The 288,358-nt window shown below is 47.6% G+C and overlaps 2 protein-coding genes across 10 annotated transcripts; one reads left to right on the forward strand and one right to left on the reverse strand.

The window, feature by feature from the left end:
* Window positions 1–53,047: 53,047 nt before the first annotated feature.
* Window positions 53,048–75,295, reverse strand: LOC141051999 (cytochrome P450 2G1-like). Of its 2 annotated transcripts, none has more exons than XM_073549163.1 (9): window positions 75,150–75,295; window positions 67,061–67,223; window positions 66,371–66,520; window positions 64,301–64,461; window positions 60,094–60,270; window positions 57,457–57,598; window positions 56,213–56,400; window positions 56,000–56,141; window positions 53,048–53,355 (listed from the first exon to the last, which is right to left on the reverse strand). In XM_073549163.1, exons 1-9 carry the CDS (start codon window positions 75,207–75,209, stop codon window positions 53,153–53,155), a joined length of 1,386 nt encoding a protein of 461 aa, XP_073405264.1. In that variant the 5' UTR covers window positions 75,210–75,295; the 3' UTR covers window positions 53,048–53,152. The 2 variants fall into 2 exon arrangements, with proteins under 2 accessions (XP_073405264.1, XP_073405263.1); XM_073549162.1 differs by having other exon boundaries at window positions 75,036–75,295.
* A 4,004-nt stretch (window positions 75,296–79,299) lies between these two features.
* LOC141052002 (cytochrome P450 2B11-like) lies at window positions 79,300–213,222 on the forward strand. 8 transcript variants are annotated; one of them, XM_073549168.1, is made up of 11 exons: window positions 79,304–79,413; window positions 81,353–81,495; window positions 145,539–145,628; window positions 152,938–153,100; window positions 155,620–155,772; window positions 161,051–161,211; window positions 193,220–193,396; window positions 196,780–196,921; window positions 198,111–198,298; window positions 198,410–198,551; window positions 200,666–202,809. In XM_073549168.1, the coding sequence occupies exons 2-11, from the start codon at window positions 81,388–81,390 to the stop codon at window positions 200,845–200,847; spliced, it is 1,506 nt and encodes a 501-aa protein (XP_073405269.1). In that variant the 5' UTR covers window positions 79,304–79,413; window positions 81,353–81,387; the 3' UTR covers window positions 200,848–202,809. The 8 variants fall into 8 exon arrangements, with proteins under 8 accessions (XP_073405274.1, XP_073405269.1, XP_073405268.1 ...); XM_073549167.1 differs by lacking the exon at window positions 79,304–79,413 and adding an exon at window positions 79,986–80,100; XM_073549170.1 differs by lacking the exon at window positions 79,304–79,413 and adding an exon at window positions 80,006–80,100 and having other exon boundaries at window positions 81,262–81,495; window positions 202,547–202,809.
* Window positions 213,223–288,358: the final 75,136 nt, after the last annotated feature.

Genomic DNA, 288,358 nt, shown 5'->3' on the forward strand with positions numbered 1-288,358 from the left:
AGCAAGATGAAAAAACACTCACACAGATAGAAAGATAGGCTGAGCAAATGATGGGGCCCAAGCTAACTAAATAGGACAGAATAGAAAAGCTGCTGTCTGCAATCCGCCAAAACCCTCTCAAAAACAAGAGCCAACAGACTGATAGGGAAAAAAGCCCTGAAGACACTAGGCTTCAAAAAGACTATATCAGTACTCAGGTATTATCTGAAGACAGAGCAAAAAGGAATTCAGCTCACCCAGCAGGGAAAGGCAGAAATCCAGAAAAACAAGGCAAAACAAAACAAAAACAAAAATGCAAAAAGTAGAGCAGAAAACTTAGCTTTTGAGAAGCAGGAATCAGACTGGTCTCCAAGAATCCCTCAGAGTAATCACCCGCAAGGCAGAAGGGCGTCGGCTGTCTTATATCCAGTCAGCAATCCCAGTCACCCAGTCATCATCATTCTGCTCAGGTGCTTTGTAATCAGCCTCACTACCTTCCTTCACCAGAAGAGGGAGTTCATCAGACCTCAATGGTGAAGGGGAAAATGAACTCACAACAGTATCTCCCCCTTGAGGAGGGGTCACCGAACCCTCATCCACGCCACTAGGACGATCAGGGTGAGCCCGATGAAAGGCACGCACCAATCTTTTGGCATGAATATCAGAGGCAGAGACCCAGGAATTATCCTCTGACCATAACCCTTCCACTTAACCAAATACTGGAGTCTCCGTCTAGCCAGACGGGAATCCAGTATCTTCTCTACCTCATATTCCATGTTACCTTCAACTAATACAGGGTCCGGAGGTGCCACCCCAGGAACAACTGGTTCAACAAACCTCTTCAACAAGGACTTATGAAACACATTATGAATTTTAAATGTGACAGGAAGAGCCAAACGAAAAGAGACCGGATTAATAATCTCCAAAATCTTGTAAGGTCCAATAAATCTAGGCTTAAACTTAGGAGAAGCCACCTTCATAGTGATATTTTTTGATGATAACCAAACCATATCTCCAACCTTAAACTGGGGACCAATGGTCCTATGTCGGTTGGAAAACCGCTGGGCCTTTTCCTGGGAGAGAGATAACTTATCCACCACTTGGTCCCAGATCTGGTGCATTCTCTCCACCACAGTGTCAACACCTGGGCAGGCAGAAGGCTCCACCTGCCCTGAAGAAAATCGAGGATGAAACCCAAAGTTACAAAAAAAAAGGTGACATCAAAGTGGCAGAATTAGCTCTATTATTTAAAGCAAATTCGGCCAAGAGCAAAAATGAAACTCAATCATCCTGATCAGCGGAAATAAAACATCTCAAATACGACTCCAAGGTCTGGTTTGTTCTCTCCGTCTGCCCATTTGTCTGAGGGTGAAAAGCAGAGGAGAAGGACAACTGAATTCCCAGCTTGGAACAGAAAGTCCTCCAAAATCAAGACACAAACAGAACTCCTCTGTCAGATACAATGTTCTCAGGAATCCCGTGCAAGCGAACCACCTGTTGCAAAAACAGGGGCACCAACTCAGAGGAAGATGGCAACTTAGGGAGTGGTACAAGATGAACCATCTTAGAGAACCTATCACAAATCACCCAAATAACAGTCATTCTCTGAGAGACAGGCATATCAGAGATGAAATCCATTGAAATATGGGTCCATGGCCTCCTGGGGACCGGCAAAGGCATCAACAACCCACTAGAGCGAGAACAAGGTTTAGACCGGGAGCAAGTCCCACAGGACTGCACAAAATTCCTGACATCACGAGACAAGGCGGGCCACCAAAAAGACAGACTCACCAGATCTCTAGTACCAAAAATACCTGGATGACCAGCCAATGCAGAGTAATGAACTTCAGACATCACTCTCTTCTTCCACTGGTCAGGAACATACAACTTTCCACTGGGACAACGCTCAGGTTTGTCCTCCTGGAACTCTTCCAGAGCACGTCTCAAATCGGGTGAGATGGCAGAAAGAACTACCCCTTCGCCTAAGATGGTAGCAGGCTTGGTCACCACAGGAGAATCAGCAAAGAAGCTCCTAGAGAGGGCGTCTGCTTTGACATTCTTAGTGCCAGGAAGAAAAGAGACCACAAAATCAAAATGTGTAAAAAACAAGGCCCACGTAGCCTGTCTAGGGTTCAAGCGTTTGGCCGACTCCAGGTAAATCAAATTCTTGTGGTCAGTGAGGACCACGACTTGGTGTTTAGCTCCCTCCAACCAATGTCTCCACTCCTCAAATGCCCATTTCATGGCTAACAGTTCCCGATTCCCCACATCACAGTTACGTTCAGATGGAGAGAACTTTCGGGAAAAGAAAGCACAGGGATTCATTTTAGATGTTACAGGATCCTTTTGGGACAGAACAGCTCCTGCACCAATCTCAGAAGCATCCACCTCTACCTGGAACGGGAGTGAGACATCAGGTTGCCGCAAAACCGGGGCAGAAGTGAATCTTCGCTTCAGCTCCTGAAAGGAAGAAACAGCCTCCGGAGACCAATTCAACACATCAGCACCCTTTTTAGTCAGATCAGTCAATGGCTTGGCAATACTAGAAAATTTTTCCGATAAAAATTAGCAAAGCCCAAAAACTTCTGGAGGGCCTTCAAAGAAGTGGGCTGAACCCAATCATAAATGGCCTGTACCTTGGCCGGGTCCATTTCAATAGTTGACGGAGACAAAATAAATCCCAAAAATGAAATCCTCTGTACCCCAAAAAGGCATTTCGATCCTTTGACATACAGGGAATTCTCCCTCAAGATCCGGAACACAGTCCGAACATGTTCCACATGAGAATCCCAATCCTTGGAGAAGATCAAAATATCATCCAGATAGATAATCAAAAATTTATCCACAAAGTCTCGGAAAATGTCGTTCATGAAGTACTGGAAGACAGAAGGGGCATTAGTGAGCCTAAAAGGCATCACCAGGTACTCAAAATGTCCCTCCGGAGTATTAAACGCCGTCTTCCATTCATCCCCATGCTTAATGCGGATAAGATTATACACCCCCCTGAGGTCAAGCTTGGTAAACCAGCAAGCATCTTTAACTCTGGAGAATAGATCCGAAATCAGGGGTAACAGATACTGATATTTAATAGTAATTTTGTTGAGGGCACGATAATCAATACAAGGCTTTAATGAACCATCCTTTTTGGCCACGAAAAAAAACCCAGCACCTAAGGGTGAAGAGGATGGTCTAATACGACCCTTCTCCAACGCCTCCTTAATATAGGATCGCATAGCCTCGTGCTCGGGTACATATAAATTGAAGAGCCGACTCTTAGGAAATTTACACCCTGGGCTCAGTTCAATTGCACAGTCATAACTCCTATGAGGCGGCAAAGACGCAGACTCATTCTCACTAAATACATCATAAAAGTCCGCCAATTAGTCAGAAACATCATGCGACTGAGGAGAGGTGGAAAAAACCGGAGCCTCACTAAGGGCACACCGACAAACCCAACTCACCACAGACACAGATTTCCAATCCAAAACTGTATTATGAATTTGCAACCAGGGAAACCCCAGAACAATGGTATCATGCAAATTATGCAACACCAAAAATCTGCAATTTTCTTGATGGTCTGGGGCGACCCGCATTACCACCTGGGTCCAAAACTGAGGTTTATTTTTCGCCAAAGGAGTAGCATCAATCCCCCTCAAAGGGATAGGCGTCCGCAGAGGTGTCATCGGAAATCCACAACGTTTAGCAAAATCCAAGTCCATTAGATTCAGGGCTGCTCCCGAATCCACAAAAGCCTTGGCGGAAAATGTGGACAGGGAGCAGATCAGAGTAATTGCCAGAAGAAACTTAGGTTGAACACCACCCACAGAAAACGTGTGTGCAAAACGTTTCTCTCGTTTAGGACAGACAAATAGTATGCGAGGCATCTCCACAAAAAAAACACAGCTTATTACGCCTTCTGAACTCCTGACGTTGCTCCCTGGACAAAACTCTATCACATTGCATAGGTTCAGACACTTGTTCAACAGGTGGCAACACCTTTTGTGCAGTCCTGCATTCACGTAAACGCCGATCAGCCTGAATGGCTAATGACATAGAATCGTCAAGACCAGAGGGAACAGGAAATCCCACCATATTATCTTTTACAGCTTTTGACAAACCCTTCCGAAAGAGAGCTGCCAAGGCATTATCATTCCAGGTAGTAAGGACCGCCCACTTTCGGAATTTTTGACAGTACAATTCTGCAGAATCTCGACCCTGGCTCAATGCCAACAGGGTCTTTTCAGCCTGATCAATAGCATTAGGTTTGTCATACAACAACCTCAAGGCTTGAAAAAATGCGTTCACATTAGTCAGAATAGGATCATCTGGTTTCAAAGAAAACGCCCAATCCTGGGGATCGCCACACAGCAAAGAGATGACAATTTTAACCTGCTGCGCGGAGCTCCCTGACGAGTTAGGCTTCAAGGCAAAAAATAATTTACCATTTAGACCGATCCCCAAAAAATACATCAGGAGTAGGGATCTTTGGTTCAGCAGCATGTGAATGAGCAAGGTAGGCGGAAATTCCCCGCACTTCCGCAGCAAGCTGCTCCACACGATCAGACAATTGCTTTATCTCCTTTGAGAGAAAAAAAATTTCCCCCTACTGCCTCAGAGATATAGAGGAAAAAATATACACACTTTTTTTTTTTTTTTTACAATTCTTTCCTGCTATTGAGTACCCTAGGATCTGCGGTAGGGTGGGTGATTCTGTTATGAATGAGTCACCGTAGGAGGCAAAAACAGAAATACTAGCTAAGTCCAGAAAACCAGAGAAGTTGGCAGCTATCGGATTGCATACCCCTGAACCTAACAACAACAACTAGCAGTAGCCGTTGGGGGTTCCTACGGTGCCCTAGACCCCTCGATCACAGCCGGAGAACTACATAGCCTAAAGACAGAAAGGGAAATCTAAACTGCCCCAGAGCAGACCCCAAAGCAATAGGCAGCCCCCAACATATAATGACGGTGAAGCAAGATGAAAAAACACTCACACAGATAGAAAGATAGGCTGAGCAAATGATGGGGCCCAAGCTAACTAAATAGGACAGAATAGAAAAGCTGCTGTCTGCAATCCGCCAAAACCCTCTCAAAAACAAGAGCCAACAGACTGATAGGGAAAAAAGCCCTGAAGACGCTAGGCTTCAAAAAGACTATATCAGTACTCAGGTATTATCTGAAGACAGAGCAAAAAGGAATTCAGCTCACCCAGCAGGGAAAGGCAGAAATCCAGAAAAACAAGGCAAAACAAAACCAAAACACAAATGCAAAAAGCAGAGCAGAAAACTTAGCTTTTGAGGAGCAGGAATCAGACTGGTCTCCAAGAATCCCTCAGAGTAATCACCCGCAAGGCAGAAGGGCGTCAGCTGCCTTATATCCAGTCAGCAATCCCAGTCACCCAGTCATCATCATTCTGCTCAGGTGCTTTGTAATCAGCCTCACTACCTTCCTTCACCAGAAGAGGGAGTTCATCAGACCTCAATGGTGAAGGGGAAAATGAACTCACAACAGTATCCTTTAATAAGATGAGTAGTAGAGGGGTTACAAGGACACTAAACTTCAGGAAGGCAAATTTCCAATGGATGAGAGATGATCTTGGTGCAATTAACTGGGACGATATCCTGAGACATAAAAATACACAAAGAAAATGGGAGACGTTTATTAGCATCCTGAATAGGACCTGTGCACAGTATATACCGTATGGGAATAAACAAGTTAGAAATAGGAGGAAACCACTATGGTTAAATAGAGCTGTAAGGGGTGCAATAAGTGACAAAAAGAAAGCATTTAGAGAATTAAAGCAAGTAGGTAGCGATGAGGCATTAAATAAATACAGAAAATGAAATACATTCTGTAAAAAGCAAATCAAGACAGCAAAGATTGAGACAGAGAGACTAATTGCCAGAGAAAGTAAAAATAATCCCAAAATATTCTTTAACTACATAAATAGTAAGAAGCTAAAAAATGATAGTGTTGGCCCCCTTAAAAATAGTCTGGGTGAAATGACGGATGAGGAAGAGGAAAAAGCCAGTATACTAAATGACTTTTTTTCAACAGTATTTACACAAGAAAATCCCATGACAGATAATATGATCAGGGATAAAAGTTCTCCATTAAACGTCACCTGCTTAACCCAGCAGGAAGTACGGCGGCGTCTAAAAATCACTAAAATTGACAAATCCCCGGGCCCGGATGGGATACACCCCCGAGTACTGCAGGAATTAATCACAGTCATAGATAGACCATTATTTTTAATCTTTAAAGATTCCATAATAACAGGGTCTGTACCACAGGACTGGCGTATAGCAAATGTGGTGCCAATATTCAAAAAGGGGACAAAAACTGAACTTGGAAATTATAGACCAGTAAGTTTAACTTCAACTTTGGGTAAAATCCTGGAGGGTATTCTAAGAGATACTATACTGGAGTATCTGAAGAAGAATAACCTCATGACTGTTATGATTGGGTCACCGAGAAGGAAAGCAAGACCAAGCTGAGCCACAGAAAACCAGAGAGGTTGGTAACTAAGCGGATTGCAGACCCCTGATCCTATCCACACAACTAGCAGTAGCCGTGGAGCGTACCTACAATGATCCTAGATGCCTCTATACAGCCGGAGAACTAAATAAGCCTAAAGCAAGAAAGGGGAAATCTAAACTGCCCCAGAGCAGACCCCAAAGGAATAGATAGCCCGCAAACATATATTGTCGGTGAGACAAGATGAAAACACAAACGCAGGTAGGAAAATAGAATGAGCAAACGATGGGGCCCACACTAACTAGACAGGACAGGAAAGGAAAGACTCTGTCTGCAATCATGCAAAAAACCCTGCAAAAAATGCCCAACACGTCTGATAGAAAAATTCTGAAGTCACTAGACTTTGCCCACTATATCAGCACTCTGGTATGTTCTGAAAGCAGAGCAAAAAGAGGCCAATTTAACAAGGGACAAAAACAAACTGGCACAAACAGTAACATAAGGATGAAAATCCAGCACAGCCCCAGCCGGGGCTGGTTGACCACACAAAACTGAAACAGACAAAACTCAATCAAATGTGAACAATAGCAAAAGAACACTTAGCTTGAGCAAGCAGGGACTAAGCTGGAAACTAAGACCTCAGGAGGTAGGAAAAAATCACCAGCAGAGATAGAGGGAGTCGGCTGTCTTAAATCTAGTCAGAAACTCCAGATATCCAGTCATCCTCCTCATTATCAGGTGGCAGGCCTCTGTTAATTAGATCAGCTCCATTGCCTCCAGTAACCACCAGAGGGAGCCCGGTAAGAGAACTCGCGACCCCTCTATCAATATAACCAGCTCCACTACCTTCACTAGTAACCAGAGGTAGGCCAGAAAGTGAATTCAAAACAGTACCCTCCTTAAGGAGGGGTCACCGAACCCTCATCCACGCCACCAGGCCAATCAGGATGGGCCCGGTGAAAAGCACGAACCAATCTATTGGCATGAATGTCAGAAGCAGAGACCCAAGAATTATCCTCCTGGCCATAACCCTTCCTTTTGACCAAGTACTGGAGTCTCCGTCTAGCCAAACGAGAATCCAATATTTTCTCTACCTCATATTCCACATTGCCTTTAACCAATACAGGGTGAGGAGGTGCCGCCATAGGAACTACTGGCTCCACAAACCTCTTCAGCAGAGATTTATGAAACACGTTATGGATCTTAAACGTAACTGGAAGAGCCAATCAAAAAGAAACAGGATTAAGAATCTCCAAAATCTTATAAGGTCCAATGAATCTTGACTTGAACTTTGGAGACAAAACCTTCATAGGAATATTCTTTGACGACAACCAAACCATATCATAGTAACATAGTGACATAGTTTTGGAGGCTGAAGGAAGACCTTATGTCCATCTAGTTCAGCTTATTTTTAGTGCAGCTGTTCTGCATTGTTGATCCTGGGGAAGGCAAAAAACCCACAGAGTAGAAGCCAATTTTCTCCATAGGGAAAAAAATTCCTTCTCCTAAGCTGGGTCAACCATCTACCTATAATATTATGTTATTCGTAACCTTCTATACTGTTACTCACAAGAAAAGCATCCATTCCTTTCTTAAATTCATTCAGTGAGTTGGCCATCACCACTTCCTCAGGAAGAGAATTCCAGAGCCTCACTGCTCTTACCGTGAAGAACTCTCTTCTATGCTGGTGCAGAAATTGTCTTTCCTCCAAACGAAGAGAATGCCCCCTTGCTCTTGTCACAGTCCTTGGTACAACCAGTTCATTGGAGAGATCTCTGTATTGCCCTCTGATATACTTGTACATATATATTAAGTCTCCTCTAAGTCTTCTCTTTTCTAGAGTAAATAGACCTAATTTTGATAACCTTTCTGGGTATTGTAGTGTACCAACTCCATTTATCATTTTAGTAGCCCGCCTTTGAACCCTTTCAAGTTCAGTAATGTCTTTCTTGAGCACCGGCGTCCAAACTTGCACACAATACTCCAAGTGTGGTCTGACGAGTTATTTGTACAGAGGGAGAATTTTATGTTTTCATCTCGTGTCCCCAGACCTCTTCTAATGCATCCCATGACCCTATTTGCTTTGGTGGCAGCTGCCTGGCACTGGGCACTCCAATTTAGCTTCTTATCGACTAAGATGCCTAAGTCTTTTTCCATGTCTGATTTCCCCAGCAGTTTCCCATTTAGTAAGTAATTGTAGCATCTGTTTCTCCTTCCCATGTGCATAACCTTACACTTATCTGTGTTAAACCTCATTTGCCATTTTTCAGCCCAATTCTCCAATTTACTCAAATCTGTCTGTAGTTGCAAACTGTCCTCCTTTGTGTTAACTACCTTACATAGTTTTGTATCATCTGCAAATACTGATATTTTACTGTGTAAGCCATCCACTAGATCATTAATAAATATATTAAATAGTAGGGGGCCCAATACAGAACCCTATGGTACCCCACTAGTAACCCTGGCCCCATCTGAGTATGCACCATTAATAACCACTCTTTGTTTTCTATCACTAAGCCAGCTACCTACCCATCTACACACATTTTCCCCTAGCCCAAGCTTTCTCATCTTACTTACCAATCTTATATGTGGGACAGTGTCAAATGCTTTAGAGAAGTCGAGATAAATGACATCCAAAGATTCTCATTGGTCCATTTGAGAGCTTACATCCTCATAGAAGCTGATCAGGTTAGTTTGACAGGAGCGATCCTTCATAAATCCATGTTGATATGGAGTTAAACATTTATTAACATTGAGATATTCCATAATGGTATCCCTTAGAAACCCTTCAAAAATTTTACCCACAACAGATGTTAAGCTTACCGGCCTATAGTTTCCAGGTTCCCTTTTACACCCCATTTTGAATATTGGTACCACATTTGCTTGCCGCCAATCAAAATGAACAGACCCTGTTTCTATAGAGTCTTTAAATATAAGGAATAGAGGCCTGTCTATCACATTACTTAACTCCCTTAATATCCGAGGGTGAATGCCATCAGGGCCTGGTGATTTGTCAATTTTAATCTTATTAAGGCGGTTCTGCACTTCTTTCTGGGTTAGGCAGGTAATACTTAATGGGGAGTTTACATTATCACTCTGCATTTCCCCTGGCAAATCCTTTTCCTGTGTGAACACTGTTGAGAAAAAAGTATTTAAAACATTTGCTTTTCCCACATCGCTCTCTATGATTTCACCCTCATTGTTCTTTAAAGGGCCGACACCATCAATTTTAATCTTTTTACTGTTTATATAATTAAAGAATAGTTTGGGGTTTGTTTTACTTTCTCTAGCAATGAGTCTCTCAGTTTCCACTTTTGCTAAATGTATTTGTTTTTTTACACATTTTATTTTTTTCTCTATAACTTTTTAATGCTTCTTCATTGCCTTCTTGTTTTAGCTTCCTAAATGCCTTGTTCTTGTTATTTATTGCCCTTTTTACATCCTTATTTAGCCACATTGGTGTTCTCCTGTTCCTAGCCCTTTTATTTCTGTACGGTATGGCTAGCCCGCAGTGGGTGTGTAAAACTGATTTAAATATTTCCCATTTATTTTCTATGTTCCTATTTTTGAGGACATTGTCCCAATCAATTTGACGAAGGTCCTTTCTAAGCTGATCAAACTTTGCTTTCCTGAAATTCAGCATTTTTGTAACCCCCTTCCAGGGCACGTTACTGAAGGACAAGTGGAATTGTATTATATTGTGGTCACTATTCCCTAGGTGCCCATCGACTCGTACTTCTGTTATTCTATCTGGCCTGTTGCTTAAAATTAAGTCCAGAAGGGCTGTTCCTCTAGTTGGGCCCTGCACAAGTTGTGACAGGTAATTATCCTTGGTCACTGACAGAAATTGGCTTCCTTTCTGAGATACACAGGTTTCAGTTTCCCAGTCTTTGTCGGGGTAGTTGAAGTCCCCCATAATAATCACCTCATTGTGATTTGCTGCTTTGTCTATTTGTTTGAATAATACATTTTCAGTGGTTTTTGTTATATTTGGTGGCTTATAACAAACCCCTATGAGGATTTTATTACTTTTCCCTCCTTGTATCTCCACCCATAGAGACTCCACCTCTTCATTTCCCTCTTGTATATCTTCTCTTAGTGTGGGCTTTAAAGTGGACTTTATATATAGACAGACTCCACCCCCTTTCCTTTTTTTATGATCCCTCCTAAACAAATCATATCCTTGCAAGTTAGCCGCCCAGTCATAGCTGTCGTCTAACCATGTCTCAGTTATTCCTACTATGTCGTATTTTTCCGCATACATTACCATCTCCAGATCTTCAATCTTATTGGTCAGGCTTCTTGCATTGGTCAGCATGCAGGAAAGAAGTTTTGCTTCATTTTTCTTAGCTTCCCTCTGAGTACCCTGTCTTGGGTCCTCTTTACCACATCTAGTATCCTTGATTAGTTTGTCCTTCTGCTGCATGTTCTTGTCTGCTGTTTTTCCTCCCATCCCCTCTTCTTCTAGTTTAAAGACCTCCTGATGAGTGTGGCAAGTCTTCTGGTGAATGTGTGTTTCCCAGGTTTTGTGAGGTGTATCCCATCTCTTGCGAGAAGTCCATCGTAGAGGTAATTCACGCCATGGTCCAAGAATCCAAATCCTTGCTGCCTGCACCACCGTCGTAGCCAGTTGTTCACCTCTAGTATCCTATTCCATCTTCTGATGCCATGGCCATCGACTGGGAGGATTGATGAGAAAACAACCTGTACGTTCCGTTCCTTTATTTTTTTCCCCAGAATTTCAAAGTCTTTGCAGATAGTTGGTAGGTCATTTCTTGTCGTGTCGTTTGTGCCTACATGTATCAGTAGGAAAGGGTAGTCGTCCTTGGATTTAAGGATAGTTGGTATCCTGTTGGCCACATCCTTGATTTTTGCTCCGGGGAGGCAGCATACTTCTCGTGCGGTTATGTCCGGCCTGCAGATAGTTGCCTCTGTGCCTCTATCACCCACTTTAAACTGGGGACCAATGGTCCTATGCTGGTTGGAAAACCGTTAGGCTTTTTCCTGAGAGAGGGACAACTTATCCACCCCTTGGTCCCAAATCTGCTGAATTCTCTCTACCACAGTGTCCACACTTGGGCAGGTCAAAGATTCCACTTGCCCTGAAGAAAATCGAGGATGAAACCCAAAGTTACAGAAAAAGGGCGACATCAAATTGGCAGAACTAGCTCTATTGTTAAGCGCAAATTCAGCCAAGGGCAAAAATGAGACCCAGTTATCCTGATCAGCACATATAAAACATCTCAAATAGGACTAAAAAAGTCTGGTTTGTTCTCTCAGTCTGCCCATTGGTCTGAGGATGAATCGCAGAGGAGAAAGATAACTGAATTCACAGTTTGGAACAAAAAGTTCTCCAAAATCTGGAAACAAACTGGACTCCTCTGTCCGACACAATGTTCTCAGGAATCCCATGCAACCGAACCACCTGTTGTAAAAACAAGGGCACCAACTCTGAAGAAGATGGCATCTTTGGGAGTGGTACAAGATGGGTCATCTTAGAAAATCTATCACAAATCACCCAGATAACAATCATTTCTCTGAGAGACAGGAAGATCAGAAATAAAATCCATTGAGATATGGGTCCATGGCCTCTTGGGCACAGGCAGGGGCATCAACAACCCACTAGAACGAGAACAAGGTTTAGACCGAGAACAAGTCCCACAGGACTGCACAAAATTCCTGACATCACGAGATAAGGCAGGCCACCAAAAAGACCGAATCACCAAATCTCTGGTACCAAAAATACCTGGGTGACCAGCCAACGCGGAGCAATGAATTTCAGACATTACTCTCTTCCTCCACTGGTCAGGAACATACAATTTTCCCATAGGGCAACGTTCAGGTTTGTCCTCCTGAAATTCCTCCAGGGCACGTCTCAAATCAGGTGAGATGGCGGAAAGAACTACCTGTCAGGAACACCGCACTGCACTTGCTCACAAAGCCAGTGCGCGTGTCCTGAGTACAAAAACAGTACTCAAAGATACCTGTGGAGTGGGACAGCAGTGGTGACGATGCATGCTTCAGACTATCAGGACCTGAAGCACGTGACTGCTGGGGGCGTGCCCTAAGCTCCTCAAAAGCTAGGAGCTGCAGGGAAACTCCTAGAAAGGTAACTACGTGACAAATTACCAAGGGGCATAGACAGAGACAGAAACCAGATCAAGCCGGGGTCAAAGCACGAGATAGCAGGACAGTACCAAAGGGTTAGACAGAGAGAATAGTCAGGACGTAGCAATAGATCAGAAAACCAGAATGGGCAATGGACGGTACAATAGGGACAAACTGTAACGGAGTAACAATAGCCAAGCCAGGAGGTCAGAACCGGAGAAGACAATAGTACCAAAACGAGAGACGGAGTTCAGAGTGAGGGGACAGACCAGATCATACACGGGAATCAAACAAGCAATGCAGTATCCACGCACACCAGGGGGGTCAGACACACAGCCAGAAAAACAGTATAGCTGACAGGGAATCCTAGTCTGGTGTGAGGATAAATACCCCTCCCAGATCCAAAGAGAGTTCGGCAAAAGTTAACCCTGTCAGAACAGGACATTAACCAAGGTCCTAACCATGACACTACCCCCTCATTTAGAATGGTAGTAGGCTTGGTCACAATAAGAGAATCGGCAAAGAAACTCCTTAACAGTCTTAGTGCCCGGAAGAAAAGAGACCACAAAATTAAAATGCGTGAAAAACAAGGCCCACCTAGCCTGTCTAGGATTCAAGCGTTTGGCTGATTCAAGATAAATCAAATTCTTGTGGTCGGTGAGGGCTACAGCTTGATGTCTAGCTCCCTCCAACCAATGTCTCCACTCTTCAAATGCCAATTTCATGGCCAACATTTCCCGATTCCCCACGTCATTGTTACGTTCAGATGGGGAGAATTTTCAAGAAAAGAAGGCACAGGGATTCATTTTAGAAGTCACCGGATCTTTTTGGGACAAAACGGCTCCTGCACCAATCTCAGAAGTATCTACCTCCACCTGAAATGGAAGTGAGACATCAGGTTGCCGTAGAACTGGAGCAGAAGTGAATCTCCGCTTAAGCTCCTGAAATGCCGAGACTGCCTCTGGAGACCAATTCACCACATCAGCGCCCTTTTTGGTCAGATCAGTCAGTGGTTTGACAATATCAGAAAAATTACCTATAAAATTACGATAAAAATTAGCAAAACCCCAAAACTTCTGAAGAGCCTTCAAAGAAGTGGGCTGAACCCAATCATAAATGGCCTGTACCTTGGCTGGGTCCATTTCAATAGCCGACGGGGACAAAATAAATCCCAAAAATGAAATCCTCTGTACACCAAAGAGGCATTTCGATCCCTTAACATACAGGGAATTTTCCCTCAAAATCCGGAACACAGTCCGGTCATGTTCCACATGAGAATCCCAATCACTGGAAAAGATCAAAATATCATCCAGATAAATGATCAAAAACTTATCCACAAAGTCCCGGAAAATATCGTTCATAAAAGATTGGAAGACAGAAGGGGCATTAGTGAGCCCAAAAGGCATCACCAGGTACTCAAAAAGTCCCTCCGGAGTATTAAACGTCATCTTCCATTCATCCCCATGCTTGATGCGAATAAGATTATACGCCCCCTGAGGTCAAGCTTGGTAAACCAGCAGGCACTTTTAACTCTGGAAAATAAATCAGAAATCAGGGGTAACGGGTACTGATATTTAAAAGTGATTTTGTTAAGGGAACGATAGTCAATACAAGGCCTTAATGAACCATCTTTCTTGGCCACAAAAACCCCCCAGCACCTAAGGGTGAAGAGGATGGTATAATATGACCCTTCTCCAACGACTCCTTGATATAAGATCGCATAGCATCATGTTCGGGTACCGATAAGTTGAAAAGCCGACCCTTGGGAAATTTACACCCGGGCATTAACTCAATTGCACAGTCATAACTCCTATGAGGAGGCAAAGACGCAGACTTACTCTCACTAAATACATCAGAAAAATCAGCCAAGTCATCAGGAATATCATGAGACTGAGGAGAGGTGGAGAAAACAGGAGTGTCACTAAGAACACACTGTCATCCCCAACTCACCACAGACTCAGATTTCCAATCCAAAACAGGATTATGAGTTTGCAACAAGGGAAAACCCAGAACAATAGTATCATGCAAATTGTGCAGCACCAAAAATTTACAATTTTCTTGGTGGTCCGGGGCGACCCGCATTATCACCTGGGTCCAAAACTGGGGTTTATTCTCCGCCAAAGGAGTAGCATCAATACCCCTCAAAGGGATTGGAGTCTGCAGGGGTATCATAGTCCAAATCCATCAGATTCAAAGCTGCTCCTGAATCCACAAAAGCCTTAGCGGAAAATGTAGACAAGGAGCAGATCAGAGTAATTGCCAAAAGGAACTTAGGTTGTACACTGTCCACAGCAAATGTGTGCGCAAAACGTTTTTCTCGCTTAGGGCAGACAGAAATAGTATGAGAGGCATCTTCACAGAAAAAACACAGCTTATTACGCCTTCTAAACTCCTGACGCTGCGCCCTAGACAAAACCCTATCACATTGCATGGGTTCAGACGTTTGTTCAAAAAGCGGCAATGCCTCTCGTGTAGTTTTACGTTCACGTAACCGCCGATCAACTTGAATGGCTAATGACATATAATCGTCAAGACCAGAGGGAACAGGAAATCCCACCATAACATCTTTTACGGTTTCTGCCAAACCCTTCCGAAAGAGCGCTGCTAAGGCACCGTCATTCCATGTAGTAAGGACCGCACACTTTCAGAATTTTTGACAGTATAACTCTGCAGAATCCTGACCCTGGTTCAATGCCAATAGGGTTTTCTCAGCTTGATCAATAGCATTAGGTTCATCATACAACAACCCCAAGGCTTGAAAAAATGCATCCACATTAGTCAGAATAGGATTTCCAGGTGTCAGAGAAAAAGCCCATTCCTGGGGATCACTGTGCAGCAAGTGTGGGAGGAACGGCTCCCGTCAAGTGTACGGGCCGGAACCAAAGGAGCAGTCATCTGGGTTCCGGGGTAAACTGTCCCCAGGGGACAGAATTCGGGGACGGACCGTTCTGACAAACAGATGGGCTGGGGGAGGGACCAGTATAAAGGAGGCGGGGAATTACCCAGGCAATGAGTCAGCAGACCGGGACAGAGACTGCAGGAGAGCGTGGGAGCGACTGGAAGCTAGAGCGACCCACCAGTGCCAGAAAGGACGCTCACCGAGGACTACAGAGGGACGGTGCCAAGGTGACCGGCCAAGACTTGCTGCCCCACCCCAGCCCACGGCCACTACAGCCTCAGTTCAACCCGCGGCCGCTGCCGCCTCCTCTCAGCCCGCGGCTGCAGCCTACCCGCGGTCACCCGCGGCCGCTGCCGCCTCCCCTCAGCCTGCGGCTGTGGCCTGTTCCCCGCCACCCACAACTGCCCCACTCTCGCCTGTGGCCGCAGCAGGTACCGTGCCGTCGGCGGCCACCGCTGTCCCGCTCCCGTCCGCAGCAGGGGCCGGGCCTCTGCTAACCGCGGACTCCCTGTCGCAGCCGCTAGCTGCGCAGGTGGCCTGTCATTCACCACCACCCATTGCTACCGCTTGCCCCAGTCCGGGGCCTGCGGCCCACCCATCCGAGGACTCCGCCGGGGCCTGTGGGGCTCCAGTGTCACCAGCGTGCCGAAGGGTGCGAAGACTCCGTCAATGCCTCAGCAACTGGGCCCAGCAACTACTACGCCGAAAGACCACCAACCCGAACGGTGAGGGACGTCTGGACAGCTAAGTTGACTTTACAATTAAGGACCCATAGTCGGCCATACCGCGGCCCTATAGTGACCGGCTATTGCCGGAAGTATTCGTGTTCTACCCATTTGTGTTTGCTTGTCTAGAGCCCCTGCGAGGGCAACCCTTGTTACCCCTGTTGGTGATCAGGCCGTGGCTGAGGAAAGTTTCCTCTAGTCTTATAAACGTTATTTTAGAAAGCACCAAATTGTCTCGCGACTCGTCACTGCATCCTCCGTACCTGCAAATACCACATTTGGCGTAGTTGGCAGGATGCAGTCTCCGAGCGCAGATGGCGGTGCGCCTGATTAGAGTGGGGCTGCGGGCTCGATGGATGACGGGGGTCCCCGCTCCAGCATCTCCCTGGGGGCTATGCTGAGTTACCTGCCCCGGTTTTCTGGCTCCGATACGCTGTTGTGGAGCTGGACAGAACGTATGCAGGGCCTTTTCCGCATGCACCCCATGACCCCCGATTTAGAGGCAGAGGTGGCCCTTATGGCGCTACATGGGGAGGCCTGGAAGTCAGTAATGTTGAGACCCCCGGGGAGTCGTAACACCTTCGCCAGGGTCCTACAGATCCTGGAAGAGACCCACGGGGATCCAACAGACGTGGGAGAGTTGAGAACCCGGTTGTTCAGTTGGATGCAGGGGGAGGGGAAGACCTTCACCCAGTATATGAACGCCCTCCAGGAGCTACACACTGCCATAGAAAGGAAGGACAGAATAGGGGTAGGGCCCATCGACATTACCCTGCGTCACCTGCTAGTGACTGGACTCCGGGACCCTCTAATCAAGCAGGCATTGTGGGAACAGGTCCAAGTGAACCCACGTTTAGCCTTTTCCGAAGTGGGGAGTCAGGCCCGGGTGCGAGAGCAAGAGCAGGGGATGACGACTCCTGTGGGGAAGGCACGGAGCATGGAGTCCTCCATAAGCATTGTCGAAGAACCTCAAGGGATTGAGGAAATGAGACAAGAACTGAAGAGTATCCGGGGCGACCTGGCTGAAGTGAAGAAAAGAACGGAGCCCGCACCCGGCCGACCTGGCTACAATTCCGGGCCATGGGGGCCTTGCAATACCCGGGATGGCCAAGCCTCACTGCCCCGGTGCTATGAGTGTGGAGAACTGGGCCACTTCGCATGGGAGTGTCCGCAGTGTGGGAGATACCCACCCTGGCGGGCATTAAACTAGAGGGCTCCCGGCATGGGGGACGCCGCTCGGAGCCAGAAGCCACAACGATGGGTGGTGGAAGTCCCGAAGAACTGGTCGCTAAGTGCCCAATAGTATGGGCCAAAGTTGAGGGTCGTGCTGTGCGGTGCCTAGTGGATATGGGGTCGCAGGTGACGACCATGCCAGCAACGTACTTCTGGCAGCATTTCCCGGAAGCGGCAAGGCCCCAGTGGGGGCCCATGATACGACTAGTGGCCGCAAACCATCTGCCGGTACCTGTCGCCGGGGTGGTGTGGCTTCAGATGACATTGTGTGGTAAATCCCTCGGTCGCCGGGGAGTGGTCCTGACTCAAGGAGAGACTAACGACCGTCATCTGATCATCTTGGGCATGAATTTACTTCGGGAGTTCGGCAATCTACTCCTCAACGATTCCACGCAGGAGACCCTAAGTGAGTGGGGTTCTCGCATGGCCCAGGGGCAGGTCTTCCAGCGGTTGGTGTGGGAAGTGCGAGTGCTCCAGGAGTGTCAGGAGGGTGAGGCGCTGGGCAAGGTCATCGCACCAGCGGCCCCCCGCTCATGCTTCCTCCAGGGCAGACGGAGGTGGCTCTGCCGATCCGCACCCCGATACAACTGGAGGGCGTGGAGGTGCAGGTGGAACCATGTTACTCAGAGCGCCTGCACCCTGGCATCCTGGTGGCCTGCTCCCTGGCCACAGTGCGGGAGGGGACCGTCTTGGTACCTTGTGTCAACCTGGAATATCAGGATATCACCCTGAAGCCCCGGGCCGAAATGGCCAAACTAGTAAGGCCATTGGAGGAGCTGCTGCCGGACTCTGCAGTCCAGTTGCGGGTGCAACCCGAAGATCCCTGGGCAGTAACGGTATGAACCCAACAGGCTGCCACGTCCGCAGCCCAAGAAAAAGGTCGAGTCATTCTGAAGAGGATGCGGGCTGAACTTTCCGGCCTAGCGCCAGCCCAGCTTCTACAAGTAGAGACACTCCTTGGGCAATTTTATAGTGTCTTCGCCAGCCACGAAGATGACTTCGGATGTACCACGGCCATCATGCATGGGATCCCCATGGCAGGAGTGGTCCCCATCCGGGAGCGGTATTGGCAAATACCACCGCAGCTATATCAGGAAATGAAAACTCTATTAGCCCAAATGCTCCGGAAGGGGGTCATGCGAGAAAGCCAAAGCAACTATCGTCATGGTTCGGAGGAAAGATGGCACTCTACGTTTTTGCGTGGATTACCGGAAGTTGAACGCCATCAAGGATTCGTATCCACTTCCCCGCATAGATCAGTCTCTGTCCGCCCTGGGGAACGCAGCGTACTTTTCGACCCTTGACCTGGCCAGCGGGTACTGGCAAGTGCCGATGTCGGAGGAGGAAAGAGCCAAGACGGCATTCATCCTTCCCATGGGACTGTTCGAACTCAATCGGATGCCGTTTGGGCTGTCAAACACCCCGGAACTTTTCAGCTGTTGATGGAGCGGTGTCTAGGAGACCTCAACTTTGAAGCCACATTGATATACCTGGACGATATCATTATCTATTCCACCACGTTCGAGGACCACCTGAGGAGGTTGGGGCAGGTGCTCTGCCGGCTGCAGAAGTATGGGTTAAAGGTAAAGTCCCAGAAATGCCACCTGTTCCGCACCCAGATCGAGTACCTGGGGCATACCGTCTCGGCATAGGGCGTTCGACCATCCCTGGAAAAGGTCGCTGCCATCCAGGGGTGGCCTACCCCCGAGACGGTGAAGGATGTGCGGGCCTTCTTGCGGTTGGCCGGCTACTAGCGTCGGTTCGTGAAGAATTTTGCACGCCAAGCCCTGCAGGACCTGCTGAAGGGGGCTCCTGCCGGGGCGAATGGACGGAAGATCCAGTGGCAGCAACCGCAAGAGGATGCATTTCAAGACCTCAACGCTGCTTTATCGGATGCCCCGCTACTGGCATATGCAGATATTTCGCAACCGTTCATCCTGCATACCGACGGGAGCCTCCAGGGACTAGGAGCTGTGTTGTCACAGGTGCAGGATGGCCGGGAGAAAGTGATCGCCTATGGTAGCCGCGGTAGTGTGGACAATGATGGAGCGATTTGCAGAGTATCTGGCGGGCTCCGAAGTAGTAGTGCGGACCGGTAATAACTCGTTAGCCCATTTGGAGAATGCCAAACTGGGGGCCCTCGAGCAGCGGTGGGTGGCTTGGATGGCCAAATTCAATTATAGTAAGATCTTCTACAAACGTGGAGCTGAAAACGTGCACACCGACGCGCTCTCCAGAATCTGACACACCACCCCAGAAACCGAGACAGCGAATTAGAAGCAGATGAGACGCCGTTCGTCCTCGCTTACAATCAACACGCAAGAAGTGCCTCATCCGGGACTTCTAGAAGGGATGCTGGGACAACCCCACGACAACTGGATCCAGCAGCAACAAGAAGATACAGAAATTTGACACCTGCGCCAATGGGTGGCCATCGGTAAATTGCCCACGGGCTCGCAGAGACAAACTTTGACCCAAGATATGTTGCTGATTAAGCACCAGTGGGAAAAACTAGTCAGCAAAAAGGGACTTTTATATCGAAAGGCCAAATCACGAACCACGTCAGCTACGATATGGCAGGTGATCGTGCCCAGAGCCCATCTCAACCAACTGGCCCGGGAAGCCCATGAAAAGGGGGCTCACTTTGGTGCTCAAATGACTTTGCAATGGTTGCAGTAGATAGTGTACCACCCACGCTTGCACGCTGCCGTAGAAGAAGCTTGTCGAACCTGCCACCCTGCGAGCTCGCTAAACCCCCTGCGCAGCGAACCCCGGTGCAAACGATTGTAACATCATCATTCTTACGGTGAATTATCTGACCATAGGTCCTGCCTATCAGGGGTATGAACATTGTCTCGTTATGGTGGACCATTTTACCAAGTTCGCCGTGGTCACCCCCACCCGAGACCAAACAGCGGAGTCGGCCGCTTATGCGATTTGTAAGAACTTTATTCAAGTGTACGGCTGTCCACAACGAATACATTCGGGCCAAGGAGTATGCTTCCTAGGAAAAGTCATGGAAGAGCTAAACCATCTTTATGGTATCGATAAATTGCGGACTACGCCATACCACCTGCAGGGAAACGGAGCCTGCGAGTGATTCAATCATACGCTAATTCAAATGCTGTGCACCCTGGAGAGCGACCGCAAGGCCCGCTGGCCTAAATATATCCCCGAGCTAGTGTGGATATATAACAATCGGGTGCATCGAGCGACTGGTTACACCCCCTACTCATTGCTGTTCGGACGAGAAGGCAAAGGAATTACGGAGGTGGAATTAAACCCGGAGGAACCACAACCCTGGACCGGGGTATCCTCGTGGGTCCGAAACCACCGGCATCGGCTGCAAACCCTCCACCGTATCGTCCATACGAAGCTCCAGTATCTAGAACACCAAGGGGGAGCACTGCCCCCACCCATTGACTTTCAAGCTGGGGATCGGGTGTATGGGTGGACGACAAACTCACATTTAGTGGCCAGTGTCAGGCAGCTGCTGCAAAGGCAAATAAAATAATGGGATGCATTAAAAGAGGCATAGATGCTCATGAGGAGAACATAATTTTACCTCTATACAAGTCACTAGTGCGACCACACTTAGAATACTGTGTACAGTTCTGGCCTCCGGTGTATAGGAAGGAAGTAGTGTCACGGTCACGCATAGTTGGACACAGCGCCTCCAGCAGGGCGGATTTAGATGACACGCGTGACCCTGGATACACCGTCTCCAGTTGGGCGAATTTAAATAATAAGCGTGCAGCTGGATATGCCGCCTCCAACAGGCGAATTTCGGAAATACACGTATGTCTGGAAACAGTAAGGCGAACTTAAACAATAAAAGGAAAAACCTGGGTAAAAATAACAATGGTGGCCCTGCGATAGGGAACGGGGGATGTGGAGACCTCCTGCACTCCCCTGAGTCAGTGTCTCTACACTCCTAACGTTCCCTAGGCCGGTTCTGCACCAGGCGCCGCTCGGGATACCTTTAAACCCTAGCTCGCCCTCCACCTACTCCTTTCTAGTGTAGTGGACGGTGCGGAAACTAATCCCACCACTGCACTAAACACACATAAGGAAAAGAGACAAAACAGAGGAACACAACTTAGCTTTGCTCTGTTGCTTACGCTCCCAGCAACAGAGCCCACCACCTGCGTGCATCTTTTCCTCTGACCGGATCCAACACCATAATGCAGCCTTGGGGTAACCAGAGTCCACCACCTGCATGCAGCTGTCCAGAAACAGAGTCCAGCATACGAGTCCAGCTTTCCAACAAAAGAGTCCAGCATCTTGAGTCCAGCTTTCCAGCAACCAAGTCCAGCATCATGAGTGCAGCTCTACACCATAGCTGCCACTCCACCAAGCCATGCAAGAACTCCTTGCTGACACCATAGCTGCAACTCCACCAAGCCATGCCAGCCCTCCTCGCAGACACCATAGCTGCCACTCCAGGACTCTCTCTGAGCTGCCCGGGACTCTCCTTCAGCTCCATCTTTCTCTCAGGCTTGCTTTTAACTGAGGAACTATCACCAACAGTGATTACCACACCTGTGCCTCTTTTATAACAGAGCCAGCAATCACACCTGTTTTGTAATTACGTGCACAAAACTAAAGAAACAGAGTGCAATGATGCTCACCACCAGCGGGGGGCAAATTTAGAACAAGAAACACCACAGTGCAATAAATCTAATGGCCACCGGGGGCAAAAACCAAACTTTGGCACAAAGCCAAAGGAAAAAAAAGGTTACTTGAGCATTTTCTCTGTCATATCCAACCTAGATCATGACACGTAGCTGAGCAGGAGCGGGTGCAGAGAAGGGCGGCCAAGGTTATTAGGGAACTAGGGGGTCTGCAATACCAAGACAGGTGATTACACTTAGGGTTATTTAGTTTGGAAAATCGAAGGCTTAGGGGTGATCTTAATACAATGTATAAATATATGCGGGGACAGTACAAAGACCTTTCTAATGATCTTTTTACTCTTAGACCTGTGACGGGGACAAGGGGACATCCACTACGTCTGGAGGAAAGAAGGTTTAAGCATACTCACAGACGCGGATTCTTTACTGTAAGAGCATTGAGACTATGGAACTCTCTGCCATATGATGTTGTAATGAGTGATTCCCTACTAAAATTTAAGAAGGGACTGGATGCCTTTCTTGAAAAGTACAATATTACAGGGTATATACACTAGTTTCCTTAATATCGTGTTGATCCAGGTTGCTAGTCTAATTGCCGTATGTGGAGTCGGGAAGGAATTTTTTTCCCCAATGTGAAGCTTACTGTTTGCCACATGGGTTTATTTTTGCCTTCCTCTGGATCAACATGTTAGGGCAAGGTAGGATAGGATATGGGTTGAACTAGATGGACTTAAAGTCTTCCTTCAACCTTAATAACTATGTTACAATGTTAAATCCTGCTTGGTTCTGCAATATTATTCTGCATTCTACACCTGCATGTATTCCCCTTTTCCTCAATATGATAAATCACATAATGAACCATGTAAGGAGTTATGCTATATCATTTAATTGAATTTGCTGTTTCCCCCCCTATTTTTGGAGGCCGGGATGCCCTTTTTTAATATTTTTTTTAATATATTATCGCTAATAAAATATTATGCTGTAAAAAATTCCAGTTAGTATCTCTTCATGTTTGACGGCCGTTGCTGTAATGGACTAAAGTATTTGATTTTACTGAGGGAAGAAGGTTGGTGACCAAAATCTCACGAAACATGACCCCATCCATCCTTCCTGCAGAAAAGCAACTTCAAAGTATGATACTTCTCCCACCATGCTTCATGGTTGGAACGATGTTCTTGGGGTGTACTCATCCTTCTTCTTGACATGTGATGGTGTGAGCAGGTAGACCTTGTGTGCCCTGCAGAATTTTAATCCATGATTGGCGTAAGGTGCTACTAATGGTAATGTTTGAGACTGTGGTCCTAGCTCTCTTTAGTTCATTCATCAGGTCCTCCTGTGTAGTTCTGGGCTGATTCCTGACCTTTCTCAGAATCATCCTTACCCCACGAGGCTAGATTTTGCATGGAGCCCCAGACTGAGGAAAATTAACAATCATCTTTTGTTTCTTCCATTTTCTAATAATTGTGCCAACAGATGTTGCTTTCTCACCAAGCTGCTTGCCTGTTGTTCTGAAGCCCATCCCAGCCTTGTGTAGGTCTACAATTTTGTCCCTGGTGTCCTTAAACAGCTCTTTGGTCTTGGCCATGGTGGAGACGTTGGGGTATGATTGAGTGTGTGGACAGGTGTCTTTTATACAGGTAACGAGTTCAAACAGGAGCAATTAATACAGGTAATGAGCTCAGAGTAGAAGGGTTTCTTAAATAAAAAATAACATGTCTGTGATAGCCAGAATTCTTGCAGGTTGGCAGGTGATCAAATACTTATTTCATGCAGAAAAAGGCAGATTAACTATTTTAAAAATCATACAATGAGATTTTCTGTTTTTTTTTTTAGTTTCTGTCTCTCACAGTTGCAGTGTACGCCTACAACAAAAATTTCAGACCTCTCCATTCTTTGTAGGTGGGAAAACTTCATCAGCGTATCAAATACTTATTTTCCCCACTGTTTACGTGTAATTGATTCTTTTATAGAAAACGCGTGGACACACTACAGCCTACGGCTGAGTCCTTTTTATTGTTGCAGAGCAAAATTTGGTCCAATTCAAGGGCCCAATCCAGATATTTCAATGAATTGGTTCATGATGTGAATGGACAGGACATAGATGAAATCTGTACTGCATCCATATGTTGTTTTTTTTTTTTTCAAAATTATACTTGTGATTATGGCCTAACTTTTCGCCAATTGCATTATGTAATCAAAATGGTGATTTTAAGTGATCTTGGAGAGAAACAGGTTCCCACAACTGATGGTATCTTCTATTCTGTCTCTAACACAAAAAAATCCTATAACCTTCCAGTATGTTCTTTTATTGCTGGATGAGACCAAATTAATCCAACCTAACTACTGTTAGGAACGGCGGAACGCACTAAAATAAAAAACTAATAAAGTGCGTTCGCCGCTCGGGGTCCACCGTGCAGTAGGTGATATAACCGCTGCTAAGTGGTGGCAGAAGCAATATGGCGGTATTGTGCACAGGGTTAACCGTCACCCAAGTGCACAGAGCAATCTCTGTCAAATCACAGAGATGCCTATGAACATAAACAAAAGAGCTGAGCCTGTTAAGGTCACAAGTAGAGTTGAGCGACTTTTGGTTTTTTAGGGTCGCGTTTCGTTTCGTGAAACCCGACTTTTCCATAAGTCGGGTCGAGCAAGATCGTCCGATTATAGGGAAAAGTCGGGGTCGTCCCGAAACACGAAACCCAATGTAAGTCAATGGGGAATAAAAGTCGGCAGTGAGAGGAGGACAGGAAACACACCAACAGTGCCCATTTGAATGCCAAAAGCATCAATTCTTCTTACTTAAGCTTGTCAACCTTAATTAACTTCATAATACAAGTTACGCACTGAAAAATGGGGGTTATTGGCTACAGACTGTGGGGGGGGGAGGGCTGGCTCCAGGTTTTCATGTGCCCTGGGCGAAAGAGCGCCCCTTTAACACATACCACAACTCATCATGCTCCGATACGGCAGAGAAATAGCGGTATAGTACAATGAAAAATACTTCACTTTTTACATCTCATGACGAGGCCCATCTATTTCTCCATACAGAATCATTGGTCCCATATAATGTTTGAAACAGTATATGATGAGCTCCACATAATGCTACAGTATATGTTGGTCCCCATGGATGAAGCTCTACTGTCTTATGGGCCCAAATAATGCTCCAAACATAATGGGCCCCATTTCTAATGCTCTAGTGTATAATGGGCCCTGTAAATGCTGCTCCAGTGTCTGATGTCCATCTTTGGAATGTTCCAGTGTATGGTGGGCCCCATCTATCATTCTCAGACGGTGTTAGGCCCAGTATGGATTGCACGTGATTGCACAAAGGTGAGAAAGGGTACCATATCCCCAGATAACATGTATGGATAGTGTACACATTCAAAATATATGTCTCAGGAGGCAGGCTCAGACGGTGTTAGGCCCAGTATGGATTGCACGTGATTGCACAAAGGTTAGAAAGGGTACCGTATCCCCAGATAACATGTATGGATAGCGTACACATTCAAAATATATGTCTATACATCAGGAGGCAGGCTCAGACGGTGTCAGGCACAGTATGGATTTGACGGCCCAGATTACACAGCGGAGTAGCAGGGAGAGGTAAAGATTGCAAATGCTGGGGCCCTGCCCAAGCAAGGGGTTGCCCACTCGTGGGCGTCGGTACTGGCACTGGGCTCCTCATAGTACAGCGGTGTGTCTGACGGCGGGTGTGCACCACCACCGTCAGAGACACTTGATTGCACTATGAGGGACCCTGTGCCAGTGCCCGCGCCCAAGAGTTGGCCTACCCACCTGTCCAGGGCAACGGCACTCGCACGGTGTCGTGCGCTAGGTGGTGACCCCGGCCATGGGGGGGGAGGCAGCACAGTTAGGGAGTTTTAGAAAGTGGCATATGTTGATGTTGGACATTCAGCTGATGCAAAAGGCGAAATAGGTGAAGTACCAGGAAGAGGTGGACCAAAGCAAGCCATTTTTCTGTCACCCTATGTGTCATCAGGGGAAGGTGGGACAAAATCCTTGGAAACCCATGCGTGGTTCACTTTAATGAAGGTTAGATCATCCACATTTTGGGTTGACAGACGGGTCCTTTTTTCTGTCAGGATTGATCCAGCTGCACTGAAGACTCTTTCCGATAGCACACTTGCAGCTGGTCAAGCGAGCTCCTGTAAGGCATATTGGGCCAATTCAGGCCAGGTGTCCAGTTTAGCGGCCCAATAGTCAAAGGGGAATGACCTGTGTGGGAGAACATCGATATGGGAGGAAAAGTAGTTTGTAACCATAGTTGACAACTGCTGTCTCCTGTCACTTTCCATCGATGCAGTATTACCAGTTGTGTGAGCGGTATTTGAAAAATCAGTCCACAACATTGTCATGAAACCCCTGTCTCCAACGCCACTTCTGCTGTGTGCACCACGAACACCTCTGCCAAGCTGCCCCCGGCCCGTACGGCTTGTGTGAGAACCATCACCGCTGCTGTGTGCTGGGAATGCCTCAAGCAACCGATTTACCAGAGTTGCTTGTTTATTAGCCAATATTAGGTCAAGGTTCTCCTGTGGCATGATGTTTTGTAATTTGCCTTTATAGCGTGGATCCAGGATGCTGGCCAACCAGTAGTCGTCATCGTTCATCATTTTGGCAATGCGGGGGTCCCTTTTTAGGATCCGCAAGGCATAATCTGACATGTGGGCCAATGTTCCCGGTGTCAATGATGCACTGCGAGTGCTGGGTGGAGGAGCACTTTCTGGCAAATCCACATCCCTCCAGTCACGCACAAACCCTGTACCAGACCTTGCCACGCCAACATTTTCACTTGCCCCACGAGATGCATCCTCCTCCCCTAAGTAATTATCCCCATCATCCTCCTCCTCCTCCTCTTCTTCCTCCACCTCGTCCAGGAGAGGTCCCTGAGCAGACAATGGCTGAATGTCATCAAGGATTCCCTCCTCCTCATCAACATTGGCTGCAGACGCCTGCTCCTTAAGGTGCGTCAAAGTTTGCATGAGCAGATGCATAAGTGGGATGCTCATGCTTAGGATGGCGTCGTCTGCGCTTACCAGCCGTGTGCATTCCTCAAAACACTGAAGGACTTTACAGAGGTCTTTCAGCTTCGACCACTGCACACCTGTCAACTCCATGTCTGCTCTCAAAGTGCCTGGCCGTGTATCCTCCCACAAATGCATTATGGCCTGCCTCTGCTCGCACAGCCGCTCCACCATGTGCAGGGTGGAGTTCCACCTTGTTGCAATGTCGATAATGAGGCGGTGGTTGGGAAGGTGGAGCAATCGCTGCAGCTTCTGCATACGAACGGAGTGTACAGGTGACCGGCGGATGTGCGCGCACAGTCTTCGCACCTTCTGGAGCAGGGCTGTTAACTCCGGATAATTTTTGAGGAAGCACTGCACCACCAGGTTCAAGGTGTGAGCCAAGCAAGGTATGTGGCTGAGTTTTGAAAGGGCTATGGCTGCCACAAAATTACGGCCGTTATCACTAACTACCTTGCCTGCCTCAAGATGTACACTGCCCAGCCATGACTCAGTTTGTCGCTTCAAGTACTCGGCCAGCACCTCGGCGGTGTGTCTGTCGCCCAAACACATCATCTGCAACACAGCCTGCTGACGCTTTCCACTAGCTGCTCGATAGGGGGACACATCGTGTGCAACAGTGGCAGCTGCAGATGGAGTGCTCGTACGACTGCGCTCTGTGGACGAGCTTTCGCTTCTGGAGGAGGAGGAGGAGGAGGAGGGTCGAACGCCTACAGCCAACTGTTTCCTATACCGTGGGCTAGGCAGCACTGTCCCACCACCGCTGTCCCCTGTGGACCCTGCATCCACCACATTAACCCAGTGCGCAGTGATGGACACGTAACGGCCCTGGCCATGCCGACTGGACCATGCATCAGTTGTGAGGTGCACCTTTCCGCTCACTGACTGCTTGAGTGCATGGACAATGCGGTCTTTCACATGATGGTGGAGGGCTGGGATGGCTTTGCGAGAGAAGAAGTGGCGACTGGGTAGGTCATAGCGTGGTACTGCATAGGCCATGAGTTCGCGGAAAGCTGTGCTTTCCACCAACCGAAAGGGCATCATCTCAAACGAGATTAGTTTGGCAATGTGGGCGTTCAAACCCAGTGTACGCGGATGAGAGACTGAGTACTTTCTTGACCTACTCAGTGTCTGGGAGGGTGAGCTGGACTTGAGAGCTGCATATGGTGGAAGTAGCGGTGGACAGGGCGGACTGAGAGAGGGTTGATGATGGTGATGGAGTTGGTGTTCTTTCTGATGGCCTAGAATCAGTCTTTCGTTGATATAACAGTGGGATTCCCTGACTGCTGTGGTCTTGCAACGACACCTCAACATTTGCTGCTGTGCTAACCGGTGGGCTTACAGTGGGGGAAACAATGTAGCGTTACTGACTACCTTCGTTGTGATCAGTTGCACATGTGGCACTTGAGGTTTGGTGTTGTGTCCACGCTTGCAAGTGCATGCTGGTTAAATGTCTAAGCATGCAACTGGTATTCAAATTTTTCAGATTTTTCCCTCGGCTAAAGGTCTTTGCGCACTTCTTACAGATAACCTTGGCCTGATCATGAGGATTTTGTTCAAAAAAGTGCCACACTGCACTCTTCCTACTTTGGCAGACATTTTGCGGCCTAGCACGCTGTGATCTTTTGACCCTCTGGACAAGCTGTCCAGCAACTCTTTTGATGTTTGGAACCTGTCTTTGGAGTGCTCCAGGCCTGCCAGATAACAGCTGTTGCGATGTCGATGTCTGCTGTGGATGCTCCTCATCTGAGCTATTGGAAGCAGCACCCTCTTCCCCCAATGGATGCCAATCTGGGTCAACAACTGGGTCATCCATCACCTCCTCTTCTAGGTCATGTGCACCTTCCTCTGTGTCACCGTGTATGGTGGTATAGTGTGCAGGAAGGGGCACCTGAGTCTCATCAGGGTCAGAATCTGGCTCTGTACACTGCGAGGACAATGTAGTGCTCTGAGTGAATGTACCAGCAGAATCATCCATCAGCGGCTGTGCATCAGTGCACTCCATGTCAGATTCATCTTGGCCTGGGTAATTCACCATTTCACTTGATAATCCAGGCATGGTATGTGAAAACAGCTCCATGGAGTAATCAGTAGTATGGCCTGCGTCATCCTTCAATCTTGGTTGGGGTGAAGGACACAAGGAAAGGTGTGGTTCATGAACATGAGCCTCCAATGACGGACTCAGTGCTTTTACTTTTTACAACTGAAGAAGAGGAGGCGATAGAGCTGGAGGCTGAGTCAGCAATGTAAGACAAAACTTTTTCCTGATGCTCTGGCTTTAAAAGCGGTTTGCCAACTCCTAGAAAACTAAGCGTTCGAGGCCTTATGTAGCCAGACGATGACGCAGGGTCAGCACCTCCTGCATTCGGTCCTATTTTGCTCTTGCCACTACCATCAGATCCACCACCAACACCATCATTACCAGCTGCCAACCCCCGCCCAATTCCACGGCCTCTTCCACCAGCCTTCCTCATTTTTGGTAGAAATGTAGACAAAATCCAACAAACTATATAGTAATGTAAAACAAGGTACAAGGTGTCTATAGGACAGGGGAGATTTTGAATTTCTGCAGACACTTGTGGACACTGGACACTTTTGGATTGTGTGAGGCCCACTGATATCTGAGCGCTATGTGACAGGCTCGATGGCACAGCTGTGACCAAAGTGACTAGAGGATAAGGGAGATTTTGAATCTCTGCACACACTTTTGGACACTGGATGGACACTTTTGGATTGTGTGAGGCCCACTGATATCTGAGCGCTATGTGACAGGCTCGATGGCACAGCTGTGACCAAAGTGACTAGAGGATAAGGGAGATTTTGAATCTCTGCACACACTTTTGGACACTGGATGGACACTTTTGGATTGTGTGAGGCCCACTGATATCTGAGCGCTATGTGACAGGCTCGATGGCACAGCTGTGACCAAAGTGACTAGAGGATAAGGGAGATTTTGAATCTCTGCACACACTTTTGGACACTGGATGGACACTTTTGGATTGTGTGAGGCCCACTGATATCTGAGCGCTATGTGACAGGCTCGATGGCACAGCTGTGACCAAAGTGACTAGAGGATAAGGGAGATTTTGAATCTCTGCACACACTTTTGGACTGTGTGAGGCCCAATGAATATCTGAGCGCTATGTGACAGGCTCGATGGCACAGCTGTGACCAAAGTGACTAGAGGATAAGGGAGATTTTGAATCTCTGCACACACTTTTGGACTGTGTGAGGCCCAATGAATATCTGAGCGCTATGTGACAGGCTCGATGGCACAGCTGTGACAAAAGTGACTAGAGGGTAAGGGAGATTGGATTGCTTTTAAAAAAGCAGTTTGCGGAGCAGTGGGTAAACAGCAATGCAGGAATGTCAGGAAGCCTTAGAAGGCAGCCCAACAACCAACACCACTGATACACCACTATATAGCCTCCCCTTGCACTGCACACACAGTGACTGGTGTGTTGTGCAGGCCAAATTGCTAGCAGCAGAAGCAGTTTTTTTGTCTTCTCAGCAGGACAAAAAAAAAAAAAAAAAAAATTGGGATTGCTTTTAAAAAAGCAGTTTGCGGAGTAGTGGGTAAACAGCAATGCAGGAATGTCAGGAAGCCTTAGAAGGCAGCCCAACAACCAACACCATTGATACACCACTATATAGCCTCCCCTTGCACTGCACACACAGTGACTGGTGTGTTGTGCAGGCCAAATCGCTAGCAGCAGAAGCAGTTTTTTTGTCTTCTTCCCTGCCTAACGCTCTCCCTACAGAATCAGCAGCAACCTCTCCCTATACTAAGATCGGCAGAAGTAAGATGGCGGTCGGCGTGCACGCCCTTTTATACCCCCTGTGACGCCCACCAAAGCAAGCCAATCACTTGCATGCCCTTCTGAAAGATGGTGGTGACCCGTGCCTATGTCATCACGTTGCCCACAGTGTCCGTGGATCCTGATTGGCTGAAAGAGAGCGCAAAACAAACTTTTGAAACGCGACTTTGGCGCGTAAGTCGCCGACCTCGTGGCCGACCTCATCCTAGGGTCGGGTTTCGTTTCATGAAACCCGACTTTGCCAAAAGTTGGCGACTTTTGAATTTTTTCGACCCGTTTCGCTCAACTCTAGTCACAAGTACTCAGTAGTTACACACACCGTATAAGGTCACAGGAATAGCCAAAGATGGCGGTACTAAGTCCTTCTAGACCTACCGTGTGTGTAGCGTCGCAGCCGCGAACGCTTAAGTGGGCTGCTACTGCAGCGCGGCGTAGAACACTGCCGCTAAATGACAATGCTAGACGCAAGCGCAATGTCGGACGCTAGCAGCTGTGGCCCATGAAGCAGAGGCGCGCTGGCACTGGTACTGAACTCAATCCCTCACACAAGCGTAATATCAAAGGGTAGGGGTTTCAAATGAGTCAGTCACCAGAATCATGCATTCATCGTCATTCACACATCAGCAAGTATGGTCTATACTAGCGCATGGCGGAACAGCCAAGGGCGCTTTTTATAGCACCCGGGACCTTCCAGAAGCTTCCAGATTTCCGAGATGGACCAATGAGATTGGAGCGGGACCTGAGCACATTACTCCCGATCTCCAATGGGAGATGGTCTCATGAGCATGCTCAGAAGGTGGATGGAAGGACTTAGCCTCTGGAGAGATTTGCTGCAAGGCAATCTCCTCTGCAATCTCCTCTGCAGTAGATAAACAGCAGGAGACTGCAGAATGTGAGGGCCTGGATTCCTGCATAGCGACCGCAGAAACCTGACTCCTAACATTACCCCCCCTCCTAGGGTCCCCCCCTCCCTGAGACTTCCGACCCGGCAACTTGTGCCTATTAGTGGCGTAGGCCTCAGACTCGTCCGAAGGCAAGTCTGATGTCTGGGTAGGTGACAAGGAAACCCGGGACACGCGGAAGGCATCAGGGATGGCAAGAACGCCAGGTTTGAGAAGGGACACACGGAAGACAATGGGAGCGGAAGTTAAAGCGGGACGCCGCCGTGTGTCGGCGGGCGTCGCCACTCTCCATTTGGAGAGGCTATCCCGTGAACAAATATCCCGAATATATTTTTTTACATCCCGAGCCCTGTGCGGCCAACAATAAGACCTAGCCAGGAGTTTAGATGTCTGCATATGGCCACAGTGACCACCCCTCCTGGAAGCGTGTGCCCACGCGAGAACCCTCGGCCGGAGGTCATGAGGGAAAAAGGTCTTACCCGGCGGCATAGAGTTTTGCCATTGCGGGGCGCTGTTGTCTGAAGCAACAGCATGTTGACAACAGTAACCGCAATTGGAGTCTTGTGCCGGACAAGCCTCGAGAACAGCGCGAGACACCTCCATGGGCTCAGGGGGTGGCATCTCTGGCTCGGGTGGTTCCAGAGGCTCAAAAAAGTTGGGAGCGGAGGTAACCTCCCGCTTGGATTGAGCACGCTCCATACTGCGCTCCGAAAAATGGAGGTCTATGCGGGTGGAAATGGCAATCAGCGCCTCCAAAGTTGTGGGTACCTTTCTGGTAGAGAGAGCATCTTTGACGTGCTCCGCCAAACCTCTCCAAAACACAGGGATAAGGGCTTTGTCAGACCACTCCAGCTCGGAAGCCAGTGTCCGAAAATGAACGGCATACTGACTAACCGAGAGGGATCCCTGGGTCAAAGCCAGAAGCTGAATAGAGGTGTCATACGTGACCCGTGGACCAAGGAAGACCTGCTTAATAGCTGTTAAAAACTGAGCAGCAGTCCGAACCTCTGGGTCACCACGCTCCCATAGTGGCGTAGCCCACTCCAACGCCTTGTCTGACAGAAGGTATACAATAAACCCCACCTTAGCCTGTTCCGTAGGTAATCGCGCAGCCAGTAGCTCCAGCTGAATAGAGCACTGGCTGATGAAACCCTTACAGGAGGCGCCCTCGCCAGAAAATTTATCGGGCAACGGGAGGCGGGTAACTGTCGGCGCGTGGGAGGACGTGGACATACGCGTAACTGTGTCAGTAATTGCTTGCACAGCAGCTTCGGTGGATTGCGCAGCTGAGAGAGCCCTCTCAAGAGTGGCCAACTGGCCCTCCAGCTGCCAAATGCACTGCAAGAGTTGCTGCTGTTCTGCCATCACTAGCCAGATCCTGGCGCTAGTATAATCTTAGGAACGGCGGAACGCACTAAAATAAAAAACTAATAAAGTGCGTTCGCCGCTCGGGGTCCACCGTGCAGTAGGTGATATAACCGCTGCTAAGTGGTGGCAGAAGCAATATGGCGGTATTGTGCACAGGGTTAACCGTCACCCAAGTGCACAGAGCAATCTCTGTCAAATCACAGAGATGCCTATGAACATAAAAAAAAGCTGAGCCTGTTAAGGTCACAAGTACTCAGTAGTTACACACACCGTATAAGGTCACAGGAATAGCCAAAGATGGCGGTACTAAGTCCTTCTAGACCTACCGTGTGTGTAGCGTCGCAGCCGCGAACGCTTAAGTGGGCTGCTACTGCAGCGCGGCGTAGGACACTGCCGCTAAATGACAATGCTAGACGCAAGCGCAATGTCGGACGCTAGCAGCTGTGGCCCATGAAGCAGAGGCGCACTGGCGCTGGTACTGAACTCAATCCCTCACACAAGCATAATATCAAAGGGTAGGGGTTTCAAATGAGTCAGTCACCAGAATCATGCATTCATCGTCATTCACACAGCAGCAAGTATGGTCTATACTTGCACATGGCAGAACAGCCATGCGCACTTTTTATAGCAGCCGGGACCTTCCGGAAGCTTCCAGATCTCCGAGATGGACCAATGAGATCTGGAGTGGGACCTGAGCACATGACTCCCGATCTCCAATGGGAGATCGTCTCATGAGCATGCTCACAAGGTGGATGGAAGGACTTAGCCTCTGGAGAGATTTGCTGCAAGGCAATCTCCTCTGCAATCTCCTCTGCAGTAGATAAACAGCAGGAGACTGCAGAATGTGAGGGTCTGGATTCCTGCATAGCGACCGCAGAAACCTGACTAATAAACAAATACAGTATATTGTCCAATACTACAAACTTCCTATGATAATATGACTGAAATGATAAACACTTTTATTTTTAAGTAAAGGAAGCATCAAATCACCATACCTAATACAAGCCCGTCCTTTGACCTGAGGACTAGTACAACCGGAACTTCAGGAATTTGTCTTTGTGCAATTTGCTGACGTTGTTTGTCCACCTGTTTATTTAAAGCTCTGACCCAGGTAAATCTGGATCGTCAGAAATCCCTGCAATGTGGTTTCTTAATATAGCAGAGAGCAGGAAGCAATAGAGGTTATTGACTTGTCACATTCCTCCACAGTCTAATAATAATTTTGATGGCATCTGACGTCCGGGGCACTACGGTCACACTCTGACCCTTCTGACCAAGCCAGGAGTGCCTTTGAACCTTATTTGACCACAAAACACATAACAACATTTCTGAATAAGAATAGGAAATTATATAGAGCATAACAAATTATTAAAACCAATCAGTTGTGTGCTTGTGCCTGCAGGCTGGTTCATATTTGCCTTCAGCAGCGATGAGGATGACCCACTAGAAAGGTTTCTCACATGAAGACATGGCATGTGGACATCATAGTGGAGGGTTCCCTGCTCAGGACCAACTTGTGAGCCAAAAAGATAGATACTTTTAGGTGGCCTGTTCATATGTGTCAGATTTAAATCAGTGATATCTGAGGACAATGCAGTCGAAAAAACCCTACCCAGATTGCAGGAACCTGGCTTTATTTGCCGGGGGGCCCCTGACTGATCAGCCTGTGGGTTTAGTGTGTATTGCCCTCTTTTCCTAGGCGCAGGGAAAGGGTTAAAGGAGGCAAAACTCCACCCCCTTTTAATTTTGTATGTGGGTCATTTCCGGTCCTGGGGGGGGCTGCATCCTCCTCCCCCTAAGGGATATATAAGGTGGGGCCTGAGGCTGCTGGGCCTCTTTTGAACCTGGGATCAAGGAGCTTCACACTCCCAGAGGTGCCTGACGTAATTAAGGTTAGGGATGTCCTTACCATTAGAAGATGTCATTAGAGAAAGGGTTGCAGGGAAGGAGTGGATGGCTGGCAGTGTTATTGCTGGAGCTGGATCCAAGTGTGCCCCAGGCCACCTCACAGAGAACAGCGCAGTCAGCCCAGAGGATAGTGCCTGTCACAGTTTCAGCCCTAATTTTATGTAACAAGGAGGCCGCTCAGTTGTGTCATACGGGAGGCACACATAGCGCCAGTTCATCCTCATTGGATGATGCTGGGAGTAGTAGTGCTGCTATTCAGCAGCCAGTACTTTTACCTGAGACTAGTGGGGAGCGTTTAGTTAGTGAACATGGTGGCTACAGATAATCTACTTGTGGTAGTTAACCCCACCTGTCCACATTAGTTTCTAGTTGTGAGTCAGTTTTCACACAACATGTCCCTAGACAATTACCTCATGCTAATCAGCAGCTGAAAGTTTTTTCCTATTTCTCAGGCATCTCAGCTACCCAACTCTCCTTAGTTCATTTGATACCTTTGGCGCCAGCTGCATTATTTGACACTTCACAAGAGTCAGGAAAAATGATTTATCTTTTGAATTTTTCACTGCTGAGGGTTGCAGTTGCAGACCTGGTTGTTAATTCAACCTCTGCGTGTGTCTCTTGATCCCTGGGTTTTTCTCACAGCAGCAAGGGTTGCTGGCTTCCTCTGACGGAGCAGGCTAGTCGTGCCCAGCACCTGCTAGGATTTCTGCTGTTGCACCGAGTCAGAGCAAGGTTCGGTGGACATGCAGCGGCGATATTTGACAAGCCTTACGAGCATCGTTCAAAAGTGGCTCTGCGTGGGTGAAGGTATGATGTAGAATTTCGTCGTCGTTTGGCCATTAACTCGACTCTGGGTTGGTGTGTAAAAGCTACGGACTCTTGGTTGTGCCTCATGATGTCGCAAAGGAGCAGTCAGCCCTTTCATTATGGGGCCCCTGGCCAGCTACCTGGCTTGGGGCCTGTTACCGTACGCAGACACGGAACCTGTTTGATGTTCAATGATTGCCACTGCAGATACTAGGGATTATGAAAGTATAAGTATGAATGCTCATTTTGTGGTGTTTCGCATGTAGTGGCAAAGTGTTCCTTCTCTCCCTCAAAGGCTATGATCATGAGGCAAAACCCCCAGCATGAGAGCAAGGACCCTGGTGAGTATCACTGCGATGGAGCGGTGGATAGCAAATACCACAATAAAGTGGCGGCAGCTGAGTTGCGGGTGGGGTTCACATATGGTTTCTTCATATCGTTTAAATTTTCCAAAAGCTCGTTGTATGTCAGATAATTTAAAATCGGCTAAGGAGCTCCCGATATTTTTCAATTTTATTTGGCAAAACTAAGTCTCTATAGGTCACATGATGGGGCCTTTTCTTTCCCCACTTTTTTTTTTCAACTTCAGGGTATCCCCGTTAGGTGTCATTAAAAAAAAAAAAACACCTGGTGAGTTCAGGCTGATGCATCACTTGTTGCACCCATAGGGTCGCTCGGTGAATGATGGCATTAGTGCGGAAGAGGCTTCAGTGGCATATCTTCTTTTAATCAGGCAGTTAGGCTGTTGCGTCAGGCAGGGCACGGTGCATTGATGGCAAAATCGGATATCGCTTCTGCTTTTCGTCTTCTTTCAGTTTATCTGGATTATTATCATTTGCTAGGTTGCTGTGTGGATGTAACCATTATTATGACACTTGCCTTCCCATGGGTTGTGTCATTTATGCAGATATTTCAAATTATTAGTAGTTTCCTTGAATGGTGGTAAATATGGGAAACAGGATCGCAATGGGTGACTCACTATTTAGATGATTTCCTTTTTGTAGGGCCAGCAGATTTAGAGAGTTGCAAAAAAGTTTTGGACAGTTTCTGGGAGTTAATGAAAGTATTTGGGGTACAGTTATAGGAGTGACACTGATACAAATACAATCCCTGCTGGTTTTATTGGCATTTGCATGATGTGTCATGCCTATGGGCACGATTTTTATTGCAGGCTGGCGATGGCCACGCGGGTGCTAAACTTCCTCATCATATGATTCGGCTTGGTTTTCCTTTGATTGAAGATCTGCAAGTGTGGAGGAGTTTTTTGTTGAATTATAATGATTGCACTGCCTTTCAAAGTGAAGAAAGGGCGATTCAGGATATTTCATTATTTGTAGACGCTGCCAGGTCTGTCAGTTTTAGTGTCATTCTTTGTGACCAGTGTGTGCAGGACATTGGCCGCTTTATTGGTTTCAAAATGGTTGAACAAAGAACTTTACTTTTCTTGCGTTGTTCCCCTTGGGTGGTGGCAGTTTGTAGTTGGGGTGATCAGTTGGTCAATTCACGCATTCGCTTTTGGTCTGACAATAAAAGCGTGGTTCATGCAATAGATCATTTGTTGTCATCCTCTATTCCTGTCAAAAAGTTGATTTGTTTCCTGGTATTGAGGTGCTGGCATTTTAACCCCTTACCTACAATGGACGTAATATTCCGTCCATGTGACCCTGGACCTATTTACCATGGACGGAATATTACGTCACAGTGATCAGCGGCGCCCACGTGGTGAGCGCCGCTGATCGCGGCCGGGTGTCAGCTGATTATCACAGCTGACACCCGGCACAATGTGTCAGGGGTGGTCACGGACCGCCCCCGACACGTTAACCCCTTGCACACCACGATCAAACACGATTGCGGTGTACCAGGGGTTAAAGGGAAGCATCGGCAGGGAGGGGGCTCCCTCCGTGCTTCCCTGAGCCCCCCACGGCAGCGCAATGTGCAGCGCTACTGCGGGGGGCTCCTTTCCTGCAGGTCCCCGGATCCAATATGGCGGCGGGGACCTCCGGGGGCCTGCAGGAAGCTGGCTTCCTCAGTGCTTGCAAAGCGCAGGCATGAGGAAGCCTTCTGGACTGCCTGTGACAGATCGCTGATCTGTCACAGTGATCTGTGATGTGACAGATCAGCGATCTGTCACAGGACAGTTATGTCCCCACTGGGACATTGTAATAAAGTAAAAAAAAAAGTGTAAAAATAATTTTAAAAAAAATTGCTAAATAAATAAAAAAATATTCCCCAATAAATTCATTTTTTGGAAATAAAAAAAAAAAAAAAAAACACAATAAAAGTACACATATTTGGTATCGCCGTGTCCGTAACGACCCGCCCTATAAAACTGTCCCAATAGTTAACCCCTTAAGTGAACCCTTAAAAAATAAAAATAAAAAACGAAGCAAAAAATAATGATTTATTATCATACCGCCGAACAAAAAGACGCATATAAATATCCATGGTACCGCTGAAAACGTCATCTTGTCCCGCAAAAAACGAGCTGCCACACAGCATCATCAGCGGAAAAATAAAAAAGTTATAGTTCGCAGAATAAAGTGATGCAAAAATAATTATTTTTTTATATAAAATTGTTTTCATAGCATAAAAGCGCCAAAACATAAAAAAGACCTAAATGAGGTATCGCTGTAACCGTACTGACCCGAAGAATAAAACCACCTTATAAATTTTACTGCACCCGGAACGGCGTAAACGCACCACCCAAAAGAAATTCATGAAACGCTGGTTTTTGTAAATTCTGCGTCCCAAAAAACAAAAAAAAAAGCAATCAAAAAATGTCACGTGCCCGAAAATGGTACCAATAAAAACGTCAACTCGTCCCACAAAAAATAAGACCTCACATGACTCGGTGGGTCAAAATATGGAAAAATTATAGCTCTCAATATGTGGTGATGCCAAAAATATTTTTACAATAAAAAGTGTCTTTTAGCGTGTGACAGCTGCCAAACAAAAACCGCCATAAATAGTAAATCAAACCCCCCGTTATCACCCCCTTAGTTAGGGAAAAATAATAAAAATTAAAAGAAAGTGTATTTATTTCCATTTTCCCCATTAGGGTTAGGGCTAGGGCTAGGATTAGGGCTAGGATTAAGGCTAGGATTAGGGTTTGGGGTGTGTTGGGGTTAGGGTTGGAGTTAGAATTAGGGGTTTCCACTGTTTGGGCACATCAGGTGCTCTCCAAATGCAACATGGCGTCTGATCCCAATTCCGGCCAATTCTGCGTTGAAAAAGTCAAATGGTGCTCCTTCCAAACTCTGCCATGCACCCAAACAGTGTTTTACCCCCACATATGGGGTATCAGCCTACTCAGGACAAATTGCAAAACAACTTTTGGGGTCCAATTTCTCCTGTTACCCTTAGGAAAATAAAAAATTGGGGGCAAAAATATTTTTGTGGAAAAAAATGATTTTTTTATTTTCACGCCCGGGCATTATAACCTTCTGTGAAGCACTTGGGGGTTCAAAGTGCTCACCACACATCTAGATAAGTTCCATGGGGGTTCTAGTTTCCAAAATGGGGTCACTTGTGGGGAGTTTCAATAGTTTAGGTACATCAGGGGCTCTCCAAAAGCAACATGACACCCGCAGACCATTCCATGAAAGTCTGCATTCCAAGACGTCACTACTTCCCTTCCGATCCCGACGTGTGCCCATACAGTAGTTTTCTCCCACATATGGGGTGTCATCGTACTCAGGACAAATTGGACAACAACTTTTGGGGTCCAATTTCTCCTGGTACCATTGGGAAAATAAAAAAGTTGGTGACTAAAAGATCATGTTTGTGGAAAAAATAAGATTTTTTTATTTTCACGCCCAGGCATTATAAACTTCTGTGAAGCCCTTGTGGGTTCAAAGTTTTCACCACACATCTACATAAGTTCCTTGGGGGGTCTAGTTTCCAAAATGGTGTTATTTGTGGGGGGTTTCCACTGTTTTGGTACATCAGGGGTTTTCCAATCGCGACATGGTGTCCGATCTCAATTCCAGCCAAAAACGTCAAATGGCGCTACTTCCCTTCCGAGTTCTGCCTTGCGCCCAAATAGTGGTTTACCCCAACATGTGGGGTATCAGCGTACTCAGGACAAATTGCACAATAACTTTTAGGGTCCTGTTACCCTTGGTAAAATGAAAATTGGGGGTGAAAAGATCATTTTTGTGGAAAAAATATATGATTTTTTAATTGTACCGCTGTACGTTATAAACTTCTGTGAAGCCCTTGTGGGTTCAAAGTTCTCACCACATATCTAGATAAGTTCCTTGGGGGGTCTAGTTTCCAAAATGGGGTCACTTGTGGGGGGTTTCCACTGTTTAGGCACATCAGAGGCTCTCCAAATGCGACATGGCGTCCGATCTGAATTCCAGCCACTTTTGCATTGAAAAAGTCAAACGGCGCTCCTTCCCTTCTGAGCTCTGCCATGCGCCGAAACAGTGATTCCCCCCCCACATATCGGGTATCAGCGTACTCAAGACAAATTGCACAATAACTTTTGCAGTCCAATTTCTCCTGTTACCCTTGGTAAAATAAAAAAAAATTGAACCTGAAGTATTTTTTTGTGAAAAAAAGTTAAATGTTAATTTTAAATATTCAAAAAATTCCTGTGACGCACCTAAAGGGTTAATAAACTTTTTGTATGTGGTTTTGAGCACCTTAAGGGGTGCAGTTTTTAGAATGGTGTCACTTTTGTGTATTTTCTATCATATACACCCCGCAAAGTGGCTTCAAATGTGATGTGGTCCGTAAAAATAAAATGGTGTTGCAAAAATGAGAAATCGCTGGTCAATTATTAACCCTTATAACTTCCTAACAAAAAAAAAATTTTGGTTCCAAAATTGTGCTGATGTAAAGTAAACATGTGGGAAATGTTACTTATCAAGTTTTTTGTGTGCCATATCTCTGTGATTTAAGGGCATAAAAATTCAAATTTGGAATATTGCGAAACTTTAAAAATTTTCGCCAAATTTCCATTTTTTTCACAAATAAACGCAAGTTATTTGAATGAAATTTTACCACTAACATGAAGTACAATATGTCACGAGAAAACATTGTCAGATTCACCAGGATCCATGGAAGCGTTTCAGAGTTATTACCTCATAAAGGGACAGTGGTCAGAATAAAAATTGGCCCGGGAGTTAACGTGCAAACCACCCTTGGTAGTGAAGGGGTTAATATCTGGTTCCGATCACAGCATGTACCAAGTAGTCAAAATGCTATTGCTAATGCCCTTTCAAGTTTTGACTTTCAGAAATTTCAAGATCTCGCCCATTGGATAGGCAACAAGGAATTCAGTGTCCAGGATACCTGTGAAAAATTTTGGAAGTCACTTAATGCCATTGGTCAGGGCGTCGGTGGCTCCGTCAACGTGGTCAGCATTTGGTAAGGTGTGGCAGGAGTGGGGGGTTTTGCAAGTAGTCTCCCAGGGGTTCCTATAACGAGGCAAGGTTGGAAGCGATAGAGATTTATTTAGAGCAGCTACATTCACGTGGTTCCTTGGCAGCGGTTGCCAGAAACAGGTTAGCAGGGTTGTCTTTTCATTTCAAGATACGTGGGAGGGAAGATGTTACTTAAAAAAAATATATATATATTTTACATCAGGCTATTAAGGATTGGGAAAATTGCCAAAAAAAAAAATTTAATTTTCTTAGACGGCCAATCTCTTTTTCTCTGTTGGTCAGAATTATTAATAGCACAAATACGATTTGTAGCTCCCAGCGTGAATCTGTTCTATTTTCTGCGGCATTCGGGATTGCATTTTGGGGGCATTGCGTATTAGTGAATTGGCTGCACCTTCAGCTCGTATACAAAGGGGGGTTGCAGCATAATGATGTATCGTTTTGTAATGGTGGTGTTCGTGTTCGGCATTCGAAAACTAATCACAGGTAAGGGAGCATGGTTTCCTTTATTTTTCATTCAGGCCTAGTGTGCCCTATTAAATTGATTACTCAGATTTCATTTCTTGGCAGTCATGCGTAGAAATTTTTATAGCTTTGGGTCTTCCATTGGGGGATATTGGTACCTATTCTTTCAAAATTGGTGCGGCGGCGGAAGCGGCTCGGGCGGGTTTTCATGGATAAGGAAATCATGAGACTACGCAGGTGGGGTTCCACTTGTTTCTTTCATTACATAAGGCAAGAGTTACTAATGTCATATTAATGTACAGTTGAATTTCAATTTTCTCATTATAGGTGGGGCAAGACCAAGTGTATGGATCTTGGGTCATTCTTTTGTCTGGTGGGCCGAACAGAGAGTGGAGTTGCATCCTGGCGGGAGATTGCTTGGTTTCTTCAATGCCGATGTGAATTGGAAAGGCATTTGAGGGCTAAAATGGTCGCAAGTGCTGATTGAAGTGGTTCACCTCTCTAGATTGACGGCCTCCATAGTTATTTTGGTGCTGCATGCGGGGGGAAAATGATTTAGGTGCGATACAACTGACGGAGCTTCTCATGCTAATGAGAGCGGATATTGATAAATTTCCGGGTTTTTTTCTCCCAACTCGTCATATTTTGGCAGAAATAATCCCCAGGGTGGTGTGGTGCAGTGCTCAAGACTGGACTGGCATCGAACGTGCTTGGAGAGCTATACAGTAAATTACAGAATATCTCATTTTGTCATTTTAAGTGGGGTGTTATGGTTCGGCACAGGCAATTGGAAGGTAACAATGCCAGGCTGATGCGTCCAGATGGGGTGCATTTATTGGACTTTTGGCTTGGACAGATTTTCTTTCAGGTTTACAAGATGGTATTGAGGAAGCGCCATTTGTTCTATGTGGGGGGTCATAACGCTACTGCGTCTCGCTACTCCTTGGCGGAAGAATATGTCGGGGTAACATGTGCCGGGAGTCTGGCGGCATATCACCCACAGCTTCCGGTGTTTAATTAATCCAGAGCTGCGATCTTACCCCTCCAACAATGGTTTTTTTGTGAAGAGTTACTGTAAATGTGTTACTCTTCATTAAAGATATGTTTTCGTTAATGACTGGATTCTTTCTTTGCGTTGCGGAAAAGGGGCAAGGGTTTTTCTTGAAGTATGAGCAGTCACTGTATTTGAGAGTGCAAAAAATGAGTCACAGCAATAAGAAGCATACAACTTGTCTCTGTGAATTGCTCTTGTTTTCTAGTGGACAGATGAGTCCTTAGATTATCCAGATGTCCATTACATGTAACAATTTCTCATAAAGTATTGATCAATCGGAATCTCCTTTACAAGTAGCAGATCAAATGAGAAAACCTGTCCTCAAGAAATGGTCTTCAAAAGTTGACACTCTTTCTAAAAACAACTGTGGTGAAAAAATATTGCTTGGATTTCTAATGCTTGACTCTATAGCTAATTCTCCAGGCTGCTTTAAGAAGAGCAGTTTTTCCCAAACTCCAGTCCTCACTGCTTCAACAGGTTATGTTTTCAGGATTTCCTTAGTATTGCACAGGTAGTTGAAATATCATCAAGGTATCAGGAATTCTCTGTGCAAAACTATAGAAATCATGAAAACATGACCGGTGGGGGGAGGGCGTGAGTAGAGAGGAGCGAATATTTAAATGTTCGGTTCGGATTACGTTCGCTGAATTTGCAATAGTTGCCGATTAATTTGTCAAATATTCGCCAAACATAACCGACCGCCATTCACCTCAATGGGAGGCAAAAACAAACGCATGCACAGCACCTTAGAACTGCCCCAAATGCTGCCAAAACACATCAAATTAGGGGCAGACACCAGGAAAGTTGCCTCAATTCACTCACAGTACTAATTGTAGCATGGCGCTGCAGCAATCAGCCGGGCATGAGGTATCGACGTCTGGGACAGCATTTACAGCTTTCAATTGAACGTCAAAGTTAGATGAGGTGGGTGAGGGATCGGTGTAGGCCCCCTTTGTTGGGAGCCCTGACAACACATGCAACACCTACCTGCTTTCATGCTGAGCCACACTCAGGTGGCACAAATATCAGTTTTGTAGACTACCATTGTCAGAAAAATTTAAGGATAGTAAGACGGGTAGTTGAGTCCAAGGGGGTGGAGGCCTGATGGTCTCAAAGGCCTACTGGTACAGGCAACACGAATGAAGGAGACCCATCATGAGTGTTCTGTTCACATTTCTAAAAATTATTGGGAGACACCACTAAAGTGGCATCAATTTCACCACAGTAGAAATAGTATAATAGGGACCGACAGGTCTTCCACTACACCCAATCCAGCAGATGGACACCCAAAGAGGAGTATTCACATTTTAAAGAATGAGGGCCTGACATCACCGAAGTGGAATAATTGTCACAAGAATAGAAAAATTAGAATTGGGACTGACACATCTTCCACTGCAGCTAACCAAGCAGATTTAGACCAAACATGACTGTTTATAATTCCACAAATTTGGTTTAACATCAGCAGCCACAGAAGCCACCCTAAAGATAACACAGATTGCAGTTATGTGACATTAATGCTTCACACCCAAAGAGTTTTCTGTTTTTTTCTTCAGTATTTTTGTATTCAGTACAAATAGGGTGTGGCCCTCTTTTCACTGAACTGGGCAGTTCATACAGTGGGGAAAAAAAGTATTTAGTCAGTCAGCAATAGTGCAAGTTCCACCACTTAAAAAGATGAGAGGCGTCTGTAATTTACATCATAGGTAGACCTCAACTATGGGAGACAAACTGAGAAAAAAAAATCCAGAAAATCACATTGTCTGTTTTTTTTTCATTTTATTTGCATATTATGGTGGAAAATAAGTATTTGGTCAGAAACAAAATTTCATCTCAATACTTTGTGATATATCCTTTGTTGGCAATGACAGAGGTCAAACGTTTTCTGTACGTCTTCACAAGGTTGCCACACACTGTTGTTGGTATGTTGGCCCATTCCTCCATGCAGATCTCCTCTAGAGCAGTGATGTTTTTGGCTTTTCGCTTGGCAACACGGACTTTCAACTCCCTCCAAAGGTTTTCTATAGGGTTGAGATCTGGAGACTGGCTAGGCCACTCCAGGACCTTGAAATGCTTCTTACGAAGCCACTCCTTCGTTGCCCTGGCGGTGTGCTTTGGATCATTGTCATGTTGAAAGACCCAGCCACGTATCATCTTCAATGCCCTTGCTGATGGAAGGAGGTTTGCACTCAAAATCTCACGATACATGGCCCCATTCATTCTTTCATGTACCCGGATCAGTCGTCCTGGCCCCTTTGCAGAGAAACAGCCCCAAAGCATGATGTTTCCACCACCATGCTTTACAGTAGGTATGGTGTTTGATGGATGCAACTCAGTATTCTTTTTCCTCCAAACACGCCAAGTTGTGTTTCTACCAAACAGTTCCAGTTTGGTTTCATCAGACCATAGGACATTCTCCCAAAACTCCTCTGGATCATCCAAATGCTCTCTAGCAAACTTCAGACGGGCCCGGACATGTACAGGCTTAAGCAGTGGGACACGTCTGGCACTGCAGGATCTGAGTCCATGGTGGCGTAGTGTGTTACTTATGGTAGGCCTTGTTACATTGGTCCCAGCTCTCTGCAGTTCATTCACTAGGTCCCCCCGCGTGGTTCTGGGATTTTTGCTCACCATTCTTGTGATCATTCTGACCCCACGGGGTGGGATTTTGCGTGGAGCACCAGATCGAGGGAGATTATCAGTGGTCTTGTATGTCTTCCATTTTCTAATTATTGCTCCCACAGTTGATTTCTTCACTCCAAGCTGGTTGGCTATTGCAGATTCAGTCTTCCCAGCCTGGTGCAGGGCTACAATTTTGTTTCTGGTGTCCTTTGACAGCTCTTTGGTCTTCACCATAGTGGAGTTTGGAGTCAGACTGTTTGAGGGTGTGCACAGGTGTCTTTTTATACTGATAACAAGTTTAAACAGGTGCCATTACTACAGGTAATGAGTGGAGGAAAGAGGAGACTCTTAAAGAAGAAGTTACAGGTCTGTGAGAGCCAGAAATCTTGATTGCTTGTTTCTGACCAAATACTTATTTTCCACCATAATATGCAAATAAAATGAAAAAAAAACAGACAATGTGATTTTCTGGATTTTTTTTTCTCCGTTTGTCTCCCATAGTTGAGGTCTACCTATGATGTAAATTACAGACGCCTCTCATCTTTTTAAGTGGTGGAACTTGCACTATTGCTGACTGACTAAATACTTTTTTTCCCCACTGTATATAGTCCTTCCAAAGCTGGGTATCCTTTTGGGACCTGGTGACTCTCTGCCACTGTTCACACTAGGTAGGTTTTCACTAGAGAGTGTAGTTACTGTCTCAATTGGGTATACCTTGTCGCGGTGGGACAGCTTTATGCTTTTTTCATCAAAAAACAATGTTTACTAAATACCCTATGTTATTTAATGCACTTGCTTTTCTTATTTATTTTCATTAGGGTATAAGCACACATTGTCTTTTTCTGGTTTTGCTTGTTTCTATGGCCTGTGGATGAGGCCTGTATGGCAGAGAAGTTGTGCTACAAACAAGTCAGGTCCCTTACTGTATGACGTTAATAACAGAAGAATTTTTTTTGTGGCCTATGTATCAGGCCTCTGTAACACACTAGATGCTACAAACTATTTTTAGGCTATGTGCACACATGCGGAAATGTCTGCAGCATTTCCGCAACTCCCACCTTGGGTAAAACACATGTAAATTCGCACGCGTTTTTCGCTTGAGGAATGCTTGCGCAATCCAAGCAATTTCAAGCATCGCTTGACATATAGTGCTTGACAAATGTGACCAACTTTTTACTATTGATGCAACTTTTTATTATTGCTGGTACTAATACAATCGCTGCTGACTGTAAGTGACTGGGGAATGAATGGAGCAGCCGGCGCATGCTCAGTAACTAGCGGTGACGTTGCCGCTCATCACTGAGTGCGCTCTGCTCCATTCATTCCCCAGTCAGTTACAGTCGGGAGTGGCTGTATTAGCAGCGCTCCCACTGTAAATATATTAACCCCCGAGATGGATTTACGCCGTGGGACGTGACTGAGCGCCGGACAGGTAATGTATAGATTTGTTTTATTATGTTCACCTTTTTTTCAGATGATCGATGGCTTCGCTAAGGAATTATCAGTATAATAAAGATAATAAAAATGTGTATTTTTTCATTAAAATAATTTATTCTTATTGTGATTGTTTATTTAACCCTTTCTTTAGTGTAGGATTAGTAATGGATCAGTGTCTTATTGACACCTCTCCATTACTAATCCGGGCTTAATGGCACCTTATAATCGAAAGGTGCCATTAACCCCTTATTACCGCTACAGGGCAAGTGGGAAGAACCGGGCAAAGCTCCAGATTAGGCACATCTAATAGATGCACCTTTTCTGGGCAGCTGGGGGCTGCTGTTTTTAGGCTGGGGGGGCCCAAGATCAATGGCCCCTTACCAGCCTGAGAATATCAACCCTCAGCTGTCGGCTTTAGTCAGGTTGGTTGTCAAAAATAGGGGTGACCCCACGCTGGTTTTTTAAAATTTATTTATTTAAATAATTTAAAAAAACAGCGTGGGGACCCCTCTATTCTTCACAACCAACCTGGCTGAAGCTGACAGCTGAGGGATGCAGCCCCCAGCTGTAAGTTTTGTCTGGTTGGTTACAAAAATGAGGGGAACCCCATGTCGGGTTTTCATTCATTCATTCATTCATTCATTCATTCATTCTCCTCTCCTGGCCTCCCTGATCCATCTGGCAATGGTACTCTTAGCTACCCCGTGCCCTTTTCTACTACCCTGAAAGGCTACAAAAAGGGACTGATCTTTCCTCCACTGACTAGTTACTGACATATATTGTAATATGGCTCTTCTTACATCTAATGTATGGAACTTTTGCTCCCCAGGGTTTCTAGGATTGTTACAGAACGATAGCAAGGAGATCTCCTGAGTCCTATGAAACTTTTGGACTACCTTGGGGAGATAGGCCGGGTCTGGTCTTAGAACCACTCAGTCATCCAAGATCTGTGTATATGGAGGACATATAGACAGAGCTTGAAGGTCGCTGACTCTTCGGGCTGATGTTAAGGCTACCAGTAAGACAGTTTTAAGTGTAAGTAGCTTTATTGACAGTTCTAGTAGTGGTTCAATGGGGTCTTTGGTTAAGGCCTCTAAGACTAGGTTGAGGTCCCAGGGTGGTATCTTAGGGATAATGACCGGCCTTGACCTGCCACAGTACTTTATGAATCGGGACACCCACCTATTGGCTGCTAAGTTGCAGTTATATAGGGCCCCCAAAGCTGAGACTTGAACTTTGAGTGTGTTGTTAGTGGCTAACCCCAGTTGTAGCTCCGACTGTAAGAACTCTAGGATAGGTCCCACTGGCACTACATCCCCCAAGGGTTCCCCCAGGAAGTCTAGGAACTTTTTCCACGTTCTACCGTAGATTTGGGATGTTATAGGTTTCCTACTTTTCAACAGGGTGGAGACTAACCCTGGAGAGAATCCCTGGCGACTCAGTAGCGCCCTCTCAAAATTCCAGGCTGCTAGATGGAAGCCCTTCACCTGAGAGTGGACCACTGTTCCCTGGGAGAGCAGGTCTGGAATCTCCGGTAGTATCCATGGATCTGTCACTGACATAAGCCTCAGAAGGGAGAACCAAGGCCTTCTCGGCCAAAACGGAGCTATAAGAATTATTCTCGCTCAATCCTCCCTGATTTTCCTGACCACTACTGGGATCATTGTTATCGGATGAACTTCCAGGGTATTTATAGGGCATCTACTGCGAAGGGGTTTTCCCTTGGGTTTAGTGAGCAGAACTTCCTGACCTTCCGGTTGTGTGCGGTAGCGAACAGGTCCATTTCTGGTTTGCTCCAGGCCTGAACTATTTGTTGGAAGACTTGGGGATTTAGGGACCATTCCCCTTGTCTTAGGTGCCTGCGACTCAGGAAGTCTGCCTGTATATTTTCTGCCCCCTTTATGTGCAGTGCTGAGATGGATAACAGATGTTGTTCTGCTAGCTGGAAGAGTAGATCTGATATTTGCATGAGGCCCCGAGATCTCGTTCCCCCCTGGTGATTGATGTAGGCTACTACTGCTTGATTGTCCGTCATGACCCGGGTGTGGCGGCCCCGAAGTAAGGGAAGGAAATGTTTCACGGCTTTTTCCACTGCCCATAGTTCTTTTACATTTGAACCGTGATCCCTTTGTAGCGAGGACCAGGTCCCCTGTATTGAGTGGGATCTCAGGTGTGCTCCCCATCCTGTGGCACTCGCGTCTGTTGTAATGATGTCTTCGACTGGTTTTTGCCATGGGACACCGGCTGTTAGATTCTTTTCTACAGTCCACCAGAGCAGGGAATCTCTTACAGCCACTGAGAGACATAGTTTGCCTTCTAAATGCCCTTTTAATTGTTTTTGTGCTGACAGAACTTCCCACTGTAGTTGCCTTAAGTGGTACTGCGCCCATGCATGATGTCAATGAGCCTAAAAGGGACATTGCGTTCCTCAGTGTCATATTTGGCCTTTGTATTGTTGTGCGAGCTAGGCCCCTTATCTTGGTCACTTTGCTCTCTGGTAGGAGGCAGCGTTGTTGCTCGGAGTCCAATATCAACCCTAGGAAGGATTGCTCTTTTACTGGGGTTATCCTTGACTTGGGGATGTTTACTATTCATCCTAGTCCTACTAGAATTGCTATCACTTCCTTCACTTGATGTGTGCAGTGGGACTCCGACCTCCCTATTACCAGAAAGTCATCTAGGTATGGGACAATCACTATGTCCCTGGAACGCAGAAAAGACATTACTTCGGCCATCACTTTGGTGAATACTCTGGGGGCTGTAGACAGGCCAAATGGAAGGGCTGCGTACTGGTAGTGTTTCACCTGCCCCTGGACATAGAGCGCTATGCTCAAATATTTTTGATACTCCCGATGAATTGGGATGTGATAGTAGGCATCTTTTAAGTCTATCACTGCCATGAGGCAATGCTGGAACAGGATCTTTGTGGCCGTGTTGATTGACTCCATTTTGAAGGAGCAATTGTCTACCCACTGATTGAGTCTCCTCAGGTTGACAATGGTTCTCCAAGAGCCGTCTGTTTTTTGTATTAAGAAGAGGGGGGAGTAGAACCCCCTTCCTTCTTCTTGCACTGGGACTTCCTGTAGGACTTGTTTTTTCACTAGTCCCAAGACTTCCGTCTCCAGGGCCAGCTGTTGCACTTGGGCTTTCCTTCTGGGTGTCACTATGAAGGTATGCCTGGGCGGACGGATGAATTTTATTTTTAAGCCGTCCTTGATTATATTTAGGACCCATGTACTGGGGGAGATATTTACCTAGGCGGAAAGGAAGAGAGAAAGCCTTCCCCCTACCTCCGGCCCAATGTCATTGGGGAGATTTTTTGGAGGAAGTGGAGGGCCCTTTAAACATATAGCCCGATCCTCTTCTTTCTTTAAAGTCCCAGCTTTTTCTATCTCCCAGGGGACGACCCCTGCTAAATCTCCTCCTCCGAAAGGGCTGCTTTTTAGGTTCTCCCGGAAATCGGGGAAAGCTTTTCTTCCTATGCCCCGCATGTTCCAAAATCTCTTCTAGTTTTTTCCCAAAGAGGAATTGGCCATCGCATGGAATGGAACATAACCTATGCTTTGATGGTAAATCTCCGGGACACCCTTTAAGCCACAGGGCTCATCTTGCCGCGTTTGACAGGCTTGCTGCCCTAGCTGTCAATCTTGCGGAGTCTGCAGAGGAATCTGCTAGGAAAGCCGCTGCTCCATGCACCAGTGTCAAATTAGCCAGAATTTCATCCCTAGGAACTCTATCTTTGATCTGGTCCTCTATTTGTTGCAGCCAGACCATGAGGGCACGAACGGTACAGGTACCAGCTATCGCTGGTTTCAATCCACCTGCTGAAGCTTCCCAGATGTGCTTCAGGAAACCGTCTGCTTTTTTGTCAAGCGAGTCTTTCAACACACCAGAGTCCTCTAATGGTAGGGATACCTTTTTGATGATCTGGCTACGGCCCCATCAATTTTTGGGACTTTTTCCCAGGCTTCTGAATCCTTCTGCTCAAAAGGGTACCTCCTCTTTGATGCAGAAGGTAAGCCCCCTGACCTCTCCGGTTTTTTCCATTCCCTGTCAATTAGCGCTTTTATTTTAGCATTTACAGGGAAGGTACGTTTTCGTTTTTCCTCCAGTCCTCCAAACATTACATCCTCTAATGATTTGGGAGCTTTTTCCTCTTTAAGGCCCATTGTAGCCCTAATCGCTCTGACCAGTTTTTCCACATCCTCTGTTGGGAAACATGGACGGGCGCCTATATCGCTGTCCGAGGAGGATTCTGAAGACCGAGTAGAGGAAGAGGAGGTGGAGGGGGACAAGGATCTATCCCGCCCCTTCTGCCTTGGCGAGGCCTCTGAATCGGAGCTTCTTCTACGATCTCTTTTATCTTTCTTTTTAAGGGCTGCCTTTAGGGAACCTTTCACCTCCTGTTGAATTAACTCTTTAAGGCTAGTCACCAAATAAGGGGTCTCCTCCTGTATAGTTTTATTTATACAGTCAGCGCAGAGGTCTTTCTGCCACTGATCTGCCAGCGGGTGTTACATATGGCGCATTCTCTATTTTTGGTTTTGCTGCTGGCCTTCCTCGACCCCTAGTGATCAAACAGAGAAAATGGAACCCCGTTACCATAAGGGTGACATTCACGTAGATCACTCACCACTGCTGTCAATCAGGGGTACCGATCTCGGAGGCTCCTCAGATGCACTCTTGACGTTCCTCCTGGACGTCTCAGAGTCATGCCGGTCGCGTTTACGACTGCCGCTCCCACCACTCGAGCAACTGCTCCTGGTATGTTGGTGGCTCGGCCTGGCATCTGGCGAGAGGTCTTGCTGCTGTCGCTGCTGCTGACGCTGCTCGTCTTGCCCCACTTCCATCATGAAGTCTTGAGCATGAATGCGTCTTCTGTGGTCATCCCCCTTTTGTAAGGGGGATTCACTGCACTCTCCACCTCCTCCGGTTACCCCACAGCCCCTCCCCCCTCGCCATGCCGCCGGGATCTCCTTTCGCCGGCCGGCGTTATTTGCTATGGGCGCCGCCATCTTGGATTGCCGGCGCCGCCTCCCGACGTCACGCAGGCACGCCCCCTCCCAGCGTGCCCTGCGTGTGACGTCAGGGGAGCGTGACCCGGAAATGGCCGTTCCCTGACGCTCCTGGATGCGGCAGAGGGGGAGAAGGCGGCGCGGCAGCCATGGCAGAGCCCCAGGACCCCAGGCCGTGCTGCTCCTGCGCCTGATCGGACGCTGAGCCCCCCGGGGGACCCGCAGATGGCGCTTCCCTCCACCGACGCACAGGACCCTGCCTGTTCTTCCACGCCGGCACGAGAGAGGGGCAGGTACGTCTTCAGTACACGGGTCCCTGTCAGGACAGGAAACCCAACTGAAGCGAGTGAGAGGTACCGCCCTTTTATCTTCAGTAGGGTTCCTGTCCTGACTGGGCGGATCCCCTCTCTCATGTGTGCCGTCATGGGAGACGGGAAAACTTTTATACAGCAGACTAGGAGTTGGTGGGAGATTGCGAGTCTGGAAACTTATTTTCTGTGGGTATTTTCAATAAGTGCTGGGCTCAGCAGCATAAAGTTTGTAATTTTGCAGGACTGAATAGCAGCATCAGATCAGGAGCTGAAGTAGAGTTGGAGGTGAGCTTTGATCTAACCGCTCTATAAAAAATGAATAGCCTTTGGATAGGAGTCTGTGATATCTGCAGTCAACTCCTCAACCTGGAATTTAGCTCATGCAGTTGTTTAGCTAGACTGGTGATTTCTTTGGCAATGACCTGTAAATAATGTAGTAGAAAGTTGCATAGCAGGGGAACAATAGCAGATGGCCAAAGCAAGTTAATTGCAAACTTGCTTATTTACGTGCTGCAACAACTACACCAAATTCATAACATGAGAATACTCCTTTAAGCCTCATGCCTCATTTGCAAAGGAATTAAAAAATAGATTTTCAGTCTATAGTGTAAAGATGTCAGAGAGAAATATGTTTTTTTCTATATAGTTTGGGATGGTGGATTCATTTTGACTTAGCACCCACTCGAATCTAGGCCTCAGACTACAGTAGTTTAGAAAACAGTCATTCTGATGCTAATTCAGCCCTCTCATTCTGCCTCACAATCAGGGAGGTTATCCTGTGACCCTACATGTCCGTTATCAAAGTAAAAAGTATGTATCAATATCAGACACTTGAAAAATAATACCGTAGTTATTTTAGGGTTTTTATTGTGATTAAAATAAAAAAGGAGATAATAGAAATTTTCAAAGTCAAAAAGTGAGATATTAATGTGACATACAAATTCTAACCTAAATTTTAGGACATTTCTGTGGTATCTTGTATGGGGATAAATCTCATTTGAAAGGTTGGAGCCATTTTTCCAAAGCCGCTATATTCAGGGGAGAGGTCGATGTCTTCTGGAGGGATGTCAGATCGTATGTCAAATTTCTGAAGGATTGATGTCAGATACAGGAAGAGCTCAGTGCGTGCCAAGCCTTCCCCCGGACAAGATCTCTTTCCTGACAAAAAAAGACGACCGCAGTTTTATGGCAGTGAAAATACAGTAGTAGATAACCTGGGAGGTTCTGGTGCTTATCACACAACCAACCTGTGCTAAGATGACTTGGTGCCCATCTACTTTCCGGGATTTTTGGATTATGTGTCCGTCCATACACATGCGTGTAGGGCAAATGGAGAGAGAGTTCACTGCTATACAAGTTCTCACCACTTTCTCAAAACTTGCTTTTGTCAAGGGGTCCCAAAGTATTCATACAGCTCCTCAAAACTGAACTTGCAAAATTAAGGAATAGTCGAGGAAATAATGTCAATAGACATGTGAATGGTATCGAAATAATAAAAAAAAATAGGATAAAAATTTTCAATACATCTCAATTTATTCAGTATTGATTGTGAGCACCAGAAATCCCAGCACTTACAGACTCGGCTGCTAACAATGAGGTTATTAATGGTTGTCTGTAGTCATGAGCAAGTGTGCTTGGATAAGGTGTTATTAGGTCTGTTTGTTAGGCAATCCCTGCATGTGTTATGGCTATTGAACAGCTGCGAGACATGCAACCACGGCAACTTGAGAATAATATTCAAGTACACCAAAGATGCTCTATTAGCACACAAGCATGCTCGGAAAACATTTTAACCAAGCATGTTCGGTTATCACTAGTTGTTTGAGGAATGTTCTGCAACACTGAATGCACATAGGCAAAACATCAAGAGCCACTGCTGGCAGCTGCCTTTGCAATCGCCGATCAATGACATCCCAGATATGCTCAGTGGGAATAGGCAACATCATGAAAAGGCTTTCACACTGATTCTATGCCCAGGATTATGATGTGGGGGTTGTAAAATGCTTGACACCTCTAGATTTCATTCCAGGTAACAGCTTGGCATTACATTGATTTGGTGGTGGAGCCAGTGTTACAGCCTTTTTTCCAAAATGTCCTGGAGATGTTTTTTAACATAACACCAAGCCACATGTTGCTGATGCTACTGTGAGCAGCCTGTGTGCCTAAACGTGCTATTAAAGCCTGCAGTGTCTCCAGACTTGTCTCCCATCGAGCACATCATTTGTCAGCAATTGCAAAGGAGCTGCCAGCAGCTGATCTTGATGATTTCCTCAAGTGCATTCAGCACAGCAGAACACTCCTTAGATGATCATTAATAGCCTCATTGTTAGCAGCCGAGGCTGTAAGTACGGGGATTTCTGTATGTGTCTCTCAAACTCCATACTGAATAAATCAAGAGGTTTTGAATTTTTTTTCCAAATTTCAATGTAACATGTCTTTTGATCAAGTGATTTCAAGAATTTCACAACTTTTCCTTCTTGGTGTTGCAATTTCAATGTTGAGGTGTGTATGTCCTAAAAGGGCAAATAGAGGTATTGAAGTACAGTGGCCCAAAATAGACTGTCTACTGTCCAGCACAGAGAATCATTGCACTAGTGATTGGCAGTCCAGCTCTTTTTGGTGATAGATCATTGACTTTGCTCACCATAAGGAGCTAGCTCTCCTGATCCTAAATGGATCCCTATTAGATGTGTTCACCATAGATGAATTATGTAGATGACCATCACGTGTAATACCCAAATACCCCAGCTTACATCAATTTGACCCCCTCTGCAATCCCTTGAAGATCCTACAGAACACTTCAGAAACATTTCTGATCAAGCTCTTTGCTTGAAATTCTGATGTTTGCAATTAGACCTATTTCTCCAGGACCACTATGTGACTCAAGTGCATGATGTACAGTATAATGGGTCAGGGCTTAGCCCTGTTGTTTTGTAGTGTTGGGGTCCTATGTTCATTTGTGACCAAAACCAACGTCTGCAATGATTTTTTTTTTTTTTTTTTTTTTTTTTTTAATTCCTTTAGGTTCTCTGGTTTCTTCTCACATACAGATAAGTGAATAGGATATTGTAAAATTAGTGTTCATCTCTGAGATTGGATCTGAATGTCCATATTTGTACTGAGCAATTATGAAACTTTCCGCAAAGCAACCCTTTCCCCTAAACTTGATCTAGATAGGAAGTTTTGGTGATGAAACATGTCATCAGTATGCTGAGTTAGCAGTTTATTTGGGAGGGTAACAGGCATTTAGGGAACATAAAGGGGTTTTATATACTATTGCAATATAGGTGTTTCTTTTCTTACGCTACTGAAGATGCTAAGCTCAGGAGAAAAATGGAAAGGTCTACTTTGAGGTTCCCTTGTTTAAAAACGTTGCTTGGTGGAATCTGACTCATTTTGGACATTTATTGCAAAACCGCATTTTATGTCATTGATATTGGATCTACTGTATCTCGATAACAGGGCCCCGTTACAAGCTAGTGAAAATGAAGAGATGGCCGAACAGGACTTCATTATAAATGAATGGATAAAACGATGCATGCACAGCCACCTATCCATCCTGGCAGCAGGTAAATGAGCTCCATTTTCAAAATAGATGTGTGACCCAGAAGTGCAACCCACATTTATCGCAGATTGAAGGCATATGCTGCTGATTCACCAGAAATGTGCAAGATGTGAACAAACCCTTTATTTGGTACATAAAAAAAGTTGTATATTTTGTAACTGGTTTTATAAATTTGGTGCTCAAGTTGTCTTTACACCCCTTCTAACTTATGGAATGCATAAGGTCAAGGTCACTCACCTGCAGAGAAAGCCATGAAGCCTTCACATTTCTTGAATGACCCATTTTGGTCGAGGAAATGTTCTGGATAGAACTCTTGGGGTCTTTTGAACACCGTTGGGTCATAAAGGACGGAATGTAAAACTGGAAAGATGACCATACCCTGGAGATTGAGAAACAAGGTCAAGTACCACCAACAAATGTTAAGCAGTATTAATATGAGTCTTTTACTACCTTGGGTAGAGTATATCCTCTGAAAATTGTGTTTTCTGTCACAGCATGGGGGACACCAAGAGGAAAAAAGTCAATGAATCGCATAAATTCATGGATGACGGCTTCAGTGTAGGGCATTTTGACTCGATCTTCCATGCAGGGGCGTCGTGCTCTGCCAACCACATTCTCAATCTCAGCTTGAACCTTTTCTAAGGACAATCGGAAGGAAAATTATGGAAGCTACTGCCTTCATCAATGAATCTGTATAAATATGCATTGTGTAGGTGATGCCTGGAGTCGGAAGAGTTCGCCATCTCATTTTTACTAAGAAGCTGACCCCAGGAATAAAGTCTCTGACCTTTAAAGAACACCAGGCATCCAACTAAAATAGATATTTGAGGTGAAGCATAGTGACAGCAGTCATGTCACACAATTGCTCTTATTGAATGAGTACCTTCCCTCAGGTGATAAGTAGGGGATGTGACACCTGGAACCCCATGATCAGCTGTTCTGGTGACAGTGGACACCAGAAAAACTCAGTCGCAAACTGCTCATTTCAGCTTTGTCAACAGCAGCAAAATATTTGCCCATTATGTGAGTCAATAGGGGAGATCTGGAGTAATCAAGTCACAGCCACTACATAGTTGACAGAGCTGTGCTCTGCAGTTCCACAACTCAACACCCCTGGATGCTGGTGGCACTGCAACAGCTGATCGGCGAAGGTGCCGTGTGTTACACACCCAACAATCAGATATTGATGATAGGCCATCAATGTATATGTCCCGGATGACCGATAGCCTAAAGGGGTTGACCCGTCTTCTGAATCCTCAGAGTGTGTCCTCAGAGTGTGCACATTGCGTGCGGTCAGGATACTCAGGCGTCGGCGGTGAGAACGGGTGGTCATGTGACCGCAAGAATTTGATTTGTATACCTGGAAATGTGGCCGGAAATCTGAAAATCTCATACTTGTGGACATGTGTCTGCCCACTAGTGCCGCCAACACCACAGATTCCCAATAGTGTGGGTTCAATAGTGTGCAGTGACACAGAGTGACCACAGACTTTTAGCAAAAGATTGGGAAACCCCTTTATTAGCATTTTAGGGATTTTTTTTAAAGGTTAAGTTTTTGTAACAAGACAGATTCATTACCAGAGTGTGACCTTTATACCAAAGTCATTTAGGTTTTGTGCTGTTCTTCATGGAAAGAACAAAAATACTTCTACACCTCACAATAAAAATCAATTGCATTACACCATATTTCTTACTTTTAATATGTGGATGCTTCAATAGGATGAGAAGTCCGTATCCCAGTGTGCTGCTAGTGGATTCCTGCCCAGCAAAAAATATATCCAGAGCTGAGGAAAGCAAATTCGGCAAGTTGAATTCTGAATGAGGGTTCTTGCTTTCCTGGGAAAAAAAAAAAAAAAAATCTTTTTTTTTTTTTTTTTTTTTGTATATGAATATGACCTCGTGGACAGGCTATGTGCACACAGAGGTTTTATGAAGTGGTCAAAAATGACTAGCCTTCTAGTGGAAAACACTCCAGGAGGAATTTCTCCTTTCTTAGGACTTGTTCACAAGTTGCATTTTTTAGCGGTGGTTTTTTTTCCCCATCTCGTTTTCCAAAGGTAAGAATGCTGCACTTCACAGTACCAGCAAAAGTGAAGATTTCTGAAACCTCACGCACACGCTGCTTAATTTTTCCTTGTGGATTTGAACCATCAAAGCTTTTTACAGCAGCATCAGGTTGATTCTTTTAGTGTTTTTGCAGCTTTTTTTTTTTAGCAACTGCAATGAATGAGTAAAACAAGCAACTAAAAACGCTTAAAAAATGTACTAAAAATACTCATATTTTACACAACATTTTTTCTGCCAACACTGTGTTTTTGGTGGAGAAAAATCTGATATTAATACTTAACGTGTGCACATACCCAAAAGGCCCCTTTACATTTAGCGATGCACCAGCGATCCGACCACGATATGACCCGGTCAGGATCGCTGGTGCATCGCTAAATGGTCGCTAGTGAGCTGCCAAACAGGCAGATCTCACAGTGACGTAGCGACGCAGCAGCGGTCGTTACTTACCTTTCACATGCAGCGATGCTGACGTCCGCCCGTGTCCACACGTCGCTCGTCGGAGCCAGCAGGAAGCGCCTGACGAGAAATGGGGCTGCGCGATCAGCAACAGACAGGGGGGGAGCCGGTCGGAGGCAAGTATCACACAGCGATATCGCTAGCAATATCACTGCTGTGTCACAAAATCGGTGACGCTTAAGAGATATTACTATGTGTAAAACCCCCTTTAGGTTACGTTCCCACAATGAGTTTTTGATGTTGTAGATTTTTTGCAGCATTTTTCATCTATTATGTAAATTAGGTTAATCTAGTTTTTTTGCATGCATTTTTAATTGCATTCTTTTTCTGCTGTTTTTTTTTTTTTTTTTTAATCTTTTTGGTATTGGTATAAAGCGGCTTTATTTTTGATATTTCCTAGTACTTGACTTTTAACAAAATTTTCTTGATACAATCTTTTCATTTACATTAATTTCCCCCCCTGGAGATTTTTTTTTGTATCTAATGCAATTCTATGGGGAAAATCTGCATATAAAAACCGGACATTGACATGTTGTGGATTTCAAAAAACACACTAGAAATCTCATCCACATTGCTGGAAATTTAAGACGTTGCATTTTTATTTGAGCAACGAAAATACCCAGCTTAAAAAAAAAAAAAAAATAGAAAAAAAAAAAAAAATCACTAAAAACCTCATAGTGGGATCTAAACCTAAGGCCAGGATCACACTACTGTGTGATCCAATAAACTCGCAAGAGTCTCTCTTATTAACACCCGGCACTGCCGTCAGCACTCAGGACCGGAGCTGCGGCTGCGTAGAAATACATGCAGCCGCATCTCTGGTCCTGAGTGCCTGGCGGTAGCACCGGGTGTTGATGCGAAAGACTGTTTCGAGTTTCTAGCATCACACACGGCAGTGGCATCCCGGCCCTAGAGTTTTTTTTTTTTTTTTTAGGAGTTTTCCATTTCCTGAACTGTTTTTTTTGCAGGCTTCTGATTGGTCAGTGCCTAGTTGTGAGCATTATTTTTGCCAGGAGCAGCTTCAAAGCAGTGACATGAATATTTTCCCCCCCCACTAGGTATTTTTAAAATGCTGAAATGGAAAAAATAAACGCTAAAAAACTGAACATTTGAACAGTAAGGGTGTGTGCACACGCTGCGGAATCCGCTGCGGATTAATCCGCAGGGATTTTGCAAAAACCGCAGATAATCCGCAGGTCCAAAGACCTGCGGATTATCTGCGGTTTTGCCCTGCGGATTCACTATCTCCACAATGGTGGAGATAGGAACCCGCAGCGGTTTCCGCAGAAAGAATTGACATGCAATTCTTTCTGCGGATTCAAAACCGCAGCAAATCCGCGTGGTTTTTTCCGCAGCGTCGGCACAGCGTTTTTTTTTTTTCCCATTCAAATGAATGGTACTGTACACCGCAGCTAAAACTGCTGCGTGTCCGCAGCGGCCAAAACCGCTGCGGAAACGCAGCGGAATCCGCAGCGTGTGCACACAGCCTTAGGTGGTTTTACAATAAAATAAGAATATTTCAAAATGCTTTTTCAAGCGCACCAGATAAAAAAAATCCTCAAAAATCTGTGTGCACATATCGTTAGAGATACACTGTGAAGTCGTATGTCTGACTACAAGGTGGACATAAACTGCTGTCTGTTACCAAGGGCAACCAGCACAATTTTTGAAAAACAGCTTTGGATATGAATGGACAGAAGAGAACAAAATAACAGAAATCGACCAAAAACAGTAAAGTTATTCACTGCTTTTATGTAGTTTTCTGAATTATTAGTAGTGCAGTAGAATAAATGTGACCAAATTCTAACCTGTTGCATCTTTATTAGGAAAGCGTCAACATAATCTCTGGGGGAAGAAGGGTCCAGGGTGGCCTCATGCTCCCGCACTATGGCTTCCGCATAGTCCAACTGGGCTTGGTAGTTCTCTGTCAGTTTATGATGGGGCCCAGGGAAATAGTATAGAATTGATGGAATAAAATTGTACAACTGTAAAAAAAGAAAATATTTAAATTACATAAAACATATGGAACAAATCTGCCAAACTACATAGCCCCCATCTCTCCATTGGGACCTAACCTATTGGGATAATATATGGCTATTTGAGATGCGTTACTTAGCCTGAAGAGATTACACCAGAAATGTCGCTACTTGTGATGTCACATTTTATTTGACATGGATGACTAAGATTTAATGTGATTAAAAGACACCACCTATATGAGAGGGTCACCCCTTATTCATGAAAGTCCAATTCAAAGGGAAACCGTCACATCGGATAACGCTTTAAGTCTACTGATATAGGGCCTGATTCATCAAGGCTTTTATGGTAGAACTCTGCCATAAAAGTGTCACGCTGTATTTGTACGCGAGATAGAGAAATGGGTCCTTCACTGTCCCTTGGGCTGGGGCCCTAACTATCCTTGTTTCCAAAGTTACCTCTGAAGGTGAGGAGGTAAGGGCCTCATGCCTTACTGCTCACCTGATATTTCTTAAGCGGTCCCCTTTCTTTCCCCAGTAGACCTGGGACAGAATTGCTAGTGTATCAACATATAAGGAAGACAGGGTCATTAACATCTTCAGCACCAAAGAAAACAAAATCCATTTAATATGGGGCATGAAATACAAAGGCTAAATGAATGATCTGCGATTCCCAATACATAATGACTTTCTAACACCAGATCTTCCAGGAGGATGTCACACACTCGTGACAGCAAGGCTAAGTGAAAATTTTTCAATATTTGCTGTTCTCACACCATTTTAGCCATTTTTGTGGACAGAATGAGATGGGGCATTGGGACCGTAGCTTGTTAAATTCATGATAAGCGGCGGCATTTGCTATCCCACAAATCTTACCCCAGCAGGGAGTTCAGTGGAATTGGAGTCAAGGAGCACACCGAGGTGCACGTCACTTGCCCAACACTTCTGTGTGAACAACACCAGTCTTGAAGAATCATGGCGATACAGTTAGACTATGTTTCCACAATGAGTTTTTGATGAGGTTTTTATGCTGCATATTTAAAAAAAAAAAAATGCAAGTAACCTAGTTTACCTAAAATACCTCAGCAAAAGCTTATCGTGGGAACGTAGTCTTAATCGACAGGTTAAAAAGAGTTAGAAAGATGCCCGGCTGCTGTACTGAAAATATGGAGTCCAGGAGAAAATTAACATTATTTCTCCCGTGCCATGTTTATTTTTTTAGGCAGTTTTTACATGCAGATTACACCCAGAAGATACTGGGTGCACAGAGCTGGAAAAAGACTTCATGGAGTTCTGGGCTGGAAGGAGAACAATAGGGAAAGAATCAAAGAAGGCGTCACTTGATGGAACTGTATTGGGGGTCTGCAACGTGCCTGGTATCTATAATTGTACGATCCCTGAATAGTGATGATATTAATATTTGCAAAATTGTTGTTATTCTGTAACAACACAGTGATTTCACAGAAAATTATGGTCACTAAAAATGCTGGTGCGTTCTTTTCTCAGGCAGTAGTGACTACCCACATGTTCTCACTTGGCTGCTTTGGTCAACTCCAAGGTATTAGCGGCATGTGTGAGTCCTTGGAGGTGAGCAACTTTGCGAGCAAAAGAAATTTAAAGGAATTTTCCAAGACTTTTTAGTGACTAGTGACTGCAAAAGTATCAAGGAAAATAGGTTATTGACAAAACCTCCTGAGGAATACTGTATGAATTTGGGGGTCAGGAAGACTAAGGGTCTGGTTGTGTTAATTGGCAGCGAGTGGACAAGTGATTATGCGTTCTTTGTGTAATAGTATTATTTAATGAATCAACATTAGTATTTTTCATGGCGCAAATGTGTAGGTGACACATTGGTGTGGGGGGGCCCAGGTTCAAACTTTTGTCTTGGGGCCCTTAAGGCCACAGGTTTTAATAATAATATGATGTGCCATTAGAGGGGTTGTCCAGTCTGAAGCTACGAGTCTGCAGTCACTGACTTCAGGCTTGCGAATCTTTACAAGTGTCCTATGAAAATTCTCCGATGGCAACGCAGGTTGTGGTCAGTCATGTGACTGTAATTATATGATTTACATACTTCTGCCCACATTCCGATTAGACTTAATCCAGCCTCGCTCTACACACTTGCATTGAGTGAGGTCGGATACAGTCTAGTCTGCACGTGATTGCACCTATGCAAATCACATGGTTAAGGTCACACACCTGCCGCCGGCACCAGAGAATCCTCACTCTGTGAGGGTTCACAAGTCTGCACTCATACATTGACTGCAGATTTGTAGCTTAAGTAAGGACAAGCCCTTTAATTTACTTATGTGAATATATGTAAAACAAGTGGATAAGCCTACAGAATTAAAGAGGCTGTCAGTAGGTTACCATATGTTGGATTTAGCCAGTAAATAAATAATAGGCTTTATGCAAATCTTGCAAAAGACCATACTAAAGGTCTAGTATACCTTGCCTAGCCACGGAAGTTGGCATCCTAGATACACAAGTGGCGCCCCTGCTCAATTCGGGGCTGGCCCCGGTGTGCCCTATAAGTCCCTATTATAGAAAATTACAGTAAGTCATGCACCGAATCTGCATATAGGTGTAATAACTAATATACAAATTGCAAACAATGACCAGAAAAAAAAAAATCTTTTGATGGCAAAAAAGTCAATCGACTTGAGATATACATCCGACAGTGTATGTGGACACAATCTATGTCATTGGTGATCTCTTTATATTGGTGTACCAACAGTACCAATCATTTGGTGGAACAAGATTACAAGTCCACTTTATAGCCACTGACTTGATGTGATCTGACTTTGCAGAGCGGACAAGAGAAGCTGAGTAACTGTAAGACAACACCGCCGTCTGCTGGATAAAACTGAAAGTAAAAAAAAAAAGAATTGTCTTAGCAGGAACCAAGAAGGAAGTACATGGTCCCCAGGGGAAGTTTTAAAAAGGACGACACCAGGTCAGGTGACACCTGTGTCATAGTTACTAGATATAAAAGGCCTTGCAAGGCTGAGAAGAGGAGGTTGATATCAGAACCTGCACAAGGGCAGGTTGTATGCCTGTGAGGTGGGCTTACAGCCACCATCGGCACTGGAGAGCCCGAGAGCGGTCAGAAGCCAGAGAAGGTCTGAGTTGTGAGGAAAATACGTGCCCTGCTCCAGTGTAAGGCTGTGACCAGATCCAAACCAGGCCCCAGGGACATTGCAGACAAATTACTGGGATATCAAAGACATATCTCTTGTAATGTACTAACCAATATAGCTTTATGCATATAATTGCCTGTATATGATACTGTGAATATTGTTCTTGTGCAATTTATTGGTGATAATAATCTTTCCCACATTTAACCCTGTTAAGTCAATAAAGTAAAAGTAGGTTGTTAATCCCACCCATTGTATCCGCTGTTACATTCTGATCACCTGTATTACATCTTGATGTACGATATACCTAAAATAAATGTTCAATTATTAAAAAAAAAAATTGAAAGAGAAATTTATTAAGTGCATTTCACATTATGGTCAAACGATGGCAGTCACGTACTGAACTTCAGAGGAACTAAATAACAACTGTGTCTGTAGTTCATCAGCTAGGAACTCAGAAGAAAACAGATGAACATATAAGGGCTGCAGATGGAAGAAACATTACCGTCCCCCCTTGTGGTATACGCAGCATTGTATCACCCAATTGTCCAAATGTTATATCGAACAATAGACATTTACTAAAATTCATTATACACACTGCACGGCAGGCGGGGGAGGAGGACTCAAACAGTATACCGAGTGCCTAAAGCTGAAGGCAACGGTCCCATGATGAGTGTTTGGTGAGTTTTTGATGTTGCAGATTTTCTGCACCCATGAAGTAAAACAGGTTACTTGCATTTTTTCAAAAATACGCAAAGTAAAAAAAAACTCACCAAAAACTAATCGTGGGAACGTAGCCTACATGTCATCTCCATTATCCCCAGAGTAGTGGTAATGCACCTGTGACTCCTTGTTTTTGTGATCGGCAAGTTTTCTAGCCAAGAGAACCCCTAAAGAATTATCACCTGAACCCAAATGTTGTCCACCCTTCTGAGATTCTCAGCGACAAGGTCCAGCAGCGTCTGCAGCTTCGGATCTGTGTACTCAAATCTCCTCCCGAAGATGACGGAACAGATGACATTTGAGATGGAGCGACGGATGAAGAAGGCCGGGCTGAAGAGAGAACCTTCAATAGAGAAGTAACATCATCTACATTATTAACGACAGGAGGTGAGGATAGTAGAAAAGTGATGGTTCCCTTAAAAGGGGGTTCCTGTTTGTAATACTCCAGTCCCCAGGCTACTTTTAAAAAACAATCAAACTTTGCTTTACTCACCCTCCCTGGGTCCAGCGCCAAGCATCCAGCTCTACAGTGTCTGCTATTGACTTCAGCCAATCAGAGGGATCGCAGGCTCTGATTGGCTTGTTCTATTCACTCGCGCAGAGTCACTGAGTTCACTGATTGGCTGCAGCGCTAATATGACAAGGACAGCATGCAGCCAATCAGTGAATTCCAGACTAGATGGCATAAGCCCCTCAGAGCCGCTGATCTGAATGATTAGCTACAGCACTGTCCATGTAACGTTATCACTGTAAACAATAGCAGACGCCGGGAGCAGAGGAAGATACTAAGGTCGGGATCACACATGCGAGGAATACGGCCGAGTCTCACATGTTAATACCCTGCACTCAGGAGCGGAGTGTGCGGCCGCATAGCAATACAAGGAACCGCACGCTCCTCTCCTCAGTGCCTGGTATTAACATGCGAAACTCGGCCGTATGCCTCGCATGTGTGATCCTGGCCTAAGTGTCGGACCTGGAGAGGGTGAGTGAAGCGCAGCCTTTTTTGTTTTAAAAACAAACTGCGCCTGGGGATGTGGGTTTTCAGAAAGAGTAATTAATGATTGTGGAAAGCCCTACCACCAGAGGCAGTAATGACAGATACTAGATCCGCAGTTTAAAAAGGGCTGCATGCTTTTCTCATAACAAATGGCATTGTGGGGTATAAATAATTCTGTGATAAAGAATGAATAACTAGTGAGAAAAGGTCCATCAAGTTCAGCCTATGCAACGTTCACACTTATGGTATTTTATATCAGTATATATAAGCCAAAAAGAACCTCTCCAAATACTGAATGTGTGAACATGGTATAAGATTTTTTTCACCCAACTATGATTTTGAAGACTGTGGCAAAAATTTATGTGGGGATTATATGTGTTTTTGATACGTATCCACTGCGGAAGTCCATTAAAAACGCATGTGCACTCTTCACCTGAAGGACAAATAAGATCCAGCACTAATTAAATACAGCTACAGTTCTGATTCAGACTTCCACGAAAAATCTATGCATGAAATGGCCGCTGGTCTCCAGATCTGAACTCAACAACTTCATAAGCACACATGAGGTTGCTGAGTTTAGGGCAGGAGACCCATGGTCAGTCTGTGCAGATCGCTTTTCAAGGACGTCTGAATGAGCCCTTAGAATGATGGGATGCATTGTGCCCCCTGTACTGTTTGGTGGAGGAGGGAAAATACTATAGGCTTGTTATTCAGGATCAGACACATTCATTCCAGTGAAGGGAAAAAGGGAAATCTTAATGCTTCAGAACAAGACATTGTAGACAAGTGTAGCTTTCAGCTTTGTGGGAACAATTTGAGGAGGGCCCATTTCTGTTCCCCATGATTGTGCCCAGTGCACAAGGTCCATAAAGACATGGTTTGAGGAATTTGGTTTAGAAGACCACCAACGGCCGCCCAAAGCCTGGACCTCACCGCCATCAAACAGCTTTGGGATGAACTAGAGTGGAGATTTTGAGCCCGACCTCTCCTCCAACATCAGTGTCTGACCTCACAAATGCACTTCTGGATAAAGGTACAAAACTTTACACAGACACCTCTAAAATCTTGTAAAAAATCTTCCCAGGAGAGCAGAACCTGTTATATTTGCAATGGGGCCTACTCCATATTAGTGTCCATGAATGTAGAATGGGAGGTCAGAAAATATCCTTTAGGTGAAATGTGATTGCATAAAATATGCTTTGGGCAATGTTGAGCATGAGATGGAGAGAAGGAGAGATAGATAGATAGAACTAACCATTTGTTTCTTGGAATATGTCTAGCAGATGTTGGATCTCCTCTTGAATCCATTCCTCGTGGCTTCGTCTACCCACTCCAAAATCACGCAGGGTGCTTAGCGAGAACCTCCTCAGTTCCTTCCATCGTTCCCCATTACTGAATGCAATGCCTGATCAATTACATAAACCATTTCTGTAAAAAGGAGTGCTTTGTTTTCTGGATAGTCAGATAATTAATTGGATTTTACTGTAATATCATCGTTACACACTTTGTAACATTCAAGTAGCTAAAATCAAGACATTTCTGCCCACCTTAAGAACTACTAGGAACAGCCACTTTTGCAATCCAGTTTGTAGCTCTGTTTCAGCAATATTATGAGTAATGGTAAATTTGTAGGTAACATGGTTTTCCCAAGGTCTTTTTCATGAAAGGTTTGGACCGTGTGTGCTATGAAAATAATAAATGCCACATACTCGGCTGCCAGTTCTCTGGCTCAGTGGCCACAACAACGGACAACGCCTCACCACTTTGGATGACTGCAGCAGTCATGAGCCAACAACTTCTGAAAAGAAAGAGGTCACCGGACGGGGAGCAGGTCAGCAAGAGTTATGGGTGGCAGGTGAGTAGGCACTGTTTGTTATTTTCATGGCACACTTGGGCAGTTCATGGTTTTAGCATTCTTAAATGATTGTCTTCAGCAGTGACTGACCGTATCCCTTGCTGGTTAGATCCACTATTGGGAACTCTGCTCGTCCACTGAACTTGTCACCATTGTCCACAAGGGCTTCCTTCACAGCCTGGAACCCACAAAGCACCACAGCAGGTTTTGGGCCCATGTAGAGGGTGTAGACGGGTCCATACTTCTTACTAAGCTTAAAGATAGCAGAAGGTAATTATACAAGTCATAGTAGTTTCCAAAACATGTCTTTATATTTTCCGAGTAGTGCCAGTTTGCCTAGTAGCTCAACCATGCCATCAACCACGCTTAACCATCAGGAACATACCACAATCCTCCTTTCCCGCAAGCAAAAAGCCAGGAGGCAGAGGAGGGGGTGCGCTCCTGCAAAAAGAAGATGAGACAAACACTTTAAAAGGATCAAGTTAATTAACCTTCTCCTGGCATAGTCATCCATGGTAACTAACAAGGTTCCCCTAACATAAGGATTAGCCTGGCTGTTTCTTGGGACCCTACTGTTGCCAACGCTGATAATAGCTTTTCTATCCATCTAGCTATTAGAGGTTAAAACATGAGACTCCAAATTTTTTTACTCTAAATTCTCTAATGGGTATTTTAAAAAAAAAAAAAAAAAAAAAAAAAAAAAGATATTCAAAAATTTCAAAACTAGCAACCTTCTTAAATTACTGAGTATTTTGCACTATTTTCTCATGGATTGCTTCCTTGTATTTTGCAGGATGGGATATCATGTACTAATTTGACAATGATATATTTACCGTAATTGCTGGGTGATATCTTCCTACAGAAAGATTATTTATATATTTTGTGTTGTTAGATTATTTTTAGACCTCTTGATACAGAACTGGCTATTTTTAGACCATCATGACTTAAGTTATCTATGAGAAACTTTGCCCGAGTCCATATGTTATACATTAATGTCATTATTAGCATAATAACTGCATGTCATAGATATAGGGCAGGAGATTATTAGTACAGTCTGCTTTTCTTAAAGCACCGGTCCAGAGGAATTTTTTCACCACTGGAGTGGTGCATTAACTCCTTAACGACCAGGGGTATTTCAGTTTTTGCCTTTTCGTTTTTTGCTCCTCTTCTTCCCAGAGCAATAACTGTTTTATTTTTTTGGTCAATATGGCCATGTGAGGGTTGTTTTTTGCGGCATAAGTTGTACTTTTGAACAACACCATTGGTTTTAACATATCGTCTACTGGAAAATTCCACAGGTTTTTTTTTTTAACCATGTTCACTAAATGCTAAAACTGACCTGCCATTATGATTCCCCAGATCATTATGAGTTCACAGACACCAAACATGTCTAGGTTTTTCTTTTATTTAAGTGGTGAAAAAAAATTCCAAAGTTTGTTAAAAAAAATTGCGCCATTTTCTGAGACCCGTAGCATCTCCATTTTTCGTGATCTGGGGTTGGGTGATGGCTTATTTTTTGCATGCCGAGCAGACTTTTTTTTAATACAATTTTGGTGTAGATAGGCTCTTTTGATCACCCGTTATTGCATTTTAATGCTGTTTTGCAGTGACCAAAAAAACCTTAATTCTGGGGTTTTGAGTTTTTTTTCTCGTTACGCCGTTTAGCGATTGGGTTAATTCTTTTTTATCATAATAAAATCAGGCGCTTCTGAATGCGGTGATACAAAATATGTGTATATTTGATTTTTTATTGCTTTACTTTGAATGGTGCGAAAGGGGGGTGATTTGAACTTTTATATATTTTTTATTTTAATATTTTTCTAAACATTAATTTTTTTACTTTTGGCATGCTTCAATAGTTTTCATGGGAGTCTAGAAGCTTCACTACTTCGATAGCCTCTGCTACACACAGGTGATGATCAGATCACCTGTGTGTAGCGGAAATGCTCACCTGCTAAAAGCGCCGATCAAAGGGCAGCGCTCATAGCAATTTGTCATTGACAACTCTAGAGGACTGCTTCAGACCTCTGGTTGTCATGCCAACCCATCGATGAACAGCGATCATGTGAGACCGGGTCACCGATGGGCGGGATTTATGATGTGCTTCCGGTAAGCACATGTTAATTGCAGCTGTCAGAGATTGAAATCAGCATATAACTAGTTAACAGCCGTGGGTGTTGCAAGCACATGTCAGTTGTATAGACCAGCTGACATGTGCCCTGCAAGGGGGAATCCAACTTGGACGTACTATTACACACAACGTTGGAAAGGGGTTAAGGGTAAGTCCTCTGCCACTGGTCATATACTCACCATCCAGCATCTCCAATGTTTTTTGGCACCTGTCCGGTCCAGCGCCATCTTGTGAGCACAGCTTCTGAGTGTCCGGAACCCAGTAGCCATGTCACCTCTCAATGCAAGTCCATGAGAACCAGAATGAGGCTCTCATAGCTAGGGATGGGTGGACACGTGCATGTTTGGCTCAGTCGTGTTCGGCCAATCTTTATAAAAAAATTTTTGGTTTGGGTACCACATCGGTACCCCAACTTGATGCTGAGCCGTATTCAAGTGATTGGGAGGCCCGAACAGCAGGTGGTTCCCACACTGATCTTACTTAGGTCACCGCCAGTGTCAGTTGCTGGTCATCATGGTTCCCAAGCTATCACACAGAGAATAGCATGTAAGCCAGCAGCTGTGACCAATGATGACAAGGTAAGCACTGGTCAGGCGCCGACTGATGACTAAGGCCGGGATCACACACAGCGAGTTATGGCCGAGTCTCGCAGGTTAAAACCAAGCTCTGGCGCCGGCACTCCGGAGCGGAGCGTGCAGCCGCACAGCAATACATGGAGCTGCACGCTCTGCTCCGGAGTGCGGGCGCCAGAGCTTGGTTTTAACCTGCGAGACTCGGCCGTATCTTGCTGTAGCGTTACTCCGGCCTAATACTGTCATCAGCATTGCCTGCTCTTACTGCTATCCACGGGTGCCGGAGACAAAGAAGATGGACGAGGATTACTTCTTGGGATCATTTTATCAATAGATGGGTAAACGAGGGCTTGTGTGGTGGTAGTGTTAATTCACTTTTTTTGTGTTTGTGATTATTTATTTTTACTACTGGGTTAATAATTTAGGTGTCTGACTGACCACAAAAACATTTACCCTGATTGCCATTGCACCAGGGGCAATCCAGAAGACCTGAGGCTAAGTGCCAGAATTGGTGCATCAAATATGATACACCATTTCTGGGGTGGCTGCAGATTGATATTTATAGGCTGGGAATGGCCCTATAACCATGGGCATTCTCAGCCTATGAATATAAGCCCACAGCTGTCTGCTTTCCTTTAGCTGGTTATTATAAAAAAGGGAGGACTCCATGCCTTTTTCTTTTTTTTTCTTTATTTATTACTAATAAATAAACTAATGAAAAGAACCAATAGACAATTGAAACAAAACGATGTGGGGTGCCCCTTATTTTTAATAACCAGCTAAAGCAAAGCAGAAAGCTAGGGGCTGATATTGATAGGCTGGGAAGTTCCTTGAATATTGGTTCCTTCCCATACTAATAAAACCAACCTTCAGCCACCCCAGAAATGATGCATCCATTAAATTATTCTGGTGCTCTTCCCGATCGCCCTGGCAATCAGGGTTGTGGGATTGTGGTGTTGATGTCAGCTGTGTAATGTCCGCTGACATCAAGCCCATGAGTTAGCAATGAAGAGTTGTCTATCAGACACCCCAATACTAACCAGGTAAGTAAAAAGAGAGGAAAACACAGCGAAGAAAAATCTTTATTTGACAAAAAAAGCAACTCTAACAATTTCCCTCTTTGCCCCTGCACTGGTGCATCTAATAGAAGAGCCAATTCTTAGGCACCTGAAGGCTGGTCTTATTAGGCTGGGAAGGGGACAATATCCATGGACCTTCCCTCCCTATTAATATCAGCCCCCACTTGTCATCTTTGCCTTACCACGAATCCTCTTTATCTGTGAATGCGAACAGTAACGCGGAGTTCCATGAAATGTCAGTGTCCAGAATGGACCCTGCACTTCACAGTTTACTACTCATAGGCTTACATTCATTAGTGACCTTTGGCTTCCTCCCTGAAACACTGGAGCAGCGTGCAGATCACAAACTGCAGGAGAGAGACCACAGCGGCGGGGGAAATAGATGAAAATGTCAGAAAGCGAGTATAAGGCAGGGGGCAGGGGACTTGAATGTTAAGCGGTTAAATTAAAAAAAAAATGCTGGAGTGGTGCTTTAAGTAGTAGATTTCTATAAAATTGGTTTCTCAAGGAACATTAGAAGCTTGTACAGAAGAACATACAAACTTCATGCAGATGCTGCTCTTGGTTAGTTTTGAACCCATGACCCTAAAGCTGTAAGACAAAGCTTTTATTCTGAAATGACTCTATGGCCGGAGTCACACTTGCGAGTGCAATGCGAGAAACTTGTGTGAGTCTCTCGCCTCAATACCCGGCACTCGTGAATGGAGTGTGCGCATGCATGTCTTTCAATGCAGCTGAACACTCTGGTCCGAAACGAAGGCCAGGTATTGAGGCAAGAGACTCGCACAAGTTTCTCGCATTGCACTTGCAAGTGTGACCCTGGACCAAGAGATCATGCACACTGATATAGCACTCATCCCTATGAAATACTATGGGGCTGGGCACATGTTCGATTTTTTCCACTGACCGAGTGGGCTGTGGTAAAAATCAGAGACATAACTGATTTCAATCAGAGTTTAGGATCAAAATTGGTATTGCAAGTTTATGGATCCATGGGGGGGGGAAAAAAAGAAAAAAAAAAAAAAAAAAAAAAAAAAAAAAAATCGGACCGCACTCGGATGACATCTGAACGCAGTCAAATTTTCCCATACCGCCAGAATGGAGAAGTCTTTTTTTTCTCTCCAGCTATGAAAAAAACTGATGCCACTCTAACAATGTCTGATCAGAATAACTGGATTATTTTTCATGGATGTGGAGAAAACGGGTGTGTGACCCTACTCTAATGGGATGAAAAGAGGAAGATATTGTGCAAAACCCAGAAAGATTTCATCTCCACAATTCCTTTTATATCACCAATTAACAATGTCATTAAGAAGATCCCATGCTCACAGGCCACTTCTTTGAGTCATGGCGGAGAGCTTTGGTAACTCGTGCATTGGTAGAATTATGTTACACAGATGGTCAATTATATAAGATGGTTGTGACAAGAAAGAAACTCATCACCTTAGCCTGGCGTCACTACCGTATATCATGGCTGAATGCTATGCGACAAAACATTCAGGATTCAGAGTTCAGGAGAACAAGGGTCACTTCAATTCTAGTCAAATAAAGCAATGGCCAGTACTCGAGAGCAGGACTCGGATGTCTTGTTCAGTCCCATAGATTTTGTATGGACTGGCGATGTGTGTGAATGACGGCCGTTCCAAGGACTATGGTTATTTTACAAAAAAGAATTATGATATTAGGGAAACCATGATACATTTGTGTTCACACTGACTTTTTGGAACCAAATTTCCACGTTTTTGCAGATGACTTTGGAGACTTTCTGCTCCAAAACCTCAGTGTGAATGGACCCCAAGTAATTTTTCTACAGTAATTTAGGGTAAAATGAGCACTGCAGACGCTCCAACACTTCAAAAGTTCAGATGCGAGCGGGCAGTCATGTGATTATGCATGCGATTTGTAGACTTGCAGTCACGTGTCAAATATACGCACTCGACTTCTCTCAACAAAAGAGAGTTGAGAGCACATAGATGCCACTCGTCAGCATAAGACCGAAAGTAAGCAAATTGCATACGCGTGGTCGCGTTACTACCCGCTTGCATGGGGAATACCAGGGAATCATGACAGCGTGCACAATGCCGTGATCCTGCAGTCACATAGTGTCATAGTATATAGATAAGGGGGGAATTTGTCCAACTTCTATTTCCGTACCACTAAACACCTTACACAGGGGGTCCTTGGGAGTGTGTGGGATTGTATTACTGCTGTGGACACCTTCGGTATGTGTTCTTCCACAATTTGTGCAGCATCGGACCCCTTTAACCAGATGGATTTGCAAAAAAATAAACTCTATTTTACTGTCATTAGAACTTATGTACAAAGGGTAGCAGGAATAATACTTGACTCTCTCTTCTGCGCAACACAGAGGCACATTCTTTGTGGTTTTGGACGGTGGCACATTACTTGTGGGAATCATTATAGATGCATAACAGGTCACGTTGGAGGCCTCCATCTTCCCAGTACAGGGTCTATGTGTTTCGATGTGAATAAACTAACTACTCTGGTCAGGTTCTGAAAATCAACCGTGAATCCGTGATCATTCATTAATTTCCTCTTTAACTACTGGTGGATATCATAAAAACCTGTACCACTCTATATAAATTGTAAGCTAGCACGGATTTCTTTTGAGTGTTTTCTTCATGTGTTTCATTTGGAAATTGTTATATTTTAAATAAAACTATATTTCTAGGGGATTTTTACATTATCTCCCTATTACTCCTCCTCAACTATGGGTGGGTTCTACAGTTAACCCTGTTACCCCTGATTAACAGGGACTGCACTCTACAGTAGGATAAAACATGCAATAAAAGAATTTGCACACACTAAAACAACAAGGGTCTTTGGATGGATGTAAAGGCATGGTCTTCTCCATCTTTACATATATACGTGTATCTGCTCAAGGCTATGGTCACACTATCAGTATTTCACATCAGTAAGCCAAAGCCCGGAGTGGGCCAAACATGCAGAATTGGTGCACTTGTTTCTATTACACATTGTCCTCTGATTGTTCCTCACCTGGTTTTGGCTTACAAATGCTGAGAAAAAAAATACTGACCAAATACTGATAGTGTGGCCGTAGCCTTCAGGCCGGGGTCACACTAGAGAGGAATACGGACGAGTGAGAGGAGCTAAAAGCACGCATTACACACGGACCAATGATTCTCTATGGGGCAGCTCCCATCAGCCGTATATTTCTCGGCTGTATTCTATGGTCCGTGCCACTCGCAGCATGTTGCGATTGTCAGCGTACTACGCCAATGCAAGTCTATAGGTGCGCAAAAAACATACATTACACACGGACCAGATGTGTGACCTGCGAGAAATACGCACCCAGTGCCCTTTAGAAAAGCCGGCAATTCAGTGCGCGATACAGTAAACTCACACTGACAGGTTTTATAACACAAACGAAATATATTATATATATATATATATATATATACACACACACACACACGTCATTGAGACACATATATATATATTTCACAGAGTTCTTCATAGCAGAATAGCTGCTAATTCAATTGCCGGCTTTTGTGAAATCATTCCCCAACCCGACATGAAATGACACATGGTTACATACAGTAAACCATTTGATTTCATGTTTTGTATGTCTTTCATTAGTAATTAGATGAGGGTTGATATGTAAAATTTGGGAGGTGTAGGTGTTAAATTAAGGGGTTAATTCGTTGTAAAAAAAATGTGTGGGCTCCCGCATTGATAAATTACCGGGGGAATGATTTCACAAAAGCCGGCAATTGAATTAGCGGCTATTCTGCTATGAAGAACTCTGTGAAATATATGTGTCTCAATGACATGTATATATATATATATTTTCTATATCTATTCTTTGGTTTGTGTTATAAACCCTGTCATAGGGCTCCATTATATGTCCATTTTGCAAGCCGGCGAGAAAATCTCAGCACGATGCTTACATGCGCAAAATACGCGACCACACCTTGCTTACGGATGACATACGGAGCACTGTTTAGGGGTCATTCATCCGTATTACGCCTCTAAACTACGGACCGTATTTTGCGGCGGTTAGTGTGACCCCGGCTTCAGGCTCATTCACACGTCAGTGTTTGGTCAGTATTTTGCATCAGTGTTTGTATGCCAAAGCCAGGAATGGAACTTACCGAGAAAAAAAATATAATTGAAAGACTGATGTCTGTTCTTTGTTTTGGAGACATTCCTGGTTTTGACATAGAAATACTGATGAAATACTAATCAAAAATACTGATGTGTGAAAGAGACCTTATACAAACAGCCGCTGGCGGACTCACCTCCAGTATGGGTTTATGTATCTCCCTGCTCTTGAGCTGCAGTAAGTTTCCTAAGATTGGTAGAGGTCTGGGACCCGGGGGAAGGTTTCCTGACTTCCCAAATAACTTTTTTACCATAAAAAGCAGGAGCAGAGCTAGAAGAATAGAAGAAAAGAGTCCGGGGGAGCACTCCATGTCAGAGAGCTGCTGCAAAGCCGAGTGCCAGGCAGTGTGAGGCGCAGCTGTGCACTCAGGATGTATATACAACCAATGAGCAGAACATAAAGAATCTGCAGGGTTCAAAAGAGCATTTCCTCCAAGTTGTCACTCCCTCTGTTAACGCAGAACTTCCTAGTTCTGCAGACACATAATACCTGATAATTACTGAGTACACGTTGCTGCTCATGCTGGACATTTTCTCATTGTTTCCTCACAAGTATCGTATCATCATTATATTCCTCAGTAGGGCCTCTCCTGAGTATAACCATACAATATCAGCCTACAGGATATTATGAAAAGTTAAGTTTTATTTAAAACATTAAAATTAAAACTTTAACAGAGCAACAATAATCCCAATAGAGATCTTACATCAAGTGTCAGAATATAATTAGTCGCAAAAACGCTTTCTCCATCAGTTTATAGATGGAAAGATGGCTGTTGCCTTCATTGGTTCCCGACTAAAGAAGCCAGGACTAAAGTAACAAAAGTGAAAAATGAGGATGATTGACCTCATGGAGATCAACATCCAACACTGCGGACAAAAGTGTCCTAGTGCAAGTAAAGTGAATGAAAACATGTGGATCTCACCCAGGTCGTATGCGGGTTGACCTCTGGGTCACGTCCATAGGGGTAGAAGCAGCCCTCACTCGGCCCTGTCATGCCCCCTGCATTTGCTCCTGCGCTAACAAGGGCACTATCCAAGTAGGGCTAATTTCCCAGAAACAATTCTCTCTCGACGCCTCATGCTCCAGTCCCAGAGCCGGCGGCAGTGTTGGGTATTCATGCAAGAGACTCGCACGAGCCCTTAGCCTCACTCTTCCCACTTGCCCTGGTGCGGTGGCAAGTGGGGTGATAGTGATAGTTGGGGGCATTGATGTCACCTTTGTATCAGACACCCCCATTACTAACCCTATAGTCATATTGTATAAAACACACACACACAGAAAAAAGTCCTTTAATTGAAAGAAATACACTGAGCAGAACTCAGTGTGCAGAACATAGCAGCAGGATAATTTCACTACTGTGCTCCGAACACTGCAGTGACAGCAGTGGTGAGAGCACACCAGCCTGACATTGTACTAATACCAAGCTACAGGGTTGTTCTCACTGCCAGAAGATGTCACAGTCACAGCAATGCTCTCAACGCTCAGAGTAGGACGGCGGCGATAACTTCTTCCAATATTTAAGAAACTCCATACCCTGGCATTTCTGGCACAATGCTAGGCTGCCTGGAATGTGATCTTCTTCCGACCACTAAACTTTGTGTAAGCACTGACAGGAGGAAATTGTAGCTCAGCAGTGGGCTGCACACACAACTGTGAACTGGACAATCCAGGGTGCGAGCCTAGTTCACAGCTGAGACAGCCACAGTCAGACATGTTTGCGATGTGTAAGTGTCATGCTCAGTTTAACCCCTTAGCGATAGAGCCAGTTTGCAGCTTAATGACCAGGCCAATTTTTACAATTCTGACCACTGTCCCTTTATGAGGTTATAACTCTGGAACGCTTTAATGCATCCTGCTGATTCTAAGATTGTTTTTTCATGACATATTGTACTTCATGTTAGTGGTAAAATTTCTTCGATAAGTCTTGTGTTTATTTATGAAAAAAATGGAAATATGGCGAAAATTTAGAAAATTTAGCAATTTTAAAACTTTAAATTTTTATGCCCTTAAATCAGAGAGATGTGTCACACAAATTTCTTAATAAATAACATTTCCCACATGTCTACTTTACATCAGCACAATTTTGGAAGCAAAATTTTTTTTTGTTAGGAAGTTATAAGGGTTAAAATTTGACCAGCGATTTCTCATTTTTACAACAAAATTTACAAAACCATTTTTTTAGGGACCACATCATATTTAAAGTCATTTTGAGGGGTGTACATGACAGAAAATACCCAAAAGTGGCACCATTCTAAACACTAGACCCCTCAAGGTGCTCAAAACCACATTCAAGAAGTTTATTAATCCTTTAAGTGCTTCACAGGAACTAAAGCAGTGTGGAAGGAAAAAATTAACATTTAACTTTTTTTGCAAAAAATTTAATTCAGAACCAATTTTTTTTATTTTCACAAGTGTTAAAAGAGAAAATCAACCACAAAATTTGTTGTACAATTTCTCCTGAATACGCCGATACCCCATATGTGGGGGTAAACCACTTTTTCAGCACACGGCAGAGCTCGCAAGGGATGGAGCGCCGTTTGACTTTTTCAACGCAGAATTGGCTGGAATTGAGATCGGATGCCATGTTGCGTTCGGAGAGCCCTTAATGTGCCTAAACAGTGGAAACCTCCAACAAGTGACCCCATTTTGGAAACTAGACCCATTACGAAACTTATCTAGATGTGTGGTGAGCACTTTGAACCATCAAGTGCTTCACAGAAGTTTATAACGTAGAGCCATGAAAATAAGAAATCTATTTTTTTTCCACAAAAATGATCTTTTCGCCCCCAAATTTTTATTTTTACCAGGGTAACAGGAGAAATCATACCCGCACAGTTGTTGTGCGGTTTGTCCTGAGTACGCTGATACCCCATATGTGGGGGGAACCACTGTTTGGGCGCATGGGAGAGCTTGGAAGGGAAGGAGTGCCATTTTGGAATGCAGACTTTGATGGAATGGTCTGCGGGCATCATGTTGCGCTTGCAGAGCCCCTGATGGGCCTAAACAGTGGAAACCCCCCACAAGTGACCCCATTTTGGAAATTAGACCCCCTAAGGAACTTATCTAGATGTGTGGTGAGCACTTTGAACCTCCAAGCGCTTCACAAAAGTTTATAAACGCAGAGCCGTGAAAATAAAAAGTCTTTTTTATTTCCACAAAAGTGATTTTTTAGACCCCAATTTTTAGACCCCCAAAGTTGGTAAATAGTGGAAATCCCTCAATTCTTGCTCCAACCCTAACCCCAACACACCCCTAACCCTAATCCAAACCCTAACTCTAATCCCAACCCTAATCCCAATTCTAACCCTAATCCTAGTTCTCCCTAACCCTAATTCTAACCCTAGCCGTGACCCGAGCCCTAACCCTAGCCCTAACCCTAACCCTAGCCTAACCCTAACCCTAGCCCTAACCCCAGTCCAACCCTAGCCCTAACCCTAGCCCAACCCTAACCCTAACCCTAACCTAACCCTAGCCCTAGCCCTAGCCCTAACCCTAACCCTAATGGAAAACTGAAAAAAAAAATATTTTCTTTATTTCATTACATTTGCCTATATAAGGGGGTGATAAACGGGGGGGTTATGTACTATTTTTTTTATTTTGATCACTATGATCGTTTATCATAGTGATCAAAATAATGAATGGAATCTGCCAGCCGGAGCCGGCAGATTCCCGGCGGGCGCACTGCGCATGCGCCCGCCATTTCCAAGATGGCGGCGCCCATCGGAGGATGCCGGCGGGACATGGGACCACCGGGAGGGGATGGAGGGCCACGGAGAGGTACCGGGGGGGATCGGGGACCCTATTTCTCTCTCCTCTGATGTGCGATCACATCAGAGGAGAGAGAAATTAAATGTAAAATCGCGGCTTTTTTTTTTGCGGTCGCCGTTATAGGGTTAATAACGGCGATCGCAAAAGCGGGGGTCGGTAAAAACCGACCGATTCATGTTCTCTGGGGTCTCGGCTACCCCTGGCAGCCGAGACACCACAGAAAATCCGACACTGGGGGGCGCTATTCACTTAAATCACAACGCCGTGAATTAACGGCGCTGTGGTTTTAGTACCCTTAACTACCGCCGTTAAAAGGCGTATCGGCGGTCGTTAAGGGGTTAAGTACAAATGGCAGCTAGCAGTGGCTGTAGAAAAATAAAATAGAAATGATAACATTCTACATTTTTGTTTTAGAGGGCCTCTGCCAGCCCATAATGACAGTACAATCCATGTACCCTTGGTGTAGCCAAACAGTTCAGAGCACCTTTCCATCTACTTGTTTTCCCTCAATATCTGCGCTTCTCTGGCTCTAATATGCCAAAGCTGTGAATAAAATAGAGGGGGGATGGTGATAGAGGGAGTATAAGTTGGTGGGAAAGTGCACTGAACTGCTTGGCCACACCAAGGGTGCACTGAGCACCTGTACTTAGTTTAAGCATTCATTCTGTGCTCACACTCCCTTTAAAAAGAAATGATTACATACTTAATTATTATAAGAATATGAACATATTCGGGTACAGATACAGGTAAAATTTCAGAGACAGTTCTATTTATTTCTTCTGGATTGACCTATTTAATATCCCATATTAGATGAATAAGGTCCATCTGATCTGTTTACAACATCTATGTGATGTGCCGCTCTATCATACTGCGCAGTTGCTTTGGAGAAAGCGAAGTGTGAACGAAGCTGTATTTAGTTGCAGGCAGAGTGTAAATATGAGATTTCAGAATTTCAGCCCAATCGAGTCTGAAATAATAGGAGACGTCTGTACTTTGCTTTAAGTGTTGAATTTTTACTCCCAATAGGGTTATATAAAGGGCGGACTGCAGATAGCGAATTTAGATTATGAGCCTCAATGGGGAAAGTGATGATGATATCTGTAAAGCACTGGAGCTAATAATAAATACATAAAATAATAATACATAAAATGCCATAATGGAACCTTCGAATGGAAGATCCAATGAAGGGGAATTTGAAAATCTCTCCTCGAAAAAAGTTTCATGTTGTTGCGTGTTGACTCTTATTGCTTGTGTGTGACCTATGACCGCAGGGAGTAGCTTGTATCTTAGTTATTTAGGATGGGCGTAGCATGCTATGAGTAGGGGATGTTTTTTTTTTGTTTTTTTTTCTTTTCACTTTCCTGTGATCTGACTGAAATGTGAGCCTGCTCCCATCCTGATGTTTGGGAAGCTGTGGATGTGAATCCCACTATGTAAGTACATTTGAAATGATACTCTATATAGTTTATTATAGTCTATGATCTCCCAAATGCATTTTTTTTTCCAAATTTGTGTTGCTCTTGTATTTGTTCTAGTGAATCCATAGTTTAATTCCTACATAAAACCCTGTACATGATCCAAGCTCCTGTAGCCCATGTCCCCTGTTATGAGGATTGCATTATAACCTGGGACATTTTGCAAAATAGCACAAAGCAAGGACAATCAGTATCTCCCTAAGGGTGTGAGCACACATTGCGGATTCTACTGCAGATCCGCAGCAGTTTTGGCCCTGCGGTGTACAGAACCATTTAAGTCAATGAAAACCGCTGTGCACATACTGCTGTTTTTTCCGTGCAGATTTGCCGTGGTTTTAAGTCACTTCTTTGTGCGGATTCTGCAGCAGTTTGGCACCTGCTCCATGATCAGGTGTCAAACCGCAGGCTAATCCGCAGGTCTTTTGACCTGCGGATTTCTGCAAATCCGTGCGGACAAATCCGCAGCAGATTCCGCAACGTGTGCACACAGCCTAAGGGCTCATACTCACGTTCGAGAAATTCGGACGAGTCTTGCACATCAATACCCAGCAGTGCCGCCGGCAGTCGGGAGCGGAGCGTTCAGCTGCATAGAAATATAGCGCTCCGGTCCCAAGTGCCGGGGGCAGTGCTGGGTGTAGACGTGCGAGACACGTCCAAGTTTCTCGCACGTGAGTATGAGCCCTTAGGCTGTGTGCACACGTTGCGGAATCTTCCCTAAAAGTTTCTAAAAACTTTGAGATGCAATTCGGTTATGTGCACACGTTAAGTATTTGGTGCTGAAACGTCTACCTCTCTTGTCAGGAAAAAAGCAGTGTATAATAAATATGATTTTGACACGTTATTGGTGCAAATTTTTCCCCACTTATTAGTATGGGTGATATCTGCAATAAAAACGCTGAAAGAATTGACAGGCTGCTGATTCAATTCTGCAAGTCACAAATCCGCAACGTGTCCTTGAGACTTCAGGATTCCCATTCACTTTGCTGTTACTTTTGCGACAAATCTGAACAGAAAAAAAAATGCAACAAATCTGCAACGTGTACACATGTCCTTAATCGAAACCCATAACAAATGAGGCCAAGCTAACCTCACCCATGTGCTAATCCTTACTTCACAAAGGAAGAGCAGAACTGTCTTCAAACCAAGAGATCATCTAGAAGAACAATCTCCAGGATGTATTTGCTAGATGATGTTACTCTCCTCCTTACAGCGGTGGTGTCTTGTCTCCTCTTATTCATAAGTTTTATGCATTTTTGGAAAAAAGGGAACTTACCACCTGGACCTACCCCACTGCCTATATTGGGAAACCTACTACAACTAAGCAAAGGAGACCTAGTGAAATCTCTGCTGAAGGTAAGTGTTTACCAAGATCTGATGAACCTATGAGTAAGTACTGTAATCTAATGTTATATTTGCTTCACATACTGTATGGACTCGCTATTGTGCCAGTACCAGGGACAAAAGCCAGTCTCTACTACCATCGGTAAGCCTCCAATGGCGTCATGACCGCCTGAGGTGAGAGAGGCCGGGGCACTGTAGCTGGCACTGTTCTTATTGAAGACCTTTTATTTTGCGGTAAATCCTGTATTTTAATTGCTTAATTTGTTCTTGTTACATAGGGGAAAATATTACCTGTTACCTCTGCAAATGTAAAAAAACTTAATTGTAGATCAGCAAAAGTATATTTATAGAGTGCCAAAAGAAAAAATATTAATGCAGTATAGCACATGGACTGGTTCAGTATAATTCTTGCTTTATGGGAATGTCCCCATTACCAAATAGAGAGATTGGGTTTATGCTAACTTCACCAAAGGGGAGATTTGGGCAATTCATAAATGACATGCTTTTTAGGGCTCTTGGGTAGTGTTGAGCGATACCATCTGATATCGTGAAATATCGGATCGGATCGATACCCAAAAAGTATCGGGCATCGCCGATTCCGATACCGGAAACCAATGCAAGTCAATGGGACAGAAATATCGGAATTAAAAAAAACCCTTTCTTTCCTTGTAGGTTAATTCTACATGCAGAAAAACAACTAAGGCTGTGTGCACACGCTGCGGATTTTGCTGCGGTTCCGGCCGCTGCGGACCCGCAGCAGTTTCTGCTGCGGTGTACAGTACCATGATTCCCTATGGGAATCAAATCCGCAATGCAGATGGTGCGGAATTTTCCACGCGGTTTTGCTGCGGTTTTCAATCCGCCGAAAGAATTGACATGTCAATTCTTTCTGCTGATTCTGCTGCGGTTTGCCATCTCCTCCATTGAGGATATGAAAAACCGCAGGGCAAAACCGCAGAGCAATCCGCAGGTAAAAGAAGAATAATGTAGAATGTATTGGGGGAGGTGGAGGAGACATTAAAGGCATTGAGGTTTAGCCCAATCAAATGGAATAGCAGGAATTAATTTTTTTTTCGACGTTCTGAGTTACAAAGATATTGACTATGTTAACCTTTTTTATATTTTGTCAGATATGTATGTTTCACTACTTCCATGCTCTTCACCTTCTTTTTTACTTCTCCCACACTTTCTCCTTCATGATCCTCAGCAGCAGCATCTTTTTCATCAACTTCTTCTTCACCTTATTCATCTTCTTCACCTTCTTCCTATTATTCTTTTTTTTTATATTCTTCTTATTCAACTATTATTCTTCTTCATATTCTACTTCTTCCTCTTCTTCCTATTCTTCTTCTTCATCATATTCTTATTTGTGACAGGCATTCCTGTAGTTGTTATCTATAAAAGTTTGAAGATTACACCTTACGTTCTGCCTGTCACAAAAGATTTACAACAGGATTTGTCAGTGTTCTGTTTGGCCTGCAGCAGCAGGCATTTTCCAGGGGAACCACGAGGAGGAACGGACTCACTCCCATACACTGCTTAGTCGTCTTCTGCTTATAATTTAGATAATATCTTTTGCTCTGATTTTTAGTCTTATGCTTAATGTTCTTCTGCTTTTTGTTCTTCTGCTTTTTGTTCTTCTCCTTTTTGTTCTTCTGCTTCTTGGTCTTCTGTCTCTTGTTCTGTATCTTGGTGGTTGTCTTCATGTTCTTTTTCCTCTTGGTCATCTTCTTCAGGGTCATCTTTTTGGTCTTCTTTTGGGTGGTCTTCCGGGTCGTCGTCTTCAGGGTCATCGTTTTCGTGGTCGTCGTCTTCTTCGTGGTGGTCTTCAGGGTCGTCGTCTTCAGGGTCGTCATCAGGGAGATCCAGAGTGATAACCAAAAACCATTTCCGAAAGCTTGAACTTGGAAATGTAGCAGAAGGTACAAGAAGGTTGAGGAACTGCCGAGAACCAGCTGACGGTACTGGAACCCGGATGGGTAGCAGAAGGAACAAGAGCCAATGGCACTACCGAGGACCAGCTGATGGTACTGGAACCCAGTTACTAAGCAGGAGGTACCTGTGCTAGAAAGCACTACCAAGGACCAGCAGACATTGCTGCAACTCGGATACCAAGAAGAAGGCACCTACGCCAAAGGCACTGCTGAGAACCAGCTGACGGTGCTGGAACCTGGATGGGTAGCAGAAGCTGCAAGAGCCAATGGAACTAGCGAGGACCAGCTGACGGTGCTGGAACCTGGAGGGGCAGCAGAAGGAACAAGAGCCAATGGCACTACCGAGGACCAGCTGACGGTGCTGTAACCTGGTTACTAAGCAGGAGGTACCTGTGCTAGAAAGCACTACCATGGACCAGCAGACGTTGCTGGAACTCGGATACCGAGAAGGAGGCACCTAAGCCAAAGTCACTGCCGAGAACCAGCTCACGGTACTGGAACCCGGATGGGTAGCAGAAGGTACCCATGAAAAACAAAGTTGCAAGGCCGCGAGCCGGCCGCAGTTACCGAAACCCACAGTCCTACAGGGGGTGCTTGTCCTATTGGCACTACGGAACCAGCCTTTGTTGCCAGATCCCGCAGCCCACATAGGAAGCCCATAAACTGCAGGCACCATAGACTCAGCTAACCCGACCGCAACACGACAGGACAATGTATTGGTGGCAAAGTGACTGACACTACCCGGATACAGCAGGCATGCTGTAACCAGGCTGGGCAGGAGGAAGTACCTGTGCCAAAGACAATGCCAGGAAACAGCTGGCGGTACTGGAACCCAGGGAAAATACTACAAGCAGAGTTTAGACAGAGGCCCAATTGGAGCATGTTTAAAATCTGTAGTTATGTGAGTGTGGACAGAGCAGAAGAAATTGCCGGACACACATCAGGGGATCAGCTGACGTTACTGAACCCCAGTAACACAGGAACAAGTGTTGATTGTGCAGACGGCACTTCTGAGCAGCAACTGGCGGTGTTGGAGGCCAGGGTAAATACAAGAGACAGAGTGGAGCCAGAGGCCTAATTGGAGCAAGATTGAAATCAGTAGTAGTGTGAATGTGGAGGGAGCAGGAGACATTGCCGTACACACAGCAGGGGAACAGCTGGCGTTACTGAACCCCACTAACACAGGAGCTAGTGTTTTTCTCATTGCAGACGGCACTTCTGAGCAATAACTGGCGGTGTTGGAGCCCAGGGTCATTGATGGAGTAGGCTGAGGCCTACTTGGAGCAAGTGTTAAATCAGATGTAGTTTGAATGTGGAGGCAGCAGGAGATATTGCCGAACACACAGCAGGGGAGCAGCTGGCATTATTGAATCCCACTAACACAGGAGGTAGTATTTTTTTTTCTGTGCAGACGGCACTTCTGAGCAACAACTGGCGGTGTTGGAGCCCAGGATCAATCATGGTGTAGGCTGAGGCCTACTTGGAGCAAGTTTAAAATGTGATGTAGTTTGAATGTGGAGGGAGCAGGAGACATTGCCGGACACACAGCAGGGGAGCAGCTGGCGTTACTGAACCCCACTAACACAGGAGCAAGTGTTTTTCTCTGTGCAGACGGCACTTCTGAGCAACAACTGGCGATGTTGGAGCCCAGGGATTACAGTTCAGGTGGTAAGAGAAAACAAGGGCGGGGGCGCAGACATAGGGCTTCACCTGGTATAAATCAATTAAAATATAAAAGTACTCTGGAGTACTCACCCTTTATGGGTTGTGTTCAGACACAACCACTCTCAACGTTTGTTGCAGTCATATAGCTGCTGCAGAGCTCGTGCAGGTGGACAGAGTCCACTAGGTATCATAAGTTGAGGATCCAAGAAAACTCTGTACTGTAACCTGAAGAAGAGGTGCGGTTTGTCACCTCGAAACGCGTAGTTTCTGTAGTACATATAATAAAGAACTTGAAAGATTTATATGGATTTCTGAAGAATTCTTATCACTAAAGCAGCGCGGATGCTCAGAAGTGCTTTTCTTGGATCCTCGAGTTCAGGTGGTAGAAACATGAACACAACAGGAGACCTGGATACTGTTGCCAACCAATTATTTATTCTGGAAGAGGACTGGCAAATTCCGGTGAGATCCAGGCCTTGTTCATTTTCAGAAAAGTAAGCCGGTCAACGTTATCGGAGGATAGTCGCGTGCGACGGTCTGTTAGTACACCACCTGCAGTACTAAAGACGCGTTCTGATAATACACTAGCAGCAAGGCAAGCCAGCACCTCCAATGCATACTGGCTAAGCTGTGGCCATGTATCCAGCTTTGAGACCCAAAACTTGAAGGGGGAAGAGTCATCTGGGAGTACACTGACAGGGCAAGACATGAAGTCTGTTACCATCTGACGGAAACGTTGCCTCCTGCTGACTGGAGCCGTCTGTGATGGTGTAGACATTTGTGGTGGGCACAAAAAACTTTGTCACATTTGGGCCATACGGGTCTTGCCTTTTGCTGAGGCGCTGCCTCTGCTCCCTCTTTGGGCAGAGTTTCCTCCACTGCCTCGACGCACAAAGCTGCTTTGTAAAGCACTAGCAGCACTGCTCTCCGGTGGAATGGAGAACATGATGAAATGCACCAGTGTGTCTTTGTACTCCCGCATTTTACGCTCCCGGTTCAACGGTGTTATGAGGCTTTGTAAGTTGTCCCGGTAGCGAGGATCTAGGAGGGTGTATACCCAATAATCAGCCGTGTTGAGAATGTGGGCAATGCGGCGGTCGTTTCTCAGGCACTGCAGCATGAAATCAACCATGTGCTGCAGACTCCCAACTGCCCAAGAAACGCTGTCCCCTGCTTGAGGCGTCATCTCTGCCTGCTCTGCATCACCCCACCCTCGCTGTACATACCGACTACTAGAGCATTGTTTACCTCCCTCCTCTGGAGAGATATCTTCCTCCTCCATTGACTCCTCCTCACAAAGTGTCCCCTGCCTAGGCCTTTGTGAGGAACCACGTTGTGCAGACTGTCCAGAAGCAGATGGCATTTGTGACTCCTCATCCTCCACCTTTTCCAAAACCTCCTCCCTTAGTGCTTGCAGTGTTTTTGAAGCAGGCAGATAAGGGTGACATTCATGCTGACTAGTGCATCATCTGCACTCGCCATCCGCGTGGAATCATCAAAGGCACGCAAAACGTGGCAGATGTCCTTCATAGAGGCCCACTCAGTGGTGCTGAAGTGTGACCGGCGCACAGTGCGACTTGTTTGTGCCTGATGCAGCTGGTAATCCATTACTGCTGCCTGCTGCTCACACAACTGCTCCAACAAATGTAACGTTGAATTCCACCTGGTGGGTAGGTAACATATGATGCGATGTTCCGGAAGACGGAATCGGCGCTGCAGAGCTGCAATGCGCGATCTTGCCATGCTGGAACGCCGAAAGTGAGCACACTCTATGCGGACCTTGTGCAGCAGTGCATCAAGATCCGGATAGTCCCTCAGAAAGCTCTGCACGACCAAGTTGAGCACATGTGCCAGACATGGGATGTGAGTGAGGTTGCCTAGGCCCAGAGCTGCCACCAGATTTCGGCCACTTTCACACACTACCAAGCCTGGCTGGAGATTCGCTGGCACAAACCACACGTCGCTCTCCTGCTTGATGACATTCCAGAGCTCCTACGCTGTGTGGCTTTCATTCCCCAAAGAAATTAATTTCAGTACGGCCTGTTGACGTTTGGCAATGTCTGTGCTCATATCCGGTAAGCATTCACGGGTCCATGTGGAGGTAGACCGTGACGGCTCCTGCAGCGCTGATTCAGAGGAACTGGAGTATGAGGAGGAGTCAATGTGTACAGACTGGATTCCTGCAATCCTTGGAGTTGGCAGAACACGTACCGCGCCACTCTCAAGATCTGTACCCGGCTTCACAACATTGATCCAATGGGCAGTGAGGGAAAGGTATCGTCCCTGTCCACGGTTACTGGTCCACGCATCGGTGGTCAGGTGGACCTTGCTACTGACGGCGTTGAGTAGCGCATGTTTAATTTTTCCGTCCACATGCTTTTGCAGGGCAGGGACGGCTTGCCTGCTGAAATAAAAGCGGCTGGGCACGGTGTATTGTGGGACTGCCAATGCCATGAAGTGACGGAAGGTGTCAGTCTCCACCAGCCTGAATGAGAGCATTTCAAGGGCCAGTAATTTTGCAATGCCAGCATTCAGAGCCTGTGCTCGGGGATGGTTTGTTGAGTATGGCCGCCTTTTCTCCCATGCCTGTGCTACCGATGGCTGTAGAGTGGCCTGGGAGTATGAGGATGATAGGGAACGTGGTGCTGTGGGTGGAATGTCACTGGGTCTCTGGACAACAGTGCCAGAGGTTCTTCCATGGCTATCCTGTGAGGAAGCCAAACCAGCTGTGTGTGTGAGCTGGAGGAAGAGGCTACAACACGAGCTGAAGAGGTGGTAGGGGGCGCTGTAGGTTGGCCTAGGTCTTCAGTGTGTCTTTGTAACTCCACCACGTGCTTGGTCCGCACATATTTCCACATATTTGTGGTACTGAGGTTGCTGACACTTTTCCCTCTTTTGACTTTATGATTACACAGCTTGCATTTGACAAAACAAATGTCATCTGCAACTGTGTCAAAAAAGGAACACGCACTGCAAGTCCTGGGAGCGCTCGTTTTGGGTTTTGGAAGAGGAATGCTCCTAACAGGTGCTGAAGTGGAGGCTACAGGCAACCAAGTCTGCCCCCTCCCTCTCCCTCTCCCTCCTGTTTTGGCCATTCGGGAAATCTCTTCCTCAGAGCTGCTCCCACCACCTTCCTGTTCCTCACGCCATGATGGGTCAAGGACCTCATCATCTACACTCCCCTCTTCAAACACCTGCTTCTCCTGGGTAGTCTCGCCAGCACAGTACGCACCAGAAAGTGGCACCTGAGTCTCATCATCTGATGCGTACTGAGGTGTGCTGACCATATGCACTGGCCCACCCGCCTCTTCAGATTCAGAGGGACAAAGCAGTTGCGCATCACTGTATACTCCCTCTTCTTCACATTCTAGAATGCTGCTTGGCTGGCCCCCTGTTTCCAAACCAAGAGATTCAGAGAACAGAAGTAGAGATGGCTCCTGTCCAGGGCTCTCTGACTGCCTGGGCAATTTGGCAGGTGGTGAAGAGACAGATGGTTGCTCTTCAGTGTTCTGGCCCTGAAAGGATGTGGAAGTAATTGAAATCGATGCGTTAGCTGCTATCCATCCGACAACTGCTTCAATTTGTTCATACCCCGCAGCAGTGGGGTACGGCGAGGTCCTACAAAGCTGCGCATAAAGGACTGTTGCCTGGTAAAACTGGGGGATGCTGAGTCACTGGTGCCCGCAGCGGGCACAGAATTCCCACGTCCTCTCCCTGCTGAAACTCCACGCCCACGACCACGTGCCTTACTCCCTGCCTTTTATCAGTCTACCAAGATGACAAGATAGGCAGAAAAGTACAAAGGGGGGTAGTGTGCTTATTCCTGAACAGCTGCTAACAGGTATAAGAAACTCTAATTTTATAAAGTGTGTGGACTACACTTTATTATGAGCTAATGTGGCCTACACAGCTGTCAAGTGGAGTGTTTGGTGAACTTTATTTACGTGGTTTTTTTTAAAAAAAAACAAAAACAAAAAGGATGTGACCAAAGATGTAAAACCGATAGTATCACAAACTTTTTGGAGCTATTACAATGCAGGAAGGTAACCTACAATGCAATAGATGAGGCTCCAAAAAATAGGCTAATACTAATATGGCTACGGCTGCAGGGCACAAGCCAGAAAAAAGGCTCCTCTTTCTACTCCTATATAGTGTTTGCAACCAACCAATGTAGATGGATATGGATGGAAGCACACTAATAGGAGAAAAAAAATCAGGAAAAATGAGCTGCAATAAAACAAAAAAAGGACTATGTATGAGGCAGTGACGCACGCTGAGCGGACTACAACCAGAGGTGTCTGCAGAACACACTACAACGTGAGCTGCACTCACACACAGAGACCTCACAGACAGCCGTGAACAGTGCAGAGAACTGGGCACTAGCACTGAAAGGCTGCAGAAAGGCTTCGCTGTCTACTTCTATAGTGTTTGCAACCAATGTAGATGGATACGGATGGATGCACACTAATAGGAGAATTAATAAAAAATGAGCAGCAATAAAACAAAAATAAATATGTATGAGGCAGTGACGCACGCTGAGCGTCCTACAACCAGAGGTGGCTGCAAGACACACTACAGCATGAGCTGCACTCACACAGACCTTGCAAACAGCTGTGAACAGCGCTGCAAGGCAAAAGAAAGCTACAGTGATTGATAATGTAGCCTGGGTAAAGCACAATATTATATAGCAAATCGCTATCTCTAACTGTCCCTCAGAGTCTTGAACAGCAGCCTGTCCCTAACTGAATTCACAGCAGAGTGAACTCTAAATGGCGGCGGCGGCTTTTATAGTGCATTATGACATCATTTCAGCAGCCAATCACAGCCATGCCATTAGATAACATGCCTAACAGGAAGTGCCCACACTTCTGGGGATTCCTCATTGGCTGAATCAAATCAAACTGGCTCATAGCATTATGGGAACTTCCGATTCCGGTATTCGATATGCAAAAAGTATCGGAACTCCGTATCAGAATTCCGATACCGCAAATATCGGCCGATACCCGATATTTGTGGTATCGGAATGCTCAACACTAATCATGTGACAAAAATGCAGCAAGCTAATCTTGCTCTAACAATTTACCGCAGGGGGCTTATTTTGGATGCCCCACCACTGCTAACAACCTTCCAAGAACTGCGGGGATTTATGGATATCCCACTTTCTCAGTTCAACTTTGGAACTCGCAGCTCTCCAGCACCCCCCTTACCCTCAGGTCAGTCAAGGAACTGCACCTAGGATAATTAGTCGCCGGATGGGCTGCTGCTTGTGCACGGGCAATTAGACTACTACAGTAAGGGAATTATCAATGCTACGGCCGCGGCCACTCATTCAGCAATATAAGACCCTTCCGTACTGCCAACTAGCCTAACCAACTGAACATACCACACTGCCACCAGCCACGATTCACTTAATCAAAGAGTTAATTAAGAGGGTCCGTGGCAAACCCCCAAATTAGTAGCGATTATCTAACAAAAGCGCATAGTTTGTTTCTTAGAGCATGAAGACAGACTGATAATTTTATCGTTTATTCCCAAAATCTGGGCAGTGATTACACAGATAAAAGTTGTTATAAAGTTGAAACATTAAATATGTACAATGCGAATATATAAAAATAACAAGGATTAAAAAACAGAGTAACACTTACATGTGCTTAGTTGGTATTAAGCAGACCATGTGCTAGCGGGAGGGGCAGCCAACCACGCATCCCCGGACATCTGCATGTCTTGTCAGCATCAAAACTCCAGCTTCAACTGAAGCATTGTAAGGGAGCGGTATCTTATAGCCTAGGGTCGGTTACATCACGAAAGGGGACTTCTGCAGAAGTTCAGCCCCCCTTTCTCCAAGTTGCCATTTAACTAAAAAACTTATAATAACCATATCTTAACTAGGGAAGCTCGTACAGACACGCCAAGGGTCTCATTGGTTGTAGTTTATCGAATACAACAAAACAACATCAAACATGCCTTAATTAAGACACTCCATTTGGGAGCAATCCATATCTCAGTTTCTGGAGGGGTTAGAGTCGTGAAAATTAGGGGTTAGAAAAGCTGGTTTTGTGCCCTTTGCAGAAATGTAATTATTATATCTCTGCCGCGAGGGATGGGGCACGCTGGAGCATCTTTAATATCTCTCATTGTTTTATTTCAGCCACATGTCTCACACAAAGCAATCCTTCCCTTAGCTAATCCACATCCTAGTTATAACAGGAAATGGATGGTGTCGTGTTACCAGATGCAGGCACAGAGCTGTTAAGGAGGGGGGAAGGGGAAATTGCAGGAGCTGACAGTCTACAATGTCCTCAGTAGAGTGAAATGGGAGATTTCTAGAATGTTTCAGAAACATCATACTTTACTTAACATTACCCCAACATATGCAGTATAGAATTCCAACGCATGGGGACATCACACACCAGTCGGTGAGCCAGAAGCTGCAATTGCTGCTGAAGTACGGCAAGGGTGGCTGAAGCTGTAGCTGACTTTCTAAAATGGGCACACAGGCGGCGTACTTTCACAAGCAGGTCCGGCAGCTCCGGGTAGCTTTTTAGAAAATGTTGAACAACGAGGTTAAGCACATGGCCAGGCATGGTACATGTGTCAGTTTGCCTCGCCTCAGAGCAGCCAACAGGTTCCTGCCATTGTCACACACAACCATGCCTGGAGGTTCAGCGATGTCAGCCACACATCTGCCTGCACATTCAGAGCTGTCAACAACTCTTCAGCATTGTGCGATTTGTCACCTAAGCACATTAACTTCAGCACAGCCTGTTGCCACTTGGCTTTGGCAGTGCTGCAGTGCTTCCAGCTTGTGACTGATGTGCTCATTTCGGAGATGGAGGCTGAAGAGGAGGAGGTGGGGGCAACCCTGACTGACGTAGGGCCCGTAATCCTTGTCGTCGGGAGGACATGTTCCATCCCAGGTTCTGACAGTGTTCCGGGTACTACTTTTAACCAGGCCCGGATTGGTAACTTGCCCAATCAGGCATTTTCCTGCTGGGCCGCTATCTATAGCCAGTTGTGGGCCGCGCCGCTGCCTAATGCGGCGGCCACCGGCCTCTTTTAACCGCCGCCGGCCCTTTAAATTTGCGGGCACGGCGGCGGTTTCAAAGGTGCAGTTGCCACGATTTTGGGGCGGCACCCTAGGGGTTAAGAACACACCGCGATGTGAAGCTGCATGGCGCGTTGAGGGTGGAGCCGGAGAGAGCGCACTGTGCCGCTGCTCTTCCGTCAATGGTTGCCAGGCCTGCAGGCAGCACTACTCGCTGTCCTATCATCGGCGACGGATGGCATCCAGGCAAGAATCCAGGAGCGGCTGCTGGGACTCCTACCCCCGCGCGCTGGCTCAGGCTTCAGGACAGGTCCAGTAAGTTGGCCAGGGTGGGGGTGAGTTTAGTTATAAAGAGGCGGGGGGGTGGGCGCCATCTGCCTTAGCTGATATGTGATGTGTACAGGCCAGGGCTGGCTGGGGGGCTCCCATCTGCCTGAGCTGGTATACACAGGGGCTGGCTGGGGGGGGCCGCCATCTGCCTGACCTGGTATATACAGGAGCTGGCTGGGGGGGCCGCCATCTGCCTGAGCTGATATGATGTATATACAGGGACTGGCTGGGGGTCCACCATTTGCTTGTGCTGATGTGATGTATATACAGGGGCTGGCTGGGGGGGGCTGCCATCTGCCTGAGCTGTTATATTACAGGGGCTGGCTGGGGGGGCTGCCATCTGCCTGAGCTGGTATATACAGGGGCTGGCTGGAGGGGCCCCCCCATCTGCCTGAGCTTTTATATACAGGGGCTGGCTGGGGGGCCGCCATCTGCCTGAGCTGATATGTGATGTGTATACAGGGGCTGGCTGGGGGGCCGCCATCTGTCTGAGCTGGTATATACAGGGGCTGGCTGGGGGGCCTCCAGCTGCCTGAGCTGGTATATTACAGGGGCTGGCTAGGGGGGCCTCCATCTGCCTGAGCTGGTATATTACAGGGGCTGGCTGGGGGGGCTGTCATCTGCCTGAGCTGGTATATACAGGGGCTGGCTGGGGGGGGCCACCATCTGCCTGAGCTGGTATATACTGGGGCTGGCTGGGGGGCCACCATCTGCCTGTGCTGATATGTGATGTATATACAGGGGCTGGCTGGTGGGCCACCATCTGCCTGTGCTGATGTGATGTATACACAGGGGCTGGCTGGGGGGGCCGCCATCTGCCTGCACTGATGTGATGTATATACAGGGGCTGGGGGGTCCCCCATCTGCCTGTGCTGATGTGATGTATATACAGGGGCTGGGGGGTCCCCCATCTGCCTGTGCTGATGTGATGCATATACAGGGGCTGGGGGGCCACCATCTTCCTGTGCTGATGATGATGTATATACAGGGGCTGAGGAGGCCGCCATCTGCCTGCGCTGTTGTGATGTATATACAGGGTCTTGGGGGGCCGCCATCTGCCTGCACTGATGATGTATATACAAGGGCTGGGGGGGCGTCTGCCTGGTCTGATGAGATGACTGATGTGATGTATATACAGTGGCTGGGTGGCTGCCAACTCCCTGCGCTGATGATGATGTATATACAGGGGCTGGGGGGGCTGCCTGCCCTGATGTGATCTATATACAGGGGCTGGGGGGGCGTCATCTGCCTGCGCTAATGTGATGTATATACAGGGGCTGGGGGGGCGTCATCTGCCTGCGCTAATGTGATGTATATACAGGGGCTGGTGGGCCGCCATCTGCCTGCGCTGATGATGTATATACAGGGGCTGGTGGGCCGCCATCTGCCTGCGCTGATGATGTATATACAGGGGCTGGGGGGCCGCCATCTGCCTGCACTGATGGATATACAGGGGCTGGGGGGGCGCCATTTGACTGCGCTGATGTGATGCATATACAGGGGCTGGGGGGCCGCCGTCTACCTGCCCTGATGATGATATATATACAGGGGCTGAGGGGGCCGCCATCTGCCTGTGCTGATGTATATACAGGGGCTGGGAGGTCCTGGCTGGGAAGATAATGTATATACAGGGGCTGGGGGGGCCTGGCTGGGATGATGATGTACAGTGCCTTGCAAAAGTATTCGGCCCCCTGGTACTTTTCAACCTTTTCCCACATATCATGCTTCAAACAAAAAGATACCAAATGTAATTTTTTGGTGAAGAATCAACAAGTGGAACACAATTGTGAAGTTGAACGAAATTTATTGGTTATCTTAAATTTTTGTGGAAATTCAAAAACTGAAAAGTGGTGCATGCAATATTATTTGGCCCCTTTACTTTCAGTGCACCAAACTCACTCCAGAAGTTCACTGTGGATCTCTGAATGATTCAATGTTGTCCCAAATGACTAATGATGATAAATATAATCCACCTGTGTGTAATCAAGTCTCTGTATAAATGCACCTGCTCTGTGATAGTCTCAGGGTTCTGTTTGAAGCACAGAGAGCATCATGAAGACAAAGGAACACAACAGGCAGATCCATGATACTGTTGTTGAGAAGTTTAAAGCGAGATTTGTATGCAAAATAATTTCCAAAACTTTAAACATCCCTAGGAGCACTGTGCAAGCGATCATATTGAAATGGAAGGAGTATCATACCACTGCAAATCTACCAAGACCTGGCCGTCCCTCTAAACCAGGCTTCCCCAACTCAAGGCCCACCAACAGATCATGTTTTCAGGATTTCCTTTGTATTGCACAGGTGATGCAATTATCACCTGAGCAATACTAAGGAAATCCTGAAAACATGATCTGTTAGTGGGCCTTGAGGACTGGAGTTGGGGAACCCTGCTCTAAACTTTCATCTCAAACAAGGAGAAGACTGATCAGAGATGCAGCTAAGAGGCCCATGATCACTCTGGATGAACTGCAGAGATCTACAGCTGAGGTGGGACAGTCTGTCCATAGGACAATAATCAGTCGTACACTGCACAAATCTGGCCTTTATAGAAGAGTGGCAAGAAGAAAGCCATGTCTCAAAGATATCCATAAAAAGTGTTGTTTAAAGTTTGCAACAAGCCACCTGGGAGACACACCAAACATGTGGAAGAAGGTGCTCTGGTCAGATGAAACCAAAATCAAACTTTTTGGCAACAATGCTAAATTATATGTTTGACGCAAAGGCAACACAGCTCATCACCCTGAACATACCATCCCCACTGTCAAACATGGTGGTGGCAGCATCATGGTTTGGGCCTGCTTTTCTTCAGCAGGGACAGGGAAGATGGTTAAAATTGGAGACGGAACGTACTGATTAGCACACAGACAGGACATGTGAGTTTTGTGTGGTGTGTTGGTGAGGTCGGTGTGTTGGAAAACCCTGGGAGGAGGGTCGCTCCCTGAATAGCATCCGGTGTGCCCTGTGTGTTAGACAGTCTCAGGCGGAGATGGAACGTCATGAATAGCACACAGGACACGTGAACTTTTTGTGTGGTGTTTTTTTTTCTTTTCTCAACTCAGCCTGCGGTGGCTCAGTGGGAGTCAAGAAGGTAACAAGTGGTTTCCGGTAACTCGGTGGGGTTACGAAGGGGACAAGCGGCTTCCGGTAACTCGGCGGGGTTACGAAGGGGACAAGCGGCTTCCGGTAACTCGGCAGGGTTACGAAGGGGACAAGCGGCTTCCGGTAACTCTGAGGGGTTACGAAGAGGACACCAGCCGCTGTGTGTGAACAGCAACCGGTGGTGTCGGTGATTGGTGACAGCAGGAGCTGTGGTGGTGCCAGCAAGAACTTGTGTGGTATCGTTAAAAGACATAAACTGTACTGTGTGAACTGTGGCAAAAGAAGTACAGCAGAATGGACATGGGGAAATCCCGAAAGGGGGCAATGGCCCAAATCGTGGTGGTGGCCCAGAAAGGGGTGGCGCCCCAGAAGGGGGTGGATACTCAAATCGGGGTGGTAGCCCAAAAGGGGGTGGAGTCCCAAAGGAGGCGATGATCCAAATTGGGGTGGTAACCCAAAAGGGGGTGGTCCCAGAGGAGGGCGGTGACCCAAATTGGGGTGGTTCAGGAAATGGCAGCACTGGTTGCCTCAGTGGGTATGTCTGGGGAACCGCAGTGTGTGTGTGTATGAGTTTTGAGGAGTGCGGCATGTATTTTCCTGATAACGATGGGCCACAGGTGTGTACCGTGGTGCTGCACTGGGAAGGAGTCCCTGGTAGGCTGGACTCAAAGTCAGGTGACTGACAGGAACTCCTCTCGTTTTATCTCTGACCGAGAAAAACGTCAGGGTTCGCTGCGACCATGGGGTCATTATGAATTATACTGTGGATAGAGTTATGATTGAGATGACAAAAGGGAAGTGTCAAGGTGGTAGTATGCCACCAAACTTGGTGCATACCTTTGAGAGGGGCCGAGACTTTGTTTTGTTTGATGACGTATGGTCAGACAATGGAGACGTTTCGACTGTGGGGCCAGCAGACACGGAGACAGTGACGGCTCCTGACGTGGACAGGTCAGAGGTAGAACTGACTGGGAAAAGAAGTACATCTGCCCAACTGACGGACCTGACGTCTCGTGACAAGACAGATGGTGGGCTGGGATAAGAGGTGACTGGACACATGGAGTGGACATACGTCAGAGGGTAACTGGAGGGTTGACTCGGATGATCGGCGTGACTCAGACTCTAGGGGTGACTGTGGCTCTGAGAGAGAAAGGGAGCACAGACTGGATGAGCTAGAGAAAAAAGTCTTCGAGCTCAAAGGTCACCTGGCATCGTGGCAAGGTCTGAATAAGTCCCTCAGAGAAGAGGTAGGAGTACTAACAAAAACTGTAAGAGGTCTTCTGCGGGAGAAGAAGTGGGATGAAGACTTACAGCGGCCAGGCCTGAGTGAGGAACAGTGTGAAGAAAAAAGAAACTGAAAAATATGGAAGCAGAGGTGATTCGTTTGCAGATGGATCTTGCTGCTGCAGAGTGTGCTAAAAGACAAGCACAGCAGGAAAAAGATGAACTTGCTGATGTGATTGCCAACAACAGAGGTGAAGGTGCTCTGGCTTTGGAAGAAAAGAAGCGGTTAGAGTCTCGCATTGTTCAGCTTGAAGAAGTGGAGGAAGAACATGGCAACGGTGAATTAGCCAATGACAAGCTGAGAAAGGCCACACTTCAGGTTGACCAGATGGATGCTGATCTGAAGACAGAACGTAGTAAGGCTCAGAAGAATGAGAATGCCCATCAGCAATTTGTTTGCCTGAATAAGGACTTAGAAGCAAAGGTTGCACTACTGGAGGAACAGCTTGATGCAGAAATTAAAGTGCGACAAAGGTTTTACTAAAGCAAATGGATGATGAAAGGCGTAATTCTAAGCAGTACCAAGACCTGGCGGAGGTAAATGATGTGCGTCTGAAACAGTTGAAATGCCAGGTGGAAGAAGCAGAGAAAGAGGCTCAACGTGCCAATACATTGCACCGTAGATTACAGTGTGAACTGGAGGTTGCTACAGAGACAGCAGATGCAAAGAACTGTGAGGTTAATGCACTGAAAAGTAAACTTAGATGTGGTGGGGTACCATTTGTTACAAGATGCTTAGATAGAGAAAGGATGGTGACTAACCAGTGTCTGATGACGCAGACAGACCGTGACTGGAGGGTCAAAGACAACGACCGATATTCTGACCGCTGGAGGCGGGGGAGGTCTAATGTAGAAACAAGGCCGTATGACAGATGGAGATGGTTCTCTCGACCTGTGGGGCAAGGTGTAGTGAGTGCCCGGTTGCGAGACCTTGGTGTAATGCTGTGTGTTCAACCCCCCAAGTTTGAACAGAGGGGGGAGGTATGTGGTGTAGTAACCACTGAGTTCGCTAGGGGGCGCTGTGTGGATGTCCCAGGAGAAAGGATGAATGGCCGTTACGTATCTCAAAGTGGGTGGCTTTGGGATGGAGACTTATGTGTTGATCAGCAGTGATACTGCTGAGGTGTTGTTTCAATGTGTAAGGGAGAAGTCACCAGGTAACTAGAGAGATGGGCGGACATGGTTACCTACAAACCCACCCAGGGGGTGTGTTTAAAGCACTATTGTAAAGAGTGTATAAAGGCTTGAAGGACCTGTGATGAGGTCAGTGTCATGTGACCCAGTGGGTGTGGTTATGGACCATATAATGTGGCGAGGGTAGGTCACATGGGGGGTGAATGCTGAGACCTGATTGGTCCAGTGAGGAAGGTCCCGCTGAGATGGGGCTTCCTGCCTGACAGCACGTGTGGACGCTGTGTTTAATGGCTGAAAGTGCCTGAGAGTTCCCTGGAGGGAATGAATGTCTGCAGTATGGAGAAGCAGCCATGAGAAAACCCAGACGGGGTGAGATATAACTGTGAGGCTGAAAAGCCTGCGTATTGGACATTGCTAACAGAGTGAAGCTCTGTCATGGATGCTATGCCGTTTATATGATCTTTATGTTGCTGGTCATGGTTTAGAATCATAGAATCGTAGAGTTGGAAGGGACCTCCTGGGCCATCTGGTCCAACCCCCTGCTCAAAGCAGGATTCGCTAAATCATCCCAGTCAGATGTCTGTCCAGCCTCTGTTTGAATACTTCCATTGAAGGAGAACTCACCACTTCTCGTGGCAGCTTGTTCCACTCATTGACCACTCTAACTGTCAAAAAGTTTTTTCTAATATCTAATTTGTGTCTCCTCCCATTCAGTTTCATCCCATTGCTTCTACTCTTTCCTTCTGCAAATGAGAATAAAGTTGATCCTTCTACAATGTGACGGCCCTTTAGATATTTGCAGACCTGTCACCATTCTGGTCGCTCTTTTCTGAACTTGCTCCAGTTTGTTGATGTCTTTTTTAAAATGTGGTGCCCAAAACTGGACACAATATTCCAGATGAGGTCTGACCAAAGAGGAGTAGAGGGAAATAATGACTTCACGTGATCTAGACTTTATGCTTCTGTTAATACATCCTAGAATTGCATTTGCCTTTTTTGCTGCTGCATCACACTGTTGACTCATATTCAGTCTGTGATCTATTAGTATACCCAAGTCTTTTTCACATGTGTTGTTGCTTAGCCCTATTCCTCCCATTCTGTATATGCTTTTTTTCATTTTTATTGCCCAGATGTAGTACTTTGCATTTTTCCCTGTTAAAAACCATTCTGTTAGTTGCTGCCCACTTCTCCAGTTTATTTATATCTTTTTGAATCCTCGCTCTCTTCTCTAGTATTAGCTATCCCTCCTAGCTTTGTGTCATCAGCAAATTTAATCAGTTTACCATCAATTCCTTCATCTAAATCGTTGATAAAGATGTTGAACAATACAGGGCCCAGGACAGAGCCCTGTGGTACCCCACTTGAGACATTCTTCCAACTGGATATGTAGCCATTTACAACCACTCTTTGGGTCCGATCACTAAGCCAGTTATGAATCCACCTAACAGTTGCCTTGTCCATTCCATACATAGTCAATTTTTCAATAAGGATTGTATGAGATACTTTGTCAAATGCTTTGCTGAAGTCAAGATATACTATATCTACAGCATTTCCTTGATCCACCCAATCAGTGATTCCATCATAGAAGGAAATTAAGTTAGTCTGACATGACTTATTAGTTACAAAACCATGCTGACTCACTTTGTTCTTATCCAGGTACTGACATACATGTTGTTTAATTATTTGTTCAAAGATCTTTCCTGGTATAGAAGTCAGACTCACCGGCCTATAGTTGCCTGGGTCCACCTTCTTCCCCTTTTTGAAGATAGGAACAACATTTGCTCTTCTCCAGTCTTCTAGGACTTTTCCTGTTCTCCAAGAATTTTCAAAGATTATGGAGAGGGGTTCAAAAATGTTTTCTGCTATCTCCTTCAGTACTCTGGGGTGTAATTAATCTGGACCTGGAGACTTGAATTCATTTAGGTTAGCTAAGTGTTTCCTCACTATCTTTCTGTTTATAGATATCCTGGATTCTTCTATTCCCTTAATAGGACAGTGAAGAACAGTTGATGTTACATTTCCTTTCTGAGAGAAAACGGATGCAAAATAGGAATTTAAAAGTTCGGCCTTCTCAACATCCTGTCTTACCATTTCATCATTTTCATCCTGTAAAAATCCTATAGCATCTTTGACTTTTCTTTTACTTTTGACATATCCCCAAAATCCTTTATTATTGCTTTTGACATCTCTTGCAAGCCTCAATTCATTGTCAGCTTTAGAGAATCTGATTTGTGCCCTGCAGGTTCTGCAGACAGCATTATATTCTTCTTTAGATATGCCTCCCTCTTTCCATTTTATAAACATTTTTTTTCTTCCTTTTTAGCATGTGCTTAAGTTCTGTGTTCATCCATCCTGGCTTCCTTAAATGCTTCCTATTCTTCCCTCTTTTCGGAATTGTTAACAATTGTGCTTTGAGAATTTCATTTTTCAAGATTTCCCATCCTTCCTGGACATTTTTGTCCTTAAGGATATCCAGCCATTGGATCCCTCCAATTCTCTTTCTGAGTCCCTTAAAATCTGCCTTTCTGAAATCTAACCTTGACGTCTGAGTCTTCACAGGTCTTCCTCCTCTAGTTATCCAAAATTCTAAAATAGCTTGGTCGCTACCTCCTAGGGTCCCAGCCACTTTTACCTCCTCAACCATTTCCTCCCTGTTTATGAAGATTAGATCCAAGGTAGCAGTTCCCCTTGTTTTCTCCCCTACCTTTTGGAAGATAAAGTTGTCAGCAAGAGAGGATAAGAATTTCCTTGACCTGTTAGTTTTGCCTGAGAGAGATTCCCAACAAATGTCTGGATAGTTGAAATCTCCCATGACATCTATGTCATATTTTTGGAGAACTTGGCCATTTGATGCATAAATAGTTCATCCATATCTTCAGCTTGCACAGGCGGCCTGTAGTAAATGCCTACAATGGTGTCCTTTCCATTGTTCTGTCCTTGTATTCTTACCCAAACAGTTTCCACAGAACTCCCAGTCTCTGAAGCTTCAATCTCTGTGCAGATATACGCGTTTCTAACATACAATGCGACACCTCCTCCTCGTTTATCAAGTCTGTTTCTTGCAAATAAGTTGTATCCTTCTAGTCTTGTATTCCAATCATGTGTATCGTCCCACCAAGTCTCAGTGATTCCAATGACATCATATTTCTTTTCCTGTGTTAGTAGTTCCAATTCTCCTTGTTTGTTGCCCATGATTTGTGCATTAGTATAGAAACATTTTAGTTTGTGATTGGTTTCTCTTTCTCCAATATTTTTATTAATTAGATTCTTTTGTCTTTGTTCTTCCATTCCACTTCTAATAGCATAGTTCTCAATAGCATTTGTCAGGTGTGTGACTTTTTCTGGTCTTTTGCTTCCCTTCCCACGTTGTTCTAGTTTAAAGCTCTCTTTACAAGTGTAGCAAGGCGACTTCCAAATACGTTTTCCAGTCTTCGTAAGGTGCACCCCATCTCTAGCAAGTAGTCCATCATAAAGGTAATTCACTCCGTGATCCATAAATCCAAATAGTTGCTGACGGCACCATCGATGTAGCCAGTTGTTCACCTGCAGAATCTTATTCCACCTCCTTGTTCCATGGCCATCCACTGGGAGGATGGAAGAGAAGACCACCTGCGCTCCCAGTTCTTTCACTTTCTTGCCTAAGTCTTCAAAGTCTCTGCAGATGGTTTCCCGGTCGTTTCTTGCAGTGTCATTTGTCCCCACATGTAGTAGCAGGAATGGGTAGTCATCTGTAGGTCTGAAGAGTCCTGATATCCTGTCAGACACATCTTTAATTTTTGCACCTGGAAGACAGCACATTTCTCTTGAAGTTATATCCGGTCTGCAGATAGCGGCCTCTCAACAGGGAATCCCCCATGACCACCACTCTCCGTTTCTTCTTCACAACAGTTTTCTTTCTCCATCCAGGACTCTGAAGGCGTACAAGGTTGCTGCTTGTGGGCAAAGTCTTATCCTGATGTATTTCTTCATCGTTTTCCTGCGTGAGAGCCTGGTACTGGTTCCTGAGAAGTATGGGTGCTGACTGCCTCCTGATCCTCCTGTTTCTCTGGGTCACATGTTTCCATTCCTCTGTTTCTTCAGGTGCACTTCGAATTTCTTCTCTTTCTGTAACATGAAGAGATAATTCTGCTCTATCTAAGAACTCTTCACCTTCCTTAATGATCTTCAACGTAGCTAACCTCTCTTTGAGATTTTGCAACTTTTCCTCCAGCAGGGCCACAAGCTTGCATTTGTGGCAGGTGAAGTTTGGCTTTTCCACTGGAAAATAAACTGCCTAATAAACCGCGTAGACTGTTATTGCTTTATGGAAAATCTGTGCCGGATCTGATTTTGTGGCTGCTGAGCGAGTATCCCCTACTTGAATGACAGCGCTACCTCACAATACTTTTCTGCACGTTTAGAGATAACAGAAATGTTCACAGACAAAGTGTGTGTCTGAGAAATAGAAGCTTTGAAAACTTTTAAAAGCTTTGTAGCAGTTTTACAGATCAGATATTTACTCCACACTACCGAATAGTGTAAGTTGAGACATATAGGCCTGGAAATTGTTTCAACAATTTTTGTCTGTGTTATTCAACACAAAAATAGGACCTCAAAGCATGTAATACTTGCTGGATCAAAATATATTTAATTTTGTCAGCCCCCACGAAAAAAGCTGCAGCTGTTGTGAGTTCATTTTCCCCTTCACCATTGAGGTCTGATGAACTCCCTCTTCTGGTGAAGGAAGGTAGTGAGGCTGAATACCAAGCACCTGAGCAGGATGATGATGACTGGGTGACGGGAATTGCTGGCTGGATATAAGGCAGCCGACGCCCTTCTGCCTTGCTGGTGATTTCTCTGAGGGATTCTAGGAGACCAGTCTGATTCCTGCTCCTCAAAAGCTAAGTTTTCTGCTCTGCTTTTTGCATTTGTATTTTGGTTTTGCTTTGCCTTGTTTTTCTGGATTTCTGCCATTCCCTTCTGGGGTGAGCTGAATTCCTTTTTGCTCTGTCTTCAGAAAATACCTGAGTACTGATATAGTCTTTTTGAAGCCTAGCGTCTTCAGGGCTTTTTTTCCCTATCAGTCTGTTGGCTCTTGTTTTTGATAGGGTTTTGGCGGATTGCAGACAGCAGCTTTTCTATCCTGTCCTATTTAGTTAGCTTGGGCCCCATCATTTGCTCAGCCTATCTTTCTATCTGTGTTAGTTTTTTTTCATCTTGCTTCACCGTCATTATATGTTGGGGGCTGCCTATTGCTTTGGGGTCTGCTCTGGGGCAGTTTAGATTTCCCTTTCTGTCTTTAGGCTATTTAGTTCTCTGGCTGTGATCGAGGGGTCTAGGGCACCGTAGGAACCCCCCACGGCTACTGCTAGTTGTTGTTGATAGGTTCAGGGGTCTGCAATCCGGTAGCTGCCAACTTCTCTGGTTTTCTGGACTTAGCTAGTATTTCTGTTTTTGCCTCCTACGGTGACTCATTCATAACATGCAGCTATGTATTTGCCAACAGACTACACAGACCTAATCCCTGTCTACAGTGGATTCTGTCGCTCTTCTTTTTCCTGCGACTGTCTCTCCCTCCCTAGGCTAAATGCAGATTGTATGTGTTACAAGCGATTAGCTCTTAGAATGGCTGTTAGCATGATAGCTCAGCTTCAGCACCAGTATCAACGTTACAGGCCTCAGATTCATTATAGTGTGCGCACACAGACCTAGAAAAGCACTTTCTACCTCCAATATGAAGTGTCACAGAGCTGTGCAATTGTGTCAATGTGCCAAGCCTGTATGATCCCTGATAATGTCAGATGGCAGGACAATCCCAGTAATACCACAACCAACATGACTATGGCTTTACAGTAATTCACAGGCAATCCCTGCATGCTTATTGGCTGTGTAGCAATGATACAGGGACATAGCAGAGGAACCAGCAGATCCAAATACTTGATTCCTCACCTGTAATGGTAAACTACCAGCTGCACGCTTAATCCAGTGAATTTATCTGGCAGATACCTTCCTCATTATGACTTCATCTGCCGAAATCTATCTGTGCTCTTTAGCAACCAAAAATCTCTTCTCAGAACAATGAAATATCTACTGTTTTCATACCTTGTCCGAGGCATTGCACTATTAGCTGCTCTTTGGAAGCAGAGAGATCCTTTTTATCCCCATATTGCTTGAAAGCTGTGGATTGTCCTTCTTGGGTAGTTTTCCTTTAATTGGGCTCATGGGTCGCCCTCCCGGGGCCGTGGGGTACTCAGTACTGGGCCGGTGTCAGGTGGGATGTGTCGCGGCAGCGGTGACCCGGTCCGTGGCCCCGGGCGCCCAAATCGATGGTGGTTTGTAGTATAGTTTAGGTGAATAGTTCATGACGGATGTTAAGCCAACGCTGTGTGCAGATCCGCTGGGACTGATGGTGTGATGCAGCAAAGATGGTGTAGCTCCCCACAGGTGGAGCTGTAGTCCCAGGGCAGTGTAGGTGCAATGGGTTTGGAGAAGTGCAGGATGGTGTGGATGCTGGCACCCAGATGTAGCGGTGCTGAAGGTGCTAGCGCACAAATCAATGGAGGACACCAGAGCTGCAGTTTCAAAGCTTTACTCGCTGTTCGTGGTACACACTGGTGCCTGCCTCCGTGCCTTGTCCTCCGGGGTAGAGACTCAATCAACCTCCCAGGCAAGTCAGGGCTCTCCTCTCCAACACTCCGCCAACATGTGCCTTTCCTGAACGACTCCTCCAATGCGCCTTGTGGTGTGAAGCACTCCAGTACTTAGTCTCCCTGGAATACCTCCTTTCTAGATGTTCCTAGAACTCTACTTGTATGACAGACAGCTGTAGCCTGCTTGGGGATGCTCCTGGATCCCGGCTCTCTATCCGTGTTGCTGTTTTGTCCCAAGTCTTGGATGGGAGTAGTGCATTTACAGCCAACTACTCCACCGGTGTCTGCTGCAGAACCATAAGTGTCCATACAACCTCGGGGACCGGGCCCCGGCCTTGCGCTGAGAACCTATAGGCAGGGTTCCTATCCAACCCACTCCTCCTCTCTGTTCTCTACTCCTTCGTTCCGTACTTGTCTCTCCTTCGTGTGGATGCTTAGGTTACGGTCTACGTCTCTCCACCTTCCTTACTTTCCCGTGCCAGCTGGCTCAGGTCACTGAGGCAGCTGCAGCACTCCTTCCTTCATCCCTTTTTCCAGGGATCCCCACTCCTCACTGAGTGGCTTCCTACTCCGCCAACCTTCTGTCAGACTGAACCTGTAATTCTAAACCTTCCCAGTCTTTTATATGAATCTAAACTCCACCCACCTCCTAGCACATCCAGTGTTCCATGCATGGAACCACCAAAGGTGCTCCTAATATATAGGAGGAAGCGCACCGTGGTTGTGCAGAACTACCCTGAGTGTGTGTGGGGTGCAGGTGGAGTGTGGAAAGGAGCCCCCAACTTATCAGTTTGGTGGGGCACTACACCTTAGGAGAAGGTGCAGTACCTCTGTGGTGACCGAGCCTCAGGGGCGCCACACTCGCATGACAAACTGCCCTATTTTTCGGACTGTAAGATTCATTTTATTTAACAAGGAAAACTCTTGTTAAAAAGTGTGTGCGTCTTATAGTCCAGAGGTAGCTTCCTATGATGGAGGAGAGCACTGACACCGCGTCCTTCCCGATAACAGAAAGCCGCCTTCTACTTCTGTCTGACATTGATCTATGGGATCGATGTAGAGAAGGAGAGGAAGCTCACTGAATGGAACAGAGGCTGCGGGAGCTGAGCAGCTCAAGGACCTGCACTAGTAATTCTAGGACCTTTCAGGTCATGTAACTCACTCAAGCATCTTCAGGTGAAGTGATTAATCAAGTGGAGGGTCCTGCAACTGCTCAACTCCTGCAGCCTCAGTGGAGGTCCCAACCAGGAATTGCAAGGGGTGTGTGTCTACATGGGTATGTAGCAGAGCTGTGTGTGTTTGTATATGGGCATGTAGCTGATCTGTGTGTGTGTGTGTATATGGGCATGTAGCAGAGCGATGTGTGTAGTGTGTATATGGGCATGTAGCAGAGCTGTGTGTGTAGTGTGTATATGGGCATGTAGCAGAGCGGTGTGTGTAGTGTGCATATGGGCATGTAGCAGAGCTGTGTGTGTAGTGTGTATATGGGCATGTAGCAGAGCTGTGTGTGTGTCTGTGTATATGAGCATGTAGCAGAGCTGTGTGTAGTGTGTATATGGGCATGTAGCAGAGCTGTGTGTGTGTGTATATGGGCATGTAGCAGAGCTGTGTATGTGTGTGTGTATATGGGCATGTAGCAGAGCTGTGTGTGTATATGAGCACGTAGCAGAGCTGTGTGTGTCTATATGGGTATGTAGCAGAGCTGTGTGTCTATATGGGCATGTAGCAGAGCTGTGTGTGTATAATACACACTGCAGAGAGATCCTAACAATGCATTTAATAACTCCCTATTCTGCCATAGTACATAAAAATTAGCGATCCTGACCGCTCTACTTTACTTCACCATGGAAAGTTTAACTAATATGAAAAATGGTTTCCTATTTTCTGCTGTCTTAACCTGGGTTGCGTCTTTTATAGTCTGGAAAGTACAGTAATTATCACAAATGTTTGAGCCTGAGTTCTGTGATCCAAAGACCCTGAGACACAAACCATCCGAGGTTTTGTAAAACAATAATTTACAGTATACAGTATACTCGTGTATAAGCTGAGATTTTCAGCCCATTCTTTTTTTGAACAATAATTTTATTTATTGAAAGTTTACATTTTACAAATAAGGTGATAGCAAATCTCAATACAGAGCTGTATTTGCAATATGCATAAGAGAGCATGTAAACGGTTGACAAACAAACAGACAAACTAACAACAGGGTAGGAGGTAAAGGAGGGGAAGGGGGAAGCCCGAGGAGGGGGGTATGTTGTGTCCAATTATCGTTAATGATTCAATCAGAATCAGGGGGATCTGGGTTGGTTAGATGAAATACAGGTGTGGCAAAGGGTGTGTGGTTGGCATACTCCGCCCAGGGAAGCCATATTTTCCCAAACTTACCGACTTTATCTGTAAGTATGGCAGATAATTTTTCGTTGATCATATACCAAGAAAGGCATGTTTTAACCGCAGATAAATCTAAATTTGTTTTTTTCCATGCCATAGCTATGGTTTGTTTGGCTGCCAGGAATATGAATGCAAAGAGGGTTTGAGTGTGTTTAGGGATGTTGGGGATGCGTTTGTTGAGTAAGGCCTCCCAAGGGTTTTTTTTTAAGGTTTATATTTGTTATAGAGGAAACCAAATGGTAGATTCTGATCCAAAATCTACGTACGGTCGGGCATAGCCACCATGGATGGAACATATCTCCAGTGGAGTTGCACCCTCTAAAGCAATTTGGAGAATAGTTGGCGACTGCCTTAGCCACTCTGGCTGGGGTCAGGTACCATCGGGTTAACACCTTATAGTTAGTTTCCAGCATAAGGGTATTTAATATTCCTCTAGTAGAGGAGGACCAAATTTGGGACCACTCCAAATCTGTCAAGGTGGAACCAATGTCGGACTCCCAGCGAGAAGTGTATTTTAAGCAGCGCCTATGAGAGGAGGAGTTGATATGTGAGTAGAGGAGAGATATAGTACCTGGAGCATGTGGATTTTGACGGCATTTTTGTTCGAAGGGAGTAAAGGAGTAGGGAGGAGTAGAATTTTTTAGTAATGAGTTGACAAAGCTTTTAAGTTGTAGATAGCGAAATATCTCTCCAGGGGGGAAATTATATTTTTCACTCAGGACCGAGAATGGAATAATCCCGTCAACGTTAAAAAGATGGTGGACTCTGGTTATCCCTGCAGCGACCCATAAACGAAAGTTCCTAAGGGATTCCATGCCTGGGGGAAACTGGAGATTGCCCCAAAGGGGGGTGAGGGGTAAAAATGGTGAGATTAGCTGCGAGGAATATTTCAACGAGTCCCAAATCCTAAGAGAGTGCGTTATAATAGGATTCGAGATGTGTTTTCGCTGGGCTGGGAGAATCCATAGTAGTGTGTCGAGGGTACCTGAGTGAAATTCAGGGGCCTCTAGAGATAGCCACAGTGGGGGTTCGGAGTAGGCATGATATAGGGTCAGTTGACCCAATTGGGCTGCATGGTAATATTTAGAAAGATTGGGAACTCCCAAGCCTCCTTTCAAACGGTGACGGTAGAGGGTAGCTCTATTAACCCTGGGGAGGCCACCTCTCCAAACAAAAGCATCTACTAATCGTTAGGCTATTTTGAGGTAGTGTGAAGGGACAGGGACTGGCAAAACATGAAATAAGTAAAGTAATTTGGGGAGAATGATCATCTTTAGTGCTCGTACCCGGCCGAGCCAGGAGAGATGTAGCTTCTCCCATGACTGAAGTAGTAGACGGAGTTTGCGGAGCATGTGAGGATAATTGGCTGCATAAAGGGAGTCTAAACTGGCAGTCAGTTTCACCCCTAGGTAATCCAGATGGTTAGTGGCCCATTGAAACGGAAAGTCGTGTTGGAGCTGTGAAACAGTAGGTGAAGGGAGGGATATATTCATGGCATAGGATTTTGAAGGATTAACTTGTAGACCGGAGATAGATTCAAAATTACTAAGGGTTTGAAGTAGGGCCGGCAAAGATGTCTGAGGGGTTGATAGAAGAAGTAGCATGTCATTTGCGAACAAAGAGCTTGTGAGAAACTGATGCTATTTCTACACCCTGTATATTAGAGTTGAGGCGAAGATGAATAGCTAATGGTTCGAATGCCAAAAGGAATAATAAGGGCGAAAGAGGGCATCCTTGCCGAGTGCCTCTACTAATGGGGAAAAGTGCAGAGGAAAAGCCATTGTAGCGTACGTAAGTGGATGGGGAGCTGTAAAGAGCGTGAATCCAAGAAAGAAAGTGGTCAGGGAACTTCCACTTCCGCAAGACCGCAAACAGATAAGGCCAGGAAATGGAGTCAAAGGCTTTTTTAATATCCAGTGACAGTAACATGCTTGATATGTTGCGCTGTTTGCAGAGGTGAAGCAGGTGGGAGACCCTCCGTATGTTGTCTGAGGCTTGTCTACAAGGGACAAAGCCTACTTGATCTCTATGTATAAGGGTTCCCAAACCTGAGTTCAACCGCTGAGATAGAATTTTAGCTAGTATTTTAAGGTCTACGTTAATAAGGGATATTGGTCTATAATTAGACCAGAGTAAGTGGTCTGATTTGGGTTTTGGTATCATGGATATAGCGGCCATTAAAGAGGCTCCTCCTGGATTGTTACCGTCCCTTAAAGAGTTAAAGTAGTTAGTGAGGTGGGGAATTAGTACCGAAGCATATTTTTTATAATAGAGGGCCGTAAATCCGTCGGGACCTGGTTTTTTATTAATTTTCAATTGCTGAATAGCTAGTTCTATTTCACTAGAAGTAATGGCTTGATTTAGGAGTTTGATCATGTCAGAGCTAAGGGCTGGGAGGGGGGTAGAATCTAAAAAAGCATCTAACGTTTCTGAGTTTATAGTGGTAGAGACGTTATATAACTGCCTAAGTTTTTGTTGGAACATATGAGTAATCTGTTGTGGGTTGGATGTAATGCCCGAAGGTGTACGTAAACGTATGGGGGGGCGGGGTAGGGGTAGGCATTTTAAGCGACAAGCTAAGTTAGAATTATTCTTATTATTAAGGGCGTAGAAGCGTTGTTGTGACCAGCGTATGGCCCGGTCCGCGTTCTCAGAAAGACAGAGGTCTAATTCTGTACGAGCGTGGGAAAGGTTTTGTACGTAGCAGGTGAGGGTGAGTTCTTCATCTGGGACTCTAAAACTGATACCTTGCTCTCTAATTCAGCTGCCCTTGCACGTCTGTGTTTTTTCTTGCGCGAGGCCTCTTGAATACAGAAGCCTCTTAGCACTGCCTTATGAGCTTCCCATAGGGAAATTGGCGAGGAAGCTGATTGTTGATTCAGTGAGAAGTAATCATCAAGGTGGTTTTTCAGTTTTTGAGCGATATCAGGGTAAGAGAGCAATGAATCGTTCAGAGTCCAGTTGAATGATTGGGGCCGTGGGTGGAGAGTAGAGCATGTGAGTTGAATTGGAGAGTGATCTGACCATGGAGTAGATTGAATTGAAATATTTGACACATTTGGAATAAAGGGTGGATGAACAAAGATATGGTCAATTCTAGTGTACACTAAGTGGCGTGAGGAGAAGTAAGTATAGTCTTTATCTGAGGGATGCAAGTCTCTCCATAAGTCCACCCAATGATGTTGGGAGAGGAGCTTGTTAAGGGCAGCTGAGTCCGCAGAAGAATATAATGGCAAGGGAGTAGGGGATTGAGGGCATGTGGACTTGTCAAGGCTGGCTTTAAGTATACAGTTGGAGTCCCCGCATAATAGCGTAGTCCCTTGGGCATGTTCGGAGACTAGTTCCAATAATTGGGAAAAAAAGGCAGCTTGATGAGAGTTAGGAGCATAGTAGGAAACAATAGTCACCAATTCAAAAAATTGAGCCTGTCACCATTAAATAATGGCCTTCTTTGTCTACGACCGAGGATTTAAAAACGAAGGGAACCGATTTTTTTAAGCAGATAGTGACGCCTTTGATTTTGTTTGGGGCGTTCGCTAAATAAGAGTGGATAAGAGGTGGACATAAACTTAGGGTGAGAGCTAGTTGAGAAGTGTGTCTCTTGGAGACATACCGCGTCTGCTTGTTGAGATCTGTAGTAGCGGAAGGCCTTAGTGCGTTTATGCGGAGAATTAAGGCCTCGCACGTTGTGTGATACGATTGTTAGTGGTATGGTGAAAAGATGTTAGACACGCCTTTGATAGCTGTTAATCGTGGCATGTAGGGAAAAGTAGAGGTACTAATATGGAATGGACTAAATTGGTGGAATTCACTCGGGCAAGTAGTAGGAATGGGAGATTGGGTAGACGGAACAATACATGTAGTTTGAATAGGATAGGATAAACCTATAGGGGAAAAAGGGGCAACTTTAACATTGGCTAAGCACGACGTGCTGAGCGGCAGTGTGTAAAAACACTGTGGGGTCATGTTGAATTGTTAGGGACGTAAGAACAAAACCGTTGGCACAACCCTGAGAATTGTAGGTGGTGCCCAAGTAGGATCCCAATCCGTGAACTAAATATATATAAACTTGGCACACACCAAAGGTTTCTGATGCAGAAAGGTGATTTTTAATTATACAACAGTACATACATACACAGACGTTTCGGTCTAGGACCTTCATCAATGTACGATATATTGTACTGTGAGATTCTTAGTGACTGGGCTTTGTGAGATAGACCAATCCTGTGAGGAGGCACATGAAGCCGTCCCACGTGGTGATTTGTGGAGTGTGGACGCAGTATCCACCGCGAATCCCAAGTGTATAATTAAAAATCACCTTTCTGCATCAGAAACCTTTGGTGTGTGCCAAGTTTATATATATTGAATTGTTAGGGACAACGCAATATAATAAGTAAAATTACATGCAGGGGGTGTATAAGAGTGAGGTGGGTCAAAGTGAACTGGATATATAAGTCAACGGACTTAGGAGTATTCAAACAATTACCAGGATTTTAGATAACTATGTTTATAATGTAGGGAGTGTGGTACGGGTATACGAGAAAGTTATGGTCTAGTGTCCCTGAAAAAAGAATTAGACAACGCAATTGTAGAAGAGGTGTAATCCTATTAAGTAGTTACGTACCCAAAGTGGAAGGTAACATAGCATAGTATATTACTGGATTAACAAGAGAACAATAGAATTAGAACAAGTCACATAGAGGTAACAGTATTAATTACCAACATAACCAAAGTAAACCGTTATAAAGCATTGTATAATATTTGGTTTGCAACAGTAAAGTAAAATATAGAACAAGTCTCCGGTATATAATGGATGGAGTAAAAACTATCGACATGTAAATTGAGCATAGTCACTTAACCTTCTTGGAGATCGAGTCGAGGGGCAATCACCAGTCCAGATCGCCAGAAAAAATAAAGAACTCGACTACCTCCGAAGGAATGAATGTTGGAACTGCGCGCTCCGAAGATACCTGAAAAAAATAAACTGAGAAACCATATATAACGACTTTGTCAAAGAGGACGTTGAGATATTTCTAGAACTCGAGTGAATATGCACAGTCAAAGTTTCTAAGCAAAAAAGAATAGGCTGACAGTTTGAATGTAAGGCCATAGAGACATCATGTAAAATAGCCTATGTGCTAAACTCAAAGTAGAACTAATGTTTACTTAGATTATCAAGGGGGAATAGGTGGATCTTGCGGATCTTGCGGACTGGAGCGGCGATTCCTGGGCCGAGGCTGTGAAGAAGATGGTGGGTGGGCCGAAAGGGGGATCCATGAGCTGTAGCTTAGTGAGGCAGCGGCTTGCCCCTTCGGGGGAGAGGACTGTGTGGACCATTTCGAGATGAGTGAACATCAGTTTAAAGGGGAATCCCCAATGATACTTAATGTTCTTGGAGCGGAGAATGTCTAGGTATGGTTTCATAGCTCGCCTTTTGGCGATGGTGGTAGGGGCCAAGTCAGGGAAAAGTTCGTAGTGGTGGCCTTGGAATACCAAAGGTGCTGACTTTCTCGCCGCCTGTAAGAGTTGTTCTTTTGTTTTGTAGAAATGCAGCTTAAGAATTATGTCCCTTGGTGGGCCTTCTGGCTTGCGTTTGCTCAAAGCTCTGTGGATGCGGTCCATTTCCAAGCGCTCAATTGAGATACCCGGTAGAAGTTCCTGAAACAGAGCTGTCACCGTGGACTGAAGATCAGTGATTGTCTCAGGCAGTCCCCTGATTCTAATGTTACTCCTACGGGCTCGATTTTCAAAATCTTCTAATCTATTATTGAGGGTGTAGATCTCGTCATGAAGCATCTCGATATCTTTTTCATGAGTGGCAAGATTTGTGAGGGTAGAGTCCATCTTGTCTTCAAGGTCAGACGTACGGGAACCCAGCTCTCTGATCTCTTTAGTTAGGTCTTTAGTCAATTTGTCCGACATTTTGAGTAATTCGGAGTGTAAAGTAGACTGGAACTGTGAAAGTAGAGCTGTTTGGTCCGAAGTTGGGGTGTTAGGGATTCTGGTTGTAGAAGCTGGAATCATTTCTGAGCCTGCTCCATCTGGTATAGAAGAGTTGGAGGATTCTGACTGGGAGAGTGGTCCAGGGGACATGTTGGCGTCCAGATCCGTTAGTGGGAGAAACCTATTGCTAGAGTACTTTGAGTTGGTTTTGCGCAGTTTAGGCATGAGGGCGACTATATACTGTAAGGAATCCCAGAATTATATGTCCAGCTTTAGAAAAATGAAGTCAGAGATGAAGCATGTGACGCGTTGTCCCCTGCAAGGTGTGAGGGGGTGTGGATTAAGTCATTATGGAAGTCTCAGGGTATAGTATAGAATAGATCTAGGCCGACTGATGGTATATTTTTGAATTGGCCAACAGGTGGCATAATTTGACTAAAAGTCTGAAAAGTGGCCAAAGTAGTAGAGTAGAATAGCTTTAGAGCAAGTTATATGCAATGGACACTAGGTGTCACTGTAGAATCATTGGAAAGAGATATGACTGAAGATCGTGCAAAACAAATAAGATGCAGGTATATTGTTTTGAAAATCTTTGTATCCAAAAGGTAATGTAGTCTGTCCTTCTGCAATAATAAAAGGACTTTTATATTTCACATGTTCTGTGAGTCTCTCCTGCTCAGAGCCTGAGGCAATATGGCTTCCCAAACACTGCAGGGATTTTTTTTTTGTGCAGGGAAAGCGCTAATCTGCGCTTAATAATTCCCCTGTATTAGCTGTGCCTCTGAGAGCGGCTTTGTGACTAATTTAATTCAGGGGATCTTGTCTCACTGCCCTGGAGCCCTGTATGGATGGCACTACTGCTCCTTACACCAGAGGATACAAGGAGTCGGAGAGAGCTTGTGTTGCTGAAAACGTCCGGAACCATGTATATCCCTCCGCCTGTAGATATGATGCAGCTCACCAAGTTTTGCAAATAATCCCTTGTTTGTGCCACCCCGGTCAGTTATCAGAGGGTCTCCCGAGGTTGGGGTAAGTGCTCACAGGTACCTTAATGTGCCAGTAAGGTGGCACACCTCGTTTCTCACGTGCGGGGTGGATGCTGACCGATGGTATCCCTCCACGTCTCCTCTGCTGTTGTACTCTTCTCCGGGTCGGTGCTGCCGATGTTTCTGCCTCTGTGTCCCACAAGGAGGGTGGAAGGGCTCTCCTGGGGCTGTGGGTTTAGTTTGGTAGAGTCTCCGCTGCTGTCCTCTTAAAGTCTGGAAGATGTGGCACTCTGAGGCTGGTTCTTTTGAGAAGCTGTGTGGCAGTGTATCCTTCCGCCTTTCACCCCACAGCTTCAGCTGCAGCTTCTGAGAGGCTGTAACTTCTGATGTCTTTATCCCAGTTCAACCATCCAGGTGTCAGAATGTTCAGTCCGGATTAGGGAATAAAGCCAGATAAAATTCTGGATAAAAAAGCCTCTTTTGTGCTTTGTAGGTCGCTTCAAAGAGGTACCAGAGTGGGAGCTCAGATCCTCTGCATTCTACACCAGCAGAGCTCAGGCCACGCCCCTTCAGCCCAGTCTTTTGGGCTGAAGGTCCCCCTCTCGGCTTATACACGAGTCATATACCGGGGGTCAGCGGGGGTGTCAGAGATCATACTTAACTCCCCCTGGTGCATCTCTGCAGCCCCCCTGCTTCTCCCAGCCTTCCTTATGCACATATTCATGACTTCAATGAGCGGTACCGTGTAACCGCTGAAGGAAGGAAGAGCTGCCGGAGACGCAGGGGCTGCAGAGACCACACCAGGAGGGGGTAAGTATATGCAATATTCACCTGTCCCCAGTCCATCACTGTGCGACTGTGAATATCGCAGGTGTCAAGGCCCTGAGCCAGCAATGACACCGGCACCTGTCCCCGCCTGCTAAGGACACCGGCCCCCAGTGACGAGAGGCGAGTGTCAATTTTTTTTTTTATTTGCAGCAGCATGTGGGGCAAAATCTATGGAGCATGTTACGGGGAATTTTATAGGGGCATAATCTATGGAGCATCTTATGGGGCATAATCTATGGAGAATCTTATGGGGGCAAAATCTATGGAGCACTTTGTGTCCATAACCTTTATGGAGCAGCATATGGGGCATATTCTATGGAGCATCTTATGGGTGCATAATCTACGGAGCATCTTATGGGGGGCATAATCTATGGAGCACTTTATGGGGCCAGAACCTTTATGGAGCAGCATATGGGGCATATTCTATGGAGCATTTTATTGGTCCATTATTAACTTTTGTGCAGCATTATATTCAATACGGATATTCAAAAACATTTAACCTACTGATGTTTACTTTTATTGGTATCTATTTTAATTTTTGAAATTTACCAGTAGCTGCTGCATTTCCCTCCCTAGGCTTATACACGAGTTAATAAGTTTTCCCAGTTTTTTGTGGCAAAAATTAGGGGGGTCGGCTTATACTCAGGTCGGCTTATACTCAATTATATACGTACTTCTTTGAGACTTAAATCAAATTTTCATAATAGCTTGATGTAGTTTGCTATGTTATTTCCTTGCGTAAATATTGACCTGTAAAATAAAATCATACTGGATGTTGTCATCTTTCAACATGGGGAGGTGGAGGGAGTTTCGCAGATTTTCTCTTTCTACAATGCTGGATTTCGGTATGGGAAAAAGGACAATAGAAGATCGGATTCAAGAAGAAGTTTTGTGTCTAGTGATGGAACTCAAGAAAACAAAAGGTTGCTACAGGCAATAATAACTCAATGCCTTGTGGTGATTTTTTTTAAATCTAAGTATTTATGTTTGAAGAAAAACCTTATTAGAAAGCAAAAATATAAAACAAATTATATACGCAAAGACATTATACGCACTTGACCCCTTCCCATCCCACCTCCTCCCCAACCTCACCACCACTCTTATCCCATCTCTAACCCACCTCTTCAACCTATCACTAACTTCCAGTACCTTCCCTTCTGCTTTCAAACATACTACAATCACGCCTATCCTCAAAAAGCCAACCCTCGACTCAACCACTATTTCCAGCTATCGCCCAATATCGCTGCTCCCATTCGCTTCCAAACTGCTGGAGCAGCACGTCCACGCCGAACTTCCCTCCCATCTCTCATCTAACCTACTCTTTGACAATCTACAATCTGGTTTCCGCCCTCATCACTCCACTGAGACAGCCCTGACCAAAATTACTAATGACCTACTTACAGCCAAAGCGAACAGACAATACTCTATACTCCTCCTTCTAGACCTGTCTGTTGTGAACTCATTTTCTGGTTTACCTCTCGCTTCTAGTGAGGGTGGTGGAGCTGGATGTGTTGACAGAGGAGTCGTGAGTTCCCCATCCAGGCTCCCTCTAGTGGTAACAGTAGGTAATGAAGCTGATCTAAATGGCAGAGACCTGCCACCTCAGGAGGAGGACTGTGAGTGGACATCAGGAGTCTCTGACTGGATTTAAGACAGCCGACTCCCGAATTTTGTGCTGGTGATTTTTTCCTGCCCTGGGGTTCTGGTTTCCAGTTCTGTTCCTGCCTTCACAAGCTAAGTGTGCTCTGCTATTTTTTTACATGAGATTTGGTCTTGTTTACTCAGTTTTTGTGGTCAGCCAGTCCCTGCTGGGGCTGTGCTGAATTTCCATTCTTATGTCCCTGTTTAGGCCAGTTTGCTTTTTGTCCCTGATCAGATTGGTCTCTTTTTGCTCTGTCTTCAGAATATACCAGAGTGCTGATATAGGGAATTGAAGTCTAGTGACTTCAGGGTTTTTTGTTATCAGAAAGTGTTGGATGTTTTTTGTCAGGGTTTTGTGCATGATTGCAGACAGCATCTTTCCTTTCCTGTCCTTTCTAGTTAGTGTGGGCCTGTTGTGAGTTCATTCTCTGGTCCACCAGTTGTGAGTTCTCCTTCCAGACTCCCTCTGGTGGGTAACAGGAGGTAGTGAGGCTGATTTAATCAGTAGAGATCTGCCACCTGATAATGAGGATGACAATTGGACCTCAGGAATCTCAGACTGGATTTAAGACAGCCGATGCCCTATTCTGGTGCTGGTGATTCCTTCTGGCTTGTCAGGCCTTGGTTTTCAGCTCTGTTCCAGTCATCTAAAGCTAAGTTTTTCTGCTAATGTTCACACTTGATTTTGTTGGTCTATTCAGTTTTTTGTGTGGTCAGCCAGCCCTGGCTGGGGCTGCGCCGAATTTCCACTCTTATTTATCTGTAATTGCCAATTTGCTTTTTGTCCCTTACTAGATTGGCCTCTTTTTGCTCTGTCTCAGATTATTTCAGAGTGCTGATATATTGGGAGAAGTCTAGTGACTTCAGGGTTAATTTTGCTATCAGAAGTGTTGGACATTATTTTTGTAGGGTTTTTTGCAGATTGCAGACAGTGTCTTTCCTTTCCTTTCCTTTCTAGTTAGTTTGAGCCCCATCGTTTGCTCAGCCTATTTTCCTGCCTGTGTTTGTGCTTTCATCTTGTTTCACCATGTTTGGGGGCTGTCTTTCCTTTGGGGTCTGCTCTGGGGCAGTTAGTTTTCCCCTTTTCATGCTTCAGGCTTATTTAGTCATCTGGCTGTGACGAAGCATCTAGGAACATCGTAGGTACGCTCCACGGCTGCTGCTAGTTGTGTGGTTAGGATCAGGGATCTGCAATCTGCATAGTTACCAACCTCTCTGGTTTTCTGTGACTTAGCTTGTTTTGCTTTTTTCTCCTCGGTGACCCATTCATAACAGGGCCCCATCATTTGCTCAGCCTATTTTTCTATCTGTGTTTGTGTTTTCATCTTTTCTCACTGACAATACATGTTTGGGGGCTGTCTTTTGCTTTGGGGTCTGCTCTGGGGCAGTTTAGATTTCCCCTTTTCTTGCTTTAGGTTTATTTAGTTCTCCACCCGTGATGAGGCGTCTAGGATCATCGTAGGTATGCTCCATGGCTACTGATAGTTGTGTGGATAGGATAAGGGGTCTGCAATCCGCTTAGTTACCAACCTCTCTGGTTTTCTGTGGCTTAGCTTGTTTTTATTTTTCCTCCTCGGTGACTCATTCATAACAGAATCACCAGCCATACCGCAGATTCTAGGGTGCTCAAAAGCAGGAAAAAAAAAAGTGTCAGAATTTTTTTTTTTTTATATGCATCTTTTTCTCAGGGGCTGTAAGAGGATTTTTTCCTTAATGGAGATTAAGCAATTGTCTGACCGTGTGGAGCAGCTTGCTGCTGAAGTGTGGGGAATTTCCGCCTATCTCGCTCAATCACATGCTGTTGAACCCAAAATACCTACTCCTGATGTGTTTTCTGGGGATCGGTTTAAATTTTTGAATTTTAAGAATAATTGTAAATTATTTCTTGCCTTGAAGCCTAACTCATCGGGGAGCTCTGCGCAGCAGTTTAAAATTGTCATCTCCTTGCTGCATGGCGATCCCCAGGATTGGGCGTTTTCTTTGACACCTGAAAATCCTATTCTGACTAATGTGGATGCATTTTTTCAGGCCTTGGGGTTGCTGTATGATGAACCTAATGCTATTGATCAAGCTGAGAAAGCCCTATTGGCATTGAACCAGGGTCAGGATTCTGCAGAGTTATACTGTCAAAAATTCCGAAAGTGAGCGGTCCTTACTACATGGAATGATGGTGCCTTGGCAGCTCTCTTTCGCAAGGGTTTATCAGAAACTGTAAAAGATATTATGGTGGGATTTCCTGTTCCCTCTGGTCTTGACAATTCTATGTCATTAGCCATTCAAGTTGATCGGCGTTTACGTGAACGTAAAACTACACAAGAGGCGTTGCCACCTTTTGAACAAATGTCTGAACCTATGCAATGTGATAGAGTTTTGTCTAGGGTGCAACCTCAGGAGTATAGAAGGCGTAATAAGCTGTGTTTTTTCTGTGGAGATGCCTCTCATATTATTTCTGTCTGCCTTAAACGAGAGAAACGTTTTGCACACACATTTGCTGTGGGTGGCGTACAACCTAAGTTTCTTTTGGCAATTACTCTGATCTGCTCCTTATCCACATTTTCCGCCAAGGCTTTTGTGGATTCTGGAGCGGCTTTGAATCTGATTGATTTGGATTTTGCTAAACGTTGTGATTTTCCCATGATACCTCTGTGGACGCCTATTCCTTTGAGTAGAGTTGAGCGACTTTTGGTTTTTTAGGGTCGAGTTTCGTTTCGTGAAACCCGACTTTTCCAAAAGTCGGGTCGAGCAAGATCGGCCGATTATAGGAAAAAGTCGGGGTCGTCCCGAAACACGAAACCCAATGTAAGTCAATGGGGAATAAAAGTCGGCAGTGAGAGGAGGACAGGAAACATACCTACAGTGCCCATTTGAATGCCAAAAGCATCAATTCTTATTACTTAAGCTTGTCAACCTTAATTTACTTCATAATACTAGTTACGCACTGAAAAATGGGGGTTATTTGGCTAAAGTTGTTGGGGGGTAGGGCTGGCTCCAGATTTTCATGTGCCCTGGGCGAAAGAGCGCCCCTTTAACACATACCACAACTCATGATGCTCCGATACGGCAGAGAAATAGCGGTATAGTACAATGACAAATACTTCACTTTTTACATCTCATGACGAGGCCCATCTATTTCTCCATACAGAATCATTGGTCCCATATAATGTTTGAAACAGTATATGATGAGCTCCACATAATGCTACAGTATATGTTGGTCCCCATGGATGAAGCTCCACTGTCTTATGGGCCCAAATAATGCTCCAAACATAATGGGCCCCATTTCTAATGCTCTAGTGTATAATGGGCCCTGTAAATGCTGCTCCAGTGTCTGATGTCCACCTTTGGAATGTTCCAGTGTATGGTGGGCCCCATCTATCATTCTCCAGAGTATAGTGCTCCCCAAAAATTGCTGTCCCAACATTGAAAACAATGAAATAAGTCTCCTCGCTAGGGAATCCCTGTACTAGTCTGGACTCCTCGTCGTCCCCATCTTCCATCTCACTGCACAGTATTTCAACCTTGCAAGTGCTGTGATCCTGAGCAAGCAGGGGGGCCCACTCGTTGGCGACGGCACTGGCACAGGGCCCCTGATAGTACGGTGGTGTGTCTGATGGCGGGTGGGCCGAACCTGCACTTTCATCTGCAGCTTCCTCTTTGTCACCGTGTAAGATGGAACTGTATATGGGAAGGGTAACCTGAGTTTCATCAGGGTCAGATTCAGGCCGGGTAGCGTGCGAGGGGAATGCAGTGGTCTGGGTCAATGTACCAGCAGATTCATCGAGCAGTGGCTGGGCATCAGTGCACTTGTGTCGCCCCCAGGAGTACGGTCGCCACAGTGGCATTACCTTCCTCCTAGGGAGTGTGATGTCATGCTTGGGAGCAACGAAGGATCTCTCTAGCAGGTTAACTGATTGGGCGGCGTTATTCCCACGAGTCATGACCCTCCAAACAGCGTTCATGAAGGCAAAGTGTTTGTTTTACGTGGGCAATATGGTTGCAAAGCTGAACCTTAAAGGAATGTCCAGAAGGGCACCACCAGGAGTGGAGCCTACGGCGTAATTTGACTCAACACGGGCAACCTCAACCATGCCAGCTACAGAACAGATGCACACATTGCAAGCTTAATTCCGTTAACGAACGAGACTCCGTCATGCCCCGTGGTCTGAGTCCGGCTTACTAGAGGGACACATGGCACATGAGATTGGCCAATAACTGGTGTGTCATGCCCTTACATGTCCGTGGCTGCATGTGCGCTACACTGAAAAGGCCAGCGTTTGTCGCTTACAGGTGCAGATAACCCGCTGAACAACGTTAGTGATGGGGATCTGTGATTACAATTATTACCCGCGAACGATGATTTCCCAGTAAGTGCAGGTCAACTGCAGTTCCGGAATTAGGCCTAACCGTCATTCCTGAAAAAATGAAAAACTTATGTGTGCAAACCACAGGTGCTGTAGCTTGCTTAACAGCTCGCCAGCCGTTTTCACGCCCAGTATGGATTACACGTGATTGCACAAAGGTGAGAAAGGGTACCGTATCCCCGGATAACATGTATGGATAGCGTACATATTCAAAATATATGTCTATACATCAGGAGGCAGGCACAGACGGTGCTAGGCCCAGTATGGATTGCACGTGATTGCACAAAGTTTAGAAAGGGTACAGTATCCCCGGATAACATGTATGGATAGCGTACACATTCAAAATATATGTCTATACATCAGGAGGCAGGCACAGACGGTGCTAGGCCCAGTATGGATTGCACGTGATTGCACAAAGGTTAGAAAGGGTACCGTATCCCCGGATAACATGTATGGATAGCGTACACATTCAAAATATATGTCTATACATCAGGAGGCAGGCTCAGACGGTGTTAGGCATAGTATGGATTGCACGTGATTGCACAAAGGTTAGAAAGGGTACCGTATCCCCGTATAACATGTATGGATAGCGTACATATTCAAAATATATGTCTATACATCAGGAGGCAGGCTCAGATGGTGCTAGGCCCAGTATGGATTGCACGTGATTGCACAAAGGTTAGAAAGGGTACCGTATCCCCGGATAACATGTATGGATAGCGTACACATTCAAAATATATGTCTATATACATCAGGAGGCAGGCACAGACGGTGCTAGGCCCAGTATGGATTGCACGTGATTGCACAAAGGTTAGAAAGAGTACCGTATCCCCGGATAACATGTATGGATAGCGTACACATTCAAAATATATGTCTATACATCAGGAGGCAGGCTCAGACGGTGTCAGGCACAGTATGGATTTGACGGCCCAGACTACACAGCGGAGGAGCAGGGAGAGGTAGATTGCAAATGCTGGGGCCCTGCCCAAGCAAGGGGGGCCCACTTGTGGGCGTCGGCCCCTCATAGTATGGTGGTGTGTCTGACGGCGGGTGTGCACCACCACCGTCAGAGACACTTGATTGCACTATGAGGGTCCCTGTGCCAGTGCCCGCGCCCAAGAGTCGGCCTATCCACCTGTCCAGGGCAATGGCACTCGCACGGTGTCCTGCGCTAGGTGGTGACCCCGGCCATGGGGGGGGGCAGCACAGTTAGGGAGTTTTAAAAAGTGGCATATGTTGATGTTGGACATTCAGCTGATGCAAAAGGTGAAATAGGTCAAGTCCCAGGAAGAGGTGGACCAAAGCAAGCCATTTTTCTGTCACCCTATGTGTCATCAGGGGAAGGTGGGACAAAATCCTTGGAAACCCATGCGTGGTTCATTTTAATGAAGGTTAGATCATCCACATTTTGGGTTGACAGACGGGTCCTTTTTTCTCTCAGGATTGATCCAGCTGCACTGAAGACTCTTTCTGATAGCACACTTGCAGCTGGGCAAGCGAGCTCCTGTAAGGCATATTATGCCAATTCAGGCCAGGTGTCCAGTTTAGCGGCCCAATAGTCAAAGGGGAATGACCTGTGTGGTAGAACATCGATATGGGAGGAAAAGTAGTTTGTAACAATAGTTGACAACTGCTGTCTCCTGTCACTTTCCATCGATGCAGTATTACCAGTTGTGTGAGCGGTACTTGAAAAATCAGTCCACAACATTGTCATGAAACCCCTGTCTCCAACACCACTTCTGCTGTGTGCACCACGAACACCACTGCCAAGCTGCCCCCGGCCCGTACGGCTCGTGTGAGAACCATCACCGCTGCTGTGTGCTGGGAATGCCTCAAGCAACCGATTTACCAGAGTTGCTTGTTTATTAGCCAATATTAGGTCAAGGTTGTCCTGTGGCATGATGTTTTGTAATTTGCCTTTATAGCGTGGATCCAGGATGCTGGCCAACCAGTAGTCGTCATCGTTCATCGTTTTGGCAATGCGGGGGTCCCTTTTTAGGATCTGCAAGGCATAATCTGACATGTGGGCCAATGTTCCCGGTGTCAATGATGCACTGCGAGTGCTGGGTGGAGGAGCACTTTCTGTAAAATCCACATCCCTCCAGTCACGCACAAACCCTGTACCAGACCTTGGCACGCCAACATTTTCACTTGCCCCACGAGATGCATCCTCCTCCCCTAAGTAATCATCCCCATCATCCTCCTCCTCCTCCTCTTCTTCCTCCACCTCGTCCAGGAGAGGTCCCTGAGCAGACAATGGCTGAATGTCATCAAGGATTCCCTCCTCCTCTTCCTCCTCATCAACATTGGCTGCAGAAGCCTGCTCCTTAAGGTGCGTCAAAGTTTGCATGAGCAGACGCATAAGTGGGATGCTCATGCTTAGGATGGCGTCGTCTGCGCTTACCAGCCGTGTGCATTCCTCAAAACACTGAAGGACTTTACAGAGGTCTTTCTGCTTCGACCACTGCACACCTGTCAACTCCATGTCTGCTCTCAAAGTGCCTGGCCGTGTATCCTCCCACAAATGCATTATGGCCTGCCTCTGCTCGCACAGCCGCTCCACCATGTGCAGGGTGGAGTTCCACCTTGTTGCAATGTCGATAATGAGGCGGTGGTTGGGAAGGTGGAGCAATCGCTGCAGCTTCTGCATACGAACGGAGTGTACAGGCGACCGGCGGATGTGCGCGCACAGTCTTTGCACTTTCTGGAGCAGGGCTGTTAACTCCGGATAATTTTTGAGGAAGCACTGCACCACCAGGTTCAAGATGTGAGCCAAGCAAGGTATGTGGCTGAGTTTTGAAAGGGCTATGGCTGCCACAAAATTACGGCCGTTATCACTAACTACCTTGCCTGCCTCAAGATGTACACTGCCCAGCCATGACTCAGTTTGTCGCTTCAAGTACTCGGCCAGCACCTCGGCGGTGTGTCTGTCGCCCAAACACATCATCTGCAACACAGCCTGCTGACGCTTTCCACTAGCTGCTCAATAGGGGGACACATCGTGTGCAACAGTGGCAGCTGCAGATGGAGTGCTCGTACAACTGCGCTCTGTGGACGAGCTTTCACTTCTGGAGGAGGAGGGTCGAACGCCTACAGCCAACTGTTTCCTATATCGTGGGCTAGGCAGCACTGTCCCACCACCGCTGTCCCCTGTGGACCCTGCATCCACCACATTAACCCAGTGCGCAGTGATGGACACGTAACGGCCCTGGCCATGCCGACTTGCATCAGTTGTGAGGTGCACCTTTCCGCTCACTGACTGCTTGAGTGCATGGACAATGCGGTCTTTCACATGATGGTGGAGGGCTGGGATGGCTTTGCGAGAGAAGAAGTGGTGACTGGGTAGGTCATAGCGTGGTACTGCATAGGCCATGAGTTCGCGGAAAGCTGCGCTTTCCACCAACCGAAAGGGCATCATCTCAAACGAGATTAGTTTGGCAATGTGGGCGTTCAAACCCAGTGTACGCGGATGAGAGACTGAGTACTTTTTTGTTGACCTACTCATAGTGTCTGGGAGGGTGAGCTGGACTTGAGAGCTGCATATGGTGGAAGTAGCGGTGGACAGGGCGGACTGAGAGAGGGTTGATGATGGTGATGGAGTTGGTGTTCTTTCTGATGGCCTAGAATCAGTCTTTCGTTGATATAACAGTGGGATTCCCTGACTGCTGTGGCCTTGCAACGACACCTCAACATTTGCTGCTGTGCTAACCGGTGGGCTTACAGTGGGGGAAACAATGTAGCATTGCTGACTACCTTCGTTGTGATCAGTTGCACATTAGGTTTGGTGTTGTGTCCACGCTTGCAAGTGCATGGTGGTTAAATGTCTAAGCATGCAACTGGTATTCAAATTTTTCAGATTTTTCCCTCGGCTAAAGGTCTTTGCGCACTTCTTACAGATAACCTTGGCCTGATCATGAGGATTTTGTTCAAAAAAGTGCCACACTGCACTCTTCCTACTTTGGCAGACATTTTGCGGCCTAGCACGCTGTGATCTTTTGACCCTCTGGACAAGCTGTCCAGCAACTATTTTGATGTTTGGAACCTGTCTTTGGAGTGCTCCGGGCCTGCCAGATAACAGCTGTTGCGATGTCGATGTCTGCTGTGGATGCTCCTCATCTGAGCTATTGGAAGCAGCACCCTCTTCCCCCAATGGATGCCAATCTGGGTCAACAACTGGGTCATCCATCACCTCCTCTTCTATGTCATGTGCACCTTCCTCTGTGTCACCGTGTATGGTGGTATAGTGGTGCGGGAAGGGGCACCTGAGTCTCATCAGGGTCAGAATCTGGCTCTGTACACTGCGAGGACAATGTAGTGCTCTGAGTGAATGTACCAGCAGAATCATCCATCAGCGGCTGTGCATCAGTGCACTCCATGTCAGATTCATCTTGGCCTGGGTAATTCACCATTTCACTTGATAATCCAGGCATGGTATGTGAAAACAGCTCCAAGGAGTAATCAGTAGTATGGCCTGCGTCATCCTTCAATCTTGGTTGGGGTGAAGGACACAAGGAAAGGTGTGGTTCATGAACATGAGCCTCCAATGACGACTCAGTGCTTTTACTTTTTACAACTGAAGAAGAGGAGGCGATAGAGCTGGAGGCTGAGTCAGCAATGTAAGACAAAACTTTTTCCTGATGCTCTGGCTTTAAAAGCGGTTTGCCAACTCCTAGAAAACTAAGCGTTCGAGGCCTTATGTAGCCAGACGATGACGCAGGCTCAACACCTCCTGCATTCGGTCCTATTTTGCTCTTGCCACTACCATCAGATCCACCACCAACACCATCATTACCAGCTGCCAACCCCCGCCCAATTCCACGGCCTCTTCCACCAGCCTTCCTCATTTTTGGTAGAAATGTAGACAAAATCCAACAAACTATATAGTAATGTAAAACAAGGTACAAGGTGTCTATAGGACAGGGGAGATTTTGAATTTCTGCAGACACTTGTGGACACTGGACACTTTTGGATTGTGTGAGGCCCACTGAATATCTGAGCGTTCTGTCACAGGCTCGATGGCAGAGCTGTGACCAAAGTCACTAGAGGATAAGGGAGATTTTGAATTTCTGCACACACTTGTGGACACTGGACACTTATGGATTGTGTGAGGCCCACTGAAAATCTGAGCACTCTGTCACAGGCTCGATGGCAGAGCTGTGACCAAAGTCACTAGAGGATAAGGGAGATTTTTAATTTCTGCACACACTTGTGGACACTGGACACTTATGGTTTGTGTGAGGCCCACTGAATATCTGAGCGCTCTGTCACAGGCTCGATGGCAGAGCTGTGACCAAAGTCACTAGAGGATAAGGGAGATTTTGAATTTCTGCACACATTTGTGGACACTGGACACTTATGGATTGTGTGAGGCCCACTGAATATCTGAGCGCTCTGTCACAGGCTCGATGGCAGAGCTGTGACCAAAGTCACTAGAGGATAAGGGAGATTTTTAATTTCTGCACACACTTGTGGACACTGGACACTTATGGATTGTGTGAGGCCCACTGAATATCTGAGCGCTCTGTCACAGGCTCGATGGCAGAGCTGTGACCAAAGACACTAGAGGATAAGGGAGATTTTTAATTTCTGCACACACTTGTGGACACTGGACACTTATGGATTGTGTGAGGCCCACTGAATATCTGAGCGCTCTGTCACAGGCTCGATGGCAGAGCTGTGACCAAAGTCACTAGAGGATAAGGGAGATTTTTAATTTCTGCACACACTTGTGGACACTGGACACTTATGGATTGTGTGAGGCCCACTAAATATCTGAGCGCTCTGTCACAGGCTCGATGGCAGAGCTGTGACCAAAGTCACTAGAGGATAAGGGAGATTTTGAATTTCTGCACACACTTGTGGACACTGGACACTTATGGATTGTGTGAGGCCCACTGAATATCTGAGCGCTCTGTCACAGGCTCGATGGCAGAGCTGTGACCAAAGTCACTAGAGGATAAGGGAGATTTTGAATTTCTGCACACACTTGTGGACACTGGACACTTATGGATTGTGTGAGGCCCACTGAATATCTGAGCACTCTGTCACAGGCTCGATGGCAGAGCTGTGACCAAAGTCACTAGAGGATAAGGGAGATTTTGAATTTCTGCACACACTTGTGGACACTGGACACTTATGGATTGTGTGAGGCCCACTGAATATCTGAGCACTCTGTCACAGGCTCGATGGCAGAGCTGTGACCAAAGTCACTAGAGGATAAGGGAGATTTTTAATTTCTGCACACACTTGTGGACACTGGACACTTATGGTTTGTGTGAGGCCCACTGAATATCTGAGCGCTCTGTCACAGGCTCGATGGCAGAGCTGTGACCAAAGTCACTAGAGGATAAGGGAGATTTTTAATTTGTGCACACACTTGTGGACACTGGACACTTATGGATTGTGTGAGGCCCACTGAATATCTGAGCGCTCTGTCACAGGCTCGATGGCAGAGCTGTGACCAAAGTCACTAGAGGATAAGGGAGATTTTTAATTTCTGCACACACTTGTGGACACTGGACACTTATGGATTGTGTGAGGCCCACTGAATATCTGAGCGCTCTGTCACAGGCTCGATGGCAGAGCTGTGACCAAAGACACTAGAGGATAAGGGAGATTTTTAATTTCTGCACACACTTGTGGACACTGGACACTTATGGATTGTGTGAGGCCCACTGAATATCTGAGCGCTCTGTCACAGGCTCGATGGCAGAGCTGTGACCAAAGTCACTAGAGGATAAGGGAGATTTTTAATTTCTGCACACACTTGTGGACACTGGACACTTATGGATTGTGTGAGGCCCACTGAATATCTGAGCGCTCTGTCACAGGCTCGATGGCAGAGCTGTGACCAAAGTCACTAGAGGATAAGGGAGATTTTGAATTTCTGCACACACTTGTGGACACTGGACACTTATGGATTGTGTGAGGCCCACTGAATATCTGAGCGCTCTGTCACAGGCTCGATGGCAGAGCTGTGACCAAAGTCACTAGAGGATAAGGGAGATTTTGAATTTCTGCACACACTTGTGGACACTGGACACTTATGGATTGTGTGAGGCCCACTGAATATCTGAGCGCTCTGTCACAGGTTCGATGGCAGAGCTGTGACCAAAGTCACTAGAGGATAAGGGAGATTTTGAATTTCTGCACACACTTGTGGACACTGGACACTTATGGATTGTGTGAGGCCCACTGAATATCTGAGCGCTCTGTCACCGGCTCGATGGCAGAGCTGTGACCGAAGTCACTAGAGGATAAGGGAGATTTTGAATTTCTGCACACACTTGTGGACACTGGACACTTATGGATTGTGTGAGGCCCACTGAATATCTGAGCGCTCTGTCACAGGCTCGATGGCAGAGCTGTGACCAAAGTGAATAGAGGATAAGGGAGATTTTTAATTTCTGCACACACGTGTGGACACTGGACACTTATGGATTGTGTGAGGCCCACTGAATATCTGAGCGCTCTGTCACAGGCTCGATGGCAGAGCTGTGACCAAAGTCACTAGAGGATAAGGGAGATTTTGAATTTGTGCACACACTTGTGGACACTGGACACTTATGGATTGTGTGAGGCCCACTGAATATCTGAGCGCTCTGTCACAGGCTCGATGGCAGAGCTGTGACCAAAGTCACTAGAGGATAAGGGAGATTTTGAATTTCTGCACACACTTGTGGACACTGGACACTTATGGATTGTGTGAGGCCCACTGAATATCTGAGCGCTCTGTCACAGGCTCGATGGCAGAGCTGTGACCAAAGTCACTAGAGGATAAGGGAGATTTTTAATTTCTGCACACACTTGTGGACACTGGACACTTATGGATTGTTTGAGGCCCACTGAATATCTGAGCGCTATGTCACAGGCAGAAATTGGCTAGTGTGTCACAAACTACAAGGTGTATGTAGAATTGGGCAGAATAGGAATCTCCCTAGAGTGCAGGTCTGTAAGAACGGAACATGTCCTCGACTTATTCTCACAGAGTGACACACTGATAGCTTCACTGTGGCTGTGATAACAGCCGTTATACGGTACTGTGTGAGGAGCGTACACCGCTGTATGGTGTGAAAAAATGCACGCTCAGTACCTCAGCAGGACAAAAAAAAAAAATTGGGATTGCTTTTAAAAAAGCAGTTTGCAGAGCAGTGGGTAAACAGCAATGCAGGAATGTCAGGAAGCCTTAGAAGGCAGCCCAACAACCAACACCACTGATACACCACTATATAGCCTCCCCTTGCACTGCACAGTGACTGGTGTGTTGTACAGGCAAAATCGCTAGCAGCAGAAGCAGTTTTTTTTTCTTCCTCTCAGCAGGACAAAAAAAAAAATTGGGATTGCTTTTAAAAAAGCAGTTTGCGGAGCAGTGGGTAAACAGCAATGCAGGAATGTCAGGAAGCCTTAGAAGGCAGCCCAACAACCAACACCACTGATACACCACTATATAGCCTCCCCTTGCACTGCACAGTGACTGGTGTGTTGTACAGGCAAAATCGCTAGCAGCAGAAGCAGTTTTTTTTTCTTCTCAGCAGGACAAAAAAAAAAATTGGGATTGCTTTTAAAAAAGCAGTTTGCGGAGCAGTGGGTAAACAGCAATGCAGGAATGTCAGGAAGCCTTAGAAGGCAGCCCAACAACCAACACCACCGATACACCACAATATAGCCTCCCCTTGCACTGCACACACAGTGACTGGTGTGTTGTACAGGCAAAATCGCTAGCAGCAGAAGCAGTTTTTGGTGTCTTCTTCCCTGCCTAACGCTCTCCCTACAAAATCAGCAGCAGAAGCTCTCTCTATTCTGAGATCAGCATGAGTAACATGGCGGTCGGCGTGCACGCACTTTTATACCCCCTGTGACGCCCACCAAAGCAAGCCAATCACTTGCATGCCCTTCTGAAAGATGATGATGACCCGTGCCTATGTCATCACGTTGCCCACAGTGTCCGTGGATCCTGATTGGCTGAAAAAGAGCGCAAAACAAACTTTTGAAACGCGACTTTGGTGCGTAAGTCGCCGACCTCGTGGCCGACCTCATCCTAGGGTCGGGTTTCGTTTCATGAAACCCGACTTTGCCAAAAGTCGGCGACTTTTGAAATTTTTCAACCCGTTTCGCTCAACTCTACTCCTGGAATCTTTCAGAGAATAATGCAATGTTGCCTGGGCCATATGAACTTTGAGACTGTGCTACTGTACTTGGATGATGTGATTGTATATTCCAGGACCTATGAGGAACCTCTGCAACACCTGGCAGAGGTCTTGGAGGCGTTGTCCAACTTCGGCTTAAAGGTAAAACCATCTAAATGTCATCTCCTAAAGCCCAAAGTGCAGTATTTAGGCCATGTCATGAGTTCAGAAGGAGTAGCACCCGGCCCAGACAAAGTGACTGTCATCAGGGACTGGCAAGTACCCACCAACATCCAAGAGGTCTGACAATTCCTAGGCCTAGTGGGGTACTACAGACGCTTTATCAAAGACTTTACTAAATTGGCAGCCCCTCTTCAAGATCTCCTAGTTGGCCAACCAAAAAGGCCAGAGGCAAAAGTCCCCTGATTGAGTGGAATGCTAGGTTGGATGAGTCATTTGTGGCGCCCCCAGGAGTATGGTTGCCACAGTGGCATTGCCTTCCTCCTAGGGAGTGAGATGTCATGCTTGGAAGCAATAAAGGATCTCTCTCCAGCAGTTAACCACAACACACACACAGTTTCCATTCCAGGCCAGCAGAGGGAGCTCTGAACCAAAACTGGGGGAAGAGCTACTCTCTGGGGGCCAGGAAACGGAAATTGGGAGTTCGTGTGATGAGGGCAACGTGTGTGGACGTGGAGGAGAAGAGCTGGGAGATTGAGCAGAGAGTTCAGGCTCATTCCCAGCTATAGCACATGATCTGGAGCCCGGTCTCCAAGGCTGTACAGTCACTGATGGTCCTGCAACAGAAACTGGAGGAATAGGAAGCTGTAAATGCTCTATTCCCACATGAGACTCGGAGGCACAACAGCGACGTGTGAGCCAGAAAAGGAAGGCTACTGATGTCTGCCATACAAGGGCGTTCTAAAGAGAATAAGCAAGTGGAACTTCAGTGTAACACAGTACTGCAAGTACCTAAAAATAAGCGCTAGGAAAAAGACTACACAACCCATCTGCCTAGAGAGATTCCTAAGTTGCTTACAGGCTAGCCAGCTCCTGTGCCATCTGTAATCTCGACCCTGGACTGCATTTGCCAAGCAAAGTAAAGGTAAAGAAACTGCACCCTGTTGTGTCCTTGCCTTCTTCCTGCAACCCCGTCAGCACTGCTACATCTCTGTGCCAGACACTACACCCTCTTCCTCAGCACCTATCCTCACTGCCCTGGGATTACTGCCCTACCTGTGGAGGGCCACAACATCATAGCTGCACCACACCAACTGTCCCAGGGGATCTGTCTGCAGCGTCGGCTTAACATCTTCATTGCCGAACACCACAGGTGGCGTCACGAATCAATGACTCATAAACTTTATTCCATCACTTAACCCCTTTTACATGGGCGCCCAGGGCCACGGACCAAGTCACAGCTGCTGTGACATTCTCCTTTGAGAGACCGGCCCGGTGCCGAGTACCCCACTGCCCTAGGAGGGCGACCCATTTTGGCGTCACGAGGCAGAGACCCAAGAAATATCCTCCTGGCCATAACCCTTCCATTTGACCAAATACTGGAGTCTCCGTCCAACCAAACGAGAATCCAATATTTTCTCTACCTCATATTCCACATTGCCTTTAACCAATACAGGGTCTGGAGGTGCCGCCACAGGAACTACTGGCACAACAAACCTCTTCAGCAGTGACTTGTGGAATACGCTATGGATTTTGAACGTAACTGGAAGAGCCAATCGAAAAGAAACAGGAATAAGAATCTCCAAAATCTTATAAGGTCCAATAAATCTGGGCTTAAATTTTGGAAAGGCAACCTTCATAGGAATATTCTTAGACGACAACCAAACCATATCACCCACTTTAAACTGGGGACCAATGGTCCTATGCCGGTTGGAAAAACGCTGGGCCTTTTCCTGAGAGAGTGACAACTTATCCACCACTTGGTCCCATATCTGCTGCATTCTCACAACCACAGTGTCCACACCTGGGCAGGACGAAGATTCCACTTGCCCTGAAGAGAATCGAGGATGAAACCCAAAATTACAGAAAAATGGTGACAAAGTGGCAGAACTAGTTCTATTGTTCAGCGCAAATTCGGCCAAGGGCAAAAATGAGACCCAGTCATCTTGATCAGCAGATATAAAACATCTTAAATAAGACTCCAGGGTCTGGTTTGTTCTCTCAGTCTGCCCATTGGTCTGGGGATGAAACGCGGAGGAGAAGGATAACTGAATTCCCAGATTGGAACAAAATGCTTTCCAGAATATGGAAACAAACTGGACCCCTCTATCGGACACAATGTTCTCAGGAATCCCGTGTAACTGAACCACCTGTTGTAAAAACAAGGGTACCAACTCAGCGGAAGATGGCAACTTTGGGAGTGGTACAAGATGGACCATCTTCGAAAATCTATCACAAATCACCCAGATAACAGTCATTCTCTGAGAGACAGGAAGATCAGAAATAAAATCCATTGAGATACGGGTCCATGGCCTCTTGGGCACCGGCAGGGGCATCAGCAACCCACTAGAATGAGAACAGGGTTTAGACCGAGAACAAGTCCCACAGGACTGTACAAAATTCCTGACATCACGAGATAAGACAGGCCACCAAAACGACCGACTCACCAAATCTCTGGTACCAAAAATACCCGGATGACCAGCCAATGCGGAGCAATGGACTTCAGACATCACTCTCTTTCTCCACTGGTCAGGAACATATAATCTTCCCATAGGGCAACGCTCAGGTTTATCCTCCTGAAATTCCTCCAGGGCGTGTCTCAAATCGGGCGAAATGGCAGAAAGAACTACCCCCTCACCTAGGATAGCAGTAGGCTCGGTGACATTAAGAGTATCAGCAAAGAAACTCCTAGAAAGGGCAACTGCTTTAACATTCTTAGTGCCCGGAAGAAAAGAGAACACAAAATTAAAACGCGTGAAAAACAAGGCCCATCTAGCCTATCTAGGATTCAAGCGTTTGGCCGACTCCAGATAAATCAGATTCTTGTGATCGGTGAGGACCACAAATTGATGTCTAGCTCCCTCCAACCAATGTCTCCACTCCTCAAATGCCCATTTCATGGCCAACAATTCCCGATTCCCCACGTCATAGTTGCGTTCAGATGGGGAAAACTTTCGAGAAAAGAAGGCACAGGGATTAATCTTAGAAGTCACAGGGTCTTTTTGGGACAACACAGCTCCTGCCCCAATCTCAGAAGCGTCTACCTCCACTTGAAATGGGAGTGAGACATCAGGTTGCCGTAACACTGGAGCTGAAGTAAATCTCCGCTTAAGCTCCTGAAATGCTGAGACAGCCTTAGGAGACCAATTCAGCAAATCCGCTCCCTTCTTGGTCAGATCAGTCAGTGGTTTGACAATACTTGAAAAATTACCTATAAATTTACAATAGAAATTAGAAAAACCCAAAAACTTCTGGAGAGCCTTCAAAGAAGTAGGCTGAACCCAATCATAAATGGCCTGTACCTTGGCCGGGTCCATTTCAATAGTCGATGGAGACAAGTTAAATTCCAAAAATGAAATCCTCTGTACACCAAAGAGGCACTTCAATCCCTTAACAAACAGGGAATTCTCCCTCAAAGTCCGGAACACAGTCTGGACATGTTCCACATGGGAATCCCAATCACTAGAAAAGATCAAAATATCATCCAGATAGATGATCAAAAACTTATCCACAAAGTCTCGGGAAATATCATTCATAAAGGACTGGAAGACAGAAAGGGCATTAGAGAGCCCAAAAGGCATCACCAGGTACTCAAAATGTCCCTCCGGAGTATTAAACGCCGTCTTCCATTCATCCCCGTGCTTGATGCGAATAAGGTTATACGCCCCCCTGAGGTCAAGCTTAGTAAACCAGCAGACACTCTTAACTCTGGAGAATAAATCAGACATCAGAGGTAACGGGTACTGATATTTAACCGTCATCTTGTTAAGGGAATCAATACACGGTCTTAATGAACCATCTTTCTTGGCCACAAAAAAAACCCCAGCACCTAAAGGTGACGAGGATGGTCTAATATGACCCTTCTCCAACGACTCCTTAATATAGGATCGCATAGTATCATGTTCGGGTACAGATAAGTTGAAAAGCCGTCCCTTGGGTAATTTACACCCAGGCATCAAGTCAATTGCACAGTCATAACTCCTATGAGGAGGCAAAGACGCAGACTTAGGCTATGTTCCCACGTAGTTTTTAGTCTCTGCGGATTTTGTAGAGAAAACCGCAGGAAATCCGCAGGACAAAGTGCTGCGGTTTTTCTGCGGATTATCTGCGGATTATCTGCGTTTTTTCTGCGGTTTTGCCCTGCGGTTTTACACCTCATAATGGATGAGGTGTAAAACCGCAGCGTTTCTGCACCAAACAATTGACATGCTGCGGATTGTAAACCGCAGCAAAACCGCGCGGAAAAAAACGCAGCATGTGCACAGCTTTTTTTTATTTCCATAGGAAATAAAGGTACTGTACAACGCAGCAAAATCTGCTGCGTTTCTGCAGAGCCAAAAACGCTGCGGAAACGCAGCAGAATCCGCAGCGTGTGCACATACCCTTACTCTCACTAAATACATCAGAGAAATCAGCCAGATAATCAGGAACATCATGAGACTGAGGAGAGGTGGAGAAAACAGGAGCATCCCTAAGAACACCCTGACAACCCCAACTCACCACAGAGACAGATTTCCAATCCAAAACTGGGTTATGAGTTTGCAACCAGGGGAACCCCAGAACAATAGTATCGTGCAAATTATGCAGCACCAAAAATGTACAATTTTTTTTGGTGTTCTGGGGCAACTCGCATTATCACCTGGGTCCAAAACTGAGGTTTATTCTCCGCCAAAGGAGTGGCATCAATACCCCTCAAAGGAATAGGCGTCTGCAGAGGCATCATGGACAAACCACAATGTTTAGCAAAGTCCAAATCCATCAGATTCAGAGCTGCCCCTGAATCTACAAAAGCCTTAGTGGAAAATGTGGACAAGGAGCAGATCAGAGTAATTGCCAAAAGGAACTTAGGTTGTATACTGTCCACAGCAAATGTGTGTGCAAAACGTTTCTCTCGTTTAGGGCAGACAGAAATAGTATGAGAGGCGTCTCCACAGAAAAAACACAGCTTATTACGCCTTCTAAACTCCCGACGTTGCGCCCTAGACAAAACCCCATCACAATGCATAGGTTCAGACATTTGTTCAAAAGGTGGCAGCGCCTCCCGTGTAGTTTTACGTTCACATAAACGCCGATCAATTTGAATGGCTAATGACAGAGCCATCCAGACCAGAAGGAACAGGAAATCCCACCATAACATCTTTTACGGTCTCTGACAAACCTTTCCGAAAGAGAGCCGCCAATGCACTATCATTCTATGTAGTAAGGACCGCCCACTTTTGAAATTTTTGACAGTACAACTCTTCAGGATCCTGACCCTGGTTTAATGCCAACAGGGTTCTCTCAGCTTGATCAACAGCATTAGGTTCATCATACAACAACACCAAGGCTTGAAAAAATGCATCCACATTTGTCAAAATAGGATTTTCAGGTGTCAGAGAAAAAGCCCAATCCTGGGGATCGCCGCGCAGCAAGGAGATGACAATTTTAACCTGCTGCACAGAGCTCCCCGATGAATTAGGCTCAAGGCAAGAAATAGTTTACAATTATTCTTAAAATTCAGAAATTTAGACCGATCCCCAGAAAACACATCAGGAGTAGGAATCTTAGGTTCAGCAGCATGTGACTGAATGAGGTAGGTGGAAATTCCCTGCACTTCAGCAGCAAGTTGCTCCACACGATCAGACAATTGCTTAATCTCCATTAGAAAAAAAAAATCCTCCTACGGCCCCAGAAAAAAAAGGAAAAAATATACCAAAAAAAAAAAAATTCTGACACTTTTTTTTCTTTTCCTTTAAACAATCTTTCCCTGCTTTTGAGTACTCTAGAATCTGCGGTGTGGCTGATGATTCTGTTATGAATGGGTCACCGAGGAGGAACAACAAAAAGCTAAGTCCCAGAAAACCAGAGAGGTTGGTCACTATGCAGATTGCAGATCCCTTATCTTAACCACACAACTAACAGTAGCAGTGGAGCGTTCCTACGTTGTTCCTAGATGCCTCGTCACTGCCGGAGGACTACATAAACCTAAAGCAAGAAAAGGGAAAACTAACTGCCCCAGAGCAGACCCCAAAGGAAAAGACAGCCCCCACACATGTATTGACGGTGAAGCAAGATGAAAACACATACACAGGCAGGAAAATAGGCTGAGCAAACGATGGGGCCTGACTAACTAGAAAGGACAGGAAAGGAAAGCCATTGTCTGCAATCTGCCAAAAAATCCTACCAAAAATAATGTCCAACATGTCTAATAGCAAAATTAACCCTGAAGTCACTAGACTTCTACCACTATATCAGCACTCTGAAATATTCTGAAACAGAGCAAAAAGAGGCCAATCTAAAATGGGACAAAAAGGCAAATTGGCAAATACAGATAAATAGGAGTGGAAGTTCAGCATAGCCCCAGCAGGGGCAAGCTGACCACACAAGAAACTGAATTGACCAACAAGAACAAGTGTGAACATTAGCAAAAAACAAACTTAACTTAAGAAGAATGGAAGAGAGCTGAAGTCCAAGACCTGAGTAGCAGACTGAATAACCAGCAGCAGGATAGGGCATCGGCTGTCTTATATCCAGTCTGATACTCCAGAGATCCAATCGTTATCCTTCTCATCAGGTGGCAGATCATTACCACTTAAACCAACCTCACTACCTCCTGTCACCACCAGAGGGAGAACGGAAGGAGAACTCTCAACTGGAGGAGCAGAAAATGAGCTCATATAACAATCTCCTCTGAACTGCACCTGAACTACAGTAAATGATAAAGTGACTTTCCTTGTCTCCTGCCTTATTACTCCATGCTGTCATTATCTCAGTGCAGGTTTGACTCGCACATGTGGGGTTAATGTCTGGAACCAGTGCTGATGACTGGCATTTCTGGGGTTAAAGGTTGTGATCCCAGTGCAGGCTTACCTGCACATCTGGGGCTATGATTGTGGCCTCTGCCTGGTTCTGGGAGAGGCTTCTTATAGCCTCAGGACGCTCCCATCCCTGTTGTCAGGGTCCTGACAGCGCCGGTGTACAGCATCCGCTAAGCAGGGACTCACCCGCACCGTAGGGACCCCTGGGGACAAGAACAGCTGGACAATAAAGGTGCACGGGACCTGAATGTAGAAGATTAGAAAGTTGGCACAGGACCTACGGTCATGTTAACGGTCATGTGACTGCAAGGGGGCGGGGCTTAGCTTCCTGCTTTCAGAGGAGGAAGAAAACTCAGAGTCAGGCAAAGCAGAGGTCAGGCACAATACAGGCAAGCGAGGTACAGGAGGGATAAACAGATGGGAGGTCAGACAAAGCCAAAGGTCATACACAAGATATCAATACCGTACCAGGGATGAGACAGAACGGACAGTCAGGGCCCAGCAGAGATCAAAAACGGACATAGAAGGTACCAAGCAGAATCCAAAGCGATATCCAGAGAACAGACCGAGTCATACACAGGGAATCAAGCAACCAGAACACCGCAAAAACACACTCAGGGGTCACCACACAATGCCAAGGGCGAAAGTATAACTGACAGGGAATGGGAGCTTCCTGAGGCTATAAGAAGCCTCCCCAGAACCAATGAGAGGCCACCCTAATAGGTCCCAGGTGTGCAGGTGAGAGTCTGCACTGCGATCAGAACATTAACCCCAGAAGTGCCGGTCACCCAGCACTGGTATCATGACACCTGTCAGTTATACTCTTGCCCTTGGCATAGTGTGGTGACCCCTGAGTGTTTTTGCTGTGTTCTGGTTGCTTGATAATCTGTGTATGACTCGGTCTGGTCTCTGGATATTGCTTTGGATTCTGCTTGGTACCTTCTATGTCTGTTTGGTTTTGACTGCTGCTTGGCCCTGACTATCCGCTCTGTCTCATCCTTGGAACGTTACGGCTATCTCTGTGTATGAACCCAGTTTTGCCTGTCTCTGAGTAATTCTGTATAGTGTCTTTCCATCTCACTAAGCAGGACACTAAGATCCGCCCCCTTGCAGTCACATGACCGTAGGTCCGTGTCTGCTTGCTAAACTTCAGCATCCACAGGTCTTGTGCTTCGGTACTTTCTAGCTGTACCTGACCCCGGTACCCCTACAGTGCAGGTGAGTCCCTGCTCAGCGGAGGCTGCACACCGGCGCTGACAGGATCCTGACACACAGGACACGTGCACTGGCTCAGTGAGCAAGTACAGTGCAGTGTTCCTGACATTATAACTGACCATTAAGTTTTTGGGTTTTTTTTTTTTTCTGCTGAGAAATATGGATCCCATACAATCTCTTGCTGAGCAAATGAAAAATCTGAGTCAGATGTTTCAGGGTTTATCTCTGGAGCAGCAAGCTCTGGCTCGTTCTCAGCAGCAGGTTTCTGAGACAGTGCAGGGGGCTTTAGCTGCTGGGTCTCTGGGGGCTGGGGCGAGTGATGTTGTTTTGGTGTCCCCAGAACCACCTGTTAAACTGCCTGATTTTTTTTCTGGGAACAAAAAGGAGTTCAGGGTCTTCATGGAGGGGTGAAACTCTTCTTTAGTTTGAGGCCACGTTCCTCTGGGGACGAAAGTCAGAAGGTAGGGGTCATTATGTCTCTGTTAAGAGGGTCCCCACAAGCTTGGGTTTTCTCCCTTCCTCCCACTGCCCCTGAGAGAGTGTCTGTGAGTGCGTTTTTTGAGGCCCTCGGGCACATATATGATGAGCCGGACCGAGTGCGATTGGCAGAGGACATGGTGATGAGTGTCTGTCAGGGGAAACACTCGGCTGAGTAGTTTTGCACAGAATTCCGCCGCTGGGCAGCAGAGGTCTCTTGGGAAGATGCCGCACTCCAAGGACTCTTTCTCAGAGGCTTGTGCGAGCGGTTACAGGATGCCTTGGCATTACATCCCCCACCTAACTCTCTCAAGGACGCCATGACCCAGGCCATCTGGATGGACCGCAGGCTGCGGGCCAGTGGGTGATGCAGGCAGAGACTCCATTGTTCCCTAGTGGAATAGAGACTGTTTCTGTACCCATGGACGTAGGGGCTCTCTACCTGAAGGAAAAGGAGAGACAATGCCGGAGAGAAAAGCAGTTATGCTTCGACTGTGGTAAAACGGGACATTGGAAAAGGGAGTGTCCTGATTGTCCATCCTCAACCCGGTCGACGGGAAACGACTAGGTCTGGGTAGTCAGCGGGGAGACTACTCAGACCCTCAGGTACCATTTTCCTCGTTTTCTAAGGTGTTGCTTAATGTGGAACTGTTAGTGGACGATTGTTGTTTTCCCTCTACAGCTTTTGTGGAGTGCGGATCATCTATCAATCTCATTGACTCCCAATTGGTCACACGCTGTAAGATAGGGACAGTTAGACTTAAGGTTCCGATCAAAGTGGTGGCCATTGACTCCTCCCCCTGACTAAAGAGGGAATTCTCTTTATGTCTGACTTGTTTTCACTCAAAGTCGGCGCTACCTATGTGGAAAAATTAAGTTGTTTGGTTCTGGAAAATCTACCAGCAGGATTGGTGTTGGGCATGCCCTGGTTACAATGCCGTAACCCAGTCATTAACTGGAAAACGAGGGAGATTGTTCAGTGGGGGTTTAATGATTCGATGTTATGTGATAAGTCTGCACTATTGGTTGAACCTGTTAAATCTGTATTTGTGTCATCTGTCGAGCTGGAAGGTATTCCGGAGTACCTGAAATAATTCGAAGATGTGTTCTCTGAAAGCGAGGCTGAGACGTTGCCGCCACATAGACCCTTTGACTGCGCTATCGAGTTAGTCCCGGGGGCTAAATTGCCTAAAGCCCATCTGTTTAATTTATCTGGCCCTGAGCGCTTGACCATGAAAGATTACATTGCTGAGAATCTTCGCAAAGGACACATACGTCCCTCAGTCTCACCTGTGGCGGAAGGGTTTTTTTTGTTAAGAAAAAAGATGGTGGTTTACGTCCCTGCCTCGATTTTCGTGAGCTGAACAAGATTACTGTACGAAATACGTAACCCCTTCCGTTGATTCCCGACTTGTGTAACCAACTTTCAGGGGCAAAATGGTTCTCCAAACTGGATCTTCGGGGGGCATATAATTTGATAAGGGTCCGGGAGGGGGATGAATGGAAAACCGCGTTCCTCACGACCGAGGGACTGTTTGAAAATTTAGTCATGCCGTTTGGTCTTACCAATGCCCCAGCCATATTTCAGAATTTCATCAACGTGGTATTCTCGGATCTCATTGGTCGTTTTGTTGTCATTTACTTAGACGATATTCTGATATACTCACACGACAGTCAATCTCATCTGAATCATGTACGAACCGTTCTCCAAAGACTGAGGGAAAATCATCTGTATGCCAAATTGGAGAAATGTGTGTTTTTTGTTCAACAATTGTCTTTTTTGGGATTAATTGTGTCCTGTGAGGGTTTTTGCATGGACCCCAAGAAGGTGCAGGCCATTGCGGATTGGGTGCAACCCCGAGACCTTAAGGGTCTTCAGCGCTTCTTGGGGTTCGCCAATTATTACCGCAAACTTTTTCGGGGGTTTTCACAGGTGGTCAAACCACTCACAGATCTTACTTGTAAAGGTGCGGATGTAAGAAACTGGTCCTCGCTCGCAAAAGAGGCCTTTGCGACCCTGAAAAGAAGCTTTATGTCTGCTCTTGTGTTAGTACAGCCAAATCCATCCAAACCATTTGTCGTGGAAGTGGACGCCTCTGAGGTGGGGGTGGGGGCGGTGTTGTCCCAAGGGCCTGCCACTCTAACCAACCTCAGGCCATGTGCTTTCTTTTCCAAGAAGTTCTCTGCTGCGGAAAGAAATTACGACGTAGGCAATAGAGAGCTTCTTGCGGTCAAATTGGCGTTTGAAGAATGGAGGAACTTTTTGGAGGGGGCCAGTCACCCGGTTACGGTGATCACAGATCACAAAAATTTGTCATACATTGAGTCTGCTGAAGGACTAACGCCCAGACAGGCCCGTTGGTCACTTTTTTTTCCCGTTTTCAGTTTACGATTACATTTCGTCCAGGGTCTAAGAATGTCAAGGCAGACGCCTTATCGCTCAGTTTTCAGCCGGTGTCGCCCCCTGAGCCACCGTCCTTCATTCTTCACCCTGGGGTTGTGGTAGCAGAGGTCTCATCTGAATTGGAACGGGAGATTCAGGGGGCCCAGTCGCAGGCCCCGGCAGCCAAGCCGGAGGGGAAGTTGTTTGTCTCAGAACAACTTCGCCTGAAACTCTTGCAGGAGTTCCATGAATCCAAGCTGAGTGCTCACCCTGGTATTTCAGCCACACGTCTGGTGGTGGCTAGGATGTTTTGGTGGCCTACCCTTGGTTCGGACATAAAAAAATTCATTGCTGGTTGTGGGGTCTGCGCTCGTTCTAAAAGCTCTCATAGCCGGCTGGCAGGGGAGCTGATACCCTTGGCAGTGCCCGATAGACCATGGACTCACTTATCCATGGATTTTGTTACCAATCTCCCTCCATCTAAGGGTAATACAGTGGTATGGGTAGTGGTGGACAGGTTTTCTAAGCAGGCTCATTTTGTACCCCTGTCCGCACTACCGTCAGCCGAGACGATGTCCAGGTTGTTTGTGCAGCATGTGACCGGTTGCATGAGGTACCCCTGAATGTGGTGTCTGATCGTGGTGTGCAGTTTGTGGCTAAGTTTTGGCGTGCTTTCTGCAAAAAATTAGGGATGTCTCTGTCCTTTTCATCTGCATACCATCCTGAGAGCAATGGTCAGACGGAGCACACTAACCAGTCCCTGGAACAGATCCTCAGGTGTCTAACCTCTGCTAGACAGAATGACTGGTGCGATGCACTGCCGTTGGCTGAATTTGTCTTCAATAGTCGGGTGAGTCAATCCACGGGTATGACTCCTTTTTTGATCAATTATGGGTTCAGTCCTCATTTTGGTGAGTTTTCTCGTCTGGACTCGGGGTGTCCCGGGGCAGAGGGCTCTGTTCAGCGATTACAGAATACGTGGGCAGAAGTTCAGCGGAGTATATCTAGGTCTTAGGGCAGGTATACGTTTTTCGCGGACAGGAAACGAACACTAGGGCCCACGTTTCAGGTTGGAGAAAAGGTTTGGCTCTCCACTCGAAACATTAAGTTGAAGGTTCCTTCAGCCAAGTTGGGGCCCAAATACATTGGCCCATACAAGATTGTGGAAAAAATCAATCCAGTGGCGTATAGGCTGTGCCTTCCACCCTCTTTCAAGATCCCTAACGTCTTCCGCAAATCTCTACTGAAACCTTTTGAAGCAGTCCGAGTCTGCTGCTTCTACTGTTTTGGTCGAGGGGCAGGTGGAGTACGAGGTTGGTCATATCGTAGATTCCAGATTGGTACGGCAGTCGGTACAGTACCTGGATCATTGGAAGGGGTATGGACCGGAAGACAGGTCCTGGGTACCGGCCCGGTTGATGCATGCTGATTGCCTGGTGCGGGCTTTCCATGCTAAGTACCCAGGCAAGCCTGGGGGTCCAGAGGCCCCCCTTTGAGAGGGGGGTACTGTCATGATCTCAGTGCGGGTTTGACTCGCACACGTGGGGTTAATGTCTGCAACCAGTGCTGATGACTGGCATTTCTGGGGTTAAAGGTTGTGATCCCAGTGCAGGCTTACCTGCACACCTGGGGCTATGATTGTGGCCTCTCCCTGGTTCTGGGAGAGGCTTCTTATAGCCTCAGGATGCTCCCATCCCTGTCAGTTATACTCTTGCCCTTGGCATTGTGTGGTGACCCCTGAGTGTGTTTTTGCGGTGTTCTGGTTGCTTGATAATCTGTGTATGACTCGGTCTGTTCTCTGGATATTGCTTTGGATTCTGCTTGGTACCTTCTATGTCTGTTTGGTTTTGACTGCTGCTTGGCCCTGACTATCCGCGCTGTCTCATCCTTGGCATGTTACGGCTATCTCTGTGTATGAACCCCGTTTTGCCTGACTCTGAGTAATTCTGCATAGTGTCTTTCCATCTCACTAAGCAGGACGCTAAGCCCCGCCACCTTGCAGTCACATGACCGTAGGTCCCGTGTCTGCTTGCTGAACTTCAGCATCCACAGGTCCTGTGCATCGGTACTTTCTGGCTGTACCTGACCCCGGTACCCCTACAGTGTGGGTGAGTCCCTGCTCAGTGGAGGCTGCACGCCGGCGCTGACAGGATCCTGACACTCAGGACACGCGCACTGGCTCAGTGAGCAAGTACAGTGCGGTGTTCCTGACACATGCCTTCTACTTGCATCACAATCACTGGGGGTCCTGCCTTGGTTGGAGAGGGTTTTAACATCTGCACTGCGATCACCATCTACTCCCCAGGGATCATCTGCAGTGCCGGCTATACTACAGTCGAACACTCCAACTGGCGTCACGAATCACTACATAAACTTTATCCCCATTCAATTCCACCCCTTTTACATGACCGCCTGAGGCCACGGACCGAGTCACTGCCACTGTGACATCTCCCATTGAAGTTAACGGGCTCGGTACAGAGTACCCGACGGCCCCTCGGGCACATCAATTCTGTGTGATGAAAAGAAGCTTGAGTAAAACCTGTGTGATAAACTCAGCATAGAACTGTCATATCTATGTGCCTGTAACCTGTTACCTCTCCTCTACTGTAAAGAATTATGATTAATGGTCACCCTGAGTGAGATTTACCCAGGATTCAAAATAACTCATGTTTGCTTTGTATTGCCTTCATATACTGAGTAGTTTGTATGCAACCCATTAAACACATAGTGTCTCTGTATATAGTGTCAGTGTATAGGTAATACAGTGATAACCAGTGACATTATACAAAGGAGCTCTGTATATATTGTCAGTGTACAGGTAATACAGTGATCAACAGTGACATTACTCACAGGAGCTCTTTATTTAGTGTATAGTGTACAGGTAACACACTGATCATCAGTGGCATTATACACAGGAGCTCTGTAAATAGTGTATAGTGTAAATGTACAGGTAACGCACTGACTCATCGGTGACGTCTGTAATTGAAGTCCTTCATCTTCACTTTTCTATTTCAGCCAGCACAGACCGCCATCACTTCTTCCAGCCAGGACTCATCGCTGTAGAAAATAACATAGTTAACTAAAGTATCGCTTCCAAAGCACACTTCCCACTTTTTCCCCAACTTTTACACTATGCAGCAGAATACAGACGTGCAACCACCATTAATATATAATTATAATTATTTAACCCACCATTACAAATGTAATTCACGACTGTGCCCCCACTAACTATAAATAGTCACTTTCCCCACCCAATAAATATATAAATTAATTAGCACTAGTACTCTTTACCCCAATCCTGCATCCTCCCCACCCCCACTTTGTACCGCCCACTTCCCTGAGTAATTATATTTACATGCCCCCACCACCCAGATTCATTATGTTATGTCCTGCTCTCTCCCACCGCCACTCTCTATTCATTATCAACTGTTCTCCCCATGCTCAATTTTATCATCATTTTGTTTCCCCCACACTCAATACATCATTTACCCTCCCCCACACTTAATCCTTTTTTGCTGCCCCCACCCCAATTCACCATCATTTGATGTACTCCATCTTCACTCTCAATTCTTCATTTGCTTTTCCCTACCTTCAACACATATACCTTTACTCACCCCACCCTCAATTCAACATTTGCTTTCCCCCACCTCCACACTTAATTCGATATCAATTGCTATCCCCCACCCTCAATTCATCTTTGCTCTCCTCACCTTCAATTCATAATTTGCTGTCCCTTGCCTGCCATCCCCAATTCATCATTATTTGCGCTCCCCCACCTCAATACATCATCATTTATTTTCCCCAAACCCTCAATTCATCATTTACTGTCCCCGTCCCCCACCCTCAACAACATCATCATTTGCTCACCTACACCCATGCCATTCAATTTATTTTTTAAAAAGGGTTTTTAGGCTGAGTGCAGACGTACTTTTTGGTCCTGCGGATTTTTCCATGCAGAATGGACGAAAACCGCAGGTCAAATGACCTGCATTTTTCCTGCGGATTTCTTCCATTTTTCACGCGTTTTTCATGCGGTTTTTGTGTGGTTTTCCATTGCGGTTTTCCCCCTGCGGATTTGGTGACAGGGGAGATGGAAGACCGCACAAAAGAAGTAACATGCTGCGGATTTTGTACCGCGGGAAAACCGCGCGGAAAAATCTGCAGCGTCTGCACAGCGTTTTTTTTTTTCATTGCTTTTAAGGCTACTGTACATCACAATGCGGATATGCAACGTTTCTGCGCGGTAAAATCCGCTGCGGAACCGCTGCAAATCTGCATCGTGTGCACACAACCTTATAATTACCTCTCATATGTACGTGCTGATGCCTTGCGATTACATCATCACCAGAAAGTCACAGGGGAAGCAGAGGGAGCTAGCCTGGAGCAGCGCTGCCATTCTGTTTTGACAGGCATGGAGCTCCAGGAAATCCTCTAGCGCTCTGTCACAAGGTGTATTATTTTGCTCAGGGGCCCGGTGATTAGAAGCAGAAATCATCTGAAGAGCGAGCAGAAGCCAGAATGCATTTGACAGAAAATATTACCTTCCTTCTTACAGCGGTGATTTACTGTCTTATCGTAATCATAAGTTTCATGCATTTTTTTAAAAAGCGGAACTTACCACCTGGACCTACCCCATTGCCAATATTGGGAAACCTACTACAACTAAGCAAAGGAGACATAGTGAAATCTCTGCTGAATGTAAGTGTTTACCAAGATCTGATGAACCTATGAGTAAGTAATCTAAAGTTATATTTGCTGCATGTATTGCATGGACTTGCTATTGTACCAGCAGAAGGGACAAACGTCAGTCCATGCTGCCATCACTAAACCACCAATAGGGTCATAACTGACCGAGGTAAGAAACTCAGGCAGAGTGGCTTGCACTATTATTGTATTGAAGGTCAAAAAATTAACTTATAGATCAGCATTAGAGTATTTATTTAGTACCAAAATAAAAATACTAATGATCAAGACTAGAGATGAGTTAACCTTTGAAGGTTTGGTTTGGTTGACGAACATTCCGAATTTCGCCAAATGGTTCTACGAACATACCCAAAGCTCATTGACTTCAATGGGAGGCAAAACCAAACGCATAGACAGCACCTTCAGGGGTTCCAAAAAGCTACCAACACAGCTAAAATTAGGGGCAGATACCAGGAAAAGTGGCATCAATTGACCCATCAATTGCACTACAAATAAGTACTTTAAAAAATTGTTGGTTCCCCTGTATTTTTGATAACCAGCCAGACAAAACTGACAGCTGCAGGCTGCAACCCTCAGCTGTCAGTGTTAGCATCACTGGTTATGAAGAAAAGAAGCCACAAACGTGAACCGCATTTGCCATCGCCACAGGGCAAGTTGGAAGAGCCAGGCAAAGCACCAGAATTGGAGCAACAAATAGATGCTTTTCTGGGGTGACTGCAGGCTGCTATTTTTAGGCTGGGAAGGGGGGCCAGAATCCATGGTCCCTTACCAGCTTGAGAATACCAGCCCCCAGCTGTCTGCCTTATGTGATGCAGTAACCTCTGTTACAGCTAGGGGGCACTGTGTCTGCGCTTCAGGATGCGCTTGGAGGTATAATTATGATGGTGAATTAGGGACTGACATTATTGTAAATGGCTGGTATGTGTTGCAGAGGTTCTCTGCACTGTAAGCCCAAAATGATATGGTTATGCTGGGATTTATAGTTCCACAAGTGTTTGTGTATTACTTATAAGGTGGGGTTATAGAGTTAGTCAGGGAGCTGGGCGGGAATTGACTAACCACACATGTAAGGTCTGGTCACATGGAGAGAGTGTGTGTACCTGAGTGGTTCAGGGTGCAAGGTCCAGGACGGTCTGTGTTGGAAGATCCTGGGAGTAGGATCAGATTCCTGGAGCACCTTGGACCTGGTGGCCTGGGTGTTGGACGAACATCCTGAATAGCACCTGGATAGGCCACATGTGTGGGCAGAGCCTGGGATGGCCCCACACTGAGAAAGATGCTGTCCTGTTGAAGACTGATGAGGAGTCAGCCTGTGGAGCAGAAGCTCCTGAGAGGTAACCCCGGGAATGAGGAAAGAACTATGTGCACTGACAAAGGTCAGTTACTGAACTGTGCGGTCACCCGGTGACTGGAGAGAGCCCGGCGTGACTAGTGAATGCTTTGAAAAGCAGCACGTGATGAATTAACGGACTGTGTGTAAGGCTACTTTCAGACTTTTGTTATGAGGCGCAGCGCAGGGCCGCTGCTAACCTCCGCCCCGGGCCGTGCCTCCTCCGGTCAGCTCCTCCTATGGGCGCATGATGCTGCATGTGACCGGCGTACCCTATATTTAGTGTTGGGTACGCTGGCCGTGCACTGGTATGCTTTTGCCAGCGCTTGCGCCCTTTTGGCGCTGCGCCGACGTGCGCCAAACGCACCGTGTTGCATTTTTGTGTGCTCGGTGCATCGGCAAAAGCATGCAGCGTCATGCACCCATAGGAGGAGGACCAGAGGAGGCGTGGCTGGAGGTGGAGCTTAGCGGCGGCCCTACACTGCGCCTCATAACGCAAGTCTGAAAGTAGCCTAAGCTGGTGATGTGCAACCTGGCTTGCAGTACGGTTTGTGATGTTTAAATAAACCCTATGGACTGTTTTGTGTGAAAAACCGTGCCTGACTACGTTAATCTGCTGCCAAGCGAGTGTCCCCCAACACACATAGTAGGCGCTACGCCACATTTACCTTTGGCTGGTTATCAAAAATGTGGGGACCCCACACCATTTTTTTACATTTTTTTTTTTAAATAATTAAAAAATACAGCATGGGGACCCCTCTATTCATGATAACCAGCCTTGCTGAAGCTGACAGCTGAGGGTTGCAGCCTGCAGCTGTCAGTTTTGCTTGACTGATTATCGAAAATTTCAGGGGAACCCACATCATTTTTAAACTTATTTATTTATAGAGCAGGCAGCAGCTGATGGATACTCCCGTCAGCCGTCACCTGTTCTCACTGTTAACAGTTGAATACAACTCTCAACATTGTCCCTTGCTAGTGCTGATCTCAGTGGAAGCAGGGGATAGTGATGTGAGCTCTCTTCAATTCAGCACCCGACACCGGGGTACCGCTGATTCCCAGGCGCTGTACGAGTCACACAGATGACACTTGGATGTCATCCGTGTGTCGTCAGTGTGCACATGTGCGGGACTTTTTGTGGCCTGTGCTACTACCAGAAATACTGACTTCTGAAAAAAGCCCTTTGTGAACTCTGTCATTTCCTGAACTTTGGACAACTTTTACAGATTTTTAGGAAAAAAGCTCAGGAATCCAAATATGAATCTGTGCAAAAATTATGCCAAATTTTAGATTCCCTAATGTTTTCTGAACAAGTTTGCTCATCGCTTGTCAAGACTTACAGGATAGCACATGGACTGGCGCAGTATTCTTTTTCCTTTAACCCCTTCCTGACATCAGACGTACTATCCCGTTCATGGGACCCGGGCCCCTATGCCCATGGACGGGATAGTACGTCTACCGCGATCAGCGGCGCCCACGTGGTGAGCGCCGCTGATCGCGGCCGGGTGTCAGCTGATTATCACAGCTGACACCCGGCACTATGTGTCGGGGCGGTCACGGACCGCCCCCGACACGTTAACCCCTTGCACACCGAGATCAAACATGATCGCATGATCGCGGTGTACCGGGGGTTAAAGGGAAGCATCGGCAGGGAGGGGGCTCCCTCCGTGCTTCCCTGAGCCCCCCACAGAAGCGCAATGTGCAGCGCTGCTGCGGGGGTCTCTTTCCCTACAGGGAGCTGACTTCCTCAGTGCCTGCAAAGCGCAGGCATGAGGAAGTCTGCAGAACTGCCAGCGATCTGTCAAAGGACAGTGATATCCCACCTGGGACTATGTAATAAAGTTAAAAAAAAAAAAAGTGTTAAAATAATTTTAAAAAAATCGCCAAATAAATTAGAAAAAAAAAAAAAAATATTCCCCCAATAAATCCATTTTTTTCAAATAAAAAAAACAAACAATAAAAGTACACATATTAGGTATCGCCGCGTCCGTAACGACCTGCCCTATAAAACTATCCCATTAGTTAACCCCTTTAACAAACCCCTTAAAAAATAAAAATAAAAAACGAAGCAAAAAATAATGATTTATTATCATACCGCCAAATAAAAAGTGCAATAACGTGCGATCAAAAAGATGCATATAAATAGCCATGGTACCGCTGAAAACGTCATCTTGTCCCGCAAAAAACGAGCCACCATACAGCATCGTCAGCGAAAAAATAAAATTTATAGCTTGCAGAATAAAGCGATACAAAAATAATTATTTTTTATATAAAATAGTTTTCATTGCATAAAACCGACAAAACATAAAAAAACGACCTAAATGAGGTATCGCAGTAACCGTACTGACCCGAAGAATAAAACCGCTGTATCAATTTTACCGCACGCGGAACGTTCATGAAACGCTGGTTTTTGTTCATTCTGCGTCCCAAAAATTGGAATAAAAAGCGATAAAAAAAGTCACGTGCCCGAAAATGGTACCAATAAAAACGTCAACTCGTCCCGCAAAAAATAAGACCTCATATAACTCAGTGAGTCAAAATACGGAAAAATTATAGCTCTCAATATGTGGTGATGCAAAAACTATTTTTACAATAAAAAGCGTCTTTTAGCGTGCGACAGCCGCCAAAAATAAATACCGCCATAAATAGTAAATCAAACCCCCCGTTATCATAATAAAATTAAAAGAAAATGTATTTATTTCCATTTTCCGGTTAGGGTTAGGGCCAGGGTTAGGGTTAGGGCTAGGGTTAGGGCTAGGGTTAGGGTTAGGGCTGAGATTAGGGTTAGGGGTGTGTTGGCGTTAGGGTTGGAGTTAGAATCGGGGGTTTCCACTGTTTGGGCACATCAGGTGCTCTCCAAATGCAACATGGCATCTGATCTCAATTCCAGCCAATTCTAAGTTGAAAAAGTCAAATGGTGCTCCTTCCCTTCCAAGCTCTGCCATGCGCCCAAACAGTGTTTTACCCCCACATGTAGGGTATCAGCCTACTCAGGACAAATTGCAAAACAACTTTTGGGGTCCAATTTCTCCTGTTACCATTAGGAAAATAAAAAATTGGGGGTAAAAATATCATTTTTGTGGAAAAAAATGATTTTTTTTTATTTTCACGCCCGGGCGTTATAAACTTCTGTGAAGCACTTGGGGGTTCAAAGTGCTCACCACACATCTAGATAAGTTCCGTGGGGGGTCTAGTGTCCAAAATGGGGTCACTTGTGGGGAGTTTCAATAGTTTAGGTAGATCAGGGGCTCTCCAAACGCACATGACACCCGCAGACCATTCCATCAAAGTCTGCATTCCAAAACATCACTACTTCCCTTCCGAGCACCGAAGTGTGCCCATACAGTAGTTTTCTCCCACAAATGGGGTGTCAGCGTACTCAGGACAAATTGGACAACAACTTTTGGGGTCCAATTTCTCCTCTTACCCTTGGGAAAATAAAAAAATTGGGGACAAATTGATCATGTTTGTGGAAAAAATACGATTTTTTTATTTTCATGCCCGGGCATTATAAACTTCTGTGAAGCCCTTGGGGGTTCAAAGTGCTAACCACACATCTAGATAAGTTCCTTGGGGGGTCCAGTTTCCAAAATGGGGTCATTTGTGGGGGGTTTCCACTGTTTAGGTACATTAGGGGCTCTCCAAAGGCAACATGACACCCGCAGACCATTCCATCAAAGTCTGCATTCCAAAACGTCACTACTTCCCTTCCGAACCCCGACGTGTGCCCATACAGTAGTTTTCTCCCACAAATGGGGTGTCAGCGTACTCACGACAAATTGGACAACAACTTTTGGGGTTCAATTTCTCCTGTTACCCTTGGGAAAATAAAAAAATTGGGGACTAATTGATCATGTTTGTGGAAAAAATACGATTTTTTTATTTTCATGCCCAGGCATTAAAAACTTCTGTGAAGCACTTGGGGGTTCAAAGTGCTAACCACACATCTAGATAAGTTCCTTGGGGGTCTAGTTTCCAAAATGGTGTTATTTGTGGGGGGTTTCCACTGTTTTGGTACATCAGGGGCTTTCCAAACGCGACATGGTGTTAGATCTCAATTCCAGCCAAAAACGTCAAATGGTGCTGCTTCCCTTCCGAGCTCTGCCATGCGCCCAAATAGTGGTTTACCCCCACATGTGGGGTATCAGCGTACTCGGGACAAATTGCACAATACCTTTTAGGTCCCTGTTACCCTTGGAAAAATAAGAATTGAGGGTGAAAAGATCATTTTTGTGGAAAAAATGATTTTTTAATTGTACGGCTGTATGCTATAAACTTCTATGAAGCCCTTGGGGGTTCAAAGTTCTCACCACACATCTAGATAAGTTCCTTGGGGGGTCTAGTTTCCAAAATGGGGTCATTTGTGGGAGGTTTCCACTGTTTTGGTACATCAGGGGCTTTCCAAACGCGACATGGTGTCAGATCTCAATTCCAGCCAAAAACGTCAAATGGTGCTGCTTCCCTTCCGAGCTCTGCCATGCACCCAAATAGTAGTTTACCCCCACATGTGGGGTATCAGCGTACTCAGGACAAATTGCACAATAACTTTTAGGGTCCTGTTACCCTTGGAAAAATAAGAATTGAGGGTGAAAAGATAATTTTTGTGGAAAAAATATGATTTTTTAATTGTACGGCTGTATGTTATAAACTTCTATGAAGCCCTTGTGGGTTCCAAGTTCTCACCACATATCTAGATAAGTTCCTTGGGGGGTCTAGTTTCCAAAATGGTGTCACTTGTGGGGGGTTTCCACTGTTTAGGTGCATCAGGGGCTCTCCAAACGTGACATGGCGTCCGATCTGAATTCCAGCCAATTTTGCATTGAAAAAGGCAAACGGTGCTCCTTCCCTTCTGAGCTCTGCCATGCGCCGAAACAGTAGTTCTCCCCAACATATCAGGTATCAGCGTACTCAGCACAAATTGCACAATAACTTTTGCAGTCCAATTTGTCCTGTTACCCTTGGTAAAATAAAAAAAATTGAACCTGAAGTTTTTTTTGTGAAAAAAAGTTAGATATTCATTTTTTTTTTAAATATTCAAAAAATTCCTGTGACGCACCTAAAGGGTTAATAAACTTCTTGAATGTGGTTTTGAGCACCTTAAGGGGTGCAGTTTTTAGAATGGTGTCACTTTTGGGTATTTTCTATCATATAGACCCCTCAAAGTGGCTTCAAATGTGATGTGGTCCGTAAAAATAAAATGGTGTTGCAAAAATGAGAAATCGCTGGTCAATTTTTAACCCTTATAACTTCCTAACAAAAAAATTTTGGTTCCAAAATTGTGCTGATGTAAAGTAAACATGTGGGAAATGTTACTTATCAAGTTTTTTGTGTGCCGTATCTCTGTGATTTAAGGGCATAAAAATTGAAAGTTGGAAAATTGCGAAATTTTCTAAATTTTCGCCAAATTTCCATTTTTTTCGCAAGTTATTTGAATGAAATTTTACCACTATCATGAAGTACAATATGTCACGAGAAAACAGTGTCAGAATCACCGGGATCCATAGAAGCGTTCCAGAGTTATGACCTCATAAAGGGACAGTGGTCAGAATTGTAAAAATTGGCCCGGTCATGAACGTGCAAACCACCCTTGGGGGTGAAGGGGTTAAAGTGCGGTCCCACTGACCAAACTAGATAAGAGATTGGGTTTATCCTGACTTCATTAAAAGGGGTTTTTCATGTAGATTTGCTGTGTTGATACAGGCAATTTACAAATGACCTGCTTTGGGGTCACCCTTGACTTTGAGCTGCAATCACTCTTTTTTGTACTGCCACCTCGTGAAGAGTCTCTCATATAAAGAAAGATTTTGCTTTCATTATGGCTAATGATCCACAGATCATTTGAGGAAGTCGGTTTATTTGCATTACAACAGTGTCATTTTTTATCCCAAGTGAAAACCTCAGATTTGTAGGGATTTTGACTAAGGGATTGACATTACTTTGACTTGACAATATCCATTTTCATATTCCAACCAGCTTAGTGAGAAATACGGAGAAGTGTTCACCATCTACCTGGGTTCCCGACCAGTCATAGTGGTCACAGGATACAAAGCTGTGAAAGAAGTTCTTTTGGACAGGGGGGATGATTTCTTAGCTCGAGGCAACGTTGCTTGCTTTGATTCTGTCTACAAAAACTATGGTGAGTCTTAAATTCAACACTTTAGGCCTCCTTCAAACATCCTGGTGATTGTTGTAGAGAAAAAAACATTACTGGTGGGATCCGTGGTCCATGTCCGTGTGTACGAATGTAGCATCAGTATGCAGTCTGTGTGCTGACCTTGTTTTCTGTCCATATGTCCGTGTGTCAGTGTGTCCGTGTGTTTCATCCATGTGCCGTCCATGTGATACATACTGGCACGTGGGAAGAAGCAGTATAGTTTGTGCTGTTCCCAGGTTCTGGCTGTCTGATGACGGCAGCCTTAATCATTTTCTCCTGCTCGAGCTGAGATTAGCGCGGCGAGGAGACAGTGATGGGAGTTTTATTCAGCAGCAGGCTATATCCCTCCTCTGTAAAATGAATAATTAAATAAAAAAATTATGTTAGCTCCAGTGCATTTTTCATAACCAGTACAGGGAAAGCCCACAGGTGGGAGCTGATGTTAATAACCTGGGACAAGGGGCAATACCCCGAAAGGTTCCCAGGATATTAATAACAGCTCACATAGCTTTCTTTCTGTTTTGTCCTTTCACAGCACTGTACTTCTCTTTCTCGCACACTGCCTGTTTTGAGATGTCACTTTTATGTCTTTTGTGCTAAGGTTAACTTGTCATTGCTATGCAATGAGAGCAGAAAAGGTTACTTATGTGTGAGATATAATAACACCAAATTCTGATCTCACTGCGGAGGAATTGCAAGATGGTTTGAGCACACAGACATAAGTGTGACTTCTCTTCAGACAGGCAGGGGGGATAGGCAGTACCACAGAGCTGATAGTAATATGATTAGAAAAGAGCTGATAAAGTGTTTGTAACATGACACAGCTAAACTCTGCCGCACTTTATATTCATGCAGGAGGTTAGGCCATAGAATCAGAGCTGTACCATTACATCTCACAATGAGAAATCTAAGCTATGGAGGGGCATATTCTTTTTCTTGTGTGTTACTGCCTTCTCATTATTTGGCAACTCAGCCAGGAAGAAGTTCAAGCACCCAGTGAAATCTTACAATACTCACTTGCACTTAAAGGGAACCTGTCAGCAGGATTGTGCCCAATAACCTACAGACAGTGTCAGGTTGGCGCCGTTGTACTGACTATGATGATACCTTGGTTGATGAAATCCATCTTGTGGTTGTTGTTTAACCTTTATTTCAGTTTTGTGTTAATGATATGCTCATGCTCCGGGGCGGCCTGTGGGGGTCTTCATATGGTGAGCTGATTAGCTATTCATAATAAAGACGGCTGACAGGCCACTGATCCCTCAGTAACCTGCCCCATAGTTTGCATAATGAATATTTGTACATACAGAAGAAAAAAAAATCCTTCTGGAGGCAGGTGCCAGCTGTGACACCGGCGCTGCAGCATAATCACATGTTTAATGCGCAGTTACTACATGTAGTTGAGCTTTTCCTGAGGAGTATAACAAAAAAAAATCAATTTTAAAATGGCGCACACTGCGCCTGCGCAGTAGCAGCTATCGGTGTGTATAGAGATCCGATAGCTTCTATTGCGTAGTCAGTTCAATAAGAAAAATGTGGTAAAAGGTCCTTTTTAGTGATGAGCGAGTAAACTCACTGCTCGGGTGTCCTCCAAGTATTTTGGCGTGCTCGGAGATTTAGTTTTCGCTGTCTCATCTACATGATTTGTGACTGCTAGACAGCTTGAATACTTGTGAGGAATGCCTGTTTGTTAGGGAATTCCCACATGTATTCAGCCTGTCTATAAGTTTCAAATTATGCAGATGAGACGACGAATACTAAATCTCCAAGCACGCCAAATAACTCTGAGGACACCCGAGCATGCTCGGGAAAACCCGAGCAACTAGTATACTCGTTCATCCTTTTACATTTTAATCACTGTCCCCTAAATTTCTCATCAGTTTGTTATTTCAGAGACTTTAGATACTTGCATCCCACATGAATTTGCTAAACTGATGATATTTTTTTGTGCTTGAAAAGAGCCAGATCAGGGAAATCTCCAGAGGATGTTTCCTACAGTAAATAGACTGTTAAATAGACTGCGTTACTGTAGATGTCTGCACCAACATCATCTGTGATTTTCTATTTGCTTCTCACAAAATATTTCACAAATGTGTATGAGGTTGATTCGGGTTTAGGGATAGGCTATACTTGTCTAGCGTTAGGTTTGTGCAATTACATGATCAAACTGCTCCACACCTCCTAAGGATAAATGATTTTCCTGTTCTGCCATCCAAGTACTAACCAGTCACAACCCTGCTTGGCATCCAAGATCAGATGAGATCAGGCATGTTCAGGGTGGTGTTGTCAAAAGCAAATGATTTACATGTTCTAAGCAACCTGCACTTATTGAAAATTTCTCCTGATGTGGAAAAAAAGTTTTTTTTTTCCATAACAACCTAACAAAACAAGGAAACAAATTACTACATTTTCGTCACCAGTTGATATATAGTTTGCTATGTTATTTGCTTGCATGATCATTAATAGGTAAAAAAGAATATTCTGGCTATTTTCATCCTCAGGAATTGCCTTCACAAGCGACATGGATAGATGGAAGAAGCTTCGCAGATTTTCTGCTTCTACAATGAAAGATTTTGGTATGGGAAAAAGGACAATAGAGGATCGGATTCAAGAAGAAGCTTTGTGTCTAGTAATGGAATTCAAGAAAACAAAAGGTTGTTACAGGAGATAATATCCCGATGTCTTATGTGAAGGTTTCTAAAATCAAAACATCTTTTGTTTTGCAAGAAAATCTCATCACAAAGCAAAGACATAAAATAAATCACATACTTAAAGAGACATGGATATAAAAACACATACACACAGTGACTAAAATGGTCGCTGTATCTTTGCGGATTACTTTGGGGCAATTATACCCCAGGCTTTACATGTGAAAAATGTAAAAGGCGGCTCCTGGGCTAAGCACTGACAGGTTTCATTATCATGTTTGGGTTCATAATCAAAAGGGAGGATTTATTAATTTTATTCGCTTTTAATGCAACATGATATTCCACAATGCTTTACAGACATCATCATCTTTGTTGCCATTGGGACTCCCAATCTAAATTCACGATCAGTACTGTATGTCTTTGGAGTGTGGGAGGCAGGGGTGGATTAAGGGTAGCCAGGGCCCCGGGCTGTTCAGACTCTGTGGGCACCCCGGTCATGTGACGGGGTCATGTGAGTGACGGGGTCGGGAAGTCACTAGTTTTCATGACGCATACTGTGCGTCAAGGAGCGAGAAGCGGTTAAATACTGAGGTAAAAAACTCAGAAAATACACGTGTGCACGAGGCCTCACAAATACTGAGGCAAAAAACACCAAATACTCAGCGTGTCCATGAGGCCTCACAAATACTGAGGTAAAAAACACCAAATACTCAGCGTGTCCATGAGGTCTTACAAATACTGAGTGAAAAACTCACCAAATACTCAGCGTGTACACGAGGCCTTATAAATACTGAGGTAAAAACTCACCAAATACTTAGCGTGGGCACGAGGCCTTATAAATACTGAGGTAAAAACTCACCAAATACTGAGCGTGTGCACGAGGCCTTACAAATACAGGAAGGCTTCCACCCAACATCTAGTCCTGACTCACCAGTACCTAACATCGAAACCAGCTAATAGTCTGCAATCACCTGCTGACCTGGACCCATGACCTGTCAGACAAGTTACTTCACATGAGTCACACAGAGGCTTCTGCTTCATGAACTTTCCCAGATAGAAGAAGCAGCCTCAGGTGTGCAACCTGTGGCCGGATACACAGGAAGAGATGCTCCTCATCACAGGCTGTGCCCAACATGGCAGCAGAGGGGTTAACGCCACAGACAAGTCGCCATCTCCTCACACACTGGACACGACGCTGCATCTGTCGACGAACAAGCGCACATTGCGCAATATTAGTCATGTCCCAGATGTTCAGCATGTGGAGGACCAAAGGGGGACAAAAAAGACCCCAGTATTTTAACAGGAGCATGGGAAAGTGGACGCAGGTCGGAGTGGCAGGGTTTATATAGGGGTCGGAGTAAGTAAATATATACACTCACTGGCCACTTTATTAGGTACACCTGTCCAACTGTGTGTTAAGACTTAATTTCTAATCAGCCAATCACATGGCGGCAACTCAGTGCATTTAGGCATGTAGACATGGTCAAGACAATCTCCTGCAGTTCAAACCGAGCATCAGTATGGGGAAGAAAGGTGATTTGAGTGCCTTTGAACGTGGCATGATTGTTGGTGCCAGAAGGGCTGGTCTGAGTATTTCAGAAACTGCTGATCTACTGGGATTTTCACGCACAACCATCTCTAGGGTTTACAGAGAATGGTCCGAAAAAGAAAAAAAAATCCAGTGAGCGGCAGTTCTGTGGCCGGAAATGCCTTGTTGATGCCAGAGGTCAGAGGAGAATGGGCATACTGGTTCGAGCTGATAGAAAGGCAACAGTGACTCAAATTGCCACCCGTTACAACCAAGGTAGGCAGAAGAGCATCTCTGAACGCACAGTGCGTCGAACTTTGAGGCAGATGGGCTACAGCAGCAGAAGACCACACTGGGTACCACTCCTCTCAGCTAAGAACAGGCATCTGATGGCTACTTTCAGCAGGATAATGCGCCATGTCATAAAGCTCGAATCATCTCAGATTGGTTTCTTGAACATGACAATGAGTTCACTGTACTCAAATGGCCTCCTCAGTCACCAGATCTCAATCCAATAGAGCATCTTTGGGATGTGGTGGAACGGGAGATTCGCATCAGGGATGTGCAGCCGACAAATCTGCGCCAACTGTGTGATGCCATCATGTCAATATGGTCCAAAATCTTTGAGGAATGCTTCCAGCACCTTGTTGAATCTCTGCCACGAAGAATTGAGGCAGTTCTGAAGGCAAAAGGGGGTCCAACCCGTTACTAGCATGGTGTACCTAATAAAGTGGCCAGTGAGTGTGTATATATATATATATATATATATATATATATATATATATATATATATATATATACACACACACATATTACTACATGCGGGAAGCGCACACATGCACAATCCTCAGGTTGTATAACTTTCAGCTGGTCAAAACATTTCTCTCAGTAGGCCAAGAAAGAAATGTGGCAGGAATAAAGTACACCTCATAGTAACTTATGTGTGAGGCAGAGGTGACAAGACCCACCATCTCGTGCGCACTGCCCACATATAACAAAGTTGATGGAAACAGACGACTTCCACTATGATGATTGGTTAGCGGCCGCCCGACCACACCCATTTCACAACTAGTCACACCCATGTCCACGCCACAACCACACCCATTTAGCACTGCTGATCACACTGACTGGTACTGAGGGCACACCGGCTGGCATTATGGGCACACCGGCTGGCATTGTGGGCACAGTGGCTGGTACTGTGGGGACAGTGGCTGGTACTAAGGAAAAGAAAGAACAGAGAGAGAGAAAAAAGAAAACAGAGAGAGACAAAGAAAGGAGAGAGAAAGAAAGGAGAGAGAGAAAGATAGAAGAAAGAAAGAGAGAAACAGAGAGAAAACAAAAGAACAGAGAGAAAGAAAGAGGGGAAAAAAGAAAGAACAGAGGGGGAAAGAAAGAGGGGACAGAAAAAAAGAACAAAGAGAGAGAGAAAAAGAAAGGGGAAAGAACAGAGGGGGAAAGAAAGAATAGAGAGAGAAAGGGGAAAGAAAGAACAGAGAGAAAGAAAGAGGGGAAAGAAGGAAAGAACAGAGTGAAAGAAAGAGGGGAAAGAAAGAGAAAAAGAACAGAGCGAAAGAAAGAACAGAGAGAAAGAGAAAGAAACAGAGAGAGAAAGAAAAATTCTATAAAGATACCATACCAGTCTGGCTCACATTGTAGTGCCCACCTGAGCCTCCAGGTGCCGAACATATCATGATCCACTCACATGGCCGACATCCCCAAGTCCAAGGCAATCCCGCTGTCCGCGCTGTCGGAGGAGGACACGGTGATGGATCTGAAGCATTCCCTGAAGGGCCTCCATGGCTCCGTCACAATCTCCTCCTGAAATTACCTTATTTATGGTCAGCTTCCAGCACGTCACTTCTGATGGAACGTCACGTGTGAGTTTTCAAGTGCTCCTCGGAGCTCCACCGTGTACTCCTGTGTCCGCGGGAAAAGTCAGCTCCCGGTCGGGGCAGTGGCGCAGACTCTCAAAATCTGGAATGGTTGGGAGGTATGAATGCTCCCCATCATACACCTTGTACATGCATGACTCCGCACACCTCATACACACACGGTTCCGCTTTGTAAACTTGCGGCTCCGCTCCGTACACCTCGTACACATACGGCTCTGCTCCGTACACATACGGCTCTCCTCTCTACACCTCGTACACATACGGCTCCACTCCGTAGACCTCGTACACACACATCTGCACTCTGTACACCTCATACACACGCGTCTCCGCTCCATACACCTCGTACACACGGGGCTCCGCTCCGTACATGTCCTACACATGCGGCTCCGCTCCATACACGTCCTACACACGCGGCTCCGCTCCGTACACGTCCTAAACATGCGGCTTCGCTCTGTACACCTCGTACACACGCGGCTTCGCTCTGTACACCTCGTACACACGCGGCTTCGCTCCATACACCTCGTACAAGCGCGGCTCCGCTCTGTACACCTCGCACACGCGCGGCTCCACTCCGTCCACCTTGTACACACGTGGCTCCGCTCCGTACACCTCGTACACACACAGCTACATCCACCCTGTAAGCCCCTCCTGACCCCACACATACTTGACTGATTCAGCACGATGACAACCAGCACAGCAGAGTCCTGCATAGTTACATACATCGAGGGCTGTGCGTGCTCACAGGACCTGTGATGAAGTCACAGGAGGTGAGGAGTCAGGAGTTACATGATCAGGGGCCTCTGACTGAGAAGCCGGATCATGTGACCCCTGACTCCTCCCCTCCTGTGACCTCATCACAGGTCCTGTGCGCACAGAGCAGGGATTTATCAGTGAGGGGCTGCAGTGGCCGATTATAATGGGGCAATTTTCCCTGGGCTGATGGGGCCCCCCCACACCAATGGGCCCTGGGCTACCGCCCATATTGACCTGATTATAATCCACCACTGGTGGGAGGATATCGGAGAATCCAGAGGTAGTCCACACAAATCTTGGAAAAAAACATAAAAACTTGTCATAAATGTAATGACAAATTAAGAGCAATCTCTAACATCCTCTCGCGAGGGGATGTGTCACCCTTATATTGAGAATAGAAGCATGGTTTCATTCTAAAATGGAAATGGGAAAAAGAGCTGTCAATTATTGCATATTGAAATTAGAGCTCTGACCTCTTTTTTATTAATCTCCCCTTCCCCACCCCCGCTGTGGACAGGTAATTGAAGTGGGCTATCTGATGGAGAGTAGACATAAATTCTGTAAAAAATGATGAGAGTTGAGACTTTTCTGACCGGTGTGGTGTGTGGATAACTCTTCCTGTCTTCAAAAGCAGCACAGGGCAATGCTATCAGACGTTCTGGCACCAGATACTAGTTATCAATATATTTTTTTTTTTGTGCTAAAAGCTGATTCTGAATTATTGTCATTGTTCATTGATGGGAGATACAGGTCACTGTAGGATTGTATCATTCTCAAATGGAGAGATCCCTTACATTTTATAAGGCATCTGGCCTAGGACCTTCATATACTGAAAAAATTCACAGTATAAGGTGCCCTGGCTAAACCATCAGCATAAATTCTAATTAGTATGTGGGGTCAAATTACCTTATTTTTTCGGGAATTGTAGTGATCTATGATACTGTTAGGTCATAGGTTTTGACTTTTTGACCAATGCATGAAAGTCATAGGTCAGGGGCTTCTATCCATTCAATGGGTTCAAATGTGCTGCAACTTTCTGTAGTTTTTGATGCACATGGGGGTCGGGGCAGGAATGTGCATATTATTCATGCATATCATTTTCTTTCTCTAGAATTTTTGGTGGAACCTCGCCACTACCTAAGTAAAGCCACCTTTAATGTTATCTTTACCATCATGTTTGGAAATCGTCATGATTACAAGGATGCAGAGCTCCTGAATGTTATGTCCTTGATGTATACCACAGTCTCAATCGCCAGCTCAAAATGGGGCCAGGTAAGAAGTAATGAAACATTAATTCCAAATAAACATTGACTTTTGCAAAGCTTACAAAGCTTATTTTTTAATATTTACTGTTTTGGCAAATGATAAAAGAAATTTGAGAAATGGAGTCTGAGTAGTAGTGGTTGTGGTCAGTCTCTCGTGTGCTGCATATCAGCAGTATTAGTATTTAGCATAATTTTTTTTCCAAAAACCTTACAACAGAAGGTCACACTTCGTAATACAGCATAAAACCAAACTGTGCAGAAGTCCAATGTCTAGAAGTGTATATCAAAGGAAGATACCGTATATACTCGTGTATAAGCCGACCCGTGTATAAGCCGACCCCCCTAAATTGTCCTAAAAAAACTGGGAAAACTTATCGACTCGCGAATAAGCCTAGGGTGGAAAATGCAGTAGCTACTGGTAAATTTCAGAAATAAAAATAGATACCAATAAAAGTAAAATTAATTGAGACATAAGTAGGTTAAATGTTTTTGAATATCCATATTGAACTAGGAGCCCCATATAATACTCCATACAGTTCATGATGGGCCCCATAAGATGCTCCGTACAAAATACACCCCATGTAATGCTCCATACAGTTCATGATGGCCCCATAAGATGCTCCATACAAAGTACGCCATGTATAATGCTGCACAAAAGTTAATGCCCCATATGCTGCCCCATAAAGTATATGGCCCCATAAGATATTACATAGATTATGCTCCATAGATTATGCCCCCGCAAGATGCTCCATAGATTATGCCCCCATAAGATGCTCCATAGTTTATGCCCCTATATGCTGCTCCATAGATTATGCCCCCATATGCCGCTCCATAGATTATGCCCCATATGCTGCTCCATAGATTACGCCCCCATATGCTACTTCATAATTAAGCCCCCATATGTTGCTACATAGATTATGCCCCCATATGCTGCCTCATAGATTATGCCCCCATAAGATGCTCCATAGTTTATGCCTCCATAAGATGCTCCATAGTTTATGCCCCCATATGCTGCTCCATAGATTACGCCTCATGTGCTTCTCCATAGATTACCCCCCATATACTGCTCCATAATTATGCCCCATATGCTGCTCCATAGTTTATGCCCCCATATATTGCTGCTCCATAGTTTATGCCCCCATATGCTGCTCCATAGTTTATGCCCCCATATGCTGCTCCATAATTATGCCCCCATATGCTGCTGCCACTGCAAATAAAAAAAAAAATGACATACTCACCTCTCGTCGCTGGGGGTTGGGTGCCAGTGTCCTGATCAGGCGGTGACAGGTTCTGATGCTACCGCTGGCTCAGGACCCTGGCACTGGCGATATTTACTAATCCCCTCTCCATGGCTGCGCGTCGCTCTGTCTGCCTGGTCCCTCTGTCAGTGACGTTCAGACAGAGGGCGGGGCGCGCACTAACTATGTCACCGCGCCCTCTGACCTGAACATCACAGACAGAGAACACGGAGGAGAGGACAGCAGCGTGCAGCGATGGACCGGTGACAGGTGAATATAGCTTATCCTTACCCCCTCCTGGTGCGGTCTCTTCAGCCCCTGCTTCTCCTGGTCTCAGGCTCCTTCCTTCAGCGGTCACGTGGTGCCACTCATTAAAGTCAAATATGTGCATATTCATGACTTTAATAAGTGGTACCATGTGACCGCTCAAGGAAGGAGCCTGAGACTGGGAGAAGCAGGAGGACTTCAGAGACCGTGCCGGGGGGGTGGGGTAAGCATGGCCTGACACCCCCGCTCCCCCTCCCCTGCCGACCCCTTGGTATATGAATCGCGTATAAGCCGAGAGGGGGACTTTCAGCCCAAAGAAATGGGCTGAAAATCTCAGCTTATACGCGAGTATATATGGTAAATAGATCACATAAAACAAATTAAAAGAGGACGCCTCGTATGATATAGGAGAACAGATAATACATTAAATCAATATCTAATTTTGACAACTGCATAGATTCATGGAGATTGACCCTGTGGTAGATTTAAACAGAAAAAAATATATATTACAATGGAAAGAGAAAATATTGCAGGGCCAAGTGCATAATACAAATAATATATTAATATAGGTGTTATATATCCATAGGGTCACAATCACTAAGACAACAGTGCACATGGATCAAAGTATATATCCCAATGTAGTCAAAAAGATTTACTTTAGATGTCAGTGAACCTTCTACGTGAAACAACACAGTACCATGAATATATAGCACATACTAATATACAAAGCAAGGCTTAGAATTTATAAGGCAATAATCCTTGACTAAATGCCTGTCATAGCCATACCTACTTCCATGCCTCACCGTAGACAAATTGCAGATTAGAGAAGTATTATTGTAGAATAGAGACAGGATTTGAACCGGCCCGGAGAATATTTTTTCTTGTACGTGGCAGCAACAAATTGTGGAGGAACGCAAGTAACACGGCCAGCTTTGATGAATCTCTGAGTACAGTTCACCATAAAAGACATGAATCGGTTAATGAGTCAACGGAAAAAAGCAGCAGCAAGGCTTAGAATTTAGGCTGGTTTCACACTTGCATTTTTTTTGCGCTGCGTTTTTGCGCATGCGTTTTCCCTATACTTAACATGGGTGCGCATTGGCATGCGTTTGTACGCGTTTGTATGCATATGCATTTTTTTGTAGTGTGCGCCCGGGTGCACAAAATGCATCCTGTTGCATTTTTTGTGCGCCCGACCTGTCTAAAAAAAAAACGCATGCAAACGCAATGCGCACAAAATTCACCCAAAAACACATTAAAGTCTATGGGAGCACCGACGTGCGCATGGTCATGCAAAAACCATGCGCAAAAAACAAGAAAATGCATAAAAAACGCATGATGCGTTTTTTATGCACGTTTACAAAAAAACGCACGTGTGAAAGAAGCCTTATATGGAAATAATCCCTGACTAGATGCCTGTCATATGTCATATGCCTGTCACTACCTGTGCACTTGACCCGATCCCATCCCACTTCATCCCAAACCTCACCACAGTCTTCATCCCAACCCTAACACATCTCTTCAATCTATCACTAACAACTGGTGTTTTCCCCTCAAGCTTTAAACATGCCTCAATCACACCAATCCTCAAAAAGCCCTCTCTTGACCCATACTCTGTATCTAGCTATTGCCCCAAATCACTTCTCCCCTATGCCTCAAAACTACTGGAACAACATGCCCATCTTGAACGCCTCCCACCTCTCTTCTTGCTCCCTCCTTGACCACTTGCAATCCGGCTTCCAGCCACACCACTCCACTGAAACTGCCTTATCTAAGGTCACCAATGACCTACTCTGTCCTCCTCCTCCTGGACCTGTCCTCTGCCTTTGACACAGTGGACCATTCCCTATTACTATAGACCCTCTCATCTCTTGGTATCACAGACTTGGCCCTATCTTGGATTGCGTCATACCTAGCAGACTGGACATTCACCGTCTCCCATTCGCACCCTGCCTCCTCACCGCGCCCCCTATCCATCGGAGTCCCGCAAGGTTCAGTCCAAGGGTCCCTGCTCTTCTCCATTTACACCTTCGGCCTCGGACAGCTCATAGAATCTCATGGCTTTCAGTATCATCTCTATGCTGATGACACACAGATCTACATCTCTGGACCAGATATCACCTCCCTACTAAACAGAATCCCTCAATGTCTGTCTGCTATTTCATCCTTCTTCTCCGCTAGATTTCTAAAACTTAATATGGACAAAACAGAATTAATCATCTTTTGCCCATCTCACGTGACCCCTCAACAGACCTATCCATTACAGTAAACGGCTGCCCACTCTCTCCAGTCCCACAAGCTCGCTGCCTCGGGGTTATCCTTGACACTGATCTCTCCTTCAAACCACATATCCAAGCCCTTTCCGCTTTTTGCGACTTCAACTCAAAAATATTTCACGGATCCGTACATTCCTCAACCAAGAATCTGCAAAAACCCTAGTCCATGCCCTCATCATCTCCCGCCTTGACTACTGCAACCTCCTGCTCTGTGGCCTCCCCTCTAACACTCTCGCACCCCTCCAATCTATTATTAACTCTGCTGCCCGACTAATCCACCTGTCCCCCCGCTATTCCCCGGGCTCTCCCCTCTGTCAATCCCTGCACTGGCTCCCCATTACCCAAAGACTCCAGTTCAAGACCCTAACCATGACATACAAAGCCATCCACAACCTGAGTCCTCCGTACATCTGTGACCTAGTCTCCCGGTACTTACCTGCATGAAACCTCCGATCCTCACAGGATCTCCTTCTGTACTTCCCTCTTATCTCCTCTTCCCACAATCGCATACAAGATTTCTCCCACGCATCCCCTCTACTCTGGAACTCTCTACCACAACATATCAGACTCTCTCCTACCATGGAAAAAGAAAAAGAACTTGAAGACCTACCTGTTAGGAACACCGCACTGAACTTGCTCACTGAGCCAGTGCGCGTGTCCTGAGTAAAGCGAACAGTGCTCAAAGATACCTGTGGAGCGGGCAGCAGCCGAGTAGATGCATACTTCAGAGCCACAGGACCTGAAGCACGTGACTGCTAGGGGTGTGGCCTAAACTCCACAGAGCTAGGAGCTGCAAGATAACTCCTAGCAGGGTAACTGCGAGACAAATTTACCAGGGGGCATAGACAGGGAGAATAGTCAAGACGTAGCCAATGAGTCACACACAGAGATAGCTGCAAAGGTACAAGAGGGGCGAGCAGAGAGTAGTCAGGTCACAGGCAATGAGTCATACACAGAGATAATAACGCAGTACAAAATCAACAGGCAAACTCACAACGGGAAACAGATCCGGGTCAGACCCATATAAACAAGCTATAGCAACAAACAGGCACACAGGGGTCAGCACACTAGGCCAAAGGCAAAAGTATAACTGGCAGGGATTGAAGCTTCCCAGGGGTTTAAGAAGCTCTCCCAGAACCAGAAAGAGGCCACAATCATTAACCCCAGGTGTGCAGGTCAAAACCTGCACCAAGCTCCAGACATTAACCCCAGGTGTGCAGCTCAAAAACCTGCACTGGGATCATGACACTGCCTCTTCCGACAAGCCTACAACTTGCAGTAACCACCGATCCACCAAACCGCCGCACGACCAGCTCTACCCTTGCCTACTGTATCCTCACCCATCCCGTTGTAGATTGTGAGCCCTCGCGGGCAGGGTCCTCTCTCATCCTGTACCAGTCGTGACTTGTATTGTTTAAGATTACTGTACTTGTCTTGTATGTATTATGTATACCCCTCCTCACATGTAAAGCGCCATGGAATAAATGGCGCTATAATAATAAATAATAATAATAATAATATGCGATACCAACTGTCACACCTCACCTTAGATAAATTGCAGATAAGAGTAGTATTACTGTAAAATATACAAGGGATTTATACCGGTGCTGAAAAGATTTTTTCACCTTGGCCTAAGCTGTGAGAACTTCCACACTACTAGTGTGTCATCACAGCGAGCCAACCGTCCATCGGTGTAGCATTGTCTGGCTACTTGTTATTGCACAAACATCACGGGCGCTCCAACACCTGCACCCAGACACCCCCTCTACAAGAGAGCCCCCGGGGGTCCTATACCATCTCCAAAAGTTTCACCTCCCGCCATTGACAATTGTTGTGGACACAAGGGAAGTATTTAGGGGTTCAGCAACTTGCTTCAGCTACCACGACATTAAAATCTGCTGCCAGTGGAATTACATCTCTCAGCTGGCTCCTCTGCAGCATCCAGCGCCTCCCCTGTGGCTCACAGCAATTAGTTTGGTTGTTAAAATGGCCACAGATTTATTTAAATCACAGGATTAAAACAATCACAGTAGGAGTCAGGTGAAGTGCTAGTACATTGGGATTCACAAGTACTGTGATATCCCAGCTGTCTGACATACAGAACCAGGCCAGACAGCCATAAAGGGGCGGCACGCACTGGCTTGCCATTCAAACAGAGCCAGTAAACTTTCAGGGCACCAATGACCCTCTTATCCTCACTCCTGTGCTTAACCACTGTGCCCGCCCCTGACTGACGTTACCATTACAACGTCCTTGAGGCTGTTTACCATCATGAAGTTTTACATCCTCCATTAGTTAAAATGAATCCACCTTGATGAGGACCTGTCATCAGGATTTTGCAGAATAAACTACAGGCATTTTCAGATTGGCACATGAAAGCTTTTTTCGATTTTCGTTTTTGTTTTTCACTCCCCTTCTTTCCAGAGCCATAACTTTTTTATTTTTCCGTCAATATGGCCATGTGAGGGCCTATTTTTTGCGGGACGAGTTGTACTTTTGAATGACACCATTGTTTTTACCATATTGTGTACTGGAAAACTGAAAAAAAATTCCAAATGCTGTGAAATCGCAAAAAAAGTGCAATAAAACTGACCTGCCATTATAATTATGATTATTCTGAGTTCATAGACACCAAACATGTCTAGGTTCTCTTTTAAGTGAACCTCCCACCATCCCACCTCAAAGTGGGGGATACTGACCGCTGATGTACTATCCCATCAGTGGTCAGTAAGGGGTTAAAATGATACCTGGGTTGAATAAATCAATGTTGTGGTTGTTGTTTAATCTGTGTTTGCAGTTTTGAGTAAATGGGATTCTCGTTCTTTGGGGCGGCATGCGGGCGTTGCCCAGGCTCCTATTTTAAATACTGCGAATGCGCAGTTAATATTCTGTTTTAAAAAAAAAAATTGGCTTCAACAAAATGGTGGCATGTGCAGTAGCATCGATCTCTCAATCTGCGTATGCACCACCCAAGTGCTGGAGTGCACACAAAAAGAGGAAATTGTTGCCACCGAACATAGCGGTGCAGCGCACGCAGGAGATATGATATTTGCACTGATAAAATAATGATTTCAACCCCACTGTGCCACCAATGCATATAAATATATCATGAATATTAATTTTCTGGCTGGCTACTTAGATAGGAATAGAGTAAGCTAGTGTATGTATATACATAGGACTATTTAGTATAGGATTCATCAGACACCAAAAAAGACACCAAAAAGCATATATGCCTTTAAAAGATAATGAGTTTGAGAGGTTCTCTTTAGAGTTGAGCAAATTTTTTTGGTACGGTTCTGAATACGATCTGCAGCGAATATTGTTTTTGCAATATTCGTCAAACACAGCCGAACTTCATTAGAGTCAATGGGAGTAGAAATTACCGAATATGTTCGGAACCAATCAACAAACACACATTCGGCACGAATAGCGTACCAATATGAAACGAATATGGCAAATTCATATTCGGCGACCAAATCCAAAAAAATTCGCTCAACCCTAGATCTCGCTTTAAAATGTCTGCAACTTCCACCTGACTCTTGAGGCTATTCCGCAACTCCCTGCCATGGGAAATACGCGAGAAATCCGCATCTGTAATTCCCACGAAAAACTAGCGTTTTGCAAGCATAATTAGCTTGCAGAATGCTAGTGTTTTCCAAGCGATCTGTAGCATCGCTTGGAAAACTTATTGACAGGTTGGTAACACTTGTCAAACATAGGCTGCCTATGCTGCATCATTAGTAAAAAGAGATAATGTTAAAAATAATTAAAAAAAATAAAAAATCGTGATATTCTCACCTTCCGGTGTCCCCTGCAGCATTCCCAGGTCTCAGCGATGCTCCCGGCAAGTCCCGTTCCCAGTGATGCCTTGCGACAATGACACCAGATGACGTAGCATCACGCGAGACCGCTACGTCATCACAGGTCATTGTCGTAAGGCATCACTGGGAACGGGAGTTGGCGGGAGCATCGATGAGGCCTGGGGATGCTGCGAGGGACACCTGAAGGTGAGAATATCATGATTTTTTATTTTAATTCTATTTTTTACAGGGATATAGTACCCAGTGCCTGGAGGACAGTCTCCTCTCCTCCAGACCCTGGGTACCATCCACACATTTTCCGCTTACTTTGCGCATGGTGAGCACAGCCACATGCGGAAAGTAAAGGGAACAATGCATTCCTATGTGTGCGGAATTCCCGCGATTCCGTAATAAGAATGTGCATGCTGCGTACTTTTCCGCGATGCGGTTCCACCGCGGAAAAATACGCAGCATTAGCACAGCATGTGCGGAATGCCATTGAATACAATGGGTTGCTTATTTTATGTGTTTTTGCAGTGTTTTCGCTGTGAAAACACATAAAATCCGCAGGAATTCCGCATGTGTGCACATAGTCTAAATCTCCTCTAAAGAGGCCAGTTGTCACCTTAGATGGACTTCACCAACCACCATCAACCATGCGTAATAAAGACATGAACCAATTCCACATGCTATGGAAAGACTGTGCATACAAATAATTTTTCATCTTTATACAAAATTACAGAGCTACCACACATTAATTTAAACAATGCAATTCTACTAGTTTGTGACTGATGAGATAACTAAAGAGAATTAAGAATCGCAAAAAATCCTGTAATGTGGAAACTAAACAACAATAAAGGAGGCAACGACAGTGTGAATACATGTATAGGGAAATCTGTCATATCTCAAAACCTATTTTACTGCATGTGTTGTAACTAGTGATTAGCGAGCAGGCTCGGTAATGCTCGTTACTTGCCCGAGTATCGCTGTACTCGTGGTACTCGGAGAGCGCCGAACATTTACAGGATTATTCGGCGGGAGCTCGTGTCTCCGCCCTGCAAGTGTGGCGCTCTTTAGAGTGCCAATCAATATGCAGGGATTGTCTGCCATGCACTGTAATGTCGCAGCCATCTTTGTTGTGGTATTACAGTGATTGGCTGGATGCGCAGCCTCATCAGGTCTATAGGAGACATGTCACACTGCTCGTCACAGTCACGTCCAGAATCAGACAGTGTGGGGAGAGCTGCTGCTGAGATAGGGTAGATTGGGGGGTTTATTAGTGTGGATATACTATCATAGAATACACAAATCCAGCTAAACCAACAGTCCTTCTAAGGACTAATTACGGGAAATATAGATTGCAGTGCTAGGTAGGCAGGGTAGTGTATGTGGCTATATACATATCCGTGCAAGGCATGCAGGCACTGTATGTGGATATATAGATATCACTGCATACATCAAGAGGGTCCATTCCATTACTGTCTGCTGCTGCTGCCTATTACATATATTGACTGTATATACCTAGCCCCAGGTATCAGTGGCTAGTAATGATTAATCCTGATTATTTTATTCCAAAGCAAACCAGAACCCCTTTTTCTTTCTCCATTTGCTTGTTGATACTGCAGACTACAGCCAGATCCTATTGATAGTACAGCGTGAAAATCCAGCAATTTTAAACAGGTTAGCCCGTCGCAGGCATCACATCTGAGTGCGCAGAAAAATCTGCCATTTTTTGAGGTACTGTAGAATTTTTTGTGAGTGTCTTATACAATTTTTTCACACCATTTTGCTGCCAAAAAATATTTAGCTACAGGGCAGATATTACACTGGGTTTTGTCCTCCACATGGATCGCATATCATTGTGCTCAAAATGTTGCCATTTGAGGCCTCCATAGAATTTATTTTGTTGTGTCATAGCCTACTTATTGACACAACTTTGCTGGCCAAAAAAAAAAATACAGGGCAAAAATTTGAATTTGGGTTATCTCCGTCAGAAGCCTCATCTATCTGTGGGCTACAAATTGTTGCATTTCAGGTCTCCATTCCACTGTATTTGCTGTCTGTTACCCAAGTTCTATAGACTATTTTGAGGTAAAAAATAAAATAATACAGGCCACATAATAAACAGTGTGGTATCTCCGTCAGACGCCTGATCTATCTGTGGGCTACAAATTGTGACATTTCAGGCCTACATTCACCTTTTTTTTTGGCTGTGTCTTACCTTAGTTCTATAGACTATCTTGGAGTAAAAAAATAAAAAAAATACAGGCCATATATAGAACAGTGTGGTATCTCCTTAAGATGCCTCATCTATCTGTGGGCTACAAATTGTTGCATTTCAGGCCTCCATTCAACTGTTTTTGCTGTGTTTTACCCTAGTTATTGACACCAGTTTGCTAAAAACAAAAATTTTTTTACCTACAGTCCAAATATTTAAAAACTGTGGTTTTCCCACACACGGATCACATATAAGTTCGTTCCCAATTTAGCCATTTGTAGTGAACGTGAAAAATATTGTAGTCCATTTAAAATGGACATGGCGCATGGCAAGGGACAGGGAAGTTAACGTCATGGTGATGGTGCTCGCAGAGGTCGAGGCCGTGGGCAAGCTGAAATTCTGCCACAACAAACACCCACATATTCTCACCCGATCTTCCTGTCCAAATTACTGAGGGACCGCAGGACACCACTATTGAACCCAGAGCAGTGTCAAAAGGTTGTTGATTGGATAGCGGATAATGCTTCCAGTCACATTGCCACCACCACCACCAGCACCCTTTATTCCACACGATCAAGTCGGAGTAGCCGTGATTCTGGACCGCATATTCCTCTCTGTGATCCTCCTTACTCGCGCCAAGCCGAGTGCCCGGAGACAATTGATCCCACATATGGACTCTCTGAAGAGCTGTTTACGTTTCCATTTATAGATTGGGGCAAGAAGAGATCGCATGTAGCGATGCCCAAATATTTGACCAGCCACGTTCACACAAAGGCAACAGTGAGAACGTGTCACAAGAGGTGGACAATGATGAGACACAATTGCCAGAAAATCAGGAGTAGGACCAGGGTGCGGAAGTAGAAGGTGGTGGATGATATAGTAACTGACCCAACCTGGCAGGAGAATATACAGAGTGAGGAAAGCAGCACACAGGGGGAGGGAGGCATAGCACCTCAACAGGCAGGAAGAAGTGGTGTGGTGGCCATAGACAGAAGGCGGGCAACCGTTTCCCGTAACACCAAGATGTCGGATGTTGGCAGTACAACTGTTGGGTTTTCCCGAGTCTGGTTGTTTTTTAAAGACTCTGCCGATAACCTCAAACAGGTCATATGCACCATCTGCCATGCCCGCATCAACAGTGGTAGCAAAACTACCAGCCTGACCACCATCAGCATGATCAGGCACATGGCAGCAAAGCACCTGACTTTGTGGGCCGAACCCCAGGGTCTAGGAACACTGCGGGTGACACCACTGCTTCCGCTGTTGTGCGTGGAAGCCAATCCCCTGTCCATGGTGCCTGCGAAGATGCCTCCTGCCCGGCACTTGTCATTGAGCACACTCAGCTACCACCATCATCAAGCACGTCCACATCCTTGTACCAGCGCAGCCTTCAGGTGTCCATACCCCAGTCATTTGAACGCAAGCGTAAATACGCAGCCAACGTCTCACAGGCCACAGTGCTAAATTCACACATTTCTCGAAATGCTGCCTTTTAGGCTCGTGGATAAGGAAGTTTTCTGCAACCTGTTGGCGGTGGCCGACCCAAGGTACTCAGTCCCCAGCCGCCACTATTTCTCCCTCTGTGCCATCCCGGCATTACACAAGCACGTGTCCCACAACATTACCCATGCCCTGAACAATGCTGTTACTGGGAAAGTCCACCTAACCATGGTGCTTGTGGACAGGGACGCTACATCTCACTGACTGCACACTGGGTTAACATAGTTTAAGCTGGGATCCAGAGGGACCTTAGGATGGAACACATCCTCCCGACTCTGAGAATTGTGGGCCCTAGGTCAATCAGGGTTGCCTCCACAGTCTACAGCTCCTGCACCTCCTCCTCCTCTTCAGCCTCCATCTCTGAAATGACCACATCAGTCACAAGCTGGAAGCACTGCAGCACTGCCTCAGCCAAGCATCAACAGGCTGTACTAAGCTAAGTCAGGCATGGTCAGGTGTGACAAATGCCAGAACCTGATGGCAGCTCTGAGGCGAGGCGAGCTCACACATGTACCATGCCTGGCCCATGTGCTTAACCTCGCTGTTCAACTGTTCCTCAAAACCTACCCGGAGCTGCCGGATCTGCTTGTCAAAGTACGCTGCCTGTGTGCCCATTTTAGAAACTCCGCTCCAGCTTCCACCGCCCTTGCCGTGCTTCAGCAGCGTTGGCAGGTTCCGGCTCACCGACTGTTGTGTGATGTCCCCACGCATAGGAACTCAACACTGCACATGTTGGAAAGGATTTGTGAGCAGAAGAGGGCAGCTGTTGACTACCAGCATCAACAAGGCCGTCGGTATTCAGTTCAGACTCAACACATAAGACCTCAGGAGTGGACATAGTTCTCAGACATATGTACCATCCTACAAAACTTTGAGAAGACCACCAAGATGGTGAGCGGTGATGATGCCATAACTAGCATCACCATACCGCTTCTGTGTCTTCTGAAATGCTCTCTGCTCACAATGACAGAGGTGGCATTGCAGGCTGAGCACAATGAGATGGAGCAAGTAAACATACAGGGTGATTACACATAGCCCAGCCTCATGTCATCCCAACGTGGATTGGTTGACAATGAGGAGGAGGAGGAAGAACAGGAGCTACTTTCATGCGCTATAGACGGTACTACAGGCACAACTGTCATACTGTCTGTCCAGCGTGGATGGCCTGAGGAAAGGGAGGAGGAGAGCATGGTCAGTTGTCCTCTTGGTGAGAACACGGAAGTTTTGCCCGTTAGCAGTCAGCCGCGCATGGATGATTTTATGTTGCGCTGCCTTTCCCATGACCCTCATATTGTCAAAATTTTGGCTGATTTTCATTACTGGTTGGTGACACTTCTAGACTCATGCTACAAGGAGAGCTTTCAGTCTCTTCTACCAGAGGCAGACAGGTGTACTAAAATGTTGCAGTACCAGAAGGCCCTTGTTGCGGAATTATTAAAAAAATTCCCATCTGAACACGGTGGCAGTAGAGGTCACAGTTTGTTGGACATTCAAGGAGAGATAAAAGACTCCAATCCAGCAGAGACAGGGGAACACTGGCAATACTCTGGGAGACTTTTCTCAGACCCTCCCATTACAGTGGCCCGGTAGCACGGGGTACTCTCACAAGGAGTACAAAGTTTTGGAAGATGGTGAGCAAGTACCTTGCTGACCATACCAATGTCCTCCAAGATACCTCTGTGCCTTTTAATTATTGGGTCTCAAAGCTGGATACATGGCATGAACTGGCTCTCTACAGCTTGGAGATCCTGGCCTGTCCTGCCGCTAGCGTTTTGTCAGAGCACATCTTTAGTGCTGCTGGTGGAATTATCACTGATAAGCACATCTGCCTGTCAACTGAAAATGCTGACAGGTTGACTCTTATAAAAATGAACAAGGGCTGGATTGGGCCAGACTTCTGTACACCACCGCATTATAACAATGAAACCTAACCTGAAATCCAGTGTCTTTGTTTGGGAGGTACATTTCCATGCACCTCTTCACACCCACACATGGGTATACGCTTCTTGATTTTGGCTATTTGCTGTTATCCAACTCCTTCAGAGGAGGACACAGAGCAAGACCTGGCAGCTCAGTAGCAAGACACTAACTGAGTAAACACATTGCACAGGCAAGATCTACAGGGTGGAGCTGTCCTAAATACTAGAGGGTTCTTGGTAATTGGTCAGGGACACATTAGACAGGTGCACCCTGACTCCATAAGAACCAGAGAGTTCTGGTGCCGCCCCCCTATGCGCACAGCCAGGAAACATGCACAGAGCAGATAGGAGACATGCGGCACAGAGCATGGAGCCGGCAGCAGACAGAAATCACAGCATGGCCTGGAGCAGTGAGTAAGTTGGTGTGTGGGAGATAGGAGGCCATGCAGCGATGCCAGCAGGGCTGTTACACCACTCCTGTAAACTGGGAAAGCAGTTTTTGTAGGCCATCCTCCACGTCTCTTCCGATACCACCAATAGAGCACTAGGATAATCGCGGTCCGTGAAGCAACAGCCACTATAGTTTTTTGCAAGGGTGTTTATGATGGCCGTAAAAAAAATATTTACATAGTAGGTTGATGTGTACCCCCCAGGGGGAAATGTTTGTCAGTCCATACACTTAGTGTTTGGGCATTACAAGTATAAGAGACCCGCTCCTGTAAACTGGGAAAACATTTTTCAGACACCATCCACATTTCTTCCTTGGGTGATTGGAGTGTGACCTTGTATTCACTTCATGTGCAAACTTTAGGTGACTTAAAAAAATCAGAATAATGGGATCTTTGGTTTCATGTGGCCATCCAGTACGTTTGTTCAAAGGCTTATTGGGGTGCGTGTAACTTTGGTGCAGGGCAGGCCTTGCATTCAATGTATAAGCAAACAGTACGGGAGTACCAAATGAATAATGTGAACTTGTTTGCCTGTGGCCATCCAGTACGTGTGTTCAAAGGCTTATTGGGGTGCGTGAAACTTTGGTGCAGGGCAGGCCTTACATTCAATGCATAAGCAAACCGTATGGGAGTACCAAATGAATAATGTGAACTTTGTTTTCCTGTAGCCATCCAGTACATGTATTCAAAGGCTTATTGGGGTGCGTGTAACTTTGGTGCAGGGCAGGCCTTGCATTCAATGCATAAGCAAACAGTATGGGAGCACCAAATGAATAATGTGAACTTGGTTTTCCTGTGGCCATACAGTACCTCAGCTCAGAGGCTTATTGGGGTGTATGTAACTTTAGTGCATGGCAGTAGAGTTGAGCGACTTTTGGTTTTTTAGGGTCGCGTTTCGTTTCGTGAAACCCGACTTTTCCAAAAGTCGGGTCGAGCAAGATCGTCCGATTATAGGGAAAAGTCGGGGTCGTCCCGAAACACGAAACCCAATGTAAGTCAATGGGGAATAAAAGTCGGCAGTGAGAGGAGGACAGGAAACACACCTACAGTGCCCATTTGAATGCCAAAAGCATCAATTCTTCTTACTTAAGCTTGTCAACCTTAATTAACTTCATAATACAAGTTACGCACTGAAAAATGGGGGTTATTTGGCTAAAGTTGTGGGGGGGGAGGGCTGGCTCCAGGTTTTCATGTGCCCTGGGCGAAAGAGCGCCCCTTTAACACATACCACAACTCATCATGCTTCGATACGGCAGAGAAATAGCGGTATAGTACAATGAAAAATACCTCACTTTTTACATCTCATGACGAGGCCCATCTATTTCTCCATACAGAATCATTGGTCCCATATAATGTTTGAAACAGTATATGATGAGCTCCACATAATGCTACAGTATATGTTGGTCCCCATGGATGAAGCTCCACTGTCTTATGGGCCCAAATAATGCTCCAAACATAATGGGCCCCATTTCTAATGCTCTAGTGTATAATGGGCCCTGTAAATGCTGCTCCAGTGTCTGATGTCCACCTTTGGAATGTTCCAGTGTATGGTGGGCCCCATCTATCATTCTCCAGAGTATATTGCTCCCCAAAAATTGCTGTCCCAACACTGAAAACAATCAAATAAGTCTCCTCGCTAGGTAATCCCTGTACTTGTCTGGACAGGTGCTGTAGCTTGCTTAACAGCTCGCCAGCCGTTCTCACGCCCAGTATGGATTGCACGTGATTGCACAAAGGTTAGAAAGGGTACCGTATCCCTGGATAACATTTATGGATAGCGTACACATTCAAAATATATGTCTCAGGAGGCAGGCTCAGACGGTGTCAGGCCCAGTATGGATTGCACGTGATTGCACAAAGGTTAGAAAGGGTACCGTATCCCTGGATAACATGTATGGATAGCGTACACATTCAAAATATATGTCTCAGGAGGCAGGCTCAGACGGTGTCAGGCACAGTATGGATTGCACGTGATTGCACAAAGGTTAGAAAGGGTACCGTATCCCCGGATAACATGTATGGATAGCGTACACATTCAAAATATATGTCTCAGGAGGCAGGCTCAGATGGTGTTAGGCCCAGTATGGATTGCACGTGATTGCACAAAGGTTAGAAAGGGTACCGTATCCCTGGATAACATGTATGGATAGCGTACACATTCAAAATATATGTCTCAGGAGGCAGGCTCAGACGGTGTTAGGCCCAGTATGGATTGCACGTGATTGCACAAAGGTTAGAAAGGGTACCGTATCCCCGGATAACATGTATGGATAGCGTACACATTCAAAATATATGTCTCAGGAGGCAGGCTCAGACGGTGTTAGGCCCAGTATGGATTGCACGTGATTGCACAAAGGTTAGAAAGGGTACCGTATCCCCGGATAACATGTATGGATAGCGTACACATTCAAAATATATGTCTCAGGAGGCAGGCTCAGACGGTGTTAGGCCCAGTATGGATTGCACGTGATTGCACAAAGGTTAGAAAGGGTACCGTATCCCCGGATAACATGTATGGATAGCGTACACATTCAAAATATATGTCTCAGGAGGCAGGCTCAGACGGTGTTAGGCCCAGTATGGATTGCACGTGATTGCACAAAGGTTAGAAAGGGTACCGTATCCCCGGATAACATGTATGGATAGCGTACACATTCAAAATATATGTCTCAGGAGGCAGGCTCAGACGGTGTCAGGCACAGTATGGATTTGACGGCCCAGATTACACAGCGGAGGAGCAGGGAGAGGTAAAGATTGCAAATGCTGGGGCCCTGCCCAAGCAAGGTGGGCCCACTCGTGGGCGTCGGTACTGGCACTGGGCCCCTCATAGTACAGCGGTGTGTCTGACGGCGGGTGTGCACCACCGCCGTCAGAGACACTTGATTGCACTATGAGGGACCCTGTGCCAGTGCCCGTGTCCAAGAGTCGGCCTACCCACCTGTCCAGGGCAACGGCACTCGCACGGTGTCGTGCGGTAGGTGGTGACCCCGGCCATGGGGGGGGGAGGCAGCACAGTTTGGGAGTTTTAGAAAGTGGCATATGTTGATGTTGGACATTCAGCTGATGCAAAAGGCGAAATAGGTGAAGTACCAGGAAGAGGTGGACCAAAGCAAGCCATTTTTCTGTCACCCTATGTGTCATCAGGGGAAGGTGGGACAAAATCCTTGGAAACCCATGCGTGGTTCATTTTAATGAAGGTTAGATCATCCACATTTTGGGTTGACAGACGGGTCCTTTTTTCTGTCAGGATTGATCCAGCTGCACTGAAGACTCTTTCCGATAGCACACTTGCAGCTGGGCAAGCGAGCTCCTGTAAGGCATATTGGGCCAATTCAGGCCAGGTGTCCAGTTTAGCGGCCCAATAGTCAAAGGGGAATGACCTGTGTGGGAGAACATCGATATGGGAGGAAAAGTAGTTTGTAACCATAGTTGACAACTGCTGTCTCCTGTCACTTTCCATCTTTGCAGTATTACCAGTTGTGTGAGCGGTATTTGAAAAATCAGTCCACAACATTGTCATGAAACCCCTGTCTCCAACGTCACTTCTGCTGTGTGCACCACGAACACCTCTGCCAAGCTGCCCCCGGCCCGTACGGTTCGTGTGAGAACCATCACCGCTGCTGTGTGCTGGGAATGCCTCAAGCAACCAATTTACCAGAGTTGCTTGTTTATTAGCCAATATTAGGTCAAGGTTCTCCTGTGGCATGATGTTTTGTAATTTGCCTTTATAGCGTGGATCCAGGATGCTGGCCAACCAGTAGTCGTCATCGTTCATCATTTTGGCAATGCAGGGGTCCCTTTTTAGGATCCGCAAGGCATAATCTGACATGTGGGCCAATGTTCCCGGTGTCAATGATGCACTGCGAGTGCTGGGTGGAGGAGCACTTTCTGGCAAATCCACATCCCTCCAGTCACACACAAACCCTGTACCAGACCTTGCCACGCCAACATTTTCACTTGCCCCACGAGATGCATCCTCCTCCCCTAAGTAATCATCCCCATCATCCTCCTCCTCCTCCTCTTCTTCCTCCACCTCGTCCAGGAGAGGTCCCTGAGCAGACAATGGCTGAATGTCATCAAGGATTCCCTCCTCCTCTTCCTCCTCATCAACATTGGCTGCAGACGCCTGCTCCTTAAGGTGCGTCAAAGTTTGCATGAGCAGACGCATAAGTGGGATGCTCATGCTTAGGATGGCATCGTCTGCGCTTACCAGCCGTGTGCATTCCTCAAAACACTGAAGGACTTTACAAAGGTCTTTCAGCTTCGACCACTGCACGCCTGTCAACTCCATGTCTGCTCTCAAAGTGCCTGGCCGTGTATCCTCCCACAAATGCATTATGGCCTGTCTCTGCTCGCACAGCCGCTCCACCATGTGCAGGGTGGAGTTCCACCTTGTTGCAATGTCGATAATGAGGCGGTGGTTGGGAAGGTGGAGCAATCGCTGCAGCTTCTGCATACGAACGGAGTGTACAGGCGACCGGTGGATGTGCGCGCACAGTCTTCGCACCTTCTGGAGCAGGGCTGTTAACTCCGGATAATTTTTGAGGAAGCACTGCACCACCAGGTTCAAGGTGTGAGCCAAGCAAGGTATGTGGCTGAGTTTTGAAAGGGCTATGGCTGCCACAAAATTACGGCCGTTATCACTAACTACCTTGCCTGCCTCAAGATGTACACTGCCCAGCCATGACTCAGTTTGTCGCTTCAAGTACTGGGCCAGCACCTCGGCGGTGTGTCTGTTGCCCAAACACATCATCTGCAACACAGCCTGCTGACGCTTTCCACTAGCTGCTCGATAGGGGGACACATCGTGTGCAACAGTGGCAGCTGCAGATGGAGTGCTCGTACGACTGCGCTCTGTGGACGAGCTTTCGCTTCTGGAGGAGGAGGAGGAGGAGGGTCGAACGCCTACAGCCAACTGTTTCCTATACCGTGGGCTAGGCAGCACTGTCCCACCACCGCTGTCCCCTGTGGACCCTGCATCCACCACATTAACCCAGTGCGCAGTGATGGACACGTAACGGCCCTGGCCATGCCGACTGGACCATGCATCAGTTGTGAGGTGCACCTTTCCGCTCACTGACTGCTTGAGTGCATGGACAATGCGGTCTTTCACATGATGGTGGAGGGCTGGGATGGCTTTGCGAGAGAAGTGGCGACTGGGTAGGTCATAGCGTGGTACTGCATAGGCCATGAGTTCGCGGAAAGCTGTGCTTTCCACCAACCGAAAGGGCATCATCTCAAACGAGATTAGTTTGGCAATGTGGGCGTTCAAACCCAGTGTACACGGATGAGAGACTGAGTACTTTCTTGACCTACTCATAGTGTCTGGGAGGGTGAGCTGGACTTGCTACCTGCATATGGTGGAAGTAGCGGTGGACAGGGCGGACTGAGAGAGGGTTGATGATGGTGATGGAGTTGTTGTTCTTTCTGATGGCCTAGAATCAGTCTTTCGTTGATATAACAGTGGGATTCCCTGACTGCTGTGGTCTTGCAACGACACCTCAACATTTGCTGCTGTGCTAACCGGTGGGCTTACAGTGGGGGAAACAATGTAGCGTTGCTGACTACCTTCGTTGTGATCAGTTGCACATGTGGCACTTGAGGTTTGGTGTTGTGTCCACGCTTGCAAGTGCATGCTGGTTAAATGTCTAAGCATGCAACTGGTATTCAAATTTTTCAGATTTTTCCCTCGGCTAAAGGTCTTTGCGCACTTCTTACAGATAACCTTGGCCTGATCATGAGGATTTTGTTCAAAAAAGTGCCACACTGCACTCTTCCTACTTTGGCAGACATTTTGCGGCCTAGCACGCTGTGATCTTTTGACCCTCTGGACAAGCTGTCCAGCAACTATTTTGATGTTTGGAACCTGTCTTTGGAGTGCTCCGGGCCTGCCAGATAACAGCTGTTGCGATGTCGATGTCTGCTGTGGATGCTCCTCATCTGAGCTATTGGAAGCAGCACCCTCTTCCCCCAATGGATGCCAATCTGGGTCAACAACTGGGTCATCCATCACCTCCTCTTCTATGTCATGTGCACCTTTCTCTGTGTCACCGTGTATGGTGGTATAGTGTGCGGGAAGGGGCACCTGAGTCTCATCAGGGTCAAAATCTGGCTCTGTACACTGCGAGGACAATGTAGTGCTCTGAGTGAATGTACCAGCAGAATCATCCATCAGCGGCTGTGCATCAGTGCACTCCATGTCAGATTCATCTTGGCCTGGGTAATTCACCATTTCACTTGATAATCCAGGCATGGTATGTTAAAACAGCTCCATGGAGTAATCAGTAGTATGGCCTGCGTCATCCTTCAATCTTGGTTGGGGTGAAGGACACAAGGAAAGGTGTGGTTCATGAACATGAGCCTCCAATGACGACTCAGTGCTTTTACTTTTTACAACTGAAGAAGAGGAGGCGATAGAGCTGGAGGCTGAGTCAGCAATGTAAGACAAAACTTTTTCCTGATGCTCTGCCTTTAAAAGCGGTTTGCCAACTCCTAGAAAACTAAGCGTTCGAGGCCTTATGTAGCCAGACGATGACGCAGGGTCAGCACCTCCTGCATTCGGTCCTATTTTGCTCTTGCCACTACCATCAGATCCACCACCAACACCATCATTACCAGCTGCCAACCCCCGCCCAATTCCACGGCCTCTTCCACCAGCTTTCCTCATTTTTGGTAGAAATGTAGACAAAATCCAACAAACTATATAGTAATGTAAAACAAGGTACAAGGTGTCTATAGGACAGGGGAGATTTAGAATTTCTGCACACACTTGTGGACAGTGGACACTTGTGGATTGTGTGAGGCCCACTGATATCTGAGCGCTATGTGACAGGCTCGATGGCACAGCTGCCTGTGATCAAAGTGACGAGAGGATAATGGAGATTTTGAATCTCTGCGCACACTTTTGGACACTGGACACTTGTGGATTGTGTGAGGCCCACTGATATCTGAGCGCTATGTGACAGGCTCGATGGCACAGCTGCCTGTGACCAAAGTGACGAGAGGATAATGGAGATTTTGAATCTCTGCGCACACTTTTGGACACTGGACACTTGTGGATTGTGTGAGGCCCACTGATATCTGAGCGCTATGTGACACGCTCGATGGCACAGCTGCCTGTGACCAAAGTGGCGAGAGGATAATGGAGATTTTGAATCTCTGCGCACACTTTTGGACACTGGACACTTGTGGATTGTGTGAGGTCCACTGATATCTGAGCGCTATGTGACAGGCTCGATGGCACAGCTGCCTGTGACCAAAGTGACGAGAGGATAATGGAGATTTTGAATCTCTGCGCACACTTTTGGACACTGGACACTTGTGGATTGTGTGAGGCCCACTGATATCTGAGCGCTATGTGACACGCTCGATGGCACAGCTGCCTGTGACCAAAGTGACGAGAGGATAATGGAGATTTTGAATCTCTGCGCACACTTTTGGACACTGGACACTTGTGGATTGTGTGAGGCCCACTGATATCTGAGCGCTATGTGACACGCTCGATGGCACAGCTGCCTGTGACCAAAGTGACGAGAGGATAATGGAGATTTTGAATCTCTGCGCACACTTTTGGACACTGGACACTTGTGGATTGTGTGAGGCCCATTGATATCTGAGCGCTATGTGACAGGCTCGATGGCACAGCTGCCTGTGACCAAAGTGACGAGAGGATAATGGAGATTTTGAATCTCTGCGCACACTTTTGGACACTGGACACTTGTGGATTGTGTGAGGCCCACTGATATCTGAGCGCTATGTGACACGCTCGATGGCACAGCTGCCTGTGACCAAAGTGACGAGAGGATAATGGAGATTTTGAATCTCTGCGCACACTTTTGGACACTGGACACTTGTGGATTGTGTGAGGCCCACTGATATCTGAGCGCTATGTGACACGCTCGATGGCACAGCTGCCTGTGACCAAAGTGACGAGAGGATAATGGAGATTTTGAATCTCTGCGCACACTTTTGGACACTGGACACTTGTGGATTGTGTGAGGCCCATTGATATCTGAGCGCTATGTGACAGGCTCGATGGCACAGCTGCCTGTGACCAAAGTGACGAGAGGATAATGGAGATTTTGAATCTCTGCGCACACTTTTGGACACTGGACACTTGTGGATTGTGTGAGGCCCACTGATATCTGAGCGCTATGTGACAGGCTCGATGGCACAGCTGCCTGTGACCAAAGTGACGAGAGGATAATGGAGATTTTGAATCTCTGCGCACACTTTTGGACACTGGACACTTGAGGATTGTGTGAGGCCCACTGATATCTGAGCGCTATGTGACACGCTCGATGGCACAGCTGCCTGTGACCAAAGTGACGAGAGGATAATGGAGATTTTGAATCTCTGCGCACACTTTTGGACACTTGTGGATTGTGTGAGGCCCACTGATATCTGAGCGCTATGTGACAGGCTCGATGGCACAGCTGTGACAAAAGTGACTAGAAAATAAGGGAGATTGGATTGCTTTTAAAAAAGCAGTTTGCGGAGCAGTGGGTAAACAGCAATGCCAGCGTGTCAGGAAGCCTTAAAAGGCAGCCCAACAACCAACACCACTGATACACCACAATATAGCCTCCCCTTGCACTGCACACACAGTGACTTGTGTGTTGTGAAGGCCAAATCGCTAGCAGCAGAAGCAGTTTTTTTGTCTTCTTCCCTGCCTAACGCTCTCCCTACAGAATCAGCAGCAACCTCTCCCTATACTAAGATCGGCAGAAGTAAGATGGCGGTCGGCGTGCACGCCCTTTTATACCCCCTGTGACGCCCACCAAAGCAAGCCAATCACTTGCATGCCCTTCTGAAAGATGGTGGTGACCCGTGCCTAGGTCATCACGTTGCCCACAGTGTCCGTGGATCCTGATTGGCTGAAAAAGAGCGCAAAACAAACTTTTGAAACGCGACTTTGGCGCGTAAGTCGCCGACCTCGTGGCCAACCTCATCCTGGGGTCGGGTTTCGTTTCATGAAACCCGACTTTGCCAAAAGTCGGCGACTTTTGAATTTTTTCGACCCATTTCGCTCAACTCTACATGGCAGCCCTTGCATTCAATGCATAAGCAAACAGTATGGGAGTACCTAATGAATAATGTGAACTTGGTTTTCCTGTGGCCATCCAGTACGTGCGTTCAAAGGCTTATTGGGGTGCGTGCAGCTTTGGTGCAGGGCAGGCCTTGCATTCAAAGCATAAGCAAACAGTATGGGAGTATCAAATGAATAATGTGAACTTGGTTTTCCTGTGGCCATCAAATACGTGTGTTCAAAGGTTTATTGGGGTGTGTGTAACTTTGTTGCAGGGCAGGCCTTGCATTCAATGCATAAGCAAACAGTATGAGAGTACCAAATGAATACTTGGAAATTTTGATTGCATGTGGTCATCCATGACATCTGTTCAATGGGTTGTTGGGGTGTGTCCAAATTGTGGGCTGCCCTGCCACTCACTGCATATGCAATAACAGTATAAGGGACCCAATGTTTAATAATGGGAACAACAAAGCAAAGTCGGCTGATGGCTCTCTAAGAATAGCGAGGGCCAACTGTTGGCCCTATAAAAATAGTCTTTGTGACTTTCAGAGTACCTCGTTCATAAATGAAATGGGATGTGTCTGATGATGTGTCACACACCACATGGCCAAATAAGGTTAACTGTTAAAGTGACATTTCCCAGTGAATGCATTTGTCTTGGTTGAAAGCAATGGTAAAGTTGAAAAACACACGCTACATGTGAACATAGCCCAAGTGGTGGAGAAATATTATTGTTTTGGGTAATTCATTTTGCCTTATATAAAAATCATTACCCTGGAAAGGATGTTCCTTAACATATTTCCCTGTAAAATCCATTTTTGGTTTCGTTTTTGTATGTTTTAGTGTGCGCCTGTAAAAGTCTCGTCACACTCTGACAACATTGGTCACAGCGGTGACCATGATGTTTGAGCACTGTTTCCCTCATTTTGAGAAGTTTTTAGACTTTTAAAGGACCCCCGGGATGGGGGGGTCACGGTAAAAATACTCGGTTTTCCCATTAACTTACATTGGGCTCGTTGTTCGGGTTGAGTACCCGAGTATTCCAATTTGCTCGACCCGAGCAATGAGCACCCGAGCATTTTAGTGCTCACCCATTACTAATTGTAACTAGCTCTTATCAATTCACAGTTTTTGGTTCTAGAAAGCCACTATTTTGCACTGGCCAAAATTTTAAAAAAGACATCAACAAACTGGAGCAAGTTCAGAAAAGAGCGACCAGAATGGTGACCGGTCTGCAAACCCTGTCTTATGAGGAAAGGTTGCAGGATTTTGGATTGTTTAGTTTGCAAAAGAGAAGACTGAGAGGAGACTTAATAGCTGTCTACAAATATCTAAAGGGCTGTCACATTGTAGAAGGATCAACTTTATTCTCATTTGCACAAGGAAAGACTAGAAGCAATGGGATGAAACTGAATGGGAGGAGACACAGATTAGATATTAGAAAAAACTTTTTGACAGAGTGATCAATGAGTGGAACAAGCTGCCACAAGAAGTGGTGAGTTCTCCTTCAATGGAAGTCTTCAAACAGAGGCTGGACAGACATCTGACTGGGATGATTTAGCGAATCCTGCTTTGAGCAGGGGTTTGGACCAGATGGCCCAGGAGGTCCCTTCCAACTCTACCATTCTATGATTCTATGATTCTATGAAATGTTATTTATTCGATTTATTTATTATTTTATAAACACTTTGCAGTGATTTCTTAAACCTGCTAACTTCTAATCGAAAAGTGATGAATATACACTGTATGTAGAGAAATATATTATAGAGTACTTAACAGCTAAATATTAATACCTATTAGATAATATTTATAATATTTGGACATAGTAATTAAAATAAACCTACAAAAAAGTGTACCAAGGCATTATTAATAACCCTGCCACTCTAATGTCAATTATTTTTTGGACCCTTAAGGCCCCGTCACACACAGCGAGATTGCCAGCGATATCGTTGTGTGTGACACGTATCAGCGACTGCCCCCCCGCCGGGTATCGCTGATCATGCAGCAATGTCCTGGGCCATGTTTTGATCGTTGGTCTCCCGCTGGCCAGCATGCATTGCTGCGTGTGGCAGCGGGAGACCAACGATCAGCAAGCTTCCAGCGCTGTAAGCACATGCTGGGAGCTGGTATCTAAGGTAAATATCAGGTAACTAAGCATGCGGGTCACTTAGTTACCCGCTGTGTATCTTGGATACCTGCGTGCTCTCGCGAGCACGCTGGTATTCAAGATACACAGCGGGTAACTAAGTGACGCACTCGAATAGTTACCCGATATTTACCTTAGATACCAGCGTCCTCGCTGGTGCTGATTGCTGGTGAAGCTGCCTGTTTGGCAGCTCACCAGCTATCATGTAGCGAGGCACCAGCGATCCTGACAAGGTCTTATTGTTGTCGGGATCACTGGTGCATCGTTTAGTGTGACAGGGCCTTTACCCTTAGCAGCTCCCAACGAATCAAGGGCACCCAGACTAAACGTATAGCTTACAGTGCTTTTTAGTGCACTTGGTGACATTAACCCTTAGTTGCGCCCACCAACTCAAGGGCACATGGGAACGGCATATTGACATTTGTTTTAATGCACTTGATTACTTTACCCCTACCTGCTTCTACAGACTCAAGGGCCCCTAGATTAGGCATGTTGCTTTTCCTTTTGATGCACTAGATTACTGTATTGTCTTGACGACACTTTTAAAGAAACAGAGGTTGGTTGATTTAAATAAAGTCCATACCTCAGAATTCTCAAGTTGCATGGAAACTAGGGTCCTATAGACAGGCATATTTTCAATACAACTAGTTATGAGCAAGCGTGCTGGCCAGCGCTCAATACATGATTGAGCATCAGGATGTTTGGGTATGCTACTAACTCGATTGAGCATGTGTTGAGCCTGTTAGGCTAGTTTCACACTAGCATTTCTGCCGTCTGCGCACGGCCGCCGATAAGCCCCGCCCCTGCCGTGCCCCCTCCTGACATCACCGCCTATTATCGCACATGGCCACATGCGATCTGCGCACCCTATCTTTAATATAGGGTGCACAGACCGTGCACTGACCATGCGCTAGGATTTTTGAGTGTGCTGCGCACTTTTGTAGGTGCGCCGAATGCAGCATGTTGCATTTTGGCACGCTCGGCGCACCTTCAAGAGTGGGCAGCGCACTCAAAAATCCTACTAGCGCACGGTCAGCGCATGGTCTGCGCACCGTAAATTAAAGATAGGGTACGCAGATCGCATGCGGCCATGTGCGATAATAGGCGCTGATGTCAGGAGGGGGCGCGGCAGGGGGCAGGGCTTATCAGCAGCCGTGTGGAGACGGCAGAAATGCTAGTGTGAAACTAGCCTTAGAAAGCCAATCAACATGCGGGGATTGCTTGCCATATATGGTAATCTCAGAGCCATGTTGACTACTGGCATTACTCTGACTGGCAGGCTGCATCTCAAAATCGGGTCTTATACCCAGTGACGCGATGCTCGGCACACTGTCCTCTGGAAGAAGTTCGGGGACAGCTGACCTAGGAAGGAGAGTTTAGATTAGAGCAGGCATATGGGCAGTGTTTAATTGCTATTACAGTACTTGTATATTGTCGCTGCTCCATTAAAACAAAAGTCTTTTTCAGGGCTACAGTACATATCGTCCTTTCTCTAGTAAAACTGCTGTAACCTGCATTCAGTAAAGGGATAGGCGGTGGGGGAAGAACAGTTTTGGATTAGAGATATATAGGCTGGGTTTATTGCCTTAGAATCCTTCTTTAGGTTTACTGCTGTTGCAACCTTAAAACGAAATTCTTTTTCAAGGGTTACATATTTTCTATTCCCTACTAATACCGGAATGTTTGCAGGTTTAGGGTAGGTAGGCCGGGCTGGGGGGGGTGGTCCCTCTGTATACCACGCAGTGACGCTCAGACAAAAGATGGAGGCAGATTTCAGGTGCAACAGGTCCAAGTTTATTTGCCGCCGTCCGACTGACGGCCCTCACGATACACCGCAAATTCTCTTCACGGCCCTCCGTGTCCAGGCCCCGTTACACACACACCGTACTTATCACCAGGGACGTAAATACACGTACCATCCTTTTTCGCTTAACGACGCTCCTGTCAGCTCGGTCACTGTGGCCGCCTTAGGCCCGTACACCAACAGTAATTTTTCTGGTCAGGTATCATCTTCAACTCGGTATGTGTTTCCCCGGGGCCTCGTCTGTACTGCGGTACTTCATGTCAGGACCACCCCCCTGACTTCCTTTCTCCTCAGTCCCCTGGTTAAGTTTTTCCTCACAGTGCAGCAACTGTCACAGTCTCCTCGTCACTTGAGCTCCCCCTGGGGACTGGAATCTTCTGGAACCCTCCTGTCAAATTTATAGCTTTCCCGGTTCCCTATCACTCCGCCCCCATGACCAACGGTTTCTTAGCCCTAAGCTGATGTCAAGTCCTATGCTCACACTCCTCCCTGCCCTCTAATGTCAATTCCAGGTACTGCACGTCACGTACACTTTCCTAGCTGTTTTCCCTTCTGTCATAACTGACATCCTGCCTGACAAGTGCAAACCCCTATGAAACCTGACCAGTCAGTCTATCCGTCAGGTCACCTTCCCTACACAGGCATATATTATATACCTAATTTAAAATGCGCAAGTAATTTAAAATGCGCAAGGCGTGCAGTTAGGGACCGGGAAGTGGACTTGCTGCTGATGCTGCATGTTGAGGCCGAGGCCATAGGGCAGGTGAAACTGCCTGCTGGGGGAGCACAGCAAACATGCTCATCCACAAGATCTATGCAGCAATAAACAAAAATGTGTATATAATGTAATTAGGTCTCTCCCCATGTACCATGCCGCATGCAGGTTACACAGTATTCTACGTTATTTCACCATGAGGTTGTCAGCTATTTGATGTGTTGTATTGCAGACCTGGCATATCTGTGGCTCTTGTTGCTGTACCTACAATCAGGCATGGTCATGTGTGATAAAGGCTTTAACCTGGTGGCGGCTCTAAAGCTTGACAAGCTTGCACATGTACCAAGCCTGGCCAAAATGCTCAACTTAGTGCTTCGGCAGTTTCGGAAAACCTACCCAGATTTGCCTACGCTACTTGTGAAGGGATGCTGCATGTGTGCCCATTTTCATAAGTCAGCTACAGCTGCCGCCATTCTGACAGTGCTGCAGGAGTACTTGCAAGTGCCAGCGCATCTACTGGTGGGCGACTTGAGCACACACTGGAACTCCACATTACACATTTTGGAAAGGCTTTGAGAGCAGCAAAGGGCAGTAGCTGAATATCAGCTTCAACATGCCCGTTGGTATTCCGATTTGCCTTTGCATATAACAAATCTGTGATGTTCTACAAAACTTTGAGGAATCAACCAAAATAATGAGTGGTGATGACGCCATAATAAGCATCACCGGACACTTCTGTGTCTACTCATACACTCGCTGCTCATAATTAAAAAAGAAGCTTTGCATGTGTACCAATTGGAGATGGAGTAAAAAAGTACACAGGGTGATGCTCCCCAGTCCAGCCTCATCTTATTTTCTGCACAGATTAGGTGATAGTCAGGGTCGGCATTAGGGGTGGCAGACCAGGCAGCTGCCTAGGGCCCCTGCTCTCCCAGGGGCTCCTAGCTAGCGGCACATCACGCAGCCGCTATGGGACCCCTGTGAGGCAGGGGGCGCGCCGACTCCCCCCGCCACCACCGCATTGAACTGTACAGTTCAAAGCAATGATGGAGGAGAGAGCGTCAGCTGACGCTCCCTCTCCCATCATTCCCTGCTCTGCCTCTGACACAGTGGGTGTGTGATGATGTCATCATGAACTCACTGTGTACCAGGCAGAGCAGGAGACAGGAGCAGCGTGGACATGAGGAGAAGGTGAGGAGTGTTTTTTTTTTTTTTTTTTTAAATATATCAGTGCGAGTACTTGACTGTGGCGCCATTCGGGGGGGGTGGCTGGCTATATACCATACTGGACTATATGCCATGTGGTGCTGGGCTATATACCATGTGGTGCTAGGCTATATATCATGCTGGGCTATATACTATGCTGGGCTATATACCATGTGGTGCTGGGCTATATACCATGCTGGGCTATATACCATGTGGTGCTGGGCTATATACCATGCTGGGCTATAAACCATGTGGTGCTGAGCTATATTCCATGCTGGGCTGTATACTATGCTGGGTTATATACCATGCCGGGCTATATACCATGTGGTGCTGGGCTATATACCATGCTGGGCTATATACCATGTGGTGCTGGGTTATATACCATGTGGGGCTGTGCTATGTACTGTGTGGTGCTGTTCTATATACTGTGTGGTGCTGTGCTTTATACTGTGTGGTACTGTGCTATATACCATGGTGGGCTGTGCTATATACCATGTGGTACTGTGCTATATACCATGTGGTACTGTGCTATATACCATGTGGGGCTGTGCTATATACCATGTGGGGCTGTGCTATATACAGTGTGGTGTTGTGCTATATAAGGTCTGGTGTTGTGATATATACCGTGTGGTACTGTGCTATATACCATGGTGGGCTGTGCTATATACCATGGTGGGCTACATGCCATGTGGGGCTGGGCTATATACCATGTGGGGCTGGGCTATATACTATGCGGCTGTGTTATATACCAAGGGGGGTACATTTTACGTTATATTCTATGGGGGTGGCTGTATTATATAATATGGGGATGACATTATATTCTATGGGGAGGTAGGCTGTATTATATTCTATTTGGGGCTTCATTATATTTTATGGGGGGCTGTAATTTATTTATTATATTCTATGAGGGGTGATTGCATCATACTCTATGAGGGGGCTACACTATTCTATATGAGGAGGCTACATTGTATTCTATGAGGGGCTAGATTATATTGTGTGGGGGCTTTATTATACTTTATAGGGGGCTACATTATGTTCTATGGGGACTGCATTATACTATATGAGGAGGGCTACATTGTATTCAATGGAGGGGCTGCATTATACTGAGGGGGTTGCCATATATTCTATGGAGGGGCTGCATTATATTCTATGGGGGTTTACATTATATTCTGTGGAGTGGCTGCATTATACTCTGTGGGGTAGCTGCATTATGCTCTAAAGGGTGGCTGCATTATACTATAAGAGGGGGGCTGCATTATATTCTTTGGGGGTTACATTATATTGTACGGCAGGGCTGCATTATACTCTGTGGGGTGGCTGTATTATACTATATGTGGGCTGCATTATACTGTATCGAGGTCTATGGGGAATACATTATATGAAGAACTATGGGGTGCATTATACTATGGGAAGTGAATTGTACTACATGGATGACTATGGCGGTGCATTGTACTAAATGGAGCACTATGAGGAGTGTATTATACTATATGGAGGGCTGAGCAGTGTATTTTAATATATGGAGGACTACGGGGAGTGTATTATACTATATGTAGGACTGAGGAGTGTATTATACTATATGGAGGACTATGGGGCACATTATATTATATGAAGGACTATAGGGAGTGTATTATTCAATATGGAGGACTATAGGGAGTGTATTATACAATATGGAGGATTATAGGGAGTGTATTATATAATATGGAGGACTATGGGGGACATTATATTATATGGAGGACTATGGGGTGTAAACTGTAGATGTGCTGCTGATAACATGATACTGTATGGTGATCACTTAGTGATTGTTCTGTTCCCATCATTCTTTCTCAGACGGTGGAAAGAGGCCGGGAAACAAGTGTTGAATGACTTCAATATTGTCAATCACAATCATTTAGCATCCTGAACTCAGTGCATGTAACTACAACCGAAATGCTTCTGTGTGATGTGCAATATGTTAGCATTTGGAGCCCCATTTTAAACTTTGCCTAGGGCCCCACTTTTCCTAAAACCGGCCCTGGTGATAGTGAAGAGGAGAAGGCTAAGGAGGAGGAAGAACAGGAGTTTGTTTCCTGTGCTACACCAGCTTCATCACGTCAGTTCAGTGTTGATGAGCTGAAGAGGAGGAAAAGGAGGAGATGGAGAGTCATCTTCAAGGTGGAGACAGGGAAGTCTTGCCTGTTGGGAGTCTGGGACACATGGATGACTTTATGTTCCGCTGCCTTTCCCCTAACCCCAACACATTTTGGTCAACACTGAATACTAGTTGTTAACCCTTCACGACCCATGCTACAGGAAAAACTTTCCATCTCTCCTTCCTGCAGTGGAGAAGGCTAGTAAAATGCTGCAATACCAGAAGGCTATAGTACAAAAATTCCCATCTGACAACGCTGGCAATAGAGCTCATAGTTCCTTGGCAACCATGGAGGAGAGACAAGGGAGACACACACCAGGTGCAACAGTGGCAGGGGAACACTATCAGAGGTCTGAGACAGCTCGTGAGACCCTTCCAATGCCAAGATCCTGATGCGTGAGGTAGTCTGGCAAGGAGGGAAAGATGGTGAAGTAGTACCTAGCCAACTATACCGGCTTCCAATGTGATTCCTCTGTGCCGTACAACTATTGGGTATCCAAGCTGGACATGTGGCATGAACTGTCCCTCTACGCCTTGGAGATGCTGGCCTGTCCTGCTGCTAGCGTTTTGTCAAAGCAAGTTTTTAGTGCAGCAAGGGACTCTTAACTCTTAAATGAATAAGGCCTGGACTTTTCAACCTCACAAATTGAAACAGAACATAAAGCCAAATAAAATGTTTCTTTTTTTTCTGGTGTGCTCATTCCCACCCAAAAACAGATATCCAGTTTATGGTTTCTTCTTTTTCTTGTCCTCCTCCTCCTCCATCTCCACCATATTAACAGGGTCATCATACAGCCCTCACGCCAAATTTTTAGAGGGTCATCATGCGGCCCTCGCTCACAATTTTTAAAGGATAAAAAGGCGGCCCTTATTCAAAATTTTTAGAGGGTCATTATGCTGCCCTCCCTCATAAATTTTAGCAAGTCAACAGGCTTCCCTCACTCAAAATTTTTAGAGGATCATCAGGCAGCCTGCGCTCATGATATTTTGATGGTCATCATGCAACCCTTGCTCTTAATTTTTCCAGGGTGTGTATGATGCCCTCCTTCATGATTTTTATAGGATGTGTATGAGGCCTACATCTACAAAACTTGTGACTCAGCAGCGATCTCGCTGGCAAGATCGATATGTGTGACGGGGGCTTTACTCTTAAAGCAATATCACTCTTGCTTAAGTAACGTCTACACAGCTATACAAACAAACCTGCAGGAGTTAAAGGTCCACCCCTCCCAAAGTCATGTTCTCCTTTGCTTACTGCATCTGGCGATGTCTTAATTAGGATTTTGCTCTAACTGCACATTTCTTTTCTTAATTTTAGTTATATGAGATGTTTCACAGGGTCATGCGATATATTCCTGGGGAACACCAGAAGATCTTTATCAGTCTCAACAAACTCATTCAGTTTCTGAAAAAAAGAGTTGAACTGAACAAAAAAAATCTGGATGAGAGTAACCCCCGGAGTTATGTTGATGTCTTTCTCATTAGAATGGAAAAGGTAAATATCAAAGAAGCCACATGTACAGGACTCTCTCAGCCGATCACTGCAAAAAAATGCAAGCGGCTTATAAAAATCTGTTTAGACCTCTGTATTAATATCAAACACCAGACCAATCCTGCATTTTTGAGGAAGGCTAGAGTATTGCTCTTACCCACCTCAGTTACTATATTATTGTCCCATTCACTCTTTTCATACACCTTGTCTTAGGGCTTTTTCACATATCAGTTTTTTGCCATCAGTCACAATCCGTTGGCTCGACGGTGACCTGTCGCAGATTGTGAAAAACTGATGCGACGGATCCGTTTTTTAAACGGAGCCGGATCCGTCAAAAAACGGAACCATCGCATCCGTTTCTTACGCTTTTTGACTGATCTGTTCTTAAAAAACGCCCACAGACAGATAGATAGATAGATAGATATGGGATAGATAGACTACATAGATATATCTATCTTTTCATATATCTATGGATAGATATAGATAGAAAAATAAGAGCAAGGCCGATGTTTATTAATGATCAATATTTTTTATTAAAAAAAAAAACAGAAAAAGAAATGGCGCGGGCTCCCGCACAATTTTCAGCGCCAGACGGGGAAAGCCGATGGCCGGAGGCCAATATTTGTAGCCTGGGAAGGGGGTAATACCCATGGCACCTTCACAGGCTATGAATATTAGCCCGCAGGTGTCTGCATAGCATTTACTGGCTATTAAAATAGGGTGACCCCCAAAAAGATGATGTGGGGTCCTCCTATATTTTATAGCCAGAAAGGCTACACAGACAGCTGCGGGCTAATATTCATACCCTAGGAAGGGGCTATGGATATTGCCCCCTGGCTACAAATACCAGCCCGAAGCCACCTGGCACTTAGTCCCTCTCTTTCCACTGCCGTGTAGTGGTGGCATATGGGGGTAATAAGGGGTTAATGTCACCTTGCTATAAGATGCCTATCCATTATTAATCTTATATTAATAAAGGATTAAAAAGCCACACACATAAGAATAAAGTATTTTAATGAAACACGACACATTTTTTCAACATTTTTATTTGACGCCTATCCAGTCGAAGCCATCGACCACCTGCATAAAAAAATAAAAAAAACAAACCAACAATATACTCCCTGTCCGACGTAATCCCATTAATAACGATTGTCTCACAACAATCTCCCCTATAGAGCTGTCACATCAGCAAATGTGACCGCTCTATTGGCCTCCGATGACACACTGACTGGAGATAACCCTCCAGCAGTGAGTCATCGGAGATAAGCCTCTCGCTTTACAGCACTATAGCGTGAGAAAATTCTCACGCTGTAGTGCCGCAAAGTGACAGGTGAACTCCGGTGACCGCATATCCTTGCACAGACCCCCGCATACCCCCACACAGACCCCCACACAGCCCCTCATACCCCCGCACAGACCTCCGCACAGCCCCACCACACACGCACACACACATAGCCCGCACACACCATACAGGCACACAGTGTCGGTGCATGCGCAGTTAAAAAAACAGAATCCAGCGACGGATTCCGTCATTTGTTGGACAGCGATGGATCCGGCGCCCAATAGGCTTCCATTCTAGCAAACGATGGACAGCGCCGGATCTGTCGCTGCCCGACTTTTCGACAGAGACAAAAAACATTCTTATGTCCGTTGTCTCTGACCGACGGACAAAGAATTTCCGACGGATCCGGCGAACGATGGATACAAGTCTACGAGGAAAAATGGATCTGGCGGCATCAGTCGCCGGATCTGTTTTTTTCCAAATTTGACGGATTGCGACAGATGGCAAAAAACTGATATGTGAAAGGGGCCTTAGAGGGAACGTGTCATCAGAATATTACGGCACTTATTTGTTTAAATCAGCTTTTTTAGCTGCAAGCATTTTTAATTAATATTCCATTTTTTCATATCCCAATTTTACTAAAAAAACAAATTAGTCATGTTGCAGTTTCCACACTGGCCACCAGGGCTTTTTAGACTTATAATGCCTGTTGTTTCAGGAAGAGCTTTTACAGATTCATAATCAGCAGAGGCAGGATTATGACATCTCCATAAACAGCTGATAATACAGCATCCACCTATCACAATAGGTGATGTTGCAGCTTACTTCCTCACCCTCCTGTACAATGATTTATTGCACCTCTATATATAGCTATTAAAACAGAATCCACCATTGACAATAGCTGATATGAAAGCTCACCTCCTCCCACTCCTGTATGAGAACTAATAACTCCTCTACATAAGTAGATAACACAAGATCCATCATTCACAATAGGCGATGTCATAGCTCACCTCCTCCACCTACTGAACAAAGATAAATAACACCTCAATTTATAGTAGGTACCACAGGAGCCATGATTCACAATAGGATAGGTCACAGCTCACCTCCTCATCCTCCTGTGCAATGTCTGATAACACCTCTATATACAGTAGATAACACAGAATCCACCGTTTACAATTTGTGATGTCACAGCTCACCTCCTCCTGCTATACAATGATTGGCAACACCTCTATATACATTAGATAACACAGGGACCCACCGATTACAGTATGTGATGTCACAGCTCACCTCCTCCCCCTCCCTTTACAATGACCTCTGGACATGCTCATTAGATGCTTAAATACAAAACATAACAACAGACGCTTTTGATTGGGACTCATATACATGTGAGTTTCCTGAAAGAGCAAGGAGTCTAAAAAAGCCCCAGTGGGCAATGTAAAGATGATAATATGGAAACACAATTGCTCACTTCACCTGTCTCTTCATTTTTGCCCTTCAGTCCATTAATCATTCCTTATTTACTGTACATAATGTATGACCCAATTATGAACTTAGTAACGTAGATCTGCATTTGCAAGTGGTAGGGTTTCTTGCCATGTGCCTGGTACACTGCCAGCTCAGCTGGTATCAGTTCTCATGAGCAATATTTGCTACAGATATTTTATAAAATGTGGCACCTTTCTTATTATGACCTCTGAGGGTACTGCGAGCAAGACAATCAAGTTGTAAGAAGTTCAACTTTTTTTTTTAATTTTTTTACAACTTGCTTGCTGCAGCACCCTTGGGTTCATAATGTGACTCCATTAACCTAGGGAACTTTAGCTACAGGACAGGAGACACAACCAAAAACACTGTGCAGTGTCTAGCCTAAGCCTTAAGCCACGTTCACACATTCAGAATTTGGTCAGTATTTTACATCAGTATTTGTCAGCCAAAACCAGGAGTGGGAGAAAAATACAGAAGTGGTGACGGGTTTCTATTATACTTTTTCTCTGTTCCATTTCCAATTTTGGCCTCGAAATACTAATGTAAAATACTGACACAAATAATAATAAAAGGCTACAGTATAATACATATGTAAATGTGTTTCCTCTTTTATTCACAGGAAAATACTAATCCAAAAACTGAATTCAATATGAACAATTTATTGAACAGTACTTTACAGATTTTCTTTGCTGGGGTGGAGACCATTAGCACAACCCTGACCTATTCTCTACTTCTTCTTATGAAATACCCCAAAATCCTTGGTAGGTAAAGAACTTTCTAGTATTTTCATGGTTTTTATTCAGCCTAGATACTGTATTAACACAGGAAAGGGGTGATTGTACCTGCTTGTTTGCCAGGTGCACCTGCACTAAGTGATGTCAATGCCGTCTCTGAGACCGGACAATGTGCACTTGATGACGGTGTGGTAGCAGGAGACGAGACCTCTTCTGCTCCTGACTGATATGAACAACTTAGTATTTAAAGACTTTACTGAAGGCCCTAGACTAATGTCAGCCGAACCACGCAATTTCGGTGGGTTTGGCTGACAATCTAATATTTATAGGGGCACCGGCCGACTGATGATAGGGAGAGATTTCGATCAAGCATGTCATACCGGCCAACTGATGATAGAGAGAGATTTCGATCAAGCATGTCATACCGGCCAACTGGTGATAGAGAGAGATTTCAATCAAGCATGTCATACCGGCCAACTGATGATAGAGAGAGATTTCGATCAAGCATGTCATACCGGCCAACTGATGATAGGGAGAGATTTCGATCAAGCATGTCATATCGGCCAACTGATGATAGGGAGAGATTTCGATCAAGCATGTCATACCGGCCAACTGATGATAGGGAGAGATTTCGATCAAGCATGTCATACCGGCCAACTGATGATAGGGAGAGATTTCGATCAAGCATGTCATACCGGCCGACTGATGATAGGGAGAGATTTTTTATCAAGCATGTCATACTGGCCGACTGATGATAGGGAGAGATTTCAATCAAGCATGTCATACCGGCCAACTGATGATAGGGAGAGATTTCGATCAAGCATGTCATACCGGCCAACTGATGATAGAGATTTCGATCAAGCATGTCATACCGGCCGACTGATGATAGGGAGAGATTTCAATCAAGCATGTCATACCGGCCAACTGATGATAGGGAGAGATTTCGATCAAGCATGTCATACCGGCCGACTGATGATAGGGAGAGATTTTGATCAAGCATGTCATACCGGCCAACTGATGATAGAGAGAGATTTCGATCAAGCATGTCATACCAGCCGACTGATGATAGGGAGAGATTTCGATCAAGCATGTCATACCGGCCAACTGATGATAGGGAGAGATTTCGATCAAGCATGTCATACCGGCCGACTGATGATAGGGAGAGATTTTGATCAAGCATGTCATATACATTGTTTGAATTTCCCATTACAATTAGAAAAAGTGCACAAAGAGATTGACCAAGTGATTGGTCGGGACCGATGCCCCAAGATGCAAGACCAGAGCCAGATGCCGTTCACTGATGCCGTTATTCATGAAATACAACGATTCACAGATTTGCTCCCAATGAGTTTACCACGGAAAACGACGGCAGACATTACATACAGAGGGTACTCCATTCCTAAGGTGGGTATCCCAAATATTCAAATGTTTACTTTAATTTTGGTACAAAAGTTAAAACTTTTGTGTAGAGAGTTATGAATTGCCCTACATAAGCTATACTGTCTGTATTTCCAGAACACCAATGTATACCCAATGTTGACCTCGGTGCTGAAAGACCCTACCCACTTTCCGTACCCAAATGAATTCAACCCCCAAAATTTCCTGGATGAAAATGGTGAATTTAAAAAGAATGACGCCTTCATCCCTCTCGCTGCAGGTAAAAGTTTTCCATATAATATAGGCATCTTGTAGAGTGAACTAAAAAAGGAAGAGTTTCTTTTGGAATTTTATCATTATAGCTTTGGTTTGGGTTCAGGTGTAAAAAAAATAAAGAAAATTGGGGTTGAGAAAAAAAATTGTTTCTAGAACAGATTTCGTTGAATTTTGGTGTTTGCTAAAATTTAGTACAGGATTCTGTACTAAATTTCCTTCCATGTTTCAAACAGGATGAAAGTTGCATCTCTAAGAGATTGTCATATGTACCGTATATACTCATGTATAAGCCGAGTTTTTCAGCCCCTTTTTTGGGCTGAAAAAGATCTTCTCGGCTTGTACACAAGTCATACACCTGAAAGCCGGCAGAGGGAGGGGAGCAGGAGACATGATACTCATCCTCCTGGCGTCTGCATATCCGGCTCTGCTACATATCAATCCCGGCTGCCTGCATCTCCCTTCCTGTCTTCTTTCCATAGAGGTGGAGCCGCATATTCATGACTTTAATGAGCGGTACCATGTGACCGAACAGCAAGAAGACAGGAAGGGAGATATTCACCTCTCAGTCTCCAGGATCCTCTGGCTGTGACATTCAGGTCAGAGGATGCGATGACATATTAGTGCACCCTCTGCCTGAACAGTCACTGCAGAGAGCCAGCAACGCTGAGGAGCAACGGGCAGCTGATGAGAGGTGAATATGTCATGTTTTTTTTAAATTGCAGCAGCTTTATATGGGGCATATATTAATATGGAGCATGTTATGGGCCACCAATAACCTTTGTGCAGCTTTATATGGGGCATATATTAATATGGAGCATGTTATGGGCCACCAGTTTACTTTTATTAGTATCTATTTTTATTTTTGAAATTTACCAGTAGCTGCTGCATTTTCCACCCTCGGCTTATACTCAAGTCAATAAGTTTTCCCAGTTTTTTGTGGCAAAATTAGGGGGTTGGCTTATACACTCGTCAGCTTATACACGAGTATATACAGTAACTTCCATGTTCTTGGAAGCCCTGAAGTGTCTATTGATTGGACTGCTGCCTGGTTGACGAGAAGGAGGAGATTTCTCTTGCATATCTATTAGACTGTCTAATTTCTGCCATTTTTGTAATTCGGTGGGCTGCTTCTAGTTTATATTAGGCATCTCACCTTAAAGGGAAACTTATAGATTCGTGTTGCCTGAACCATGGGTAGTATCAAAGCCCGACTGTGTGATTGCCACCAAGCATGTTTTACTCTGAAATATTTAGGCGTTTCAGAGAAAACATAGTTTGAACAGACGATTAGGAACCATAAGGACTGACAGGACCAATTCATTAACAAGTCTCTCCACATGTGCAAACAAAGAAGCCTACTAGTCAGATCTCGTCCGTCCGTTCAAACTATCTTCTCTCTCACTGTGAAGTAAGGGAAGAAATCCTGATGTCAGCTTTGCGATACTTATTCTACACACTGCTGTAGTTTTCATAACATTTTTTGTTTAATCTGCTGCGGCTCTGCTAGTCTTCTCAAAAATAGCCTCACGCGATGTAGTTTTCCATATTCAAAAGACGAACCATCCCTATCGCCCACCACTGATTGCAGCTTATTGTCAATGTGCAGTGTCCATTTTGGGCGAGAGTTAGACCAGGTGCAGAGGACAATATTTTCAGTCTGAGTGTGACAAAACAACAGATGGCACTCGGACTAATGTTAGTCTATGGGGCTGCACACATATCCAGTTATTTTTCTCAAACCGAAGAAAAAAAATCACGTTATGTCTGAGTTTCATCAGAAATTCAGATTGAACTCGACCATGTAAGTGAAAGATTGTGTGGAAATCAATGCACTGCACTTGGATGACATCTGAGTGCGATCCGATTTCCACACGCTAACTCAAGAAAGAGGATAGAGAACTTTTCCTTCCATCTTCTCTTCATCTGAGAGAATCAAAGCACAAGATGATCACACTATTATCAAACTCTGGTCAGAGTTTGGTATGAGTGCTATTTGCATAATCCGCCTGAACCCTTGCCTTAGATGGAGATGCAGAAATCACCTATGTCCTGGTTATTATAGATTTTGAGTTGGATTATAAGGTTGTGACTGGTGCTGTTCCTTTTCATTCTGCTCAGGTAAGAGGATCTGCATGGGAGAAAATCTGGCTCGAGTTGAGATGTTTATTATACTAATCACCATATTGCAAAACTTCAACTTGAAATCACCAGTTCCTCCAGAGGACTTGGATATCACTCCAGATATTTCTGGGTTGGGAAACTTTCCAAAACTGTTCAAACTTGCCTTTATTTCACGTTAAGTATGACTTAATGTTTATATGAGAGTTATATGTTAACCTCTTAAAGGGAAGCTGTCTGTGGATTTCCACTATTTAATCTTAAGTCAGCATAATGCAGGGACAGAGACCCTAATTCCAGAGATGTGTCAGTTACTCAGCAGCTTGCTGTAGTTTTGACACAATCAGTGATTTATCAGCAGGAGATAATCACTTAAAGACTAGGTCTCTTGTGCCCGCCAGAGCTGTGGGGATACACGGAATCGGGCCTGGTCAGTTCTTAAAGGGATGTGTCACGCAGCAGTGACGCGGTCCATGGCCTGGACGTCCAATGAAAAAGATGATTAAAGGGGAATAAAGTTTATAAGAGATTCGTGACGCCACCTTTGGTACTCGGCAAGTAAGGTGTTAGCCGACGCTGCAGATGCTGTCCACTGGGGATAGTTGTTGATACAGCAGAGTTGGTACAGCTCTCCATAGGCAGAGCTATTCCCCAGGGCAGTTATGGTGATGGATGGTAATGATGGTGGTCGTAGTGCAGGGCCAGTGACGCAGTAATAAATTGGAGGACACAGCAGTGCGCAGTCTTCACAAGTTTTACTCACAGTTCAGTTGTTACAATCCCCAGCTGGGGTGCTGTGTCCTCAGCTCAGGGTCCGTGGTCCAGTCAGCTCCCAAGTAAATTGGGGTACAACGTGCCAGAACTCCCTTCAGATGTTCCTTTCCTGGCCGTCTCGCTAGGCTGGCTACAACCTCTCCTGCCCTGCATCTTCACACACAGTGTCCCAAGGCAGCAGACTCAGATCTTGTCAGGTGATATTGGTCAGACCCCTGGATCCAATAAGTTTGCCTTTTCAGCAAATGTGTATAGATGTGGCTGTAGCACGTGCAATGCCTACCGCCTCCAGTTTCCTAGCTGAGTCATCAGTTTCTCCACTAGTTTTGGGGCCAGTCCCTAACTACAAGCTGGTCCCTCCACCGACCACGCCGGTTGATCCGGGCCCACAGATGGATCTCTCACTACTATCCGTGCCCTTAGGACCTCTCCTTTCTTTCCACATCTCTAGCCTCTATCATCCGTCCTTCTTTACTTCACTTTCTGTAGTCTGGAGACAAGCTGCAGTCAGCTTCAGCCCCCTGTAGACCGACTCTCTGGTCTCTCAGACTACTGCATCCCACTCTTTGACTCCTCCCCCTTCTCTACTTTCTCCACCCACACCCTCTACACAGCTCTCCCCGTCGACTGAGAGATCTGATGTTGGATGAAAGTGTGTGGGTTCTGGGTGATGTCCCCTCCTTACCTGAGAGCGGAGTACCACACCTCTGGGTGAGGTGCAGGACCTCTGTGGTGACTGAACCCTCTGGGGTGCCACACAAATACTCTGTGTAACCCTGGCCACACCACTGATTGGCAGTTTGCTGACAATGTGCACAGGAAGCTGCCAATCAGTGGTGTGGGCGAGGTTATATACAGCTCAGTATTTGAGCTCTGCTAGATCTACAGAAAATAAAATAGTGATTCTATTGAAACTGCACCAAGCAGTTCAGTAAGTGATGCATCTTTGGAATCAGGCCTACGTAGCAAAAAATCTGTTGACAGATTCCCTTTAAGGTCGCAACCAATTTTCAATTTTGCAATTTATTTTTTCCTCCCCTTCTTCCGAGAGCCATAACTTTTTCATTAGTCAAATGACATAGCTGTATGAGATTTTATCTTTTGCAGGACAAGTTGCAGTTTTAAAGATGCCATTTTACTATACAAGGTGCTGAAAAAAGTAAAGAAATGTTGAAATGGAAAAGAATAATGTAATTATGCCATTGTTCTTTGAGTTTCATTTTTGCAGTATTTATTGTGCTGTAAAACTGACATGGAAACATGATTTCTCAGGACTGTATGATTACCGTGATAGGCTATCTTGTATAGTTGTTTAAGTGAATATAACATTATGCAAAAAAAATTGTAAAAATAAAAATATATAAAATATGGTTTGTGTTGACATTTTTGAGATCTGTAACATATATATTTTTGTGATGATGGAGCCATGTGGGGGCTTGTTTTATGTATAGCAAGCTGTAGTTTTAAATGGTGCCATTTTGGGGGTCCATGCAATAGTTTGATCTCTTTTCATTGTATTTTAAGAAAGAAGTATGGTAACAAAGTCACTGGGAAAGTACTGGAGGGGGAGGTATGTTTCACTAAGGGTGTTAGCTTCAGTGATCGCACCCTAGCAAATGTTCCAGCACACCAAGTGCTGCAAGAGGTTAATCAGCCATGTTTAGTGCTGGGTTAATTGAGAAGTCTAGAGGATAAATACCCAAGCCTTCTAGTGTTCTGTCCCCACATGAGGCGAATGGAGGTGTAGTTGATTGGTGTTGGGAGAGATTCCTACCTTCCGTTTCCTCAATGCAGAGCAGACAGGACCATTCTTGCTGTTTTGCTGTTCATGCGTCCGGAGAGATGATACACACCAGATATTGTGAAGTCCAGACTTGTTTATTGGAAATCTGGACATACAGCGTATGATTGGTAAAGCAGTACTTCTCTAGAAATGCAGGTGTAGCAACCCAGGTGGTACAGCAAGATGTGTGCAGCAAGCTATGCTGCAAGATGATTCAGCAAATTGTGGTCAAAAAACGGATGCCTTCCACAGCCTGGTAAGCGTGTCTCTCCCGGGTGAAAAAGAAACTAGTAATGGCCACCGGCAGGAAGAGAAGCAGTCACCTGACTTGGAAGTGGGAGGCATGTACTAGAATTAATTGGCTGCCGTCTGCTATACAGAAAAGGACAGCAGGTGGCAGCAGACCAAATGCAAAACTGAATACAAAGAAAGGTAACATAACACAATCCATAAAGCACATAATCATAACTTTAGATGAAACAGCACACTCCCTGTCTGAAATTCCGAAAGGGATTTCACTATATTAATTTTTTTTTTGTTTAAGAAAGTTCAATATCTTAGAAAGGAAACACAAATATGCATGCAATAATAACAACTTCAAAACAAGATAGATGACAGTCAGTTTGTGAGACAATCCAGTGATACCCATCTTCGGATCGGAGAAGCCGCACTAGGCCAAACTGTCTCCGACCCAATGATAATCCAATGGATGAAGTAGTATGGCAGTGTTCTGTTCATGGTTCATCCTACCGGAATGTCCTGAATTAGTAATATCAATACAAGCTCGTGGATTGGCCTCTGAAATGTCTTAGGCTCGCCTTTCCTACGGACCTTCAGCTCCACCTTCCGGACCTTACCGTCTTGACTAGGGAAAGTCTTTGTAACGATTCCCATAGGCCAGTCGATCCTTCGGGCTTGTTGTTCTTTCATTAGTACCACGTCTCCTTCTTTCAAGTTCGGTTTATTCTGTCGCCATTTTCTTCTTCCTTGGAGAGTCACGAGATATTCCTTTCTCCACCAGTTACAGAAGCAGTCAGCGAGGTACTGCACACATTTCCACTGTTTCTGGTAGGTGTTTGCATGAGTAAACTCTCCACTAACTGTTAGCGGGTTCCCGGTATTTTGGGTGAGAAGAGTAGCTGGCGTAAGAATGGTCGGTTTTTCGGGATCCATGGATACTGGGACAAGTGGTCTTTAGTTGATTATGGTAGAAACTTCAGCCAGAAGAGTAACCAAGGTCTTATGCGTAAGCCTTGAAGAATTTATGTCCATAAACATAGAGTTCAGGTTGTTGCGTGAGATCCCGATCATCCTTTCCCAGGAACCTTCCATGTGAGAACTATGCGGAGGATTGAAGATCCAGTTGCAACCTCTTTCTGCCAGTTGATCCTGAATTGGCTTGATGTCAATATCCAGCTCTCGACATGCACCGATGAAGTTGCTTCCACGGTCAGACCTCAACTGTTTCACCGGTCCTCTGATCGCTAGAAACCGCCGGAGGGCGTTGATCAGGCTGGATGTGTCTGTAGACTCTATTACCTCTATGTGGACGGCACGGACACTCATGCAAGTGAATAGTACGGCCCAACATTTGCTGTTGCCTTGGCCACCTCGAGTTCTGCATGTAGATACGATCCATGGCCCAAAGACATCTAGGCCAACGTAGGTGAAAGGCAGTTCGGCACTCAATCTGTCAGAGGGCAGGTCTGCCATTTGTTGATGTACCTGTTTTCCTCTGGTTTTCCGACATTGCACACAGCGATGTAGTGATCCTGCTACACGTCTTTTCAAACCTATGATCCAAAGCCCTGCAGATCGTAACTTGCCTTCTGTGATCTGCCTGCCTTGGTGCTTGGTTTTTTCATTAAAGTGCCGGATCAGTAGATCAGTGATATGATGTTTACTGGGAATGATGCAAGGATGTTGCTCTGAAGCAGCAATCTTTGCTTGATTTAAACGACCACCGACTCTCAGCAAACCGAAGCTGTCTATTACTGGATTCAAATGGGCAATGGGGCTTTTCAGAGGGATCTGCTGTTTGTGGTGTAGGCATTCCCATTCGGTACTGAATGCGCTCTGCTGGACATAACGTATTATAAGAGACTCACAATGAGAAATGTCCTCAGCAGAGAGTGGTTTATGGCAGACGTACCAGCCGTGACAGTCTTTGTCTCCATGTGAGTTGTGATAAGATCTTGCAATGTGGACTAACCTTGCGATAGTCTTGACAAATCTCATCCAATTGGAGAAGCGTTCGAAGCACTGACAACTGAGGCTTGAAGTTGGTTTAGTGTTCGTCGCCAAAGCACTGACCTCAGAGCGGACTTCTGGATCGCCTTCCGGATCCTGGATGCTGAAGACTTCCTGGACACGTTCACTTCCCTTCTGTTCCAACAGAAACTTAGGACCTGAAAGCCAAGAAGAGTTAGCAAAGGACCTTAACCTTATACACATAGGTCTAGTGGCATGGTCAGCTGGATTAAGTTCAGATGGGATATAGTGCCATTGTTCAGGCTTGGAAGACCTCCTTATTCTCTCGATGCGGTTACTGACGTACACATAGAAGCGCCTTGTTTGGTTGTAGATGTAACCTAAGACAACCTTACTGTCACTGTAGTATTGCACGTCATCTTGTTGGTGTCCAGCTCGTGCTGTATAAAGTCTGCGAGTTCTACTGCAAGCACGGTCACACAGAGTTCAAGCCTGGGAATAGTGTGGTCAGGCTTGGGAGCCAACTTAGCCTTGCCGAAGACGAACCCAACGTGATCTTGATTGTCTTGTCCCATCACCTTCAGATAGGCAACTGCTGCAATGGCCTCCGTGGATGCATCCGAGAACACATGGAGTTCCTTCCTAGTGCTAGCAGCAAGTGAGGTTCTGGCGTAGCATCTCGGTATGTGGATCTCATCCAAGGCACACAAAGACTGCTTCCAGGTTTCCCATTTTGGTTCCTTCTCAGAAGGGTGTGGGGTATCCCAGTCCTTGACAGTTTTGGAAAGCTGTCTCAGAAGGGATTTACCTTGTATGGTAATTGGTGCTACAAATCCCAGTGGGTCGTATAAGCTATTCACCACTGACAGGACACCACGTTTAGTGAATGGTTTATCTGCACAGTTGATTTGGAAACTGAAGGTGTCGACTGACAGGTTCCACCTCAAGCCTAAGCTTCTCTGCACAGGCGGACAGTCTGGTCCCAGGTCTATGTCCTTGAATCCTGGTGCGTGGTTACTTAAATCAAAGGCTCTCATGACAGCCAGGCTGTTTGAAGCAATTTTGTGCAATCTAAGCTTAGCTTGGTTCAGCTTACCTTGGGTCCTCTTGAGTAGATCGATAGCAACTTCTTCTCTGGGTAGAGATTTTAGTCCATCATCTACATAGAAGTCTTTCTCTACAAAGTCTCTGGCATCTGTTCCATATTCGACCTCTCCTTCTTGAGCAGTTCTCCACAGGCCATAGGTTGCCACTGCGGGGGAAGGGCTGTTCCCGAATATGTGCACCCTCATGCGATACTCCACCATCTCTTTGCTGGGGTCATTGTCCTTGTACCACAGGAACCTGAGGAAATTCCTATGGTCCTCCCTGACTATGAAACAGTGGAATATCTGTTCAGTGTCGGCGGTGATGGCGATGGGCTCTTTCCGGAACCTCATCAGCACTCCTACTAGGTTGTTTGTAAGGTTAGGACCCGTGAGGAGGACATCGTTGAGAGATACACCTTGATGTTTGGCGCTTGAATCAAAGACAACTCTAATTTGCTTAGGTTTCCGTGGGTGATATACTCCGAATGAGGGTAGGCACCAGCACTCCTCGTTTTCCTTTAAGGGAGGCGCTGGCACAGCATAGTTATTCCGGAATATCTTGCTCATGAAGGTGACAATGTGTTCTTCCGTCTCCGGTTTGTTGCTAAGTGTGCGCTGGAGAGAGTTGAATCTGGACAAGGCTTGTTCACGATTGTTTGGGAGTCTTTGCCTGGTAGCTCGGAATGGTAGGGGAAAAACCCAGTGATTAGTCTCATCCTTAAGTAACTCATTGTCCATTATCCTGACAAATTCCTTGTCTTCCATTGACGGGGCTACATTGTTGTCATCCTTAGTTGTATGAAACACCGATCTTCCCAAGTCATCTGCATAGGGAGAAGGAATGACATCAGGCAGCTTTACGGGATCTGGAGGCTTCTCTTTCACCTCGTAGTGATGAGGGCATGGTTTGCAGAAAGTAGCTCGTCCGTGTCTGCATACATAGGTATTAAAGGAATCGACTCTTGTTCGGTCCAAACCCACATTTCCTATGATTACCCACCCCAAGTCGAGTCTCTGTGCGTAGGGGGCATAGTCAGGACCATTGCACTGTTGGCGGACCTTATGTATCCTTAAATTGTCTCTGCCGAGCAGAAGTAGGATTTCAGCATCTGGGTCCATAGATGGGATAACACTGACTAGGTGCCTTAGGTGTGGTTGGTGTAACGCAGCTTCTGGGGTAGGGATCTCATCCCTTTGGTCGAGTATTTGATCGCATTCGATTAGCAGAGGTAAGGGTATTTCTATGCCTCCGTTGACAGGAGAAGCAATGAAACCTTGTGCCCTTCTGCCGCTAGTCTCTATGCGGCCTGAGCAAGTGTTCAGAGTATATGGCGTTGCTGGTCCCTTGATTCCAAAGGCTTCAAAAAACTTAGGCCCAGCCAGGGATCGATTGCTCTGATCGTCAATGATGACATACATTTTTACTGCCTTCTCTGGTTGCCCTTCTGGATAAACTCTGATTAGGCATATCCTGGCACAGCATCTATCACCTTGGCTCTCCCCACATACCTCTGAGCATGAGCAGGAGACAGCCGTGGTAGACTTGGCGTTATTCTGTGGCTCCCCGCCATGGCTTGTAGCCGGACTAGAGGTAACTGCGACTGCTGGATCGCTGGTGGCTGAGGTTGGATGCAAAGCTGATGGGTGTTTGTCACTATGACACTCTTCACACTTAATGGCAAATTTACAGTCCTTGGCCATGTGTTCTAATGAGGCGCAGCACTTGAAACATACCCCAAGTTCACTGAGGATTTTCTTGCACTCCTGCATGGTTTTGGACCTGAAGCCTCTACATTTATTCAATGAGTGCGTTTTTTTGTGAATGGGACACTCACGATTGACTTATCTCTCGATGGAATAGTGTACTGTTTATCGGCAGTTACTGCAGGTGGTGGCAGGTAAGTCTTTCTGACACTTATACTGCTCCTCAAGTCCTTGCGTCTATGTGAGACGCTTTCATACCTTGATGAAGGTGTTGCTGGAGCTGTAGTGTTAGACTCCAGGAAGTCTAGGCTAGGGTCGTTCCTCATTTGGGCCTGCTCGTCGACAAACTTACATAACTGATCGAACGGAGGAAAGGTGACATCATGTGATCTTTTGTACCTGGAAACGCATACTGCCCACTTCTCTTGCAGACTATGCGGCAGCTTTGAGATGATTGGGTTCACCCCATGGGCAGTGTCCAGGTAGCATAATCCAGACAGACGAGGGTCTCTTTTAGCAAGTTCCAGCTCCATAAGCAGGTCGCTTAAGTCCAGAAGCTTGTGGGCTTCCTTAAGGTTGATCCTTGGAATGTTCTGCAGTCTCTTGAATAGGGACTTTTCTATGGCTTCAGTGCTGCCATAGGTTCTTTCGAGTCTCAGCCAGGCAGCAGCGAGACCTGCTTCAGCTTGCCCCACGTAGACGGTCCGAAGACTCTTGATACGGTTTGTGGAGTCAGGACCCAACCATTTTACCATGAGGTTGAGCTCCCGTTCTGCAGATAGGTTAAGGTCAGAAATGGCGGCCTTGAAGGTTGCTTTCCAGGCTCTGTAGTTCTCTGCACAGTCGTCAAACTTTGAGAGGCTGGTGCTGATTAGATCTTTGCTCACTATAAACCTGGCTAACTCGAGCATATCCGATCCTTCACTCCTTGTTACCATGTTAGCTTGTGTTGCCTCTCGGGCACATAAGCTGTGTGGCGTGGAAGGGTGAATTGTTCCCAGGTAGAATGATGTTGCTGCAGGGTTGAGCTGTGGTTTAACCTCTGGAGATTTCGATGACTGCGGCTTGAACTGTGGAGATGGACTGGAGTGCATCTTGTGGTCGTCTTGTGATGATTGCTGCTCCTGAGGGGACACATTATGGTGTTGGTCTTGCGTCTCTGCAGATGTTGTGGGTAACACTTGCACCGTAAGTTGGGCAGACTTGGTTATTTCCACATTGATGGGTTGAACGTCGCTGGAGAAGGTGTGTGCTGCAGATATCTGTTTCTGCACGTAATCACTGGTACGGACAGCTGGGTCCTCTTCTTCCAGTGGTGGTAGGCAAATCGGGTCGAGGTTTTGCTTCAATGCTTTCTCGAGTATTTTTACTTCGGCTAGCACGATTTCTTCCTTCATTTGTGTTTGAAGAATCTTTGCTTGAGCCTCTGCTTCTGCTTTCTTGGCTTCTGCCTGTGCTTCAGCTTTCCTGGATTCTGCCTGTGCTTCAGCTTTCTTGACTTCTGCCTGTGCTTCAGCTTTCTTGGCTTCTGCCTCTGCCTCTGCTTTCTTTTCCTCTGCCTGTGCTTCAGCTTTCTTGGCTTCTGCCTCTGCTTCTGCTTTCTTTTCTGTAAAGGAACGTCTTAGTTTGGATCGCTCTGTGTTTAATCGGGCCTCCAGGATTCTGTCGCTGAGGGCTGAAGTTCTTGAGCAGGATGATTTGTATGACCGAGAAGAGTGTCTGGATGAGCCTGACCTGTGGGATCTTGATTCTTGCAGATGAGCAATACGGAGCTCCACTTTATCTTTGGCGTCTTGCACGGCGGCGTCCCTTTCTCTTTCTGTGGAATCTACTTTGCTTAATTCTGATGAGACTTCATCAATATTGGAGTCTTTTAGGAAGGCGGCGTACCTTGCGGACAGTCTCTTGTATCTTCCGTAGGCCGTGTCTAGCCATTTTATAGTGTCCTTGATGAAATTAGGAATTGTGATGATGTAGTCATTAAACCAACGGACAAGGGAGGGAATGTGGTTGTCTGGTCGGTGGATAAATATGAACGGGAGGCCTTCGAACAGTTGCGGGATAAGGAGACGTATACCCAGCTTAGTGAGAATCCTTTGCCCCAATTTCAAAAAAAGCTTTCCACTGTGCTAGAGATTGCTTGTGATAGAGGAGTTGTCTCTAAAAAATTGCTGCGTGGTTTGATGGTGCAATTTCCTGTGACCCCCGACCTTTTATCTTCTGCCTAAGGTCCACAAGGACCCCATATGTCCCCCGGGACGTCCGATTGTCTCTGGCATGGGTGGGCTATGTGAACCTATATGTAAATTCATTGATCACTATCTCAAAGTTGAGGTTGAAACGTTGCCCTCCCATGTCAGGGACACGACGGACGTCCTGAGGAGACTTGATGGCCGTTTTTTTGATTCTGACATGCTTCTGGTAACAGCCGATGTAGAATCATTATACACGAGCATTAGTCATGATGATGGACTCGAGGCTGCTGGCTTCTTTTTGGAAGCTAGCAATTTGGATGGGGATGTGATGGAGCTGGTGTTGGATCTGTTGCGGTTCGTACTGACGCACAACTTCTTCACGTTTAAGGACCGATACTACCTCCAGAGACGTGGTACAGCTATGGGGCGGCGTGTGCGCCATCTTATGCTAATTTATTTCTTGGATTTTGGGAGAGGGTTATCTTCCCTGGTGGCGCGCACGCTTCCTCCCAAGTCCTGGGGTGGTATCGGTTCATTGACGATATCCTGTTTATTTGGCAGGGTACCGTGGATGAGTTGAATACCTTCATGTCAGTTCTGAACTGCAACGGTCGCAACATCAAGCTCACCTATACGTATAGTAGGGAAGTTATTTCCTTTTTGGATATCGAAATCAAGGTGCAGGCTGCATACAGATGTATTTCGCAAGCAGACATCAGTAAATGCACTCTTGCATGCCTCCTCCGCTCATCTAAACTCGACCATCAAGGCAATCCCTAGGGGACAATTTCTCCGTGCTAGACGGATTTGCACCACTAATGATCTTTATGAAATACAAGCGGTGGACCTTGGGCAGAGATTCAGGGATAGGGGTTACAGTGAAAGAAGCATCAAACAGGGCTATATGATGGCAAAAAAGCTGCAAGAAAGGACCTTTTGCTCTATCGAGAAAAATCACAGTAAGAGGTGGGGATACGTTATATCTCTACATTTAATAGACAATGGGATGTAATGCGGACCATTATGAGACGACATTGGTCCATACTCCTGACTAATCCTATTCTATCTAAGCACCTGTCTAAAGGTCCCCTTATGACTGCTCGTCGCAGTAAAAATCTTAAGGATATTCTTTTCAGGAGCCACTATGTGGGAAATGTGAAGCCTATGTTTTCTTTTGGAGGGCAAAGGATGGGCTTTTTCCCATGTGATGACTGCTTGGCCTGCAAAAATCACGTGAGGGCAAGCAGCTTTTTGTCATCTGATGGTCAGAAGGAATTTCAAATTAGGCAACATATCACGTGCAGGACGACAAATGTGATTTATTATGCCCGATGTACCTGTCAGCTTATTTATATAGGTCTAACCTCAAGGGAACTACGTGTAAGAACGAGAGAACACGTGAGGGATATTTTGGCAGGACGTGAAGTAGATGATGTGAGCAGTTTAAAAACTATCCCACGCCACTTTAGGGTAAAACATAATTGTAACCCAAAGGATTTGAGGTTTTGCGGAATAGATCGTATTCATCTAGGAACTCGAGGTGCTGATGTTAAGCGGGCATTGGCACGTAGGGAATGCCAATGGATCTCAACCCTCGATACAATGACGCCAGTTGGTTTGAATGAGCAACTTAGTTTTGTTCCTTTTCTGTAAACCTCTGGCGCTGTCTCTTGGTTTTAAATTTATTTTAATTTTCTGTGTGTCTTATTTTATTGTAATATTTTTTCTTTTTTCTTTTTAGTATTTTTCTGCTTTTTAGATATTGCACATTAAGATTTCTGCTGGAATCATCATTATGATTGAACTGAAGGACTGAACAGTGGACCTTGTCTCAAGTCACAATTATATTATTATCAGTCTGTTGTCACTTTATATAATAAATTGTATCTATCACTATTTAGGTGTTTTTTCACTTAATGTATTATGTTTCTATATATTTACACTTCACTATTGTCCTACTATTTGCACTACATTGTATACTATATATATATTTTCACAGTGCATACATTTTTTCCACTATATATCATGGTCCACGTTATCTATGTCCTTCTTGTTCTGCATTTCGGTGTGTACAAAATTTTATATTATTGGCGTCTTTTCCCATATCCAAAATGGCGGTCTGGTTATTTCCGGTACCGGAAGTGACGAGTGCGCATGTCTTTGAGGCCGTGGCGCCGGAGCATCGCGTTGGGCGCTCCTTTAATGATGTATGCGGGCCTCTGACGTCAGCGGGGGGGTTTTCCCCTGACCTGCCTCATCATGGAGCGCCGGGCGCGTCGCAACTTCCGGGTCACGGCAGCATGACATGCGCCGCTAATTGAGTCACAGGTGGACGCCTTATTATGTAATGTATATAAAGCAGTATGGACACACATTGGACACAGCCCCCCGAGGAAGCCAACGCGAAACGCGCATTGGGGCTGCGTGTCCTGGGATTCTGAGTAGAGGTACTATGGGTAAGAGTGGCACTATCTATACTCTGTGGCTATCCTTTGTTATTCATGGGGAGATTACTTTTTCCTATTGGTCTTTTTAGCCATAAGGTTTTCCTATACTAAGTTTTTGGTATTGGTCTCTTGTGACTTTACTCTTTACTTGTTATTTCAACACAAATTTTGGCCTTATTTTATATGTGACTTTTTTGTAACTTATGTGTAGTAGTTGCCGCTCTCCCACCTTTTTACACATTCATTCAGTCCTGGTGTGACATATCCTTTTGCTTACCCTCCCCTTGTATCATGTAATTAATCATTTTTGTGATATTGTATTATCTTTTCTAATAAAGTATTATATTTTTATATATATGGGATTTACGCCTTGTTTTTTGGTCTTCTAGTTTTATAGTGTCTTGTAGACTCGCTGCATCATTTTTGTGACGTTGGATGCTTGACATGAGGGAGGTGACGCGTTCCCATAGGTCGTCCAGGTTGTCATTGAACTCATCCTTTGTACTGTGATAGTTTTCGACGACCTTTATGGTTGGTTTGACAGAGCGTCTTGGTCGTGAGCGTTGGTCTGTTTCTGAAGCTGGCTCTGTTTCCCCCTCTTCATAATGGACAGTATCGGGTAGTATTTGCTCTGTTTCAGCAGTGGGAGACTGTGCAGGGTCCTTTTTGGCCATTTTGATTTAAGGTGCACTGTCTCTTTAAGAAACTGAACTTTTGAATTGGGGCTGGAAAACACAGTGCAGCTTAGTTAAGATGTCCTGATGAGATTCCCAATGTCTTTTTAGAGAATTGTGGGGTTTTGCAGTCCGGCAATCTGCAGCGATGTCATATAATATACAGATAGTCTCTATGCACAATGTGGTCTGGGGTGACGCTGCAGAGTTTTTTAGCAGAGCAGGGCTGCAGTATGTGAGGGGGCAGGCGGGTTAGGATCTAAGGGTGATTTTTTGCCGGGCTTCAAGGCAGTTTTTTGACTGTTCTGTCCCCACATGAGGCGAATGGAGGTGTAGTTGATTGGGGTTGGGAGAGATTCCTACCTTCCGTTTCCTCAATGCAGAGCAGACAGGACCATTGTTGCTGTTTTGCTGTCCATGCGTCCAGAGAGATGATACACACCAGATATTGTGAAGTCCAGACTTGTTTATTGGAAATCTGGACATACAGCGCATGATTGGTAATGTAGTACTTCTCCAGAAATGCAGGTGTAACAACCCAGGTGGTACAGCAAGATGTGTGCAGCAAGATGATTCAGCAAATTTAGCAAATTGTGGTAAAAAAACTGATGCCTTCCACAGTCTGGTAAGTGTGTCTCTCCCGGGTGAAAAATAAACTAGTAATGGCCACCTGCAGGAAGAGAAGGAGTCATCTGACTTGGAAGTGGGAGGCATGTACTAGAATTAATTGGCTGCCGTCTGCTATACAGAAGAGGACAGCAGGTGGCAGCAGACCAAATGCAAAACTGAATACAAAGAAAGGTAACATAACACAATCCATAAAGCACATAATCATAAGTTTAGATGAAACAGCACATCTAGAGCATTCAGCGTTTGGGGTGGGTCTGGAGGTTCAAGCTCTGGAGATGTGTTTTCATTTTAGGCTGGGATCACACATGGGAGAAACACTGCCGAGTCTCACATGTTAATACCCGGCACTGCCACTGGCACTCGGATCGGAGTGTGCGGCCGCATAGCAATACATGGAGCCGCACGCCCCGCTCCCGAGTGCCGGCGGCAGTGCTGGGTATTAACATGGGAGACTCGGTCGTGTTTCTCGCATGAGGGATCCCAGCCTTAAGCGAAGTGTAACGGGGTTACGGGCTTACCGCAAATGTGGAGCCAGAAGGCCGCAGAGTCTGATTGCTTCTACTCCGACGCTGAGAAGAAGCACTTCTTCATTTTAAATGTGTTTATTTCTTCTGGCAGAACAGGGGTTAATCGGCCATGCTGGAATTCCCTGTGCTCACTGCTGAGCTTGGTTAGCCACTCCCTTCCCCTTTATAACCTGGGCTCTGTTACAAATCCTTGCTGCATGGCTAAAGGTGGGAGAGGAGTTTATATGAGGAGAGTTGAAGGCGTTATTAGTGACTGTAGCCTGGTTTGTATGTGTGGTAATTCCCTATCCTTCTCTGTTTTGGTTTATTCCCCTACCTCCACTCCCCACTGCATTCCTCTGTACATGTGAGTGAATATTTTGTATGCTTGGAGTGTTCCGTTAACCCTTGTTTGTATTGCCTTGTTTGTTGGGTTAGAGTACTACGGTGCACAGTAGTGCCCCCTCTTCCCTGGGTGAGGGAAGAAAACAGACAAAGGGCTAACTCAGGAGATAAGGCAAGGGCGGAGGCCCCGGCATCTTCGCCATCTGAAGTATCCTGGGGAGCAGGGCGAGCTAGGGTGCCCCCTAGTGTTAGGGACAGGGAAGGAGCCCCTGGTCCCAATTGTCATGGTTAGGACATGGTTAATGTCCTGTTCTCTCAGGGTTAATTTTGCCAGCCTCCTTTTGGATCTGGGAGGGGTATTTATACTCCCTCCAGACTAGGATTCCCTGTCAGCTATACTAGTCTGTGTGCCTGACCTCTGAAGTATGTGCCCGGTTTGCAATTGTTTTGCTTGCGGTGCTCTGCTTGTTTGTTCTTTTGGATTTCTGACCTCTGGCTTCCTTTCTGACAATCCCCTGTCTCAACCCATTGGTACCTCGTGATCTCCTGGTTCTGATCTTAGATTGTTTGACTAGTCTCCTGTGTTTATCGTCTCCTCCACATTCCGGCGTCTGGCTCTGCCCCGACCACCTTCTACTCTTTTACATGGTTCAGGTCCTGTTTGTACATGGTGAATTCCCCGCCACTCGTCTCTCAGCTCCCTGGTTGAGGCACACTGCTCTCCCCGCAGCAGTAATACCAGGGAGTTGTGACACCAAGTCACCCGACAGCTGTGTCGTGACAGGAAGTTGAACCTTTAGTTGTCTGTTCATGAAGTGGATTGATTCCCGTAGCAACAAGGACTGTGATATGTTATGTTTTTGTTAGGCCAGGTATGTTTTTCTAACATTGCACTGGTTTATGCAGTATTTTTTAATAAACCAATGGAAGATTGAAATAGACAGTGTTACTATGTCTACCTTTATGTGTAGCCAAGTGAACTGATCTGCTGTGGACAAACTGCATGTCATGGGTGAAGACGGCTATAGTGATGGAACAGCAGTCAGATAAAATGAAGGACCTGATCAAGCACTGGTCCAAAGCCAGCAGCAACAACAACAGCAGCTGGCACAACAGGAGACAAGTAAGCTGCTGATGCAACAGCTGCAGCAGAGAAGACAACAGCAGCAGCAGCAGATTGAATTACTCACAGACTCGATTTCTGGCATGGCGGTATTTCTGACCCCAATGTCAGCTAATTATTTCTCTGTCCGGAAGGCAGTGAGGAGAGTCTTTCAGAAAATGACCCCAGGTGACAACATAGAGGCTTTTTTAACCATTTTTTAAAGAGTCGCCAATAGCGAGAAACTCCGGTAAGAGCACTGTGCGGAAGTCATGGCGCCATACTTAATGGGGGAAGCCACAAAAGGCCTACTGTGATTTGATCTTAAATACTAAAAGAAGACACAGAATGACAAATGTGCAGAAATACCCTGCAGTAAAACATATACCAATAATCAGTAAGTGCTGTTGAAAAGATGACAACAAATACAGGGTGTTTAGTCGATACGTTTTTTTGCAAAAAAAATGTATACCAAGCTGCTCCACCTCGTCAAGGTAACCCTTAATGGAGCAGTCCCTATCTAATGTATTTAAAACCTGAACATATGAACAGTGTCTAAATGAACAGGACCCAGACAGGCGCTTCATAGTATGGGCACGTGGTGTAAGACAGCTCTTTATGTACATGTCACACAAGAGAGGGGTGGGGTCTCTCAAACCAAGCATAAGCAAGGAAAAAATGGATTAAAAACACATGTGACATGCACAAATGTGAACAAGTCGGTCGGACAGTGTTCACACCACCCACTGACTTAAATACTAAAAGAAGACACAGAATGACAAATGTGCAGAAATACCCTGCAGTAAAACATATAACAATAATCAGCAAATGCTGGTGAAAAGATGACAACAAATACAGGGTATTTAGTGGATATGTTTTTTTGCAAGATTTGATCTTACAGGGAGCCAAAGAATATGCAAAGTTGAAAACAGAAATTTTGTCACACTTGGGGGTAACAATGTCTGTCAGGCACAATGGGTCCTCCACTGGGCATTGCGCCATGACAAACCCACTCACTCCCAAATGTTGGATCTGTTGAAAAAGTAGTTATAGCTAGAGTTCTTTACACCAGCGCAGATGGTGGAGTGAGGTGTAATGGACCGGTTCTTGGACTCCCTTCCAAGCCTGATGCAGACTTGGGTCACCAAGAGGAATCCCTGGAATGCTGATGACTTAATCGGACTGGTCAAAATATATTAGGGATTCGATGGGTCTTTAGGGATGCAACCTATGCAATACTGGGGTGGTGGATGTTAAAAAAGGGTGGGGCATTTAAAGTCCAAGGGGGCAGCAGAGGTCATGCTGAGTGCTCCACTGGGGTTGTAGTTTGCTGGAGATGTCAAGACCCAGGTCATGTAGCTGCCATTGCTTGACCACCAAGCAAATGGACTGTAGCATGGGACACCGGTGTTCATTCTATGCATATCCAGCTTGCAGTATGAACTATCCACCCAGCGATGGGCCCCAAGCTTGTCTGGTAAAAGTGAATGGTCTGCAAACGACTGGACTACTAGACTCAGGGAGTTTGGTGACCCTCGCGAGGGCGACACTACCTCTCCAGTTATTTCCAGGGAAGAAGGAGGGAGTCGGCTGCATTCATGGAGATGCTAAAGACTATCCGGTGGCTAGAGTGATCATTGAATGGCCCGAAGTACTGAGTCCCATGAGGTCGGCGTTGTCCAGGAATTATTGCACGAAGTTATCATAATTATATAGCTTAATGTCCCAATAATACAGTAATTCTATAGCAATAGGTAGGCACTTACTATAAGTGCTTAATGCAATATCTTACCCTATGTGCTTATTAACAACAGGCAGAAGGAAGTGCTACAAAATGAAAATTAAAAATATAATTTTTATGGATATAACAGTAAAATACAATTTAAAATGCAAGAAAAGTGCAGGATTAAAAATGAGTGATAGGGACTCACTAAGTATACCTTGCAAAACAGGACAAATAACATTCAATAATAATGCTTCATGCAGGTTGAGAGCATAGTCCCTGATACTGTCATACACCTTCTGTTTACATCCAAAGAACCTCATCTTGATTTCAACTGCAGTGCGTGTGTCAAAGGTACTCTTCAGTTTTGCCAGGACCTTTGCAACAGTCTCTTTATCAGTGTCCTGCCAGGCTTTCACCTCTCTCTGTGCTGCACCCGTTAGCTGTCCAATCAGGATATTCACTTTCTGGTTCTCAGTCAAAGGGTATACTTTAAACAAACTGCACAGTCTCTCTTTAAATTCACTCAGGGTATGCGACTCACCCGAGTACTGCGCTAGCCAGGCCGCTCCCGGTATGTAGGGCATGGATAGCGGCATTATGGGGACCGCTGCGGCGGGCGCTCCTCCTGGCGGTACCGCGGGGTTGGCACCAGCGCCTGTCGCTGCATCGCCTTTCGGCGTGGACATCTTCTCCCCCCTAGTTAACGTTAGCCAGTGCTTGTGTGATCTCACCAGCAGCGGCCGCACGGGCCCGACAATCCGGGCTGTAGGCCTCAGCTCCTCCTCTTCTCGCGCGCTGTCTTCTCTTCCCGCGCGGCACTTCGCTTCTTCGCGCTTTGCAGCAGGCTCCGCCCACGAAGGCCTGCCTCTTTCTTTCCGCGTGCTCCAAGCAGCGCGGCAATGGTGACGATTGGCGCCAAATTCACACAGTTCACAATCACAGTCTATGGCACACAGGACCCGGGGGATACCGGGCTCCGTAATCCTGTTCGTGATGCCAAATTGGGTCGCCCTCCCAGGGCTGTGGGTACTCGGTACCGGGCAGGTGTCAGGGGAGTGTGTCACATCAGCGGTGACCCGGTCCATGGCCCTGGGTGCCCAAGCAATGGGAGATGTAGTTAATGGTAGAATAGTTCATGACGCCACCCGTGGTGTTTGGCAAGTATGGTGTTAGGCCAACGCTGCATACAGATCTGCTGGGACTGATGGTAGGGTGCAGCAAAGATGTAAGAGCTCCCCACAGGTCGAGCTGTAGTCCAAGGGCAGTGTAGATGTAACCGGCACGGGGATGTAGCAGTGCTGGAAGCGTAGGGAACAGACAAGACACAGCGGTTGCAGTTTCTGTACCTTTACTGAGTATATGCAGTCCAGGGTCCTGATTACAGATGGTGTTGGAGCAGGTTAGCCTGGAAGCAGATCAGGATTCTCTCTCAGCGGAAGGGCTGTGCAGTCTCCTTCCTAGCGCTTTGAGGTGTGGAGCACCCCAGTACTTAGTTACTCTGGAATGCCTCTCTTCAGATGTTCCTAGAACTATACTTGTATGACAGACAGCTGTAGCCTCTCTCGGGGACTCCTCTCCTGAGTCCAGGCTCTCTATTCAATTGCTATTGTGTCCCAAGTCTCTGATGGGAGCAGGGCATTTACAGCCTCCTACCCCTCTGGTATCTGCTGTAGGACCTTTAGTATCCATACAGCCGTGGAGACCAAGCTCCAGTTCGTGCGCTCTCAAGCTGAGGGAGCTCTCCTTCCTAGCTCAACCACCTCCAGCTTCTTTCCACACGTCTGCACACTTCACCCTCCGCAGACTATCTGACCACTCCTTCCTCTTGGCCCTCAGGGAGCACACCCCCCCTTCCTCCTGGTTCAGAGTTCCCCCTGCTGGCCCGGAGTGAAACTGTGTTGCATGCATTAGGTTAACTGCTGGAGAGACCCATCACTGCTTCCAAGCCTGGCATTACCCTCCCCTGGAGGAAAGCAAAGCCACTGTGGCAACCATGCCACTGGGGGCGCCACATTTATGTGAAAAATAGTTATGTATACTAACTCTACAATGTTCCCTCAGACAAGTATAAAGCAAAAAAAACATGAAATGCATAAAAAGTGTCCATATATAATAAATATATTTAAGTCCTAAAATGCAAATAGTTATGTTTACGAAATTGTTATATGCATGTACTTTATTATAAAGGTGATATTACTGCAGAGGGTAGCTATAAACTATGCCACCAAATGGTCTTGTTCCTTGAAAGGGCTGTGTGTATCAGTAAATCCATATGGGCAATGCTGGTTACTGCTGAATCCAGCATTATGCACTGAAGGGAACCCAATTCCTGGATTTCAACCTTAATTTAAATGCAAAACAGAACAACAGTTATCAAAAAACCACCTGAGGGGGTAAAACTGGAGATAAGAGATATAGAATTACCTAAGGACAAGGGAGTAATGAAAAATTATTTAACCTAAATAAATGTCACACTAGGAAAGTAAGGCTACTTTCACACTAGCGTTTTTGTGCGCTGCGCTGCGTGCGCAGTCCAAACGCGTACAAAAAACACATCAAGCGTTTTGCATGCATTTGCTTATTTTATGCACATGCGTTTTAACCAGTTTGTAGCCATGTGAACTCTTAAAACGCAAGCGATTCTAAACGCTGGCATGCGCATGTCCATGCGCACGATGCACTGCGCTAAAAACGCCAGTGTGAAACCAGCCTAAAGGAGTTATCCCCGAAGCGCACATTTCACCCAGCTTCTTAGGAGGGTGTGTCATGGCAGAGGGCACCATGGTTTAAATATCCCTGAGGACTAATGAGAGGGGAGCCCTGTAACATATGATGGCACACCCACTGGTTTCTTGGCCCATGCATCAGCTGAACGGCGCTCATGAATAAAATGTGTCATGAGACCGCAGTCACACGATTCAGCTGACGATTCACCCAACCTACCAGGGTGGCCGTGAAAGTTCAGCGATCATTTTTGTCCATGAAGTCTCATGTCTTGAATGAGCCTGCAGCATGCACATGTGCACTTCCATATAATGTGTTGGAAGATCTAGGAGAAAATCAATAAATCACATTTAGTCTGCAGAGTCTCATGTCCTGAACTAGGCTGCGCATGTGCACTTTCATAGGACAGGTCAGAAAAGATGGAAAATAGTATTTTAATGCTATTGTAGAGAGAAATGGCCTCTGGTTACAAATAGTACCTGAAACTGAAATTAGAGAAACTTATAAAATGTAAAATGTGTAGTCAGTTTCAGGGGCGGACACAGACTGTAGTGGGCCCCTGTGCAAGAAATTTTTCGGGCCCCCCTACTAGCAGCAGATCCGGCAGACTTTCGCACCTCTGCCGCCTAATGGGCAACTTGTGGCACCGATCTGGCACGCCCCATTCATTCTCTACTGGGCTTGCGGCCGGCTGCGGCAAGTGCAGTTGTGCTAGATCCGCGTTACATGGTGCCACTAAAATATACAGCGGATATGATGCGTTTTTTAGAGCAGGAAAATCTATACCATGTCAATTTTTGCTGCGGATTTTCCCAACCGTAAATGTACTGTATATCTAATATCGAGGCTATGCAGGGCTGGATATAATATCTGTAGAGTGCTGCTGGGCTGTATTTATTATTTGCCAGTTGCAGCCTCCAAATTATATACAGGCCAGCACAGCCTCCAAATAACATATATAGCCCACTAGCCCAGCATTGCCTCTAGTTGTTAATATATAGAGTCCAGCACAGCCTCCAAATAAAATATGGTATACAACCCAGCATAGCCTTCAGTTAATATATACAGCCCAGAACAGCATCCAAATAACATATACAGCCCAGCATAGCCTCCAGTTAATATATACAGTCCAGCAACAGCCTTCAGGTAATATATACAGCCCAGCACAGACTCCAGGTAATATATACAGCCCACCACAACCTCCAGGTGATATATACAGCCCAGCATAGCCTCCACTCCAGGTAATATATACAGTCCATGTATAACACAAAAATCCCTAGAATAACAATAGCACAACTCATGAAAATAATCCACCACAAGCAAGAAAAATGAGTATACCATGCCAGTAAAATCAATCTTATTTTATTTTATTTCATTATTCAATATTTAAGAGATAATATGCAAAAACACAGTATCAAGGCTGCTACAGGTTAACATAGGAGTGAACAACGACAAAAGTCTGACGTACTCAATATGCAGATTAATGCTCATTATAATACACAGACATAACCACAACCTATATTAACCATGTAATGGTATTGCAGTACAAAAGCTGCAATTGTACTAACTGATAGTGGGTGCTGGGTTTAAAAGACAAAGTCTATTCATCGTTTCGTCCTGATGAAGGGACAAAACGCGCGTTCGGGCGCTTTTGGAGGACCGCACTAGCCGACCACATTAACATGTAAGTGCTATAAATAGACTTTGTCTTTTAAACCCAGCACCCACTATCAGTTAGTACAATTGCAGCTTTTGTACTGCAATACCATTACATGGTTAATATAGTTTGTGGTGATGTCTGTGTATTATAATGATCACTAATCTGCATATTGAGTAGGTCAGACTTTTGTCGTTGTTCACTCCTATGTTAACCTGTAGCAGCCTTGATACTGTGTTTTTGCATATTATCTTTTAAATATTGAATAATGAAATAAAATAAAATAAGATTGATTTTACTGGCATGGTATACTCATTTTTCTAATATATACCGTCCAGCATAGCTTTAAGGTAATAGATACAGTCCAGCATAGCCTTCAAGTAATATATACAGCCCAAAACAGCCTCCAGGTAATATGTACAGCCCAGCATAACCTCTAAATAACATATATCGCCCGACAGCCTCCAGGTAATATATATATAGGCACCCCCGTTTCCCTTTGTTTCATAATGCTCTCCCCCATATGCGGTCTACTTTTGGCATAGTGCTTCTCGCCCTATGTGGCCCTCCCCAGTTTATGCTGCTTCTCCCCATGTGGCCCCCCCAGTTTATGCTTCTTCTCCCCCTATGTGGGCCGCCCGATTCATGTTTCTTCTCCCCCCCATGAGCCGCCCCATTCAAGAGCAGCCAAGCATCTCCCCCAGGGCTCCCCCATTCATGAGCAGCTAAGGCTATGCTTCTCCCCAGGCCAGGGCCCCCTATTCATGAGCAGCCAGGCCATGCTTCTCCCCAGGCCAGGGGCCCCCCCATTCATGAGCAGCCAGGCCATGCTTCAAGTTCTCCCCAGGCCAGGCCCCCCCCATTCATGAGCAGCCAGGCCATGCTTCTCCCCAGGCCAGGGGCCCCCCCATTCATGAGCAGCCAGGCCATGCTTCAAGTTCTCCCCAGGCCAGGCCCCCCCATTCATGAGCAGCCAGGCCATGCTTCTCCCCAGGCCAGGACCCCCCATTCATGAGCAGCCATGCTTCTCCCCAGTGGCCCCCCAATCATGAGCAGTCAAGGCCATGCTTCCCTTCTCCCCAGGCCAGGGGCGCCCCCATTCATGAGCAGCCAGAGGCCATCATGCTTCAGTTCTCCCCCATGATGGAGCCCCCCAAAATCATGCCTGCCATGTTCTGTTCAACTTCTCCCCCACCCCAGGAGCCCCCAAAATCATGCCTGCGCCTCGGTCCCAGTCCCTCAGTCCTGCTCAGCTCTGTTAGTACTTTTACCTGGAGCAGGCAGCACAGGCCAGACCAAGAGGATCCATCCATTCCACACTGTCCAGTGTCTGCACTCCGCACATTCCTGAGCTGCTGCAAGCTTATGGGCAGGGGCAGGGCACAAGTGAGTGACTCAGACACAGACAGACACATCACACACTGACCTGCGGCTACACTGCAGCCACCGGCCGGCCGGCACCACAGGCACAGTGAGTGACAGTCAGTCTGTGTCTGTCTCCTCCTCTCTTCCCCCACAGCGGCAGCGCAGCACTGACACTGGCCACTATCATCACCTCAGCCGGAGGCGTAGCTAGGGTTTTGGTTCAGGTGGGGCAAAACTTCTGAGTGGGCCCCAAACTAGGTAACTTTGATTACAACTCGGTGACGCACCCTAATAGTGGATGTAGGAGATGACTGCGCTGTACTGAAAATAATCCCTATATAAAGACCAATGTTGATATTACTGCCATGTGGTCAGTGGTAAATACCAGTCCTACAAAAAATACAGTATGTGATTACTGCACAGTTTTAGTTGGTGTCTTACCGCTGACAATCTTTGTGATGGAATCGTTCACTTTTCACGTCTTTTCCATCTGGCCCAGACCGACATGACAACTTCTCCATCCACGACTCTGCTACAGAGAATGCAACAACGACACCTTTCACTTCTTATATTCCAGCCCCATCACCATCTATCCCCAACCTGCACAAACCCCTCATCCTGCTGATACTCCAATACTGAGCCGCCCTGCCATATGTGTCCCTATTACTGCACCTGATACCCCAATACTGAGCCACTGCTGATGTATGTGTCCCTATTACTACACCTGATACCCCAATACTGAGCCTTTGCTGCCGTATGTGTCCCTATTACTGCACCTGATATCCCAGTACTGAGCCGCTGCTGCCGTATGTGTCCCTATTACTGCACCTGATACCCCAATGCTGAGCTGCTGCTGCCGTATGTGCCCCCATTACTGCACCTGATTCCCCAATACTGAGCCTCTGCTGCCGTATGTGTTCTTATTACTACACCTGATACTCCAATGCTGAGCCGCTGCTGCTGTATGTGTCCCTACTACTACAACTGATACCCCAATGCTGAGCCGCTGCTGCCGTGTGTCCCTATTACTGCACCTGATACCCCAATGCTGAGCCGCTGCTGTATGTGTCCCTATTACTGCAGCTGATACCCCAATAGTGAGCCGCTGCTGCCGTTTGTGCCCATATTACTGCACTTGATATCTCAATACTGAGCCGCTGCTGCCGTATGTGTCCCTATTACTGCACCTGATACCCCAATGCTGAGCTGCTGCCGTATGTGTCCCTATTACTACACCTGATGCCCAATACTGAGCCGCTGCTGCCATATGTGTCCCTATTACTGCACCTGATACCACAATACTGAGCCGCTGCTGCCGTATGTGCCCCTATTACTGCACCTGATACCCCAATACTGAGCCGCTGCTGCCGTATGTGTCCCTATTACTACACCTGATACCCCAATGCTGAGCCGCTGCTGCCGTATGTGTCCCTACTACTACACCTGATACCCCAATGCTGAGCCGCTGGTGCTGTATGTGTCCCTATTACTGCACTTGATATTCCAATACTGAGCCGCTGCTGCCGTGTGTCCCTATTACTGCACCTGATACCCCAATGCTGAGCCACTGCTGTATGTGTCCCTATTACTGCAGCTGATACCCCAATACTGAGCCACTACTGCCATATGTGCCCATATTACTGCACTTGATATCTCAATACTGAGCCGCTGCTGCTGCCGTATGTGTCCCTATTACTACACCTGATGCCCAATACTGAGCCGTTGCTGCCGTATGTGTCCCTATTACTGCACCTGATACCCCAATACTGAGCCGCTGCTGCCGTATGTGTCCCTATTACTGCACATGATACCCCTATACACACACGGCTCCGCTCCATACACCTTGTACACATGCTGCTGTGCTCAGTGCACCATGTACACACGTGGCTGTGCTTGGTGCACCTTGTACACACGCGGCTGTGCTCCGTGCACCTTGTACACACGCGGCTGTGCTCCATACACCTCGTACACACCTGGCTTCACTCTGTACACCTTGTACACACGCAGCTCTGCTCCGCACACCCCATACACACGCGGCTCCGCTCCATACACCTCGTACACAAGCAGCTCTGCTCCGTACACCTTGCACACACGGCTCCGCTCCGTACACCTTGTACACACGGCTCTGCTCCGTACACCCCATACACACACTCGGCTCCGCTCCGTACACCCTGTACACACACACGGCTCCGCTCCACACACCTTATACACCCACACGGCTCCGCTCACAACATACACACGTGGCTCCGCTCCTCTGTACACCTCATACATGCATATCTCTGCTTCGTACACCTTCTATACACACGGCTCCGCTCTGTACACCTCATACACACACGGCTCTGCTACATCCACCCTGTAAACCCCTCCTGACCCCACACATAAACTTTACCTCATCCAGCAGTGCACCATGACAGCCAGCACAGCAGAGCCCTGCAGCCACTGAAGCCCCTGATAATGTGATCCCTGACTCCGCCCCTCCTGTGACCTCACAGGTCCTGTGCGCACAGAATAGCCCAGGACGACATTGCTGGCTGTGAGGTGGGGGGCCCACTGCTGGCACCGGGGCCCCCCACCGCCTTCTCAGGGGCCTGTAGCTGCCCCCTCTGCCCACCCCAGCTATGCTACTGACCTCAGCCCTCACTCTGCCACCTCCTGCAGCGCTGCTCTCCTCTGCTCTCCTCCTTGCAGTGCTCCACATGGCTAATTTGAATTGAATAATTAGCCATGTGGGTGCAGGAGGCTGGAGGGGCCCCCCTCCCCTGGGGCCCCATTCAATGAACCGGCTGCATGGGCGGTAGGTCCGCCCCTGGTCTGTTTGCAAAACAAGACCCAATAAAGTTAGTTACTGAAGGATGAATGAATCAAGGTGTAGTACGTGTGCCGGGTGGTCCCTTTCGGCTGCAGAATAGACTGGAGTCAGACGCAAGAATCTGTTCAACCATGTCCAACTTTATTGGGTGTCCACTTGACATCCACAGCAAACACGACAGCTTCTGCTCCTAGGCCCGGATACGTCTCACCTCCTCCTACTCCTGTCGGCGATAACCCTCCGGGTTTTTTCACCGTGGCTGCCGTTAGGTCCACGACCACAGTGCTTCCCCCTGGCTGAGTCTGCCCACTTACTTCAGTGTCCAGCCATCTGCTACCCCAGGCCTCCTTTAGTCAGCATCCTTCTGACCTGGAGCTGTCCTCTCAGGGCCACCCCCCCCTGAGTATCCATCTCTCTCCTCTATCTCTCCTGAGCTCTTCGTTCCTCCATCCTCTCCTGAGCTCTTCTCTCTTCTGTCTCCTCCTGGGTGTCTGCCCTGCCCCTGGGACTCTCCTTCCTTTTATCTCCTCATCCTGGAAATCCCCTTCTTAGTCCCATAACTTCACCCACCATGACTCTGCGGTTTCCCTAGCCTAAAGCTGCTGTTGAGTCCTTTTCTCACTACCCTATGTCTTCATCTTGTGGCCAAAACCCGGCACTACACTGTCTTTTCCTAATTCAAGCTGTTGTCCCACACATATATTTTCAAGTCAGAATAAAGCATTGTACACATCACCTTTTACATTTTCCTTCTTCATCAGACAGGTCCATAGGTCAGTTCACCCCCTACAAAGTGACTTGCAAAAATGTACAGTTCATGGTGCTAGTGAGTGTGAAAATGGGATATTGATGAAAGATTACATCTAAAAATGGTGATGTGGGAATATGACAGTGCAAAAAAACACAAGAAGGTCTGGTAGGATATAATCTGATCAATCTTGTGGTTGAGGATAGTGTTGAAATAGAATAGCAAGCACAAAAAAAGTTTTGCTAAAAAAATGAATATGATGGTGTGCACCGTGCTTACAATGCCTTACAAAAAGGTAAGGAAAAAAGATGACAAATAGCATCAAAAATGGGAATGAAGTGAAGATTGAGCAAACTGTGAGTAATGAATTTTGAAGATTGTGTAAATGTGGGTAATAAACAAAAAATTGACTGGTTGAAAGAATAGAAATAAGCATAAAACCAGTTATGTGCCTACTGCAAGGGAGTGATAGTGTGGGGGGAATGGTAATTGTGCTTGTGCTAGAATGGGTTTGGGGAAAAATTGGGTGAAGGGAAGAGGGGTGAATGATACTAGTTGATATGTCTGATGCATAGAAACCTAAAAATATCAAGACAATATCCTGCACTTTCTTGAATTTTAAATGATATTTTACTGTTATATTAATGAAAAATATTTTTTTAATTTTCATTTTGTAGCACTTCCTTGTAACTGTGGTTAATAAGCACATAGGTTGAAATATTAACCCAATTATCATAGGCCAGGACTTTGTGCTGTTTTGGGATTTGTGTGGGAATGGTGCAGACATTGATTGCTCAGGTAAGAAACAGGTTGGCCCTAAAAAGGTCTCACCAAGCCCAGAGTCTGACAGGTTTCACTTCTGTGTAATGGGAGAAGAAGAGAAGGTAGTATTGCCTGAAGCAGACATTCCTGAGATAAGGATGACCAGAAAAATATTTTGTTTTACTCAACATAGGAACCTAACTCTAAAAGAAGTGTTCATTTAGGTAACTGTTATAAATGGCATAGCACAGGAGTCGGGAGCTGACAGTCATTGCTGACAGGTTTCCCTATTTCATATTGAGTGGGGACTTATTGTACTAGGTTGCTAAAATAAGTGAGGAGATACTGGAGCAATTGCTGGTTCCAGCACCCTAAGGGTGTTGGACATGGTCCATTCATATGTCTTGGATGGCCATCTGGAGGTGGAGCAAGCTTAAGAATTAGTTATGCAGAGGTCATTTGGCCCAGATGTCACTGTGAAATCCTAATATATTGCAAGACCTGTCCCACCTGCCAGTTAACGGCTACCACCTCTCACATTCAAAATCCTCTCGTGCCGCCACCCATCAAGGCAAGGCAAGAGAGGGACCCCATTGAATCTCCATTTTGGCTGTACAAGCCAGAAGGGGACATTGAGAACATCACACTGGCAGAGCCCAGAACCAACAGTGCCAAGAACTACTTCAGTGGAATCAGGACCTGTTTTCAGTGTTGCCAGGATGTATGCAAATTGTTGAACATGAAATCTTGATGGAACCACATGTGTGATTAAACCAAAAGTCATATAGAATACCCGAAGCTTGCCGTGTGGTGACTTTGAAGGAAGTGAGGAAAATGGTCAGCCTGAGCGTCGTCAAGGAGTCAAAGAGTATTGGGTCCAGCCCCACTGTTCTTGTGCGGAAGGCTGAGAGAGAGTGGCTTTCTACAACAACCACAGGAAACTAAACTTGGTGTCTAAATGTGATGTGTATCCAATGCACCATGTCAATGTTCTCATAGAGAGGTTACTGGCAAATCCTTCTCTCTCAAAGTTCAAAGGAGAAGACAACATTTTCTACACCTGATGCTTGCTTCCACTATACCAGAATTCAATTCCAGATTCAATTCCAATCCACTATACCAGAATTGTAAGGAGCCTTAGCAACCTTCTGGAGGGCCATGTACCGAATTTTAGCCCCTCATACAAAGTAAACCGCATCTTACCTCGATGATATAGTGATATTCAGCCTGGATTGGTGAAGTTCTCTGCAGAATATCTAAGCCATGCTGGATGCACTGAGAAAATTGGGGTTTACTATAAACCCAAAGAAGTGTGCCATGGTAAAGAGAAGAAAAAAAACTAGGACTACATAATTGGAAAAGGAGGAATAAAGCCGCAAATGAATAAGGGTAAGGCAATCCAAAATTGACTGCAACTGGTCTCCAAGAAACAGGTTCAGGCATTTCTGGGAATGGTGGGATACTATAGGCGGGTTATCCTTAATTTCGCCATGATAGTAGCACCCCTGACCAATCTTATTAAAGTCACAAAGACGTTGATGGCCATATGGTCTCTTGAAGTAGAGATGGCATTCCAAGAGTTGAAATTCAGGGCTACAGGATTTCTACAGTCATATGGAACACAGGCCTGGGAAGCTGAATGGTAGCGCTGATGCCCTGTCTAAACTTTCATGTTTGGTGACTGAAGGAGCCAAAATCCCTGGCTTTGGTCAGAGGGTGTGGATATGTGACAAAGCCACTGGCAATGCCCTGGAGGGGAGAAATGTTTCACTAAGACTATTCCCTTCAGTGATGGAAACCTAGCAAATGCTCCAGCTCATCAAGTGCTGCAAGGGCTTAATCCTTTTCAAATAATTTTATTGGTTTTCAGTAATTAAACAGGGTAAGGGAAGGAAAGTAGGAAGGGAGGAAAGGGAATGGGAAGTAAAGAACCTTGTACAGGTACGGAAAAAATTTAAAACTAGAGAACCCACAAATAGGCATTAAATAGCATATAGCAAATAACAACATAAAAGGAAAAAAAAATTGCCAATCCTTATTATGGGGTAACAATCTTGGAAGGAGATACAACATCCCGGTACTACAACGGCCATGCTTTGGCCTCAAAATATAATACCTCTTAATAGGTCTATTTGATATGGAATTTGTTGTTCCAAGTCTTCCATTTTTTTGTATATTTGTGGATGTGATTGTTGTTAATCGCAAATCTGAGTTCTAAATCACTATGTTGGCCTATTTTATCAAGTATGTCCGAAAACTTAGGAACCTCGACTTTCTTCCACCATTGTGCTAACATGGTCTTAGTCACTAAGAGGATGTGTATGATAATGTATCTTACAGAATCATCAAACTGTTCCATGTCTAACGAAAGAAGTGCTCTTTCCGGCGTAATTGTTAAGTCCTTAGCAATGAGGTTAATGTGCTGTGTGACCTGGAACCAGAGGTTTTTGATCTTTGAACAACCCCAAAATATATGGTAGAGGTTCCCTTGATGTCCACAGCCTCTCCAACACAAGGAAGATAATTCTGTGTTAAAATGTGATAACCTTGTCGGGGTACAGTACCACCTACTTAACAGTTTAAACTAGATGTGTATTTCCTGAAGGAAGTACAGATAGTGGTTTGAAATGGTGCCCGGGCTGCCCCTTTAAGAGAGACTTGCCTGCTGCCCCTGCAAGACTTTCAACTCAGGATCCGTTTTAACTGTATATGCCTCTCAGGGGCCACTTTGGCCTCAGGGTCTGATTTGGTGGGTGGGGCCCCTCAGGATCTGATTCCTTGGCCTGGGCTCCTCAGGGCTTGAATTGTTGGCCGGGATCTCTCAGGCTCCTATTTTGTGGGTGTGGCCCCTCAGGCTCCTATTTTGCGGGTGTGGCCCCTCAGGGTCTGATTTTGTGGGTGTGCCCCCTCAGGGTCTGATTTTGTGGGTGTGGCCCCTCATGGTTCAATTTTGTGAATGGGGCCCCTCAGAGTCCGATTTTGTGGCCGGGGCCACTCAGATTCTGATTTTGTGGCCGGATCCCCTCAGGGTCCGATTTTGTTGGTGGGGCCCCTCAGTGTCCGATTTTGTGGCCGGGGCCCCTCAGGGTCCAATTTTGTGGGTGGGAGGGCCCGATTTTGTGACCGGAGCTCCTCAGGGTCCGATTTTGTGGTTGGGGCCCCTCAGGTTCCGATTTTGTGGGTGGGGCCACTCTGGGTCTGATTTGGTGGGCGGGGCCCCTCAGGGTCCGATTTTGTGGGTGTGGCCCCTCAGGGTCTGATTTTGTGGGTGTGGCCCCTCTGGGCCCGATTTTGTGGGCGGGGCCACTCTGGTCTAATTTGGTGGGCGGGGCCCCTCAGGGTCCCGATTTTGTGGGTGTGGCCCCTCAGGGTCTGATTTTGTGGGTGTGGCCCCTCTGGGTCCGATTTTGTGGGTGGGCCCCTTGGGGTCCGATTTTGTGAGTGGGGCCCCTTAGGGTCCGATTTTGTGGCCGGGGCCCCTCAGGGTCTGATTTTGTGGCCGGATCCCCTCAGGGTCTGATTTTGTGGGTAGGGCCCTTCAGGGTCCATTTTTGTGGTTGGGGCCCCTCAGGTTCCGATTTTGTGGGTGGGGCCGCTCTGGGTCTGATTTGGTGGGCGGGGCCCCTCAGGGTCTGATTTTCTGGCTGGGGCCCCTCAGAGTCCGATTTTGTGGGTTGGGCCCCTCAGGGTCCGATTTTGTGGTGGGGACCCCTCAGGGTACAATTTTGTGGTTGGGGCCCCTCAGGGTCTGATTTTGTGGCCGGGGCCACTCAGGGTCCGATTTTGTGACTGGAGCCCATCAGGGTCCGATTTTGAGGCCGAGGCCCCTCAGGGTCTGATTTTGTTGGGGCCCCTCAGGGTCTGATTTTGTGGCTGGGGCCCCTCTGGGTCTGATTTTGTGGGTGGGGCCCCTTAGGGTCTGATTTTGTGGGCGGAGTCCCTCTGGGTCCAATTTGGTGGGCGGGACCACTCTGGGTCCGTTTTGGTGGGCGGGGCCACTCGGGGGCCGAATTGGTGGGCAAGGCCACTCGGGGGCCGATTTGGTGGGCGGGGCCATTCGGGGGTCGATTTGGTGGGCGGGGCCACTCGGGAGCCGATTTGGTGGGCAGGGCCACTCGGGAGCCGATTTGGTGGGCAGGGCCACTTGGGGGCCGATTTGGTGGGCGGGGCCACTCGGGGGCCGATTTGGTGGGCGGGGCCGATTTCTTGAGTGGGGCTACTCTGAGTCTGATTTAGTGGGCGAGGCCCCTCAGGGTCCGATTTGGTGGGCGGGGCCACTCTGGGTCCGATTTGGTGGTCGGGGACACTCTGAGTCTGATTTGGTGGACGGGGCCACTCTGGGTCCGATTTGGAGGCCAGGGTGGCTCAGCCTCCGATTTGTAGGCCAGGGTCGATCAGCCTCCGATTTGGAGGCCAGGGTGGCTCAGCCTCCGATTTGGAGGCCAGGGTCGATCAGCCTCCAATTTGGAGGTCGGGGTGGCTAAGCCTCCGATTTGGAGCCTGGGGTCACTCAGTTTTCGATTTGGTGCGCTGGCCCTTTAAGAATCACTTTGGTGCGTCGGCCGTTTTATAGACAGGGTGGCTCACTGGGCTTCTAAATCCACTTTGGCGCACATTCTCTCTCAGGGGCATGATTCATGTGATGAGGCTAGATTTGCATTTGTGCTGTGGGTTTCGCTTTAAGAGCTGATATTATGTGCCAGAAGCTCTGTCCTGGGGGCGTCATGTGACGTTCGTAGGCGTTGGCATAGTAAATGGGTGTGCCTGTGCATATCAATGAGCTTTACTGCCATTTGAATTGCCTCAGGGCACGTTTTAAGTTGCCCTTTGAAAAGCATTGAGACATGCATTCCAATGACGGGAAAAAAAATTACAAACGCAAATTGCGCAAAAACTACAAATCCGATCGACACAAAAAATACTTAGCAAACCTCTCGTGGACGCTGGCTTCGAAACAACACCTCAACGGAGTCTGTGCGTGTAGCGGTTCGGACCGCATTAATTGCGGAAATCAACTGAATAAAAAGAAAAAGTTAGCAGCGTTCGGATTACAACATTAATACTAGATGTGTATTTCCTGAAGGAAGTACAGATAGTGGTTTGAAATGGTGCCCGGGCTGCCCCTTTAAGAGAGACTTGCCTGCTGCCCCTGCAAGACTTTCAACTCAGGATCCGTTTTAACTGTGGGTGCCTCTCAGGGGCGACTTTGGCCTCAGGGTCCGATTTTGTGGGTGGGGCCCCTGAGGGTCCGATTTTGTGGGTGGGGCCCCTGAGGGTCCGATTTTGTGGGTGGGGCCCATCAGGGTCCGATTTTGTGGGTGGGGCCCATCAGGGTCCGATTTTGTGGCCGGGGCCCCTCAGGGTCCGATTTGTTGGGTGGGGCCCCTCTGGGTCTGGTTTGGTGGCAGGGTCCCCTCATGGTCCGATTTGGTGGTTGGGGCCCCTCAGGGTCCGATTTTGTGGCCGGGGCCCCTCAGTGTCCGAATTGGTGGGTGAGGCCCCTCAGGGTCCGATTTTGTGGCCGGGGTCCGATTTTGTGGCTGGGGCCCCTCAGGGTCTGATTTTGTGGGCGGGGCCCCTCAGGGTCCGATTTTGTGGGTGAGGCCCCTCAGGGTCCGATTTGGTGGGAGGGACCCCTCAGGGTCTGATTTGGTGGGCGGGGCCACTCTGGGTCCGATTTGGTGGCCGGAGACCCTCAGGGTCCGATTTGGTGAGCGGGGCCCCTTAGGGTCTGATTTGGTGGGCGGGGCCTCTCAGGGTCCGATTTGGTGGGTGGGGCCACTCTGGGTCTAATTTGGTGGGCGGGACCCTTCAGGGTCCGATTTGGTGAGCGGGGCCTCAGGGTCCGATTTGGTGGGCGGCACCACTCTGGGTCCGATTTGGTGGGCGGGGCCCCTCAGAGTCTGATTTGGTGGGCGGGGCCCCTCAGAGTCCAATTTTGTGGTCGGGGACCCTCAGAGTCCAATTTTGTGGTCGGGGCCCCTCAAGGTCCAAATTTGTTGCCGGGGCTCCTCAGGGTCCAAATTTGTTGCCGGGGCCCCTCAGGGTCTGATTTTGTGGGTGTGGCCCTTCAGGATGCGATTTTGTGGGTGGGGCCCCTCAGGGTCCGATTTTGTGGGTGGGGCCCCTCAGGGTCCGATTTTGTGGATGAGGCCCTTCAGGGTCCGATTTTGTGGCCGGGGCTCCTCAGGGTCCGATTTGGTGGGCAGGGTCCCTCAGGGTCCGATTTGGTGGGCGGAGCCCCTCAGGGTCCGATTTGGTGGGCGGGGCCCCTCAAGGTCCGTTTTTGTGGCCGGGGCACCTCAAGGTCCGATTTTGTATCCGGGGCCCCTCAAGGTCCGATTTTGTATCCAGGGCCCCTCAGGGTCCGATTTGGTGGGCGGGGGCCCTCAGGGACCGATTTGGTGGGCAGGGAACCTCAGGGTCCGATTTGTGGCCGGGGCCCCTCAGGGTCCGATTTGGTGGCCGGGGCCCCTCAGGATCCGATTTAGTGGGTGGGGCCCCTCAGGGTCTGATTTGCTGGGCGGGGCCCCTCAGGGTCCGATTTGCTGGGCGGGGCCTCTCAGGGTCCGATTTGCTGGGCGGGGCCCCTCAGGGTCCGATTTGCTGGGCGGGGCCCCTCAGGGTCCGATTTGGAGGCCTGGTTGGCTATGCCTCTGATTTGTAGACCAGGGTCGATCAGATTTGCATTTGTGCTTTGGGTTTCACTTTAAGAGCTGATATCATCTGGCAGAAACTCTGTCCTGGTGTGGTCAGGTAAAGTTCGTAGGCGGTGGCATAGTAACTGGGTGTGCCTGCGCATATCAATGAGCTTAACTGCCACCTCACGACTGTCCCATGTTTGCCTTGTGGCAAAATTTTCCCATTGAAATGCATTGAGACAATGCATTTCAATGAGGAAAATATTTTTTCAAACGCAAATTCCGCAAAAACTACAAATCCGATCGACACAAAAAATACTTAGCACACCACTCGTGGACGCTGGCTTCGAAACGACGCCTCAACGGAGTCTGTGCGTGTAGCGGTTCGGGCCGCATTAATTGCGGAAATCAACTGAATAATAATAACAATACTAGATGTGTATTTCCTGAAGGAAGTACAGATAGTGGTTTGAAATGGTGCCCGGGCTGCCCCTTTAAGAGAGACCTGCCTGCTGCCCCTGCAAGACTTTCAACTCAGGATCCGTTTTAACTGTGAGTGCCTCTCAGGGGCCACTTTGGCCTCAGGGTCTGATTTGGTGGGTGGGGCCCCTCAGGATCTGATTCCTTGGCCTGGGCTCCTCAGGGCTTGAATTGTTGGCGGCGATCCCTCAGGCTCTGATTTTGTGGGTGTGGCCCCTCAGGGTCCGATTTTGTGGGTTGGGGCCCCTCAGAGTCCGATTTTGTGAGTGGGGCCCCTCAGGGTTCGATTTTGTGGCTGGGGCCCCTCAGGGTCTGATTTTGTGGCCGGATCCCCTCAGGGTCCGATTTTGTGGATGGGGCCCCTCAGGGTCCGATTTTGTGGGTGGGGCTACTCTGGGTCCGATTTGGTGGGCGGGGCTACTCAGGGTCCGATTTGGTGGGCGGGTCCCCTCAGGATCCGATTTGGAGCCCGAGGTGGCTCAGCCTCCGATTTGGAGGTCGGGGTGGCTCAGCCTCCTATTTGGAGGTCAGGGGTGGCTCAGCCTCCGATTTGGAGGCCGGGGTGGCTCAGCCTCCGATTTGGAGGCCGGGGTGGCTCAGCCGCCGAATTGGAGGCTGGGGTCGATCAGCCTCCGATTTGGAGGACGGTTTGGCTCAGCCTCCGATTTGGAGGCCGGAGTGACTCAGCCTCCGATTTGGAGGCCGGGGTGGCTCAGCCTCCGATTTGGAGGCCGGGGTGGCTCATCCTCCGATTTGGAGGCCGGGGTGGCTCAGCCTCCAATTGGAGGTCGGGGTCGATCAGCCTCCGATTTGGAGGCCAGGGTCGATCAGCCTCCGATTTGGAGGCCGGGGTCGATCAGCCTCCAATTTGGAGGCCGGGGTCGATCAGCCTCTGATTTGGAGGCCGGGGTGGCTCAGCCTCCGATTTGGAGGCCGTGGTGGCTCAGCCTCTGATTTGGAGGCCAGGGTGGCTCAGACTCCGATTTTGATTCCGGGTTCAATCAGCCTCCGATTTGGAGCCTGGGGTCACTCAGCTTTCGATTTGGCGCGTCGGCCCTTTAAGAATCACTTTGGCGCGTCGGCCCTTTAAGAGCCAGTTTGGCTCACTGGGCTTCTAAATCCACTTTGGTGCACATTCTCTCTCAGGGGCATGCGTCATGTGATGAAGCTGCCCCATGTCTTAATATGGCAAAATTTTCCCATTGAAATGCATTGAGACAATGCATTCCAATGACGAGAAAAAAATGTTTCAAATGCAAATTGCTCAAAAGCTACAAATCCGATTGACACGAAAAATACTTAGCACACCTCTAGTGGACGGTGGCTTCGAAACGACGCCTCAACGGAGTCTGTGCGTGTAGCGGTTCGGGCTGCATTAATTGCGGAAATCAACTGAATAAAGATAACAAAATTAACACTAGATGTGTATTTCCTGAAGGAAGTACAGATAGTGGTTTGAAATGGTGCCCGGGCTGCCCCTTTAATAGAGACTTGCCTTCTGCCCCTTCAAGACTTTCAACTCAGGATACGATTTAACTGTGGGTGCCTCTCAGGGGCCACTTTGGCCTCATGGTCTGATTTTGTGGGTGGGGCCCCTCAGGGTCCGATTTTGTGGGTGGGGCCCCTCAGGGTCCGATTTTGTGGCCGGGGCCACTCAGGGTCCGATTTGGTGGCCGGGGCCCCTCAGGGTCCGATTTGGTGGCCGGGGCCCCTCAGGGTCTGATTTGGTGGGTGGGGCCCCTCAAGGTCCGATTTTGTGGCCGGGGCCCGTCAGGGTCCGATTTTGTGAGTGGGGCCTCTCAGGGTCCAATTTGGTGGGCGGGGCCCTCAGGGTCCAATTTGGTGGGCAGGGCCCCTCAGGGTCCGATTTTGTGGGTTGGGCCCCTCAGGGTCCGATTTTGTGGCCGGGGCCCCTCAGGGTCCGATTTTGTGTCAGGGGCCCCTCAGGGTCCGATTTTGTGGTTGGGTCTCCTCAGGGTCCGATTTTGTGGCCGCGGCCCCTAAGGGTCTGATTTTGAGGCCGCGGCCCCTCAGGGTCCGATTTTGTGGCAGGGGACCCTCTGGGTCCGATTTTGTGGGTGGGGCCCCTCTGGGTCCAATTTGGTGGGCGGGACCACTCTGGGTCCAATTTGGTGGGCGGGGCCTCTCAGGGTCTGATTTTGTGGTTGGGTCCCCTCAGGGTCCGATTTTGTGGTTGGGGCCCCTCAGGGTCCGATTTTGTGGCCGGGGCCTATCAGGGTCCAATTTTGTGACTGGGGCCCATCAGGGTCCGATTTTGTGGCCGCGGCCCCTCAGGGTCTGATTTTGTGGCAGGGGCCCCTCTGGGTCTGATTTTGTGGGCGGAGCCCCTCTGGGTCCAATTTGGTGGGCGCGACCACTCTGGGTCCGATTTGGTGGGCGGGGCCTCTCAAGGTCCGATTTGGTGGGCGGGGCCCCACAGGGTCCGATTTGGTGGGCGGGGCCACTCTGGGTAAGATTTGGAGGCTGGGGTCGCTCAGCCTCCAATTTGGAGGCCGGGGTCGTTGAGCTTCCGATTTGGAGGCCGAGGTCAAAGAGCCTCTGATTTGGAGGCCGGGGTCGATGAGCTTCCGATTTGGAGGCCGGGGTCGATGAGCCTCCAATTTGGAGGCCGGGGTGGATCAGCCTCCGATTTGGAGGCCGGGGTGGCTCAGCCTCCGATTTGGAGGCCGGGGTGGCTCAGCCTCCGATTTGGAGGCCGGGGTGGATCAGCCTCCGATTTGGAGGCCGGGGTGGCTCAGCCTCCGATTTGGAGGCCGGGGTCGCTCAGCCTCCGATTTGGAGGCCAGGGTCGCTCAGCCTCCGATTTGGAGGCCAGGGTCGCTCAGCCTCCGATTTGGAGGCCGGGGTGGCTCAGCCTCCGATTTGGAGGCCGGGGTCGATCAGCCTCCTATTTGGAGGCCGGGGTCGATCAGCCTCCGATTTGGAGGCCGGGGTCGATCAGCCTCCGATTTGGAGGCCGGGGTCGATCAGCCTCCGATTTGGAGGCCGGGGTGACTCAGCCTCCTATTTGGAGGCCGGGGTGGTTCAGCCTCCGATTTGGAGGCCGGGGTGGCTCAGCCTCCGATTTGGAGGCCGGGGTGGCTCAGCCTCCGATTTGGAGGCCTGGGTCGATCAGCCTCCGATTTGGAGGCCGGGGTGGATCAGGCTCCGATTTGGAGGCCGGGGTGGATCAGCCTCCGATTTGGAGGCCGGGGTGGCTCATTGTCCGATTTGGAGGCCGGGGTGGCTCAGCCTCCGATTTGGAGGCCGGGGTGGCTCAGTCTCCGATTTGGTGTGTCAGCCCTTTAAGACTCATTTGGGTGCGCTGGCCCTTTAACAATCACTTTGGCGCGTTGGCCCTTTAAGAGCTAGTTTGGCTGACTGGGCTTCTTTTAAATCCACTTTGGCGGACACATTCTCTCTCAGGGGCATGTGTCATGTGATGAAGCTAGATTTGCATTTGTGCTGTGGGTTTCGCTTTAAGAGCTGATATTATGTGGCAGAGGCTTTGTGCTGGGGTTCAAGTGAAGTTCGTAGGCGTTGGCATAGTAACTGGTTCTGCCTGCGCATATCAATGAGCTCAACTGTTATTTCAATCGCCTCAGGGCACGTTTTGCCATTTCCTATTGAAAAGCATTGGAGACAGTGCATTCCAAAGACGGGAAAAAAAATTTTCAAACGCAAATTGCGCAAAAACTACAAATCCGATCGACACGAAAAATACTTAGCACACCTCTCATGGACGCTGGCTTCGAAACGACACCTCAACAGAGTCTGTGCGTGTAGCGGTTCGGGCCGCATTAATTGCGGAAATCAACTTAATAATAATAACTAGATGTGTATTTCCTGAAGGAAGTACAGATAGTGGTTTGAAATGGTGCCCGGGCTGCCCCTTTAAGAGAGACTTGCCTGCTGCCCCTGCAAGACTTTCAACTCAGGATCCGTTTTAACTGTGGGTGCCTCTCAGGGGCCACTTTGGCCTCAGGGTCCGATTTTGTGGGTGGGACCCCTCAGGGTCCGATTTTGTGGCCGGGGCACCTCAGGGTCCGATTTTGTGGGTGGGGCCACTCAGGGTCCGATTTGGTGGACGGGGCCACTCAGGGTCCGATTTGGTGGGTGGGGCCCCTCAGGGTCCGATTTTGTGGTTGGGGCCTTTCAGAATCCGATTTAGTGGGCGGGGCCCCTCCGGGTCTGAATTGGTGGGCGGGGCCCCTCAGGGTCCGATTTGGTGGGCGGGGCCCCTCAGGGTCCAATTTGGTGGGTTGGGCCCCTCAGGGTCCGATTTTGTGGGTTGGACCCCTCAGGGTCCGATTTTGTGTCCGGGGCCCCTAAGGGTCCGATTTTGTGGCCAGTGCCTCTCAGGGTCCGATTTTGTGGTAGGGGCCCCTCAGGGTCCGATTTTGTGTCCGGAGCCTCTCAGGGTCCGATTTTGTGGGTGGGGCCCCTCAGGGTCCGATTTTGTGGCCGGGGCACCTCAGGGTCCGATTTTGTGGGTGGGGCCCCTTAGGGTCCGATTTGGTGGACGGGGCCACTCAGGGTCCGATTTGGTGGGTGGGGCCCCTCAGAGTTCAATTTGGTCAGCGGGGCCCCTCAAGGTCCGAATTTGTGGGTGGGGCCCCTCAGGGTCCGATTTTGTGGTTGGGGCCTTTCAGAATCCGATTTAGTGGGCGGGGCCCCTCCGGGTCTGAATTGGTGGGCGGGGCCCCTCAGGGTCCGATTTGGTGGGCGGGGCCCCTCAGGGTCCGATTTGGTGGGTTGGGCCCCTCAGGGTCCGATTTTGTGGGTTGGACCCCTCAGGGTCCGATTTTGTGTCCGGGGCCCCTCAGGGTCCGATTTTGTGGCCGGTGCCTCTCAGGGTCCGATTTTGTGGTTGGGGCCCCTCAGGGTCCGATTTTGTGTCCGGAGCCTCTCAGGGTCCAATTTTGTGGTTGGGGCCCCTCAGGATCTGATTTTGTGGCCGGGGTCTCTCAGGGTCCGATTTTGTGGCCGGGGCCCCTCAGGGTCCAATTTTGTGCGTGGGGCCCCTCAGGGTCCAATTTTGTGGGTGGGGCCCCTCAGGGTCCGATTTTGTGGTTGGGGCCCCTCAGGGTCCGATTTTGTGGTTGGGGCCCCTCAGGGTCCGATTTTGTGAGTGGGGCCCCTCAGGGTCCGATTTTGTGACCGGATCCCCTCAGGGTCCGATTTTGTGGGTGGGGCCCCTCAGGGTCCAATTTTGTGGGTGGGGCCCCTCAGGGTCCGATTTTGTGGTTGGGGCCCCTCAGGGTCCGATTTTGTGGTTGGGGCCCCTCAGGATCCATATTTGTGGGTGGGGCCCTTCAGGGTCCGATATTGTGGGTGGGGCCCCTCAGGATCCGATTTTGTGGGTGGGGCCCCTCAGGATCTGATTTTGTGGTTGGGGCCCCTCAGGGTTCAATTTTTTGTAGGTGGGGCCCCTCAGGGTCCGATTTTGTGGCCGGGGCCCCTCAGGGTCCGATTTTGTGGCCGGGGCCCGTGAGGGTCCGATTTTGTGGCCGGGGCCCCTCAGGGTCCGATTTTGTGGTTGGGGCCTCTCAGGGTCCGATTTTGTGGTTGGGGCCCCTCAGGGTCCGATTTTGTGGTTGGGGCCCCTCAGGGTCCGATTTTGTGAGTGGGGCCCCTCAGGGTCCGATGTTGTGGCCGGGGCCCCTCAGGGTCTGATTTTGTGGCCGGATCCCCTCAGGGTCCGATTTTATGGTTGGGGCCCCTCAGGGTCCGATTTTGTGGCCGGGGACCCTCAGAATCTGATTTTGTGGTTGGGGCCCCTCAGGGTTCAATTTTGTAGGCGGGGCCCCTCAGGGTCCGATTTTGTGGCCGGGGCCCTTCAGGGTCCGATTTTGTGGCCGGGGTCCATGAGGGTCCGATTTTGTGGCCGGGGCCCCTCAGGGTCCGATTTTGTGGTTGGGGCCCCTCAGGGTCCGATTTTGTGGTTGGGGCCCCTCAGGGTCCGATTTTGAGTGGGGCCCCTCAGGGTCCGATGTTGTGGCCGGGGCCCCTCAGGGTCTGATTTTGTGGCCGGATCCCCTCAGGGTCCGATTTTGTGGGTGGGGCCCCTCAGGGTCCGATTTTGTGGCCGGGGCCCCTCAGGGTCCGATTTTGTGGGTGGGGCCCCTTAGGGTCCGATTTTGTGGGTGGGGCCCCTCAGGGTCCAATTTGGTGGGCGGGGCCACTCTGGGTCTGATTTGGTGGGCGGGGCCACTCTGGGTCCGATTTGGTGGGCGGGGCCACTCTGGGTCCAATTTGGATGCCAGGGTGGCTCAGCCTCCTTTTTGTAGGCCAGGGTCTATCAGCCTCCAATTTGGAGCCCTGGGTCACTCAGCTTTCGATTTGGCGCGCCGGCCCTTTAAGACTCATTTTGGTGCGCCGGCTCTTTAAGAATCACTTTGGCGCGTCGGCCCTTTAAGAGCCAGGGTGGCTCACAGGGCTTCTAAATCCACTTTGGCGCACATTCTCTCTCAGGGGCATGCGTCATGTGATGAAGCTGCCCCATGTCTTAATATGGCAAAATTTTCCCATTGAAATGCATTGAGAAAATGAATTCCAATGACGAGAAAAAAATGTTTCAAATGCAAATTGCTCAAAAGCTACAAATCCGATTGACACGAAAAATACTTAGCACACCTCTAGTGGACGGTGGCTTCGAAACGACGCCTCAACGGAGTCTGTGCGTGTAGAGGTTCGGGCTGCATTAATTGCGGAAATCAACTGAATAAAGATAACAAAATTAACACTAGATGTGTATTTCCTGAAGGAAGTACAGATAGTGGTTTGAAATGGTGCCCGGGCTGCCCCTTTAAGAGAGACTTGCCTGCTGCCCCTTCAAGACTTTCAACTCAGGATACGATTTAACTGTGGGTGCCTCTCAGGGGCCACTTTGGCCTCATGGTCTGATTTTGTGGGTGGGGCCCCTCAGGGTCCGATTTTGTGGGTGGGGCCCCTCAGGGTCCGATTTTGTGGCCGGGGCCACTCAGGGTCTGATTTGGTGGCCGGGGCCCCTCAGGGTCCGATTTGGTGGCCGGGGCCCCTCAGGGTCTGATTTGGTGGGTGGGGCCCCTCAAGGTCCGATTTTGTGGCCGGGGCCCGTCAGGGTCCGATTTTGTGAGTGGGGCCTCTCAGGGTCCAATTTGGTGGGCGGGGCCCCTCAGGGTCCAATTTGGTGGGCGGGGCCCCTCAGGGTCCGATTTTGTGGGTTGGGCCCCTCAGGGTCCGATTTTGTGGCCGGGGCCCCTCAGGGTCCGATTTTGTGTCAGGGGCCCCTCAGGGTCCGATTTTGTGGTTGGGTCTCCTCAGGGTCCGATTTTGTGGCCGCGGCCCCTAAGGGTCTGATTTTGAGGCCGCGGCCCCTCAGGGTCCGATTTTGTGGCAGGGGCCCCTCTGGGTCCGATTTTGTGGGTGGGGCCCCTCTGGGTCCAATTTGGTGGGCGGGACCACTCTGGGTCCAATTTGGTGGGCGGGGCCTCTCAGGGTCTGATTTTGTGGTTGGGTCCCCTCAGGGTCCGATTTTGTGGTTGGGGCCCCTCAGGGTCCGATTTTGTAGCCGGGGCCTATCAGGGTCCAATTTTGTGACTGGGGCCCATCAGGGTCCGATTTTGTGGCCGCGGCCCCTCAGGGTCTGATTTTGTGGCAGGGGCCCCTCTGGGTCTGATTTTGTGGGCGGAGCCCCTCTGGGTCCAATTTGGTGGGCGCGACCACTCTGGGTCCGATTTGGTGGGCGGGGCCTCTCAAGGTCCAATTTGGTGGGCGGGGCCCCACAGGGTCCGATTTGGTGGGCGGGGCCACTCTGGGTAAGATTTGGAGGCTGGGGTCGCTCAGCCTCCAATTTGGAGGCCGGGGTCGTTGAGCTTCCGATTTGGAGGCCGAGGTCAAAGAGCCTCTGATTTGGAGGCCGGGGTCGATGAGCTTCCGATTTGGAGGCCGGGGTCGATGAGCCTCCAATTTGGAGGCCGGGGTGGATCAGCCTCCGATTTGGAGGCCGGGGTGGCTCAGCCTCCGATTTGGAGACCGGGGTGGCTCAGCCTCCGATTTGGAGGCCGGGGTGGATCAGCCTCCGATTTGGAGGCCGGAGTGGCTCAGCCTCCGATTTGGAGGCCGTGGTGGCTCAGCCTCCGATTTGGAGGCCGGGGTGGCTCAGCCTCCGATTTGGAGGCCGGGGTCGCTCAGCCTCCGATTTGGAGGCCAGGGTCGCTCAGCCTCCGATTTGGAGGCCAGGGTCGCTCAGCCTCCGATTTGGAGGCCAGGGTCGCTCAGCCTCCGATTTGGAGGCCGGGGTGGCTCAGCCTCCGATTTGGAGGCCGGGGTCGATCAGCCTCCTATTTGGAGGCCGGGGTCGATCAGCCTCCGATTTGGAGGCCGGGGTCGATCAGCCTCCGATTTGGAGGCCGGGGTGACTCAGCCTCCTATTTGGAGGCCGGGGTGGTTCAGCCTCCGATTTGGAGGCCGGGGTGGCTCAGCCTCCGATTTGGAGGCCGGGGTGGCTCAGCCTCCGATTTGGAGGCCTGGGTCGATCAGCTTCCGATTTGGAGGCCGGGGTGGATCAGGCTCCGATTTGGAGGCCGGGGTGGATCAGCCTCCGATTTGGAGGCCGGGGTGGCTCATTGTCCGATTTGGAGGCCGGGGTGGCTCAGCCTCCGATTTGGAGGCCGGGGTGGCTCAGTCTCCGATTTGGTGTGTCAGCCCTTTAAGACTCATTTGGGTGCGCTGGCCCTTTAACAATCACTTTGGCGCGTTGGCCCTTTAAGAGCTAGTTTGGCTGACTGGGCTTCTTTTAAATCCACTTTGGCGGACACATTCTCTCTCAGGGGCTTGTGTCATGTGATGAAGCTAGATTTGCATTTGTGCTGTGGGTTTCGCTTTAAGAGCTGATATTATGTGGCAGAGGCTTTGTGCTGGGGTTCAAGTGAAGTTCGTAGGCGTTGGCATAGTAACTGGTTCTGCCTGCGCATATCAATGAGCTCAACTGTTATTTCAATCGCCTCAGGGCACGTTTTGCCATTTCCTATTGAAAAGCATTGGAGACAGTGCATTCCAATGACGGGAAAAAAAATTTTCAAACGCAAATTGCGCAAAAACTACAAATCCGATCGACACGAAAAATACTTAGCACACCTCTCATGGACGCTGGCTTCGAAACGACACCTCAACAGAGTCTGTGCGTGTAGCGGTTCGGGCCGCATTAATTGCGGAAATCAACTTAATAATAATAACTAGATGTGTATTTCCTGAAGGAAGTACAGATAGTGGTTTGAAATGGTGCCCGGGCTGCCCCTTTAAGAGAGACTTGCCTGCTGCCCCTGCAAGACTTTCAACTCAGGATCCGTTTTAACTGTGGGTGCCTCTCAGGGGCCACTTTGGCCTCAGGGTCCGATTTTGTGGGTGGGACCCCTCAGGGTCCGATTTTGTGGCCGGGGCACCTCAGGGTCCGATTTTGTGGGTGGGGCCCCTTAGGGTCCGATTTGGTGGACGGGGCCACTCAGGGTCCGATTTGGTGGGTGGGGCCCCTCAGGGTCCGATTTTGTGGTTGGGGCCTTTCAGAATCCGATTTAGTGGGCGGGGCCCCTCCGGGTCTGAATTGGTGGGCGGGGCCCCTCAGGGTCCGATTTGGTGGGCGGGGCCCCTCAGGGTCCAATTTGGTGGGTTGGGCCCCTCAGGGTCCGATTTTGTGGGTTGGACCCCTCAGGGTCCGATTTTGTGTCCGGGGCCCCTAAGGGTCCGATTTTGTGGCCAGTGCCTCTCAGGGTCCGATTTTGTGGTAGGGGCCCCTCAGGGTCCGATTTTGTGTCCGGAGCCTCTCAGGGTCCGATTTTGTGGGTGGGGCCCCTCAGGGTCCGATTTTGTGGCCGGGGCACCTCAGGGTCCGATTTTGTGGCCGGGGCACCTCAGGGTCCGATTTTGTGGGTGGGGGCCCTTAGGGTCCGATTTGGTGGACGGGGCCACTCAGGGTCCGATTTGGTGGGTGGGGCCCCTCAGAGTTCAATTTGGTCAGCGGGGCCCCTCAAGGTCCGATTTTGTGGGTGGGGCCCCTCAGGGTCCGATTTTGTGGTTGGGGCCTTTCAGAATCCGATTTAGTGGGCGGGGCCCCTCCGGGTCTGAATTGGTGGGCGGGGCCCCTCAGGGTCCGATTTGGTGGGCGGGGCCCCTCAGGGTCCGATTTGGTGGGTTGGGCCCCTCAGGGTCCAATTTTGTGGGTTGGACCCCTCAGGGTCCGATTTTGTGTCCGGGGCCCCTCAGGGTCCGATTTTGTGGCCAGTGCCTCTCAGGGTCCGATTTTGTGGTTGGGGCCCCTCAGGGTCCGATTTTGTGTCCGGAGCCTCTCAGGGTCCGATTTTGTGGTTGGGGCCCCTCAGGATCTGATTTTGTGGCCGGGGTCTCTCAGGGTCCGATTTTGTGGCCGGGGCCCCTCAGGGTCCAATTTTGTGGGTGGGGCCCCTCAGGGTCCATTTTTTGGCCGGGGCCCCTCAGGGTCCAATTTTGTGCGTGGGGCCCCTCAGGGTCCAATTTTGTGGGTGGGGCCCCTCAGGGTCCGATTTTGTGGCCGGGGCCCCTCAGGGTCCGATTTTGTGGTTGGGGCCCCTCAGGGTCCGATTTTGTGGTTGGGGCCCCTCAGGGTCCGATTTTGTGAGTGGGGCCCCTCAGGGTCCGATTTTGTGACCGGATCCCCTCAGGGTCCGATTTTGTGGGTGGGGCCCCTCAGGGTCCAATTTTGTGGGTGGGGCCCCTCAGGGTCCGATTTTGTGGTTGGGGCCCCTCAGGGTCCGATTTTGTGGTTGGGGCCCCTCAGGGTCCGATTTTGTGACCGGATCCCCTCAGGGTCCGATTTTGTGAGTGGGGCCCCTCAGGGTCCAATTTTGTGGGTGGGGCCCTTCAGGGTCCGATATTGTGGGTGGGGCCCCTCAGGATCCGATTTTGTGGGTGGGGCCCCTCAGGGTCCGATTTTGTGGTTGGGGCCCCTCAGGGTCCGATTTTGTGGTTGGGCCCCTCAGGATCCATATTTGTGGGTGGGGCCCTTCAGGGTCCGATATTGTGGGTGGGGCCCCTCAGGATCCGATTTTGTGGGTGGGGCCCCTCAGGATCTGATTTTGTGGTTGGGGCCCCTCAGGGTTCAATTTTGTAGGTGGGGCCCCTCAGGGTCCGATTTTGTGGCCGGGGCCCGTGAGGGTCCGATTTTGTGGCCGGGGCCCGTGAGGGTCCGATTTTGTGGCCGGGGCCCCTCAGGGTCCGATTTTGTGGTTGGGGCCCCTCGGTCCGATTTTGTGGTTGGGGCCCCTCAGGGTCCGATTTTGTGGTTGGGGCCCCTCGGTCCGATTTTGTGGTTGGGGCCCCTCGGTCCGATTTTGTGGTTGGGGCCCCTCAGGGTCCGATTTTGTGAGTGGGGCCCCTCAGGGTCCGATGTTGTGGCCGGGGCCCCTCAGGGTCTGATTTTGTGGCCGGATCCCCTCAGGGTCCGATTTTATGGTTGGGGCCCCTCAGAATCTGATTTTGTGGTTGGGGCCCCTCAGGGTTCAATTTTGTAGGCGGGGCCCCTCAGGGTCCGATTTTGTGGCCGGGGCCCTTCAGGGTCCGATTTTGTGGCCGGGGTCCATGAGGGTCCGATTTTGTGGCCGGGGCCCCTCAGGGTCCGATTTTGTGGTTGGGGCCCCTCAGGGTCCGATTTTGTGGTTGGGGCCCCTCAGGGTCCGATTTTGAGTGGGGCCCCTCAGGGTCCGATGTTGTGGCCGGGGCCCCTCAGGGTCTGATTTTGTGGCCGGATCCCCTCAGGGTCCGATTTTGTGGGTGGGGCCCCTCAGGGTCCGATTTTGTGGCCGGGGCCCCTCAGGGTCCGATTTTGTGGGTGGGGCCCCTTAGGGTCCGATTTTGTGGGTGGGGCCCCTTAGGGTCCGATTTGGTGGGCGGGGCCACTCTGGGTCCAATTTGGATGCCAGGGTGGCTCAGCCTCCTTTTTGTAGGCCAGGGTCTATCAGCCTCCGATTTGGAGCCCTGGGTCACTCAGCTTTCGATTTGGCGCGCCGGCCCTTTAAGACTCATTTTGGTGCGCCGGCTCTTTAAGAATCACTTTGGCGCGTCGGCCCTTTAAGAGCCAGGGTGGCTCACAGGGCTTCTAAATCCACTTTGGCGCACATTCTCTCTCAGGGGCATGCGTCATGTGATGAAGCTAGATTTGCATTTGTGCTGTGGGTTTCACTTTAAGAGCTGATATTATGTGGCAGAAGCTCTGTCCTTGGGATGTCATGTGACCTTCGTAGGCGTTGGCATAGTAACTGGGTCTGCCTGCGCATATCAATGAGCTCAACTGCCATTTCAATCGCCTCAGGGCATGTTTTGCCATTTCCCATTCAAATGCATTGAGACAGTGCATTCCAATGACGGGAAAAAAAATTTTCAAACGCAAATTGCGCAAAAACTACAAATCCGATCGACACAAAAAATACTTAGCACACCTCTCATGGACGCTGGCTTCGAAACGACACCTCAACGGAGTCTGTGCGTGAAGCGGTTCGGGCCGCATTAATTGCGGAAATCAACTTAATAATAATAATAACTAGATGTGTATTTCCTGAAGGAAGTACAGATAGTGGTTTGAAATGGTGCCCGGGCTGCCCCTTTAAGAGAGACTTGCCTGCTGCCCCTGCAAGACTTTCAACTCAGGATACGATTTAACTGTGGGTGCCTCTCAGGGGCCACTTTGGCCTCATGGTCTGATTTTGTGGGTGGGGCCCCTCAGGGCCTGATTTTGTGGGTGGGGCCCCTCAGGGTCCGATTTTGTGGTTGGGTCCCCTCAGGGTCTGATTTTGTGGCGGGGCCACTCAGGGTCCGATTTTGTGGCCGCGGCCCCTCAGGGTCTGATTTTGTGGCCGCGGCCCCTCAGGGTCCGATTTTGTGGCAGGGGCCCCTCTGGGTCCGATTTTGTGGGTGGGGCCCCTCTGGGTCCAATTTGGTGGGCGGGACCACTCTGGGTCCAATTTGGTGGGCGGGGCCTCTCAGGGTCCGATTTTGTGGTTGGGTCCCCTCAGGGTCCGATTTTGTGGTTGGGGCCCCTCAGGGTCCGATTTTGTGGCCGGGGCCTATCAGGGTCCAATTTTGTGACTGGGGCCCATCAGGGTCCGATTTTGTGGCCGCGGCCCCTCAGGGTCTGATTTTGTGGCAGGGGCCCCTCTGGGTCTGATTTTGTGGGCGGAGCCCCTCTGGGTCCAATTTGGTGGGCGGGACCACTCTGGGTCCAATTTGGTGGGCGGAGCCTCTCAGGGTCCGATTTGGTGGGCGGGGCCCCACAGGGTCCGATTTGGTGGGCGGGACCACTCTGGGTAAGATTTGGAGGCTGGGGTCGCTCAGCCTCCAATTTGGAGGCCGGGGTCGTTGAGCTTCCGATTTGGAGGCCGAGGTCAAAAAGCCTCTGATTTGGAGGCCGGGGTCGATGAGCCTCCGATTTGGAGGCCTGGGTGGCTCAGCCTCCGATTTGGAGGCCGGGGTGGCTCAGCCTCTGATTTGGAGGCCGGGGTGGCTCAGCCTCCGATTTGGAGGCCGGGGTGGATCAGCCTCCGATTTGGAGGCCGGGGTAGATCAGCCTCCAATTTGGAGGCCGGGGTGGATCAGCCTCCAATTTGGAGGCCGGGGTGGATCAGCCTCCGATTTGGAGGCCGGGGTCGCTCAGCCTCCGATTTGGAGGCCGGGGTCGCTCAGCCTCCGATTTGGAGGCCGGGGTGGCTCAGCCTCCGATTTGGAGGCCGGGGTGGCTCAGCCTCCGATTTGGAGGCCGGGGTGGCTCAGCCTCCGATTTGGAGGCCGGGGTCGATCAGCCTCCGATTTGGAGGCCGGGGTGGCTCAGCCTCCAATTTGGAGGCCGGGGTGGCTCAGCCTCCGTTTTGGAGGCCGGGGTCGATCAGCCTCCGATTTGGAGGCCGGGGTGGCTCAGCCTCCGATTTGGAGGCCGGGGTGGCTCAGCCTCCGATTTGAGGCCGGGGTCGATCAGCCTCCGATTTGGAGGCCGGGGTGGCTCAGCCTCCGATTTGGAGGCCGGGGTGGCTCAGCCTCCGATTTGGAGGCCGGGGTGGCTCAGCCTCTTATTTGGAGGCCGGGGTGGCTCAGCCTCCGATTTGGAGGCCGGGGTGGCTCAGCCTCCGATTTGGAGGCCGGGGTGGCTCAGCCTCCGATTTGGAGGCCGGGGTGGCTCAGCCTCCGATTTGGAGGCCGGGGTGGCTCAGCCTCCGATTTGGAGGCCGGGGTTAATCAGCCTCCGATTTGGAGGCCGGGGTTAATCAGCCTCCGATTTGAAGGCCGGGGTCAATCACCCTCCGATTTGGAGGCCGGGGTGGCTCAGCCTCCAATTTGGAGGCCGGGGTGGCTCAGCCTTCGATCTGGAGGCCGGGGTGGCTCAGCCTCCGATTTGGAGGCCGGGGTGGCTCAACCTCTAATTTGGAGGCCGGGGTGGCTCAGCCTCCGATTTGGAGGCCGGGGGGTCGATCAGCCTCCCATTTGGAGCCTGTGGTCACTCAGCTTTCGATTTGGCGTGTTGGCCCTTTAAGACTCATTTCGGTGCGCCGGCCCTTTAACAGTCACTTTTGCACTTCGGCCCTTCAAGAGCCAGTTTGGCTCACTGGGCTTCTAAATACACTTTGGCGCACATTCTCTCTCAGGGGCATGTGTCATGTGATGAAGCTAGATTTGCATTTGTGCTGTGGGTTTCGCTTTAAGAGGTGATATTATGTGGCAGAAGCCCTCTTCTGGAGATGTCATGTGACGTTCGTAGGCGTTGGCATAGTAACTGGGTCTGCCTGCGCATATCAATGAGCTCAACTGCCATTTCAATCGCCTCAGGGCATGTTTTGCCATTTCCCCATTCAAAAGCATTGGAGACAGTGCATTCCAATGACGTGAAAAAAATTTTTCGAACACAAATTGCGCAAAAACTACAAATCTGATCGACACGAAAAATACTTAGCACACCTCTCATGGACGCTGGCTTCGAAACGACACCTCAACGGAGTCTGTGCGTGTAGCGGTTCGGGCCGCATTAATTGCGGAAATCAACTTAATAATAATAATAAGAAGAAGAAGAAGAATAAGTTAGCAGCGTTCGGATTACAATATAGTGGTTTTTTCAAACCACTATAATAAGAAGAAGAAGAACTAGATGTGTATTTCCTGAAGGAAGTACAGATAGTGGTTTGAAATGGTGCCCGGGCTGCCCCTTTATGAGAGACTTGCCTGCTGCCCCTGCAAGACTTTCAACTCAGGATCCGTTTTAACTGTGGGTGCCTCTCAGGGGCCACTTTGGCCTGTGGGGCCCCTCAGGGTCTGATTTGGTGGGTGGGGCCCCTCAGGATCCGATTTGGTGGGCGGGGCCACTCTGGGTCCGATTTGGAGGCCAGGGTGGCTCAGCCTCCGATTTGTAGGCCAGGGTCGATCAGCCTCCGATTTGGAGCGTGGGGTCACTCAGCTTTCGATTTGGCGCGCCGGCCCTTTAAGACTCATTTCGGTGCGTCAGCCCTTTAAGAATCACTTAGGCGCGTCGGCCCTTTAAAAGCTAGTTTGGCGCACTGGGCTTCTAAATCCACTTTGGCGGACATTCTCTCTCAGGGGCATGCGTCATGTGATGAAGCTAGATTTGCATTTGTGCTTTGGGTTTCGCTTTAAGAGCTGATATTATCTGGCAGAAACTGTGTCCTGCTGGGGTCATGTAAAGTTCGTATTCGTTGGCATAGTAACTGGGTGTGCCTGCGCCAGGGCCGACTCCAGGTTTTTGAGGGCCCCGGGCGAAAAAGTCTCAGTGGGCCCCCCCTTAACACATACCACGACTCATGCCGTGTGACATCCGTGGTGACCGCCAAAAACGGACTTGTCTCCGCGTGGATCACACGGACACGCATGTGATCCACACAGACACTCGCTTTGTGGCAAAACACGTTCATGTGAAAGAGGCTACTGATTAGTAGTGTACGCATGAAAGAAAGAAGAGAGCGAGAGAAAGAACAGAGAGAGAACAGAAAGAAAGAAAGAGGGGAAATAAAGAACAGAGAAAGAAAGAGAGAAAGAATGGAAGGAAGAACAGAGAGAGAAAGATACAGAGAGCGAGAGAAAGAAAGAAAGAACATAGAAAGAACGAACAGAGAAAGAAAGAGAAAGAAAGAAAATAAAGAACAAAGAGAAAGAAAGGAAGAACAGAGAGAGAAAGAGAAAGAAAAGAACAGAGAGAAAGAGAAAGAAAGAGGGTAAAGAAAGAAAGAACAGATAGAGAAAGAGTGGAAAGAAAGAACAGAGAGAAGGAAAAAAGAAAGAAAAAGAACAAAGAGAAAGAAAGAGTGGACAGAAAAAAAGAACAGAGAGAGAAAGAAAGAAAGAAAGAGAAAAAGAAAGAAAGAAAGAGAAAGAAAGAAAGAAAGAAAGAAAGAAAGAAAGAAAGAGGGGAAAAAAGAACAGAGAGGGAGAGAGTAAAAAAGAGGGGAAGAAAGAACGGAGAGAGAAAGAACACAGAGAAAAAGCGTCAACAGAAAAAAAGAACGGAGAGAGAGAAAGAAGGAGGGGAAAGAAAGAAAGAACAGAGAGGTAGAGAGAAAAAGAAAGAGGGGAAAGAACAGATAGAAAGAAAGAGGGGAAAGAAAGATCAGAGAGAGAGAAAGAAAAAGAGGAAAGAGAGAACAGAGAGAGAGAGAGAAAGAACAGAGAAAGAAAGAAGTAAAGAAAGAAAGAAAGAGAACAGAGAGAGAGAAAAAAAGATTAGAGAGAAAGAACAGAGAGAGAAAGAAACAGAGAAAGAAAAATTCTATAAAGATACTATAGCAGCCCAGCTCCCATTGTAGTGCCCACCTGAGCCTCCTGGTGCAGGACATATCATGATCCGCTCACATGCCCGACATGCCCGATTCCAAGGCGATCCCGCTGTCCGCTCTGTCAGAGGAGGACACGGTGATGGATCTGAAGCATTCCCTGAAGTGCCTCCATGGTTCCGTCACAATCTCCTACTGAAATTACCTAATTTCTGGTCAGCTTCCAGCACGTCACTTCCGGCAGAACGTTACGTGCTAGTTTTAAATTGCTCCTGGGGCTCCACTGTGTACTCCTGTGTCCCGCGGGGAAAGTATGCTCCCGGCTGGGGCAGTCTCTCTCTCAAAATCAGGACTGTCTCGCTGGATCCGGGACGGTTGGGACTCGGGAGGTATAAATGCTCCCCACCATACACCTCGTACACACACGGCTCCGCTCCGTACACCCCCGGCTCTGCTCCGCTCCATAAACACACGGCTCAGCTCCGTACACACAGGGCTCCGTTCCGTACATCTCGTACACACACGGCTTCGCTCCGTACACATCGTACACACACGGCTCTGCTCCGTACACCTCGTACACACACGGCTCTGCTCCGTACACCTTGTAAACCCCTCCTGACCCCACCAAACAACACACACGGCTCTGCTACATCCACCTTGTAAAACCTCTCCTGACCCCACACAAGTACACACACGGCTCTGCTACATCTACCTTGCAAAACACCTCCTGACCCCACACAAAGTACACACATGGCTCTGCTACATCCACCTTGTAAACCCCTCCTGACCCCACACAAGTACAAACACGGCTCTGCGACATCCACCTTGTAAAACCCCTCCTGACCCCACACAAGTACACACACGGCTCTGCTACATCCACCTTGTAAACCCCTCCTGTCCCCACACAAGTACACACACGGCTCTGCTACATCCACCTTGTAAACCCCTCCTGACCCCACACAAGTACACACACGGCTCTGCTACATCCACCTTGTAAAACCCCTCCTGACCCCACACAAGTACACACACGGCTCTGCTACATCCACATTGTAAACCCCTCCTGACCCCACACAAGTACACACACGGCTCTGCTACATCCACCTTGTAAAACCCCCTCCTGACCCCACACAAGTACACACACGGCTCTGCTACATCCACCTTGCAAAACCCCTCCTGACCCCACACAAGTACACAAACGGCTCTGCTACATCCACCTTGTAAAACCCCCTCCTGACCCCACACAAGTACACACACGGCTCTGCTACGTCCACCTTGTAAACCCCTCCTGACCCCACAGAAGTACACACACGGCTCTGCTACATCCACCATGTAAAACCCCTCCTGACCTCACACAAGTACACACACGGCTCTGCTACATCCACCTTGTAAAACACCTCCTGACCCCACATAAGTACACACATGGCTCTGCTACATCCACCTTGTAAACCCCTCCTGACCCTACACAAGTACACACACGGCACTGCTACATCCACCTTGTAAAACACCTCCTGACCCCACACAAGTACACACACGCCTCTGCTACATCCACCTTGTAAACCCCACCTGACCTAACACAAGTACACACACGGCTCTGCTACATCCACCTTGTAAACCCCTCCTGACACCACACAAGTACACACACGGCACTGCTACATCCACCTTGTAAACCCCTCCTGACCCCACACAAGTACACACACGGCTCTGCTACATCCACCTTGTAAACCCCTACTGACCCCACACAAAGTACACACACGGCTCTGCTACATCCACCTTGTAAAACCCCTCCTGACCCCACACAAGTACACACACGGCTCTGCTACATCCACCTTGTAAAACCCCTCCTGACCCCACACAAGTACAAACACGGCTCTGCTACATCCACCTTGTAAACCCCTCCTGACCCCACACAAGTACACACACGGCTCTGCTACATCCACCTTGAAAAACACCTCCTGACCCCACACAAGTACACACACGGCTCTGCTACATCCACCTTGAAAAACACCTCCTGACCCCACACAAGTACACACACGGCACTGCTATATCCACCTTGTAAAACACCTCCTGACCCCACACAAAGTACACAAACAGCTCTGCTACATCACCTTGTAAACCGCTCCTGACCCCACACAAGTACACAAACGGCACTGCTACATCCACCTTGTAAACCCCTCCTGACCCCACACAAGTACACACACGGCACTGCACCATCCACCATGTAAAACCCCTCCTGACCCCACACTAGTACACACACGGCTCTGCTACATCACCTTGTAAACCCCTCCTGACCCCACACAAGTACACACATGGCTCTGCTACATCCACCTTCTAAAACACCTCCTGACCCCACACAAATTACACACACGGCTCTGCTACATCCACCTTGTAAAACACCTCCTGACCCCACACAAAGTACACAAACAGCTCTGCTACATCACCTTGTAAACCCCTCCTGACCCCACACAAGTACACACACGGCACTGCTACATCCACCATGTAAAACCCCTCCTGACCCCACACAAGTACACACACGGCTCTGCTACATCCACCTTGTAAAACACCTCCTGACCCCACACAAAGTACATACACGGCTCTGCTACATCCACCTTGTAAAACACCTGCTGACCCCACACAAAGTACACAAACAGCTCTGCTACATCACCTTGTAAACCCCTCCTAACCCCACACAAGTACACACATGGCACTGCTACATCCACCTTGTAAAACACCTCCTGACCCCACACAAAGTACACACATGGCTCTGCTACATCACCTTGTAAACCCCTTCTGACCCCACACAAGTACACACACGGCTCTGCTACATCCACCTTGTAAACCCCTCCTGACCCCACACAAGTACACACACGGCTCTGCTACATCCACCTTGTAAACCCCTCCTGACCCCACACAAGTACACACACGGCTCTGCTACATCCACCATGTAAAACCCCTCCTGACCCCACACAAGTACACACACGGCACTGCTACATCCACCTTGTAAAACCCCTCCCTGACCCCACACAAGTACACACACGGCTCTGCTACATCACCTTGTAAAACACCTCCTGACCCCACACAAGTACACACACGGCTCTGCTACATCCACCTTGTAAACCCCTCCTGACCCCACACAAGTACACACACGGCTCTGCTACATCCACCTTGTAAACCCCTCCTGACCCCACACAAGTACACACACGGCTCTGCTACATCCACCTTGTAAACCCCTCCTGACCCCACACAAGTACACACACGGCTCTGCTACATCCACCATGTAAAACCCCTCCTGACCCCACACAAGTACACACACGGCACTGCTACATCCACCTTGTAAAACCCCTCCCTGACCCCACACAAGTACACACACGGCACTGCTACATCCAGCTTGTAAACCCCTCCTGACCCCACACAAGTACACACACGGCTCTGCTACATCCACCTTGTAAAACACCTCCTGACCCCACACAAAGTACACACATGGCTCTACTACATCCACCTTGTAAACCCCTCCTGACCCCACACAAGTACACACACGACTCTGCTACATCACCTTGTAAACCCCTTCTGACCCCACACAAGTACACAAACAGCTCTGCTACATCCACCTTGTTAAACCCCTCCCTGAGCCCACCGTCCCACACATAAACGTTACCTCATCCATCCAGACCAGCACCATAATGACAAGCGACCAGCACAACAGAGTCCTGCAGCCACCCTGATCATGTGACCCCTGACTCCTCCCCTCCTGTGACCTCATCACAGGTCCTGTGTCAACACCGCACACAAGATTACAGCCGAAGGAAGCGATGATCATTGCTGGCAGTAAGGCTGTGTGCACACGATGCAGATATCCAGTGGATCCGCAGCGGATTTTACCGCGCAGAAACGTTGCATATCCGCATTGTGATGTACAGTAGCCTTAAAATCAATGAAAAAAAAACCGCTGTGCAGACGCTGCGGATTTTTCCGCGCGGTTTTCCTGCGGTTCAAAATCCGCAGCATGTTACTTCTTTTGTGCGGTTTTCCATCTCCCCTGTCTCCAAATCCGCAGGGGGAAAACCGCAATGGAAAACCACACAAAAACCGCATGAAAAACCGCAGGAAAAATGGAAGAAATCCGCAGGAATAATGCAGGTCATTTGACCAGTGGATTTTTTCCATTCTGAGCGGAAAAATCCGCAGGGCCAAAAAGTCGTGTGCACTCAGCCTAAGGGGCTGCGTCACTGCGTGGGTCCCTCGCGGAGGGCGCAGGTTGGGGTCAGTACATGGGGGCATGGCGGCAGCCGGCGGGTATCCCAGACAGCGTGAGTGGGCCCTCCCATTTCACCAGGGCCCTGGCATTTGCCTGGGTGCTGACGCCGGCCCTGGCCTACGCATATCAATGAGCATAACTGCCACCTCACGACTGCCCCATGTTTTCACTATGGCAACATTTTCCCATTAAAATGCATTGGAGACATGCATTCCAATGACAGGAAAATGTTTTTTAAAACGCAAATTGCGCAAAAACTACAAATCTGATCGACACGAAAAATACTTAGCACACCACTCGTGGACGCTGGCTTCGAAACGACACCTCAACGGAGTCTGTGCGTGTAGCGGTTCGGGTCGCATTAATTGCGGAAATCAACTGAATAGTAATAATAATACTAGATGTGTATTTCCTGAAGGAAGTACAGATAGTGGTTTGAAATGCTGCCCGGGCTGCCCCTTTAAGAGAGACTTGCCTGCTGCACCGGCAAGACTTTCAACTCAGGATCCGTTTTAACTGTGGGTGCCTCTCAGGGGCCACTTTGGCCTCAGGGTCCGATTTTGTGGGTGGGGCCCTCAGGGCCCGATTTTGTGGGTGGGGCCCCTCTGGGTCCGATCTTGTGGCCGGGGCACCTCAGGGTCTGATTTTGTGGGTGGGGCCCATTAGGGTCCGATTTGGTTGGCGGGGACCCTCGGGGTCCGATTTCGTGGGCAGGGCCCCTCAGGGTCCAATTTGGTGGGCGGGGCCCCTCAGGGTCCAATTTGGTTGGCGGGGACCCTCGGGGTCCGATTTCGTGGGCAGGGCCCCTCAGGGTCCAATTTGGTGGGCGGGGCCCGTCAGGGTCCGATTTGGTGGGTGGGGCCCATCAAGGTCCGATTTTGTGGCTGGGGCCCCTCAAGGTCTGAGTTTGTGGGTGGGGCCCCTCAGGGTCCGATTTGGTGGGTGGGGCTCCTCAGGGTCCGATTTTGTGGCCGGGGCCCCTCAGGGTCCAATTTTGTGGTCGAAGCCCCTCAGGGTCCGATTTGGTGGCCGGAGCCCCTCCGGGTCCGATTTTGTGGGTGGGGCCCCCTGGGTCTGATTTGGTGGGCGGGGCCCCTAAGGGTCCGATTTGGTGGGTGGGGCTCCTCAGGGTCTGATTTTGTGGGTGGGGCCCTTCAGGGTCCGATTTTGTGTCCGGGGCCCCTCAGGGTCCGATTTTGTGGTTGGGGCCCTTCAGAATCCGATTTGGTGGCCGGGGCCCCTAAGGGTCCGATTTGGTGGGTGGGGCTCCTCAGGGTCCAATTTTGTGGTTGGGGCCCTTCAGAATCCGATTTGGTGGCCGGGCCCTTCAGGGTCCGATTTGGTGGGTGGGGCTCCTCAGGGTCCGATTTTGTGGTTGGGGCCCTTCAGAATCCGATTTGGTGGCCGGGCCCTTCAGGGTCCGATTTGGTGGGAGGGGCCCCTCAGGGTCTGATTTGGTGGGTGGGGCCCCTCTGGGCCCAATTTGGTGGGCGGAGCCCCTCTGGGTCCAATTTGGTGGAAGGGGCTCCTCTGGGTCCGATTTGGTGGGCCGGGACCCTCAGGGTCCGATTTTGTTGGTGGGCCCCTCAGGGTCCGATTTTGTGGGTGGGGCCCCTCAGGATCCGATTCGTCAGCCTGGGATCCTCAGGGCTTCAATTGTTGGGCGGGGCCCCTCAGGGTCCGATTTTGTGGCAGGGGCCCCTCAGGGCCCGATTTTGTGGGTGGTGCCCCTCAGGATCCGATTTTGTGGGTGGGGTCCCTCAGGGTCCGATTTGGTGGGCGGGGCCCCTCGGGGTCCGATTTTGTGGCCGGGGCCCCTCAGGGTCCGATTTTGCTGGGCGGGGCCCCTCAGGGTCCTATTTGGTGGGCGGGGCCCCTCAGGGTCCTATTTGGTGGGCGGGGCCCCTCAGGGTTGGATTTGGTGGGCAGGGCCCCTCAGGGTCCGATTTGGTGGTTGGGGCCTTTCAGAATCCGATTTGGCGGGCGGGGCCCCTCAGTGTCCGATTTGTTGAGCGGGTCCCCTCAAAGTTCAATTTGGTGAACAGGGCCCCTCAGGGTCCGATTTGGTGGGCGGGATCTCTCAGAGTCCTATTTAGTGGACGGGGCCCCTCAGGGTCCGATTTGGTGGGCGGGGCACCTCAGGGTCCAATTTGGTGGGCGGGGCCCCTCAGGGTCCGATTTGGTGGGCGGGGCCCCTCAGGGTCCGATTTTGTGGGCGAGGGCGCACTTTGGCGCACATTGTCTCTCAGGGGCATGCGTCATGTGATGAAGCTAGATTTGCATTTGTGCTGTGGGTTTCGCTTTAATAGCTGATATTATGTGGCAGAAGCTCTGTCCTTGGGGCGTCATGTGACGTTCGTAGGCGTTGGCATAGTAACTTGGTGTGCCTGCGCATATCAATGAGCTTTACTGCCATTTCAATCGCCTCGTTTTAAGTTTAACATTCAAATGCATTGAGACGGGGAAAAAAATTTTCAAACGCAAATTGCGCAAAAACTACAAATCCGATCGACACGAAAAATACTTAGCACACCTCTCGTGGACGCTGGCTTCGAAACGACACCTCAACGGAGTCTGTGTGTGCAGCGGTTCGGGTCGCATTAATTGCGGAAATCAACTGAATAGTAAGAATAATACTAGATGTGTATTTCCTGAAGGAAGTACAGATAGTGGTTTGAAATGGTGCCTGGGCTGCCCCTTTAAGAGAGACTTGCCTGCTGCCCCTGCAAGACTTTCAACTCAGGATCTGTTTTAAATGTGGGTGCCTCTCAGGGGCCACTTTGGCCTCAGGGTCTGATTTGGTGGGTGGGGCCCCTCAGGATCCGATTCGGTGGCCTGGGCTAATAAGGATTTGAATTAGTGGCCGGGATTCCTCAGGGTCCAATTTTGTGGGTGGGGCCCCTCAGGGTCCGATTTTGTGGGTGGGTCCCCTCAGGGTCCGATTTTGTGGGTGGGGCTCCTCAGGGTCCGATTTTGTGGGTGGGGCCCCTCATGGCTGATTTTGTGGGTGGGGCCCCTCAGGGTACGATTTTGTGGGTGGGGCCCCTCAGGGTCCGATTTTATGGCCGGGGCCCCTCAGGGTCTGATTTTATGGCCGGGGCCCCTCAGGGTCCGATTTTTTGGGTGGCACCCCTCAGGGTCCGATTTTGTGGCCGGGACCCCTCAGGGTCCGATTTTGTGGCCGGGGCCCCTCAGGGTCCGATTTTGTGGCCGGGGCCCCTCAGAGTCCGATTTGGTTGGCGGGGCCCCTCAGGGTCCGATTTTGAGGGTGGGGCCCCTCAGAGTCCGATTTGGTTGGCGGGGCCCCTCAGGGTCCGATTTTGAGGGTGGGGCCCCTCAGGGTCCGATTTTGTGGGTGGGGCCCCTCAGAGTCCGATTTGGTTGGCGGGGCCCCTCAGGGTCCGATTTGGTAGGCGGGGCCCCTCAGGGTCCGATTTTGAGGGCGGGGCCCCTCAGTGTCGGATTTTGTGGGCGGGGCCCCTCTGGGTTCGATTTTGTGGCCGGGGTCTCTCAGGGTCCGATTTTGTGGCCGGGGCCTCTTAGGGTCCGATTTTGTGGTTGGGGGCCCTCAGAGTCGGATTTTGTGGGTGGGGCCCCTCCAAGTCCGATTTGGTTGGCGGGGCCCCTCAGGGTCCGATTTGGTGGGCGGGGCCTCTCAGGGTCCGATTTTGAGCGCGGGGCCCCTCAGGGTCCGATTTTGTGGGCGGGGCCCCTCAGGGTCCGATTTTGTGGGCGGGGCCCCTCAGGGTCCAATTTTGTGGGTGGGGCCCTTCTGGGTTCGATTTTGTGGCCGGGGTCTCTCAGGGTCCGATTTTGTGGTTGGGGCCCCTCAGGGTCCGATTTTGTGGTTGGGGCCCCTCAGGGTCCGATTTTTTGGCCGGGGCCCCTCAGGGTCCGATTTTGTGGCCGGGGCCCCTCAGGGACCGATTTTGAGGGTGGGGCCCCTCAGGGTCTAATTTGGTGGGCGGGGCCCCTCAGGGTCCGATTTTGTGGGTGGGGCCCCTCAGGGTCCGATTTTGTGGCTGGGGCCCCTCAGGGTCTGATTTTGTGGCTGGGGTCCCTCAGGGTCTGATTTTGTGGGTGGGGCCCCTCAGGGTTCGATTTTGTGGTTGGGGCCCCTCAGGGTCCGATTTTGTGGCCGGGGTCTCTCAGTGTCCGATTTTGTGGCTGGGGCCCCTCAGGGTCTGGATTTGTGGGTGGGGCCCCTTAGGGTCCGATTTTGTGGGTGGGGCCCCTCAGGGTCCGATTTTGTGGCTGGGGACCCTCAGGGTCTGATTTTGTGGCTGTGGCCCATCAGGGTCTGATTTTGAGGGTGGGGCCCCTCAGGGTCTGATTTGGTGGGCGGGGCCCCTCAGGGTCCGATTTTGTGGGTGGGGCCCCTCAGGGTCCGATTTTGTGAGTGGGGCCCCTCAGGGTCCGATGTTGTGGCCGGGGCCCCTCAGGGTCTGATTTTGTGGCCGGATCCCCTCAGGGTCCGATTTTGTGGGTGGGGCCCCTCAGGGTCCGATTTTGTGGCCGGGGCCCCTCAGGGTCCGATTTTGTGGGTGCGGCCCCTCAGGGTCCAATTTGGTGGGTGGGGCCACTCTGGATCTGATTTGGTGGGCTGGGCCACTCTGGGTCCGATTTGGTGGGCGGGGCCACCCTGGGTCCAATTTGGATGCCAGGGTGGCTCAGCCTCCTTTTTGTAGGCCAGGGTCTATCAGCCTCCGATTTGGAGCCTTGGGTCACTCAGCTTTCGATTTGGCGCGCCGGCCCTTTAAGACTCATTTTAGTGCGCCGGCTCTTTAAGAATCACTTTGGCGCGTCGGCCTTTTAAGAGCCAGGGTGACTCACTGGGCTTCTAAATACACTTTGGCGCACATTCTCTCTCAGGGGCATACGTCATGTGATGAAGCTAGATTTGCATTTGTTCTGTGGGTTTTGCTTTAAGAGCTGATATTATATGGCAGAAGCTCTGTCTTGGAGAGGTCATGTGACGTTCGTAGGCGTTGGCATAGTAACTGGGTCTGTCTGCGCATATCAATGAGCTCAACTGCCATTTCAATCGCCTCAGGGCATGTTTTGTCTATAGCAACATTTCCCCATTCAAATGCATTGAGACAGTGCATTCCAATGACGGGAAAAAAAAATTTCAAACGCAAATTGCGCAAAAACTACAAATCCGATCGACACGAAAAATACTTAGCACACCTCTCATGGACGCTGGCTTCGAAACGACACCTCAACGGAGTCTGTGCGTGTAGCGGTTCGGGCTGTATTAATTGCGGAAATCAACTTAATAATAATAAGAAGAAGAAGAAGAAGAAGAAGAAGAAGAAGAAGAATAAGTTAGCAGCGTTCGGATTACAATATAGTGGTTTTTTCAAACCACTATAACTAGATGTGTATTTCCTGAAGGAAGTACAGATAGTGCTTTGAAATGGTGCCCGGGCTGCCCCTTTAAGAGAGACTTGCCTGCTTCCCCTGCAAGACTTTCAAGTCAGGATCCGTTTTAACTGTGGGTGCCTCTAAGGGGCCACTTTGGCCTGTGGGGCCCCTCAGGGTCTGATTTGGTGGGTGGGGCCCCTCAGAATCCGATTCGGTGGCCTGGGCTCCTCAGGGCTTGAATTGGTGGACGGGATCACTCAGGGTCTGATTTTGTGGGTGGGACCCCTCAGGGTCCAATTTTGTGGTCTGGGCCCCTCAGGGTCCGATTTGGTGGGTGGGGCCGCTCAGGGTCCGATTTGGTAGGCGGGGCCCCTCAGGGTCAGATTTGGTGGGCGGGGCCCCCTCAGGGTCCGATTTGGTGGGCGGGGCCCCACAGAGTCCAATTTGGTGAGCAAGGCCCCTCAGGGTCCGATTTGGTGGACGGGGCCCCTCAGGGTCTGATTTGGTGGGCGAGGCCACTCTGGGTCCAATTTGGTGGGCGGGGCCCCTCAGGGCTGATTTGGTGGGCGGGGCCATTCTGGGTCTGATTTGGTGGGCGGGGCTCCTCAGGGTCCGATTTGGTAGGCGGGGACCCTCAGGGTCCGATTTGGTGGTCGGGGCCCCTCAGGGTCTGATTTGGTGGGGGGCCCTCAGGGTCAGATTGGGTGGACGGGGCCCCTCAGGGTCTGATTTGGTGGACGGGGCCCCTCAGGGTCCGATTTGGTGGGTGGGGCCCCTCAGGATCCGATTTGGTGGGTGGAGCCACTCGGTACGATTTGGTGGGCGGGGCCACTCTGGGTCTAATTTGGGGGCGGGGCCCTCATGGTCTGATTTGGTGGATGGGGCCCCTCTGGGTCTGATTTGGTGGGCGGGGCCCCTCAGGGTCCGATTTGGTGGATGGGGCCACTCTGAGTCCGATTTGGTGGGCGGGTTCACTCTGGGTCCGATTTTGTTTGCGGGGCCACTCTGAGTCCGATTTGGTGGACGGGGCCCCTCTGGGTCAGGATTGGTGGGCGGGGCCACTCTGGGTCCGATTTGGTGAGCGGGGCCACTCTGGGTCCGATTTGGAGACCAGGATGGCTCAGCCTATGATATGTAGGCCAGGGTCGATCAGCCTCCGATTTGGAGGCCGGGGTGGCTCAGCCTCCGATTTGGAGCCTGGGGTCACTCAGCTTTCGATTTGGCGCGCCGGCCCTTTAAGACTCATTTCGGTGCGCCGGCCCTTTAAGAATCACTTTGGCACGTCTGCCCTTTAAGAGCTAGTTTTGCCCACTGGGCTTCTAAATCCACTTTGGCGCACATTCTCTCTCAGGGGCATGCGTCGTGATGAAGCTAGATTTGCATTTGTCCTGTGGGTTTCGCTTTAAGAGCTGATATTATCTGCTAGAAACTCTTTCCTGGAGAGGTCATGTGAAGTTCGTAGGCGTTGGCATAGTAACTGGGTGTGCCGGCGCATATCAATGAGCTTAACTGCCATTTCAATCGCCTCAGGGCACGTTTTGACTGTGGCAACATTTTCCCATTGAAAAGCATTGCGACAGTGCATCCCAATGACGGGGAAAAAAAATTTCAAATGCAAATTGTGCAAAAACTACAAATCCGATTGACACGAAAAATACTTAGCACACCACTCAAGGACGCTGGCTTCGAAACAACACCTCAACGGAGTCTGTGCGTGTAGCTGTTCGGGCCGCATTAATTGCGGAAATCAACTGAATAACTAGATGTGTATTTCCTGAAGGAAGTACAGATAGTGCTTTGAAATGGTGCCCGGGCTGCCCCTTTAAGAGAGACTTGCCTGCTGCCCCTGCAAGACTTTCAACTCAGGATCCGTTTTAACTGTGGGTGCCTCTCAGGGGCCACTTTGGCCTCAGGGTCTGATTTTGTGGGTGGGACCCCTCAGGGCCCGATTTTGTGGGTGGGGCCCCTCTGGGTCCGATCTTGTGGCCGGGGCACCTCAGGGTCTGATTTTGTGGGTGGGGCCCATTAGGGTCCGATTTGTTGGACGGGGCCACTCAGGGTCCGTTTTGGTGGGCGGGGCCACTCAGGGTCCAATTTGGTGGGCGGGGCCACTCAGGGTCTGATTTGGTGAGTGGGGCCCCTCAGAGTTCAATTTGGTCAGCGGGGCCCCTCAGGGTCCGATTTTGTGGGTGGGGCCCCTCAGGGTTCGATTTTGTGGTTGGGGCCTTTCAGAATCCGATTTGGTGGGCGGGGCCCCTCAGGGTCCGATTTGGTGGGCGGGGACCCCTCAGGGTCCAATTTGGTGGGCGGGGCCCCTCAGGGTCCAATTTGGTGGGCGGGGCCCCTCAGGGTCCAATTTTGTGGGTGGGGCCCCTCAGGGTCCAATTTTGTGGTTGGAGCCCCTCAGGGTTCGATTTTGTGGTTGGGGCCCCTCAGGATCCGATTTTGTGGCCAGGGTCCCTCAGGGTCTGATTTTGTGGCCGGGGCCCCTCAGGGTCCAATTTTGTGGGTGGGGCCCCTCAGGGTCTGATTTTGTGGTTGGGGCCCCTCAGGGTTCGATTTTGTGGTTGGGGCCCCTCAGGATCCAATTTTGTGACCGAGGCCCTCAGGGTCTGATTTTGTGGGTGGGACCCCTCAGGGTCCGATATTGTGGTTGGGGCCCCTCAGGATCCGATTTTGTGGGTGAGGCCCCTCAGGATCCAATTTTGTGATTTGGGCCCCTCAGGGTTCAATTTTGTAGGCGGGGCCCCTCAGGGTCCGATTTTGTGCCCGGGGCCCCTCAGGGTCCGATTTTGTGGGTGGGGCCCCTCAGGGTCCGATTTTGTGAGGGGGCCCCTCAGGGTCCGATGTTGTGGCCGGATCCCCTCAGGGTCCGATTTTGTGGGTGGGGCCCCTCAGGGTCCGATTTTGTGGCCGGGGCCCCTCAGGGTCCGATTTTGTGGGTGGGGCCCCTTAGAGTCCGATTTTGTGGGTGGGTCCCCTCAGGGTCCAATTTGGTGGGCGGGGCCACTCTGGGTCTGATTTGGTGGGGCGGGGCCACTCTGGGTCCGATTTGGTGGGCGGGGCCACTCTGGGTCCAATTTGGATGCCAGGGTGGCTCAGCCTCCTTTTTGTAGGCCAGGGTCTATCAGCCTCCGATTTGGAGCCTTGGGTCACTCAGCTTTCGATTTGGCGCGCCGGCCCTTTAAGACTCATTTTGGTGCGCAGGCTCTTTAAGAATCACTTTGGCGCGTCGGCCCTTTAAGAGCCAGGGTGGCTCACTGGGCTTCTAAATCCACTTTGGCGCACATTCTCTCTCAGGGGCATGCGTCATGTGATGAAGCTAGATTTGCATTTGTGCTGTGGGTTTTGCTTTAAGAGCTGATATTATGTGGCAGAAGCTCTCTCCTGGGGGCGTCATGTGACATTCGTAGGCGTTGGCATAGTAACTGGGTGAGCCTGCGCATATCAATGAGCTTAACTGCCACCTCACGACTGTCCCATGTTTTCCCTATGGCAACATTTTCCCATTGAAATGCATTGAGGAAAATGTTTTTTCAAACGCAAATTGCGCAAAAACTCCAAATCCGATCTACATGAAAAATACTTAGCACACCACTCGTGGACGCTGGCTTCGAAGCGAGGCCTCAACGGAGTCTGTGCGTGTAGCGGTTCGGGTCGCATTAATTGCGGAAATCAACTGAATAGTAATAATAATACTAGATGTGTATTTCCTGAAGGAAGTACAGATAGTGGTTTGAAATGGTGCCCGGGCTGCCCCTTTAAGAGAGACTTGCCTGCTGCCCCTGCAAGACTTTCAAGTCAGGATCCGTTTTAACTGTGGGTGCCTCTCAGGGGCCACTTTGGCCTGTGGGGCCCTTCAGGGTCTAATTTGGTGGGTGGGGCCCCTCAGGATCCGAATTGGTGGGCGGGGCCACTCTGGGTCCGATTTGGTGGGTGGGGCCACTCTGGGTCCGATTTGGAGGGCGGGGCCACTCTGGGTCCGATTTGGAGGGCGGGGCCACTCTGGGTCCGATTTGGAGGCCAGTGTAGCTCAGCCTCTGATTTGTAGGCCAGGGTCGATCAGCCTCCGATTTGGAGGCTGGGGTGGCTCAGCTTCCGATTTGGAGCCTGGGGTCACTCAGCTTTGTATTTTGCGCGCCGGCCCATTAAGACTCATTTTGGTGCGCCAGCCCTTTAAGAATCACTTAGGCGCGTCGGCCCTTTAAGAGCCAGTTTGGCGCACTGGGCTTCTAAATCCACTTTGGCGCACATTATCTTTCAGGGGCATGCGTCATGTGATGAAGCTAGATTTGCATTTGTGCTTTGGGTTTCGCTTTAAGAGCTGATATTATCTGGCAGAAACTGTTTCCTGCTGGGGTCATGTGAAGTTCATAGGCATTGGCATAGTAACTGGGTGTGCCTGCGCATATCAATGAGCTTAACTGCCACCTCATGACTGCCCCATGTTTTCCCTATGGCAACATTTTTCCATTGAAATGCATTGAGACAGTGCATTCCAATGACAGGAAAATGTTTTTTCAAAGGCAAATTGCGCAAAAACTACAAATCCGATCGACACGAAAAATACTTAGCACACCTCTCGTGGACGCTGGCTTCGAATCGACACCTCAACGGAGTCTGTGCGTGTAGCGGTTTAGGCCGCATTAATTGCGGAAATCAACTGAATAGTTGGCCGATTTGTTGGGCGGGGCCCCTCAGGGTCCGATTTGTGGGCGGGGCTACTCTGGGTCCGATTTGGTGGGCGGGGCGACTCTGGGTCTGATTTGGTGAGCGGAGCCCCTCAAGGTCCGACTTTTGAGCGGGGCCACGCTGGGTCCGATTTGGAGGCCAGGGTCGATCAGCCTCCAATTTGGAGGCCGGAGTGGCTCAGCCTCCGATTTGGAGCCTGGGGTCACTCAGTTTTCGATTTGTCGCGCTGGCCCTTTAAGACTAATTTTGGTGCGCCGGCCCTTTAAGAATCACTTTGGCGCGTCGGCCGTTTTAGAGACAGGGTGGCTCATTGGGCTTCTAAATCCACTTTGGCGCACATTCTCTCTCAGGGGCATGCTTCATGTGATGAGGCTAGATTTGCATGTGTGCTGTGGGTTTCGCTTTAAGAGCTGATATTATGTGGCAGAAGCTCTCTCCTGGGGGCCTCATGTGATGTTCGTAGGCATTGGCATAGTAAATAGGTGGGCCTGCCCATATCAATGAGCTTTACTGCCATTTGAATTGCCTCAGGGCACGTTTTAAGTTTCCCATTGAAAAGCATTGAGACATGCATTCCAATGACGGGAAAAAAAATTTTCAAACGCAAATTGCGCAAAAACTACAAATCCGATCGACACGAAAAACACTTAGCACACCTCTCGTGGACGCTGGCTTCGAAACAAAACCTCAACGGAGTCTGTGCGTGTAGCGGTTCGGGCCGCATTAATTGCGGAAATCAACTGAATAAAAAGAAAAAGTTAGCAGCGTTCAGATTACAACATTAATACTAGATGTGTATTTCCTGAAGGAAGTACAGATAGTGGTTTGAAATGGTGCCCGGGCTGCCCCTTTAAGAGAGACTTGCCTGCTGCCCCTGCAAGACTTTCAACTCAGGATCCGTTTTAACTGTGGGTGCCTCTCAGGGGCCACTTTGGCCTCAGGGTCCGATTTTGTGGGTGGGACCCCTCAGGGTCCGATTTTGTGGCCGGGGCACCTCAGGGTCCGATTTTGTGGGTGGGGCCACTCAGGGTCCGATTTGGTGGACGGGGCCACTCAGGGTCCGATTTGGTGGGTGGGGCCCCTCAGGGTCCGATTTTGTGGTTGGGGCCTTTCAGAATCCGATTTAGTGGGCGGGGCCCCTCCGGGTCTGAATTGGTGGGCGGGGCCCCTCAGGGTCCGATTTGGTGGGCGGGGCCCCTCAGGGTCCAATTTGGTGGGTTGGGCCCCTCAGGGTCCGATTTTGTGGGTTGGACCCCTCAGGGTCCGATTTTGTGTCCGGGGCCCCTAAGGGTCCGATTTTGTGGCCAGTGCCTCTCAGGGTCCGATTTTGTGGTAGGGGCCCCTCAGGGTCCGATTTTGTGTCCGGAGCCTCTCAGGGTCCGATTTTGTGGGTGGGGCCCCTCAGGGTCCGATTTTGTGGCCGGGGCACCTCAGGGTCCGATTTTGTGGGTGGGGCCCCTTAGGGTCCGATTTGGTGGACGGGGCCACTCAGGGTCTGATTTGGTGGGTGGGGCCCCTCAGAGTTCAATTTGGTCAGCGGGGCCCCTCAAGGTCCGATTTTGTGGGTGGGGCCCCTCAGGGTCCGATTTTGTGGTTGGGGCCTTTCAGAATCCGATTTAGTGGGCGGGGCCCCTCCGGGTCTGAATTGGTGGGCGGGGCCCCTCAGGGTCCGATTTGGTGGGCGGGGCCCCTCAGGGTCCGATTTGGTGGGTTGGGCCCCTCAGGGTCCGATTTTGTGGGTTGGACCCCTCAGGGTCCGATTTTGTGTCCGGGGCCCCTCAGGGTCCGATTTTGTGGCCGGTGCCTCTCAGGGTCCGATTTTGTGGTTGGGGTCCCTCAGGGTCCGATTTTGTGTCCGGAGCCTCTCAGGGTCCGATTTTGTGGTTGGGGCCCCTCAGGATCTGATTTTGTGGCCGGGGTCTCTCAGGGTCCGATTTTGTGGCCGGGGCCCCTCAGGGTCCAATTTTGTGGGTGGGGCCCCTCAGGGTCCATTTTTTGGCCGGGGCCCCTCAGGGTCCAATTTTGTGCGTGGGGCCCCTCAGGGTCCAATTTTGTGGGTGGGGCCCCTCAGGGTCCGATTTTGTGGCCGGGGCCCCTCAGGGTCCGATTTTGTGGTTGGGGCCCCTCAGGGTCCGATTTTGTGGTTGGGGCCCCTCAGGGTCCGATTTTGTGAGTGGGGCCCCTCAGGGTCCGATTTTGTGACCGGATCCCCTCAGGGTCCGATTTTGTGGGTGGGGCCCCTCAGGGTCCAATTTTGTGGGTGGGGCCCCTCAGGGTCCGATTTTGTGGTTGGGGCCCCTCAGGGTCCGATTTTGTGGTTGGGGCCCCTCAGGATCCATATTTGTGGGTGGGGCCCTTCAGGGTCCGATATTGTGGGTGGGGCCCCTCAGGATCCGATTTTGTGGGTGGGGCCCCTCAGGATCTGATTTTGTGGTTGGGGCCCCTCAGGGTTCAATTTTGTAGGTGGGGCCCCTCAGGGTCCGATTTTGTGGCCGGGGCCCCTCAGGGTCCGATTTTGTGGCCGGGGCCCGTGAGGGTCCGATTTTGTGGTTGGGGCCCCTCAGGGTCCGATTTTGTGGTTGGGGCCCCTCAGGGTCCGATTTTGAGTGGGGCCCCTCAGGGTCCGATGTTGTGGCCGGGGCCCCTCAGGGTCTGATTTTGTGGCCGGATCCCCTCAGGGTCCGATTTTGTGGGTGGGGCCCCTCAGGGTCCGATTTTGTGGCCGGGGCCCCTCAGGGTCCGATTTTGTGGGTGGGGCCCCTTAGGGTCCGATTTTGTGGGTGGGGCCCCTCAGGGTCCAATTTGGTGGGCGGGGCCACTCTGGGTCTGATTTGGTGGGCGGGGCCACTCTGGGTCCGATTTGGTGGGCGGGGCCACTCTGGGTCCAATTTGGATGCCAGGGTGGCTCAGCCTCCTTTTTGTAGGCCAGGGTCTATCAGCCTCCAATTTGGAGCCCTGGGTCACTCAGCTTTCGATTTGGCGCGCCGGCCCTTTAAGACTCATTTTGGTGCGCCGGCTCTTTAAGAATCACTTTGGCGCGTCGGCCCTTTAAGAGCCAGGGTGGCTCACAGGGCTTCTAAATCCACTTTGGCGCACATTCTCTCTCAGGGGCATGCGTCATGTGATGAAGCTGCCCCATGTCTTAATATGGCAAAATTTTCCCATTGAAATGCATTGAGACAATGCATTCCAATGACGAGAAAAAAATGTTTCAAATGCAAATTGCTCAAAAGCTACAAATCCGATTGACACGAAAAATACTTAGCACACCTCTAGTGGACGGTGGCTTCGAAACGACGCCTCAACGGAGTCTGTGCGTGTAGCGGTTCGGGCTGCATTAATTGCGGAAATCAACTGAATAAAGATAACAAAATTAACACTAGATGTGTATTTCCTGAAGGAAGTACAGATAGTGGTTTGAAATGGTGCCCGGGCTGCCCCTTTAAGAGAGACTTGCCTGCTGCCCCTTCAAGACTTTCAACTCAGGATACGATTTAACTGTGGGTGCCTCTCAGGGGCCACTTTGGCCTCATGGTCTGATTTTGTGGGTGGGGCCCCTCAGGGTCCGATTTTGTGGGTGGGGCCCCTCAGGGTCCGATTTTGTGGCCGGGGCCACTCAGGGTCCGATTTGGTGGCCGGGGCCCCTCAGGGTCCGATTTGGTGGCCGGGGCCCCTCAGGGTCTGATTTGGTGGGTGGGGCCCCTCAAGGTCCGATTTTGTGGCCGGGGCCCGTCAGGGTCCGATTTTGTGAGTGGGGCCTCTCAGGGTCCAATTTGGTGGGCGGGGCCCCTCAGGGTCCAATTTGGTGGGCAGGGCCCCTCAGGGTCCGATTTTGTGGGTTGGGCCCCTCAGGGTCCGATTTTGTGGCCGGGGCCCCTCAGGGTCCGATTTTGTGTCAGGGGCCCCTCAGGGTCCGATTTTGTGGTTGGGTCTCCTCAGGGTCCGATTTTGTGGCCGCGGCCCCTAAGGGTCTGATTTTGAGGCTGCGGCCCCTCAGGGTCCGATTTTGTGGCAGGGGCCCCTCAGGGTCCGATTTTGTGGGTGGGGCCCCTCTGGGTCCAATTTGGTGGGCGGGACCACTCTGGGTCCAATTTGGTGGGCGGGGCCTCTCAGGGTCTGATTTTGTGGTTGGGTCCCCTCAGGGTCCGATTTTGTGGTTGGGGCCCCTCAGGGTCCGATTTTGTGGCCGGGGCCTATCAGGGTCCAATTTTGTGACTGGGGCCCATCAGGGTCCGATTTTGTGGCAGGGGCCCCTCTGGGTCTGATTTTGTGGGCGGAGCCCCTCTGGGTCCAATTTGGTGGGCGCGACCACTCTGGGTCCGATTTGGTGGGCGGGGCCTCTCAAGGTCCAATTTGGTGGGCGGGGCCCCACAGGGTCCGATTTGGTGGGCGGGGCCACTCTGGGTAAGATTTGGAGGCTGGGGTCGCTCAGCCTCCAATTTGGAGGCCGGGGTCGTTGAGCTTCCGATTTGGAGGCCGAGGTCAAAGAGCCTCTGATTTGGAGGCCGGGGTCGATGAGCTTCCGATTTGGAGGCCGGGGTCGATGAGCCTCCGATTTGGAGGCCGGGGTGGCTCAGCCTCCGATTTGGAGGCCGGGGTGGCTCAGCCTCCGATTTGGAGGCCGGGGTGGCTCAGCCTCCGATTTGGAGGCCGGGGTGGCTCAGCCTCCGATTTGGAGGCCGGGGTGGCTCAGCCTCCGATTTGGAGGCCGGGGTGGCTCAGCCTCCGATTTGGAGGCCGTGGTGGCTCAGCCTCCGATTTGGAGGCCGGGGTGGCTCAGCCTCTGATTTGGAGGCCGGGGTGGCTCAGCCTCCGATTTGGAGGCCGGGGTCGCTCAGCCTCCGATTTGGAGGCCGGGGTCGCTCAGCCTCCGATTTGGAGGCCGGGGTCGCTCAGCCTCCGATTTGGAGGCCGGGGTCGCTCAGCCTCCGATTTGGAGGCCGGGGTCGCTCAGCCTCCGATTTGGAGGCCGGGGTCGCTCAGCCTCCGATTTGGAGGCCGGGGTCGATCAGCCTCCTATTTGGAGGCCGGGGTCGATCAGCCTCCGATTTGGAGGCCGGGGTCGATCAGCCTCCGATTTGGAGGCCGGGGTGACTCAGCCTCCTATTTGGAGGCCGGGGTGGTTCAGCCTCCGATTTGGAGGCCGGGGTGGCTCAGCCTCCGATTTGGAGGCCGGGGTGGCTCAGCCTCCGATTTGGAGGCCTGGGTCGATCAGCCTCCGATTTGGAGGCCGGGGTGGATCAGGCTCCGATTTGGAGGCCGGGGTGGATCAGCCTCCGATTTGGAGGCCGGGGTGGCTCATTGTCCGATATGGAGGCCGGGGTGGCTCAGCCTCCGATTTGGAGGCCGGGGTGGCTCAGTCTCCGATTTGGTGTGTCAGCCCTTTAAGACTCATTTGGGTGCGCTGGCCCTTTAACAATCACTTTGGCGCGTTGGCCCTTTAAGAGCTAGTTTGGCTGACTGGGCTTCTTTTAAATCCACTTTGGCGGACACATTCTCTCTCAGGGGCATGTGTCATGTGATGAAGCTAGATTTGCATTTGTGCTGTGGGTTTCGCTTTAAGAGCTGATATTATGTGGCAGAGGCTTTGTGCTGGGGTTCAAGTGAAGTTCGTAGGCGTTGGCATAGTAACTGGTTCTGCCTGCGCATATCAATGAGCTCAACTGTTATTTCAATCGCCTCAGGGCACGTTTTGCCATTTCCTATTGAAAAGTATTGGAGACAGTGCATTCCAATGACGGGAAAAAAAATTTTCAAACGCAAATTGCGCAAAAACTACAAATCCGATCGACACGAAAAATACTTAGCACACCTCTCATGGACGCTGGCTTCGAAACGACACCTCAACAGAGTCTGTGCGTGTAGCGGTTCGGGCCGCATTAATTGCGGAAATCAACTTAATAATAATAACTAGATGTGTATTTCCTGAAGGAAGTACAGATAGTGGTTTGAAATGGTGCCCGGGCTGCCCCTTTAAGAGAGACTTGCCTGCTGCCCCTGCAAGACTTTCAACTCAGGATCCGTTTTAACTGTGGGTGCCTCTCAGGGGCCACTTTGGCCTCAGGGTCCGATTTTGTGGGTGGGACCCCTCAGGGTCCGATTTTGTGGCCGGGGCACCTCAGGGTCCGATTTTGTGGGTGGGGCCCCTTAGGGTCCGATTTGGTGGACGGGGCCACTCAGGGTCCGATTTGGTGGGTGGGGCCCCTCAGGGTCCGATTTTGTGGTTGGGGCCTTTCAGAATCCGATTTAGTGGGCGGGGCCCCTCTGGGTCTGAATTGGTGGGCGGGGCCCCTCAGGGTCCGATTTGGTGGGCGGGGCCCCTCAGGGTCCAATTTGGTGGGTTGGGCCCCTCAGGGTCCGATTTTGTGGGTTGGACCCCTCAGGGTCCGATTTTGTGTCCGGGGCCCCTAAGGGTCCGATTTTGTGGCCAGTGCCTCTCAGGGTCCGATTTTGTGGTAGGGGCCCCTCAGGGTCCGATTTTGTGTCCGGAGCCTCTCAGGGTCCGATTTTGTGGGTGGGGCCCCTCAGGGTCCGATTTTGTGGCCGGGGCACCTCAGGGTCCGATTTTGTGGGTGGGGGCCCTTAGGGTCCGATTTGGTGGACGGGGCCACTCAGGGTCCGATTTGGTGGGTGGGGCCCCTCAGAGTTCAATTTGGTCAGCGGGGCCCCTCAAGGTCCGATTTTGTGGGTGGGGCCCCTCAGGGTCCGATTTTGTGGTTGGGGCCTTTCAGAATCCGATTTAGTGGGCGGGGCCCCTCCGGGTCTGAATTGGTGGGCGGGGCCCCTCAGGGTCCGATTTGGTGGGCGGGGCCCCTCAGGGTCCGATTTGGTGGGTTGGGCCCCTCAGGGTCCAATTTTGTGGGTTGGACCCCTCAGGGTCCGATTTTGTGTCCGGGGCCCCTCAGGGTCCGATTTTGTGGCCGGTGCCTCTCAGGGTCCGATTTTGTGGTTGGGGCCCCTCAGGGTCCGATTTTGAGTCCGGAGCCTCTCAGGGTCCGATTTTGTGGTTGGGGCCCCTCAGGATCTGATTTTGTGGCCGGGGTCTCTCAGGGTCCGATTTTGTGGCCGGGGCCCCTCAGGGTCCAATTTTGTGGGTGGGGCCCCTCAGGGTCCATTTTTTGGCCGGGGCCCCTCAGGGTCCAATTTTGTGCGTGGGGCCCCTCAGGGTCCAATTTTGTGGGTGGGGCCCCTCAGGGTCCGATTTTGTGGCCGGGGCCCCTCAGGGTCCGATTTTGTGGTTGGGGCCCCTCAGGGTCCGATTTTGTGGTTGGGGCCCCTCAGGGTCCGATTTTGTGAGTGGGGCCCCTCAGGGTCCGATTTTGTGACCGGATCCCCTCAGGGTCCGATTTTGTGGGTGGGGCCCCTCAGGGTCCAATTTTGTGGGTGGGGCCCCTCAGGGTCCGATTTTGTGGTTGGGGCCCCTCAGGGTCCGATTTTGTGGTTGGGCCCCTCAGGATCCATATTTGTGGGTGGGGCCCTTCAGGGTCCGATATTGTGGGTGGGGCCCCTCAGGATCCGATTTTGTGGGTGGGGCCCCTCATGATCTGATTTTGTGGTTGGGGCCCCTCAGGGTTCAATTTTGTAGGTGGGGCCCCTCAGGGTCCGATTTTGTGGCCGGGGCCCCTCAGGGTCCGATTTTGTGGCCGGGGCCCGTGAGGGTCCGATCTTGTGGCCGGGGCCCCTCAGGGTCCGATTTTGTGGTTGGGGCCCCTCAGGGTCCGATTTTGTGGTTGGGGCCCCTCAGGGTCCGATTTTGTGGTTGGGGCCCCTCAGGGTCCGATTTTGTGAGTGGGGCCCCTCAGGGTCCGATGTTGTGGCCGGGGCCCCTCAGTGTCTGATTTTGTGGCCGGATCCCCTCAGGGTCCGATTTTATGGTTGGGGCCCCTCAGGGTCCGATTTTGTGGCCGGGGACCCTCAGAATCTGATTTTGTGGTTGGGGCCCCTCAGGGTTCAATTTTGTAGGCGGGGCCCCTCAGGGTCCGATTTTGTGGCCGGGGCCCTTCAGGGTCCGATTTTGTGGCCGGGGTCCATGAGGGTCCGATTTTGTGGCCGGGGCCCCTCAGGGTCCGATTTTGTGGTTGGGGCCCCTCAGGGTCCGATTTTGTGGTTGGGGCCCCTCAGGGTCCGATTTTGAGTGGGGCCCCTCAGGGTCCGATGTTGTGGCCGGGGCCCCTCAGGGTCTGATTTTGTGGCCGGATCCCCTCAGGGTCCGATTTTGTGGGTGGGGCCCCTCAGGGTCCGATTTTGTGGGTGGGGCCCCTTAGGGTCCGATTTTGTGGGTGGGGCCCCTCAGGGTCCAATTTGGTGGGCGGGGCCACTCTGGGTCTGATTTGGTGGGCGGGGCCACTCTGGGTCCGATTTGGTGGGCGGGGCCACTCTGGGTCCAATTTGGATGCCAGGGTGGCTCAGCCTCCTTTTTGTAGGCCAGGGTCTATCAGCCTCCGATTTGGAGCCCTGGGTCACTCAGCTTTCGATTTGGCGCGCCGGCCCTTTAAGACTCATTTTGGTGCGCCGGCTCTTTAAGAATCACTTTGGCGCGTCGGCCCTTTAAGAGCCAGGGTGGCTCACAGGGCTTCTAAATCCACTTTGGCGCACATTCTCTCTCAGGGGCATGCGTCATGTGATGAAGCTAGATTTGCATTTGTGCTGTGGGTTTCACTTTAAGAGCTGATATTATGTGGCAGAAGCTCTGTCCTTGGGATGTCATGTGACCTTCGTAGGCGTTGGCATAGTAACTGGGTCTGCCTGCGCATATCAATGAGCTCAACTGCCATTTCAATCGCCTCAGGGCATGTTTTGCCATTTCCCATTCAAATGCATTGAGACAGTGCATTCCAATGACGGGAAAAAAAATTTTCAAACGCAAATTGCGCAAAAACTACAAATCCGATCGACACAAAAAATACTTAGCACACCTCTCATGGACGCTGGCTTCGAAACGACACCTCAACGGAGTCTGTGCGTGAAGCGGTTCGGGCCGCATTAATTGCGGAAATCAACTTAATAATAATAATAATAAGAAGAAGAAGAACTAGATGTGTATTTCCTGAAGGAAGTACAGATAGTGGTTTGAAATGGTGCCCGGGCTGCCCCTTTAAGAGAGACTTGCCTGCTGCCCCTGCAAGACTTTCAACTCAGGATCCGTTTTAACTGTGGGTGCCTCTCAGGGGCCACTTTGGCCTGTGGGGCCCCTCAGGGTCTGATTTGGTGGGTGGGGCCCCTCAGGATCCGATTTGGTGGGCGGGGCCACTCTGGGTCCGATTTGGAGGCCAGGGTGGCTCAGCCTCCGATTTGTAGGCCAGGGTCGATCAGCCTCCGATTTGGAGCGTGGGGTCACTCAGCTTTCGATTTGGCGCGCCGGCCCTTTAAGACTCATTTCGGTGCGTCAGCCCTTTAAGAATCACTTAGGCGCGTCGGCCCTTTAAAAGCTAGTTTGGCGCACTGGGCTTCTAAATCCACTTTGGCGGACATTCTCTCTCAGGGGCATGCGTCATGTGATGAAGCTAGATTTGCATTTGTGCTTTGGGTTTCGCTTTAAGAGCTGATATTATCTGGCAGAAACTGTGTCCTGCTGGGGTCATGTAAAGTTCGTATTCGTTGGCATAGTAACTGGGTGTGCCTGCGCCAGGGCCGACTCCAGGTTTTTGAGGGCCCCGGGCGAAAAAGTCTCAGTGGGCCCCCCCTTAACACATACCACGACTCATGCCGTGTGACATCCGTGGTGACCGCCAAAAACGGACTTGTCTCCGCGTGGATCACACGGACACGCATGTGATCCACACAGACACTCGCTCTGTGGCAAAACACGTTCATGTGAAAGAGGCTACTGATTAGTAGTGTACGCATGAAAGAAAGAAGAGAGCGAGAGAAAGAACAGAGAGAGAACAGAAAGAAAGAAAGAGGGGAAATAAAGAACAGAGAAAGAAAGAGAGAAAGAATGGAAGGAAGAACACAGAGAGAAAGATACAGAGAGCGAGAGAAAGAAAGAAAGAACATAGAAAGAACGAACAGAGAAAGAAAGAGAAAGAAAGAAAATAAAGAACAAAGAGAAAGAAAGGAAGAACAGAGAGAGAAAGAGAAAGAAAAGAACAGAGAGAAAGAGAAAGAAAGAGGGTAAAGAAAGAAAGAACAGATAGAGAAAGAGTGGAAAGAAAGAACAGAGAGAAGGAAAAAAGAAAGAAAAAGAACAAAGAGAAAGAAAGAGTGGACAGAAAAAAAGAACAGAGAGAGAAAGAAAGAAAGAAAGAAAGAAAGAGAAAGAAAGAAAGAAAGAGGGGAAAAAAGAACAGAGAGGGAGAGAGTAAAAAAGAGGGGAAGAAAGAACGGAGAGAGAAAGAACACAGAGAAAAAGCGTCAACAGAAAAAAAGAACGGAGAGAGAGAAAGAAGGAGGGGAAAGAAAGAACAGAGAGGTAGAGAGAAAAAGAAAGAGGGGAAAGAACAGATAGAAAGAAAGAGGGGAAAGAAAGATCAGAGAGAGAGAAAGAAAAAGAGGAAAGAGAGAACAGAGAGAGAGAAAGAACAGAGAAAGAAAGAAGTAAAGAAAGAAAGAAAGAAAGAGAACAGAGAGAGAGAAAAAAAGATTAGAGAGAAAGAACAGAGAGAGAAAGAAACAGAGAAAGAAAAATTCTATAAAGATACTATAGCAGCCCAGCTCCCATTGTAGTGCCCACCTGAGCCTCCTGGTGCAGGACATATCATGATCCGCTCACATGCCCGACATGCCCGATTCCAAGGCGATCCCGTTGTCCGCTCTGTCAGAGGAGGACACGGTGATGGATCTGAAGCATTCCCTGAAGTGCCTCCATGGTTCCGTCACAATCTCCTACTGAAATTACCTAATTTCTGGTCAGCTTCCAGCACGTCACTTCCGGCAGAACGTTACGTGCTAGTTTTAAATTGCTCCTGGGGCTCCACTGTGTACTCCTGTGTCCCGCGGGGAAAGTATGCTCCCGGCTGGGGCAGTCTCTCTCTCAAAATCAGGACTGTCTCGCTGGATCCGGGACGGTTGGGACTCGGGAGGTATAAATGATCCCCACCATACACCTCGTACACACACGGCTCCGCTCCGTACACCCCCGGCTCTGCTCCGCTCCATAAACACACGGCTCAGCTCCGTACACACAGGGCTCCGTTCCGTACATCTCGTACACACATGGCTTCGCTCCGTACACATCGTACACACACGGCTCTGCTCCGTACACCTCGTACACACACGGCTCTGCTCCGTACACCTTGTAAACCCCTCCTGACCCCACCAAACAACACACACGGCTCTGCTACATCCACCTTGTAAAACCTCTCCTGACCCCACACAAGTACACACACGGCTCTGCTACATCTACCTTGCAAAACACCTCCTGACCCCACACAAAGTACACACATGGCTCTGCTACATCCACCTTGTAAACCCCTCCTGACCCCACACAAGTACAAACACGGCTCTGCGACATCCACCTTGTAAAACCCCTCCTGACCCCACACAAGTACACACACGGCTCTGCTACATCCACCTTGTAAACCCCTCCTGTCCCCACACAAGTACACACACGGCTCTGCTACATCCACCTTGTAAACCCCTCCTGACCCCACACAAGTACACACACGGCTCTGCTACATCCACCTTGTAAAACCCCTCCTGACCCCACACAAGTACACACACGGCTCTGCTACATCCACATTGTAAACCCCTCCTGACCCCACACAAGTACACACACGGCTCTGCTACATCCACCTTGTAAAACCCCCTCCTGACCCCACACAAGTACACACACGGCTCTGCTACATCCACCTTGCAAAACCCCTCCTGACCCCACACAAGTACACAAACGGCTCTGCTACATCCACCTTGTAAAACCCCCTCCTGACCCCACACAAGTACACACACGGCTCTGCTACGTCCACCTTGTAAACCCCTCCTGACCCCACAGAAGTACACACACGGCTCTGCTACATCCACCATGTAAAACCCCTCCTGACCTCACACAAGTACACACACGGCTCTGCTACATCCACCTTGTAAAACACCTCCTGACCCCACATAAGTACACACATGGCTCTGCTACATCCACCTTGTAAACCCCTCCTGACCCTACACAAGTACACACACGGCACTGCTACATCCACCTTGTAAAACACCTCCTGACCCCACACAAGTACACACACGCCTCTGCTACATCCACCTTGTAAACCCCACCTGACCTAACACAAGTACACACACGGCTCTGCTACATCCACCTTGTAAACCCCTCCTGACACCACACAAGTACACACACGGCACTGCTACATCCACCTTGTAAACCCCTCCTGACCCCACACAAGTACACACACGGCTCTGCTACATCCACCTTGTAAACCCCTACTGACCCCACACAAAGTACACACACGGCTCTGCTACATCCACCTTGTAAAACCCCTCCTGACCCCACACAAGTACACACACGGCTCTGCTACATCCACCTTGTAAAACCCCTCCTGACCCCACACAAGTACAAACACGGCTCTGCTACATCCACCTTGTAAACCCCTCCTGACCCCACACAAGTACACACACGGCTCTGCTACATCCACCTTGAAAAACACCTCCTGACCCCACACAAGTACACACACGGCTCTGCTACATCCACCTTGAAAAACACCTCCTGACCCCACACAAGTACACACACGGCACTGCTATATCCACCTTGTAAAACACCTCCTGACCCCACACAAAGTACACAAACAGCTCTGCTACATCACCTTGTAAACCGCTCCTGACCCCACACAAGTACACAAACGGCACTGCTACATCCACCTTGTAAACCCCTCCTGACCCCACACAAGTACACACACGGCACTGCACCATCCACCATGTAAAACCCCTCCTGACCCCACACTAGTACACACACGGCTCTGCTACATCACCTTGTAAACCCCTCCTGACCCCACACAAGTACACACATGGCTCTGCTACATCCACCTTGTAAAACACCTCCTGACCCCACACAAATTACACACACGGCTCTGCTACATCCACCTTGTAAAACACCTCCTGACCCCACACAAAGTACACAAACAGCTCTGCTACATCACCTTGTAAACCCCTCCTGACCCCACACAAGTACACACACGGCACTGCTACATCCACCATGTAAAACCCCTCCTGACCCCACACAAGTACACACACGGCTCTGCTACATCCACCTTGTAAAACACCTCCTGACCCCACACAAAGTACATACACGGCTCTGCTACATCCACCTTGTAAAACACCTGCTGACCCCACACAAAGTACACAAACAGCTCTGCTACATCACCTTGTAAACCCCTCCTAACCCCACACAAGTACACACATGGCACTGCTACATCCACCTTGTAAAACACCTCCTGACCCCACACAAAGTACACACATGGCTCTGCTACATCACCTTGTAAACCCCTTCTGACCCCACACAAGTACACACACGGCTCTGCTACATCCACCTTGTAAACCCCTCCTGACCCCACACAAGTACACACACGGCTCTGCTACATCCACCTTGTAAACCCCTCCTGACCCCACACAAGTACACACACGGCTCTGCTACATCCACCATGTAAAACCCCTCCTGACCCCACACAAGTACACACACGGCACTGCTACATCCACCTTGTAAAACCCCTCCCTGACCCCACACAAGTACACACACGGCTCTGCTACATCACCTTGTAAAACACCTCCTGATCCCACACAAGTACACACACGGCTCTGCTACATCCACCTTGTAAACCCCTCCTGACCCCACACAAGTACACACACGGCTCTGCTACATCCACCTTGTAAACCCCTCCTGACCCCACACAAGTACACACACGGCTCTGCTACATCCACCTTGTAAACCCCTCCTGACCCCACACAAGTACACACACGGCTCTGCTACATCCACCATGTAAAACCCCTCCTGACCCCACACAAGTACACACACGGCACTGCTACATCCACCTTGTAAAACCCATCCCTGACCCCACACAAGTACACACACGGCACTGCTACATCCACCTTGTAAAACACCTCCTGACCCCACACAAAGTACACACACGGCTCTGCTACATCCACCATGTAAAACCCCTCCTGACCCCACACAAAGTACACACATGGCTCTACTACATCCACCTTGTAAACCCCTCCTGACCCCACACAAGTACACACACGACTCTGCTACATCACCTTGTAAACCCCTTCTGACCCCACACAAGTACACAAACAGCTCTGCTACATCCACCTTGTTAAACCCCTCCCTGAGCCCACCGTCCCACACATAAACGTTACCTCATCCATCCAGACCAGCACCATAATGACAAGCGACCAGCACAACAGAGTCCTGCAGCCACCCTGATCATGTGACCCCTGACTCCTCCCCTCCTGTGACCTCATCACAGGTCCTGTGTCAACACCGCACACAAGATTACAGCCGAAGGAAGCGATGACCATTGCTGGCAGTAAGGCTGTGTGCACACGATGCGGATATCCAGTGGATCCGCAGCGGATTTTACCGCGCAGAAACGTTGCATATCCGCATTGTGATGTACAGTAGCCTTAAAATCAATGAAAAAAAAACCGCTGTGCAGACGCTGCGGATTTTTCCGCGCGGTTTTCCTGCGGTTCAAAATCCGCAGCATGTTACTTCTTTTGTGCGGTTTTCCATCTCCCCTGTCTCCAAATCCGCAGGGGGAAAACCGCAATGGAAAACCGCACAAAAACCGCAAGAAAACCGCAGGAAAAATGGAAGAAATCCGCAGGAATAATGCAGGTCATTTGACCAGTGGATTTCTTCCATTCTGAGTGGAAAAATCCGCAGGGCCAAAAAGTCGTCTGCACTCAGCCTAAGGGGCTGCGTCACTGCGTGGGTCCCTCGCGGAGGGCGCAGGTTGGGGTCAGTACATGGGGGCATGGCGGCAGCCGGCGGGTATCCCAGACAGCGTGAGTGGGCCCTCCCATTTCACCAGGGCCCTGGCATTTGCCTGGGTGCTGACGCCGGCCCTGGCCTACGCATATCAATGAGCATAACTGCCACCTCACGACTGCCCCATGTTTTCACTATGGCAACATTTTCCCATTAAAATGCATTGGAGACATGCATTCCAATGACAGGAAAATGTTTTTTAAAACGCAAATTGCGCAAAAACTACAAATCTGATCGACACGAAAAATACTTAGCACACCACTCGTGGACGCTGGCTTCGAAACGACACCTCAACGGAGTCTGTGCGTGTAGCGGTTCGGGTCGCATTAATTGCGGAAATCAACTGAATAATAATAATAATACTAGATGTGTATTTCCTGAAGGAAGTACAGATAGTGGTTTGAAATGGTGCCCGGGCTGCCCCTTTAAGAGAGACTTGCCTGCTTGTTAAATATTAATAATCCGTTAATTTCTTATTACACCCAGTTCTGTACATTGCTTTAGCTTACACGACATAGGCTATTTTTAAGCTTGGCTCATGGTAGAAAGACAGCTCCATATATGTAGAGACCATGTGCTTTAGGAGACGTATATAATTCATGGCTAACTGTAGAGGGCGCCTCTTCTTCCCTCACCATCATGAGAGACAGACGCAAGATGACATAACTCAACAGCTGGTATGTTACTTTAGTACGAAGAAGTCGAACAGAGAGACAGACGCCATTTGCCATGTGGGTTCCCGGAGAGAAAGAAGAATACATGCTGCTTTGCTATGAACAATGGACAATATCTCACCTCTTTTTATTCACCTGTTTTTCTGTAATAACCTTTCTTTGATGGAAGAATCCAAATAAACCACTATATTTTTATCTGGTAACTAGTCCTGAATATTTTACAGGATATGCATTATTTTACATTGGAGAGCCAGCCAGATCTGAATTTTTGTACTTTTTTGCGGATTTCCTTCAACTTGCACACACGGGGGATTGGACTTTGCTAACGTCAAATCATATGTGCAAGTTATCGGGAATTCCACTACTTACAAGAATCACATGGAACCTAGAAGTAAGAAGTACCAGATAGATTGAGAAGTACTACAAGTGCCAAAAGTACCAGACCTAAGCCAGACGTGTGAAGACAGGAACCCAGCGTTGTCCATCAAAGGAGCTGAGACATTTCAAGGTAAGATAAAATGGATGTCATTAATTGTCTTGCTAAGCAGAGTAAATTGAAATTTAAGTCTGTAGACAATTCTAATTCAGAAGTTTTATGGTTAAGTTTATATGCCGAGTGTGAACTCGAGAATCAGCGGTTAGATTCTAAGTTTTTCAATAGAGAAAGAGAGAGATTAAAAAATATTCTACAGATGGTAGATATATTTCATAGATCTGTGTCAGAGAAATCTAAAAATGATTGTGTAGAGGATAGTGATATTCCCGAGATTCACTGTAATGTGGAGAAACAGTTACAAGTAGCAGCTATTGAAGGTGACCTTGCAGACGTGGAACAAGATGGAGAAGTAGGAGGAGACTTCAGAACTGACGTAGAGGACGTACAAGGGAAAGACGTACCACTAAAAATAGAAGACTCACAGGCCCAAATCCGAAGTAGTGTGAGGAAGAATTTGATAAAAATATGCCAAATAATTCCTGCTTATGACAACAAAATAGATGTTTATAGAAACTCTGAGATCTTTGAAAGTTGTTCTGATAACTTTGATTTATCTAACGAGGAGAAGAATCAGTTGTTCAAAATGTGGATCCCTGTAAATTTTGCTAGGAGATTGTCTTTAAAGTTATCTGGTGAAACACATGAGAATTTAACTGATAAGGACAGATTAAAAATTCTCATTTTTTGTTCATCAAATGAAAATCATCCAGATATTGATATTCTTCAAAAATTAAGGATTGGTCGGAAGGAATGTATTTTTACGTTCATGTCCATATATGAACGTTTGTACAAAATGCTGAGTGAGAATGTCAAAACACCGTCCCTCATAAGGAGTTTTGTAAGCAAATTTTGGTTTTTAAATCCTGCATCTCGTGTTATTGCGTCACAAAAAGATTCTTTGTTTGAATGTGCGCAATTTCTTGATTTTGCCAGGAAACACGAGAATCGTGAAAGGAAAATAAATTGTGCTAATTTTGGAAAGACAGGCAGAGTAAAATCTTATCAGAAGCCTGTATTAGCAAAACCTTCTAAAATGAGTTTTCCCCAAAATCAAATCTACGAAGAAAGAAAAAGAAAATCACATGTTTGTTATAAACCATATGGAATGATGCAAAAGAACACCGAAAAGACACAAATTGAATTAAGAAAAATGATGAGTTCTGATTTTCTTTCTGTAACAAAGATGGCCGAATTTAACAGACAGAAACAGGTGGTGAGTGACATCATGGCCTGTAAACTGAATACTCTGCTCCAAGAATCTATCAGCTTTAAAATGGCAAGAACCTTTCAGGATATTTTTTGCAGAGAAATAAGTATGGGTGTAGGATTTGGTTAGAAAAAGTAATATATATATTGTGTAACAGTGTTATACAATTAGTGAGTTATATGTAATTATTTTATAGAGTATAATCCTGTAGTTTTATGGTTTGTGGATATATACATAGTCATACAGTATATATATAGAGTGTTTGTAGAAGTAGAAATAGTAGAACTGTATTTTTTAATGAAAATTAAAATCTACATCAGTAATAATATTTAGAATATGAATATGATATTAACCTTATTTTTTTTTATGTTTCCTTAGAATTTTCATTTCAAAGCAGGACTTAATCGAGAAAAATTCTCTTCCAAGGATTTATGCCTTTATTTACACAGGATGTTGCAATAATTGCATGATTTTATATATCTAACCCTTAAAAGGAAATAACTAATTGCTTTTTAAAATGTTCTGGGTGTGTGTTTTTTTACTGCATGGTTTGAATGACAACCACAGCAGGGGAATTTGAACCTTGTTCTAATAATACAAGTATACCAGTATACTATGTCCCTGTTCCTTAGGAAAAGAATTTTAAAGGGGGTCTCAACTTTTGTGCAATGGAATTTTTTTTCCAGGCCTAAATGTCAAGTATAGCTATACATATATATTTATGTCATGTGTATTTGGGGAATATTCAAAGAAATATTAAGAGACTAAATTGAAATAGTTTACAATGCATTGATAATTAGGATAATTTGGGTTAAAATACGTGTATTAAACTTAATATGTGACACAGTCTGAGTGACAGTGACTGAGTGTATGAGCAGCTGCTGAGCGAGTAATGTGATACGTTTGTGAGACCTCAGGATCCTGAATGCATGAGAGAAAAAAAAAAAAACCCCAAAGCTTTTATCTTTAGGAAATTAGAATATTAAGATACATAATGAAATATTATCTATACAAACATATATTTCTATATTTCTATAGTAATTATTATTTCTTGATTTAGTTAATTGTGGATAAGTGCAATCGCACAACAAAATAGAAAATAGTTTAGGAAGAAAATCTATTCTTTCCTTATCAGCTTTAGCTCTTTTAAACAGGCACCAGCACAGAGCCTGGTATTCACCAGCTGCATCTGGGAATAGTGGACCTTCCTTCTCTGTCCAAGTGTGTTACATTTAAATTAATTTTTCCAAAGGATAATTTTATGATATTCAAATTAATTTTGATGGTTACACATCTTCATACAAATAATGGTATAAGCAGGTATAAATTCACATAATTTATACATTAATTATTTTTAATTTTGGTTTTGATAAATGAATTATTTCATGAAACAATATTTTTTGGTATTAAGGGAGAAATATGTTTTTTATCCTGACTACATAATCACATTTGATTAATACTTCTTCTTCACACATTTTAATAGGAAAAAATATTAATAAGGTACAATGGTATAAGTATTGGGTATAATAACAAGTATTATAAAGAGTCATTTCTTTACACTAAGAGGAATTATATGCAAAGTTGCATGATTTGAATATTTTGATAACACAAGTGTATGACAATTATGAAATAATCCAGATCATGGAAATATTAAGGGTGTATGTTACTGAAGACATAACTACTCTGCATCAACATAAAGGCCTTATTCTTATTTTTATTTTTATTCTTATTTTTCATTATTTTTAATTCTTTCACCAATATTTAGTAAAGTAATATCTACTGAGAATATTGCTTCATTAAATATAGCAATTATATGGTTCTATTACTAAGGAAAATGTTTCACTTCTGAGTTATATGCAACAATTCTTTTATTCATTCATTCGCTCACTCATATATTCTTATTTTGGTTCATGGCTATACATTCCTACATATTATTAGTATAATAAATATATTCCTTATTAATAAAGATGAAAACACTGGTTACATAAAACACAGTGACACCTATGGGTTGAAAAAGGTAATTACACCTATGACATAAAAATGTTCTATCACATGAAAAAAATGGATAATAATGTATTATCACTTATTATTGGTTTATTATTTCAAATATTGAAATCCATATACAGTACAAATTCTGATAATAATTATATGGATATTACTGATTGCTATGGTACGCTGTGATATTATAGGATAGGAAATTACCAGATTTGGTATAGAATAGGGAATGAAGACTTCAAGCAAGATACTGAAATTATGTTAATAAAGACTTTTCACATTTCTAAACTTCATTGATTTTTATCAGTTGCAAGAAGAAGAATGCCGCGATCCAGAAATCCCAGAAGGTAACAAAGCTATGATTACTGAGTAATAGACTGTGTTAATTACAAATGCAGTATCCACCACTGACAGTCACAAGTGCAGTATCCACCACCGACAGTCACAATTAAAGTGTCTAACCTGACAACCAGAGGACGATGATCCTATGATGCTGAGATGAACGGTGTTATCACGTTCTTATCAAGTTCCAGAGGTTTTCAATCACCTGAAAAGCTTCGATGAAAGCTGGTGAACAATGAAGGTAATTATCAGGAAGCTACAACCCTGACATATGTCCTGTGCATTAGGACAAGGACTGGTTATGGTGCTATGTTTAGCAAGGAAGAGTCATTTTAACCCTTGCTTTGCTGACCAAAGACGTCACACCTGTTCAAAGACCAGTACCGATGGAGGATTCCAGAATATCCAAGGCGAGCCAATGTAAGCCCAGGTTTTTAAAGATAACACTGCACAGATATTAAAGCTGCATAGACTTTGTTTTCGTATTAACATTTGAAATTATGGACTTTGATTTGATACACAACACATCTATATGCTATAAGAAAACTGTATTTTTAAAAGAACCAAGAAGAAGACAGAAGACATCAAAATGAAGACCAGATGACATCAGATGATGATGACTGGACCTGAGATGCTTCAATTTAGACTTAGGGAAGTATAATTATACATATTTTATATGAATATTGTTCACGGCTTACCATAACATGAATTCACATCAATTATGTCATTGAGTACTTATAACGGTAATCTAATATTATTATTATTATTATTATTATTAATATTAAATTATTTTGTCAAAGAAGAAGAAAAGAAGAAAAAAGATCGTTATATTTGAGGGTTCCAATTAATGTCTGTCTCCCTCAAAAGGGGGAATTGTTAAATATTAATAATCCGTTAATTTCTTATTACACCCAGTTCTGTACATTGCTTTAGCTTACACGACATAGGCTATTTTTAAGCTTGGCTCATGGTAGAAAGACAGCTCCATATATGTAGAGACCATGTGCTTTAGGAGACGTATATAATTCATGGCTAACTGTAGAGGGCGCCTCTTCTTCCCTCACCATCATGAGAGACAGACGCAAGATGACATAACTCAACAGCTGGTATGTTACTTTAGTACGAAGAAGTCGAACAGAGAGACAGACGCCATTTGCCATGTGGGTTCCCGGAGAGAAAGAAGAATACATGCTGCTTTGCTATGAACAATGGACAATATCTCACCTCTTTTTATTCACCTGTTTTTCTGTAATAACCTTTCTTTGATGGAAGAATCCAAATAAACCACTATATTTTTATCTGGTAACTAGTCCTGAATATTTTACAGGATATGCATTATTTTACACTGCTGCACCGGCAAGACTTTCAACTCAGGATCCGTTTTAACTGTGGGTGCCTCTCAGGGGCCACTTTGGCCTCAGGGTCCAATTTTGTGGGTGGGGCCCTCAGGGCCCGATTTTGTGGGTGGGGCCCCTCAGAGTCCGATTTGGTGGGCGGGGCCCCTCAGGGTCCAATTTGGTTGGCGGGGACCCTCGGGGTCCGATTTCGTGGGCAGGGCCCCTCAGGGTCCAATTTGGTGGGCGGGGCCCATCAGGGTCCGATTTGGTGGGTGGGGCCCATCAAGGTCCGATTTTGTGGCTGGGGCCCCTCAAGGTCTGAGTTTGTGGGTGGGGCCCCTCAGGGTCCGATTTGGTGGGTGGGGCTCCTCAGGGTCCAATTTTGTGGCCGGGGCCCCTCAGGGTCCAATTTTGTGGTCGAAGCCCCTCAGGGTCCGATTTGGTGGCTGGAGCCCCTCCGGGTCCGATTTTGTGGGTGGGGCCCCCTGGGTCTGATTTGGTGGGCGGGGCCCCTAAGGGTCCGATTTGGTGGGTGGGGCTCCTCAGGGTCTGATTTTGTGGGTGGGGCCCTTCAGGGTCCGATTTTGTGTCCGGGGCCCCTCAGGGTCCGATTTTGTGGTTGGGGCCCTTCAGAATCCGATTTGGTGGCCGGGGCCCCTAAGGGTCCGATTTGGTGGGTGGGGCTCCTCAGGGTCCAATTTTGTGGTTGGGGCCACTCTGGATCTAATTTGGTGGCCGGGCCCTTCAGGGTCCGATTTGGTGGGAGGGGCCCCTCAGGGTCTGATTTGGTGGGTGGGGCCCCTCTGGGCCCAATTTGGTGGGCGGAGCCCCTCTGGGTCCAATTTGGTGGACGGGGCTCCTCTGGGTTCGATTTGGTGGGCCGGGACCCTCAGGGTCCGATTTTGTTGGTGGGCCCCTCAGGGTCCGATTTTGTGGGTGGGGCCCCTCAGGATCCGATTCGTCAGCCTGGGATCCTCAGGGCTTCAATTGTTGGGCGGGGCCCCTCAGGGTCCGATTTTGTGGCAGGGGCCCCTCAGGGCCCGATTTTGTGGGTGGTGCCCCTCAGGATCCGATTTTGTGGGTGGGGTCCCTCAGGGTCCGATTTGGTGGGCGGGGCCCCTCGGGGTCCGATTTGGTGGGCGGGGCCCCTCAGGGTCCAATTTTGCTGGGCGGGGCCCCTCAGGGTCCTATTTGGTGGGCGGGGCCCCTCAGGGTCCTATTTGGTGGGCGGGGCCCCTCAGGGTCCTATTTGGTGGGCGGGGCCCCTC

The sequence above is a fragment of the Dendrobates tinctorius genome, unplaced genomic scaffold, assembly GCF_039654945.1.
Source record: "Dendrobates tinctorius isolate UK_male_01 unplaced genomic scaffold, ASM3965494v1 ptg000158l, whole genome shotgun sequence".
In the NCBI taxonomy this organism is placed as follows: Eukaryota; Metazoa; Chordata; class Amphibia; order Anura; family Dendrobatidae; genus Dendrobates; species Dendrobates tinctorius.

What these genes read in the sequence shown, in the direction of transcription:
- LOC141052002 (XM_073549166.1), top strand. Translation starts at nt 81,316, where the DNA reads ATGTATTTGCTAGATGATGTTACTCTCCTCCTTACAGCGGTGGTGTCT. An exon ending in TAGTGAAATCTCTGCTGAAG is followed by an intron (nt 81,496 to 145,538) that starts GTAAGTGTTTAC and finishes TTTTTTAAAAAG; the next exon opens with CGGAACTTACCACCTGGACC. An exon ending in TTCTGTCTACAAAAACTATG is followed by an intron (nt 153,101 to 155,619) that starts GTGAGTCTTAAA and finishes TTTCATCCTCAG; the next exon opens with GAATTGCCTTCACAAGCGAC.
- LOC141051999 (XM_073549162.1), bottom strand. Translation starts at nt 75,209, where the DNA reads ATGGAGTGCTCCCCCGGACTCTTTTCTTCTATTCTTCTAGCTCTGCTC. An exon ending in TACATAAACCCATACTGGAG is followed by an intron (nt 67,224 to 75,035) that starts GTGAGTCCGCCA and finishes GCTATCTTTAAG; the next exon opens with CTTAGTAAGAAGTATGGACC. An exon ending in TCCTAATAAAGATGCAACAG is followed by an intron (nt 57,599 to 60,093) that starts GTTAGAATTTGG and finishes TTTTTTTCCCAG; the next exon opens with GAAAGCAAGAACCCTCATTC.